The sequence below is a fragment of the Rhyacophila brunnea genome, unplaced genomic scaffold (genome assembly GCF_057557595.1).
Source record: "Rhyacophila brunnea isolate RB1 unplaced genomic scaffold, BYU_Rbru_1.0 scaffold_23, whole genome shotgun sequence".
NCBI classification, from domain to species: domain Eukaryota; kingdom Metazoa; phylum Arthropoda; class Insecta; order Trichoptera; family Rhyacophilidae; genus Rhyacophila; species Rhyacophila brunnea.
Window position 1 is genome coordinate 30,896,569 of NW_028232893.1, and position 288,358 is coordinate 31,184,926.

The 288,358-nt window shown below is 35.3% G+C and overlaps 2 protein-coding genes and 1 non-coding gene across 4 annotated transcripts; 2 read left to right on the forward strand and 1 right to left on the reverse strand.

Annotated features, from left to right (window-relative positions):
- Window positions 1-10,958: 10,958 nt before the first annotated feature.
- On the forward strand, window positions 10,959-237,019 carry LOC147069866 (uncharacterized). The gene is made up of 3 exons (XM_085950618.1): window positions 10,959-11,664; window positions 226,259-227,940; window positions 236,708-237,019. The coding sequence occupies exons 1-2, from the start codon at window positions 11,653-11,655 to the stop codon at window positions 227,861-227,863; spliced, it is 1,617 nt and encodes a 538-aa protein (XP_085806744.1). The 5' UTR covers window positions 10,959-11,652; the 3' UTR covers window positions 227,864-227,940; window positions 236,708-237,019.
- Window positions 115,676-115,805, forward strand: LOC147069867 (U11 spliceosomal RNA). Its single transcript, XR_015071214.1, has one exon. It is a non-coding gene; the product is annotated as a U11 spliceosomal RNA (small nuclear RNA).
- A 9,911-nt stretch (window positions 237,020-246,930) lies between the features above and the next one.
- On the reverse strand, window positions 246,931-267,378 carry LOC147069868 (phenoloxidase subunit 2-like). 2 transcript variants are annotated; one of them, XR_015071191.1, is made up of 14 exons: window positions 267,312-267,378; window positions 266,518-266,641; window positions 265,280-265,472; window positions 261,175-261,283; window positions 260,458-260,578; window positions 259,652-259,860; window positions 258,522-258,774; window positions 256,425-256,577; window positions 255,296-255,430; window positions 254,515-254,693; window positions 253,574-253,716; window positions 251,628-251,860; window positions 247,806-250,290; window positions 246,931-247,645 (listed from the first exon to the last, which is right to left on the reverse strand). XR_015071191.1 is itself a non-coding variant. In XM_085950619.1 (13 exons), the coding sequence occupies exons 2-13, from the start codon at window positions 266,626-266,628 to the stop codon at window positions 250,054-250,056; spliced, it is 2,076 nt and encodes a 691-aa protein (XP_085806745.1). In that variant the 5' UTR covers window positions 266,629-266,641; window positions 267,304-267,378; the 3' UTR covers window positions 248,088-250,053. The 2 variants fall into 2 exon arrangements, 1 of the variants encoding a protein (XP_085806745.1); XM_085950619.1 differs by lacking the exon at window positions 246,931-247,645 and having other exon boundaries at window positions 248,088-250,290; window positions 267,304-267,378.
- Between the last annotated feature and the right edge of the window lie 20,980 nt (window positions 267,379-288,358).

Consider the following 288,358-nt stretch of genomic DNA (forward strand, 5'->3'; position numbering starts at 1 on the left):
CAACCGATTATATGTAGATACCTACATACTTATCTAATTAATTTATCCAAATATTTTTGTCTGTCACTCGCAAGTTTTGAAAGTTGTCAGGTGTATTTTGAAATGTATTTGAAACCGTGGACTCCAATATTGTCTACTGGAGTAGAGATAGCATTTAAATTAGATTTAGTGGTATATATTTTGTTAGTAATGTATCCATACACATTTCATAGATATTGGAGCCATGAAAGGATGATAAAAAATTAGGTATAAAAATCGGGCGGCATTTTGTCTTGGGACGTCACTGTGAAACAAACCCTCTCATATTATATTACTACTTACCAAAAAGCGACGTCAGGTGTTTAATACAAAAAGATCGTATAAAATAAATCCATGTAGGTACGTGTTATTTCAGCTCAATTACTTTATAATATAATATAGGTGAATATTACAAAACTAATGCGTATGACTGACTAAGTTTAATGTGCACTATATATGGCGGATCTTAACAGCCTACCTCCACCCTTCGCCACTGCTACAACTGGCGACCAACGTGGGCCCAAAGTGTTTCTATGTTATAAATATAAATAAATAAAAGCCATCATATAAACATAAACAGTATAACCTCTATTTGTATAGTACGCCAAAATTTATACAAATAGTAAGCTTTGGGAAACACTCTTGTAGATTATATTATTATTATGTCAAGCTCATGTATTTTACCGCAATTTTGTAGTACCTATCTATGTCCCTTTTGTGACGCATGCCACTACTGAATATTAATTTGTACAATTTTGTACATTAATCATTGGCAGAAAATTAAATTATTAACTCTCCGATTATTAATAATTCACCATTGTTCATTTTGTAATTGAAATAGTTGCCTGTCAAGCTAATGAAATGAAATGAGTGTAGGTATAATAGAAATTATATTGAAATTACGGCCCGGTTTAGACTTTATGGTCCAATATTGTAATGATTTGATTGTCTATGTCATTACGGCATTCCCGCCTAATGAGTTAGTAAACTAACATCAACAATAGCTTACAGATGGGTACCTACTTCGCTTTGTCCGATCGTTTCGTCCAATTTGGTGCTATTAGGGACCTTTTTACAAAGAGGAATTGCGCCTCGTGGATGTCCACGTATATATAAATATGTCTCCATAATGAAAGAGCATGATTGAGAGGATCTTATCTTAGGTAACAATGCTAGAAGATGTGGAGAAGGTTGATCACATTTGGAGTCGAATGAGAGAATGGCTTCTAGCTCAAGAATATTTTTTATCTGTTAATGTCCTATTGAAGCGGTCAAGATCAACCATGATCAGTAATACATATTGAGAAATAAATATAAATATTTTATTGTGTTCAACCAATGTGTGCTACCAACGCTCACGTATGCATGTGAAACATAGACTCTTAATCAGGGAACTCAGAAATAATGGGAACTGAAATACCTAACGGGTAAGGAGAAGCAGGCAACCGATCTCGAGTAAGGAAGAATACAGGATAAATTTAAACACGTGTCAAGAATACGTCATACGTCGAATACTGACAACTGCTCTCGGTTTATGCATTGACGCTCATTTAATATTGGTGTATTACACACACGTCTATAATGCGTGGTTCATTTTCGTAGGACACTTTCACATTCAAAACCCTGCGTCAAAATTTATTATATCGGTATATAACCTATCGGCATTCTATTTATTATATGTTATGTGCTCTTAATCTAAGAGAAATCAAAAAATACTAGCAGCACAACGTCTCATGGATAGGTGCACGTTGAACATAACACGGTAATGGTAATGGGCTCGACAAATGCCATCATAAAGTGCTACTCAAGAGGCACTAACCACAGAGACGCCCTAAAACCCGCTGGATATGGTTACATGTAAATTGTACGTAAAACATTTCACCGTGGAACAGCTCGCTGTGAGCTTTCTTATCGGAAAGAGATAACCGTATACTATACGGTCTCCAATTTTATTAGATTCAATATGAACAGTAATTCAATTTTCATGGCTGATTTTGGCAAAATTCATGAATTCAAAAATGAAAACCTAACCTAACAAATAATCCAGTATATCGACTATTTTAAAAAATTGTTTGCTGCTGGCTTCATGTAAAATGTAAACCGACAAGAACCGTGTTTTATTTAGACATGAATTTTATGTCAGTACTATACGACCCAGAGAGGTTGGACGGTTTTTAATATATGGCCATATATTTCCGATTCAACATTTCACGGTGAAGTTCACAAGTTTACGGACACGGCTGGATATACGAACTCATAAAGTTTGGTGGATGTAACTACGTGTCAGAGAAGAGTGAAGAGATGAGGTCTTCATCTAACAGTGGTTCGGCCTTGGCTGATGATGATGATTTTTTAAATTACTACTATATCTTTCCATTCATGTAATTATTTTCAGAGCTTCAGGGATATCCCTAAACTTTCGTTGGTGTCACTGTTTATTATGTACTTATAATAATTTTTATAATGACTGTTCGTTTGTAAATTAGGCATGTTGTTTTTGACCGTTATCTTTGTGGGTAACTATCTGCCCATCTCAATTACCGGTATCAGATGTTTACGATGTCCAATTTTGATCATCTGATTGTATAATGTTGACTCGGGAGTACAACAGCTTGGGATTTTCATGATAGGTACCTAATTTGAGTCAGGGCTGCGTCGATCTAATGACGTTTGATGACTAGAAATAACCATATCCTTTTCGACTCTTGGATAGAGCAGACTTAATGCTACGGCGATATTCATATTTCTCGAATGCTATATTCAAGTTGAATCTTGTGAATTATTATATAAATTATTACTCCATGACATACAACAGTCGACTATGCAAGAGCATGTACCTAGGTCCTAGATTGTAGATCGAAACAATTTTGACGGTCCGATGCGAAGTGTTATTACCTTGGTTACTGTAGGCAACCAGTTCGAATCCAGAATCCAGAAAACCCGAATCGAATGATGATTTCACTGTTGAATCATCTAAAAGTAGAAAGGTTTGCAACTTCGTTAAATTCAACAGTTGAAATGTAGTTCCCACTTATCAATTTATTTTCAACAGTAATTTAATATGCGCTACAAAGAATTTTCCAGGGTTTTTGCAAGGCGGTTTCATAGGCCCTGGCCGAATTCAAATTAGCAATACCCGATGCGGGTAGAATATAGAGTTGTAGACGAATGGTTTCCAATAAGGCATATTTCTCAGCCGGCACAATTTTCATTTGACTAGCATCAAGTAGACTAGTTTGCGTGCCAAAGTTCTTAAAGAAACCTCGATAGTAAATGCGAGGTAGGTACCTATCCATAAAGGCATCTAGAAAAAAATAGGTAAGTATGTATATTATGTTTTCTGACATTATTTTGTTTCTTTCATAAGGATGGAATCATTACAACGTTTTTATTAGGTCGTATTATTATTTGTCCGGTAGTTGTTTGTCCGGTACAAATCTTGCCTAATAAGCTAATAAGTCAATGCGCTTTCCTCAAATTCATTGTATCATAGCGTCAATAATTATGCTTTACTATTTAATCTCTTTTTTATAAAACATGTAACACGTACCTAGTAGCATTTATGTCGTCTTAGACATTCTTTCGCCCATGATGACCACGCGTCGCAGCAACATTTTCCCTCTCTGTACAACGCGCAATGCCAATATTTCCTAGTATCGCTACAGCGGAAAGGTGGACAGGCATACAAAGGGTCGAACGCAACGTTTCTGAGGAATCGTTCCATCTTAATGCTATTCGGCCATCTCTTTTCGGGAAGACCGCTCACGGTAAATTTTAATACGAAATTGTAATACTTACATACATACGTACAATTTACATTATTTTCATGTACCTAAGTAACCCTCTGCGCATCTGGTCTATACACAAGACTGCTATCGGCGGCTATCGAGGGTAGTTTTCCACATTTTTATATTTAGGTAGGTATTATAATTTTTACAATAAGTTAGTTGTACTTGTTACAATAAGTGCTATGTTTTAACAGCACCTCTCTTGTCTGTGCTAATTTTTAGAGCGAGATATACAGTTGAGACTGTTTAGACCAGGGGGGGGCAAACTTTTTGGATGGAGGGCCAAATTCAAGAATTCAAAATGAGCGGCGGGCCGCAAGTAAAATACCATTTTTAGATATACACTATTTATTTTATAATCACGAAAAATGAAAATTATTAATGAGAAGAATGAAACTGTTGTACATTTTTTAACATTTTTTTAAAATTCAGGTGTTAATTTTGTAGTTGATATTCTCAAAACTGCTTGTTAATGGGCATCGGAGATATTTGATCGTAAAGAATTTTTATTGAGGTTCATGATCGAAAATGTTTGTTCACATATATAGCTTGATCCAAAAACAACGAACATTTTTCTTGCATAATCTGTAAAATTTGAATATACATATCTTCACGACGATGCAATTCTCTTAAATCAGTGTCACACTGCAGACCAATAATCTCAAGTTGTAGCTCTGTCGGTACACTATCAATATCTATTGAAAATGGATCGCGTACTATTGCTAAACTTGTCTCAATTTTTCGGAAGTCACAAAATCTTTGTGAAAAATCGTCATTCAGAGCTTTAATAATTTTACCATATTCTTCAAATTTATATTCTGATATATTTAGCAACTTCAAAGTTGGAAAGTGGTCCACGTTGTTATTCGATATTTGTCGAAGGAATAACTTGAGTTTTAATTGAAATCCATTCAAACTTTTTACCATAATATCATGCATAATTTTTTTTTCCTTGCAACGCGGAGTTAAAAGTATTTAAATGTGTCACGATGTTCAACGTAGAAAATAGTGGTTACATAGTTTGAAACGAGAGGCAAGGAAGACGTACTGAGATAATACATTTACGAAACAACAAATTCTTCAAATTTTAATCTATTGTCAATATTTTTTAAAAAAATATATAAAAAAGTTATTCGTAATTAGAAGTACAAGAATTAATGATGGTGGGCCGCAAAAAAATACCCGGCGGGCCACATGCGGCCCGCGGGCCGCAGTTTGCCCGCCCCTGGTTTAGACGGTTAGCTTATTGTAACAATAATTATAATACCTCAATAGATACATATGATAAACTACCCTCGACAACAGTCTTGTGTATAGAATAGATGCGCTGATATAGAATAGGAAATTCGTTTTTGGGCTCAATTGTTGCAAATATGCAAAATATGTAATTAATCCGCTAAATTCGTATTAATATTACCTACCTACCAAATTTCTCGGAAGGGAGGGTTTTTTTACACTGCCAACCCTGGTCATTCATTATAAAAATTTCCCTACTAGGTAGGTAGAAAATTTACAGCGCCAGCTTAATATACCAAACCAATACCACTATAAAATACTGCATTTCTTGAATAGAAGACTAAGGTTAAGGCGATATCACATGGATAGGTAAGTCGATACACCCATGGCAACGTCATTGCCCCTAAGATTATTACAACTTTATTTTAATAATTAAATGAGCAACAGACTTTTTTTTTAAATATATATTTATTAAAAAAAAATGTGGTACTACTAAAAAAAAAATATTTATAAAATTAAGTATGTTCAATAATTGGGCATTTTCGCCAAAGTTTGTACATTGCGTTTTTGGCATGTCCCATGACTTTGATTGATTTTTTCATAGTTATTATATTATAAAATGTTGGAAAGTTATGTACTTTTAACATGCAAATTTATTAATTTACTCTATTCAATCAGTTAAATACAACTATCTGACCTGTATATATTTTTAATTGATTATTTAGATCGAAAGGTAGTGCGTTTTTACCATGTCCCACCCATAAATTCAAATAAACAAAGTCTGATTTCGTCATTAATTTTGAGTGTGTAAAATTAAATTCGTAGTGTTTTCAACAGCTTACATTATATATTTTTGGAAAATATATAGTTTTTTCGTAAATTTGTACCAATATTGAAAAAAAATCACGTTTAAAGTGTGTCCCAGGATATTTGAAAAAGTGGAACTCCACATTCCGTTACCACGATTTTAGCATGAAGGCGAAAAATTTTCACTATAAATATGTTTTTTTTTAATGTAGCAACATTTTTGTATAACACTGATCGCCATGTACACTTTAAATTGTTGGTGTGTGTCGGTATCGCTATCGGAACAGGTTGCTTTCTGGGTTGGTCATTTAAGAAGTTCCACTACTGTTACTACGATTTATAAGGTAAGAAAACACATATTTCTATTTCACATACTACACATATGGAGCTTATCTTTCATACTACAGATATAATAAAACATATCGCAGGTTTAACAATAAAACTAAGCTAAATTTTGGCTTCAAACACTTCTGAAACAGAATCCGTTACTTCCATTCCGAAACTATATTGGTGGTAACGTATATGTGGAATGTAAAAGTAACGAAATGGCATGCATAAAGTTGGGTTTACAGTGTGTGTTTAGTTCTTCATAGATTATAAAAAATTTTATTTTGTCTGTTCGTATGAAAAACAAAAATATTTTCATTAAAAAATATAGAAAATAACCTGACTATAATATAATAATATAATAAAGATTAAAAAAGTATGTGATATGTCTGAATACGCAAAAATAGCGCACATAAAAGTATGGAGATAAAAAAAAAACAACAGAAGGAAAAGAAAAAACACCAGACTGAAATAATTGCGAGACAGGCACTGGCTCTGTCATACTCTTTCTGTTATACGCCACCAAAATTTTAAAACTTCTCCATACATTTTAGGCATAGAAATTTATAAAAATGTATGAAAAAGTATTTTTTTGTCACGTTTAACAGAAATGTGTACTCGATTAGATTTAATACCTAGAACTGTAGGTATTCACGAAATGTCAGAAAAGTACGTCTTGATTACAATCAACCTGTATAGCCACATTTTATGTTGATGAATACAATTAAATTTCAAGACAACATACAGTCGAACTTGGTTATTACGAGGAAGATGGGACCGACTGAATTTGCTTGTTATAAGCGTTACTCGTTATATCAGAGAATAGGTATTTTTAAATGAGCATGTCACATTACACAAAAAGTCGAAAATAAAAAATTTGGAAACCATCGTAAAAATCCCCGAAACGAGCATGGCATTCATAAACTACAAAAGAAGTTGTTTATTGTAATTAACGCTGGTAGGTACCTACGGACTTCACAAACCTTGGATTTTTCAACCATATGCGTGGATACTTTTTTATTATTGTCGGTGAAACACCAATAAGGTAGGTACTTAGACACTTTACTAGTGTCATAAACGTAATCCGACCCCGGCGGCATCCTGTCCAATCGGATTTTATTGCTTAGGGTCGAAATGTTTTAAAACGGTCGACACATTAACAGTATTTTAGCTCGGTATATCCGATAAGTTGCTCGTTATAACAGTGAAAAAATTAAATGTATGGCGAAAATCATAAACCAATTGTCAACAAATGTTTCGTTATTACATCCGAGATCTCGCTATGTCCGAGATCGTAATAACCGAGTTTGACTATAATTATTTTCGTAAAAGTTATATACTCCGTGCCGCGCTAGGAACTCGCGTCTGAATCCCTTGCTGATTTTTTTTTTCATATATTGTTAATTTGCTTAAAAATATTTTTTATCTGAGTTACAAATAATATAAATGCCAAATAAAGTTATGGTAATGTATAGTGTGTCAAAATTATTACCTACCTTATTTTACAAGTATTGTGAAATTTATTATAAAATATGTCTATTTTAGTGATTAAGTTTGATTTGTTTTGTTATTTTGACGCACGTTGAATATTTATCTGTCTATCAAAAAATTCAAATAAATTTCATAAAACAAAAATTTGTTTTTATGTTAACATGTAACTTAAGCTTTACAAATTACACTCCGTTACCATTTCGTTCCATTCCGAAAATGTCCCCAAAAAAGTTGAACGTTAACTATTTTTCATTTGATTATTAAATAACGAAACTTATTTATTTTTCCAATAAAATTTAGTAAAAGTGATTATTGTCTTTAAAAAAATAGCAGAACGAACATTGATTGGTTTTTTCAAATACTAAAGGAAAAATGCTCTGCCATTATAGACATAGGGTAACGGAGGGGAACGAAATGTGCCCAAGAATTAAAATTCAATAATATTTTTTGACTATTTGTAGTTTTATTTTGAAGTGTATGGTTTTTTTAATCTAATAGAGCTCTTTTAAGTGATAAAAAGTGTTTCATTCATGTTTTAAAAGCTAAGTTTCGTAGTCACGGAACGGAAACTTATTATGCCCAATTTCATAATAAAAATGATATAAATATTGTATTAATCAATATTTTGCTGAAAAATTGCTATCACCAATTGAGCAATAGAACAAGGAATCTTCTAGCTATATAAAAATGGTTAATTTGAGTGAAAAAATAATATTACCCAAATTTCAAACATGTACAAACTTTGGCGAAAATGCCCAATTACAATGTTACATTATTAAATCTTGTAAATTATTCGTCGAATAAAAAATATGTAGTTAATTAAAAGTTGTTTGTGGGCGCCAAACCCGAGAGATGCAGGTTCGATTCCTGCGGGGTGTCTTCCTTTTTTCTATTTGTTATAATAATATATTTTCCCAGAAGTATTTTCAAAAGTATGTGTGTTCAAGTACTAAAAAGTAATACTGTTTTATTCATTTAATTAATATGGTTTTCTGATAAGGATAAACATGATTTTAATAAGACAACAATATAACTACTGACTACCGCAATTTTCTATAATACTGACGAATTTGTATTTCAATCCAACTGCCAAAATATTTTCCACTTTATCCTTCCTCAACTGAGATTTACCACATAAATTGAGTGAATCGTTAATATATTTTATAAATGCTTCCACGTGGCACGGGTCTAAAATTTGTATTTATTATTGGAAGTGGTACACAAATAGTGTTTTTTCCGACATGCATGATTATAATAATATACATACTATAATAATTATTATGTTACAGTACCGTTTTCTGCGATTTCATCTTGAATTAGTTGTAGGTATAATAGGTTTATGATTGTAAAAACTTCTAACATAACTTGAAAATTTTTAAACTTCAATAATTATTAATTTTTAATATCAATTTACATCCACAATGGCCGCGCGGCTTAAGCGTCGGCCTATAACATCGTGGGTCTCAGGTTCGAATCCTGGGTCTGGCAAATACACATATTGTGTTTCAATTTGTGTATGAGAAAGAGTTTGGACCTAGTAGGTTGTGCAAGTAGCTAACATTCATTTCTCGAAAAAAAAAAAAAAAAAAACAGAAAATATGTTAATACAAACTTCCACTCTTGAGGCCTATAATATAATATGATCAAATATTGGACATGGTCAAAAAAATACCATATAAGATAATCTGATAACTAAATGCGTACCTACATAGTTTTTGACATTTCGAAAAGTGATCAGAGTCGCTTATTGATCGGTATAATGGTATTAGGCAGATGAATCCAATACAATGTCGGCCGGTTGGTCTGCACAGGTTTGAAGGCTGTTAGGCTTTATATCGCTGACATGCAAATAAATCATATACAATAAGAAAGTATTGACTTTTAAACATGTTGTTCAACATGATTAATGGTTTGCGTAAATAATTTTCAATTCGTGACAATGTGTAAATTACTTTGACACTCATTTTCTAAAAGTTTTCACATTCAATTTACCTAATTGTTCAATTGTATTATATTTTATACACCCAGTAATGTATAGCTTTTAGACCCGTCCCCCCAAATTCATTGGCGCGATGGTGGCTGTTTTCTGCGTTAGATATGGTTTTTGTTAATTTAACTTTAATATTTCGAGGATATTTGACTATGGTACCTTTCTAGCCGTAACTAGAAATGCTTAATATTTTCTCTTCACCATTCTAACATGAATAATTTTCTTCGAATGACTATAAAATGGGAAGGGTCACATTATACATGTACGGAATCGAAATACATAGGTAAATATAAAGGTTTATTATACAAAAAAAATTAAAAAAATATATAAAATATCGGTTCTTGTCTGATTAGTCAGTTCAGTGGAAGGCAGCGGCAAAATTTTGAAAATAGCCGATATACTGGTTTATTTGTTCGGTTCGGTTAGGTTAAGTTTTCATCACAAAACAGATAATAAATATAATTCCGAAAAGCTATATGCTATATTCAATATGCTACATTTTGATGCAGGGTTTTGAATGTGTGAGTGTCCTACGAAAATGAAACACGTGCAATTTTGTGTAATACACCAATATTAAATGAGCATCAATGTATAAACCGAGAGCAGTTGTCAGTATTCGGTGTATGACATATTATTGACACGTGTTTAAGTTTATCCCAGTTCTTCCTTACTCGAGATCTGTTACCTGCTACTACTTACCCGTTAAGTTTTTCAATTCTCATTATTTATGAGTTCCTTCGTTTTCATTCTTGAATTTTGCCAAAATCGGCTATGAAAATTGGCGCGGTTCCCACCTGGCTTCCCGTAAACCGACTTTTACCTATCATTCTTGAATAGTTTATCAATGTTGCCGAAATCGACTATGAAAATTGTCGCCGTTCCCGCCTGGCTTCCAGTAAACAGACTTGTACAGACCTACAAACTTATTTGGAGAATGGCCAAAACTGGAACTATGAACTACCATAGGACGCCATATTGAAAAATGTAATTTGAATGACAGATTTTGCCAGTTACGAGTCGTGATTGGGTAGTTTTCGACAGTGGCTCCCCCATTTCATTCTCCAGATAAGTTTGTAGGTCTATACCAATATATCTTTAATAATCAGCAAAATGCACTGAGTACAAGTCTATTTTTAATCTAGATGTATTTTTCTATATTTTTTAAGTCAAGATCGAAATTGTCTATTCCGACTGACAGTGTGATACGGAGTCTATTTTATAGGTGGAAGACCGGTTCAATGCTGTGCATGTGTTCAAAAGTTTCGAAGTTTTTATTTTAGTTTGTTGCCTGAAGGGGCTTTGAGTGGTTGTGTGTGCTCGCGCGCGCTGCTTGTGTTATTTTTAAATCGGAAAAAATAAGCACATACTGCAATAATTAAGTTGCATCCGCCTCGTTTTGCGGATTATTAATAAACAATCGCCAGCTCACAGCTGCATTCTTGGAATAAATCTTCAAAGATAATATTATATTCAGTGCAAAACATCACATGCTGTTGAAAATTGAAAAGTAATTTAATTATATTTACCAAATTGACCTGTTGATATGAGCTGTGTTCTGACGTTTAGTTTTCGGCCGTGTTTTGTTTATGGTCGGTGAAATTTCAAATTTCGAACCTTCTGTGATCTGTCAAATTAAACAAATCCCAAGCAACGTGACGTTAAATGAATACGCATTCTTGTGTTTTATAACTTATAACATAACTCAATTAACTAAAAAAACCTGTGCACAAAATAAAAATTAATAAATAAAACGAATGAGTGAAGGAATGTTTGAACGGGACTATTTTTTCTTCTATTGTGCGTTGCTTGCCTCGAGGGCTTGGTTTGACAGGCAGTGAACCAAACATAATTTAAGCAAGTGATTATATTAATATTGTTGGCTTAAAGTTTTTGTGATATTGGTTGACGATGCAGGGGATTCAGCACCAGATAAACATTTGCTGAGAGTCTTCACACCGCGCAGAGAGATTTAACACCACTAAATAGAGCGCCGGCATGATATCTCACGTAAGAAAGTTTTCTCCATATCCAATACACTGGTTTTAAAAAATAATATATAGGTAATTGTAAAATAAAAGCCGATCAAATAACAATCTTGTTTGTTTATTTAACACGCAGAAAGTGGATAGCAGTCACCGTTACGTTAACTACGCTCGGTGGGTCTGTGTTCGAATTCCACTGTTTGCACAAAACAAATCAAATTCACACGTTGCTCGAAAATATGAATGAATGCATAAATACTGTGATAAAATGCTTGTGTGCCATGTTTTCCTGTTCCTCGTCCCCCTTTATCGAATCTGGAGAGTCGTAGGGTGAATGGATAGCAACTGATCCTTGTTTATAAGAATATTACATGTTACCAATGGTCGCAATATCTGAAAAATAAAAGGATTCGCAAACCGCCCAACTCATATACATCTGGACCTTTGTATACATACATATAAACTCGTATAATTACATACAGTAAATTAACTTTGCCTACATTGCAATAAAGGTAGAGTATAGGTACCTACGCTTTAAAACTTTGTACTTTTTACTACACCAATACGCCTCTTTGCCTGATTACCTCGCATAAAATTAGATCATCAAATGATATTCACTTGTATTAACATAATATTTAGTAATAAATAAATAGATAATAGAAGTAAAAAAAATATTTTTTAGATAAGTATATTAAATCATCATAGTGCAAAGTTATGAAGTGGTATTGCAATACCACGTTAATATATTTATTTTATTATCATCATTGCCATAATCTGAAGATGTTCGCAAATTGTAGGTATTATAATTGAAGACACAAGTGGATGAAGGAGTTATGTTACAAAATCAAAGTTTTGAGTAAATTGAGGGCAAAGTTTTTTTGATGTTTTTTTTTCAGTTGAGGGTAATTTAACTAGTGAGGTATTCAAGTGGTAGGTAACTAAGGATCACACAATTTTACTAACGTCAGAAATAGTTTGTTAAAAACTTCAAATGTGTAATTTATTTATAAAAACGTGTACATGTCACTTTCATCCACTAAAGAAAATAACAATAAAACTAAAAATAAAAAAAAATAAGTAACAGTCCCTTTATCCCTTGCCGTAATGCCAGACCAATAAACATTTTAAGGTTGTTGATACATCCATATGAAAGATGGGTACATAACACCTTCATCCACGCAATAAAAAGACTTTGTCATAAAATGTAACATAACGCCTTCATCCGCTTGTGTCTTCAATTATTAATTATAATAATGAATTATAGTCGACTGTTCAGAAGATGTGTTGCCCGAAACAGCTGTCAACGTAAATGATTCAATTAAAATAGAATTAATAAAAATAACTTTATTTTAAAAACATTATAAAAGCTTGTAAAAGGTAAAACGCCAGTTCAATTATTGAAATTATATATTTTAAATGAACTATGGGCAATTTCTTTTTTATCTTTTGTTTGTTGGTAAAGTTTATTGATAGTTAAAAAATCTAGGTTTATCATAAACACATTTCAAATAAAAATATACATAGTTTATCTAAGTAGTAAAAGTAAACCAATAGATTGCCGAGTTGAAAGATCTTGGCCAGGGGTTGTGGAATATTATATTTTGATTTGGATCATAAGGATAAAAAATAAAAATATGTCGGAGAAACATTTATAAAAACGTATTATAGACTGTTTTACCTACAGAGCAGATCAATTCTATGTTCCCTGGTTGTACCTACCGAGGGCGCCGTGATTCGAGAATGTTTAGTAACCGCTGTTCTATAGATCGATAGTTGAGAGTATACTCAATACTGCATGCCCTGCATACATATTTCCCATAAACAAAGTTAAATTATACTGAGTAGTTAAAAAGTAATAGGTAATTTCGGATTATTAATTGCTTTTGTGTTATTGTTATTATTATTACCTAAAACCCTGTACCTACATACTCGATTCCATGCATTGAACTCTGCCTTGAGTCGTATAGACAATTTTATGCAAATACTTACTAATGATATTCACTTGTATCAATATAATAATATGTAGTAATAAATAAATAAATAGATAATATGTATATGTACCTATGTAAAATTAATATTTTTAGAATCTAATATATAAGTATATATTATTAACTACATTATTTTCATCCTTGAGCCGGAGTGAAAAGTTATGAAGCGTATACTCTAACATGCGACCCTTCGCACTATTTTGATAAATAGTAATTTTTATTAGTCAGGAAACACACTAAAAATATTTATAAAATAAATTTCGACGCGTGAATTATCATTTAATTTTAGTACAAGTTTTTTTACTATTATAAGAAATTTGTGATTACGTGTGTTTATCTCACTTAATTGGTCAACCCGCCACGCCAGGTCCCTAGACTAGAGCTTTATCAGTCCCCTCTTGTGAGGGGCATGCTGCTAACATCTGCAGTAGTGCAGGTTATGATACCTGGTCCATGGCCCCCACATCCTAAAACTGGCCCCCCGGCCAGGATCTTTGGCGGCCCCCCCTACCTATCGCTAAGTTTAATGGCATTTGTGACGCACAACAGAAGCGTTTTCAAAATTGTGTTAGAGCTAAAAGTAAGGGCCTTCGGTTTATTTATAGGGATTTTTGTAGTTTTAATACATCTACTTGAATTATGTAGTTGTTAAGTATCAACACAAAACAATCAAAATGCATCTAACGACCTCATTTTTTAAATGTAAACTCTTTTTACCTACTATTAGAGCAAATTTGTGATGTGTGTTTATCTTAAATATCTGATTGACCTGCCACGCTGGGCCCGCCCTGAGCCCGGGCCCCTAGGCTAGAGCCCTGTCAGCCGCCCCCCCTTGTGGGGGCCATGACCTGGTCATGTGTCTACTTATATTTGGGTTTATTTAATTATGTCAGAGTGTGTTTAATTGTTTGATTAAGACTAAAGCCATTCTGAACTGACTTTTATTCAAGTCACGAAACGTACACTCAGCTGTCCTTCGAAAGTGTCAGTTGGCAAGCCCGACTCAATCAATAATTTATTAATATTGCCTATTTTTTTTATTATTTCGACAATAATAAAATACACGAATAACATTATTTTCCTGTATTTTTTTTATTACTTGCGTATGTTGGAAGTTTCCGGATATATTATATTCAATAAAAAAGTACAGCTATCGCGGCAGTGTGTTGTGATATTTTAATAAATTTTATGACTCAACACTTGGTAAGAGGTGGGTAATATCGGAGGTTTTGATTTTTGTTTGTAGGTCAATGAAATATTAACATATCGGTATTTATAATAATGTGAAGATTCTCTATTTTTTTTTTTGAAGATAGATTACAGATTACGCATTGTTTGATTCTTCGCACTGCATAATGCGTGGATTTGCAATAATTGTCAAATCCACCAGGCTTATTTTCAAACATCGTTAAATCCATTTCAACCAATCACGTCATCGCGAAGGTAGATTGGCAGACGCCATCTTCAATTCAATTAAAATTTATTTATTTTTCATAATAACTTTACAAATTATAAATTGTAGACGTTCACACCATGACATTTAAAAAATAAAGAAATACTTAATATTAAACCAGTATAAAGAGAAAATAGATACATGTAAGGACACCGAATCAGCTAGAGAGCTAAAATCCCTATTTTAAGAATTTATAAAACAACGCCCACCTATAATAATGAATACTCATCCTCACGTAGGTGGAATATATGAACATCCAAAGCGATATGGTTGTAATAGACAAGATGCATGCTGCTCGGGCTGCGAGTCGAAGACGTCAGAACACATACGAACACCCACAAATTTTTCATTCCTATACCGGCTCACCGATCGCCGCATTAGTCTTTGAAACGTATAGATATTTGCTTATACGTTTCGAAGGCTACGTGTGACTGTCGCTAGGAAGATGTGCGCCGTCTTCATATGCAACACCGGATCGACATTTTTGGAAGGTTTGATTTATGGCTGTGCTGCAGACGGGCGAGTTTAGATGTGATAGCTGGCTTAACCCCGCCCCCTCACGCCGCATTAAATCCAAATTTTCTGTGTGCGTGCCTGGCGAGTATCAAACAATACTCATCATCATCAGCCTGAATCTATCCACTGCTGGATGAAGGCCTCTCCAAGCTAATTCCACTTCTCTCGGTCCTGTGCGTTGCGTTGCCACGCATAACTTTATCATTTCATCGATCCAGCGGCCTCTAGGTCTACCTTGCGGACGTTTTGTACCTCTTGGATACCACTGGATGACTAGATTTGTCCAACGATTCTCCCTTGTTCGAGCTATGTGTCCAGCCGTTTCCGTTTGAGGTTTTTTGCGAACTCTATTCCATCGCAAACCCTTGTCTGTCTCCTTATCCACTCATTCCTCTTGTTGTCCTTTCGCATTATGCCGAGCATGCACCTCTCCATACCACGTTGTGCTTCTCTAAGTTTCTGGATCTCTCTTTTACTTAGGGTCCATGTTTCTCATGCATGTGTAATTACGGGAAGCACACACTTTGCGCTTTATGCACAGTGGTAGGTCACTTTTGAAGACATTATTCAGGCGGCCAAAAGAACTCCAGCCTAGATTTACTCTGTGAACAATTTCATCAAAATATACATCCATCTATAGACTCTTGTTGTCCCAGATAGATGTAGTTTTTCACCTGTTTGAGCTGAGAGCCATTGATGAGGATCTCTTTTTGACCCGCAAAATATGTATATATATGTACATACATGGTACTTAGATATGTTTTATTGTGAAACTATCTTTCTTAGGTACACACTACCTATAATAATATTCTCAACTAAGGCAAATGAACCCTTCTTTGTTATAAAGTATAAACACAGTAAATATGTTTATATAACGGCTTATGATGTGTACAAAATATTTACCAATTTAAATAGTTGGCTGGCTAGTGTTTATATATGAGTTATTTTTATACAAATTCAGTGACTAGGCAATCCCGACGTTGATTTCTAGGACACGTCGTCTCGCATGTTGTGTCTTATATTATATTACTATCTGCCAGCATGTCGTATAATATAATATGCACACATGTAAAATACAATATGCAAAATAAAATCTATATCAGAGTTGACGAACCTTTTTATGTACGCGTGCCAAAATTATAGCTTTATCACTTTTTCAGTTACGCCATACGTTTCGGTCCACCAATTTTGAAACTGTCTGCCAGAACTACTACTATTAGCTTCACCAAGTGTTTGTTTCTAATTTGGTGCAGTCATTTTATGTGGGTAGAAATGAAATTGTTTGTTGATGTATTTTCAGTTTGGTTCTTATCACACAAATTGACACGAGAATTGCTCCGATCAGATGAGGCATTCTCTCGATACAGTGGTCTCAAGCATTGTAAATCGATCAAAATTAGAGGTTCGCGGCGCGGTATCTCCCGCCGCCTGATGAGGTTAGTGTGATAATATTATATGTGACGCATAAAGTCAAAGGACGGACCTATGCAATTATATATTTAAATTAAACGTAATGCTTATTCTTGAAGAGTATTTGCCTGCTATTTTTACATAACGCGATTGGTCATTTATTATTATTATATGTATTTTTTTGCTCTTCAAACTGCGTGCTATGCAAAATCATTTCGCGCGCCACCAGTGGCGCGCGTGTCATAGGTTCGCTACCCCTGATCTATATATTATTTATTAAGGATTGCGATCACGGACTGATGTTACAATAACGCTGTCAGCATAATATTGTAGCGTAATTTTGGGATTTGAGGAAAAAATAATTAGTGTTTTACGTAGCAATGCAGTAGTATGATGATTGTTGATAATTGACAATAGTGTATACTCAGTGGCTTGGCTATTTGTGTGATGACTGATGACTGATCATTTATTACTAGATAATACCTACAATGTACCTATTCTTTATAATCATGACATGAAGCGCCTAGTTTCAAAACCCCCTAAAACGATTTTAGGTAGTTTTGAGAAAAATGAGAAAAACTCATATCTATTAAAATAATCTGAAAACTTGATGTATTTATTATTTGATTCATGCATTCTAAAGAGTATTTTGGTTAATATATTTTACTTATTTTTAGCAATATATCACTAAGAGAATAAATTAAAAATCAAATGTTTTTCATTTTAGGGGACTTTGAAACTTACCTATTATTTTAGAGGCTTTTGAAGTTAACGCGTATGATTTTGGGGAGTTCTGCAACTAACGTATTATAGCGATGCATGAAGAAATCGCCAAAGGCGTCTCGTTATTTTTATTGGAGAACATGTGGTTCGTACAAGTTAAAAATATATTTATTCAAAAAATAGTTTAAGTAATTAAAATTATCAATATAAAATTATGTTGAATATTCATAAATTAAAAACACCTCGGATATATATACCTACCAGAAAAGACCATTTTTTTGAAAAAAAAAATACGTCCGACGGGCCTCGAACCTGTAACCGTAACCACTGGCTTCGCGCCAGCGCGATTGGCTTATCCATTTTAGGGGCATTTGAAAAGCACACCCAACCATTTTAGCGGGTATTGAAATTTACCCTAATTATTGATCATACGTATTGGCGGTTTTTGGCGTTCTTTAAAGTTCAATCTTTGGCCATCATATATGTAACAAAATATCCATCTCTAAATACGTCATAATATCTAACTCAAAATTTTTCAAAAACCGTTTTAGGGAGATTTGAAACAAGGCGCTTCATATGACAGTTTCGAAGAGTGGGAGTAGCCTGCGGAGATTCGAAATAAATACAGCACACTACACTGTGTCAGTAGGTATAATTATTTGTTTTCATTGAACTAAGAATACAAATTGCAGATGGTTTTTAATATTCGATTACATTGATTTGATTTATTGGCATAATTTTAGATATTTTATAGATTTTTATTTACTTAATTATTATACTTAATGTTACATTATTATTCAAATATTTTTTTCATCTATTAATGTTAGCTTTAGGCAGGCTTTAATACCATCTGCAATAATTTGTATTCTAGGTTCAATGAAAACAGGTAAATATGTCTGACAAAGTTTAGTGTGCATTATTTAACTCGGAATTCAGTCTTTTCCTCCACCCTTCGCCACTGAGATATGAACAATGTTATATATTGGCTGAGTTGCTTTTGTTTAATAAAATATCTAATAATAGCACATATTATTATCGTCAAGTTATCAACGGTATTATTTTATATGCACAGACTATACAATTCCTGCAAACGCCGATAAATACCTACATATTTTCTTTGTAGAAAGTCTTAAGTGTTTTATTTAGACATGATTTTTATCTTAATGCTGTACAGCCATCGATTTCCGATACATCACCTCACGGTAAACTGTGCAATCTTTTACAATTTTATGGACGCCACGGGTATTTAGCGGCCTTTCAGGACGCTTGGCTTGAAGAACACGCAAGCCAGGTTCAAGTTCGAAAAAATGAAAATATTTATATCACAAGAAGACAGGCTTTATACTTAATAAAGTTTTCACTAAATATCCAGTTAAATATTGAGTTTTGGAGCAACTTGATTATAAAGAGGCAAGAGAACGAGAGATTCATTTGATCACTATGACGATTCATAGTTCTGCAGAGTCGAGTCATTGGACAATAGTTCCTACCCGAGATTGGTTTTATGCAGAGCGTTAGAGTGGAGCTCAGAACAGGAGCACGGAGTAGTGGAGCAATGGAGTTTTACCCGGAGCCGGAGCACCGAACTTTTGTTAGATTTTCGTCTTAAAATCCAATGAAAATATTATATTTGACACAAAGACAGTGGCGGCATGTCGAGTCGTATCCAGTATGTTCACTACGCAAGCGAGGGTCGAGAGGTTATTTTTAGTACTAAAATTAATTCTAAATGAGAAGAGGCAGATAATGAAAGACGATTTGTTGTCGCGAAGTCGGCAATTTCGTTTAATAGAATTAATAATGAAAATGACGAATAATAAATCTTGTTTTAAAATTACTCATTTAAAAAAAATGTACAATAATATAATATAAAACTTTTTTCTCGGAGCGGAGCAACCCCTAAAGCGGAGCTGTAGCAAGTATAATGCCGGGTCCACATTGGCAACATGTCGCGCGACAACCTCGTTAAATTTTACGATAAGTATGATAATTATCGTAAAATTTCTTAAGCAATTATAATAATTATCGTAAAATTTAACGAGGTTGTCGCGCGACATGTTGCCAATGTGGACCCGGCATTAGGACCCGGAGCGGAGCAACTCAAAAAAGATTGTCTAAGGTCCGCTCTAACCCTCAGGTTTTATGTAATATCGAAGACAATTATTAATATTGAATCTATTTTAAATTTTATTTTTGACTGTAGGTAATTGTGGGTAATCTGAGTGACCGTTGATTAATTTTTAAGATAAAATAAGGTCAGTTATTGATCGCCAGTTTGATAAAGATTGGATTTAAAAAATATATACTTCGGCAGAAATCTGACGTGTTGTGCTTCCGTTAGAATTTCGAATACTTAATTTGATTTTCACAGCCGAGATCTCCCGTTTCCGCCGATCTCTGTCATATATGTACATCGATTAGAATTATCAGATAACATTTATGTTCACAATATAGATCCTGTTAATGGAGTCAAAAGTCACATTTGTGGCCGACATATTTTACTTGCATAAATTAATTATTAATCTTATCTACATATAAGCATCAATACAAATAGAGTTGGGTATTTCCCGAGAAAATCTCAATCTCGAGATTCGGGATTTCCCGAAAAGGATTCTCGAGATATCTGGAAATTTAAAAAAAACCTTTAAAAATCAGTGTAAAAACTGACAAATTCCAAAAAAAAATATTACTTATTAAAATAGAATTTCAAAAAACACAGACTGTCAATCGCTGCGTCTGACAATCGCGAACGTTTTTGAGACACAAAATTCCCTGATGATGCAAAAATTGCGCTCATTTTGAGTCGACGTTGGCTTAATTGTGTTAAATGCCCCAATCGGTCTTTGAACGTTTTGTGTTTTCTGTCCACTTTTTTCATATAGAAAATCGTGTTTTCAATTAATATTTGATAATAAAGATTCTCGAAATCCGGGATTTCCCGAAATGTTAAAAATTTCAATTCTCGAGATTCGGGATGTAAAATCTCGAAAATTTCTCGAGAATTCCCGAAACCCAACTCTAAATACAAAGTAGACTACACTTCTGTATCATTGTTGATTTATGCATCATTTAAAATTAACGTAACGATGACCAGAGAAGTGCAACAATTTTATTAATTATTTTCTGATAAACTCGACCACTTGCCGAACACTGAGATACTTGGGTCATGGTCCCCACAAGGGCGGGGGGGGGGGTGACAGGGCTCTAGCCTGGGGGCCTGGCATGGTGGCTTGATCAGTTAAGTGAGATAAACATTCACCATAAATTTGCTCTAATAGCAAAAAAAGCGCTATTTCACAGGCAGTATTTTATTTTATAATTATTTTTAGTGTGTTTCCTGACTAATAAAAATAACTATTTATCAAATATGGCGAAGGGTCGTATGTTACTTGGATATCACAAAAAGGGGTCGCAATCAGTGCTTCATAATACGATGCCGAGTGTTAACAACTCAATAATTCAAGTGGATCTATTTCGAAATATAAAAAAACTACTAAAAATACATGGACTACCCTTAAGTTTACGGAATATCATTTGGAGAACACTAATGTAGAATATTACACTATTCTTAACTTTAGCGATAAGTTGGGGGGGTCTGCCAAACATCGTGGCTTGGGGGCCCGTTTTGGGATGTGGGGGCCATGACTTGTGTACACTCCTCGACTGCACTTTGTCGTCATTGTATCAATATATCTGACACAATATCCGAAGACTCCCAATACTGAATTGAGGATAATCCGATGACTTGATGAATGTTGCACATAGGAAACTGTAGAACACTTGATGGTATGTCCGCTCGTTGGATCCAGCTGCACCGTCGATGATATATTTAAAGTCATCGCGGTGGCGAAGGCGTGATTCGGAAGAGTTTGGGCGCATCTGTCGAAGAAGAAGGTGAAGAAACGAACTTTGTCTCCTATAGGAACTTCAACCAGACACCTGCGCACGTCTGTCAGTCGTAGGCCTATATTATGACAGTGGCAAATACTCCATACTAGGCGCTTATTTAAAGCCTACCTTAACTTTTAATTGCATCATATTTACTTTTAATTAACTATTTCTTTTATCCAACGAATAATTCACAAGATTTAAGAATGTACCATTCTAATTATTGAACATAAGTACATAATTCTGAAAACACATTCGTATATTCTCTTTCTCTTACTCATGCCGCAAATATATAGTAAGTATACATAGTTTATTAACTTAATTTTATGATTCTACTAATCTTTTCTTGGGTCGCTATACCGAATCTATTACGATAACAAACAGCGGTGAAAGTCTGAAGTATTAAAAAGCTATTACCGCAATCTGGTTTGCTGCCCAAAAAGGTTAAGAAACCCTGCATTGGGTGCTCTTTTAGTGTGTTCTTTCTGTTTGGTTTGCAATCATTTATCAATTACAAGGCCAATAAACCAATTCATTTATGACATTACGATACTTGGCTATATAATCAATTATTTATTAACATAATATTGACCCAAAGTTAACATGACATCCGTGAATTATGGTATAATTTATATAGAATTGTTTGTCATCGGCTGAGTACAATAACTTTACTGTTCTTGTATTTTAATAAAAATTTCGGAAATGTTGCCCATAATAAATCCCTAAACGAATTTAGAGAATGATATGTGCAACGGATTGAGTGACTTTTTAAAAATCCTGCATATAATATTATTATAATATGCAACTGATGTGTAATGGTCATAGTTCAAACCATTCATATATTTAAGTCGGATGAATAGTGTCTATTCAATTATCAATATGTAACTGTACCTACCAACGACAGAAAAGTACAGCAATATATATAACTATAGGTATATTTTATGAATATCATCTTATCCATAAGTTAGAGAGGAAGATCTAAGATTGGTTAGGGTGTACTCGTGCAATATTACCAGTCCGTGTTCAAGATAAATGTTAGTTGAGCGCAGCGCCACTGGGCTGAGTTGCTGAAAATCGGGGGTCATTTTGAACTTCATAAGTTTTCTCTAAGTTAAATATATCGATGGTTCAAGCTACTTTATCGAGGTTTGCATACATTGGACTCTGGGAGGCCGATGTGGCAGGTCGACCAAATAAGTGAGATAAACACAAATTACAAATTTTCTCTGATAGTAAAAAAAAGTCGTCTGCGGCACTATTTTACGTTAAGGATACTAATATTTTAAAATATGTGATTGTGGGATGCAATGTTTGATTATTGTGTGTCAATATTTGACAACTTCGTAATACAAGTGGGTTTATTCAAAAATATAAAAAGTACACTGAATACCCTTAATTTTACCTGGAACGCCATTTGGAAAATGTTACTGCAATGTAAAGAAACATACTCCAAAGATCCAGACCTGGAGGCCCGCTTCAGGATGGGTCATGACTCATGATACACAATAAATATTATTATAAGCATTACGTAGAGACCGACAAGTTTAACGTGAGGCTCCGCGGCACCTATGCAGCGGAGCCTCACGTTAAACTTGTCGGTCTTTAGTATCCATTAGATATTCTGCGTATAACTTTTGGATCTCTCCACTATTGCAGCATTTGGTTCTACCACTATATTCTTATTATTATAAATACAACGAATCTAGCGACGTTGTTTAGACGCTTAAATATGACTTAATATGCTTAAATATGACTTAAATAGTCCGGTTTTGGAAGCTCTTGCCTAAAACATGGACTGAAGCCACGTGACTATGTTACCCAATCACACCTTTTAATAGGCTTAACGCAGCGCATTATGATATTTCCCATACAACAATCAAAAGATGACGATCGCAATTGACCTTACGATATAGAATAACAACACAATGGATCGTGTACTTAACTGATTTCCGTCGAAAGAGCAAAATGTCTTAAGTGTGTACAATCATTGCGCGTTATGACATAGTACTCGTGGATAGAGACATACAAGCTATGATGACATTACTGTGGGTAATGTAATGACACCTCATTGTTTAGAGATGTTACTTATGCATTTTTGTATCATTAAAGGTAATGATTTCAATTATTCGACATTAAGGTTAAACATACATAATTTTAAAACAACTCAAATGAATATTATAAAACCACTTCTTCTTCGTCGTGTCGGGTCGTCAATAGCTACGACGTGTCGCTAAAGAAGTCGGCGAAGGCAACACCATTTTCCTCGTCGAAATTGCAGCTTACTGGGCAAGCCTTGCATGAAAATAGGTGTTCCATGCTTTCTATTTCGCCGCACTCGCAGGTTTGGTCATCGGAGAACCCCATTTCGCGCCCTGCCCCTGCCCCTGCCATGCTTCTCAGTCTGTTTCGGCCTTTCCATGTACGGTAACCGACACTGGCTCGGGGTGGAACATTAGATTTCATTTATTTATTTATTTAAGAAAATAAAACATTGTGGATATAACAAATCTAAATTCAAGACTTGCACAACATGAGATTTACATTATAACAAATATTACCCTCGCAAGAGAGAAGAGAATATATAAAATAATAATAACAGTTAGGCTATACACTATACAGTATTCTCTCAGTAATCCGCCACCCCAAAAACCAGACAAGTGTCCAATTAGTGAAAGCGGCGGATTATAGTGCATACATACAACATAATGTAAAAATCAAAACAGGTATTTCGTAAAAATAGTTTTTTTGAGAAATTTGTACTAGCAAATTACGGTTTTATTTATAAACAAAATCAAGTATTTATGTACTAAATTACACATATTTTTAAACTAAATATGAAACAGTAAATCACTTGACAAAACCAGTTGTTCAGTCAGGCAGATAATCTTGAATGGCTTAGGATTCCTGGCTTTCCCTATGACCAAAAGCTTCATTTTGTGTGTCCCGGTTGCATTGGAGCACGACATAAATTGTTATGCGGTCATTGGGCACTTTCCTCCCTGGTACATTACTTTCTTCGCGATGAACGTACGTTTTACGAAGGAGAAGTCTCCAAAATAAACCCATCCCATCTGCGTTGTATACTTGTACGCGGCGGACTTCTGAATTTGACAATCGAATACCGGCGAATTAAAGAGCTTGATTTTGTGCTTTCAACTAATAAAAATAACGGCGGATTATAGTAGTTGTCGGATAATCGAGCGGCGGATTATTTAGAGTGTACTGTACCCCAATACACTACCTTTTGACGCAGGGTTTTGAATGAGTGAGTGTCCTACGAAAATGAACCACACATTATACACGTGCAATAGTGTGTTGCAACATTTAAATACACCAATATTGATTGAACGTCAGTGCATAAAACGATAGCAGTTGTCAGAGCGAAATGCAAGCGTATTATTGACACGTGTTTAAGTTTATCCCATATTCTTCCACACTTGAGATCGGTTGCCTGTTTCTCCACACCCGTTAGGTATTTCAGTTCCCATTATTTCTTAGTTCCCTGGTTGCAACCTTCAAATACACAAATATTGAATGAGCGTCAGTGCATAAACCGAAAACAGTTGTCAGAACAAACGATAACTTTAGAATGACGTATTCTTGACACGTGTCCAAGTTTATCCCATATTTTTCCACTCGAGATCGGTCGCCTGTTACTTCACACCAGTCAGTTATTTCAGTTCCCATTAATTATGTGCACCCTGGGTTCAACGTCATACTTTTTCGCAAGTTTTTGTGAATTATCGCGGAACCTCTGACATAATATTCCGCGAAATTGGAAATAATTACTGAATTATATTATAATATTATATGATTGTAGCATAAAAAAATAATCTAAAAGTCGGCAAACACATAGTAATTAAGTATGCTTTAAGGGGGGACATGCTCGTCGAAGGTCAAAATTGAGTTTTTATTGTATATTCAAACCATGATCCTGGACACTCTTTAAACGTTGTAGATGATCTATTTATATAATTTTGAAGCCTTATTATCCTTTATAGTTATTTTAAACATTTGATGACTGCATGAAGTATTTTTGTTACATAAAATAGTATTCTTTTAAACCTCTCGCTCTAATGTTTTAGAATATAGTCATATTTCGGTACATAACTGTGCAGTGGTGTTAAGATTTTTTACATTTATTAATTTTTAAACGCATTTATAAAACCAGTAGTATAATTTATTACGAGATAATTTTCGTAAAATATTCACGATAAAAAATTATTTTGATAATCTCTGTGATCCCAAATTTGACAAGAATTAGGCATTTTATTATTCAAAAAATCGGCAAGATTAACACATTTCAAGACAATTCTAAAGATATTTATTATAAGCTATGTTTTTAAACATTCAAGTGTGATAAAAATCTTATGAATAATGATTGCTTTATAATAATTATTGACCTAAGAATAAGGTAGTGTTTTTTTGAAATACGCCATTTCTTTTGTCATTCCCCAGTGGTTAAGCTACAACATACGCCTGTAGCCATAAATTGACAAACTATAATTGAAGTAGGGAGTAAAATGATATTGACGCGCGTGTTTGAACATGTACCGTTTAAAAAAAAATTAAAAAAAATTCAGTTAGGTACATGTTCAAACACGCGCGTTAACATAATTTTAATTCCTACTTTAATTATAGTTTGTCATTTTATGGCTACGGCCGTATGTTGTAGCTTAACCACTAGAGAATGACAAAAGAAATGGCGTATTTCAAAAAAACACTACCTTATTCTTAGGTCAATAATTATTATAAAGCAATCATTATTCATAAGATTTTTATCACACTTGAATGGGCAAAGACATAGCTTATAATAAGTATCTTTAGATTCATCTTCAAATGTGTTAATCTTGCCGATTTTTTGAATAATAAAATGCCTAATTCTTGTCAAATTTGGGATCACAGAGATTATCAAAATAATTTTTTATCGTGAATATTTTACAAAAATTATCTCGTAATAAATTATACTATTGGTTTTATAAATGCGTTTAAAAATTAATAAATGTAAAAAATCTTAACACCACTGCACAGTTCTGTACCGAAATATGACTATATTCTAAAACATTAGAGCGAGAGGTTTAAAAGAATACTATTTTATGTAACAAAAATACTTCATGCAGTCATCAAATGTTTAAAATAACTATAAAGGATAATAAGGCTTCAAAATTATATAAATAGATCATCTACAACGTTTAAGGAGTGTCCAGGATCATGGTTTGAAAATACAATAAAAACTCAATTTTGACCTTCGACGAGCATGTCCCCCCTTAACTAAATTCCTAACACGTCTTGTGCTAAGTGGCTAAATCTGCCAAGTGGTATTTATAAATCTGCTAGAATCGATCATTCGACAAGTCGGCTGTGTTTACTCGGGCGAGTCTGTTTTTTTGCATCTCATTAAATGACAAACGTAAATACGCTACGACACACTCTCATGCCCATTTTATATTCATCTCTGTGTATTTACAAGAGAATTTGACGTTTACACATTTACTTATAAGCATGGATTAACAGTTACTCAAGTTGTATTGCACAAATACGTCAGAGGAAAAATAATGAGGAATGTGACGTAAATTAATAATGAAGACTGATTAAGACTATATTTACTGTCTGTGTATCTCGCAGTAGCAAAGGTTGGAGGTAGGATGTTATGATCTGACATAAATAGTGCACATCCAACTTTGTCAGTTATACGTATTTGTTTTCATTGAAATAAGATTACAATTTACAGATGGTGTTAATTGGTTTTTCAAATCCAATTACACACTACGATAACATTGTGGATGCTGAATAAAACTCTTCTGTTCATACGGCGTTTTAGTAAGAAGCCCGTATGAGACGGCTCGATGAGGTGTGGAATTCGCGATGGTTTACGACACATTGCTCAAAGCACATAAATATCAGATGCTCCCTTACCTACTGCCGATATTAGCATCGAACTTATGAAATATTTGCGTTGTGTTAATTGGGAAAGTAAATCGACGGCATGTTTATTTTAAAATTCATTTTTTTTAAAAAAGATCCTGCAGTATTAGATTACACTGTTTTTTTTATTGAGTGGCACAATTGACACGCGTTGCGTCTGTGGGTTATAATAGTAACTCACCAAAAAGTATGCATGATGTATCAAAGCTTTTCGGAATTCCAGCGCAAGTCCAGGGTTAGGTCAGATGTGAAATATTGTGACTAATCGAGTTTGTGTTGCTTTTTCTGTATGTCTTTGATTGTCAGTTTTTGCAACCTGTTGCCATACGATTGAACGAATGTCACCCCTTACGCTATATACTCGTACCATAGTGTGATAGTCTGAAACGTTGTTTAATTTTGTGTGGAGGAATGTGCGATAATCTAAAGTTGTGATTATATTATTGATATTCTCGTAGCGTACTATCACGTGACGTCACAGTAAGCTGCCACTACGGGAAAAAGTGTGTAAAGTCGTTTTTCTTGGTGTAATCAGCCTGATGCTCCCGTCCCGTAGCACATTTTAAACCTTTAAACGAAAATTGTCAGTTAGCAAAATCTGCCGAAATCACCAGAATAACAGTGAGGTCACCTCACGTTGTACCGCACTGCATCGACACACGCATGACTCAATGAACGTTTTTTTATCATTGTCTATATGCCTACACATTTTCGAAATCGCGTGTTTTTTGTTTTTAGCGATTGACACCATGTATTATCTATAATAATGTTGTGTATTATCTTTGGTCTACACTCTACAGGTTTGGTTCTGTTCAAAATATTATCTATGGATGTAATATCGCAAGTAATTTTAACGTACGCACACGTAGAAACTGTTAAAATTAATCGAAATTAGCATGAATAATGAATTATAATTCAAAATACATTAGTGTTGTCCATCATAAAATTTACAGAGATAGCGATCGTTCAAAATATTCTGCAAAATGACGAAACCATAATATACTATATTAATCACCGTGACAGTACCCGACGTGCATCTCAATATAATCACAACTTTACCCGAAGTATGTTAAAAATACGTCACATAATCAGAGTATGCAATAATATTAAAGTATGTCATGTAAGCGAGACGCGCGTTCAATAGTGTTGGTATTTAAGTAAGGTCTTTTAAGACATGCCAGAGTATTTCTTGGGGTTTATAATTGATTAAGCCATAAAGCAAATCTTGCTTAAAATTATTCGTCTCTATTGTGACCAGTCGTATATGTATTAATGTGTTCTGTGACCTTTGGCATCATTATTTTCCTCTACAATTTCATCAATAACGTTTGTTCCAAAATTCGTAGATTTCTTTGATATTTTTGTGGAGTAGGTATTTATGATAAGTTTCCTTCGTATAATTATTTCCAAATATGCGCTAACGATATCTGAATAAAGTGTACATCATTTACATAATTAAGTATGTTTGTGAAGATACGATAATAGATTTTGTTTCAAGTGAAAGTTGATATCTATTCATTTTCTGTGAATACTATCATCGAATACATTAAATTTATTATTGTGTATAATTTTGATGAATCGTGTGTTTTTTGATGGCATTTTCTGTGAATGTAAATTTTATTTTGCACGTTCAATATAGGTACATATTATAGAGGCGACCGCTAATTTACATATCAGTTAGTAGTAGGCATTGTGTTAACAGCAGCCTGACAAATATTTTGAAGAAGATGTGCATAATTACAGAGCATGTTTAAATTAATGTGTAAAGGTCGAAAATGGGGCAGCTAAGTATGAACAATTTGTATAGTAGAAAATAATATGTAGGTATCAGTGGACAAGGGTGGAGGTAGGCTGTTAAGATCTGGTATAAATAGTGCACACTAAGCCTTGTCAGTCATACGTATTTGTTTTCATTGAACTAATGCTACAATTTACAGATGATGTTGGTTAGTTTTTAAAATTCAATTAAACCCTGCGAAAACCAAGACATAATAAAGAATAGACAAAAAATCTTCATTTATGTATAAAATATCTAAAATTATACCATTAAATCATACTTATATAATTTTGGATATTTTATGGATAGAATAATACTTTTTTATCCATTATTGTTTGGTTCAGTTGAGGCAGGGCTTAATTGATTTTGAAAAACACTAACACCGTGTGTAATATGTATATTATAGTTCAACGAAAACAATGAAAAGGTGTGCACTATTTTGTCGGATCGTCCATAACATAGCATTATGATTATGGTTTGGCTTAGGCAGGGTTTAATTGATTTAAAAAAAAAATAACCGACACATCTTTAAATTGTAGTCTTAGCTCAATAAAAACAAATAAGTACCTACGTAAGATTGACAAAGTTTAGCGTTCACTATTTATGTAGGATATTAACAGCCTATCTCCACCCTTTGCCACTGGTAATGTATATGATGCCCTGAAACGCCAGTGAAACGAGATGCCACTCACCGAAACGGCCAGTGTTTTGATTCGACCTAGACTCACTAGAGTCTGAAACCTTTACCGTTATACTTGGGCGACGAGGTTCAATGTCGACTTTGGGCGAATGAATATCCTCAAGAGATTCAAGAACGTCCATCGCATTGGCGCCCATTGACCCGTATTTCTTCCAAGATGAGATTGATGCTGCCCTGACCGTTAATAGTGATAGATACCGTTCGATGATCCGGGATTTTTTTGATCTGTCTCAATTGGAAGGTATGGATCTGACAAGCATGTAGTTCCACGAAGACGGTACCACATGCCATACATCCCGCAAAACTATGGATTTACTGAAGAATCATTAAAAGATCAATGGTTCTTAATGAAAAACCCTATACCTTATCCCCCTAAACCCTATAGTTATATCGGACACGTACAACGCGTCAATTGCACCGTAGGTGCGTGCAAATCTAATATGGGTATAAGGCGTGTATGTTCATTTGTAATATGATAATGTGATTTAATTGGTATTTTGAAAGGGAAGCATTGCCCATTCCAATTTATTTCCTAACCCAGCTTACTCGAAAGTAGTTTTCAAATTAATCACGAGGAAGCCGGCGTAACCTCATCGTATCGCTTCATTCGTATTGCGTCACTCACTATCTGCCACGGGAGTAAAAGAAAGAGAACCTGTGCATCCCCGCGCTTTAAACTGAGGCGTAGTTCCCCCTATCGTCGCGTAGTAGGACGATAGTTTGCCGCTGAGTGCAATGAATCCCCAAAAGAAGATAATAATTAATTGTTGAACCGAAGGCCTGGCTTCTCGCAATTTCATGAAATTCATGCGTTGTAGGTACAGTTTAATTTTGATTCGGCTCATTTAAACGGATCGCCGTCGTCATGGTTTGGACACCTTTTTTTAACCTGGATATAAAAAAATGCAAACTGTAAACGGTGTTACGTGGTGTAAAAAAATCTAAAAAATATTCGCGATTCAGAGGCAGGTAAAAAATGCATTGAATAACATCATTCAATTCTTACGGAAAGTCTGTTGGAAGGCAGACAGGCAGTGTATTGATTTTTATATCCGGGACGGAACCACTACAGTTTCATATATTATAGAATTTTACAAATTTAATACACTTATTTTTACTTAGTCTTAAATAATTTATAATAAACAGTTAATAAATAATAATCCATATATAATTAATACTAGCTTGATGGTTGGACTGCACTACAGGGGATGTAAGAATGCTCGACCAAAATATCTGGATATGCGATTAACTTTTCTAGTATTTAAATAAGTATGCAAGAAATATCACAAGCGTTTATAAATATTTAAATAGCCAAGCTCATGTTTTCGTACAAAGTGGTTGGGAGGGTTAGTTACATTGATGTGCAGTTATTTATGTTTGCGTTTACGTGTATGTTTTCACTCACCTTACCATTTTTCATACGTCTTATCCCTGTCTCGCTCTCTTACACATTTAAATTTACACCACATGCGCTACAGACAGATAGATACATCAAAACACATTACATAGTAGCAATAGATTTAGTTAGGGTAATTTTATTTTTACTGCATCGTCGACAAAAAATCATCTGTATGTACGTGACTGGTGTGGAGTAACAGGCAACCGATCTCTAGTGTGGAAGAATATGGGATAAACTTGAACACGTTTCAAGAATACGTCATTCTAAAGTTGTCCTTCGTTCTGACGACTGCTCTCGGTTTATTCACTGACGCTCATTCAATATTGGTGTATTTGAAGGTTGCAACACACACTATTGTACGTCTATAATGCGTGCTTCATTTTCGTAGGACACTGACACATTCAAAACCCTGCTTCGAAATATAGTGCATTGGAGTATAATAGCCTATCTGAATTCTATTTATTAATCTGTTCTGTGGTTTTAACACATCAAATTAGTAACACAGTAATTTATTTACCTATATATTATATTTTATCGGCGAACAACAAACAAAAAATAGTAAGCCTATGTGAATTAATCTGTTCTGTTCTGTTCACTGTCAACCAATTTCTTCGAAAATTAGATGTTTAATTGATTCATTTTTAAGTACTTGTGTACGTCTATTTCTAATGTTTTGGCTCCAGTCTGCATAATATATAATTTTATTGTGAGTTTTTGATAATATTTGATGAATTGTTGTTGGCCTACGTGCTGATCTAACTAATTGTTGTATGAATCAAATTCACTTGACATTTAAATATCTCGCATATTTTAAACCGACAATATATTATTATGATAACAACAAAATTATTTCCCTCACCGAGAATGTTATTCTATAATTTTATTTTTTACATCTTCTAAATTTTATTGTATCGGTATGTATCATTGGTGAAAGGTGGAAGTAGGCTGTTAAGATCTGACGTAAATAGTGCACACTAAGCATAGTCAGTTATTCGTATTTTGCTGTGTTGGTTAGTTATGAGGTTTGGGACGTTTAGGCAAACCCTATGAGAGATGACATTTGTGTTGGACAATTAATTGTATCCAATTATAATGGTTCCTTGCTTGATTTCAATTGTATAGATTTGGAACTTTCGGCGTGTGCATTGCCGTGTGTCTTGGCCCTAAGTAGTACAAACAACAAGTAAAGGCGTGTGATGCGATACAGTATTGTATTTCGAAGTTATTGTTAATTGATTTTTAATTTTATATCTTGTGTAGTTTTAGGACACGCAAGGTTTGATTGAACACCAACAGACGCCTTTCAGATCTTAATCGTTACACCATGTAACGTGTAACTGAACCCAGTTTCGTGAGATGAAAATATACTTAATGTAGATTTATTTGAATAATGGAAATTACTCCATTTTTGTTGTTTATTGGCTTATGGAAGGTTCAATTATCAAATCGTTTCCTCAATACGATAAACTACTTGATTTACACTGTTTTTGAGATAGCTATTGAATATGATTCTACATTTCCTTCTCCACAAAATGATACAACTAGGTAAGTCAGAAGTTAATGGGGAACTGTATTAATTTCGTATTTGAAAATATTAGATGACTAAAACCATAAATGCATTAAATAAATAAAATAATATGTATATGTACAATATATTTTCATACAATTGAACATTATTTAATTGTTTCCATTTAGACAACCACGATTTTCCATTTTTATTTTAAATAATAATTATAGGCTAAATTTATGTTAATGAAGTAAAGTTTTTAAATGTAATTTACCCAACAATTACCAAAATCGGTGTTATGTAGTTGTAGTATTGAGGTGACGAAATAAGGCCCGTTTCAGACGGGACACCGGTGTCGCGCTCGATATAATATATGAGGCCTTTGTATTCGAATAAAGGGGCCTTTGTATTACGTTTATGAAAGCCCCAGAGCTAATGTGTCAACGCATAAATTTGTCATTTACCACTCCAACCTCTTGAAACGAAATCGCAACGTATCGATCTGTGTCGCTTATTAGAAGGTCTGTGTCACAATTTTTTTATTTAAGTATATTAAAACTTTTGTTTTCTATGTGAAAAAAAATAATTACTAGGCATATTCAAAACTCTTACGTCCCGCCGTACAACTAAATTAATACCTTCAGAATGTCGAATAATGCGTAATAATAGTATTCACTGACCCGAATATCATTTACTTACAATTATTATAATATTTAAATTTATAAATCTGAATGAAAATAATTATATAATGGCAGGTTTTATAACAATAACGTTGATATTTTTACGAGCCATTGTTTTCAAGTTCTTCTTTCACTAATTTTCGTTTTCGTTATGAAGTTCGTATGTACTATTATTAATTGCTTCGTATTATGGCATCAATTTTATGTCATTGAGTTATTCATTGTAAATCTCCTTCTTAATTTTGGTGTGCATTTTCCTAACAGGAGGTTGGACATTTTTCTCTGCGTCAGGCAAACGGCTGTCATTCATAGTTTTAGCTGGTGTCCGCAGCCCGTTCTATACACACAAGATAGTTTATTGGGTTACATGTAAAATTGTACGTAAAACATTTCAACGTGGCACAGTTCGCCGTGAGTTTTCATCGGAAAGAATGGCCGTATACTATACGGTCTCAAATTTTATTAATTCAATATGAACACTATTTCAATTTTCATAGCTGATTTCAGCAAAATTCAATAATGAAAACCTAACCTAACCTAACAAATAATCCAATATATCGGCTATTTTCAAACTTTGCTTGCTGCTGGCTTCCTGTAAAGTGTAAACCGACAAGAACCGTCTTAAAATCAGTCATTGCGTCGGGCCTCTACGTCACTAAACGCGCCACTCCGTTCAAGCGTGATATTTCTTTAACACGCTCCTAATGTCCGCGTTAACCACGACATGTCAAATAATATCGTTGAGTAACACAGTTAACACGTCTTATTTGATTTCAAATGCATCACATTAGAATCAAAAAGTTAACTGTGCTACCTATTGTAGGCTACCGCCTTGTTTATGGAATTTCTCTAAGTGATATCCGTGTTATTTTGGAGCAATAAAAATAACGGAATCTTGTTACCGCGTTAACTATTTAGAATAGCCCTGCGGGCTTCCTGCAGGTCCAACGATGCATCTTCAACTTATAAAATTCCTTCTTTCTAACAAAGCTATACTCAAATATGTTAAAAAAAACTTATATGGAGATGATGCCTAAAAGGCCTCAGTGGGTCTATTCTATGCTTATCGACCGCTAAAGTGATAAAGTGAAAAATATTATCAAACTTAGGGTAGGTTTGTATCAAAATATTAGCACTTATTGTAACAATTACACGAAGCCGGTTTTTATTGTTGCAATAAGTGCTATATTTTAACAGCACCTATCTTGCTGCTGTTAAAATATCGCACTTATTGCAACAATAAAAACCGGCTTCGTGTAATTGTTACAATAAGTGCTAATATTTTGATACAAACCTACCCTAAGTTTGATACTATTTATCAATTTAGTGTTCGATAAGTATAGAATAGACCCACTGGTCTACTGATTAAGTTAGCTACAAGCGACATCGCATCATTGGTTCATTTGAAGAAAACTTCACACTATTACTATGACATTGTACTTTCAGATTCACCCAATTAGTTAATTACATACATGATTACAATATGTTCACATATTTCCAAAGTAAGTCTTGAATATTTAAATTTCACAGGATTAGATAGTGTATAATTAAATTTGAGTTCAATTTGACATTTGAACGCATCTCACATATTGCTCAAAACAAACATTTGAATATAAAAGTTAACTTCACCCCTCCCTCGTAAATTTTATGCACAAAAACAATAGATAGGTCATAGACCCTGATTTCAAAGATTAATAATCACGCAAAATACTGAGAAATGCGTACAGTCCTACAAACTTATCTAAAGAACGGTCAAAAATAGAACTACAAACTACCATATGGACGCCATTTTGAAAACGTCATTCGAATGTCAGATTCTGTACAGTTGCGAGTCTTGATTGGGTAGTTTTCGACAGTGGCTCCCGCATCCATTATTTAGATAAGTTTGTAGGTCTGTACGTAGGTTGTAAACAAAGCGATTTTAAACTAGACCAACCATTTTGTTTTCGGGGTTGCCAACAGGAGAAGAAAAATAATGAACTTGTTACCAATACATCAACACGTGTAATTATTGTTCGATTCTAAAATCGAATTGCTTTCATCTTTCGCAATATACTGTGAAATTAGACTGAGATTAGACCTAGTGACGTCCCGTGAGGCGGGTCGTGCGTTGGGGGTGGTACATTATAAAGGGCGGCAAATGAACGAAAGAATACAAATATTAGTTTTTTTGAGAGCAGAGATGGTCTTCAATAAAGCAGAAGATGCGGCTACTTTGTCAGAAAGCATTGACATATTGTTATATTAAAAAGTAATCAAAGCATAAAAAATCCTGACAACATACCTATTGTTGTTTTGTAATACATATTATTGTAATGGCGGTTTATCGTACAGCAAAATTATCAAAAGGGTGCCTCTAAACCTATCAGCATTACATACCTCCACGTACTTACCTAAAACCACCACTGTGTGTGAATAGGTTTCTTGCAAATGCACTAGTTATCAGTAAATTTAAAGATTTTTGGGGAATTTGTTTAATGGTCGCAAATCAATAATAATAATTTATTGTCTTTCGATATGAGAGGGCCCTAGGTTGACGTTTTTACGTCATCGTCAGGTGAAGGTGTCACGAATGGCACGCGTGTCGACGCGACTGCGCGCGCAACTCCTTCCTGAACCCGCAGACCGATAACCGGTTGGTGGTTAACCTTTCCGCTTCGTACGAGCATCTTCTGCGGCGGTGCTCTCTCCATTACGGTCGTGACCGGACCGTTTCCAATGCTTATCTTATTCTGTCCTCTGTTTCGCGATGCAATACTTGTGTAACGTAAGCTTAGTATTATATACTTATAGGCTATTCTTAATAGTTAACACACGGTAACACGCTTCCGTCATTTTTATTGCTCCAAAATAACACGGATACCTATCACTCGGAGCAATTCCAAGAACAATGCGGTTATTTACAATAATTGTTAGCACAACACCAACACGCCCTCCAAACCAAATCCGCCTCGCACCACACTCGGTCTTAATCGATAATCATGAGACATTACGTTTGATGTGAAGCATTTGTCCAGGAGCTGTTACCCGAGACCGAAGTCGCCGCACTCTCAAGTGAGCTTTGACTGAGTTTACTGATTTTACTCTAATGTAAAGTGTCGGGGAAAGAAAAGGCTCAGGAATATTAACAAAAAAGAAAGGAATTTAATAAATATAGGTAACAAAAAAAAACGAAGCTAATCATAAAGACAGCAAAAAATATGTGAAGAGATCTTTACGCCTGCAGTAAGACGCCGCAATTTTTTAAAATGCAAGATAATTGACCTTTGTGGCGACCAACGACATTTTGACATTTCGCTCCTAACGCGGTCATGACAGGCCAAGTTAAAAAAAAAAAAAACAATTCGCATGACAGTTAACTTCCCGGGATAATTATCTGCCTGAATATGACATATCATACATTTTTATATTGATTTTGGAATTAAGTGATACGATTTTAGGTTCTCCATCTCCAAACGTCATGTATCGACAGCCGTGGATATGCAGGGCCGCCTTCCACTACACTTAAAACGTGTCTGAAAGAAAAGGTTTTACGTGCTCAGTGTGCTATCCCGATATGGAACCGCACGGGACTGATGTGACAACCACGCACCGTGGTGCTTAAAGAAAGAATTTAGAATTAATAGCCCTACTGTCAGGTTTCAAATGTTTTCATACAAATGTCCATATTGTTTCGTATTCAAAACAAACATACCTACTCGTATTTAGGGGGAATTGTTTACTTTTTCAAAGGAAGTCACGTAACGCTAATGCGACATAGACTGTTCAAAACTACTTTTATTTAAAAAAAAAATATATATTACAATCGACTGAGGGTAGGTAATTGAATATTCCATTTGAGTAATATTTTACTACCCGGGTTTTGCCCTTTGGACATTTTTAGGCACTATGCGCACTCGCCAATGGCAAATGTACACTGACACAGAGTACAGTTAATTCTCGCTTATATAATAAATGAATAAAATTAAAGTTTTCACGTTATATTTTGTACACTTCATTAAATATTCATTTACTACTCGGAGAACTTGATTTAAAAACAGACAACGTAAGGTATAGCTACAACCAGTGTTTTTATTCTGTAAAAAAAACAATACAATATTACAATAGTGTACAAACAAAATAAATATAAGTGAGTTATGTATACTATGTATGATAAATATCATTGTTAAAGATTAAACGATGTTTTTATTCTAAAATTGAACCTTGAAAACACAATGCACAAATCAATAGGCAAAAGGTAACACTGACAAAAAGTGAACTATTTCCAGCCGAACACAAAGTACTGAGTAGGTAATGTGTACGTTTTTGATATAGATTTAAACGGTTTATCGATATGCTCGCTCGGTGACTGGTTGACCTTCACTTAGTTATGATAATTTTTGTTTCGATTATGTGGTTCACTTCCTTGGCTGTCTATGCGCGAACTTGAGAGTTCCGCGAATATTTTATATTACTTTTTATGTGTGCGTCATAATATCATGTCCCTCAGACGGTGGCAAAAGCGTCCCTTTCCGGTGCTATAGATCCACCAGCAGTAGCGAAGGGTGGAGGTAGGCTGTTAAGATCCACCATGAATAGTGCACATTGAACTTTGTTAGTCATACGTATTTGTTTTTATTGGACTAAGACTACAATTTACAGATGGTGAGTTAGTTTTTAAAAATCAATTAATTAAACCTTGCTTAAACCAAAACCATTATAGTTTTGGTATACCTACTTTGGGCGATACAACAAAATTATGTGCACTTTTTCATTCATGCTTATTATTTTGTTTTCGTTAGGTTAGATTATGAATACATATTGTTGGTTTATTTTTTTAAATTCATTAAGCCCTGCCTAAACCAAACTATAATAGATAAAAAATATACTATCTATAAAATATCCGAAGTTGTGAACGATTTAATTGTATAATTTAGATATTTTATAGATAGACAAGTATTTTTTTTACTATTATCTATTATGGCTTGGTTTTCGCGGAGTTTAATTGAATTTGAAAAAACTAACCAACACCATCTTGTAAATTGTAGTAATATTTCAATGAAAACAATATGTATGACTGACAAAGTTTACTGTGCACTATTTATGGCGGATCTTAACAGCCTACCTCCACCCCTCGCCGCTGTCCACCAGTATAAGCTGTCCGCTGAGTGAGGGCGCCACATGCTAACGCTTGACATATCATTTCATACTGTTTATACTGAGATGAGTTTAGTTCTAAATTCGAACACCTGACGATTTATAATGGTAGAAGTAGAGTTTCGGATTCTTCTCAGCCAGGCTGTTTTGCCTTCTATCCAGGAGCGCACACAAGCGGAGGGTCTCGTGTCCGGATCCCGCCCCCACAAGCGGAAAAAATACAAATTATTACCTACTCCTTCTTCTTCGTCAGGACCTCATGACTGAAGATCGAGAACCGAATGATTTTCTGCAAAGAGCCTTATCAAAGGGCTGGCTCCTCTATGTATATTACGACATGCAAAGGGCCTGCGGCCACTGGAAGAACCATGGCATTAATAAATTGGTGCAATTATCTGGAGAATCCAACGTTTGGTTTAATATGTCGATGCGGCGTGTCTAAAACGCAATGCAGCGCAGACGACACAAACGAACATTAATAGGTAATCTTAATAAGTATGACTATTAAGCCACGCGCACCAGGTCACAATAACTCGTACGTAGACCCTTAATTATATGTAATGCAGGTCAGATGTTTATCGCTGGATTCGAAGCGCGGAGTGTCAGGGTATCGGCAATGCACCTGAAAACTGCTGTATTCCGCGGACGGGGTAAATGTGGAACTCAGTGGTACTTGCTAGATTTTGTTTATCCAGCCCCTCCCGCCGCCTTAAAAAATAATAAAAAAATATATTGCACATTTTTTTTAAATGCACCCCCCCAAAAAAAAACCTGTGTATATACACTACTACGCGACCGTTTTACCGATCGCGAAATGAGGTATTCGGAAAGCGGGCGGCGGTAGGAACGCATCGGGAGGCTTCATGTCCCGCTGCACCGGTAGCACGGTATGACTACTGTGCATATTGCGTCATTCGTGATTAGTCACGTGTGTTCTACGCTGACAAATAATATATTATTGCCCCGTTTTGAATGCTCATAAAGAAAGAAGATGTCAGTGTTGGCCTGGCGAGTATAGGTTCATTTTATATGGCAATACTTTTCCATATTTTGTTCAAACCTGTCATTTCATGTGGTCAGTGATGGTGTCACCAGTCTAATCTAATAATTACTTAATTTAAAAATTCCTACTTCTTAAGTGTGAAATAGCAGTCAATTTTCTCCAGTGCCTATAACAAATTGAAGCGTGCGACCTGACTTTACTATGATACAGTTATGACGTGCCCACGTTTTTTTTATGAATGATGTGTGCACATTCCCGACAAGACAATGTCGTCAAAATGTTACATAGGAGTGGGCGGGACACTTTGTAACTGACCCACGCAATTGAATTATCTCTTGGTGTTCGTCCTTATCAAAAATGCTACTGAAATTGATTACGGTACCATCTGTACTATTTTTTTTTTACTTCGAAGGTTGCCGGCCAGATAGTAACGCGGTTTCCTCAAGGCAGACCATAGTCCAGTGGCGAAGGGTGGAGGTAGGCTGTTAAGATCCGAAATAAATAGTGCTAATTAAACTTTGTCGGTCGAATGTATTTCGCCGTCTTAACCAGACTGCAGTGAGTGAAAAATCATAGTTCTGCGATAATTGAATCCAAAGATTTTACCCTCACCTAACCAGCCATAACAAAATAATGGAGCACTTGGTAAAATATAGAGAATTTCGTGAAATAAAATAACAAGTCGGAGAACTGTCGTTTGTGTGGAAATATTAAATTTAAAAGTTACAAGTTTTATGCCCAGAATAAAATGTAGTATTTCAGTATTATAGTATAATACTCCAGTGCATATCGATGTAAAATTTTATTAACAATACGACTGTATTTTATTACCACGTTTTTATTAGCTCGTATTCTTGTTTGTCCGGTACAGATAGATAGTTTTTATTGTGCACTTCAAATTATTTCTTGTTTGTCCAAGATTTTTAACTAACTTCCCGACTAGCTAGACATTTGAAACTTTTAGAATATATCAGAACACGGCGACAATGCATTCTTTTAATATTGGCCATCTTTAAGCAGAATTGAATTCATTTTCAGTTAATTATGTTTTGTATGTTTCGGAAAAAATTCGTTAAAAGTAATATTTACTACTCACTACTATTATTGGTTGCTAAGTGGGTCCTAGCAACTAAAATATTAGTAATATATACGTGCGTTACTATGGAAATCAATATGAAATGTCAAAATGACATTTCTGTATTCTATAATATTTATTCAGTATTTCTATCAAGTAAAATAAAAAGTTTTTATTAATACATAGAATTGTCAAGTTTATAATATGATTCAACAGAAAATTTAAATACGTGGTATATAAAAAGTTTTTTTTATCTTGTAATTATTTATGAATAACTACAAAATAACATTTAATGTAGACACAAATATTTCACCGTTCGATAGAGGATTGAATAGTTATTAAAATTAATTGTATAATTAACTCAAAACTGATTTTTTCCAGATACTACTAATTACAGTCTGGTTCTAGGACGGCGATTTGTTTTCATTAAACTAAGACTACAATGTGTAGATGGTGTTCGTTAGTTTTTAAAATTCAATTAAACCCTGTCTAATCCAAGCCGTAGTAGATTAAAAGAAAAAATAAACCATTACAACAATTTCCATTAAACCATACATACTTTTAGATATTTTATAGATAGAAGAATATTTTTTATCAATTATGGTTTGGTTTGGGTACGACTTAGTGATATTTTCTTAAAACTAACCAACATCATCACTGTAATATGTATTCTTAATTAAATGAAAACAAATAAGTATGACTGAAAACGTGTGCGCTGTTTTTGTCAGATCGCCCATAGCATCTTAAACTATTATAGTTTGGTTTAGGTAGGGTTTAGTTAAATTTTGTATGTTTGTAGTTTAGTTAAAGCATGTCTGCAGTAAAAAAATTGGCCTTTGTCCTCCGGTGGGACCAACAGCTGATAGAACCGACTTGAGCATCTCTTCCCTTTCCCTACACATTTCAGGCCATTCCCGAAGGGTGTGTTTTGCAACCTGCATTTTCTCCGCCACATGGATATATCAGTCGAGTAACAAGTCCAAGCTTATAGAGCTTGGCAGCGAATCCATCGTTTCCAGTCAACGATTGTCTGGTGTATTGGTCAGGAGTTATGGCGGTTATCTTCGATAGCCATTGAACATTAGGGAAAAATAAATGTGAGTGCCTGCCCTTGTTTGATGCATCCCGCATATTATTGTCCGCGTATTCGAGAATACATAGTTTTTCACCATCAAGGTGAAAGTCAACGACTATCGCATTCTCACATTTGATGCAGCCAAGATTTATGATGGTCCTAGAAGAGAACCGCTGCCGTCTTGAAAACCACTTCAAATATCCTTATTTAGGCCATCAATCACGCAACAAGTCTAATAATAAAAACAAAATTGCAAAGGTAACGTAGGAATAAATAAAAAAGAAGAAGCCAACAATTGTGCCACAATACTTGGAACATAATATATTATTATTACGGTACAATGATGCAGGTATGGCAACATCGTTGAAGTATAACTGTCGTATTCCTCATTTAAATGTGACAGATGAGCGACATTACTTACGTGTAGGTACCTGCTTATTGCCTTCATTATGGTCAATTTAGCAGTTGGCATGCTTGCCTACGTGTTTACTGCACACGTGATTTATATTATAATGTATGCTCACACATGTTTTAAGTTTACGGGAAATATCAAAACGTCACATTTAAAAGTACTTAAATTTTATCTTCGTTTGTGATGTCTTGAGCTAGGTGCATTTTTTAATATTAAATAAACTTCTTTGTAATGAATAGTAATTAAATGGTATGTATTTCGGGGCGAATGTGTGTGATGACTGATGAGTGATGACTGATGAGGATTGATGATGAGTACGTAGACTGGTAGGTTGCTGGCGGAGATGGCGAATTTATTTCCGGATTAGCAACTACAGTTTACATAGGTTATAAGGCTCGATAATTTTACGAAAATATTAACATAGTTTTAATTCTAATTCATAATAATTCAAGTTCGTTGTTCTAATTGTATGTGTATTTTATAAAAATAAGTGTTTTATATATATTTTATAATAATAATTTTTTGTTGTATGGCATATCTAGCTCAGACAAGGAGCAAAAATTTTGGGGATTTTATGAACGGGAACGGCGCTCCGGTCCATTTCGAGTCCTGGACATTGTAACAAATAGCTCAGAGGAGGGTATTGGTAGCTTATTCGGTAAAATTCACCAACTGGATTGCGATCGATGGGTTCAAGTACCTTTCGTTACATTTTACATCTTTTAATATATATGTTTCTGAGGTGTTCCAAATTATTATAAAGACTGCTATGTTATTAGTTCGCACATCTGGTACTCATATATAGATATTATATCAAACCATTTTAAGACAATATTTTATCCGTCGTTAATTATTAAAATATAATAATTATCTCATTCACTCCCATAAACAATTATTGTCCATAGAAGTGCGCCAAAGACAGGAAGTTGTAACATTTTAATGCGAAACAAAAATGGTATAATTTAATGTCTGCCTGTCTGAATGCATGACTCGTCGATCGCCCTATTCGGGGTTGCCATACATGCACTGTCGCGATCAAAGATGGTCACCGAAAATAATGAATGATTGATGATTGAATTTCCCGCGTCTTGTCTATGGTCACTTGCTTGACGCATCCGGAGTACTATAAAGTCGCTTCCTCTCCTTTATCTATCGATCATCGCCAACCTCACGCCCGCCGATATCTGCGCATATATAGTATATAGTAGAGAGTCTAATGTTATATTATGTAGGTATGTGCTTATTTCGCACATGTCACGCATTGCCGTAAATATTACTTAACCTACGGTAGTCCGTAGTTCCATTTTTGGCCATTCTCCAGATAAGTTTGTAGGTCTGTATTTTCAGTGACGTCCCAAAACAAAATGCCGTCCCATTTTTGTATAAGTACCTACAATATTTTTTATCATCCGTGTTCGTGCCGTTTTTGGTCACCAAGGATGTCGAAGGGCAACGGAAGTAAACTAGACATCGCAAATCCGACGAAAAATTACAGTCCTGTTAAACCTTTTATGTTAATTAATACATTTTGTTTCCAACCAGTGAGGTGATTTTTTTTAAAGGAAAGATATTTTCGTTATTAAGTAGGTACCCAGTTTAGGTAGGTAGCTATTTTTATATATACCCACCAAATGATTCTCCTCGATATGCCGCCCTTCGAGTAACCGCCGCCCCCAAGCGACGCTCAATCTGCCTACCCCCACGGGACGGCACTGTGTATTTTTAATGACTCGCGTGCTACGTATAGTTTTGATTCTATTGTGATGGCGACGACTTGTTGAACCAAATACTACGGTGACATTAATTCCAACCCACCTAACAGCTTTTGGCAGTAGCGAAGGGTGGAGGTAGGCTGTTAAAATCCGCCATAAATAGTTCACATTAAACTTTGTTAATACATATTTATTTTTATTGACCTAAGACTACAATTTACAGATGGCATTTGTTAGTTTTAAAAATCAATTAAACCATGCCTAACCGAATCATAATAGTTTTGGTATACTTTGGTCGATACGACAAAATTGTGTACCTACACTTTTTCATTCATACTTATTTGTTTTCGTTGGATTAAAAATACATATGACACTACTCGTTGGTTCATTTTTTTAAATTCATTATGCCCTGCCCAACCAAACTATAGGTAATAGATACAAAATATTATTATATCTATAAAATATCCAAAGTTATATATGATTTAATTGCATGATTTAAGATATTTTATAGATAGTCGAGTATTTTTTACCATTTATTATGGCTTGGTTTCGCAGGGCTTAATAGTTTAATTGAATTTTAAAAACTAACCAACATCATCTGTAAATTGTAGTAATATTTCAATCAAAGCAAATACGTATGACGGACAAAGTTTAATGTGCACTATTTATGGCATATCTTAGCAGCCTACCTCCACTTATATTATAGTTTGGTATAGGCAGGGCTTAATGAATTAATAAAAAATGAACCAACAATTTGTGTAATATGTATTCTTAATACAACAAAAAAAATAAGTATGAATGAAAAAGTGTGCACAATTTTGTCGTATCGCCCAAAATATACCAAAACTATTATGGTTTGGTTAGGCATGGTTTAATTGATTTTTGAATACTAACCAACACCATATTCTGTAAATTGTAGTTTTAGTTCAATAAAAACATATACGTATGACTAACAAAGTTTAATGTGCACTATTTATGGCGGATCTTAACAGCCTATCTCCACCTTTCGCTACTGCTGGTGGATCTATAGCACCGGAAAGGATTATTATTCTATTACTTAGGATATTATAGATTTACGAGTATTTTTTAAAATTATTATCTATTATTGTCAATTATTGTCTTTTATTGTGTAAACTGTGTCAATTCATGGTGGAATTGCATTGTAGGTTGTAAAAAAATTTCGTTTTATTAAATCAATCAATAATTATTATCTAATGGCATGGTTTTCGCAATTTTTAATTGAATTTTAAAAACAAGCCAACACCATTATTTGTAAATTGTAGTATTATTTCAATAAAATATATACCTACGTAGGTATGACTAGCAAAGTTGAATGTGCATTATTTATGGCGGATCTTAACAGCCTCCCTCCACCCTTCGCTATTGATATATAGTTACGTATTAATTATAAAATTGAGTTGACGATTTCATTCCATGAGTCACCAGAGCCCTCGTGTAATGTTCTCAAATCAATCCAATTGTCTGACTAAACGAAATTATCAATCAACTTCACTTAAAATTAATATGAATGTAGCTTTTTTTTAATTCGGCCGTAAGGTCACAGAGCGACGTCGATTAGTTGTCCGCCATAATGCCAACACAATCGTTGGAAAGTTAAAATATTTAACGACCACCTTCTTTTGTGGTTTATTGTATTTTTTTTTTAATATCTCGTTGGTATTGATATTTTTATCGAATACGAAATCTCTGGACGTAGAGTTGAATGAATCGGCAATAATAGAATATTAACCAAGCTTCAACTTTCGGCCAATGAAATGACGTAGGTGCTCAGTGGAATGTCGGCAGTGGCGAGGGGTGGAGGTAGGCTGTTAAGATTCGACCCTAATAGTGTACACTAAATTTATGCGTTTTCCATCTTGTTTCGAACCGAATAAAAATAATTACAAGATAAAAAGAACTTTTTATATACAACGTTTTTAAATTCTGTTGAACCATATAAACATGACTTGACTAGCTTAAACGATCAAAAAAAATTGTTCTTGACATGTCATATTGATTTCCATAGTAACGCATGTATATATATTAATTTGGTTGCTAGGACTCCAGACCCCTAGCAACCGATAATGGTGTCGAAATAACTTTTCATACAAAACAGAATTAACTTAAAATAAATTCAATTTTACTTCAAGATGGCTAAACGTATTTAAAAATGCATTGGCATCGTGTTTGATATATTCTAAAAGCTTCAAATGTCTAGTTAGTCCGGAATTTAGTTAAAAATCGATTGCAAGATTTGTACCGGACAAAGAACCACTGGACAAATGAGAATACGAGCTAAGAAAAACGTTGTAAAATAGCATCTCTAGCAGTTAAATATTATAATGATGTATCTGTGTGAGTCCACTTTGGCTGTGGATAGGTGTTGCAGATGAAAGACGGTAGTAGTTGTTCGTGATGATGGAGAACAGAATTTTTATTAACTGTTAAATAACGAATTACAAGGGTACAATTGCTACAATATAATAAATACGGTGAGATGTGTTTTTACCGGGAAGTTATGTTAGAGTGGCATTCCCAATCAATTGGAATCCGATGTTTCATCGACGTACTCACAATCAAAATAATATTTAGTCAATAACTATTACAATTGAGTCAGCTATTTTATACCGAGTTTACGATAATTGTGTATTAGCCGACAATGTGGGAAATCGGATATCAAGGAAATCATAATTGCAGTCAGTCATGTCAGCTATTTCATCTTCCCGATCTTGTTGATTCACATATACCTATTAGAAATAAAATAAGAACAGACGTTTAAGAAAGCTGCCAAATTTTCAATAAGTAAAAATATTATTTGTGTGCGCCATTCGCACGTTTCGTGAAACGGTAGTTGGCCATTTGCGCATAGTGATAATTGCTTGTTATCTAAAAGAAGTAGAGCAAGAAACGTGTCGCATGTTTGAATTAAAATATATTATTAATTTATATATCATAATTATGCCGTAAATGATTGTATAATTAGTCTAATTTTTTTAAAATATCATTTTATCACTAATCGACATCTATTAGTATTCAAATTTAATATTGTACAGTGCTCTGCCGCGTCTATTATGACAACACAATTTAATTAATCGTGTTATATTAAATATAATCAGTTGTAGAAATGGCGCGTTTCTAGGGAAAGTGTTAAAACGTTAATATCGATTGTTGAAAAAAAACGTATTAACATCAGGGCTAACACTTTCTAGTGCCGTATATGTGTTATATTTTATGCCAGTGGCTTGCAATTAGTTAACACCCACGTTAACTTAAAAAGGCGAGAGAAAATCTTCATAAATTACTTTATTTATTAAATGTTTCTTTTAATCTTTAACCATATATTGCTTAAAATTTACCCGCGTATCTATTCTATACACAAAATTGCTATCAGTAGCTATCGAGGGTAATTTGTCATATTTTTGTATCGAAGTATTAGCACTTATTGTTTACTATTACAATAAGTTAGTTGTAATTGTTACAATAAGTGCTATGTTTTAACGGCACCTCTCTGGCTGTGCTAAATTTTTGAGCGAGATAGACAGTTTTGACTGTTATTAGATTAGTTATTAAATTATTGTAACAATTGTAATAATTCAATACAAACATATTATGATAAACTACCCTCGTTAACCGCCGATAGCGGCCGATAGTAGTCTTGTGTATAGAATAGATGCGCTGATAATGTTTAAAATTGACCTGAAACGTATATTGAAATGCTGTGCAGTGTTGTTAACTGCCATTGACGCAAATATGCCGAATAAGGATAATAAAATAAGATGTCAGAAAAAATGCCTCATTTTCTTATAATTAAAACAATGCCTACAAACTATAACTCTTTACAAAATTTGGTCATAATGGTTTTGCGAGAAGGAAATAAAATATTTCAGAACAGCTATATATCCAAAAATTAATCAGGTATCTATGAAATTCCGTACAACAGGTCAGCATGTTGATTTTCAAAGAAATTGTTGTAATATTTTAGTTTTTTTGATATATTTAAAGCAGTTGAGAAATGTTAGATATAACGCTATACGCCTGTTGCGTATTTTGCAACCTAGATGTCTATTAAAAATGCTAGTTCTGGCAAGAAAAACGAGTTGTCAATACCGATGTTGAGATTTAAAATCTTCCAAGGTCCGGAATCCTGACTAAGGATTGCCATACCGAATGAATATATCAATGCCGGTATTTCTTATTGACTACCGGTATCAATACCGGTATTTGTCAGAACATATTAAGTATAGAAAAAAGTACCTATCAATAAATATAATTATTAAAATCTATTTAAAATAATATTTTATAGCAACCTAAAGTACCTACCCACTTTTATTATGTTGACCTTTGTAAATATGTATAGATATAGATCATACTATTTTAGATCTGCTAATTTTTACAAATACTAAATCGTCCGGGTACAGAAAAATCTGTGAAATTCAACGATTGCTTGATGTAGTATCAATGTTGGATCAATAGTTATAGAATAATTTGATATATTTGCCACGATAGTTTTCTTTTTCGAAATATGATAATTCATCGCAACAAAATTTCTTAATACCGAAAATACCGGTATTTTGGATTTTTGAAACCGGTTTATTCGGTATCGATAAATAATTGAATATCGGTTTTTAAATACCGGTATTGCAATCCCTAATCCTGACCATAAATGACGTACGGTTCGCTCTATTTTTGACCCTCCCCCACTCCAACCATCATTAATCACACTTATCGATTACTATATTATAACATGTTATAATGTTTTATTCTCAGAAAAAAATACGTACATTTGCTCATTGCACCGGTGTCGACTAAAAAATATCCTATAAAGTTGACATTTAAGATGATGGGCCCACCAAAACCCATCGGCCCCGCATCCCACCCGGTTTTAATCGGGCGTATTACGGGACATTCATAATTCTTTAAGTATCTATTAAAATATTTTTTTATTAAAACGACTTTTAAATGAAAGCGATTGATATAATCGTTTAGTAAGGTGTGTTTGCCAGTTCTATGACATCAGGTATGCCACTGCGAATTCATAGTCACCCACTGAGCTTCGGCAGCTGGTATATGGTGGTACATTAGCGTACTCAGTATCTAGGCAGTTACTGGTAGGTACCTGTTGATTATTTTATGAAATATGGCGAAACTATATCAATGTACATAATATAGGTTTGACAGTAGTAAAACTATCTAACTAACTGTGGTTGTGAATTTATTAAATTGAATATATAACTTACGTCTGACGTGACTATACAGTATATATCAGTGCTCCGCAACCTTTTTCCACCCACGGCACACCAAAGGTCTTCTCAGAATTCCGCGGCACACTACACGTAAAACAATTTATACACCAAATCACGGACCCCACATCTTGAAGGGGGACCCCAAGTCAAGATCTTTGTTTTTTTTCCTACCTATAGCTAAGGTTAAAGACAGCGTGATACTCTAAAATAACATTTTTCAAATAGTGTTAGAGGTAAAATTAATGGTATTGATTTTATGTTCAGCGATTTTTCGTATTCTTATATTATATTAATATAATTATGGTTAGTTGTCGGGCTAGGAATAATTATTTGTGGAGTATTGACACAATAATAATAAATTGTATCCTAAAATCAGATGTTTTAAAATATTAATACTAGCGTAGTAAAATAGCGCCGCAGGCGACTTTTTTGATTCGAGTTGGGAGCTGAACTGCGATAGCCTTGTCAAAAATCCGAGGATATTTTTTATTAACCAAAATCCAGAAAATAGCCAATGGAACAACGGCGAAGTTCAGTTTTAGCGTCCCGTCGTTAAGGTGACGCATCAGTGAAACGCCAAATAATTTTCAACTGTACGCGCGACGAAATTTTGGACTCGCTGCCATTCACTGAGAGAATGTTGACCCAGGTACACGTCACTTTGCTGCGTGATGGCGACGGGTCAATTAATTCTAAAATCGTGTAAAGATGACTAAAAACGTTACCCATTTACTTTAAAAAGAAAACATGTCAATGAATATATTATTATTGTTACTAATAGAACAATAAACAGAACATAAAATGGACGTATGTTGGATTTATATGACAATTAATATTTCGTTTGACAGGCGTCATTTTTACCCGCCACCCGCAATCCGCGCATCGCCTAGCGACGATCTTTTTAGACCGTGCCTCAACTAATGCATGGCCTTAATAAATTCAACAAATTCTTCCCGAATTTATAGGAAAAGCGCTTCTATAGAATTTTCGGCATTTGTTGCAAAAGGGTTTCGTATCCAGTCGCATTGATTGTATGAAAATACTTTTAAAATTTATTTTGCAGCAAAGTTAAATGTTTTTGAGACGGATCCAAAACATCAATGGTGGTGTGGTCTTTTGGTCCTTTGGAACATTTGTAGTGATCCTTGTCTTAACTCCTTCTGCCAGAGTTAAAGTTTATTTTTGAATTCTTCTAATTTATCGAAGTACGTCAATATATTTTCATTCTGACCTTGCATTATTTTGCAGGTGCTCACATATATTACCAGCCATGTACGCAAATTTGGCTATTGCACCGCGGCACACCTAGCATCGTCTCGCGGCACACCGGTTGCGGAGCACTGGTATATATTATGCAGGTGCAATTTAGGTACATTTTGAAACTTGTATAGTTGCTACTTTCATGTTTGTGGTACGTACTGATACCTCCACAATTATAATAACCTACTGCATTCAAACAACTAAACCGGGCCTTCCTTTTGGCAGTACCTAGTGTGTGTTTTATTTCATAGTGGCGAAGGGTGGAAGTAGGCTGTTAAGATTCGACATAAATAGTGCACACTGTCAGTCAAACGTATTTGTTTTCATTTAACAAAGACTACAACCAGTAGCTGTTTGGTTTTTAAAATTCTATTAAACCCTGCCAAATTCAAACCATCGTAGTTTAGGCATGCTATGGGCGATCTAACAAAATAGTGCACTCTTTTTCAGTCTTACTTATTTCGTTGAATTAAGAATACATATTACAGATGGTCTTGGTTAGTTTTTTTAAAATTCATTTACCCCTGCCTAAACCTTAGATATTTCATAGATAAACAAAATATGTTTCGACTATTATCTACTATGTCATGGATTGGGCAGGGAATTTGAAAAACCCTTCGTCACTCGGGACGTGGTCATTAAAATTAAAATAAAACCATATCTAGTACATACTTATTCCACATAATTTAATAATGTCCTATTGAAGTGAGCGAAATCGGTACTGTTCATTATTATATTATGTGGAATAGGTAAAAGATGCATAGGTACTATATTTTCTTTTATTTAATACTACAGTGTCTTTCCATCAAAAATTGTCAATTAAAGTGATACAGCTAATTTGCTAACAACCTCATTCCATCCGGAACGATCCAGCTCGGAATTGGTTTAGAGTTCAGTTTACACGTTTACAGTTTACCCTATTCGTTTTATGACAGAATGATTTCTTAATTAAATTAATTCAATTTTGATATATTACATCACACTTGTTGTTCTATGAATTTAGTTATTTTCTATTAAAATCATGTAAAAATAACATTAAAACAATCGTTGGGTTTTTTTGTTAATGACTACCTATTAATTGAGATTGACCTTTTATAATAGAAACAATATTTCTCGATCACAGAATCCAGCTATGTTCATATTGTTTCGAACTTGTCTCGAATAATAGGCATATCCACTCCATTTAATTGGGATTTTTTAGGGCGCTGTGAAGCAAATAAGTATGATACACATAATCCCAAACGATATAATATTGTGACCATGGTCCCCACACCCTGAAGCGGGCCCCTAGGCTATGGTCTTGGCTCTTGGCTCTTAATTTGTGGTGTGTGTTATCTCACTTATCTGGTCGACTTGCCAGGCCGGGCTCCTCCTGATCCCGGTAGAGCCCTGTCAGCCTCCCCTTTGTGGGGGCCATGATTATGACGGTATTTTTTATAAGGTAATATCGATTATAATACACAAACGTACCATACAACGTGAGACACTCGGGTAGTCGAAACAGATGTTATTAAAAGATATTTCGAATAAAATTAATAATAGTGTTGCCCTCGTAAAAAATAATTTAAAATCATCCTCGCAATACCAACTTTCCAATATTGATTGTTTTTATTGAACTTGTGTTTTTAAATCGCCACATATCATGTGTGTTTGCCAGCCCGTTAAAATTGTATTATTTTTCATTATTCGAGTTGTGTTATTTATAATAATGATGGTGTTAGGGTTAGTTGAACAGCCGTTCGTAATTTATGTATTTATAACACCAGCTCGCGTAACGTGCATAATAATATTGAATAAGCAGGTAAAATGGTTTAGTTTTCAATATACATAATGTGAATAAATTAATGCATCGCTAGGTACTCGTAACTTGCTGTTATTGTGAAAAAATCTTTGATAACTCTTGCAGTTCCGTAGATATAATACTATACTTACCTACTATTTTTTAGTGATTTCACCGATTTGAGAGGTTAGAATACAACTAGAAGAGGGGTCGGAAAATAGTGGTAAATTACCCTCGTCTTCTTGGTCATTCCCTCGCGAGTATCGTGACCACCTTTAATGGGGTGAATACTAAATTTTTATTGGCACCTGATGAATGCCCAAAAACGATACTAATGGAAATCTCATATTCGATTTTTGGGTTATCTTAAAAAATAGTAGGTCAGGACTGTCAGGAGTATTTAATACGCATGCACAGCTATTCTCGACTTCTTCCCGACTATCTAGACATTCGAAACTTTTAGAATTTATCAGAACACGATGCCGATGCATTCTTAATACTTTTAGCCATATTTAAGTAGAATTGAATTTATTTTCAGTTAATTCTGTTTTGTATGAAAAGTTATTTCGGAAGAAATCTGTAATCCAATACACTATTATTGGTTGCTAGGGGTCTGGGGTCTTAGCAACTAAATTATTAATATATACGTGCGTTACTATGGAAATCAATATGAAATGTCAAAATGACATTTCAGTATTATATTTACTATCTTATTATTACTATCAAGTACAATTTTTTTTGATCGTTTAAGCCGCGTTGACACAGTCCAAGTACGATCCAAGTAGACTTGGATAGGAATAATTAGTATGAAGATGTCTCATCCAAGTGACAGCTTCATACTATTTATTCCTATCCAAGTGACAGCTCCATACTATTTATTCCTATCCAAGTTAACTTGGATGAGTAGGACGCGGTCCAAGTAGCTTGGATAGGAATAATTAGTATGAAGATGTCACATACGAGTGCACTTGGATAGGAATAAATAGTATGAAGCTGTCACTTGGATGAGACATCTTCATACTAATTATTCCTATCCAAGTCTACTTGGATCGTACTTGGACCGTGTCAACGCGGCTTTAAGCTAGTCAAGTCAAGTTTATATTATTCAACAGAAAATTTAAAAACGTTGTATAGAAAAAGTTCTTTTTATGTTGTAATTATTATTGGTCTTAATTAACACCATACACAATTTCCATACACTCCATAACCAATCCATACACAATACGGTATCAGTGATTATCTACAATAATTGGTAAATTCGTAATACGGCGAAAATTTAGGTTGGTAGACAGGTAAATACGTCTCTTATTTGCGGACCTCGGTCAAATTCGGGTATGTTCGCGCTGGAGAGTATCTACAGGTTTTCCACCCGAACCTCGAAGTTTTGTCACGAAGAAATGTCAAACAAGAATTGAACATATCAGCATAACCTACATTTTTATTAGTCATGCAATTGCAGTACCTATGTATTAAAAAAAATGTGTTACTACTCGCCACTCGATATTTGACAGCTCGAGGGGAACTATAAATCGAGGCGGCGGACGTGACTCGTGACATAGATTATTTTTCGAAATAATTGCATCTTGCATCTCAATTTTCAATATGCAATTGACGTACTCTATCTCGCTCTAAAAGTTAACACAGTCAAGAGAGGGGGTGTTGGACAAATCAGCACTTTTGACAGTTAACTTACCTATTGTAATAATTAATTGCCTGAATACATCTCGCATCTATTCAAAATTGAAAAAAATATATAATTATTAGAGGATAAGTAATAATATAAATTTAATAAAATATATTAGGCTGGATTATCCAATATAATAATGGAAATGGCGCGTTTAAAGGAAGTAGGTGAGTTATTAAACGGTTTAATGATGGAGAAATTGCTATCATACATATTACAAGCGCGTCTGTACTTCTCCACTTGCGTACTGCGTCACTTTCTATAGGGATCACCATTTGTAGTTGTTTGGTATTTTAATTTGGTATGATGTCCAACTAAAAAGTTTAATTTTATAATCTATATACATATTTGATTAATTGATTGTTTATTGTTTCATATTTATTTTAATATTATATCGCATTATCATTTTGATAGTTTAATGTATATTGCGGACAAACGCAGTATTCGAGGAACGATTATTCCATTGAGATATTATTTTGTGAACTGCCTGATTGAAAGGTTTGATATCGACTAGGTACTCGTTATATCTAATGCAATATAAAATCGAATGACGTGTACTTCATTATCGACTGAGAGCGTTAGTTATATTTTATGTCGATAGATGTTACACATCAGCTAATTCAATAATAATTATTGTCCTTAGTAACTATTTTTGATTCGCTTTCATACTATACAAGCTGCGACTGCAAGAACAGGTCCACATTCACGATCTTGTAGTGTAAATGGTAGATTTGATTAACTACGTATTTTAAAGTAAAACGTGGCTTGGTTCTATTCGTGTTAGTTCCTAACCCGCCGGTTAAGTTGTGTAAGTTAATAATATGATGCGAGGAATGCAGTAATTATCAGTCGGTTTTTTCGTCTTTATTTGCCCACAATTCACTTAATGTTTATACACCAAGGCATGAAGGAGGTAAAGGTAAATATTTCAGTTTTACTATTTTATTTGATAGATATGTACTTTACATATTATCTAAAGTATTTGTGGCGAAGAGTGCCCGTTGAAAGCAGGTAGATTGTGGTAAATAACTGATAAGTCCCACGATAGCCATCAGGGAAATAATCGGAACTGAAATACCTAACGGGTAAGGAGAAGCAGGCAACCGATCTCGAGTAAGGGAGAATACGGATAAATTTAAACACGTCTCAAGAATAAGTCATACGTCGAATACTGACAACTGCTCTCGGTTTATGCATTGACGCTCATTTAATATTGGTATGTTACACACACTATTGCATTTCTATAATGCGTGGTTCATTTTCGTAGGACACTCACGCATTCGAAACCCTGCGTCAAAATTTACTGTATTGGTATTTATAGCCTATCGGAATTCTGTTTATTATCTGTTCTGTACAGTCGTATCCGGAAATTCATAGATATGCACTTCACCGTGAAATGTTTTATCGGAATATATATATGGTCTTAGGTATATTAAAGACCGTCCAACTTCTTTGGATCGTATTGTACTGGGATAAAATTCATGTTTAAATAAAACATGGTTCTTGTCCGCTTACAGGAAGCCAGCGGCAAACAAGCCGTTTGAATAGTGATATACTGGATTATTTGTTAGGTTAGGTTTTAATTCTTGAAAATGCTCCACGAACAACGCGTGATTTCTTTCATCTCGGTGCTATAGAGATAACCGTATAGTACACGGTGGGGGATTATTTACTTGGTTGATCGGAATTGAGATATATTTTTTTTTGTCCCGTTGATTTTCGTGCACATGTTGTTCAAGGATGCTTCCAGACCAATGAGAGCTTCTACTATCGTATATCTTGATTTGGAAATTATGGCTATGTCCATGGCCCCCACATCCTGAAGCGGGCCCCAGGCTAAGATGTTTTGCGGACTCCCAACATATCCCTAAGGTTTAGGGCAATGTGATGTTTTCCAGTAGTGTTCCCCAAATACTATTCCCCAAGTTCCGGGTATTCCATGTATTTTAGCGATTTGTTGTAATTTAAATAAACCTAATTGAATTATTGAGTTATCGGCACTCGTCATCATATTATGTAGTACTGATTGCGACCCCCTTTTGTGGTAGCTAAGTAACATGTGACCCTTCGCCATATTGGATAAATAGCCACTTTATACACTAAAAACAATTATAAAATAAAATTCCACACATGCACACACCTTTTAATAAAATTATATTAATCATCATATCAAATCAAATTGTATCGTATAGCCACATAAATGTTTATAGTCTTCAAGCATAATGGCGCCTTTTTTTAACTGTTACACCAAATTTGTAGTGTGTGTTTATCTCACTTAACTGCTCCACTCGCCACGCCGGGCCCCCTCTAAGCCAGGGCTCCCAGGCTAGAGCCCTGTCAGGCTATATCATCCGCATAATATGCAAGAATCAAAGAAAGTAAGGGTCTGGAAAACAAACTAGTTTAACTGTGTCGAAATAAGTAACATTGTCTTGACACTGAAAAGTTCTTCCGGCTGACGTTCCCTGGAGGCGGCAAACACCGACAATGGGATGTAATTCCAGTGGTGACGATCTTGGTAATTCTTCAGATAACTAACCACTGAACTGGTTGAGAATAGGAGTCTGCGATTTTACCACTGTGCAGCGAGGTGGCGCGGCGTCTCGCTCTGGTTTAATTAAGGCAAACCGCTCGACTGTGCGGTTTCGGTCAGGGCTTCTGCATCACAATTGGGCCAAGCGTGGCAAGATGTTACTTTATTAATTATTATTTATTACATACAAATAATACGCCATGTCATTGTAGATTTCACCAAGACAATATGATAAAGAAAATAATAAGTATAATACACAATTAATATAGGTACCCTACTACAAAGTAAAATTGGCACTTTAGTAGACAACACCTATAAAGCGCGAATTATATTATGGTGCATGTCGCTGACTATCACGTGACGTCACAGTAAGCTGCCGCTACGGGAAAAAAGTGTGTAATGTCGTTTTTCTTGGTGTTCAAATGTTATCAAACGGATGCTCTCATCCGATAGCACATTTTGAACCTTTAAACGAACATTGTCAGTTAGTGAGGTCACCTCGCATTGAACCGCACTGCATCTGTACCTGCATGACGTTTTAAACTTTTTTTTATCATTTTTACATGCCTACACATTTTCGACGTACCTATAAATCGCGTGTTTTTTTTGTTTTTGGCGGTTGGCACTATGTATTTTCTATAACAATGTTGTCTATTATCTATGGTCTGCAGGTTGGGTTCTGATATAATACGTTCTAAAATACTATGAATATAATATCGCAAGTAATTTTAACGTACGCACACGTAGAAACTGTTAAAATTAATTGAAATAAGCATGAATAATAATTCAAAATACTAATACATTAGAGTTAGTACTATCCATCATTGAATTTACAGAGTTGGTGGTCGTTCAAAATATTCTGCAGAATGATGAAACCATAGACTAAATTTGTCGCCGTGACAGCGTGATAGTCCGCGACGTGCACCATGATGTATTTCGCGCTTAATAGGTGATTATATTGAGACGCATGTCGCGTACTGTCACGCTGTCACGGCAACAAATTTAGTCTATGGTTTTGTCATTCTGCAGAACATTTTGAACGATAACAATCTTTGTAAATTCAATAGAATACCCATGTTGCATCGCTCCCATGCGCCAGTCACGTATATTCAAATCAACGCGTTTTTAGTTATGAATATTAGAATCTATATTATTGTTTTGTTTACGATATAAAAAAAAATCGGTGTGTTAACGCGCGTAACAAAACAAAATAAGCCGTTACCTGGGTCTATTAATATTACAGTGGATTAGGTTGATGAAAACGTACGCGATTCATCTGTGTCTCATATAGCACATGATAATTGTAATTTAAATATTGTATTGGACCAATACTCATCTTTGCCATACAGCGGTTATAATCGATTCAGAAGTGCCCATGATGAATTAATAAAAAATCAAATTTTAATATATTTTTTGATTTATTTACCAACTCAACATTCACAAAATTTATTTATTTGTTGATAAATAATTTTACTCATAAATAATACTTACATACATATAGCCTCAAATCTTGATACACTATCTTTAGAATGAAAAATAAATATACACTCCAATATAAATAAAGTTTTATGAATATAAATTATTAATAACATATATATTTATTATAACACAATATTGGTTATGTTTACAACACGTGCTGTTTACTTGGTTGTATTAAAAGACTAACTAAATGACACTATGCGCATGCGCATGTACCCCTGAGACCGAAATGAATATAATCATGATATTAAATTATGTGTTGCATCGGCGCGCGCAACTTCCGGCACACGCCAAACGTGTTACATCGGCGCGCGTAACTTCGTCACACGCCAAAAAGACACTGATCTGTTTTCCCAAACGCGCCAAAAGAAGTATAACTTCAAAATTAGCATTGAATTGCTAAGAATATTGGTAGGTGGCACTGTCCCCTAATATTTTTTTTTAGTCTAATATATTTGCTTAAGTAATGATAATTCATTGTAAAATGAATTGCATCGTGCATCTTCTATGGAGATGTAATGGCAACATGACTAGGTATGCGACAACCCTGTCGGAATTGCCGCGGGTGCCACAATTATTATTGTTGCATGACAAATTATACGCTTGTGGTGAAGACGAGGCGCCAACTTCTTCGCCGCAGCACATCGTGACTCCGGCAATACTCCATTGAACATTCCATGAACCATCTGACTCTCTTTCCTTCACATTATTGGAAAGCCTCATCTCTAATCCAATCGACTCATAATAATTAATGCATGTAATCTCAGCAGCAATGCATCTCCAGAATGCACAAAACTGCACGGTCTTATGAACCAATATTATATTTTATCGATCATCAATGGGTGGACATTAACCCGACAAATGTGCAAAAAATAGAAGCAGTCGAGGTGTGGATGGTTGTTGCAGTGTCTCATGGCAAGTCGAAATCTATTTATTCTCGTTATAGATTGAATGTTGACCGTTTTTCTTCGACCAATTCCGCTTCTCAGTTATGGCACATGGACACCAGACCGTCCCTCCAATAAAAAAATACCCCTGTCGCTCATCAGATTTTTTGCATCTGTAGCGGGCAACAACCTCGTGCCTTGTCAGCGTAATTACGACAACGCAAGAATCAGCGATTCATTCAACTATCGTACAATCGCCGCATCTACGATCTACCTCGGGTTTTGTTATCGAAACGCCTCGAAGTTGCAACGATGCGGCGGTCAACAGATTTCCTAATTGTGAACTACATCAATATTCATTTATATAAATAGTGAGTCATAGTTAATGGTTTATCTCAGTCCTTTCAATATAGTCAGTCTTATCAGTATAACAGTACCCTCATTATAACTTTTTCCATGCCATTTTACCATTGTATTTATATTGTATTTGTCAGTAAATAGTCTCTCCTCGATTCATTCGAGCCACTCTAATTAGACTTTCATTTATACACCTCACCTCTAAACGTCTTCCCAGGGGTTAGGTACCTATAATATGTAAATTGTACGTATTACATTTCGCCGTAGTACAGTAACCGCGAGCTGTCTTACCGGAATGAAAAAAAATAATGCTTTGTTCGTGGAGCATTCCAGATTCAGTAAGAACTTTAATTGCAATCAAATATTTGATAATGTTTGATAGATACGACTAATTACGAGTAGCTTTCTGAATTTTATATAAGTGAATTATACGATGTGATTATATTTCTATTTTACTTACGCACCTATTTTCTTCTGTCTTTCTCTTGTATACCGGTGCATTTTATTACGTATTTTATGTATACCTACATGAATTTCATCTCAATAATATAAGGCCATCAGATTGGTATTTAGTGGCCTTCCACGGCAGTGGATTCCATTTCGCTAACCACTATAGGTACATCTTCCGTACAGTGTATGTATAGGGTCTGTGCTTAATTTATGTTCAGATGTATTCAATTATTATCAATCCTTGATGAGATGAAACTTTCTCACTCCCAGTGCCACGATGCAAACTTTTAAAACCTGAGAGGCAGCCCCTACGCGATTTCAAATTGAATGTAGACACCAGGGTGAAACGACAGTACAATTTTAGTTTTAGCCAGTTTAAATAGTGACAATTTGTAGTACGTATAATGATGTGAGATAACTTATTATTTGCAACGTGCTTTCTCCCTTCATCATAGTACTCCGCTGTGTTTAGTGTAGAAGAGACTTTATTTTTCCGCCCGCGGAGGTGAATAATAATTTGTCGTAATCTGTTCAGACCAATTAATAGTCACGTCAAGTGACTGGGCAAACTAAGGCGGCGCTGCCAAATATTGTGTTTTTTACTTTATAAGTTTATAATAACTCGTATCCTCAAATGGGCTGTGATGTATGAATATTCATTTCGGAACTTAATAAACACATTGTCATGGAGCGGTCAGCGGAGCGACTTGCTTCGTCGGAAAATTATCAGAGAAGAACGACACCGTGTTTCTAAACAACGGCCATTCGTCTACGCAGTGTTCTCCTAAGCATAATAATGCAATAGTTTTAATCCTTTACTGATACGTAATAGTTGATTTTATTGGAGGTGTACTAAAATCTTCCTTACCTTTATTTCAAAAGAAGATCAATAGTGCGTTATAACTTTATCATTGATGCCTGAAACTGTCGATTTCGATGTTTTAGAATATAGTGTAAGAACAATTAAGAAATATCGTGATAAATTGAGTGATAACTTATGAATGAAACATGAAACACATTTGGGTGATGCGTCACTTATAATATATCACACTAACTTTATCAGGCGGCGGGGGTGCCGCGCCACGAATCTCTACTTTTGATCGATTTACAATGTTTGAGACCACCAATTAGTGCGATAAGAATCAAACCAATTAATACATTAACAAACAATTTAATTTATACCCACACAAAATGACTGCACTAAATAAGAAACGAAAACTTGGTGAAGCTAATAGTAGTAATTCTGGCAGACAGTTTCAAAATTGGTGGACCGAAATATATGGCGAAATAGAAAAAATGATGAAGCTATAATGTCTGCTATGTTTTTTTCAGTGATATCTAGAACATCATTTTTTTAATAGAATTTTTAAAAACTATTTTTTCCTCACGAAAAAAATTCTCGGCAGAGAGTTTATTTTATTAGTTATTAAAAAATAATATTTGGGAAATTTTGGCACGCGTATATAAAAAGGTTCGCCAACCCTGGTATATACCTGTAGATATGTATAGATAGTTAATATGATACAAAATTTCTTTTTTTATATGAATAAAGCATAATATATAAGTTTTGCACATTTTTTCGGCAAAGTAGAGTCGAATCAATTAGCATAATATTTCATTATCAATGAGAGTGAACGCCCTCCTTATTATAGCCATATTAAAATGTAAATTTAATGTTATTTTAGCTTCAATTTAGATTGGCAAGCAAGCGTACAATTTATTCAACGCCAAAATACGTGGGAGCATTAAAATATACCGTCACTGTACGAAAATGAAGCATCCCATTAAAGACACACCTAATTAGGTACCTACGACTGTAACTGTGCATCATAACATAATATAATGAATGAATTCAGTCTAAGTATTACCCTCATCGTATTATCCTAATTGCTAGGAGACGCTCATAGCAATGCCCGGTTTAGTAGCGAAGTACTGATTATCTCGGAACATACATCAATTAGATATTTTTTTGTAAATTTATTTGTGGAAATCCAATAACTAAGAGTACGTTTACAAGGCATGGAAAAGTGCACATCTGCACATGCAAATGCAGCGAGTGGGCGACCGTTGGATAAATGCAGTTTTACAGTGGAACGCAAGGGCGACTAAACGACCATATAGACGCCCTAAAGCCAGCCGTGTCGGGAAACTTGTACGTTCAACGTATGCAGTTCGCCGTATCAGGCTTCACCGTGAAATGTTCTATCGGTAATATATGGCCGTACATTAAAGACTGTCCAACCTTTTTGGATTGTATAGTACTACTGACATAAAAATCATGTCTAAATAAAACATGGTTCTTGTCGGTTTACACTTTACAGGAAGCCAGCAGCAAACGCATTTTGAAAATAGCCGATATACTGGATTATTTGTTAGGTTAGGTAAGGTTTTCATTCTTGAATTCATGAATTTTGCCAAAATCAGATATGAAAATTGAATTAATGTTCATATTGAATGTGATAAAATTGGAGACCGTATAGTATACAATATACGGTCATATAAGAAAGCTCAACTGTGCCACGGTGAAGTGTTTTACGTACAATTTACATGTAACCAAAGCCAGCTGGCTCGACAAACTAAGGGGAAGTTTTTGTCCAGCGGTAGACCCCGCCTAACTGATTGTGATGATTTGTGGAAATCGACCACAAAGAATCGATTGATAGATTTTTGAATAAGGGTGAATGAAGAAAATTCTTAATTCCAAATCGAAATCTATTTTTTTTACATTTTCATCCATTATCTAGAATCTAGACATAATAAAAAATATTCATATTGAAGTACTTATATATTTTTCATGTTCTTCAACATTATTTGAAGCATTTTTGATATCACTAGACCTTAATGAGATATGGCGGGAAAACTTATAAAAATACTCAATTTTCTAAGATGGAGGTCGTAGCACAGCTGATTTTTGATAAATTATTACTGGCATTTGCAAAGTGTTCTTTGTAAGGGGATCATACGTGGTTATTCTTATTATTTTCGAAGATTTTCATTTAATATGACTGGACTGCGTTGCCGCAGTGGGGAAATAGGACTAACAATATATTATAACCTCAAAATTGTTTATAAAACTAATATTGGTACTAACTTAATGTCTATCAATCAATCAATGCTTTTCGTAGAGCCATATCTGGGTTGGTGTGGACTCATTTGGTTTACTTCAAAAAATGCAGTCATTAAATCCAATCATGCCTTATTATTATCATGTGATGAAGACATTAAAACACAAAATACACTTAACTGAATTGGGCAATGGACGTTGTAAAATATTACTAATATTTATTATTACTTTGAAGGAAAACTAATTTATTTATTGACGTGGTTTTAACCTTAATTATTACTGTGCGTAGGTACCCAGTGACGGAGTGTTCAACATTGTGGGTTGGTGTGGGTTATAGCGTTTCGTCAATTGGGTCGCTGTAAATCAATAACGACCAACATAACCAAGTAAATGACATTTTACTCCATTATGTATAATACTATATAGGACAATGGCCCTTTCCAAATTATTCTTTTTATGAAATGAATCTTTACTAATCCACGGTCTCGTATCAATGTCTCATTTAAATCAAATCTAATTTCGGTATTTTCACAATATTGAAGCTCCATTTGATACTCGTTATACACATTTTAATTATTTTAAGTATACAAATAGAAATCATGAATTAGTAAAAAAAATATGTTGGTACCTACTGTACTTACCAGCATTAGAGAAAACTTAATAAACATGGCAATACAATAACTCTACGCCAATAAGTAATAATATGCCAATAAGATGGATTTTTTTTAACGATTTCACATTATGTATTTAAAGTTGTTTTTTTAAATTGACTTTAAATAAAAAACATTTTTCATTTTAATGTTTTTATTCATCAATTATTAAGCTTACTTTAAAATGTAATTAATTATAAAAGCGTTTCAAATTGCAAGCTTTGTGTATTTCCTCTAGGTGCCTCTGCTAGGTGGAGTATTTTCATTAAGACAATGTATTCTCAATGTTTACCTACAACCTTTTATATAAATATTAAAGGGACGACCATACCAATAGCATAGTACTCGTACCTAATAACTAATAGTTACCGCGTTTTCAATCGACAATATGCTCCCAACTTGCTATTTAGAAATCTGTGATTTCGGACGACTTCAGCCAAACGCCATAATACTGGGTTTGAAACAAAGTTATTTTTTGTTAATTCTGTTGTCATTTACGTTGATGGCTGTATAAATCCATCTTCGGAACTGTCGACTATGACTGTTTACTAAAGTTGAAGTTTCGGACAACCTGTTTTCAATCTCGGTAGGTTGTGCATTGTAATATAGCGAAGGGTGTATATGTTAATATCTTAAAATCTGTTTCTACCCCCTTCTCGTTCACAACAGTGGCGTAACCTTCTCTGTATTATTTAACTGGCGAATGCATAGAACAGTAAACTACATTCAAGCTATTTAATGCAAATTTGCATGCATAAACCTAAACAGAGTCTGTTGAATACGTGACGTCACGTCTCTGACGTAAGTAATACGCGTCATGCCGAGACTAATGTTACCAATTTTTTAATTTTGATTCCCCGTTAATTAATTTAAAATATTGAAATTGTGATTTGATGTAAAAATGTGCAAACGGTACCATATAAATTTAATAATTATAAATGAATAATTATCATGTACTTTAAATAATTTATTAGTTATAACATCATATTTATTTTATACTTCTAACAATATAAATATTTATTTAGGAATCGAGTGGCCACACTTTTGTCTCGCAGCTAACTTCATTTATGTTATGAGATGACGTTTATTGACTGCGAGAATTCCGTCCTAATGTACCATACAGAAATGAAATAGGATCTAATTATTATCATATACCAATCAGCCTATGACAGTCTTACCAGTGTGTTTGAGATTTTAATCTTGTTTATTACAGTTTAGGTGATATTTTGAAACAATGCAGACTGCTTCCAATTGCATATATAATATCTTAAAAAAAGCAGTAACTAGTAGGCTCATGTTATTATGTAGTACCTATTTTATCGTAATGTTACGTAAATCCATCTTATCCATGGGAAATACTGCATTTTTTATGACGTCTTTAGTGAGTAATCGAACCACGGGAGCATTGTATCTAGACTATGGATTAAAATTCATGATGTGTTTTTTAAACGGCACAATTACTGTTTAAAGTTCGCAAATGCTCTACCGAATCTACAAAATTGATGGGTTCTCAATTATAATTATATGTATTGCATATATTATAGTATAATGACAATTCTAACCAACAAAAAACTTGTAATGAATTCATTTTTGCCGACTCTTTACGTATGTATATAAGTATGCTCCTGTCATGTGTCAAACTGACAGGAGGTGGGCGGCCGCCATGTTTCATTTTCGTGCGCATTCCTGTGCGCATCTCATTTTTTATAACTTTCTTATTCGGCCGATAAACCGCTTACTACGTTGAGTGCGGTTCAAAAGTGTATGAATACGGCAGTAAGTATCTACCCCGTAAACGCCTGTCCAATTAACAACTTACTATAATACGTTTGTTCAAGTTGAAGAGTGATAACGGCGAAGTGTAGTAGATCACTATCAGTTTTGATACAGCTTACTTGGAGTTGGACATGACATCTTGAAGGCCTCAATTCTCCGTCATATATCTATATCTCCATCCCATAGTGCCTCCAATCAATAATTAATCATATGCCAATAAACACATATAACATCTTTTAATCTCTCAATATATCGATGCAATCAAACCGGTCTGAAAATTACTAAATTCCTAAGCGTGCCTAGAATTATTTTTGTGTATTTTTTTCGTCTTCTCCTGAACACCTTGTGAAGAATACTCGCCGTTCAAAAACTGGCTCATCATTAATATTAATTTTCAAATAATGCAACACTTGTGTTTTCGGTGCATTAATGAACGCGCGGCCGAAATCCGAAAACGAAATAAAAATGGCAAATTTCGATTGTTTCACGATTGGAAAGTGATACAAGAACAACAACAACATGTATTTATATTTAGGCGATTCACAGCGTCATCTCGGAGATTTCTTATTCCCATTTGCGAAAATAATAAATTGAATTGTTGTGTGTATTATATTAATATATTATTGTCTTGTATAAGGCCTGTCCATTCTTCTCTGTGGATATTTTCGGAAACTTTCATTGGAAAGGTGATCGAAAAATCGAATTGGAAATTCTCACAATGTGTATAATATATAACACAAGGATGACTGATGCATCTTTTCGTTGCCAATCGCCCACTATAACAATATTCATTTATTTGAGTACTATTCGTAGATGACTTTTATTGATTTATTGTTACCTGTGCTGTCAAGGATAATATTTCCTCCATATGTACGGCGAAATATGTCCACATTGAAGGAGTATACCTATATATTAAATGTTAAACCATACAAAACTCCCGCTCTATACTAACATAATAATATCGTCTTCGCCAACGAAACGTCTTGACTTGAGACATCTTTTATGGATTTCAGAAGAGGAGGTCCTTCAGACTGAGAGTGACAAGGAAGATGTCTGGGGACTGACTGGCAAGCGTCAACCGTGGGAAACTGCCTTCTCTGAGAGCTTTCAAAACTTGAAAAAACACTGTTTTAACTTGTTAAAACAGGATGCATACCACATTCTCTGGGAATGTCCGAGAATATGCTCCGATAGGGAAGAGTTACTCGAGTCGATCCAACCAGCTGTTGGGCTCATCGGGCCGTCCGACCTGGTCGCCACAAAGGCCAATTATCTTGCATTTAAAAAAATTGCGGCGTCTTATTGCGGGCGTGAAGATCTCTTTATAAAATTTTTGCTGTCCGTATGATTAGCTTCGTTTTTTTGTTATATTTATTAAATTCCTTTCTTTTGTGTTAATTTCCTTGTACCATTCCTCTTCCCGGCATTTTGCATTAAAGTAAAATCAGTAAACTCAGTCAAAGCTCACTTGAGATCGTGGCGACCTCAATCTCGGGTAACTGCACCTGGGACATTACCAGGCGTAAACAACTGTACAGATGCTCCACTTCAGACGTAGTGCCTCGTGATACGCTCGATTAAGACCGAGTGTGGTGCGGGGCGGGTTTGGTTTGGAGGGCGTGTTTGTATTGTTTTAAATTTCACTTTGCGGACTCCCATTTGCTCCACTTAGAAATGAATATTGTTTTTTTAATTACTCTGTTATGCGACTGTCTTCGGCTGCGCAGAAGAAGAGGCGGGTCAAAAATTCCCTGGCCGGATGACTGCTGTATACTTGCGATGCCAAACTGAAAAGCGGCCTTTATAGATAGGGACGGGGTAAATTATCGGAGGGAGTCAAAACCCATCCCAGACCTTCGCGATCTTGATCACGATAAAAAAGAACATTTGGGCAGTAGTACGATTTGAGTCAAGTGTAGGTACTTATAGCTGTAGACTTCGATCAGATTATAACCAATATATCATATTGTATTGTTTATTATTCATTGGCAAACTATGGCGGTAGGAATAGAATGGAGTGAGTGGTCAGTTAGCGACAGTGGCCAGTGGGTCAACCGTTGCCAGGTCACTCAGATGGTGGCTATAAATACATTATTAATATGACACTAGAACTACTTCTTATCATGCTTTACTCTCGAGACAATTCAGGGGTTCTAAGCGGCGGATTGCGTGCTGAGTTGTGATTTAATGTATATTTGAAAACACATCAAAATATTTTATGGCAATGATTACATGCACTGGAACATCCATTATTCCGTCGAAACAGTTCCATTCCACACAATAAAATTCCTTTCTATTGAAAGGAATTTTACTTCTTTTGAGAAAATATAATATTATAACCAATAGAAAAAATCTTTTTGAAAAAAGTAAAAGGAATAGCACCTGCATCTCTCGTAATTAAGTATGACCCTTTTTAGCATTGTGGACTATGTGCGTGGGCGCGTTACCCGTCTTACTTTTTTCAAAAAGATTTTTTCTATTGGTTATAAGTTATAATATATTTTCTCAGAAGTGTTTTCAAAATGATGTATTTTCAATAATTAAAATGTTTCATTCTTAAATCTAGTGAATTATTTGTTGAATAAAAAAATTGTTAATTCAAAATTATTAGCAAGTTCAAGTACGTTACAAACAAAAAATCTTGGAGTGATTCGTGACGTCGGTTAGTAGGTAATAATTCGATCCGCGATCGAATAACGATCGCCAAATAGTAGCTCAATTTGGAAAGCACTTCAGTGAGTATTAAAAAGCCAGTAGTTAAAATTTGTCGTGATTAAGTATGATTCCTTTAGCATAGTGGACTATGTGCGTGGGCGCGATACCCCAGAGATGCAGGTTCGATTCTCGCGGGGTGTCTTACTTTTTTCAAAATGATTTTTTCTATTGGTTATAACACATTTTCTCAAATCTCATAATACACTCTTTCACATCTATAAGTTTCTAATGCTTTTTTTTTTACATTTTTATGCGGTTGATAAATAATATTATATGTGGCCACTAGAGTAGATAATATAAACTAAAGTGGTTTTACTAAACATTTTATGTACAAAGAGGAAAGAGCCTACGTTTAGGGAATCCAATCCCGGGATCCCGAGCTATTTTCAATACCTTTGAATCCCGGGATTGATAAACATAATACCGAAACTTTCGGGATTGATTTTTTTATCAATTTTTATGGAAAATAAAATAAAAACGAAAATATAACAGAAAAAATACTTTTAATAACAAATAACTACATTAGAAATAAACTGAGTTTGAATCAAGTTTGATTTATACCCATGTGCAAGTTGCCGATTCATTTTATTTTGTCACATGAATTAATAAAAATGAGAAAGATTGGAAAATAACAAAGTAATTCCACCATGATCTCACACGTTTTACGGCAGATTCATATTTGGCTGACTAATTAAATTTATGAAGCGGAAAGGCCATAAGTACACCATGATTTGCTTTACTATTTTAAATCTCGCTAACCCATTCATTAAGTCTTTACTATCAGAAACAGCAATCTCATATTCAATTCACATTATTATTTATATTACAATATTATTTATTCCGTTAAACTTATGTATTTCTAAGATTGAACGTATGCAATATTAACAATAAATGTCTTAAATAGTATACATTATACTAGATTTATTTTTGACCGATTTTATCAATGTTATTTGAAAATATAAAAAAATTATATGAACAATGGGAAAAAATGCCAATCCCGGGACCAGTCCCGGGATCCCGGGATTGTCAAATTGTAATCCCGAAATCCCGGGATCAGAATTTTGGCTCGGGATTGGATTCCCTACCTACGTTTATGTTTACATGTTATATTATCTTACAGCGGTGGCAATCAGAATTTTATTTAACCAATTTTGCATAGGGATTGCAATACCGGTATTACAGAACCGGTATTCCAGTGTTTATCAATACCGAAATACCGGTTTTAAAAATCCAAAATACCGGAATTTTCGGTTTTAAGAAACTACACTCGTTATTGAGTCTATAAGTTATGTGCAGCTAAAATGAAAATATATTGATTGAATCCAACAAAGGTGAAATAACAAAAAAAAAACAAAATCTATCAAATATACATATTTATAAAATTGTCCGGATAAACGAACATAATATTAATTCGAAATAGAAAACATCCGAGACAAATTTTCAATTATTCTGTAATACAATAATTATTGATATGACCGTATAAGCGTTGAAGGAGCTTTTCCTGCACCCGTACTTATTTGCACTTAATGACGTAGCCTTTAATAAGGCTTTAGTTAAAATTATCAATATATTGGAATTATTTGTGAAAATCATCAGTTCTGCAATATTATGATCAAAATATTTTTTTAAATGTCAACATAATAAATGTAGTAGGTATGTTTTTGCTGTAAAATAATGTTTCAAATAGATTTTAATAGCTACTGATTTTTATGTTTTAACGAATACCGGTATTAAATAATAAATACCGAAAAACCGGTATTGATATTTTCATTCGGTATTGCAATCCCTAATTTTGCAGACTTGACTAATATTTTGTTTTTTTCCTTTTGTTACAGGTGAGTACAATTAATACTGTAGTACGCAGCTGACGTGTGAGTTATTGAAGCAATGTTGGACACTATACTCTACCGGTTACAGGGTTACACTAAGACAACTCAGCTTGTCAGCGCCCGCCTTTTCATAGGTAAGATTGACTTGGGTTGGTATGACTTTTAAAACTTTATTTCGTACAGTACGTGATGTTTAGTCTGCCGTTACTTGTTAGGTTAGGTTAGAAAATGCATAACGTCATGACTTTTGGTCGGTCCATAGTGATTTAATCATGAACATGTAAAAAGCGTGTACACCCAGTTGTTATATACGATTTCATTCGTCGTTTTCAAATTAACCATAAGGAGCTTCGCGTGACCTCATAATTTGATTCGATTCCGTACAATCGCGTTTTGCCGCGGGAGTGAGAGAAAGAGAATGTGAATCCGCGCGCCTTAAACTGAGGCATAATTTCCCCTTACCGTCGCGCAGTAGGTTTTTTGCAAAGTATGATAATAGTTTGGACAGTGAGTGCCCAAAAGATACATACTAAAATCATTAAAAGGTTAAGTTTCAATGCTAAAACGCACACTGATACAATAAACTAGTCCCACCAATACAGTCGCACCTAGTTCATTCACATATAGCAAATAGTGATAGCAATCTATTAGTAAGCGTGTACCTGCCCAAGTTAGTAGTAAATATGCAAATAATATTTTTATTTTATAATTTAGTCACTGTTTTACTTTACGAGATTGTCGTGACTGCGCGACTCTGCGAGACAAATAAATTAAAATATGATAATATATTACTATATCTTATTCATCATTAAATCACGACGTGTGTAACAGGCTTTTTTCGTACACGGGTAATTTAGAACTGTCAAAATCTATCTAGGTATTTCGCAATTTGTTTCGTTTAAATTTTGTTAATGTCATTAATTGTGGTGCTGAAGATTGAAAGGGTACAGGTGACATAAACATAAGTTAAAATAATGGGTTAGGAGCAGTTTTTACGTCACTAGTTAGATACATAATTTCTTAGTTAAAATTTTAGTCGACCATTCCGAAGTGCGTTTGTAACACAAGACATCTGTCTCCGTAAATGACTTAGTTAAATAATGTTATGAGTAGAGTTGGGTAAATCCCGAGAAAATCTCAATCTCGAGATTCGGGATTTCCCGAAATGATTTATTTATGTAAGATAACAAACAAAATAGAAGTAGGAAAACAAAAATAATTCAAAACATTACTTATTAAAATAGAATTTCAAAAAGGTCAATCGCTGCGTCTGACAATTGCGTACGCTTTGAGACACAAAATTCCCTGATGTTGCAAAAATTGCGCTCATTTTGAGTCGACGTTGGATTAATTGTGTTAAATGCCCCGATCAGTCTCTGAACGTTTTTCTTTTCACTTTTTTCATATATAAATTCGTTTTTCAATTAATATTTGATAATAAATAAATCCCTAATCCCGAGAAAAGATTCTCGAGATCCAGGATTTCCCGAAATGTTAAAAATTTCACTTCTCGAGATTCGAGATGGAAAATCTCGAAAATTTCTCGAGAATTCCCGTCGGGAAATTCCCGAGACCCAACTCTGGTTATGAGTGAACACTGTTTGGTATTAAAAGTTATAAATATTTTATTATGTAGGTAATAACATTGGATCACATTGCATAGTGCACGAAAACCAAAGTTTGTTTAATTAAAATCTCCTTCTATAAGATACAGCCTAAATGTATGAAATCGAAGCAAAAAAGGACCACTGGTCCGCATACTAATTTAGCTACATAGCTCATAGCATACGTGATTTAGCATTGCAAGCTCATTTGATGAGAATTTCACACTACTACTATGACATTTATTTGCCAATTTGCAGAGCAAAAGACAATCCGTCACGATGAGAATCAGCTAATGATACCACTCATGGAATCAACAATCCAAGCCGTGTCAGCATATAGATCGGCGAGATTAAAGTAGCTGACATAGCTGACCGCAATTATGATTTCCTTAATATCCGTTTTCCGCATAGTCAGCCACTATCCAATTATCGCAAACTCAACGAAATAATTGATCTAAATTATAATATTATTTTTTCATATTCATTTCAACGATAGTCAGCGAAATGTCCAATTATCGCACACTCAATAAAATAGCTGATCCGCATTTTATTGAATAGTCATTTCAACATACTATTCAATAGTGTGTCAGTCAATAAATAGCAGATCATAATTGATTTGAAAGTTCACTCTATTATGACTTCCCGGACTGTCAGTATATCAGTCTCTATATCGCTCCGCACAGCATCTCAGCTACCGAGCCTCGGACCTCGGAACACTATCAAAACTCTTATGCCGACTGTTTACGCCGCAATCAAAACTCGCTCCGACAGCGGTCTCGTCCCTTTACAGTCTTTACACGGAGACCGCCAAACTACCCTTCAGCATTGTTATTTAGTTCAAAGATCCTGTAAAATTTGTGTACTCCATCTGTAATCTGTATTCTTAGTTGAACGACAACAAATTAGTATGACTAACATAGTTTAGTGTGGACTATTTATGTTGGATCTCAACAGCCTACGTCTACCCTTATCTACCGGTATTGATGTTTTATGGTGAAATATTTAAGTCCCTCAATGGTTCGTAGCCCCTAGCTAAGCGCTGTGCCTAGGTTTCATGTAAATTATTGTACGTAACATATTTCACCGTGGTACAGTTCACCGTGAGCTTTCTTCGGAAAGAGATGTCCGTGTACTTTCCGGTCTCCAATTTTATTAGATTCCATATGAACATTAATTCAATTTTCATAGCTGATTTTGGCAAAATTCAAGAATGAAAACCTAATCTAACCTACCTAACAAATAATTCAGTATATCGACTATTTTCAACATTAATTGTATTGTGTAAACCGACAAGAACTGTGTTTTATTTAGACATGAATTGTATGTCACTACTATACGACCCAAAGAAGTTGGACGGTATTGAATATACGGCCATATATTTCCGATACAACATTTCACGGTGAAGTGTGGTACGGCGAACTGCATACGTACAAGTTTAAGGACACACTCTGCCTATTGTGCATTATAGATAAGGCTGCCCTGCAAAGAGTTGATGTTTTCTCCTGTTGTTCCCGTTCGTATACCTACCAAGTTTTCTTTGCGAGGTGACATCTCCCGTCCGCAATGTACATTTCAAGTCTCACAAAATTAACATGACATCATATTAAGCAAATGTCAAAATTAATCACATTAATGTATTTGACATTTGGCCATCCACTGTACTTGTTAATTGTGGACTTTATTTTAGCGACTTGCAGTAAAAGGAGGAACACTGTGAAAAGTAAACAATGCGATAAAAAATATGCTAAACGGGAAAAGCAGCTTCTGATTTCGAATGATAGATAAATAAATCATCGGTTTGATAAAATCAACTTTAAAAGGTATTAGAGAAATTCGGTATTGTAAAGACTTCCTGGTATTTTCCAATAGATTACGAGAGTGCTGAGTTGAGATTTTCTTCGGCCGATGGTGCAGTAAACTGAGCACACGATAACATTTATACATTGTTGGGTTTTTCACTATATCCCAAAGAGTTTGCAATTCCATTCAAACTGGCGTTTCTTAAAAGATTACGATGGCTTTAAATGCCTTACGACTGGGGTTTCTTATTTACATACATTTAAATGAGACAAGTAGGCATAATATGTATAGTGTATACGCACTTAACGCCCAAGTAAAAAAATTGCACCAACGATACAATCAATACAAACCATCGAAAAGATGATTAGTCTGGTATGTCGTATTCCGACAGTTAATAATCCCGGGGTATAAATAGTCAGTTGTGTATTTTTTATCGCGGTTCGATGTGATCGCGTTAACTGATTTAGAGCGAAATAAAAAGAGTAGGTTCGACAATTACATATAGAGAATTACGATGCGGCGATTTTGTTATGATAACATTCACCACCATAGACACTCATACGCGAAGCTTCGCATGAGTCCAAGCGAAGTTAACCGAGCTCTGCAAAAAAGATGCGGTTCACACGACATGCCTAACAACCTTATGCCGGGTCCACACTGGCAACATTTCGCCGGCAACCTCGTTAAATTTTACGATAAGTATGATAATTATCGTAAAATTTCTTAAGCAATTACGATAATTATCGTAAAATTTAACGAGGTTGCCGGCGACATGTTGCCAATGTGGACCCAGCATTAGATTATAGAAAAAATACCAACCAATTTAAATATTCGCTCATCACTGTTTTAAAAATTATTGTGGTTAACCGACTCGTATACGGAATTGTTCCGAGTGATATCCGTGTTATTTTGGATCAAGAAAAATAACTGAAAGGTGATACCGTGTGTTAGAATAGCCCTGCACGTTCACGAATACGCTGGTGTTGGCGGCGCCTCTAAAAAGACACCGGTTTTTAAGGGCACTAGACACAAGGTTAAAAAAACCACTTACATCAGAACTATAAAACTTGGAAGTATCACCATTAAAAAATATTTTTTGAAACTGTACAACACGGTTAATAAGTTACCTAATGCGACTGAAGTGCTATTTTTATGAAATTATTTAAAATGTATACTTCTGAGGTGTAAAAAAATAATATACCTATATCAAATAGTGAATGCTAAGTTCTTAAATCTTGTACATAGTTTAATCAAAAAAATATTAATAATGATGTGTTCATCAGTAAATTGCTAAAGATGAAACAGAATTCAATTATCTCCCGTAAGAGTGCACTTTTTTATATATAACTAGCTGACCCGGCAAACGTTGTTCTGCCATATAAATTATTTCTAGTGAATAATTTGGTTGTTAAATAAAAAAATAACGAATGTATCGTAAGTGTGTGGGGATGGGATCTATGACAGAAAGAGGAATAGAGCGCTGTAGACGATGACCGCCGATAAAAACAAAAAAACATCAACCATTCATTTTCTCAATTCAAAATGAGTAATGATGTTCATAATGAATGAATTACCTGTGACAGGATCTCGTTGTTTAATGTTTATGCAATATCCGTCTTGTCCCTTCCAGAAAATTAGCGGATATTGGAGAGCGTCCTATGAACGGTGTGTGTCAGCGATGAACTCCAGATTATTGTTTCTTCTTCGAATTACGATTTCTCGCGTCGATGTGCGGTCGCCAACCATGATTCCAGCAATGTCGTCAACAACAGTCGCATTGAATCGACGTACGTGCTCTCCAGCTGGTGTTTTATCAGGATTGATGACAATAGCGTGATTGTCACTTTGCAATTCGTGCATGTGTGCTTTGAAGAATTTCAATAATTCATTTTGCTCATTCAACGGGGCGTCCAGTTCGCCGACGATGCGCCTGGCATTAGGCGTATTGAGGCTATTGTAGCCGCAACGTACATCCACATGATTGATGTCCTCACCGCCGCGCCCATAAAGTAGATTTGTAAAAATGTATGTGGTTCGTTTGGCATTGGCAGCAATGAGGCTACTTTGTGGTATACTTGGCCTTTGATTTTGAACGTAGAATGGAATTGTTGACCATTTGCCGCAGTATTGTGAACTATTTCTGTTGCTCCGGACGAAGTCATTTGGAAGCATAAATTGAATGTGCGATTAGACTTCAGGAACAGGTTTGAATCTGGAACCGTGCCGATGAGCAAGCCGTTCAATGGTTCTGGTGGTATCTCAATTTCTGGTAGTTGCACTTTTCCTGATGCGCAATACATCCCGGCTGACTCATGTTTGAATTTGAGCGCATGACAATGGGGACATTCTTTGTCCATAGCACCAATCAGCACTTTCGGATGAGCGGAATATTCAATATCTGGCTCGTACTCGAATGCGAGACGAAGGAACGAAGCGGATGTAAATGTTCGATGTACTTGTTGGCATTGTCGGTCATTTGCTCTGCGTGTGTTAACTACGAACCGGCGCGCTTGGCTCCGTTCCAATTGTCGTTGTTGATTTCGTTCAGCTCGTGCCTCTTGTGATTGAGATGCACGCAATTGCGACATGCTTACACGCACGTTTTTGTTATCTTGTTGGATTTGTTCGTCTGTTCTTTCTACTCTACTATTTCGCATGTTTGTTGTTTTATTCGTTCGACGGCCCAAATGGCCCCCCTTGCGTCTTGCTGGCATTGTAATACACGCACATAAAAATAGATAAATTGAAATAAATCGTACAAAATTTTTCACGCACTGCGTTGTGATATGCCGAATGAAATATCAAATGACGCGACGCTTCTCTTGAATTCTTCTCGGACGTAGCGCCATCTGTCATTCAACAACATAAATAATTTCGTTCTGTTTGAAATACGAACGACGGTTAAATTTGTTCATACAAAAAGAATAAAATCGCAATTAAAAAATGGGAGGGTGGGGGTAGGAGGGTGAAAATTTGGGGTTATATGTATTTTTTATGCCAAATAATAAAAAAAATACAAAAAAAAAATTGTCAAAAACTAAAAAGAAAATTTTTCTGGATAGAGATACCCTAATCACCTAGCGGTATGAAATATACTTGTTGACCTATTCTCATACCTAAAAAATATACATAAAAAAAATCATAAAAATCGGTCGAGCCATTTCGGAGGAGTTCGACCACAAACATCGTGACACGAGATTTTTATATATATAGAGATTACCCATCGCCTGCCTCCCTCCAATAGGTACTCTTCGCCGCTAGGTGATGGTACCATTGGATTATTACGTCATTTTAGATTAGGCGCATTTTTAAAAATAACATCTCTATACCGTCATTTTTTAGTGTTTTTATTTTTTAATTCACGGAAAGGTTTACTTGTCACCTTGCACGTATGATCCCAGCAACCCCCCCCCCATTGACTCAACACTCATTATTTTTAACTACCGGATCGTGATTAATAACAAAATAAATAAATAATCGACGGACGATAGTGTGACCTTACCCGATGACACGATTCAAAACAATTTTTTGGACAAGAGTATTGAAGCTTTACTCGAATCAATAAGCTACCTGGGGATAGCACGATATACATTTTTTAAAGTTGTATCTTTAAATATTGGTGTACCATTATCACAAACATCAGTAGCGTTAAAGTGCGGCCACACCGGCAACAAGTCGCGCGACAACTCGTTAAATTTTACGATAATTATCATAATTGCTTAAGAAATTTTACGATAATTATCATGCTTATCGTAAAATTTGACGAGTTGTCGCGCGACTTGTTTTCGGTGTGGACCAGGCATTACGAGATACAGACAGCCATGGTTTTTTCGTGTGGAATCCCTTATTGGAAGATGGCTACCATCAGGGCGTTTCTTGATCGGGAACAATTCTGTTGACTGTAGAACTACGGGGGTTCTTGTGCCACGAATAATATAGCGTCTTTCTTTGGGTTCCATGAAATAGAACTGTGATAAATCATAACTGCGAAAATATAACATTTACTGTTGAAATTGTCGTATCTCTTTAATCGTGGGGTTACTGTCAAAAATTGGTTAACGGCGCACATGCTCAGCGTACGTCAAAATGGAGCTTTTATGTTATTTTCAAAGCATGATCCTGGACATTCCTTAAACGTTGTAGATAATCTATTTACATAATTTTGATCCTTTATATTTTTTTAAACATTTGATGGCTGCATGAAGTATTTTTATTACATAAAATAGTATTCTTTTAAACCTCTCGCTCTAATGTTTTAGAATATAGTCATATTTCAGTACGTCCATGTGAAGTGGTGTTAAGATTTTTTATATTCATTAATTTTTAAAAGCATTTATAAATTTATGTCGACATTATTATAGTGAAATATTTACAATAAAAAAATATAATGATAATCTCTGTGATCTCAAATTTGACAAGAATTAGGCATTTTATTATTCAAAAAGTGGGCAAGATTTACACATTTAAAGATAATTTTAAAGATGCTGATTATAAGCTATGTCTTCGACTATTCAAATGTGATGAACATTCTACGAATAATGTTTGCTTTATAATAATTATTGACCTAAGAATAAGGTAGTATTTTTTTGAAATACGCCATTTCTATTGGCATTTCCCAGTGGCTAAGCTACAACATACGGCCGTAGCCATAAATTGACAAACGATAAATGAAGTAGGGAGTAAGATCATGTTAACGCGCGCGTGTCAATACGACGTTAAATCAATTTATATAGTTTTTGAATTGCTAATCAAATTGCGAAACCATTGCATAAACTAAATTTTCGCCGCGACAGCGTGACAGTAGGCGACATGCACGACATGCACCTCTGTCTTTGTCTCGCGCTTAAGATTCCAACGCCGAACCTCCCCCGGTAGCTGATTATGATAAACGACGAATGAGCAGGTAATTAATTTATTTTGACGTGTTTTACTGTTTCTTTTAATACGTTATTAGCCGCCTTCCTGAACAAATCTAAGTACGCCTGTGTTTAAATAATTAACAAAAAAAAATGTTTTCTTTCGTGATCTTTCACCCTGTTTTCAAGTTGAAGTCCATTGACAACAAACAAAAAATCCAGCGAAGGTCAACCAGTTGTATTGCTACTAATTAGTTATCATTCGGTTCTATTTAAGTGGAATCATAATCTTTTGATTGGTGATATAATCGGTCGGCGTGCTTACAAATTATGTGCGGTATGTATTATTAAATTTATTGGCTTTACTTCGTTTCGATGATATAATAGCATTACTCATCCAGTCATAGACGATAGTAGGTATAAATAAAACAAGGGTTGGCAGTGTTGGCAATAGGAAATAATCGATTACTGTTGATATGTCCCAAAGATGTTGCTGATATTATTGTGCGCGAGTTTTGCGAAACTACTGCATAGCTGAGGTGGAAAGTATGTAACAGATAGGGATTGCAATATCGAATGAAATTATCAATACCTACCGGTATTTCGGTAGTTTACATTGGTTACCGGTATTAATACCGGTATTCGTGAAATATATTATTGAAAACACAGATACCAATAAATATTTTTTAAATATTAATATTTTATAGCAAAAATATCTAAATCGGTACATATTATTATGTAAACCTTTAAAAATATGTAAAGGTAATAATATGTTGATGTTTACAAATAGGTACATATTAGTTGAACTATTGGCACTTTCCTCATGATTATACAAACGAACAGTATTTAACGGGGATTTCAGATATATCTACTTAAAAATACACCTGACAACTTCTAAAAACCGCGAGCGACTGGCGAAAATATTTTGATAAATTTAAAATTAGGGACGTAGGTACCTACTAATGGTAAATATATTTTGCAAATCCGCACGTGCCATTAGTGGTCACCAAGGATGTCGAAGGGTCTATTTTTTAAAGTTTACATAAACAATATATACCTACATATTTACATATTTTTACTATAAAATATTAATATGTTAAAGAGATTTGTATATCTATATTTAAGTATTGGTAGATACTTTTCATTATATTTCACGAATACCGGTATTCAAGTGGAAATACCGAAATTTGTATTTTCATTCGGTGTTGCAATCCCTATGTAACACTACTTTGCGGGTAAATGTATATTCTTGGGTAGGTATACAATAAAATTATCCAACTATATAAAAATAATAGTATTACAATATATAGGTAAGTATATCTGCCAGAACATAACATAAACATAAACTAAAATTAAAGTAACCACATGTTTTAAGTTGGAATGTACATACACTAGGAAATATCACTTTAGTATGCGGTTTTCATACCATCTGGTCTTTTTAAATAGTGCGTAAGTACAAATATTAACGATTTTTTTTATTACTAAATATTTATAACAGCATGATACGAATAGAGAGTCGATGGTACCAACAATATATAAATAATTTCTCCTGTCAATATGCCACATGGCTTCCGTGCGAGTCAATTCATTAAGATTATGTTAGAGCTTGTGGTTTAATAATATGGAGGCATTATGACGAAGTATAGCGCCACTAGAGACATCTATTGGTAGAGTTACTGAACGGTAGGTATAATTTTTTTTGTAAATTTACCTTTAAAGATCTGGTCTGATCCGTGGTTTCCTGAAATCCTGTGCGGCAGGCCAGGATCTCTGGCAGGCCTCCTTACCTATCGCTAAGGTTAAGGCAAGCGTAACCAAATGGTATACGATATTTAATTCGATACTAATTTTATGAAATAAATTCACTTAAGAGCGTACTTCAGTGAAACGGCAAATCATTTTCAACACTATGTGGGACGTAATTTCGGCCGCGTTGCCATTCGGACTATTCGGAGAGAGAAGGTTGATTTGTGAGCACGTCAATTTGCTTTGTGATGGCGTCGGAGGAATATATTCTTAAATCGTGTAAAGATGACTAAAAAACGTTCCGCATGTACTTGAAAAAGAAAAGTCAATGAATATACTATTATTATTAGTAATATAACAATAAACATAACATTAAATCGACGCATTTTGGATTTTTATGACAAATTATATTTCGTTCGGTTCGCGTCATTTGCACAATCCGCGCATCGCCTAGTCACGATCTTTTAGACCAGGGTTTCCCAAACTATGTTCCGCGGAACACCAGTGTTCCACCGAACCTGAATAGGTGTTCCGCGACCATTTGGAAAGGTTTTATACACTGCAACACATTTAAAGATCTTCTACTAAGTAGAAGTTAAATAAGTAAAACTAAAATAATTAAAGAATCGACTTCATATTTAAAGGCGACTGATGATCAATGTCCTCTGATGTTTATGACGTCAAGTATCTAGATAGATAGGTCATGGCTCTCCCACAAGGGTGGGGGGCTGATAGAGGCCTCTAACTTTGGGGCCTGGGCTACGGGGGGGGGGGGGGGTGTTAGTTGGTTTTTAAAATTCAATTTTTTAGTGCCACATTTATATCGGATCTTATTTAAGTCTACCTCCACCCTTCGCCACTGCTATTAGGTAGATTGGTGCCTTGCCCGTTTCACTACTTCTGTGATTTAATTTCTAATAACTTTTTCTCTCTCAGCTATTGTTTTCTTGCTATCGTCATACGATTATAATATATGGTTATTTAAAATTTAAATGCGATGCATGTTATTTTACATAATTAATATTGCATAAAGCCTCAATACACGAAATCACATAAAATGATTCATACAGTCGAAGGTGAAAAGTATCAATTTGTATTCTTTGCCCCGTTGGTATTTTATGCATAAAGTTGTACTGCGGCTCTTGGATCATCATTCAATACAGAAGTTCAATGCTATTTTTTTTGTCTCAAAACTTAAATAACTAATAAAATTATTTAATATGACGGATGTCACGTCCTAGTGAGGGGGGAGGGTGTCTGATGTAATCAATACATTTATAATAATATGGTTAGAGGGAATTTCTCAGAGAATATTGGACCTCTCAATACTTAGCCGGACACGGTGGTTTTGCCTCCAAGCTCTTGTCAGCTTGGCCTAATTCTAATAGGATCTCCGACTTGCTTATGTGGCGAATTGCAGGATGCCGATCACATCCTCTGGGAGTGTCCCCAAATGACGATTGAAAGGGAAGAGCTTCTCAGTTGGACCGGTCGGCCATTGCGACTTGGTATCTACGATGGAAAATTTCTCAGCCTTTAAAAAGTTTGCGGTATTTTATGGCGAGCGAGGCGGTCTTTTCTCAACGGGGATTGACCGTAATACGTTATATCGAAGTATGAATCACGCACACTCTAGTGCACCCCAATAAAGATCTTGGGAAGTTGCTCCTGGGACACTTTCCGCACAAATTTGAAGAGCGCCTAACGTCTGTTACGCCACAGTATACGCCTGCATAACGGCTGTGGAGACGTGGCGGCTGATGGAGGGAAAAGCAAGTGAGAATATGTGATAAGAGATAATTTTTGACTTGTCAACATTTAAAAAAATTAAAAGTGTGATGTGCCTAATTTAATTAGGTTGTAAAAGATATTTTGACGAAATGTGATAGTAATTGTTCCTTATGCCGGCATTCCCATATTATGACAGTTTTTGTTCAACTTTCCGATATGACAAAAGTAATTCACACTTTGACATGCTTATTTGTTTTCATTGAACTAAGAATACAAATTTTTTGCTGATGGTTATTAAAACTCTGAAAAACAAACATGATTTTTTTTTATCCAAAATCTATTATGGTTTGCTTTATTAAGCAGGGTTTAAAAGGGCTGCAAGACTAGTAAATGCTCTCCCTAAAGACATATATATTTTCAATGATGTGCTGTGCATTTTGTTTTGGAAGCTTTATTTTACTGTATAAAATTGTTGTATGTTTTTTTTAATTTTTTTCTTCTCTCTTGTGAGAGTAATATAATATGTTATAATGTTGTGAACGCCCTGAATTTTGGTTTGTTATGTCCGCAATGTTATGTGTTCTTAAAGAAATAAATACTGAATTGAATTTGAAAAGAAGCAAAAACATGTGCAATTTTCCTATTAATTGAATCATCATCATCACCAGCCTGAATCCATCCACTCCTGGATGAAGGTCTCTTTAAGCTGCCCACTTCACTCGGTTCTGTGCGTTGCGCTGAAAGATAATTCCGCAGAACTTTTATCATTTCATCGATCCAGCGGTCTCTAGGTCTACCTTGCGGACGTTTTGTACCTCTTGGATACCACTGGATGACTAAATTTGTCCAACGATTGTCTTTTCTTCCAGTTATGTGTCCAGCCCATCTCCATTTGAGACTTTTCTCTCTATCACAAACAAATAAGATTACTGATAAAGTTTGGTGTGCACTATTTTCGTTGGATCTCCAGAGCTTATCTCCACCTCCCGTCACTGCCATGTAGAGCATAAACCGGCTCTCACATCTAAACTCGTCCGTCCGCAACGTGTCGAATACGTCGATATGACGTCATCGTTATTTACAAAAAAGAAACATTTTAGTTTGAAAAAACCATTTGGAGGCACATGCAACTATTTTCACCCGCTCTTCGTCATTCATTTTAGCTTGCCGAGTGACCTCATTGTCCTCTCACGGCCTTGCTATACGCACATAAGAAAGTTGCATGTTGCGCACAGTTTTGATTTATGACTATTATCCTAGTCGAGACGATTTTCAATGTGCGACTGGGCTTATAGTTTGTAGGTGTTTAACCACGTTAGTAAAAAAGCAACCTACCGCCCCTTTACCTTCCTTAAGTCATTTCGCCCCTCCCACTCTGGGAATCACTGCTCTACCTCTATCAAACATAATAATAGTGGTCGATAGTTCACGTAGCAATATATCCTCGCTTCGTATGATTCGACAAATTGCTGCGTTGAATAGATTACAAGACCGTTTCACGTTTTGATTAATGACTTCTACCAAACTCTATTAAGCAGATACGTATTTGGAAATATTTTTCTTTTACAAGTTTATAACGTTCCCACATTAAAAAAAATGTTTGGGTATAAAAAACACTGGAAGCATACTGGCTCGTGACGAAGATGGATATCTATTTAAACGAAGACACTGGGCGCGAAGAAAGAAAAACTGCCCTAAAAATAATCAGGTTTATTGTAACGAAAAACTCATTTATGATAATATGGGTACACATGTTTTAAGTTGTTTGATACAGAAAAAAGACCCCATCGAATAATTCCCCGTTTACACGTGTATGGTTGTACTGCTGATAGTACGTATTATCGTGGCCATAACAAGAAATGCACGTGTAATGCAAGTTCAGAAGCTTCTAAATTTTCAGACGACAATTACTGGACCGTGCACTATTAAAAACTGCCGGTAAAAAAACGAACTACACCGCGCAGAGACTCATCTTGAGGTTAACCAATTTTCACGACCTGTCAAATAGTACCATACAATGATAACATCGCGTCTCGCTTACGCTTGAAAAATGAGATTGGCGAGACAGTAAGGACTGTTACGTGTAAACAGTTATTATCGCGATACAGGTCAACACTGCCCAGTGTGGCAAAGTTCTCATTTATACCTCGTATAAGTCGAAAAAAATACGTAGCTAAAATATAAAAGCCGATCGCCAAATAGTAGCTCAATTTGTGTAGAGCTTCAGTGAGTTTTAAAAGGCAATATATGTAGTTAAACTTTGTCGTAATTAAGTATATTATGACTCATTTACAATAGTGGACAATGTGCGTGGGTGCGATACCTGAGAAATACGGGTTCGATTCCTGCGGGGTGTCGTACTTTTTTCAAAAAGATTTTTTCAATTGGTTATAATATTATATTTTCTTAGAAGTGTTTTCAAAAATGATGTATGTTCAGTAATGTACTGAATAGAAAAAACTGTTCATCCGTGAATAATGCACGGCGATGTGAGTGGCTGAAATGATGATCAGGGTTCGAGATGAGTAAATAAATACCAGATACGATCGTTCTGCGTGACCTGCTGTGAATAATCCACTCAATGCACGCTTCGAGAAAAGTGGTTTTTTGTTGTGTTTGTGGGCACCTACCGATGGCATCGTAATAATTATATTTGTTTTTGTGTGAGGTCACCTGATAAGAATTTCAATGTTATGTTTTTGTGGGAATACGGATGACCCCAGGTCGTGTTGACCTCTTCAACCGTCATACTACAGGATATGTGTTTATTTTTAACATTTGATTTTGACACCCTTATTTAAAAAAAATCTGTGTGTGTACTTGTGTACGCGCGGTAGAAGTTATACTTCTTTGGTGTAACAAAACAACAACAAAACTTGTGATAAGCTAGATTATCTTATTAAATTACACAATCAAGAAAAGGGGCTGCTTATTGGAACGCCGTTGGTTTATCTCTATACACTTTAACTTATATTACTAAATTATATAATTATTTCTCGTTGTTTTTGTTTTTAAAGTAACAACTGTCACTTTGACGTTAATTCCTTTGTTTACGTAAGGAATTGCAAATGGCCGACAATAATAAATTCGTTGGCAACATTCAACATTAAGTTTACTAATGGTTTTGTAAATGCGTTTAATAATAAATAAATCTAAAAAATCTTAACACCACTGCACATGGATGTACTGAAATATAACTATATTCTAAAACATTAGATCGAGAGTTTTAAAAGGATACTATTTTATGTAATAAAAATACTTTATGCAATCATCAAATGTTTAAAATAAATATAAAGGATAATAAGGCTTCAAACTTATATAAATAGATTATCTACAACGTTTAAGGAATGTTCAGGGCTATGCTCAGAAAATTCCATAAAACCTCCATTTTGACCTACGTTCGGCATGTGGGCCCTTAACAAAAAAAATGCACGTGTTAATTCGTCTCTTCGTGCAAATTGTAAGATTGCAAGCATGGATTAAAACAGTTCAGAAGTTTCTGAGTTTTCACGGGATAATTGGACTGTGTGACATCTGTGCCTGCGCAGTAGAACGATAGTATCAAACTGCCGGTAAAAAAGAAACGAACTACACTGTGCAGACTTATTTTGAGGTTATCCGATTTTCATGACCTGTCAAATAGTACCACACAATGACAACATCGCGTCTCGCTTACTCTCGAAGAATGAGGTTGGCAAGACAGTCAGCACTTTTACGTGTAAACAGTACTATTGGTGCAATAAAATCCATGCATGTATACAGGCGCTATAATGTTATCAATTAATTTAGTATCGAATATCTGATAATAACGGTGTCATTTTTATTGATTTAAATAAAACCCGATTTTATAGTACTAACTTCACTTTTATAATACGAGTATTATAACCGGGCCGGTTTCGTCCGCCTCACACAAGTCACTAGTTGAAAAATTCCCTCTGATTTTACACTCGAGAATGAAACCTTGTTTCAGCCTCACCCAGAGGCAACACACTTCCCATAATTTTTGTTTTCCCCGGTTATATATTTGTAAATTTGATGTTCATTTAAATATTTTGATTATATCTGCACATGTTCTGATGAATCCGTGAACTGGGTTAATACGTGAATAATTACGAATTAATTTCATATTGAGAAACCATTTAACGATCTTTTACCCATCTTGCAAATCACCATTTCGTGATAGCCTGTTTCTCATGTTCATAAAACTTCACAAACTTGGCATAACATCCTTACATAATTAATGGAAGCAATCTAAATTCCAGCCAACGGTGTATTAATTATTCTATTATGCCCCAGGTTCGAATCCTGGGTCTGGCAAGTACCTACAAATATTGTTTTTCAATTTGTGGGTGTCAGGGTATGGACTTAATAGGTTGAGCAAGTGGCTGACATCCATTTCTCGTAAAAAACAAAATCTGTCAATACAAACCTCTACCTTGTGGAGGCCCATATGATCCTATTAGGATCGGACACGGTCGAAAGAAATAATAAGAGCACAATGTATAAATTCCCTAAGTTAAATAAGTTTTATAAAATATTTCTACGACGCTGTTAGAAATGGGAAATATCAGGCGACCTTCAATGGATCAATACTGCATCAGCTCTTTCTTCGTGGCAAGGAGATGTTCGGACCTTGGCGAGAGAGATTTTTGTGAAGCGATGCAGAGCCCCTCGTCTGCCGCACAACCATAAATCAAACCTAGGAACATCGCACCGATGTTGAATATGAAGACAGCGCACATAAGCGCCTAGCCTTTGAATTCGGAGACCGGTGAGCCGGTATAGGAATGACTAATTCGTAGCGTGTGCGTATGCAGTATGTGTGCTGGCGGCTTTGACTCGCAGCCCGAGACGTTTGTGATTTGTTGCTAGCCGCACTGAATGTTTTTTTCAAACTAAAAAGTCGCATTCGTTTTTGCGTTGATCCATCCGTCCACGCGGTTACATTTTGGGACACGGAATCTGACTTGTTTATATTGTCATCGAGTGCACAATGATTGCATCTACATTGCGGATATAAAAAGTGCAATCATCAATTTAACTATGAATGCATTCAACCTCTAGCAGGAGAAGAGGTTGCAGAATAGAAAATATTCTAAAACCAATGTAAAAAAGTAGTTGTTTGGAAATCAATCGTTCGTTACTTGGACATTGCATCAATGTCAAAATAGTTATCGTGAAGACACAAGGTATATCTCAATATTTAATTAAACATCTGTAAGACTACTTAGTTACTAGCCTTGCGAATGGCTGAAGTGCACTTTTAATTCAATAATAACATTAATAAATGTAAACATTACGGAAGCCAAATAGTGAAGGTTTTCCACTCAAATTGTCTTCGGGCAGTTCAGTCACGCGTGTACCATCTTTCACGATCTTTGAGATAACCATATTGCACGACGAGGATCGTTTGCAAATGACCTTTTCCATCAGCATTATTCAGATGTTTATTTTCTCAAACCGGCTATTATCGTATCTATGAGTAAGACTAGTAAGGGCTTAGAGGAAGGGTAACTTACGGCTGGAAAAGGGAATCATTGCAATGTAATGGATCCCTAAAAGTGTTAAGAATTGCTTATGGCTGCATTCAGCAAAAACAACTGGTTTGCTGTTACTACAGATTCGGCTACTTTGTGAATTAATCACTATTCGTAATAATATGTAATTTATAATATTATGTGTGCTGTTGAAAAGTTTCAATTTCAATAATAAAATAATTATGCCATTTAAAAAATCAATCGTGACTTATGGTTGGTTTCTGAAAAAAAACTTTGACGTCTGTTCACGTTGAACTCCTGTGTGTTTTATTATCATTTATCAGTTGACATTATTGTTCACCAATAAATTCGTGACTTGGCTGGCAATTCTGTGTAAACTTTTAATACGAAATGGGTTCCGGGATCGAAACCGGACGAAAAAATACACGGCAATATTGATTCGAGTTAATACGAAAATATGTTGGTACTTATTCACTTTTGTTTTTTTTTATTGACGGTGTAACTAAGCGTGAATTGCCAAAAATAGCTGCACTTAGAGACCGTTAAACCAAATGTCTACTGTATTAAAACTATTCAACTTATTTATAATGATTTAAACTAGTGTTTCCCAAAGTGGGCGATGTTGCCCCTCGTGCTGGAGAAATTCAGGGGGACGCCGAAGGAAAACAAAGGCAGCAATTTTGAAAAACTGTTGGTATTTCTTGTGATTACAATAATTCTGATTCCAAATACACATGGTCAAAAATCTGTCAACTGAAAAAGAAACCGACCACAAAATAATAACTATCACGGTGATTTAGGAATGCTGCTGACAACAATTGAGCCGAACGTTAATAAATTGGAGGCAGCGCACCAGATTAATCCTTTTCTTCCTTATCTTAATTTAGTGTGTTTAATGCTTTTGTCACACGATTGATTTTAATATATAATTTTATAATTAGCATCATGACATCTTATTTACAAAAACATCTTTCTTTGCTATGTTCTGTAGGTAGAAATATAGATACATACATACATGAACGCAAAGTTGTCACTGCATCTTTCTGTTCGTTTACATAACGTACCTACGTAAATATATTTCCAGGGGGCGTTGACAATATTTTTCTGAAAGGGGGGCACTGGGCCAAATATGTTTGGGATTTGGTCCACATACATTATGTTTGCCAAATGAGCAAAAAAACTCCTTATCGTATTCTGGGCTGAACTTATGTCGAAATGGGAGACTTTTCACATTATTTTCAGTTTTTTAGTTGCTTATATCTCATTAGCGGTTTTTTTTAAATGTTTAACCATTTCAAAAATAGTGTAGGTACCTACATTGGTTTACAAAGTGACTTAGTTAAATTAATTAAAAATCATTTTTTTACATTTATTCCTATCGCACAGTTTGGTAACTGCTGCGGATACTATAAAAATATAACTATGTATTTTAAAATAAATTGTCTTCAACTTTTATTTCAAGATTTTTTTCAATATTTTTAGCAGTTAATAAGATATAACTGAACAACCAAAAATTGTCCGCTATTTTCCAAAATGCCTGTGTCGATTTTCGGAGAGCACTGGTACTTACCTACATTATTATTATCAAATCAAATCAAATTTATTTAATTTACATATAATGAACATAACAAATTATAAATTTAAAGCGTTCACGACATGACATAAAATAAGTGTTAAATTTTTAAAAATAAAAATACGGAGAAGTGTGAGTTAATAATACAATAAGTAATAAAATAAGAAAAGAAATAAAATAAAATAACAAAAATAATAAAATAAAAGTAGATGGAAGCACACAGAGTGAAATTTGATAGACCCTATCTTAAAAACTTATAAAACAACGTCTACCTAAATTCACCCTCACGTAAGTGGAATATACCAATATCCGAAGCGATTTCATTAAACACAGTTATTGCCCTCCCAATTTGCATTACTAATGGCAGGTTAGTTCTGCACCTTGGGAGCACAAACAACGGATGCCCTCGATTCCTAAGGTAATTATCAGAGACACACAAGCCAACACCACCAATAATGGCAGAGTTCACATTTACGCCGCGTATAAGTCTGAAAAAATATGTAGCTAAATAAAGATCCCTTCTAAATTTTAAGCTACAGTATGTAAGCATACCTAAGAGAAAATCAGTCGGATAGAGCCACGGATAATATCCATACAGCCGAAAGTAAAGGAGTCTCAAAAAATTCTTTTGGACTCTCCACCATAAGCGATAGTGCCCATAGAACGCGTCGAGCGGGCGAAGTCCGCGTATGAAGCGTTTATTCATAACCATAATCACACGTCTCGTGCCGCGCATTACCCTTCACCTATGTAATAAGCGGCCCAAGCAGCACAAAATAATTATTATTACAGCGCCTCTCATAACAAAGCAATAAAAATATTATATTATTTCGGGGCTTGTAATTAATATTTACGACGACATTATTCAACCAGCGATAAACTGGACACGCAATAAAATTAAACAATGATTCTCTGTTATTAAATAATTGCTTTTCGCCCGTCGATCGACGACGCCTCGAGCAGCGTGATTTTGGTAGCCGTGTTCAATGAATGGACTTCTTTGTATTTCCATTAAATCGTATCGCCGAGAAGCGAAAAACGGTGACTCATGCGGCAGGCGGGACACAAGGCATCGCCAAGTCCAGTGTGCGCTGGCGTATTTGATTACGTTGTATTTTCGATGATTTACGCGCCACTTGTAGAAATTTTGCGCGAGCGCCGCACTCGCTGCGTCAATGGGCTTTATGCCTAAGGCCGTACTTCAACTGATGCGAGGCCCAAACGATAGACCCACTCTCAAGTCTGTTATCCAATGTCTCTCCTTATATCCAGGTAAGACGTTATTTTGACCTACTATTACTTTACTATTATGCCAGTTTGGCTGACAAAAATTCGTTTTATTGATATGACGTGTACCTACTCTTAATTCCCATTGCTTCATATATCACCAAGCACTGTTGAAATCAACTCACATATTATTTTATTCGTGAGAGAATAATATATCATACATTCACTACATGAGTAAGGGGCATGCATTATTATTTAGAATTTAGATCGATTTGACTCGATTAAAATGATCTTATCGACCATTTATTATCTACCTACCACATCTGGTGTATTAGAATGAATATATTATTGTATACCTAATGTGTGTAATATATTCATTGTATATTGTAACAATGGTTGCCAGACTGATAGATTATATTCGTATTATATTATTATGAATATATTCTTATTTATTATATTATTATTACGTTACGAATTGATAATTAATAAGCGTTGTAATTTGTAATATTCGTATTGAATGATAATAATATAACTATTGGCGAACGTCACACGATTCATTAAATTTTGCTGTTAAGGGAGAGGGTACTGTAATTTAATGTATTTCACTGATATTTTTTTTATTTTAAATTTCCAATAAGCATCTAAAAACATTTTTTTGAACATACATACTTTGAAAACACTTTATAGAAATATACGACGCCCGGTGGGATTCTCGCCCATGTGCTCTACCAACTCATATAATATGTATTATTATATGTGTCCTATCTATTTGCGACAAAATCAACTGATGTTTTTTACAATTCTCTCTGAAGCGCTTTCTAAATTGCATTCATTTTTCTAATGAGGTGTTTTCAAATTATGTACGTTGAGTAAAGAACATTCATAAATCTTGTGAATTATTCGTTAAACAACAAAAATACACTACAGTTTTAAAAAAGAGCCTATACGAAATTTGCATTTTTCAGGTATCCGATTTTTATTACATCAAATTTTGTGATAATTTTTTTCACATAAAAATATATTTCGATAAGTTTCTTTGGATAGTGACAAAAAATGATTATAATTAAAAAATTAATTTATATTAACTGTTAATTTATAAATATTCAATTTATATTATGCAGTTTTTATACGTTTCTGATTGTATTTATGCCAATTAAAAAAAATATTTGTTTAATTATCGGGGAAATGATAATTTTTGAAAATGGTAACAATTCTAATTGCGGATCGCTAGATGTTGACTCACTTATTACAGTTATTACAGTCGAAGTTGTCATTCTATTTTGATCTATGCATGCCATTTGGATGTTATTTAGATTAAATTTAACGTATTTCACATTATTACATAATACGTACCTATGTCGTTCACGTGTATTACTATGGTATTACTAGTTTCGTTTGTTAAAACTTATTTTCGTTTAACTGTGCCCAACTGGTTACATGTCAATTGTACGTAAAATTTCATCGTGGCACAGTTCGTCGTGAGCTTTCTATCGGAAAGAGATGACCGTGTACTATACAGTCTCCAATTTTAATAGATTCAATATTAACATTAATTCAATTTTAATATCTGATTTTGGCAAAATTTATGAATTCAAGAATGAAAACCTAACCTAAAAAATAATCCAGTATATCGGCTATTTTCTATTTTTTTTTTTGCTGTTGGCTTCCTGTAAAGTGTAAACCGACAAAAACCGTATTTTATTTAGACATGAATTTTATGTCAATACTATACGAATACGACCCAAAGAGGCTGGGCGGTCTTTAATATACGGCCATATAATATTTCCGATACAATATTTCACGGAGAATTGTGTTTCGGCGAACTGCATACGTTTCTGGACACGATATTTGCCACTATCTGGGATTATAATTATTCAAAAACTTTTTTTTATTCTTTAATTACTCTACAATACTTTTAGAGTTATTCATGTGTTGACATGAATAACTCTAAAAGTATTGTAGAATAATTAAAGTTTTATGAGTCCAAATATTAATTTAGTTAAAATTTAAATCAACTGTAAACGGGGGGATATGTGTTTATTACCAATGCTATGCAGTAAAATGAATAACATGAAAGTGCACTTAAAAAACTTATCTTTAAATTGACGTCGATCATCCATCAACCATCAACCGGTGTCATCCATTATTCGACTACTGTGCCAAGAACAGCTCACCATCACATTCCATGCCCATTTCTCTCAGGCATTTCCTATGCATGGCCGTCAGTTGACTTCTGAGGCAGAGCTCTCCAAACTTTTTCGCGCCACGGTTTACAATTCAAACTACAAATCATTCGCGGTCACATATTAAATTTCACCGTATCATCGTTCGCCGTAAGCTGTATCGCGCGGAAAGAGATGATCGTATAGAATTGAGATAAAAAAATACGCGTTGTTCGTGGAGGATTGCAGACTGTAATATCAGAATTTTATTACATTCAATAATAACTTTAATTAGATATAAATTATTGTTATGAAATATATGAAAACAGCGCTGTCATTTACTACTGAATTTGATAACTACCAGAGTTTTTCTGTTTTTCTCTTAGTTTAAGCTTAAGTTTTTTATTTGTCTCAATATTATACGGGCACCTATTTCCGATAGAGCATCTCACGGTGAACTGTGATACTTACAAATTTCCGGACACGATTTTTGATGCATTATTCGGGTATACTTACATTTTTAGCCTATTAGGTACCATTAGCGAGGGGTGCAAGACTAGTCATAGCGCTCCCCAAAGACGTAGATATTTTCGATTATGTGCTAGGTATGTATTTTGTATTCTAAATTTAATTTTTTTTGTGTAAAATTTTACTTAAGTGTGTTTTTATTTATTTTTATTATTTTTTATTATTATTATATTATATATTCTCTTCTCTTGTTGTGTACGTCTTGAATTCAGATTTGTTATGTCAACAATGTTTTGTTTTCTTAAATAAATAAATAATAAATAATTTTAAAACTCTTACACGACGTATTATTTTACTTGAGTTTTTCTCCACACTCAAGATTTAAATCTTATTACAGTTTCCTCCAGAAGATAATCCACTTCCCTATTTGCAACAATACCCTGCTCACATAGTTTGACTAGCTCTGATTCTCACAATTTCTTCAGTTTTTTTGATTTATACTTCCGATTTATTGGAACAGTTTTTTTATTGTCTATAAAACCACACAGTTTCAAAGGCCATTAAACGCGTAGCCCTGAACGAAAATACTAAATGCCCAGGGGTATATATAATAATATATATCTAGGTATTATAATATATTATGGTATATTCAATACACGATATCGTTGCCTGTTACTGCTGTTACGCGCATATATATTATGTTTATTGCTGCATATATATATATACATAATATGTATATTGTATCAAATCGACTGCCAAGTCATTGTGTTGTCAGTGAATATGACATAGTCACACTGGGTATTGTGAAGTAAATACATACAAAGCCATATACAATGAAGGATTTAAAAAATCTATCAATACTTTGTGACATATCAACATTCTATATTAGTTGAGTTACCAGTGTACGTATACAATTTAATTTAATGGCACAGGGTTAAGGTGGAGGTGAAGATACAATATTGAGGCTAAATCCATGTCTAAAAACCACCGTAATACAAGGGAAAGACAGGACAGAAGAAAATAGGTAGGTACATGGGGGTACACATCACAGAAGATGGCATTTTGCAAGAGAGAGCTCGCTATCCGAATGGGAATGGCTGGAGCAACATTCAACTCCATGCGGAGTGTCTCGTACTCACGGTTGTACTCGGTCAAAACCAAATGCCGTATATTCGACGCCTGCATTATGACGGTGCTGCTTTACGGTAGCGAATCATGCCACCTTACGAAGGCTCAGAACAACCGTATACTGAGCTTCGAAAACAGATATTTGCGACGGATACTGGATGTGCGGTGGATGACTTTAGAAGCAACAACGAGATAAGAGAATGCATCAAGCAGCCTCTCATTACGCTGAGAGTTAAGAGGCGACGCTGGACCTGGCTCGGTCACGTACTGCGGATGCAAGAAGAGAACCTCAAACTGACTTGCATGTTCTTCAAGCCGACCGGATTCCGGAGACATGGAAGGTCGCTAAATACTATTTATAGAGTGTATACGGCGGAACTACGGGATGCTTAACCTGGAACGAAGCAAGAAGGATTCTTGGAGGCGCGTGGTGTCCATATGCTCGGGCTGAGGGGCGGATATGGCCGAAGAAGAAGAAGTAGGTTTGGAATACAATACAAGTATCAATTCGTACCTTTCAAATATCTGATAATATTGACCGCGTTATTTTCATATATTTGATATTAATGCATATTACTAACTGTAATCTTTCACGGACAACCTGTATTTAAAAAAAAAAATCTCAATCATATACGACCGTCTCTTTCAAGTCAGACTGAACTGTGGGTACGGCGAAATGTAATTCGTATAATTTACATGACGTATTTACTGATCAATGCGATATACAGAGACGTGGACATTTTCTATGTTGTGTAAATTATTTTTGAAGCTTTTTTTCACATAACAGGTCGACAAGCTAGAGATGCGAAAGCCAGTCGCCGTATTATCTATCCTCTATCGCATAGAACAATACTTTAAATGCAGTTTTAACTTAACAAACCAAGAGGGATGGAGAGTCTTGGTAGCCCTATAGTATATCGTATTTATTGTAACATAATGAAAAATATATCTACTAAAACTCGCAGTCGATAATACAGCACACTGCAGAAAAAACTAACTGAGTTAACGTTTAAATTTTTGTCGTGTCACAGAAATCAATCAATAAACATCAATCAAAAACAGTTGTTTTGTCAAAATCAAATCAATCAATCAATCAAAAGCAATGTATTTTAATTAATTAATTCTGACTTTACCAAACAACTACAAAATGGTGACCCCGCAAATTTAATAAACAGCTACAGTCACGATCCTCGGCCATGAAGGAACAGTCAAGAAGAAAAAACGCAAGAAATATAACGCAACGCCCTTTGAATGTCCTCAAATATTACCAGCATTTAATTCGCGCTTTGTTTGCGTGACAAACTTAATGCAGACGCAAATATTGAAAATAGCATATTATTTTTAACGCTAAAATAACATATTTGAGAATCGTACATTCTTACATCCACACCGAGAAGGTAACCAACCTACTTTCCTAATTGCTGTGTTCTCTGACTGAATTTCTTGAAAAAAAAATCAATGAAAACAGTTCCTGACCACTTCCAATATCCACCATTGTGTGGCGAATCGTATCGAGGGGTTACCTTTCGTTTGGTTCGTAGGTAGCGACTAGAGTGGCTGTAGTCTGTTGTCTATTGCCTCACACCTTTGCCCCAGTTATCTATGGATTATATTATTTTATCGACAATATCGTTCTGATATAGGTACATATATATTATTTTTATATATCATTGTCCAGCTGATGTCTATGTAAGTTCGGTGGTAAATGAACAATTACTATCTTTAATTGATTGCAATTTTTAAGTTTTATACTTTGAAGATAAATATATCAAAGACAAAATTTATGGTAAACTATTTATTAGACTCGAAGATAATATGATGATGATAAAAAAGAATTTTCCTGAATGTTTTCTTCTGGGTAGAGTATCGTAAAGTGATTGTTCTTTAAAAGCATTTGTTTTTATTTATTCATGGGTTCATTTACAGTCAGTCTATAGTAGGATGTATTAATTTTCCTGTTCGCACCAATATCACTCGTAACCAGGGAACACAGAATCAATGGGAACTGAGATACCAAACGACTGTGGAGTAGAGTATACGATTTATAACTTTGCATTTTTTGCTACACTGATACGCATCTGATTACCATGCATAAAATTAGATCAAAATATGATATACATAATATCGTCGGTGTTTTGTAAAAAGGGCGAATTAACCAAAATGCTACTTTACAGGAGGAAGATTTTTAACTTTTGACTTTTATTTGTTTTTTACCTTAGATGATTATAAATATCTAACAAGTTTATAATAAAGCTTAGAAAGAATACTGTCATTATAATAGGTATTATTATATAATATTTTAAAAGGCCTAATATGTCACATTTGCTTTTTATTTCGTAATTTTAATTAATTTAATTTTAGTCGATTATCGTTTTTAAGTACTTTCCTGTGTAGATAAAAATTCGCCGTTTTTACACAACAAAGCTAGTGGGGTACATATTATATTTTCATTAAAATCTCGATTTCGCCAAAATGGTTGATTCGCCCATTTTACAAAACACCGACGATATGCTCCAACTAAGAGGCGGATATGGCCGAAGAAGATGAAGGTTATTATTCTAGAAACATCTATCTAATCCGAGTGCATGTTATTGTACATATATACAAATGGAAATAATCATGTGCAAAATTGCATGCACGGATCAATAGATAAACAGCCAATTATACAAAACTTCGATATTATTATTTTGTTGACAAATCCTGTAAAATTATTTATAACTGCACGCGAGTAAGTGAATAGGATAAAACAACTCAAATCAAAAAGTGGCAGCCATTGCTTGCGTTAGGAATTATTTCCTTCTGCTAGTGGTTACATAGATTTTAGTAACTCAAGCTTGGCGTTAAAAGCTATCAAATAAATTTTTAATACTCACTGAATTTTTGAAATTGATATCAATCATGATTTAATTTGATTGGCACCGGCCTAATGAATGACATAATGGGTGACTTGGCCTGACATCGTTCTAGTTGCACGAGCTAATTCTCGATGACCGCTCGAAAGTGGTTCGTTTTATCCGGCGTTACTTTTAATGCGTTCCATGTCTAGTTTAATTGGTGCGGGCGGAGTTCGCCGGACCCCCCGTAATTGGCTAATTTCATGAAACAATAATAATTATTGTCGAAATTGTTTAATTCATTACGTCCTATCAATGTTACTTGTGTACATATTATGAGGTCTAGCGTTGCCGACTCAAGTGGAAAGCCGATACATTCACAATGACTGGTCCTATTTTTTCCGCCCCTCCCGTTGTTGTCTATCGATTACCTGACATTATTCTATAGAGTGCTCATACTGACGCGTCTGTCGTGTTCACACAGGGAATGGTTTTATTTGGATATATGAGTTACATGATAAATAATAACACTAGCATTAACACACCTTCTACAAATGTAATGCATAGATCAATGCTACATATTTTTTGGAAATCGATATTACCACCGGTTTTTGTGTGAATGACTAGTCTGACTTTGACAGCTGATGAATAACAGGAATGTATATTATTTATAAATAACACTGATAGTTAATATATTTGATTTGAGAATTTTTTATAAATCAATTTGAAACGAGAAAGGGTGAATCAATATGTCAAGCAATCTGGGATCTGATTAGCTGAAAAGTGGACCACTCGTTGCTTGTGCAAAAAGTTATGCGCAGGCTTTATTAATCTAAAGATAGCGGTGGGTCTAGACATCTCGCTTTGAAAATGGTAATTTGTCATAGTAAAATACGAAATTGTTCTTCCGTGCAATTTATAACTTAATTCAAGATACGCTTCTCTCATGATGCCAATCAGCTAATTTTTTACGCGTGTTTCAATATGCATATCGATCGTGGTAAAACAATACCTCGTATGCCACATGACAGTAATAATTATACATGAGATTATAAAAATCTATATAATCTCTATGATTTCATTATTTATCACGTATTTTTCGTATTCTACTATTAATCTTAACAGTGAAATACAAAAAATTAATATTTTTTATGCATTAATAGTGACAATAGAGAGTTTTTTCATCTCGTATTTTGTGGTATATATACGAGGTATTCTTTTGTCATGAGCGATATATAATATATCGAGGGTTAAGAAACGACACCTCGTAAGTGACAAAATAACAACTGTAAGCGCCGGCTAGACGCTTATGCTTTACCAGAAGCCTACATGCGTACACCGGATTGTATCGGGAAGCCCGTGTGTACAGACGGGAAAACTGTATCTCGCGCAAACCGAAAAGCGCTGTAAAAGTGTTAAACGCAGGTGACTTTTTCGGATTATTATAGAAAATTTGTGGCCTGTGTGTTTATCTCACTTAACTGGTCGAATCACCACGCCGGGCCCCAGGCTAGAGCCCTGTCAGCCACCCCTTTTCGAGACCATGGTGTGGCTACTGGGCATGTATAACTTTATTAGAAACATGTTCTTGATTATTCCCCAGAATTCTATGATTCTAATGCACAAATTATCACCAATGCCCCGCCCCGTTTACACGTGAATGGATTTCTTTAACAGTGAGTATTATCGCGGCCAAACAAGAAAATCTATGGATAAACATGAGTGTTATCCTGCAGCTGCAAGCTTGCATGTTTGGAAGCTTCTGAATTTTCATGCGACAGTAGGAATTTTTTCGATCTGCGCCTGCGCAGTAGAAAGATAGTGGCGACCCTATCGTCAAAAAAACGAACTATACTTATTTTATGGTTAACCGATTTTCACTACCTGTCAAATAGTATCATACATGACAACATCGCGTCTCGCTTACTCTTGAAGAATGAGATTCGAGAGACAGTCAGCACTTTTACGTGTAAACAGTTATTCACAATAGTCACGATAGTTCAAAATACGCACTATTGCTGCCAGTAAATCAAGTAAAAAAAAGTTTAATGTCTCGTTTCACTTTTTTATTATTGCGATTCACTTAGGGTGCGAGGCCCGATTGTACCTAATCAGTCAGATCGCCCTAAGACCGGGGTCCGGGCCTGAAGATAAACAACAAACCTGTTGACGGAACGTTACAATGGCGGGATGTTAATCACGTCGCTCAGTTTTTGTTCCTTTACTCGCAGTTTTCATATTTCTGTACCTTTATTGCGAATTATTAATGATATTATTATTGTCAATGCATAGTTATTTTTATTGCGAAATGGCCGTTGTACTCAATCTCGGACATGTTTTTTTAGAGTCCACACTCGGTTGCGCAATTTGATTAGTATTTTACGTACCTACAACATTATGTCTTGATGAATGATAATGATAAGCGATTGAGTAATTGACTAATCTGGTGTCGTTTAATTGAATAGAAAAAACAAAGATAAAACATAGTAGTATATCCGTACCCATAGCGCGCTTCCTCACAAGATGCCTGCTTGCCTACTTACCTAAACAGATGGAAATTACAATTTGACATAGTTATGCAGAAAGTAGCCAGTCCACAAAAAATAAAAAAATGAGATATGATATAGATCAGATGCGAGAAGGTTTTCTCTACATTCTGCTGAAAAATAGCCAAGCCGCAAAAAATATTCTTGAAATAAAATACTATTTACAATTTGACATGTTGTTACTAAAGTGTCATTATCTCAGTTCGACATTATTGTGGACTGGCTACATTCTGCATAACTACGTTCAATCATTCATTCTACTAGATGACAGTATGATATTTAGTTGAAAAGTACTTACACAGTGAGCAATCTGCCGAGTGAGTTAACCAGATTTTAATATAATATATTATTAATACTATCGACTGAAGGTACTTGATGGAATTTGAATTTAAATTCGAATGGATTTAAGTTTTGTACTATTCCATTTGAGTCGTTATTCGCGACCCAGGTTTCGCCTTTCGGCATCTTCGGGCACTGTGTGCACTCACTAAATACACACAAGGAATACAGTTAACTCTAGCTTATATAACAAATTAATACAATAAAGTTGGTAAAAAAATATAACAAACGAATTATGAATAGTTTAAGAAATGTTTGTAAAAAACCCCTGCCTAAACTGTAAATCCGGTATTTGTAGATTACAGAGCAACAATTGCCCAAAATTTTACGTGGGGAAAACTACGAGAATTAGAACATAGACTACCTACTTAGAAGTGTTCTGAAATTCTAATATTTAATTTCCTTTTAGTATTCCCGGCGAAAAGCACAAAATCACTTAGTCAGAAGATGCGTTCGAAAAATTACAGTTTCAAAATCCCGAAAAATCCAATACATATGAGTTTCAAAATAAAACAAAATCCGTGCGAGCAACAGGTGAGAAAACAGATGACAATCAATGACAGAAACAGGATTGTATTGATTGCTTATATTCGCTTCATACAATAAAACTGCAAAATTTGATCGGCGTGTGTAGTTTCAAACTAAAATTAATTAAGTTTCAAATCGTAGTTAAATCCGAACGAAATCTCCAAATCTACTTTTGAAATCTGAATAATCTCCATAATAATATATTTCTCATTCCAAATCTTGTGACATATTCATTTTTAATCGTTATTTTACGTAATAAACTAGTTTTTCTATTAACCTCCCTCCATTAATAGCCTTAAATATACCTATTCTTTTTATTTAAAAAAAAAATCGTTTCTTGGATAAGAATGGTTTTGAAACTTATCACTTCCTTATTATTTGTTACTTACATACTTATACATAATTCTATGACGTCCTAATTTAATATTAGGAATCAATGTTTATAACTTATTAAACTGAGCAGTTACCTACTTGTTTGAATTTGAATCCTAAGTCACACATAAAATCTTTTTGTTTCTAAATCCTTGTAGTTGTACTAATTTAATCCTTAGAATCTCAATTATTGGAATATAATCTTCATTCTGGCTTAGAATTCATTCTTCCAGACAAGTCGCATGTTTCACGGCATCGCCTTGGATGGGCAGGTAGGTGACATTCGAACTGGTTTACCAGTTTTTACTGCTTCACTTTGTTGGGTAAACTTTTTGGTTTCTCGGCTGCGGTTACTCTTTATACGAGACCAGCTTTGTGCCGTCAAGGGCATTAATAAGTCGTGCGAAAATCGATAGAGGGAGGCCATGAAGTTTTATTTATATTTTATATTTATAACGTCGAAGGGTGGTTTCATTTTCAAAGTAGTTTGGAAATTGAGCTTATTGTTTTCTTTTGTGAATACAAATTGACAAATGGAGTCATAGAGCTGAAAGTCACATATTATTCAATATTTTGGAGGAGAGCAGTTTCACATAGTTAATCTAATCTAGTTAAAATACTACTACTCGCATTCGCTCTAAAACTCCGTATGTTGTTAGACTTCCACACTTTTGAAATTATTAATCTTTTTCCTACAGCAGAAAAAAATTACAAATTGGACATCCAGTCTTTCAACTCTAAAGTATAATAATTTGACTACCGTCGTTTTAGAAGTAAGTATTTTGAAAACCATGTGACATTGGTTTCCCAAATTTTCAGCATTAAGAGAACGTGAATACACATTTAAATATGCATACTTAACTCAAAATGTGACTTATTATCTATATTAGATAAACTTGTCCGTTTGGTGTCGTAACAATAAAGCAGCAGTCCGTCGCCCAGTTGTCCTGACCGAATCGGCCTACACTCCAATATGCTGTAACTCCGCCACTAGGGATGATATTTAGCGTCCTTTCACCCGCCCAAATCAGGTTGACTTGAAGAAAAGCCATACCATTTTGAGTCTCTCTTGGGGCATTCCTAGCATATGACCGAACTAAGTGTTTGTTCGCTTTAAATCTGACGAAGTTACTTTTAAAGTCATATCACCATCCAATAACGGCTGCAAGCATCTGTTCTCGAAGCTCAGTATGTATACAACATAAACATAGTCCTACCAAACCAACCCCCTCGCACCACCCTCGGGCTTAATCGAGCGTATCACGAGGCTCTACATTCGGAAGCGAAGCATCAGCAGTTTGTGACGCCTGGGAATGTCTCGCCACGCACTGTGTGGTTTGACTGAGTCTAAATTGATGTATTTAATAAAAAGTCCTCATAGAAGAGAGGAGCAAGAAGATCCAATAAAAATAAAAGTAATATTATTAAAAAAAGTAATAATATTAATACAAAACGAAGCTAATTCAAAAATGACAAACACCTGTCTGAACAGATTTTCACGTCCGCAGTAAGAAGCCGCATTTTTTAAAAAGGCAATTAAATTGGTCTTTGTTCTCTTCCCTTTCCGTATACATTTCAGGACATTCCCAGAGAATTTGGTTTGCATCCTGTATTTCTCGGCCACATGGACATGTTGATCGGGCAGCAGTCCAAGCTCACAGAACTTGGCAGCAAATCCATCAAAAATTGACTGGTGTAGATGTCACAGGAGTCAGTGAGGTCATCTCCAATCGCCATTGAACATTCGGGACAAAAAATATGATAATATGTGGCTGCCCTTGTTTGATGCATCCCACTTTCTGCTGCCCTGACTTCGACGTCGCATCCAGTGTCATTAGACGTAATGTCCGCTTCATCAAGAATAGTTTTATTAAATTAATATATTATATTGTTGCTCTGCGCTGCCTCAATCAAATACGCCAAATCGTATCGAAGTGATGCCATCGTAGTATTAAAATGATTTAGTAGATATTTGGCCTAGCCAGAAGCCATAATAACATTATACACACAAGGACGTTTACTAACCCTATTGCCAGGTAGACAACCGTTATAATATCTACCTTTATTAGCTAGAGATTACCTCAATAAATAAACCCAACCGTTCAATGACGCAATTTAATTCTGATACATTATGAGAGGTTTTTTAATTCTCAGAAAATTAATAGATAAATAAAAAATATAAATGATTTATTGCCCTTGACTCATGAGCGGTGCCACTATGCGTCATGACTACACCACTGGTTAGTATAATATACTGAATATACTATATAACATTATAAAATTGTATGGAGGTGTACTTTTAAACCAGTTTTTAAATATAATTTATTATAAACGTATTTTTCTCTTTCAAGTGTAGATCTATGGCAATCACGAAGCTGCGTCGGTGTTGCCAGCGCGAAAAACGATAGTTTTCAATAATATGATTAACATCAATTTATTTATACAGTTGATATAAAACAGTTATTATTTTGTTGACCTTTTGTGTGTAAAATTACTTGCTTACTATACGTGAGTTAGTGGGTAAGTTAATTGCTAAAGTATTCGCTCGGAATGCGATAGATGTGGATCAGTATCTCATTTGCTTTTTTTTCTTCAATAAAGCGGTAAGCTTTAACTGTTACATAATATACAATTTTAAATTAAGTTATATTAACCGTATCCGGATCTCTCCAAGTTTTATATAGGTACTTGCACTTATTCATATATTTCGCCAGGATTTTTCTTATAGGTAAGTATGTTTCTGGTTTTATCTCAAGTTATTAATTAATAATGTTGCATTCTTAAATCTTGTGTATTATTATTTGTGATTTATTTTAAATTCAATAAAAACCTTAAATTCCATGTATCAAGTAGGTACTTAATAAAACGATCAATGCATTTCTTTCCTGGAATCACATCCTGCGCATCTATTCTATACACAAGACTGATATCGGTGGCTATCAGCGGCTATCGTACTTTATACGATATTTATGTATCGAGGTATTATAATTGTTACAATAAGTTAGCCGTCTAAACTGTCAAAACTGTCTATCTCGCTCTATAAGTTAACACACCCAAGGGAGATGCTGTTAAAACATTGCACTTTTTAATAATTCAGACGATTAACTTATAGCAATTAACCGCTTCAATACATAAATATGATAAACTACCGCTGATAGCCGCCGATATCACCCTTGTGTATAGAATAGATGCGCTGTAAAAAAAATATTTTTTAAGATGACAGTTAAAAGAGTCGTAATTAAATAGGATGTCCGTAGCCTAATTGGAAAAGTACACTGGCGCGAATCCAGCGGTTACAGGTTCAAGTGCCGTCCGTTGTCGTATTGTTTTTTAAATTTCTTTATGTATGGGATATTTTTAAATCATGTATGTTCGATACACATTATATATTTGCTTGAGTTATGTTACGGGCGCCTTTGACATTAGTTTCAGAGGCGATTTTTAATACAGTAACATCCGATAAGACCCGGGAAGTACACACGATGAAGTCTAACATTAATTGTAGCACCTTTTTACACATGGTTGATAAAGGACACTAGATACTAATAAATATCGATCAGTCCCAGTCCCACGCTCTTTGTTGTCTATAGTTTCTTTTATCTGGCAACACTGTCTAATGTATTCTTTAACAACTGGGCATACACGAACATGACTTGTTAGCTAAGTTACTTGACGGGCAGGCATACAGTTCGAAGGTATTTTATTTATTTATTCTATGTGCATGCTGCTACCCCAGGCTTGTGTACTACCAACTTTGAATGCGTAGAGACTGTTTCACTTGAGATGTCTTATCTACCTGGAATAGATCTTTAAATTAACTAATGAGTAGGTATTGAGTGGTACCTATACATCAGATTTGGAGATGTGGCTGTATCTGCGTACGACAGCAATTTCCTGGGCAACCAGTACGTTTTAAGAAGACAAGGGAAATTATAGCTACTATTAAACGTACAAAGGTTGCATACTTTGGCCATATTTTTGCAATGAGAATTAATATGTTTTACCCCAATTCATAATAGTACACAAACACGTGGAAAGAAAAAAATGGGTCTAGGACTATTCTGCGCCGGGACACCTGGGTGCTACGCATTCGAATGAAATTCGAAAATATATAGACGTTCAGGTACTTCAAAATATATTATTTAATATCAACCATTTCTTTTATTCAACGAATAATTCACAAGATTTTGAGAATGTAACATTCCATATATTGAACATACACAATTTGAAAACCCTTCAGATATTATTTACCCACTAGAAAAAATCATATTTAAAGAAAATACGATGCTCGACGGGCTTTGAACCCGTATAACCACTGGTATCGCACACAACTGTGCATTAACCAATTATGCTACGCGCCTCCTTTTGCTCCAATTGCAACATTTTGAACTACTAGGTCATAAATATGAAATGCTTATCAAATTGCGTTAATATTGACTATCGGTTTTTGTGTATTAATTCAATGAATATTAATTACCTTAATAATTACTAACTGACGCCCGGTTCCCGCCAAATATTTTAGTTATAACGTCTACTTAAACTTGCTAACTTCTAGTAGGTATATCTGAGGTGTTTAAGTTCCAACGATTTCAACGTTTAGTTTTATATGAAGCGTCTGGCATAATAATTCTCAATCCACAATAAAAAGGTCTTGACTTTGAACTTAAAGTTTTTTGGTGATAGAAGTAATCACTTCTCGTGGCTGGGACATGTGTCCCGGATGCAGTCACTGTGTGCGACACTCAGTCCCTTGTGGCTCAACCTCAAGAATTCTGTCGCCGTGACCGACCCTCTGTGGTGATGGAACGATCTTGGGCTTGCCCTCAGCCCAGCGTTATGTAAGCTTAGAGAAAATTAGTCGGATAGCACCGCGGATAGTATCCATACAACCTCATGTAAAAGAGTCTACAAATTTATTTTGAACCCTCTGAATAGATTCTGATTGCAGGGCTCTCGACGTTGTGACTGGCATAATGCACTTCAGCTAAATACAAAGAAGAGAAGTTGATTTAAACCTGAATCTCTGTGCGAAATAGAGTTTACCATATCAGGTTTGCGAAAGCCATTTACAGACCCGTTCTCTCCTATCCAGGATTGTTAATATTAACTGCAAGGTATAATGCCATTTTATGTTCCCAGGTTAAGTGCACATTCTATATAGGTAGGCACTTACTCTACACAAAATAATATGGTGTAGTCGTAATTATTTTATGGCAAAACTAAGGAGTTTATTTTTTGCGATTTTATCATGAAAACCAACCTCCCTAATTATAAACATCAATTAAATTAGGTACCAACATGCAGTTCAAATAAAATATACTTATTATAATTCAATCACACTTGGGTTTACAAAAGCGTTTTGTTATGATCTTAAATCATTAATTGAATTTACGTGCAGGTATAATATAATTGATGTTGTTGAAAGCAGGGACGGGCACAGGATCGCACACAGAAATATGTTTTGTCAGGGGGAGGTTAAATTTCGAAAAAAAATACATATCCATGATAATTATTCATTATTTTTTTAATGCCGCAGCCGGGCGTCGGTTAACAAAATCTCGCAGATACAGTGCGACTTTTATATCAAATCTTCTACGTGACGACGGTCGTTTCTGGAAGTAAAACACCTCCACTCGCATTTACTTTCACAGTTACTACATTCCCGCGCCTATAATTCGGTGTGTGTTTGATATCGCGTGGAGTTTTATTAACGATAAATGCCTAAACCTTTGTGAAAGTAAATGTATAACTTTATATTTCGAATGTAGAAGTATTTTGATGAGGAGAAACAGAAAAAAGCTTTCAATTCCTCTCAATAGTGCCAGAGATAGAGTATCTGATATGACAAGTCAAAACGCAAAGAGCACGTAACGTAAGAGGGTCGGCACGCAAAAACCAAGTGTCTGTTTCCAATAAATGTTAATTATTTAAGCGAAATAATGAAATCGAAAATCTTTATTTATTGCGAACCTGTTTTAACACAATGCATTCGACTATAATCAATAACTTGCACCACCAATTCAGCGTTGCAAGATATCATATTTTACCAAATCGAGATGTTTACCGTGTGAAATAAAAAAAAAATCGGGATTTAGGAGTAAAAATGCGGGACAACTTATAAACAACGCATATTTCTAATGTTTATTTCTATAATATCAATGACACAACACAAACTACACAACTCTTTAAGTATCAAATGCCTATTTGTACGTGGCTGAAGATTTTTGGTAAAATTCAGCACATTAGTATATGATGTTGAATTGAACAAGTAATTCTGATTTTATCAACTCAATAGAACGTCTGTTTCTCGCATCTGACCATTTTAAATTCATCTGAGAAAATACCCGTTCGGTATGCTTAAAATCAATTAAATTAGCTTGAAAATATTTTTAATCTCCTTTTCAGGAAACAACTTGCGTTTACACGCGAAAAATCGTTGCACTGATGCATTGAATAATCCTGGGACAATCTATTTTTGCTTAAAAAGCGGGACGCCTGGAAACGCTGACTACTATCACTATTAAAGGCATATAGAAAACAAAATCTGTCGGAAATAAATACATAATGCAAATTAAAACAATGTTCTGTAATCAAACTATCAGACCCATTTGATTGGTTGTGTCTATTAGATACCGTCTTACCTGGTGTTATTTATGAACGGTGCTTTTTTTTAAATAGTCATTACGTTTTCGAATTCTTCCACTCCTCAACGAAAATAATTGGCGTATTTGCTAGTCCCATCAGAACAGATCCTGCATAACGGATAGCGGCTGTTGGCAAGCTTTGGTGTTTGTGCTTTGTGCTTTGTGCTTTGTGCTGTGCCGATAAAAAACCAAATGTAATAATATCTCCCAACTATCTTCATTAATTCAACACTGTCAATTCTTTATAGACTCTTGACTATTCAAAATTATATAGGAGATATTCTAAAGATGCCTACAAAACCTTACTCTGTAAAGATGGAGCCTAAATGTATAAAATTGAAGCAAAAAGGGCTTCACCGTGAGCTTTCTAGATGTCTGTGTATCATTGATATCAAAAAATTACTCGCTGTTCGTGGATACCTCGGTGGCGAAGGGTATAAGTAGGATGTTAAGATCCGACATAAATTTTGCACACTAAATTTTGTCAGTCATATTTATTTGTTTTCATTGAACTAAGAATATAAATTGAAGGCGTCCCTGGAAAAGGGGTCTATATAATTATAATATAATACCCACATCATGTCAAAAGGTGATATTATTGACTACTGCCACACTTTTAAAGATATTATTAGCAACACTAAATGCTTAGGGTAGAAAAGGGGTCTTGGTATATGATTATTTTATTATCCAAAAAAAAAAAAAAATTGGCAATGATATAGAGTGTTTTCATGAACATAATTATTATCACAGATATACTCCAAAAGTCCGCATGATCGAATAAAACATGTTTTTCCTCTCAACAATTTTGTTTTTGCATATAGATCCCTTTCCGCGGACGCCTTCAATTATAGATAGTGTTGGTTCATTTTTAAAATTCAATTAAACTCGTAAACGCGTAAACCAAGCCATAATAGATAATAGTCAAAAAATATTCGTCTATTAATAAAACGTCTTAAATTATGCCATTAACATACATATTTTATAGATAGGAGAATGTTTTTTATTTATTATGAATTGGTTAGGCGAGTAACATGATTTTTAAAGAACTACTTTACACCATATGCAATTTGTACTCTTGATTCAATGACAGCAATAAATATGACTGACAAAGTGTACACTCTTTTTGTCGGATCTCCCAAGCCTACTTCCACTATGATGGTTTGGTTTAGGCAGGGTTTAATTATTGAATTTTAAAAACCAGCACCATCTACAATTTATCATATTTTTTGCTGTCCGTATGATTAGCTTCGTTTTCTTTGCTGTATACACAACGTAACTTCATTTTCTTTTCGTAATTTCCATGTGCTTTTCTCTTCCTGCCACTTTGCATTAAACTCAGTCAGAGCTCACTTTGAGCGTAGCAACCTGTCTTGGGCATCTTCTCCCAGGATACTCCCAGTCTAATTGTTTCAGATGCTACACATTACCAATTGTAGGGTCCCGCGATACGCTCGATTAAGACCGAGTGTGGTTCGGGCCGGGTATTCGGTGGAGGGCGCTTAATTTCAATGTTAGATAAATGAAAACAAATAGGTAATTAATATATCTGACAAAGTTCAATGTGCACAATAATTTATGTCGGATCTTAACAGCGTACCTCCATCCCTCGCCACTGGGGTGCATGCGTGATACAGTCGCATCTCGTTTTAGTTTTATCGTGTTGTATTTTATTATGTGATACGATCGTTTCTTTCGAAAAGTTGCATGACCCCTGCCTTCCATATATGAGTGTCTGGCTGTAGTAGAGAAATAAAAATACATTAGTTTCACCGTTACGGTTACATTATGTGTGAACGAGAGACAGTAGGTACGTATTATCAAGAATGTTAGTACCGAACTTCGCCATGTTTATGCTAACTGACAATAATTATGTATGCTAAAGACCTTTCCTTGGCATCTAACATTGAAGGAATTGTTTCTAACAAGCCACATTTTTTGTAGTAACATCTAATCAATGTCCTCACGTCAGGCGCGCACGCAAATAAATTGTATGGTGGAGTAAGGGGGTCCATTACGAAAAACTATCCGTAATAATTTATTGTTGATTTCTATGTCTAGCAGGTGCAACTGAATTCCGTATTTAACCCACCTATTACTACATATAGATTCCCGTAGCTTCTCCGGCACTTTCCGGATACACTCTTAATCATGGCCCCCACATAATGAAACGGGCCCCCAAGCTAGGAGCTTTGTCGCCCCCCCCCTACCTATCGCTAAGGTTAAAGGCAGTATGGCGCCCTACTGCAGCGTTTTCCAAATGGTGCTCACGGTAATATTATGTGTAGGTTCTTAGTGTATTTTTAGTACTTTAATCCACTTGAATTATGGAGTTGTCGAGTATCGAAACTCAATTAAAAATTGTAACGCATTACCACATACTTTCAAATATAATATAAGTACTTAAATATAAACTTTTTTACTGTTAGAGCAAATTTGTGATGTGTGTTTATCTCAATTATCTGGTCGACTCACCACGTCGGGCCACCAGGCTAGAGTCCTGTCATATTGCAATAATTTGTTTATTATTTGACTTTACAAATTTAATACATTCATAATAAGGTAGATACCTAATCAAGGAAATATTCTAATGTCAGAGACCGTTTAAATTTTACACCATCGTAATTACCAACTATCCATTCCCCAATAATAATAATTGTCAATTAATAAACTAAATAGGAATTAAAAATATGCATAGTAATCCATTTAAGTAAAAGAACAGCTGATTATTCTCACTTATCAGCGATTTCTTTTGAACTCTCTCCACAATAACGCTGTGCTCACCTACCTACCTACATATCACGTAGTTACACGTAAACGCGTCAGCTCACAACAAAATTCGAGATAACTTTGAAGTTTTTTATTATTTTTTTGCATGTGGTGATTTTTACTAATTGTGCGATGGTCGTATAAATGTTTGAACGCTCTGGAAACAAAAACGGCATTTCTATTTTCACAAAATCTTCTCGAATTTAAGGGGGGACATGCTCGTCGAAGGTCAAAATTGAGTTTTTATTGTATTTTCAAACCATGATCCTGGACACTCCTTAAACGTTGTAGGTAATCTATTTATATACTTTTGAAGCCTTATTATCCTTTATAGTTATTTTAAACATTTGATGACTGCATAAAGTATTTTTGTTACATAAAATAGTATTCTTTCAAACCTCTCGCTCTAATGTTTTAGAATATAGTCATATTTCGGTACATAACTGTTCAGTGGTGTTAAGATTTTTTACGTTTATTAATTTTTAAACGCATTTATGAAACCATTAGTATAATTTATTACGAGATAATTTTTGTAAAATATTCACGTTAAAAAATTATATTGATAATCTCTGTGATCCCAAATTTGACAAGAATTAGGCATTTTATTATTCAAAAAATCGGCAAGATTAACACATTTAAAGATGATTCTAAAGATACTTATTATAAGCTATGTCTTTGATCATTCAAGTGTGATAAACATCTTATGAATAATGAGTGCTTTATAATAATTATTGACCTAAGAATAAGGTAGTGTTATTTTGAAATACGCCATTTCTTTTGTCATTCCCTAGTGGTTAAGCTACAACATACGGCCGTAGCCATAAATTGACAAACTATAATTAAAGTAAGGAGTAAAATTATGTTAACGCGCGTGTTTGAACATGTACCTAACCGATTTTTTTTTATTTTTTTTTAAACGGTACATGTTCAAACACGCGCGTCAATATCATTTTACTCCCTATTTTAATTATAGTTTGTCAATTTATGGCTACGGCCGTATGTTGTAGCTTAACCACTGGGGAATGACAAAAGAAATGGCGTATTTCAAAAAAACACTACCTTATTCTTAGGTCAATAATTATTATAAAGCACTCATTATTCATAAGATGTTTATCACACTTGAATGATCAAAGACATAGCTTATAATAAGTATCTTTAGAATCATCTTCAAATGTGTTAATCTTGCCGATTTTTTGAATAATAAAATGCCTAATTCTTGTCAAATTTGGGATCACAGAGATTATCAATATAATTTTTTAACGTGAATATTTTACAAAAATTATCTCGTAATAAATTATACTAATGGTTTCATAAATGCGTTTAAAATTAATAAACGTAAAAAATCTTAACACCACTGAACAGTTATGTACCGAAATATGACTATATTCTAAAACATTAGAGCGAGAGGTTTAAAAGAATACTATGTTATGTAACAAAAATACTTTATGCAGTCATCAAATGTTTAAAATAACTATAAAGGATAATAAGGCTTCAAAATTATATAAATAGATTATCTATAACGTTTAAGGAGTGTCCAGGATCATGGTTTGAAAATACAATAAAAACTCAATTTCGACCTACGATGAGCACGTGGGCCGTTAACAAAAATGTGTAATTTATTTATTTAGGTACATTCTAAACCAAATACATATTCTAAATAATAATAACTATTTTATAATAGTTTTTTTTTTTCAGAAATTATATAGTAATTATAGACATAAGATTGACTTGCTATCCTTTTACGGGAATAGAGATTACCGGTTTTGTTTGGTTACATGTAAATTGTACGTAAAAAATTTCACTGTGGCACATTCTCCGTGAGGTTTCTTATCGGAAACATATGACCGTATACTATACAGTCTCCAATTTTAGTAGATTCAATATGAATATTAATTCAATTTTCATAGCTGATTTTGGCAAAATTCATGAATCCAGTATATCGACTATTGTAAATTTGTTTGCTGTTGGCGTCCTGTAAAGTGTAAACCGACAAGAACCGTGTTTTATGTAGACAGGAAGTTTATGTTAGTACTATACGACCCAAAGAGGTTGGACGGTCTTTAATATACGGCCATATATTTCCTATACGACATTTCACGTTGAAGTGTTTCGGAGTTTCTATGCGTCCCTCTGTTTTTTCTTTCAATTTGTCCTGTACATTTAGTACAGGGGTTCACGTGTGTCCCGCGAGAGTTATGTTAAACCTGTACTATTTTTTATTCTTCATATTGAATATTAAAAACTACATTTGAAATTAAATATCCTCTGACAAGAATGAATGGTCCAGAAAATTTGAGCCTAGGTTGCCAGATTTAGTTTTAAACAAACAATTGCATGAATCACATGGTGAAAAAATTAAATATTATTTTTTTAGTACCTACCTATGTTAATAAGAGTAATAATAATGTATATTTAGTTTAAAATATAAGTACCTAGGTATACACAATGAATTATTTGTTTATTTTTTTGCCTTATGTTTTTTAAAAACAGAAAATATTTACAAAAGAAAGGGCGGCCCGCCAAATATTTTTGATTTTAAAATTGTCCATTCGACGAAAAAGCTTGTGAACTCTTCATTTAGAAGTTGGTTATTTTTACTGTTGTGGTTTTGAATGTTTTTTCTTAACCGTGTCCAGTTATAAAAATTGTCTTTATTCCATACAGTCCGCATGGACTATCCTGTGTTTCGTTGTCCGACTTCTACGTGCACAAGAACACTGATGGTACTTACGTACTAGTAATTATCTGGCAATTAGTTGGATGCAGCGGCCGACATTTTTAAAATAACGAAACATTTCGAAGCATAATAAATTACCTACTACAAATCGCCTACACGTCAGACCAGAGCATTCCCTAACAAACTGTTCTTAGAAAGTTTGCACTCGCTGACCGTTAATGTAGTCGCTTCACACTCGCCCCCATACTGACCACTATCGGCTAAAAAGAGACGAACGTATTATAAACAAAGACTGCAATCTATTTTGAATTACTCAGATAATAGATTGCTATATTTGTTGTTGAATGTGTAAATGCAATGTCAATCTTATAACTCTTTTATTCGTAAATTACTTTGTATGTCCGAGAATGCTGTCCCCTTTTCACGCACAATAAAACAGCGATGCTAGATAGGGATAGAAATATTTATAAATTGTATAATGCAGGCATGCCCAACCCGCGGAAAATGAGCCACATGCGGCCCAAATTAAGACTTTTTATGGTCCAAGGCCCAATTGAAGTTTTCAGCTTTCTATATTTTGCATTTTGGCATTCATACAATTTTTAAAAAAATACTTGTAAATTTACCACATTAAATTTATAATATATTTTGTGAAATTAGAACTTGTAGTGACCGTAAAGATTTTTAAAATATTCAAATGAAGTCACAAAATTAATTATAGAATTCGATACCAGATTCGCATTTATGCAAAAGTATGAGGAATATTCTTAACTCCATTTAACGTGGAGGTGAAATCAGCGCCTCCAAATTTACAAATGGAGTTAATAGAACTGCAATCAAGCATAGAGTTAAAGTGCATGGTCGAAGGGAATAAGCTTGAGTTTTATCAGAAGTATATCCTGGTAGATAAATTTACAAAATTAAAATGACTGGCAATGTGCATTACAGAAGCATTTGGGACTACATATCGCTGCGAATCGTTCTTTTCGAAATTAAATGTAGTAAAAACGAAGTGTCGCAGCATGTAGCTCGATGAAAACACGACCAATCAACTGCGATGCGCGTCAGATAAATTACCAGTTGATATGAAAAAGATATCAATCAATATAAAAAATAAGTACAAGTACAAGTAAATACACCCACGGTAGCCGCGCGGCTTAAGCGTTGGATTATCACGCCGTGGCTCCCAGGTTCGAATCCTGGGTCTGGCAAGTACACATATTGTTTTTCAATTTGTGTGTGAGTCAGGGTATGGACCTAATAGGTTGAGCGAGTGGCTGACATCCATTTCTCGCAAAAAACAAAATCTGTTAATACAAACCTCTATTATGTGGAGGCCCATATGATCCTATTAGGATCGGACATGGTCGGAAGAAAACATACAAAAATAAGTCTCACATTAATTATTATAATGTAATAAAATATTTTGAATAAGTTCTTTTTATTTTTTTAAATGTGCGGCCCACATAAACTCAGTAATATATTTTTGGCCCACCGAACAATTTAGGTTTGATACCCCTGATAATGCGTTCTTTCTTTTTTGCACTGGTAATGTTGTAATTTAGCCAGGCAGAGATAGAAGCATGTCCAAAAGTGGTCGTCCGAAAGCGTAGTTTTGTCGCAGTCGCACTTTTGAATGTGCAATTTGAATCGAGAGGGACGGAGGGTATGTGTGTGGTGTGCGATAATCAGTATTCTTGGATCGTCTGGTGATGATGAACTGGAGTGACCTCGGGCGGATCGTCCGACCTTGAGACGTGCGCGGCCATCATCAGCTGCCCCTTCTCAAGGACACGCGCTCGCTCTGATTCTTACCTAATAGTTTAACATGCACGTGATTTATCGTATTGTGTAATATTAACGGTATTTAAATCGGACAACTGCTGGTGAAATCTTCGAATTGAACGGGGACGATTTAAACGGGCGTGATCAGACGTTGAAGAAAACCTCTCTACGTAGATGCAGCATAATAAAGTGACGTCCTTAGACAAAATGCCGCCCCAAGGCAGCGCCAAAATACCGTCCCATTTTTATATGGTATTTTTTATCACCCTTTCATCGCATCTATTCTATACACAAGACTGCTTTCGGCCTTTACGGCAGATATCTAGGGTAGGAAAGTATCGACATATTTACACTTATTGTAACAATTACAATAAGTTAGCCGTCTGAACTGTCAAAACTGTATATCTCTAAAATTTATCACAGCCAAGAGAGGCGCTGTTCAAACATAGCACTTATTGTAACAATTACAAGTACCTTATTGTAATTGTTACAATAAGTGCTAATACTTGGATACTTTCCTACCCTAGATAGCGGCTGAAAGCAGTCTTGTGTATATAATAGATGCGCATGTCTCCAATATCCAATAAAAATGTATTGTATAGATACATTAATAACAAAATATAAACACAAAATTTAATTTAGATATAAAAAGCGAATAAATATAATATAGGTAATTATGTTATACACTTACAAAAAATCATCAGAGTCTGAGGTTTTCTATTTGACACATTTGGTTTTTACCATTTAGCAAAACGCAGATTTATTATTTTCACACCATTTTACTATGGTATTATTGTATACAACATCTAAACAAAATAATTTTAGCTACTTATTTCTATATACTTATATCAAATGATTCTCCTCGATTTGCCGCCCTTCGAGTAGCTGCCGCCCCCAAGCGACGCTCAATTTACCTACCCTCACGGGGACGTCACTGGCCTAATATATAATGGTAGTGAAGCTGAACAAAATGGTGTTAATAATGCTTAAATTATCTGCAAGTGATTTCGCATCGCGGATCAGACTCCACACTAGCCCACGTATATAAAAAGCATTTGATCGCGTCTTCCAGTCCACTTCAACTTTTAATTTCTGGTTTTAACAGAAAGCGTGCTACGAACCGCGTCAACTGTCTGCAGTTGTACGTGAAATAGTTTTATTTTTCACGGGAAGCAGTCTTGCCGTACTTTTATAATATAATGCCGATTTTAATACAAAGACGTACAAATCATAGTATTTTGCAAAAACTTATCAGTAAGTAGTATCTACATTTGTCATTTTAAATCAAAATTATAGTATTTTCGACTTATTTGGCGTAAAATTATACTCAGTATAATATACTAATATACATTTTTCGTGGAATCACACGGTTGGCAACACTAACGTGATGTAGAACAGAAGTCCATCGGTGATGGAGCTACGTGCGGTACCACTTTCGAAACCGGTTTGAGCCAGGCAATGCGCAGGCTACGCATGCACTGCGATGCCCGAATTTCCCGAATGTAGACAGGGCTATAAATTATAAGTGGCGAATAAAGCAGATAAAAAATGTTACGTATACGAAATATTTCAAAAAACGGACGTCAGATGGCAATACAGTGTTAGTTAGAAGTCGTTAGTGTTATGCAGAGAGAATAATGTAAATACAATTAATTGCGTGAATAAATAAAAGGGTGCTTGTCGCTTTGATGGCACGCGACCTTTAGCGGGGTCGTGGGGTATGGCTATCAAGACATACTCAGCACGTAATTTTTTTAATTCGAGGAAGTTGGCTACCTAAATGTACCGGCAACCCTCGTCCTAACTCCTAAATGTGGTCCAAAAAGATCGTAACTATGCGACGCGCGGATTGTGCTAATGACGCGTGCCGAACGGAACATAATTTGTCATAAAAATTTAACATGCGTCCATACTCCATTTAGTGTTATGTTTGTTGTTATATTAGTAGTAATAATAATATATTCATCCATCGACATGCTTGCTTTTTCGAGTACAGGATAATTTTTTTAGTCATCTATACACAATATAAGAATATATTCTTACGACGCCATCACAAAAACAATCGACGTGCTCCCGCCTCGAATACCGCTCGGCGATTAGCGACGATCCGAAATTTCATCCCACCTATTGTTGAAAATTATTTGCCATTTCACTTATCTATGATCTTAAGAAACGTGACGTAAAAAATTTCAATTAACATACTAACTAATAACATTAACTTTTGTTTCTCACCATCACAATCGATCTATCTCAATATTCGCCGTAAGGGGTCGTCCATGCATGGCATCAGTCCCTAAGGGGGTTGGAGGTGGACCGATATGGTTCAAGTATCTCTAAATGTTGGTGCCCTTTGACGCGTGTTGAAATACCGACACTGTGACCACAAACATTTGCCTTACTTCGGCGATTGTGAAGGCCGGCATAATGATTTGTGATGAGGGGCTGGCCACTAAGGGGTGTAGAAAATGTTAAAGTAATTTCACAATTAAAGTTAAAAATGTGACATAATTTAGGACAGGGGAGTAAAATATTCTGTGACGATAAAGGGAGGGGGCTGTACATACTTTTAACCCTAAATCAATGTGATTGATTATAATATTGTATTATTATGTGAGTCCTGCGGTGGCCGATTTGGCAGAGTGGCCTTCGTCTAATTAAAATAAAAAACCGACTAATAAACCTTTTCTCCTCTTGTTGCAGGTGAGTCCAGCTTGAATTCTTCCAATCGAATCGGTTCGTCCTCATACTTTGCAGGTTAGTTGGCTATGCACATAATATAATGTCATAATTCATGGATGTTTTTCATTTTGCACTGTTGCCCTTCGAAACTGTAATCGAAATTTGATTTTTCTCATACGTCATACATTCTGCACCAGGGATTCCCAACAATATGCCTGCGGGTGCCCAAAGACTAATTTGACAAATACAGGTCGCGACTCACTGATAAGAATCTAAATGGTTGCCTATTTAAGAATGGGAATATCGACATGCATTGAACGAAATCATTGCCGACTCAAGTAGAAAGCCGATACATTCACAATGAATGGTCCTACTTTTTCCGCCCCTCTCGTTGTTGTATATGTATGAACTGTCATTGCCTGTCACTGTTTTATAGAGTGCTCATACTGACGCTTCTGTCGTGTTCACACAGGGAATGGTTTGCTTTGAATAGATAAGTTACATGATAAATAATACACTAGCATTAACATATCTTCTACAATGCTTAAATCAATGCTATATATTTTTTGGAAATCGATATTACCACCGGTTTTGTGTGAAGGACTAGTCTGACTTTGACAGCTGATGAATAACAGGAATGTATATTATTTAAGTATAAATAACACTGATAGTTAATATATTTCATTTGAGATTTTTTTATAATTCAATTTGAAACGAGAAAGGACGAATCAACATGTCAAGCAATCTGGGATCTGATTTTGACAGGTGAAAAGTGGACCTCTCGTTGCTTGTGCAAAAAGTTATGCTTAGGCTTTATTAAAGATGGCGGTGAGGAAATCCAATCAACGCCAAAGATCACACTAATTAAATTGTCATTCTTCTTAGGTAAGTAGGTACCTACTTATATATTTTTTGGATACGATGTCCAAATATATTTTTATTAATAAAAACCAAATTACATATTTCTAATGTTATTATATTCCGTTTCATTATATTTGATAATATGCTATTGACCGAAGGTACCTACTTAACGGAATTTCAATTTAAACTCTAATGGATTTAAGTTTTGTACTATTCCATTTTAGTCGTTAGATAATTAATAGTTAATCAATATGACTTTTTAAAGACTGATAGGTATTAAGTATTGTTATATCTCATTAGTTAACTTCATTAAATTCCTTATATTGATGATTTTAGACCTTGAATGTAATATTTATTGATCTATTATTAGTGTTTGACGATGTATACGCCTATTGATAAGGGTTTTTTACAAACACTCCAACTATACATAATTTGTTGATTAATAGGTGGGTGATAAAGTCTTTACCCACTTTAGTGTATTAATTTAGTATATAAGGCGAAACCTTGGTCGCAAAAAATGACTCAAATGGAATAGTACAAAACTTAAATCCAATAGAATATTTAATAATATTTAAAACTTCAAATACAGGGTTACTGACTAGGAATTATTTAATTTTTAACTAATATTTGTTTAACGCACACAATTTCCAAAACACTTCTGAGAAACGTATATATATATAATATATATGTATAATAACCACTAGAAAAAATCTTTTTGTAAAAAATACGATACGTATCGAGCAATGGTACCTGCGCCCCTCGGGATTCGCCCGCGTGTGCTCTGAACACTAAGCTATACGTGTCTTATCTAATTGCGACGAATTTAATTAATTGTTTTTACAAAACTCTCTGAAGCCCTTTCTAAATTGCGTTACTTGTAAATATCAACGATCTGGGTATTCGTTTGCGTCGCCGTACCCACAGGCCGGCCCTGGCTAGATCCCGGTCGTGAGAGTCATTGATTTTCACCAAGAGTATTCAATAATTGGAAATAAACAACATTAAGTAATATTTTAATTTTTATATCATATTTCTGCAGATGTTATTGATTTAATCGTGATTTTAATGCATAATAAATATCTGGTTTAAAAATTAGGCTAACTCACTCGTGTGAGATTCGATTTCCTAGCGGCTTCGCACGCGAGCTTGTGCCGGGTTCGAATCCCGCTTCACGCTTTTTGCTTGGCAACGCGGTGAGTTACGCGCGATTGTTGCTTTTTTCGCAACAGCGCCTGCACTGCACGCCTCTGTTACATGAGCACAGAGTCGCATTAGTAATTCTTATATAGGTACCTATAACCATAAATTATTGTCTGTTGCTTTATATGAGTTTAATTTTTATATGATTGTTATCAGTATTGTATTATTTTGTATCAGCTATTAAAAACGCACTAATACAATAGATATCTACCGGAATATTTGAGGTCATTCCGTAGACTGTGTATTTCATGAGTTTACGGCCTGACCGCTATATTAAGTCAAAAAGTAAATTTCGCTTCAAATTATTGGGTCTATAACGATTGATTGGCTTCAAATTTTTATTTATTAATCTGCTTTATGGTAGGTAGTACCGTTTTGCCATTTCACCATTTGCCGTAGATCAAATGTACAGGTACATCTATTGATCGAAATAGTGAATGCGCGTAATATTTATGAGATAAACTTAATAACATAATTTTTAACAAGTTTATACGTATTTTATTATATTATTATTTATCTTTTAAGTTTATACCGTATTCTCCGCAGTCGAGATCCGTTTCTTGTTATACCACAGCCGGTAGCGTCTTGCCAAACTCTTGTTATCAGAGAGGCAAAGGCAGGGAACTCACAAATAATGGGAACTGAAATACATAAGGGGTAAGGCGATAGCAGGTAACCGACTCGAGTAAAGAAGAATACGGGTTAAACTTACACACGTGTCAAGAATACGTTTTACGCCGAATACTGAAAACTGCTCTCGGTTTATGCATTTACGCTCATTTAATGTTGATGTATTACACACACTATTGCACATGCATAATGCGTGCTTCATTTTCGTAGGACACTCACACATTCAAAACCCTGCATCAAGATGCGGCGTATTGAATACAGCCTATCGGTATTCTATTTATTATCATGTTCTGTAGGCAAAGGCAATTTTCGCACCTACATCGATACATCGAACCCTACTTGTTTATTTGGCTACGCATTTGGCGCGTACGCTGCCACGTGCTCATATCGCTCATCTTGAATTTATGTAATACTAAATCCTACTCATTGAACTCTGCAGCTAAATAGGTTCTTGTCGGTTTACGGGAATCCAGCGGTAAACGAATTTTGAAAATAGCCGATATACTCGATTATTTGTTAGGTTAGATTAGGTTAGGTTTTCATTCTTGAATTTTGCTAAAATCTTCTATGAAAATTAGTGCGGTTCCCGCCTGGCTTCCCGTTGACCGACTTGTTCCGCTAAATATACCTGTTACATTTTTTTAAACTTAAAGAATGACAATCACAGCAAATTTTCTAATAATAAATAGTGGATCGCAGCCTATTTGAAGTTGGACATGCCTACGCTAACACAAACAAAATTGTATTTTAAACACCTAATCGCTGATTATCGCGTAGACAATGTTTTCGCAATTGGGGAGCAATAAATCTATTGATATCTCGGGCCCTACTCATATAAAACCGCCGCTGCAGTGGATCGATATGATACAGTAATATAAATATAATAAATCAACTATTTACGAATGCTATGTATACATTGTCCGGCCCTGTAGGTATATTTGCGTCTTTGTTATACAGTGTGTTGAATATATGAACATATTTATTGTTATATCATCAATATTTTTGTATTAAAATTCCCGTCTATTTACTTTACTTACGCGCTCGACTCACACTGAACTAAATTCATTCCTTCGTCAGCTGTTTGTAGGCGTCCATTTTGAAAAGAATCCATATATTATTTATTTAAGCTGCTGGAGGGGGTAGGGTTAACACAATATACCAGTGGGTCTATTCTATACACAAGGCGGCTATCGACTATCACTTTTATCATATTTGTGTATTGAGGCGGTTAATTATTGTTACAATAACGTATAAACTAAACTGTCAAAACCGTCTATCTCGCTCAAAAAGCTAACACAACTAAGAGACGGGCTGTTAAGAGATAGTAGTAACAAAGCGCTTAAAATGTTGGGCTTCGTCATGCGTACTTCCCGGGTCTTTTCGGATTTTACGGTATTAAAACTTTTATTTAATTCTTTAGTTCGAAGCAGACTTGAGAGTGGGTCTATTGTTTGGGCCCCGCATCAGTTGAAGTGTAGCCTTATGGTGGAGAGGGTTCAGAAGAAATTCTTGAGACTCCTTTATTTGAGGTTGTACGGATACTATCCGTGGCTTTATCCAACTGACTTTCTCGTAGGCATGCTTACATACTGCAGTTTGCAATTTAGAAGAAATCTTTATTTGGCTACGTATTTTTTTCGACTTATACGAGGTATAAATGAGAACTCTGCCATTCTGGGCAGTGTTGACCTGTGTGTCCCTGATAACTATCTTAGAAATAGAGAACATTCAAGTTTAAGAACACGAAAGTTTATTCTCCCAAGGTGCAGAACCAACCTGCCACTGGTAATGCCAATTGGGAGGGCGATAACTATGTTCAACGAAATTGCTTCGGGTGTTGATATATTCCACCTACGTGAGGATGAGTATAGGTGGACGTTGTTTTATAAATTTTTAAAATAGGGTCTGCTTAACTCATCCGGTGTACTTCCTTGTACCTATCTAATTAATATTTTCGCATGTACATATTTCTACTGTTTAATAACATACTATGTACCTATCTCTTTTTTTATGTAACACTTACTGTTTTAAGTATACTTCTTTGTTTCTATATGTCATGTTGTGAACGTCTTAAACTTATAATTTGTAATGTCCACAATATGTTAAAAATAAATTGAATTTGAAATTGAGCAATAAAAAGTCTCGCATTCGAGCGCCAAGCGGTCGCCATTCATTTTATAATGGCTGTAAAGGCCGCGATCGTCCAGAGTCTAATGCCTGGTCCACACCGGCAACAAGTCGCGCGACAACTCGTTAAATTTTACGATTATTATCATAATTGCTTAAGAAATTTTACGATAATTATCATGCTTATCGTAAAATTTAACGAGTTGTCGCGCGACTTGTTTTCGGTGTGGCCGCACTTTAACGCTTGCAGGCGATTGTCGCGCGACAGTCGTCACGACCGAGTGCTTGTGGACAGCTGAATTGGGTCGCATGTACTTGGAGAACGCGCAACTTGTTACTCGCGCCCAAAAACGCGCATGCGATTAAGTGCAGCGCGCATTAGAAGGATGTGGCGCCGTCGATCGCGCAACAAAGACGCACATTCTTTCGCATGCAAATTTACGTGCGTCAGAAATAGACTGCTCATCAGTTACAGAGATAAATGAAAATAATTATAATAATGTAGTTATTTTGTTCCATTTAGTAATTATGACTGCGATATTTTCTCTTTTAAAATAATGATGGCATAATAAATTAATAACTGAGTCGGTATGACAATATGACTTTTAAAAACCCTATGATTTCACAAGAAAAAGAAAACGTTATATAACCAAAAAAGATTGTTCCAGCGCGATAGTGGAAAAATGATTGATTGAAACGATTTCATAAATTCTTACAATGTAGGTAGATGTAGATACCTACCTAGTGCATTTGTGTCGGCCAATGTAATACGGATCATTTTGCGACCAGTGGCCAACCTTAAGTTTGATGATGCCCCCAAGGAGATGAGCGCATACCCAATCAAGCGTTTAAAATGCACATCCAGACGCGGTCGATTTGCATTTTGAGCGAACCTCATTGTGTAATAATGATCGTTTTATTTGCATGAAAAAAGCAAGCGAAAGTCTGCAAAAACTGCATAAATCTGCATCCATCAAACCTCGTCAGTACCGACTACCTCGCTCGCTTGATGTGAATGCAAATCACCTATGTTACAGCAATGATGCCTTTTTATGACCCCAAGTTGTATTTTTTTTAAACATAAAAAATGAGTGTAATACCCCATTTACACGTGCATGGATTTTCTGCTGATAGTAGGTACGTATTATCGCGACCATAACAAAAAAGTGCACGTGTAAACATGTATTATCATGCAAGTTGCAAGAACGAATCATAAAACTTCGGAAGCTTCTGAATTTTCACGCGACAGTTTGAATTTTTTCGACGTATTTTGACGTTAACCGATTTTCACGACTGTCAATAATAGTACGATAAAATGACAACATCGCGTCTCGCTTACTCTTGAAGAATGATATTGGCGAGACAGTCAGCACTTTTACATGTAAACAGTTATTATCGCGATAGTTTAAAATACACACTATTGGTGCAAGTAAATCCACACACGTGTACATGAGCTATGAGTTTGGTACATATTAATAGTTAAAATAAAACACAATATTACATACCTACTTATAATATATCGATCTATTTCGAATATTACATATAATATGTCGATCCAGTGTTGGATGAAAGCCTCCCCTATCTCCTTCCACCATTCTCGTCCCTAATTCTTCATTGCCATGTACCTACATCCACCGAAATTTTTGAGTTTGTCCATCCAGCTGGGTATTAGAACGTCCCTGTGGACGTTTAGTGCCCGCTGTATGACGCGGTTGTCCACTCGGAAAGCGACATGTCCAGCCCGCTTGATTTATTTTATGATATTGACGCGTTATGCTCAACATTCACCTTTCCAATCTTAATATCGTTAAATTAGGTAATATGCTAGTACCTACTGCACTGTAAGCATCTGTCAAACTATTATGAACGTATCCTATCATTTGTTTTCTTTCACGACCCGATTTAAATAAACGATTTCTTCATGTCAGTTAGTTTATTTTAATAAAAATGTTTATAACTATGACTGGTTTATTTTCGCTCCGAATGATTGCGTTTTAATGTCAAATTAAATTTACGTAGTGATTGACGGACGAATTCCGGTAACACAGAGAGTAAAATATCAAACATGTTAGAAATCTAACGAATCTGGTCTGCGGACTTAAAAGTTCGCAGATTTAGGTACTCCTCGGGAAAAGAGTCCGTAGACTGTAAAGAGTGTAAAGTGTAAATCGTCTGATTTGAGTTCCAATGGTGCCCGGGTATTAGGAACATTTGCGTCTAAAACTCGGAATTTAAAAGTAAAGGTTTGTAGCTTGTCCATGCGTTGATGTCACTACGCTTAGATACGTCGACAATAAAATTGACGTTGTTCTCGTTTTCTGTTTACCAACGTCCACTTTATCAAGAGAACATTTTAGGGACGTTAGATTCTATTAATAATGTTTTGTAAATACACGCAATATTTCTCACTATGACCCATTTTAACGGTGTGTTGTTCTAAAACTAAACCCTTTTGAACGAAACAGTATTAAAATAATTATGATATAAAAAAATCCATTGTCATTTCGGCACCCCAATTATTGCCGATTTTTCGCAATGCATTTGATTACAGATTAGCCAAATTAATTTGTTGTCAAAATATACGTTTTAACATTGGGTACCTACCTACTATTATGAACCGTCTGGGTCAGGGTTGGTGAACATTTTTACGTGCGTGTGCCAAAATTTCCCAAATATTATTTTTCGACACTGACGTGTCTACTGCTTGATTCTGTTTTTTTAAAAAAATATTATTTCCACTAGCCATGTCTTCTACGGCTAAAACCAGCAGGATCTAATAATTATTGCAACCAATGACAAGCATAACCTCCAATGATAATATTTTTTTTTGGTTTAAAAATACACCTATGGATTTACGGAAAGATTAAATATAAATGAAGAATCTGTAAATCATCATCTTTCTTCTTGGGACTCCTTCAAAAACTTCCTCCATCCTGGAAGATCCTGGACGATCCAGCGCCGACATTAATTTTGATCGAGCATTCTTAAATCACCTGCTGCTGTGAATACATAGCTCGCCTTGCTGGCAAATCCTCCGACATTCTATACACGTGGCCGTTCCAGCTCTCTGCATTTTCACATGTGACGTGATCTTTTATCTGGAAATACTACGCATAAAAAATGAATTTGTTAATTGTTAACGTTCCGGGTACATTTTCGTACGTGTCGCTTCTGGCACGCGTGCCATAGGTTCACGAATTCTTGTATTGGTAGCTGGTAGCATGATTTGAACATTAAAAATATTAATGGATAGGTATACCTCGAAATATTATTAAAATTAAAACTGCTATTGCCCGAGTAATTTATTTTATTAGCCATTATTAACCTTTCTAATAAATGAACAGTTAGGTACTTACTCGGAGTTAGGAATAAACTTTTATTGCTATGATATAAGTATACTATTATGTTTTTATTTAGGTACTGTAATTTTTTGTTGCAATAAAATAAATTTTACGGTAGTTACATTAAAGAAAATAATATACTTTAACTACCAAATTTTAATGACCGCGTTGACCGATCTGCGCATCTATTTATACACAAGACTGCTATCAACAGCTACCGAGGGTAGGTTTTCATTTGTTTGTATCGAAGTATTATAATTGTTTTTACAATAAATTAGCCGTCTAAACGGGCAAAACCGTCTATCTCGCTCTAAAAATTTGCACACCCATGAGAGGTGCTGTTAAACTATAGCACTTATTGTAACAATTATAACTCTTATTGTAATATTGTTACGATAATTGATACTTCAATATACAGCTATATTAGATAGCTCCCAATAGCGGCCGATAGCAGTCTTCTGTATAGAATAGATGCGCTAATGTGTATTATGCGCACGCGAACGTTGACAGATATTTATTTAAACCGTGATATCATGCTTAGAAACGAGTTCGCGCATACCTTTATGCCGAAAGGCGAAACCCGCCAAAAATTACTCAAATAGAATTTTACAAAACTTAAATTGGATAATAAATTCAATTTCCAAGTAGGTACATGACCTTCTTCTTGATCGTTCTCTCATGGCTGAGGGTCATGGCCACTCTGAAATTTTGTCGTCTTCTGAGCGGCCAAGATTCTACCCGTCTCGGTCATCTGCTTCTTTCAGGGCAGAGTGAAGACTACCCCCAGCAGTGGCGAAGGGTGGAGGTAGGCTGTTGAGATCCGACATAAATAGTGCACACTACACGTTGTCAGTCAAATGTATATGCTTGCATTTTACTAAAATTACAAGAATATAAATTGCAGATGGTGTTTGTCAGTTTTTAAAATTCAATTACACTTTTGAATTTTAATAACTTTACTAACCAACACCATTTCTGTAAATTGTAGTCTTATTTCATTGAAAACAAATAAGTATGACTGACAAAGTTTAATGTGCACTATTTATGGAAAATCTTAACAGCCTAAATCCACCCTTCGCCACTGTGTTATAGTATCTTGCAACTCGAAAAAAATCGTTTAAAACTTTACCGTGTTCAAATAATTTATTTCGCGCAGCAAGTAATAAAATAAAATATAGGTAACATTGCATAGGTATTTCATAATTACGTCTGTTAGACGTCGGTGAATTAAGAAGTCTATTTTTTTGACAGAGTATTTATTCGGCTATAATACTGTGCCAATTCTTCAAATGAACTCTGACATTTTTTTTGTGCTCTGCATTGCAATTCTGTACCTACTTATCATAAAAGTGAGTGAGTGAGTTTCAAATTGAATATCGTCTTGCAATAGGTACGAGATTTATATTGATCGTTGAGACTCGCTGGCAGTGTGCAACTCGAGAGTTATTTACTGCTCCGGCGTCTGACATTTGCACCGCTTTTGTATTCTTCCCGCGCATCGGCGTGCACTGCAGCGCCTCTTCGGTTTCGGCGGAGGGGTAAAGTCGCAGAACAGATTAATAAATAGAATTCCAATAGGCTATACCCCGATACAAGTACATTTTGACGCAGGGTTTTGAATGTGTGAGTACTATCATACGAAAATGAACCACACATAGACGTGCAATAATATGTGTACACCATGGTCTCCACATCCGAAAGCGGGCCCCAGACCAGGATGTTTGGTGCCCCCCTTACCTATCGTTAAGATGAATGGTAGTTTGATTTTTTACATTAGTGGTCCCCAAATGGTATTCCGAGGAACCCCACGGTTCCTGAGGTCAAATTAAGGGTGTTTCGTGTATTTTTAGCGATTTTTGTATTTTTAAATAAATGCAGTTGATTCATTAAGTTGTCGACACTTAGCATCATAATATTATGAAGCACTTATTGAGACCCCCTTTGTGGTGGCCAAATAATATGCGCCAACCTTCGACATATTGGATAAATAGCCATTTTTATGGTCAAGAAACTCACTAAAAATAATTATAAAATAAAATTCTACACATGAATTATCATTTAACTTTTAACTATACAAATCTTCATATCACGTCAAATTGGATCGCACATTATATAAACATATTATTTATATATTATAAAAGCACTGTAGGCGATTTTTTTTTACTATTAAAGTTTTGTGGTGTATGTACATCTCACTTAACTGACCACGCCGCCCCCCAGGCTAGAGCCCTGTCAGCCCCCCTTGTGGGAGCCATGGTGTACACTATTATATATATAAGTATGTTATGTTATAAATCTCTCTGATATTAATTTCAAGAATTTCATTATGCTTTGGGTAATATTTCATAATATGTAGTAAATTTGTGAGAAATACACATGTTTTGGGATTTTTTAAATAATTTTTATTGTATGACTGATTTGAACTGTTTCGAGACCTCATTTTAAAATTCGAAAGGTTGTCCCGCTTTTTACTTCTATATCCCGATTTTTTTATATTTCGCATGGTAAAAATGCAGATTTGGTAAAATAATTATCTGGCAACGCTGACATATAGATACACATCGTTACTGTTGTACTTTAGAGTAACTTTAGATACGATATGAGGGCGTAGCAGCGTTTGCGCCAAAGACGATAATATACAGAGTAGAGTTCCAATACGTAGTGTTTGGAGATGTAGTCTTTATGAGCGATGCTCGAATGCGGTTGCCAAAAGCTACATCGATGCAGGCGCCAAAATCGCCTCTGCCTTGCTTCCCGATAAGTACGGTTTGGCAAGACGCGGCCCGACGACACCGCTAAGCGTGGTTCACAACCACGCCACTGGTATTTAAACTACACCATGAGATAATTCGCATGCAAGTCTACTTGGAATCGAAATATTTATGTAGAATCCACACAGGGCGTCGTCTCCTGCATTTTGATTTCTCAAATCTCAGTTAATTTTGTTTGAATTGAATTTAAAAAAATGTGTAAATGTATTATTGGCATACTTATCAGCATACCTGTGAGTCTCACTATCAATCGTGATTATGTAACCCTCGCGCGCGGCTTGGTTGCGATATCAGGTCAAAGTTTTTTTTCATTCTGTTTCACTTGGGCCTGTTCCACACTTTTTTTCGTAACCTTTTGCATATTAAACTGAATCTGTGACTGAGAGTTATTTGCGATGGTTTTGTGTAATGTCACACTTTACTAACTATTGTTTGCCTGTGACTTTCGCGGTTCTTCGTTATTTCACCGTGTTTTCTTTCTGTTTTCTACAAATCCGATGTTAGATCTGTCATATTTTTCTCAATTAACACAGTAAACTGTCACAATTTTTATTGTTTGCTAAGTAAGATCTAAGCAAGATATTAACCCAAACACTTGAATCAGTGAAGTCCCTAGCCAAATTGCTGCCCTGAATCAGTCTTAGAATGCTGTACCTACTCTTTCATTTTTAGATACAAATTATCTGAAAATTCGTTTGGTGTCTACCTACTTACTTATTTAATTAATTATTATCGCCTATTTTTGCGAGACAAATACACAAAAATCTCTTAATTGACATTTATGTAGGTACAGTGTTTAAATAATATGGCGATAATTTAAATGGATTGTAATGCTTAGTGGTTGTTGTTCGATGGGTAGGGTCAGTGTTACCCATAGAGGTATTGTATTGCCAGATAACTATTTTACAGAATCAGGAGTTTTACCATGTGAAATCAAAAAAAAATCGAGATTTAGGAGCAAAAAGCGGGACAATCTAAAAAACGCATAGTACAATATTATTTATATCTATACTTAATATCAATAAGTATAAATTAATGATACCTACAACACAAACTACAAAACTCTTTAACTATCAAAATAATACTTGATATTAAACAATATTTTTCCCCTACACTTACCTATTTGTACTTGGCTGAAGATTTTTCTTCCCGAAGAGTTTCTTTCTGCTGCTTAATGTATTGGTAAAATTCAGCACATGAGTAGGTATATCATGTTAAATTGAACAAGTAATTCAGATTTCATCGACTCAATAAAACGTATGTTTCTTGCATTTGACCATTAAAAATTCATCTGAGAAAATACCCGTTCGGTAGAGCAATTAAATGTTGGTAAAAATAAATGAAATTGGCATGAAAATATTTTTATCTTTTTCCGGGAATAACTTGAATAACTGATGTCATTTCTGTGCAGCTGATTATCGAATTTTTCACAATCACATAATTGAAGGTTTCAGCGAGTTAAAGTATTCATACATCAGGGCCATATCTACTTCCCCAGTCAAATTTAATATAGATACCGCATTCTCTATACTTTGGAAACTTATTTCGTTCTTCATGGTTATGAAACATAGCTGTGTATTTTGTCTTAACCTAAACATTTCATTTGCATTTTTAATTAACTATTTCTTTTATGCAACGAATAATTCACAAGATTTAAAAAATGTACCAGAATAAGAGCGCTTATGAGCAGGTATTAAAAAGGCCAATAGTTAAAATTTATCGCAATTAAGCATGACAGTCGTAGCATAGTGGTAATGCACAGGGCGCGATAGTCAAGAGACGCAGGTTCGATCCTGCCGGGTGTTTTACTTTTTTCAAAAAAGATTTTTTCTATTGGCTATATTTTCTCATGCGTGTTTTCAGAATTATTTGTATGTATTTGTTGATTAATTGTGAATTTAGGTGTCCCGCGTCGGACAATCTATTTTTTCCTAAAAAGCGGGACGTCCCTCAAAAATCGGGACGTCTGTCAACGGTGGGTAGGGTGTACCTACTTAGAATTTCCTGGTTCTAACATTGTCAGTGATCAATCAGAAGAAGTCCCGCACTTTTATGCCTGTTCTCCATTGGCACGGCCTCATTGGCATCAGGCGATTTACAGTCTTCTGACTTTTTTTTTGCATGGAGCACCCCAAATCTGTGTAAGTACTTAAGTTTGCAGACCATGTTCGTTAGATTTCAAACATGTTTGATATTTTACTCGCCGTGTATTCGTCCGTTAACCACTACATAAGTTCAATTTGACATTAATACGCAATCATTCGGACCAAACGAAACCCGGTAACTGTGTTAAACCTTTTTATTGATTAATTTGTTTATTTACATATTAGAATATGAGAGATTTAGCAACTTCGAATTTTGAAATTCTTAAAATAATACGTACAACTTGTGTTTTCACTGACATAATATTATTATTATGTTATGCAAATCTACATGTAAATAACAAAACAAAAAAATCAAGCTTATTGGACGACACTACGATAATCACAACTTTTGACTTTTGAGAGCTCGATTTTTTTATTCGTTCGTTGATCGTCCGTTGGTCAGTAGCAGAGCATAGACACATCGGACGATTTATTGACCTCGGTCTTTTGCGCCTGCCTTATCTTCCAGGTCACTCAGTCACACTGTCACGGCTAAGTCGCATGTGGTTTTGGAGGACCCGGTCTGCACAGGTGCGCGCGGTCACCCTGTATTTTTAGTATTGATTTAATTGTTGAATATTTATAATTGATTTTTGTATGGTGACCGTCAAATATCACTAAATTAAGTATGCTTCAAATCAGTTGCGGGAGGCGGAGAGTAAAATTTGACATAAATGGTCCACTAAACTTTGTCAGTCATACTTATTTGTTTTCATTGAACTAAGAATACATTTTTCATATGGTGCTGGTTAGTTTTTAAAAATCAATTAAACCCTGCCTAAACCAAACCATAATAGTTTGGGTATGCTATGGGCGATCCGACAAAAATAGTGCACACTTTTCCAGTCATTCGTATTTGTTTTACCTCTCGCTCTAATGTTTTAGAATATAGTCATATTTCAGTACGTCCATGTGAAGTGGTGTTAAGATTTTTTATATTTATTAATTTTTAAAAGCATTTATAAAACCATTAGTAAAATTTATGTCGACATTATTATAGTGAAATATTTACGATAAAAAATTATATTGATAATCTCTGTGATCCCAAATTTGACAAGAATTAGGCATTTTATTATTAAAAAAATGGGCAAGATTAACACATTTGAAGATAATTCTAAAGATACTAATTATAAGCTATGTCTTTGACCATTCAAGTGTAATAAACATCCCATGAATAATGATTGCTTTGTAATAATCATTGACCTAAGAATATGGTAGTGTTTTTTTGAAATACGCCATTTCTTTAGGCTTTCCCCAGTGGTTAAGCTACAACATACGGCCGTAGCCATAAATTGACAAACGATAAATGAAGTAGGGAGTAAGATCATGTTAACGCGCGTTCAAAATTATGTAAATAGATTATCTACAACGTTTGAGGAATGTCCAGGATCATGCTTGGAAAATAACATAAAAGCTCCATTTTGACATACGCTGAGCATGTCCCCCCTTAAGCTCTGCCTAAAGCAAACCATAATTGATAAAAATATTCTTCTATGCCATTAAGCCATACATCATTTTAGATATTTTATAGATAAACGAATATTTTTTGATTTTTATCTACTACCTATGTCTTGGATTCTCCTTCTTCGATGGCGCTACAGCTCAAGTCGAACCCTGGCCCCCTCCACCGCCGTCCTCCAGCCGGACCGGTCCTCCGCACGTCTTTTCCAGTTTCCGATTTTTAGCAGCTGATGGGCATCTTTTGTAATTTTATCACCCCATCGTGTGCGTGGCTTTCCCGTTGGCCTTTTCCCCCCTGGGTTTCCTTCGAGGATCTTCTCGGTATCCGTGACTCAAGTCCATGTCTTGGATTAGGCAAGGTTTAATTGAATTCGAAAACTATCTACACACTGTTGACTGTAGTATTAGTTCAATGAAAACCAATACGTTTGAATGATGAAGTTTAGTGTGCACTATTTATTTCGAATCTGAACAGCTTACCTCCATCCTTCACTACTGCCTCAAGTATAACATTATATAGTAACATAGTATCCGTCAAATTTTCCATTACAAATTAAAATTTACTCATAATAGTAAAGGGTAGTTATTTGTGGTTTGATTACAGACTTGGATAAACCCATCCCAATATCTAGTATTTTAGGGCTCTGTGTAATGAAAATCGTTGGTATTGAAGACATATAGCGTCATTCACGAGTTTGTTCAATCAACAACTATCTTGTTTCACGATTTTTTTCTACGTTGTGTTTTTAATGTAATATTAATGCTAATTACTAATATCATCTATCATAAACGTGTTAAAACGATGATTGCAGTGCGTAAACACGTTTCTATAATGCTATTAACCGTTTTCGTAGGTACTCCGCGCTTCGGTAAATTGTTTATTTTATAAAAAGTGTTGTAACATCCCAAATAGTTTAAAGTGGATATTGCAACATTGTAATGAGATGTGTGTGTGTGCGAGGCCTTATGTGGACTCGACGCGAGTCTTCTTCATCTGCACTCGGTTTACATTTTGTGTACGATTCTCAATTACCATTGGGCAATATCGCTTGCGATGGATTAGACGTCACAGCGATTGCCAACTAGATATTGAATCGTCGAGTCACGAAAGCCGCTCTGGCGACTTTTATAATTTTAGAGACGGAGTGCTGTGTGAAGGTCGAAAACGAAGAATTAAGGGTAGGTACCTACCAATCTTTGTGAGCATAGCCTAGCCCTAGATAATCTATTGACTTTGTAGAAAAAGACGTAGGTATATATCAATATGATACCTTGTCTTTTTTCACATTAGAATTTAACATTTTTAATGAATTTATAAAATATATTATTACTTGCTTTTCCCTCTACCATCCGCCGCGTCTCCACACCCGTTATGCAGGCGTATACCGTGGCGTAACGAACGTCATGCGCTCTTCAAATTTGCGAAGAAAGTGTCCCAGGAGCAACTTCCCAAGGACTTGATATATGTACTTATTTTGACGACCCTTAAGAAACAGCAGTGACGAAGGGTGGAGATAGGCTGTTGAGATCCGACATAAATAGTGTGCACTAAACTTTGTTAGTCTTAGGTATTTGTTTTAATAAAACTAAGACTACAAACTGCAGATAGTGTTGGTTAGTTTTTAAAATTTAATTAAGCCCAGCGTCAGCCAAATCATAATAGATAATACTCAAAACATATTCGTACCTACGATTTAATGACATAATTTTAGATATTTTATAGATCTAAGTATAATAACTTTAGGTAAGGGTAACATGAATTAAAAGAAAAACTAACCAACACCATCTGCATTTGTACTCTTATTTCAGTGACAAAATTTAAGTATGGCTGACAAAAGTGTACACTATTTTTGACGAATCTCCACAGCCTACCTCCACTATGATGGTTTGGTTTAATTGAATTTCAAAAACTTACCAGCACCATCTGTGGGTAAATTATTTTGTAACTTTATATTTATTTAAGTAACATGTTCTTCGATTATAATTGTCCATATTGATTGAATGAGAATGTAGTTATCTTACATTCTAAACGATTTTTAGTTTGATATTATTTTGTATTTGTTGCCAATATCTGAGTCGTTTGCCGATGGTTGAAAGCGACTGCGCAATTTACACAGATTGATTTTTTGTAAGGCGTGCGTTGAATGCGGTGATGCTGTTGTGGATACGTCTTTCGAATGAATTCAAGTGGCAAAAAATCACGTAATGGCCATACTATTAGGTATATAATCATATTATGTATTCCTCAGAATTGTTTATATATATATAATTATGCTCTTAGTAGGTATATTATCTTGTTTATTACCAAATACTTAGCTTGTAGCGGTGGCTATTTAACATTATAGTATTGTTTTTTAATAGTGCCACCTTAACCCTTAAATGCATGATGGCAACACTTAATAAATTAATGATAGCACCTGTGAATAAATACTAGAAACTATTTTGACAGCACACTTCGTATACTGCAAAGTACTGCAAGTTTTTAAATAAAATTTCAATGACACAACATAAAGAATAAGACAGTTTGTTGCTGAAAGGGAATACCATGCAATTTCGGGTTATGGTTAAGCCTTGATGTCACTTTTAAATGAACGGTAGATATTAAGAGTTAGGATCTCTGTACGAGGTAGTGGTAAGTCATGACACGTTTCTTACATGCGGATGAATTCTCTCAAGACACGTTCACTTATACCAGGGATGGCCAGTGCGTCGATCGCAAAGGCATTTTTGGTCGATCGCGGACATAACAATAATATTGTACTATTTCTTTTTCAAACGAGTCAAAAACAAAAAAAAATATCAATTGAATCTACAACTTAAAGGGGGGAAAGTCATTAATTGCGCTCTGAGTCTCTCCAAATGTTACCAATATTTAACTCGCGTTTTGTCTACGTGACAACGCTTAATGCATATAATTACCCAAACAGACGCAATTATTTAAAATAGCATATTCTTCAACAATACGTGTTTAAGTTTATTCCATATTTCTCCACACTAAAGACGTAAACCTTGTTCCAGAATTTGTTTAGAATTTGTTAGAATGATGATGACCATAAATAATGGTGAACACAGCTTTACTGAAGGTTTCAAATGATCTCTCTTTCACTTTGAAGTAGTTACTTTCACTATTAGTCCGGTACTAAAATAATTATTGCCTTGACGACTGAAATAATGACGATTATAAGTGACTGCACACGACTGGCTGCCTCTATTAATTTCTAAGACATCTGTTTTATACTGGGCACCTAGCTACAGTGACACAATGTTCATTATATGGAATGGTCAATATATTATGATCTATCGCAGTACATTACCGCAGGGCTTTGTTGAATTTCCTTCATAAGGACGCAGGCACACGGGCAGTCGACTGCAATTCCGTGTGTCTGCGCTCTAAGTCATGTAAATAAAAAGTAATATTTCCTACACTTTTCTCACAAACTTGCTCCACTCTTATGTAAGTAAACGGTGTATATAATAAAGTCGTGCAACTTCTTCGATTTGCCGAGGATATTATGTAGATTAATATAATAATATAACCCATTTCTTTTATTTTATTATATTTTGCTGTTTTAGCTACCTTGAAGTTGCTAATAATTTTTAATTAATTACTTTTTTATTCAACCAATAATCGACAAGATTTAAGAATGTAGCATTCTAATTATTGAACATACATAATTTTTGAAAACACAATAGGTATATTAAAACCAATAGAAAAAATATTTTTGAAAAAAGTAAGACACCCCGAAAAAAGACGTTAATAATAATTATTAATTGTTAAAGTAATACCTACTTTTATTATAAAAACAAAAGTTGATAGTAGCTCTATTTAGAAAACGCTTCAGGGAGTATTATTAAGAGCCATTAGTCAAAATGGGCGACCTAAATGCAAAAATAAGCCAACCCAGAAAGACGAATACTTAGCTACGAAATCAAACGGGTTTGGAGAAAGAAACCAGAGAGGCCAGAGATTAACACTTTGGAGGAGGCCTACAAACTAAACAAACTAAATACTTACCATTTTTCAATTCATAAACATTATCTAATAGTATTATATACAAAAAAAAATCTTAATACGAGGGTGGGTCAATAAGTCCTTAGAAAAGCCAACAGGTGGCGCGACTAGTACTGTAAGCGGTTTGTTTTCATGCAGCGGCACTACCGATTCAGTATGCTGCGGAGTTTCAATCAGATTGGTCGGGTTGTTGTTTTTTATTTTCGTACATTTAAAAAAAAAATTTGCTTGTTTACAAAAATGGAGAAAATTGAGTTTAGAGCTGTTATTAAACATTTTAATATAAAAGGGTTAACAGCAAAGGAAATAAAAAATGAGTTGGATTTAGTTCACGGCATATCTGCTCCTTCACTTGCAACTATTTATAACTGGTTAAATGAATTTAAACGTGGTCGTACATCAACAAAGGATGAACCACGCTCAGGACGTCCTGTAGAGGTGACTACACCAGAAATGATCAATAAAATCCACGATATGGTATTAAGTGACCGAAGATTAAAGTTGAGTGAGATAATTGAGGTTACAGGGATCTCAAAAGGTAGCGTCATTTCTATTTTACATGACAAATTGGGCATGAAAAAAGTTTCTGCAAGATGGGTGCCGCGTTTGCTCACAGTCGACAATAAACGCAATAGGGTGGTGGCCTCTAAAGCCCTGTTGTCGCTCATGCAACGCAATCCGGATGAATTTTTTCGTCGCTTTGTGACTGTAGATGAAACATGGATACACCACTATACTCCCGAGACGAAAGAACAGTCAAAGCAGTGGATTGCGAAAGGCGAACCATGTCCAAAGAAGGCGAAAACCGTAAAATCAGCTGGTAAGGTTATGGCTACTGTATTTTGGGATGCACGTGGAATTATTTTCGTTGACTATTTGGAAAAAGGAAAAACAATAACAGGGGATTATTATGCATCTTTATTGGACCAGCTAAAAAACGAAATTGAAGAAAAACGGCCTCATTTAAACAGGAAAAAAATCCTCTTTCATCAGGACAATGCCCGTGTTCACACATGTTTACGATCAATGGCTAAAATTGAAGAATTGAAGTTCGAATTGGTCGACCACCGACCGTATTCGCCAGATTTAGCCAGTGACTTTTTCCTTTTCCCAAACTAAAAAAAATGGCTAAGTGGACAACGTTTTTTTTTCAAATGAAGAAGTCATCGATCGGACAAATGCTTATTTTGAGGACCTTCCGAAAACTTATTTTTCTGACGGTTTAAAAAAAATTGAGAAACGTCTAACCAAGTGTATTGAGCTCCAAGGAGATTATGTTGAGAAATAAAAAAAAAATACAAAAATAAAAACTGTTTTAATGCTTTTTTCTAAGGAATTATTGACCCACCCTCGTATATATATGTATTATACAAAAAATATAAAAAAATAATAATAATTAATATTATATAAACTCGAAAATAAGTAGATAATACAACCATATATATATATATATATAATAGATATATTCAGAGGTTATATATAATATAATCATTAGATATAGTCATTTAACTGTCATTTACTTTTGTTTGTAAGAAATAAAAAGGCTTTTTATATTATATTTATAGTTAAAATCTGTCTTAATTAAGTATGGTACCTTTAGCATAGTGGTCTATGTGCGTGGGCGCGAAGCCCGAGAGATGCATTCCTGCGGGGTGTCTTACTTTTTTCCAAAAGATTGTTTCTATTGATATTTGTATATATTTTCTCAGAAGTGTTTTCAAAGATTATGTATGTTTAATATTGTCAACCATTTCTTTTATTCAACGAATGATTCACAAGACTTGCGAATGTAACATTATTTATATTGAATGTGAAATGAATGCATATGCCTGCTAGAAAAAATCTTTTTCGAAAAAAAATACGACGCATGACTGGAATTTACCATGTAACCACTGTGCTTTACCAATTAAGCTACCGGCATCATATCTTAAATTATTAGCAAGTGCAAGTACGTTATAACTACAATTTGGAGAGATCCGGACTCGGTTAGTATTTAGTGCACAATTGATACACAAAAAACCTATAGTCAAAATTACCGCAATTTGATAAGAATTTCTTGTATCAACCACGAGTTAATTAAAATAGGTAACGTAACAAATAAGTATGACTGATTTTAAGTTTATTAAGATAAGAATCTTAACAGTCTACCTCCACCCCTCGCCACTGCTATGCAAATACTGAAACTGCTTGTGGTTTTGAAGCGTGTGAACTACCGTAGCACTGCGCTTTGTTTTAACTATGCTATGCACTGCTTGACATACTGCAATAACATAATAAAATAGGCAGCATTAGAAAATGGGAAATGGAGTAAGTCTAATCTACCATCACCACGAGAGGTGCCCTGGTTTGTAGAGTCTCCTTTGACGAGGAATGAGCTTAAGTTAATACTGAGGCTAAGAACAGGGCACACAATGGGCAAAAGATTTGATATCCTCATGGGAAGAAGCGAATCGCAGCTCTGCGATGAATGTCATGTTTTAGAGGACATTGTACATATAGCACTACAATGCCCTAAATATGAACTTCACAGAGTACAGCTGCGAATTGCGGATATCTATGAGAATGTCGACGAATTGAAGGGTGTCCTGGCGGTGGGTAAGACGGAAGAGCTAGGCAAAATTGTAAATTTATTTAACAGAACAGGAGTGACGACCTGATCGACGGATCCCCTTCTAGAAGAGAAGAGGAGATATGACAGCGACTCGCAGTTAAAGCCTCGGTAAAATCACAAAATATATATATATATTAATTTAACGTTGAGAGCTTTGTTGAAAATTTGGCATTTGATTTCGATCGATATCGCAGAGTAGTAAATGCCAAATAAATTGCAGATTAACTCTAGACCTCCAGATGTTAGATAGTATGGCACTAAGTTCATTAAATCCCCTGCACGATGCTATTATTTACTCATTCTAATAAAAGGTTATTAATTTTACTGCTTCTATTGTATGAAACTAATGGATTTTGTTATATTGTTGTTGTGTAATATTTTAATGTTTACTAATGTATGCTGCAAGCATTATGAATTTTATTGTCGACATCGGCCGCCATTTTTCAATATTTATTAAGTAAATAATTTGATTTGTACTCAAATTTCAACTCATTTTGAACCCGCTGCGTCCCACAGGGTAGCAATTGACTATACATTGGGAATAAATCGTATGTAGCTATATAAGTGTTAATTAAAATAATACAAATAACAATATGTAGTAGGTACTTATTCCACACATTTTAACAATAATTATTAGGAACACTTTCGTTCGCTTCAATGGGAAACTGTCAACTGATACAAAATATACAATATTATGTTATTAGGTATATTTATTTATTCGAATCATTTGTTTTTTGTTAGTTCGCCGTGCTCCTCTATCCCATGGTCACTTATTTTTGATTAAGTCTCCGTGAACAAAGCACACTTAAGTACGTGGTAACCTCATTCTTGGGTATCTGCTCCTGCGAATCTATTATATAGGCAATGTTGCTATCGCGCGGCTATCGAGGGTGTTTATCATATTTACGTATCGAGGTATTATAATTGTTATAATAAGTTAGCCGTCTAAACTGTGAAAACTGTCTATCTCGTTCTAAAAGTTAACACGGCCAAGAGAGGTACTGTTAAAGCATAGCACTTTTTGACAGTTCAGACGGTTAACTTATTGTAACAATTAACCGCCTCAATACTACCCTCGATAGCTGCAAATAGCAGTCTTGTGTATAGAATAGATGCGCTGAGACATTCACAGGTGTCCAAAACTGCTGATGCTTCATATTGGATACCTATGGTACGTTTAGGTGAAGGGACTAGTGATAGGGCGCGTTGATTTAGTTTAGACCACAGGTTCTCAAACTTATTTCGACCACCGCCCACTTTGGGATTTAAAAAAAATCTAGTGCCCCCCATATTTTTTAACTTACCTTTTGACCTTTTGACAGATCAAAACGCCATTTTGGTCAACTTCCGGAGATGCCAGATTCATGAAATAAAAAGCGGGAACGAGACTAGTGCATGCGCAAGCGACTCTAGCTTTTTCGTCTATACGGGTCTCCAAGACGCAGACAATCACAGACAATATTATTTAGTTAAAGCGCGTTGACACGGTCCAAGTACGATCCAAGTACACTTGGACCGAGTGCCATCCAAGTGCACTACTATGAGACATCTTCATACTAATTATTCCTATCCAAGCTACTTGGACCGCGTCCTACTCATCCAAGTTAGCTTGGATAGGAATAATTAGTATGAGGCTGTCACTTGGATGGCACTCAGTCCAAGTGTACTTGGATCGTACTTGGACCGTGTAAACGCGGCTTTAACTTAACCGTGGACTACGTACATGAAATACAAAGCTGCATCCACATTATTACATGCGAAAGCGACTCTAATTTAACCGTCTATACGGGACTCCAAGCATTAGAGTAGTAAATCGCAAGTGGTGTCGTGTTTAGATTCCGTCGGATTTTTATAGATAGAATTTGTCTGCCGTCGCCCCTCTAGATTTCCTTAACGCCCCCTAATTTTCTTTGAGCCTTCTAGTGCCCCCCTGAAAGCCTCCAGCGCCCACAAGTGGGCCTTATCGCCTACTTTGAGAAAGACTGGCTTAGACTCTAAAGAGGGTTCTCTTTAGAGGGTTCTGTGTGTTGTGTATATGCAGATACTGGATAGGTACCTTTCATTTTTGTCGCATTATGTACAACGTAGCAAATTAAATTGACTATTCATGCAAATTGTTATCAAAAGTGGATTATTACAATTAAGTTATGAATAATTTTGAATGACGCTAAAACACCTCGCGAGGTTTGTTTACCAATTCAAGAGTGGGTTAATACTGTTGTCCATTTCCATAATTTCGCTGACACATGTAATTATCGAGGAGGCAAGAATAAGTAAGTGGCAGAAGTATGCGCGAAATGCCAAACATTCGGACCGGTTCCGGCAGAACGGCCCTGGACCGCCTTTTCCGCGGACCGGTTAATTTGACGCGTCGCTTTTTGACCGAGCGCCCGAAGCCGGATTAGCTTGACGTTAATTTTGATTTCTTCTTCGAAATTTACGATTCGCTAGGCGGCGCGGAAGCAGGGTTGTCACAATGATTTTTGATTTTCAATTATTATTTTATCGCAGTCACCGCCCGTCATCACCGCTTGTAATAATATAAAAAAATAGTATATCTAATTCATAGAAGTGTGAAAAATAAAATTACTACAAAATTGTTGTCTGCCCTAATGTTCAGTCTGCCAGAATTATCCTGATGGACGCTAAACTATGAGATATTGCGGAGAGTTGAGGCTATCGAGATGTAATACCTCACTATTAGTGGACAAAATGACATCATTAAAAATGGTGACAAATTATCCTAGGAAACATCAATAGTAAGCGTAGCAGAGGACGACGCCGCATTTCGTGACTTAAGAATTTTCGTGATTCGTATGAATGCAGCACCACCATCAATTCGAGTATTAATTAAAAAAAAAAAACATCACAAAACTGTACTGATTTATGACTGACTGACATTTTTAGTGGGCTGGTCAAATGAAACAAAGAATTTGAATGTTGGGAGATACAAATTGTAGCGATTGAATGGCGTGCCTGAGTGATCAGATTTCTGATTTAGAAAAGGAATGAAGCCTCTTCCTTACTTCATCCTTTCACGCTCCACCCTCTCTCGGAATTTTGCGGAGTCGATAACGGTCTCGCCACTTCCTCCTGTCTAACTTCCGTAATAACCATGCGGTTCGTATACCACTATTGAAGTGTCGCTGCAGTGGTGTTACTTTAAAAACATCGGTGCTTGTACTTATGCACGCGTGTTAGAAGTTATACTTCGTTGGCGTAACAAAACAAAACTTATGATAACCTGGATTCTTCGACTGGCTCTTAATTATCTTGTTAAATTACACACTCAATAAAAAGGACCGCTTATTAGAGCGCCGTTGTTTTATTTCTATACACTTTAACTTATATTACTAAATTATATAATTATTTCTCGTTGTTTTTATTTTTAAAGTAACAACTGTCACTCTGACGTTTAATCGTTTGTTTACGTAAGGAAATGCAAATGACTGACAATAATAAATTGTCAGTAAAAAAAAAACGGAACAATTCTACTATCTACTGAGGCACACTTTCGTAACGGTGTGCGCGTGCAGCTCTCAATTTCACTCTACCAAACGCTTCAAAAGAAGTAGAACTTCAAAAATTGTACACTTTGATTTTTGTGGCAACCCTACACTTTTAAATTGAAAGGTCATCTTCATAGGACCGTTACGTTCACTATGGTCCATGACTGGGTCACGACTTCTAAATGGACTTACTCATGGTGGCACGCGACCGGGTCAATCGGATGAAATTTAATATAAATGCAATTTATCTGTCACTTTCTATATTCAGATTGTTGATTTTAAAATTGGCGTTGTGTTAATTTACGCACCGAGCCAATTAGACGCGTGTGAGGATTTACAAGCTTATTAAAAAAACAATATAATCACTGATATCTTGAAGAATATTGATAATTGAAGAATCAGGTGGCAATGCCCACCGCATGTAGTGTCTCTGCAACGCAACACAAGCGCTTCATTAGTGTATACTTCTAGTTAATTTCATCGTAATTAGGTAGGGCTCAATTGATAAAGCATGTTGTCCTGAATCCAATGGATGCAAGTTCGAGTACCGCCCGACGTCGATTTTTTTTCAATGATTTTTTTTCTGTAGTAATACTGCTGGGTTGTTTTGAAATTATGTATGTATGTACAAATAAAGAATGTTACATTCTTAAATCTTGTGAATTATTCGTTGAATAAAAATAGATTTTAGTAAACTAACCCATAAAAAACTACTTAACTTTTGCATAAAAACATTTAAAAAAAGTTTTTCGCGTGTCACCGGTGGTGTGGCGTGATACACGTGACGTGACCTTAGTGTGCCACTGAAATATTTTGGCAGCTCTTACTAACTAAATCTGCCTAAATGTGCTTGTTAACATTTTAAATAGATACTAAGTAAAAACAATTTTGCACACTGTTTGCCCTAGGCGCGAAATTACCGCGAGCTCACGTGCGAGATGGTAATGTGTTTCTAGTAGATATTATACGCTTCATAACGTTGCACTCTGTCTATACTCAAAGATAAAAATGATGTAATTTATATTATAAAAATAATTTTTACAACGTTTTTCTTAGCTCGTATTCTTGTTTGTCCGGTGGTTCTTTGTCCGGTACAAATCTTGCAATCGATTTTTAACTAACTTCCCGACTAGCTAGACATTTGAAACTTTTAGAATATATCAGAACACGATGCCAATGCATTTTTTAATACTTTTAGCCATCTTTAAGTAGAATTGAATTCATTTTCAGTTAATTCTGTTTTGTATGAAAAGTTATTTCGACACCAATATTGGTTGCTAGGGGTCTGGGTCCTAGCTACTAAATTATTAATATATACGTGCATTACTATGGAAATCAATATGACATTTCAGTATTATTTCTATCAAGTACCTACACATTTTTTTGATCGCTTAAGCTAGTCAAGTCAAGTTTATATGATTCAACAGAAAATTTAAAAACTTTTTTTATCTTGTAATTATTTTAATTATTACTACATATATTATTAACACAAGTGAATATCATTTGATCTAATTTTATACGAGGTAATCAGGCAAAGAGACGTATTAGTGTAGTAAAAAGTTCAACGTTATAAAACGTATACTAGGTATATCATAGGTTCGCCATCACTGCTATAGACGGCGGGTTTTATTTTGAATCTCTCAACGAAGGTGTTGTCCGTCGATTATCCATTATGACGTCTTGCTTAACAAAATACTATTATATATTATGTTACATAGGAAAGGTTGTATACTGAATAAATAAATGCATAATATTTATCTCCACACCTTCATTGAGACCAAAATAATAGCCGTTCAAAGCTACGGATTGTTATTATTTGTCGCTCAACTTTCGAAATTATCAAGCGACATAATGCAATGTAATGTTATGTTAGAATCACTAACGAAATATGTAAATATGCCATAGAGAATAAATAATGTGCATGCATTATTTGCAATTCAATTGGTATTTACATATTGTCATAAAACGTATTTTTTGTACTCTTAGAATCTTGTAATGCGCATATGAAAATAAAACGTTGTTTTGTGTTAGTATAGTTACAGTACCTATTGATTATTTGGTGCCGCGTGGTTTCCGTACGATCAAACTAAGGTGCGGACATGGCCATGGCCCCCACATCCTGAAGCGGGGCCCCAGACCACGATGTTTGGAGGACCCCCCAACCTATCGCTAAGGTTAAGGGCAGTGTAATGTTTTACAGTAGTTTTCCCCAAATTGTATTCTAGTGTTTCATATAAAATAAGGGTATTCTGTGTATTTTTAGTGATTTCTGGTATTTTTAAATAAACCCACTTGAATGGTCAGCTCTCGGGATTCTATTATAAAGTTGATCACGACCCTCTTTTGTGATAGCTAAGTAACAACATGCACCATATTAGACAAATAAGTAGTCATTTTTATTAGTCAGGAACAACACTAAAATAATTATAAAATAAAATTCTACTCGTGAAATAGCGCCGCAGACTACTTTTTTTTACTATTAGAAAACTGTGTGTTAGTAATGTGTTTTTATCTCACTTAACGGGTCGACCCACCACGCCGGGCCCTCCTAAACCTGGGCCCCCAGGCTAGAGCCCTGTCAGCTCCCCCTTTGTGGGGGGCTATGGACATGGCATAAGATAAAGATACTATTGCGATCAAATTCATGTCTAAATAAAACACTTAAAAATTGTACCATGTCCGAACCTAATGCCGGGTCCACACTGGCAACATGTCGCGCGACAACCTCGTTAAATCTTACGATAAGTATGATAATTATCGTAAAATTTCTTAAGCAATTATGATAATTATCGTAAAATTTAACGAGGTTGTCGCGCGACATGTTGCCAGTGTGGACCCGGCATAAGAAGATCGCAGGGTGGAAGTTTGTATTAGCAGATGTTGTTCAGTATTGAGTTTCTAACATCTTTTTATGATATAATTCAATGACTGGTTTTTAAATGACTAACCAATTGCTTGATCAGCGTTGATGAAAATCGCCGCTGTATATAATATTAAATATACTATTTTATGGCTGCGGTTGTCCACTCGCTGCGTTCCCATTCGCGTATCGCGTTTTCTCGTTCGCCTTATTATCTTCTCGCGTTATAATCAAGATGCACCTTGGCTACCGAATAGGTGTCATGAAATCCGCAGGATCAACTAATGTACGCAGTAGAGTGGAGGGAGCTAGGATGGGCTTTCATCCATCAATAGAGGATAGAATGATGCCGATACTATTTCATGTATGAAGAAAATTAAGCTAAATTTAGCTTTGATATACATAAATTTAATAATAATTATTACTATTCATTAACCTATTTACTGCCGGCATGCATACTATTGCCACGATGTGTTACGGCATCTCCACGCTGCGTTCGTCTATGTACTTCCAATCTAATTGGTTCGACGATAGAATCTCTCTACTATTTTTATTTACTGCATATCTCGGCCGCTTGGCTCCAATACACACATCGCAAAGACTTCACTCTCGTCTTATTTTAATCACCATCGTATAACCTATTGGATGCTTGCTAACACGAAAGCTACATGAAATCAGAATTTATTATGATTCGAATTTACCTGCCGTATACTATTTGAAGCTGTCGAAAACTATAATATAGTCGGAAAATTTTTTGCGTGGCCTTTTCCAGTTGATTGCTAGAAATTGAAACCATCACTGACATGTGGTTTTCTTGGTATATTGGTATAGGTTGTTTCGTACTGTGTCGTTTTTGTGTTCGTGTTCGTTTTTGTCAATGATTAGTTGACCACTGATCCGTACCACACCCGGTCTTAATCGGCCGTGTCAGCAATTTTTAATGACTGGGAATGTCTTGAGTCAAGACTGAGATTGCCACGCACTCAATGTGCTCTAACTGAATTGTTGTTTTAATTTAACAAAACTTTGAATTGTTGTTTTAATTAATAAAACGCATTTTTTAGTACTTATTCCACTTTTAATAAATATATTAGGACCGGTTTCGTCCGCCTCAAGAGGGACATTTTCAACTCTAATCAACAGTTGAAAATGTCCCTCTGAGGCGAACGAAACCGGTCCTAATCTATTTATTAAAAGTGGAATAAGTACTACAAAAAAATGCGTTTTATTAAATTAATACAACAATACAATGCAATACATGAATTGACAGTTAACAAAATAAAAGAAATTGCTCTGAGTTTTAAAATACATTGAATTTAGTGTGACCATGGGAAAGAGAAGCAGGGGGTACAGACCACAATTAACTAATAAATATAATACCAAAGCTTATATTTTTTTAAATGCAACAAAATTAATCTTTCTGTGGAATAGTTCATGCGGGCAGATGCGTCCAACAACTGGCTGGACTGACCGTATACATTTCAAGACATTCACAGAGGATGTGGATTACATCCTGTATTTTATAGACGCGTTAGACATGACGGTATCGAGAAGACCAAGCTCATATATCCTGCCAGCGAAGTGTGCAGTCAATAATTATTGTCTGTTGTAATGGTCTGGAATCAAAGTGGTATTCTCCATTTATTATCAATCAGCATTATATCTACTCATCCAATTGTTGCCGTCCCTCATTATCTTAGATACGGTGGAAAATGTTTCTTTCAGAACTGATTTGGTTGTGTTCTTGCAGCTTCTTAATTATAACTCGTTTCGTAAAAAAATAAGTTTCAGGAACTCTATCAATTGTGAATTGTCGCTAAAGCTTCAATTACATTGAGCTTCTTTACGAGCTGTTTGTTGGCGACTTTACAGGCAGATTATAAATTCGCCAACAAACAGCTCGTAAAGAAGCTCAGTGTAATTGAGGCTTAAATCATTATTACCAAGTCAAATCGAGTCACAGATAATATTATGTTTCGCCGAAATATAAACTGATTGATTTTTTTTCTGTTTTTTGCAGGTAAGTCGGCCGTTTTTCTAATAGCAGCAGTGTGACCAATTTTTGTTGATAAAAGGATGCCTGACAGGGTAAGAAGCTTATTGGCAGAAAGAATACTAGATTTTCACAAAATTAAAAAAGGCTGTCAGACAAATTTCACAAATTACATTATAAGCATCCGATCGTATGCGTTTATAGTATATACACTTACACTTACAAACTTAGGGAAAATACATTATTATCATGAACAGAAATCATAAGTTTAGTATGGCACACGGTAATAAACTGCGTACGGTTTCAGTCTTTGGATGGCCTCTTAATAGTTAAAAAATTTTTATGGATTAATAGTAACTATAGAGAGCTTTTTTCATCCCGTATTTTGTGGTATACGAGGTATTGTTTTCTCGTGAGCGATTTATAAAACGCTAGATCTGACAAAAAACGCTAAGATAACAACGCTATAGCATTTTGCTGGTTAAAACGGCGATCTCTGTCCGATCGGCGAGTGAAGTAGACCGAACCAGCGAGCTTCGTGCTTCGTGCCATTTCCTTCCTTCCGGATACATCTGATATCCGATGCGCTGCAATCTTATTACCTACCTGATATCAATTTCAAACTGCATACTTGATTTCTACATAATAGTATTGGATTCCTTGTCAGCGATATCGGGATTATGTTCGCCGGATACATATTTTTACTGTTTTTCTTCGGGAAAACCTTTAGTATGTGTATGTATGTACTGCGTGGCAGTGGTGAAGGGTGGAGGTAGGCTGTTAAGATTCGACATAAATAGTGTTCACTAAACTTTGTCAGTTATACTTATTTGTTTTTATTGAACTGATGATACAATTTGCAGTTGGTGCTGGTTAGTTTTAAAATTTTTATTATACCCTACCTAAACCAAACCACAATTTTTAAGATATGCGGCTCTCGCGGTGCCGTGCGTAAGGCGCTGGCCTGCCATACCGGAGTTCTGGGTTCGATTCCCGGTGAGGTCAAAATATATTTACACAATCTAATATGTATTATGTAAATTCCTCAAGCATGGGAGTTTTACCACTATCATTGAGCGTCACGGCCTGTTGTGGTGTTTAATAAAAGAAAACAAGTAATTAAAAAAAAATATTATGATATAAGCGATCCGAGAAAAATAGTGCACACCTTTTCAATCATCCTTATTTGTTTTTCGTTGAATTAAGAGTACATTTATTACAGATGGTTGATGATGTTGCTGCTATAAAGCTTATCCTTGATTTAAGCGTTGTTAACACCCTGTACCTAAACATGACGTCTCGCTGGTCACCTTGAAGTCACCAGGCTGCGGTTTGGCGTTGGATGCAGGACGGGGCGATTCCATATAAAACTTGAACTTTATTGGTTGGGGTTGGCTTCAGACAGGTCTTGTTGAGCCCAGTGTAACCATGTTTAGTATGCGTTGTACTTGTACTTGTACTTGTACTTGTACTTGTACTTGTACTTGTACTTGTACTTGTACTTGTACGTTGTTCGTTGTACCGTGCCCAGTGACGTTTGGTGCGGGTGGGCAAATGAAGAAACGAATACGACCAGTAGGTACAGCTTTTGAAAGTAGTGGCGATTTTCCATGAAGGGGGGGACCCTGCGGTCTTTTCGTCAGAAAGTACCGACATACTAGTTTTCCCTACTACCTACTGCATTACTGTTTCATTAAACTACTGTAATTGTTAAAATTGTACTCGTACCTTAAATATTATTGATTTAAAAAAATAATAATTCTTTGGATAAATAATTAGTACATCAATCACATCACGTACTCTTGTCTGCTTCCGACTTTCCGAATTATGCTCAACATGCACCTTTCGTTGTTCACTCTGTATATTTATTTCTCTACTTTTTATTTCGGTATTTCACGCGGATGAAGTCTATATATCGCTAGTATTCATATAAATATGTACAAAGTAAATACTTAAAGATAGTATCTATCGTACGACGCATTCGTTATTTGAGAGAAAAGGAGTTCTTTCACTCTGCGGTTTGAATAATATATATATATATATTATATATAAAAGCCCATCATTAAATTGTAGGCCAGATTGATTGTAAATCGAAGAATCATATTTCTTCGGATCACTGAGCTCGCCTCAACTGAAACTATCGTAAAACGATCTTTTGAAAGTTATAGTTGAATTCATGTTACAATTGATTCAGAGTGTACCTACTTGTGGGAAGGAAACCAACGTTTTGTACAATAGCACTTGTCCTGATCCAGATTTCCCCCTTATTAGCGACGGGCAAAACTTTAAAAATTTGCTATATATACACGTTGAAAGATACTTTCTCGTGAATTTTACGTAGGCTGCCAAAATATATTATACATTGGCCATTATTGTTTAAATGATTAATCATGTAAAACACCGAAAAATGAACTAAACAAAGAAATAGACTTCAAACCAGAACGTTAGCCGCCAATTCACCCCACACTGTCAATAACTGCCAACTTAGACTACTTTGTTAAAATTAAATGTCTTACATATACTTGGAGCAACTGCATACTGAGCTTCTAAAACAGATGTTTGCGACGGATACTGGTTGTGCGGTGTTTTGACTTTAGGAATAGGTAACAAGGAGTTCAGAGAGCGAACCGTCCAGTCTCTCATCGCGTTGAGAATGAAGATGTTAGACCTGGATCGGCCACGTACTGCGGATGCCAGAAAAGAACTTCAACCTGACTTGCCTGTTCTTCAAGCCAACCGGATTCCGGATAATTTCAGATTTATCCAATTGGTTAATTAAATACTTGCCTACTTGATTGTATGTGCTGATATTGCCAAAATAAGCAGTGACCATTCTTAAATTGCATATAATTGGACAGTTTATAATTAAATTCTTCGACTCCAATTTAACATTTCCCGCATTTCTCACATATTGCCGTATCAAAGCATACATTGTATTATAAAATTTACCTATACACTTGGAAAGATACTCATTAGTCAGTAGAATAGTAGAATTATCACGAAAATGCGTACGTAAGTTATGTAAACAAAGGAACAAACTTCAAGCCAGGACGCGAGCTGTCAGTTTATTTTCAGCACTGACAATAGATAAAGAAAGTAATGAACTTGTTTCCAATACAACCACACGTTTAATCGTTTGATTCGAAAATTTCGTTCAAAATTCTTAATTCTAATACCAAATGCGACAAATTCTATTTAGAGTTCAAATTCGTTGGTCACACTGTACTAAATTAACACGTATTTATCATTTCTAGCTAAGGAACTATCTTCACTTAATATGAATGAACTATGAATGAATGAACTATAAGTATGATACAGTCAAAAGCGTGCACTTTTTCCGGTTATCCATCGCTGCTTACCTCCTTCAGCAGGCATTCTTCGTCGCTGTCACTAGCTATGCCTTATTTTTTATGGTAGTACTTACTTACTGCTTAACTATGTTAATAATTAATTACAGAAAATTACCACGCTTACCACTAAACTTGTCCTGTTACAGCTGTTTATTTTTAATTGTTACTGCGTTGTGCGCAATTAAAACAACACGACAATTACTTTTCGTTTAATTATTTATTACTCTGCACCTTCGGATTGTCAGTTAAGCTAGAACAGTACATTATCCGTGTGGGCAATACCTAGGGATGTCAAAAAGGTGTCGATAGTTTTTGAGCAATACCTTTCTTCCGATACGGTGTCGGTGTCGAACCTTTTTTCTCCGTAGATGACAATCACAGAACAGATTAATAAATAGAATTCCGATAGGCACACATAAATTAGCTGAATATACATAATTTGAAAACGTATAATATACACAATAGAAAAAAATATTTTGTAGAAAAAAAATACGACACCCGACGGGACTTGAGCCTGTATCTGCTGGATTCGCGCCAGTATACTTTTTCAATTAAGCTACGGGAATATTATTGAATCACGACAATTTTAACTAGTAGTTGTTACATGAAATGTTTATCGAATTGCGCTATAATGTTGGCTAGGTTTTCTAGTGTGTATATGCATGAGATGTTTTCAAATTATGTATGAATGTTACATTCTGAAATCTTGTGTCTTATTCGTTGAATAAAAGAAATAGTTTATTAAAAATAAATTAGCATTATATCTGATTTTGGAGGGCATGTCAAACTTCTAATTGCAATTATTCCATAACATGATTTCGAGACTTGGCAACTATTGACAGTTAGTAACCCCACGCAGTATCTTCTATTAATATATTTTTATGTTTTTTAGTTATATTTAACCTTTTATTTCTCTTATAAGTAGGTACCTACTACCGATATGTTTTTTCCTTTCTTTTAATCATGTTTAATAGTTCTTTCCAATGTATTTTTCATGACTCTATTTAAATTAATTTAATTGTGCTTTTTATGTGTCCGCCTGTTATTGGGACCATCGCTTATTTCTTTATCTTATAGGTATATTATTGTGATTGATCATGTGACCTAAATAAATTTAAAAAATACCGATGCCAGATATCGACTTTCATTCGATATAACGGCCCTATGAATACCTTGTAATTATTAACTACGTAGGTAATCGTTTCGTTAAAATCAGTATTATTTTACCACGTTTTTATTAGCTCGTATTCTTGTTTGTCCAGTACAATTTTTTTCTTGTTTGTCCAATATCTTGCAATCGATTTTTAACTTCCCGACTAGCTAGACATTTGAAACTTTTAGAATATACCAGAACACGATGACAATGCATTTTTATAATACTTTTAGCCATCTTTAAGCAGAATTGAATTCATTTTCAGTTAATTCTGTTGTGTATGGAAAGTTATTTCGGAAACAATTCGTAAAAAGTAAAACACTATTATTGGTTGCTAAGGGGGTCCTAGCAACTAAATTATTAATATATACGTGCGTTACTATGGAAATCAATAAGAAATGACAATATGACATTTCAGTATTCTATATTTATTCAGTATTTCTATCAAGTACAAAAAAAGTGTTTATTAATACATAGAATTGTCAAGTTTATATGATTCAACAGAAAATTTAAAAGCGTGGTAAGTACTATATAAAAAGTTCGTTTTACCTTGTAATTATTTTCAACCTAACTTCACGTTCATATTACCTATAGCTAGTAGTGGTTGGGTAAATAAATTTACATAATTTGTCGTTGAGATGTTAAAACCTCCGATGTGACTAAATTGATATTTAACAAGTGAGCCAAAAAACCACTTCATTTACAAAAAAAAAAAAATGAAGGTTTACGTGAATAGTATTTTGATTTATAGTGACAGAGTCGTCTTCATTGCCTGTTTGTGAAATCTCCCGTGTGAAGACTGCATACATTGAAGGTTTTATTAAAATAAGGAATTTTAAATCGGAGGTTTCAATAATTTATTATATTTCAATTTTGGTGAAACATTAACACGTCGTTTATTCAATGTGTGTTTAGTGTTTGGACCCAGCGTACGGAACTAATAAGTTGAGCAAGTGTATAACATCAATTTCTCGTAAAAACAAATATCTGTTAATACAAAGCTCCACTCTATAACTTCCAATCCGGCTTAAACCGAACCGGGTAAACGCGCGTTTCTAAACTAACCGAAAACCGGGTAATGTTACGCGGTTCACCGGCAGAATTTTTAGTAGGTGTTTGTACAAGCAAATAAAATTAACCTTGGTTAATTGGAAGCCCTACTCCACTTTATGCACGCCCATATTATGATCCTCTGAAGATCAAACACGGTGATGTAGTGTAATATATATATTTTTAAGTATACAAGGAGTCTTAGGATAATATAATAAGATCTTCTTGAATGTATGTGATCATAATAATCTTTCATGTACGGATGATCTACCGGCCAAGGTAAAAAGTCAAAAAAAATTGATTAGATCCTCACTACTATCAAGATATCGTGATACTGTAATCCAAAGGTTTCCAAACATCGGGTCATGGGTCAGTTAAAATTAATCAACCCTGCCTCTGATTGAAATCATCATAATCCGTTCTTAATGTATGTTTAATCGCTCCTTTAAACATTGGTGTTAACATTTTTATGTAATTAAACATTCAAGTCGAGGTGAGGTTTTTTCATCCTACAAAATGTCACAACAAATAAGGTACTCGGTATTATAACAAATATATCATTTTTAAAAAAACCTCACAAATATACCAATATATTAAAGAGAAGCTACCTGCGCTTTATTGTTCAACCTCTCGGCTTAAGAGACACTGGATTAATTATGAATTGAGTCAGCATTTACAAATGATAATATAAATTATATTAAATTGTAGAGGTGTTTTTTTTTTAAAATTCGATAGCTATTTCGGTTGTATAGTGGCGAAGGGTGGAGGTAAACTTTTAAAATCCGTCATAAATGTTGCACACTAAACTTTGCATTGAAATAAGACAAGTTTCAGATGGTGTTTGTTAGTTTTTAAAATTCAATTAAACTCTGCCTAAACAAAACCATAATATTTATGGTATGGGTACTTTAGGCGATAGGACAAAATTGTGCACACCTTTTTTTTCATACTTATTTGTTTTCGTTGGATTAAGAATACATATTATTACATATATTGTTGGTTCATTTTTTTTAAAGCCATTCCTAAACCAAACTATTATACTTAAAAAAAAAATTATTATTATATCTATAGAATATCCAAAGTTATGTATGATTTAAATCCATAATTTCAGATATTTTATTAATAGGTGAGTTTTTCTTGACTATAATCTAGTATGGCTTGGTTTCGCAGGGTTTAATTGATCTTTAAAAACTAACCAACACCATTTGTAAATTGTTGTCTTATTTCAATGAAAACAAATACGTATGACTGTCACGAGTTTAGTGTGCAATATTTATGGTGTATCTTAACAGCCTGTCTCCACCCTTCGCCACTGCCTCGTAGTCTGTGAACCACAGGTCTATCGTTATCTATGTGATTAAGACATGATGTTTTTAGAATCTTCCCATTGTATTTTTATGACGTGCGAATTAAAATGCAAATTTATTGAAATGAAGCAAGTGTTAGGAAAATATTTGAGAACAATGATGAATTTTGGATGGTTCAATTAGTTATTATTAACGTATACTGTGATGCTTCACCGAACCAAGTAATTTAATTAATTTTGAACTATAATTACATAGCTACACATTAAAATAATGCAAGTGAGTATCATGTTATTATAGCGAGGCATCCCATTGTTTACTAGTCATCTAACTTGCAATATTCGTATCTGGCATGTGGAGTTAAGGCTCTGCGTATCTATCGCTGAATGCCCAGAGGGATGGAACCAGTGGCGAAGACTCCATAGTATTCGATTATTTATTTTAAATCCTACAGTCTTAAGAAAAATATTTTTTACTGCCTATTCACATATTTAAATAATTAGTTAACAATCTACTCCAATCCAATTATATAATTTCCCAACAATATCTATCGGTATGTATTATAAATTGACTGCCGGCTTACTGAACTAGACAGACATTGACACTAATAGGTATGCAGGTATCGCACCGAACGTCGCCAACACAATCTAACGAAGGCTCAAACTAATTTGGTACATTTCACGCAAACAACACATACGTATGATTACTGTCACACGTATTGTAAACACACACACACACGCGTTGTCAAAACTAGTTTCATACTCTCACGTGATCTGAGGCTGTATGTATTTAAGCCTAATGGGCCCTCCTTTTCATAAAATGGTGTAATTTTTGTAAAAATATGCATTTGTCGATTACATATGAGCCGATACCGAAACAGTCTCGTGGTCTAAACGCCCGACTGCTGTGATAGCGCAATTTTCTAGCCCGGTATATTTGTCTAAGTGCCTATTGTCTTTTTTCAAAAAATAAATATCTATTATAAAAAGGTAAAATGAAAATATTTTTTGTTCAATAAACTATTTTTTTATTCAACTAATAAGGCACAAGATTTGAGAATGTAACATTCTATTTTATATTTAACATACATACTTTGTAAAACATATTATCATGCATATACCTACCTACTAGAAAAAATCCATTAAGTATAGAAAAAATACGACACCCGACAGGACATGAACCTGTAACCGCTGGATTCGTACCAGTGTGCTTTTACAATTAACCTACGGGCATCCCACTTAATTATAACAATTTTAATTAGTAGTTCTTATATGGAATGTTTATCAAATTCTGTTACAATGTTACTATCACTGAATGGTGAGATGGATGGAGCATACCCACGGAGAATTCTGTTAGACAGTCAAATCATCTAAATTACGATTCTCAGTCATGAGAGACCCCCCCCCGATGAAGAACCGAGAATTATGATCACTCACTCTAGAGATAAAACAAAAATATATTCAGAAAAAACATTTATTTTAAATTACATTTTTTAAGTGCAGTCCGGTCTTTAAAATTTAGCAAACCAGTGGTCGGTTGCTGCTGTTTGTTTGCTGCTGAAACTGCTGTTTTTTACGAGTATATTATTATCAAATGCAATTTAGTGTTTTTTTGTCAAAATTCTGTGATCCATTCGTCGTGGCTTCTCATTGCATAATATGTACGTAGAAGCGTCGGCAATGCAGCTAAATCACTTAATAATAATATCAATCATAATCCAATTAACCTCATAATGGTACCTAATTCTTTCCATAAATTCCTATGCGATTTGAAAAAAACAAAGTGGTATTTTGTAAATGCGCGCAGATCGGTGATGGATTATCATTGGATTCAATCGAGCTAATGACTTCATAAAGCATTGATGCTGTATCGCCATTTGAAAGATTTTCATGTTTAATCGTCATGATTAATCTGGATCGGTCAACTGCTGAACGAATGACTCTAAAATCTGAATCAATTCCTGTCTGTCCCATTACCAAGTAATTCACTCGCACGTTTTCTACGTATTGTTCAATTTTGTATGACGAAGCTTACCATACGAGTATCTCCGTTTGAAAGACTTAATTTATTTTTAATGTAAACTCCGTTAAGGTTCACTATAGTCAACACGAAACTATATAAGTACCTCGATGATTGTGCTAGTTATTTCTCATACTTCAAATGCAATATGGTAGGTAGGTATACCGTTTTGTTACCGGATAGTACCTATAGGATACGTAAATCCTCCGAGTGGAATCGCTCTTAGATTGTAAACCTGTAAGTCATTGCTGTAGATAGTACATATAAATAATGTTATACCTACGAAAAAGAAAATACTCGGTGGCAGTGCCACCTGTCAACATTCTTGTACTATTTAGCTAACAATAATACTATTATTGTTAGCTAAATAGTACAAGAATGTTGAATGATATTATCATAAACAAACAAATGCTAACAATATTCATTGCTAAAGAACGCGTAGGTGTCTATTTCGATAAAGCCGGTGTATTTTACGTGAGTTTCACCCAGAGTGAGATTCGCATGAGAGAGCTACCACGAGGGCCCAGTCCAGTGCGACACCACGCGGGCTGTCTGCAGCGTTGCCAACTTAGCGTTTTTCTTGCCAGATCTAGCATTTTTCGATAGGCATCCAGCACGCAAGAAATGCATCTAGCTTACAGCGTTTTTATTAGCGTTTTTTATGCCTTCGACAGCTTTAAATGTGCCGAAAATACGCTAGATGTATAGTTTATTTATTCAGATATTTTATGAAGGTAGATCGTTACTTGAGAAATAAAACAACACGATGAAACAATAGGGGCTTTCATGGTGTTATAATGATATAATGGTATCAGATATTATAATTTAACGTGTGTCTAGGCATGTGTAGAGTTGGGTTTCGGGAATTCTCGAGAAATTTTCGAGATTTCCCATCCCGAATCTCGAGAATTGAAATTTATAACATTTCGGGAAATCCCGGATCTCGAGAATCTTTTCTCGGGTTTCCACTTAAAGTGGATATACCTAAAACACACAACGTTCAAAGACTGATCAAGGCATTTAACACAATTAAGCCAACGTCGACTCAAAATGAGCGCAATTATTGCAACATCAGAGAATTTTGTGTCTCAAAAGCGTATGCGATTGTCAGACGCAGCGATTGACAGTCTGTGTTTTTTTTTAATTCTATTTTAATAAGTAATGTTTTGAATTATTTTTGTTTTCCTACTTCTATTTTGTTTGTCTTCTAAAATAAATAAAAAAAGTAAAATTTTTGGAATTTGTCTGTTTTTACACTGATCTTGGGATTTTTACAGGTTTTTTTCTTAATTTTCCGATATCTCGGGAATTCTGGAGAACTCTTTTCTGGAAATCCCGAATCTCGAGATTGAGATTTTCTCGGGAAATACCCAACTCTAGGCATGTGGCATCGGATTGACGATTATCGGGGATTCCACTCTATACGTATTACGAGGGTGGGTCAATAATTCCTTAGAAAAAAGCATTAAAACAGGTTTTATTTTTGTATTTTTTTTTATTTCTCAACATAATTTCCTTGGAGCTCAATACACTCGGTTAGACGTTTCTCAATTTTTTTTAAACCGTCAGAAAAATAAGTTTTCGGAAGGTCCTCAAAATAAGCATTTGTCCGATCGATGACTTCTTCATTTGAAAAAAAACGTTGTCCACTTAGCCATTTTTTTAAGTTTGGGAAAAGGAAAAAGTCACTGGGGGCTAAATCTAGCGAATACGGTGGGTGGTCGACCAATTCGAACTTCAATTCTTCAATTTTAGCCATTGATCGTAAACATGTGTGAACACGGGCATTGTCCTGATGAAAGACAATTTTTTTCCTGTTTAAATGAGGCCGTTTTTCTTAAATTTTGTTTTTTAGCTGGTCCAATAAAGATGCATAATAATCCCCTGTTATTGTTTTTCCTTTTTCCAAATAGTCAACGAAAATAATTCCACGTGCATCCCAAAATACAGTAGCCATAACCTTACCAGCTGATTTTACGGTTTTCGCCTTCTTTGGACATGGTTTGCCTTCGCAATCCACTGCTTTGACTGTTCTTTCGTCTCGGGAGTATAGTGGTGTATCCATGTTTCATCTACAGTCACAAAGCGACGAAAAAATTCATCCGGATTGCGTTGCATGAGCGACAACAGGGCTTTAGAGGCCACCACTCTACTGCGTTTATTGTCGACTGTGAGCAAACGCGGCACCCATCTTGCAGAAATATTTTTCATGCCCAATTTGTCATGTAAAATAGAAATGACGCTACCTTTTGAGATCCCTGTAACCTCAATTATCTCACTCAACTTTAATCTTCGGTCACTTAACACCATATCGTGGATTTTATTGATCATTTCTGGTGTAGTCACCTCTACAGGACGTCCTGAGCGTGGTTCATCCTTTGTTGATGTACGACCACGTTTAAATTCATTTAACCAGTTATAAATAGTTGCAAGTGAAGGAGCAGATATGCCGTGAACTAAATCCAACTCATTTTTTATTTCCTTTGCTGTTAACCCTTTTATATTAAAATGTTTAATAACAACTCTAAACTCAATTTTCTCCATTTTCCATTTTTCCATTTTCCACAAGCAATTTTTTTTTTAAATGTACGAGAAACACACAACAACCCGACCAATCTGATTGAAACTTCGCAGCATACTGAATCGGTAGTGCCGCTGCATGAAAACAAACCGCTTGCAGTACTAGTCGCGCCACCTGTCGGCTTTTCTAAGGACTTATTGACCCACCCTCGTACCTAATTATTACTTATCGTAGGTGGCTAGATTAATTAATTATTTTTTTGTCAATTTTGAAATGAGTTTCTGGGAAAATGTGGTTTTTTTGATTGGTAAAAAGGGTATTAAAATTTTATTTTCACATAATTTAGACATTTGGTAACACTGGCTGCCTGTCCTTCTGTCTGCCTGACAAATATAATATTATAATTTAATATTTTGATTATGTTGTAATAACACTTATACAATGGACATAATTGGGCTCATCATATATATTGTATAATATATTATTTTTACCCATTGTATTGGCTTATTCAATTGTATCGAGTAAGCCTGATTAGTGATTAGATATCTCGTTTACCTAATGTCGTAATTTGAAACACGAATATCATTCGATTTCTGTTATTATAAAGATAACGATTTTAATATTATTTGAAATACTTCCGGAATACTAGATAATTGTTTTGTTTGTTAGCTATTATGGCTTTCGTAAAAAACACCGATCGCTGAAGCTTTTGAATCATGGATTCACAACCTGTTCTATGTTTCGCACCCCTAGCTACAGAGGTATTAGTCAAGTTTATCTTTGAACATACATAATTCTGAAAACACTTATCAGAAAATATAGTCAATAGAAAAAATATTTTTATAAAAAAGTAAGACACCCGGTAGGAATCGAATCTACGTATCTTGGGTTTTGCACCCTGTGCATTACCACTATGCTACAGCTGCCATTAATAATTGCGACAAACTTGGGTGTCTTTCTATTTTCGAAAAAGATTTATTCTATTGGCTATATTTTCTCATGAGTGTTTTCAGAATTATGTATGATCAATAATTAGGTACATTCTTAAATCTTGTGAATTATGCGTTGAATAAAATAAATAGTTAATTAAAAGTTTATCTTTTATCATTTTTACGACTAATGGGAAGTTGACAAATAATGTTGTTTAATTTGTAATGCCACAGTGTCTTCAACGAAATATAATACATTTGTTCAAGTTGAAGAATGACAATGGAATAGTGTGGTAGATCATTGATCACTCCCAGGTTGTGATCCTAGGACCTATATAATAGATCACAATGCACTTGAAATTGGACATGCCTGCACTAAAGTACGGCCATGTGACATATAGAAAGAAAGTTCTTTCGGCCGAAGAAATCACTCTGGAGCCAAACGACTATATTTTTAAGTGTCCATGTAATTAGTTACAGCATTTCATTTTTCTTCATTATTGCAAGAGTTACACTCCAGCTGGACTAATGATCTTTAAATTGCGACTACATCATTATATACCCCGGATAAGTTTTACATACACACGTTTTGGTCAACCAAATTGAATGTATTCTTGACTTTTAGAGTATGCGTGAAATGATCAAATTAATAACATCTGTACCTCAAAGGTAAAATGTCGGGATCACATTTTCGGTATTATGTAAGAGAGAAATTTATTAATTTCCAACGTTACCTGACGTCCCGCTGATGTTTCAATCTGAAATCTTGTATCTTATTCGTTGAATAAAAAAATAGTCTATTAGAATGTAATATTCTAAGTATTGAACATACATAATTTTGAAAACACTTCTGAAAAAATGTGTTATAACCAATAGAAAAAATCTTTCTGAAAAGAAAAGCGAGCGATATTCGAGAGATGCAGGTTCGATTCCTGCGGGGGGGGGGGGTGTATTACTTTTTTCAAAAAGATTTTTTATATTATATAATACATTTTTTCAGAAGTGTTTTCAAAATTATGTATGTACGTGTAATGTTTTGGTATCATTATATTTTAATTAAGTTTAACACCGTCGAAAAGGATGTCTTAATTCCGATAAAATTTCGTGGATTATAAATAATATTTTCTTTTAAAAAAATGGACAATCAATATTTTACCGTGGTGGTACCTGTATATATAAAATGATAACATTTTAAAGACATTGTTTCCGTTTATTTAGATACACCTAATTATTAATAAAACCGAACCAAATGCGTATACCTACCTAGATTATTTTTTTTATGTTTGTTTGGTTAAATTCAAATATAAATTAGTGTCTCTTTTTATACGGCCCACGTTACGGCAATCAGCTTAGGTTTAGTTTGTTTTGTCTTTATGTAAAAATCACGAAATTATACCCATTGCTCATTACCGCGGCCACGTATTGGCCATAAAAACCGAACAAACACGACTTGCCTCCGCTGGGCGATTCGTCAAATTCTTAAATATTCAGTGGGCTAATTTTTTCACCGGCCCGCTTGACATAAATCCGAATTGGAGCAATCAAAAAACCGACATTACCAAAATGGGGTGACCAACACTCTTAATTATTTACCGTCGTCAGCATTAGCCTGTATCAATCAACCGTTGTATGAAGACCTCTCTAAGCAGATTATATTCCTCTCGGTCCTGTGTTCCTTTTCCACGTTTACTGGAACCACACGGTGACAGACAATAAAAAAAATGCGAAATTGTACGTGTTACATTTTGCCGTGAGCTGTCTTGCAGGAAAGAGATGGGCGTGTAAAATTGAGATAGTAAAATGTTCGTGGAGATTTTACAATTTTATTAGATTCAATAAGAACATTAACTTTATATTGATTTGTATTATCAAAATATCTGATAATAACGCTCTCATTATTATCAGATATTTGGTAAGTACGACTTGATACGAGCACCCACCAGACTTTTATATACATACCTATATAACATAATGTGATTATATTTCTAATTTACTTATCCACCTAATTTCTCCTATCTTAGAGGCCATCCTTGGACTGAAACAGTATGCGGTTGAGAAACCGTGTGCCATATTAAATGATTTCTGTCCATGAGAATATATTTTCACTAAGTTTGTACGTGTAAAGTTTAACACGGATTCTTCCTTACTCGAGACGGTTACCTGCTATCGCCTTACCCGTTGTGTATTTCAGTTCCCATCATTTCTGAGTTCCCTGGTGTCAATGCATAAACCGAGAGCACAGTATTCGACGTATGACGTATTCTTGACACGTGTTTAAATTTATCCCGTATTCTTCCTTACTCGAGTTCGGTTGCCTGCTTATCCTTACCCGCCTTACCCGTTAACACATTGATCGCCAACTAGTTTTACATAAAATAGTTAAAACATGATTATTTGTTTTTAAGGTATTATTTGATAGGTTATGAAAGAATATAATGTTTTTTTTCATTTTGATGATTTTTCTACGTAAATATTGGTTTTTATGATGTGCCGGCCACATGTGTCCGTCGCGGCGCCAACAAATTAATTTATTCTATTGCGCCGTGCCGGCCATTTCGCCGGTCACCTGTCCATATGTGTTGACGAGAGCATGGTGCCATTTCGCGGTCGAATTATATTTAGATTTAGATAGTATAATAAACAGAAAAGGCACAAATACGGAATAAAAGTTTTCAAATTGGGTAGTATAATACCTGGATACACATGAACTGGAAATATACGTATACATACCTTATAATCATTTTTGTTATTCTATTTTTTTATTATTTACAGTACAAAACACATTTACAATTTAAAAGGAAAACTTTTTTTTTCATTATGTACATTCTTTACATTAGTGAGCCTATATTTTGTGACTGGGAAGACATATTTTCAGGCCAAGTGGCAGTAATATACAGAAGGGCCATGCCGGTCACCGCGTATCGAAAAATGCACTGCGAGCGTGCCCGCCGGCGCTGTAGAACAACTCTAAGGCAGGTCTTCTTTGCCGGTCACCGGTGACCCCCATGGCCCCCTGAACGTAATCCAATGCCGGTCACCGGTGACCCCCATGGCGATCAACGTGTTGTATTTCAGTTCCCTGGTTATCGCAAATCATGTAGGTACTTTGATTGTCTGTCTATTTATCGCGTAATTCATTTTAGTTACATTATTGTAACAATGCTTACAATTGTCTTATCTAACGCACGCTGGTTTGCCACATCAGTCGCGCTCGACCGACCAGACACATGTCGCGTCGCATGACGTCTTTCCGCGAAGGTTACCTCGAAATCAGCCGCTGATTGAGCCTTCACCTGTGATTATTATGCACGTGCAATTATTTTTAATTGGCAGTGATTACTGACTCTTAATGCAGCTATGACATATTTTGTCTCATGCAATGATAATGTACGAATTAATGGGCACTTAAAAAAATTGCGCCGCTAAACAGCCTATTATTATTATATGTAGTTGACACTGATAAAAAACGTTAAAAGACTCGTTGGCTTTACAATCTGATGTGGATATTGGACGCCGCCCGAAGACGGTTCTTACCAGATTTTTTAAATTATAATTAATGTTAGCTACTCACTTAACCAGGGACCACGAAAATAAAGGAATTGTGTTACCTTCTGGATGTGGCAGTAAGAAAGTACAATTTTATTCTCGAACGTGAAAAACACGTGTTAAATAAAATGTTGTATTCAATGTTTGTATCATATCATAATGTAATATGAACAATAGTCGGCTCTCACATCTAAACTCGCCCGTGTGCCGCACAGCTATTACACAAACCTTGCGACTGTCGCGCGTAGTCGTAGGCGATTGGCGAGCCGGTATAGGAATGACCAATTCGTAGGTGTTTGTTTGCGACTTTGACTCTTCGACTCGGGAGTCCGAAAAAGATGCAACTTGTCGATTGCAACAGCAGATGGTTTTTTTCAAACGAAACAGTCGCATTCGACCAATCTGCGGAGCTCCATTTGGTAACACGTGTTTTGTGAATAACGATGACGTCATATCGACGTATTCGACACGTTTTAGGCGAGACGAGTTTTGATGTGAGAGCCAGCTTAAACTGTGTCACGTGAAAAAAAAACATAACGCGTATTCAATATTGGTAATATTTCAAGATAATAACCAAAACTGACTTAAAAGTTTTGATCTATGGCGGCTGGCTTTCGCATTTCTATCGCGTTTGTGCTTATTTATGTACAATGCACCGCTTATACTTCGACCATAGCAGTAAACGACATATCGTTTGAAAGGTGGGAAATATGCCTAGACGCAATAGTGAAACAATTTAACCTTGAAATTGCGAAGATAGCTATTTTTTATACTGCACACGAATTACATAATGATATGTTAAATTTAATTATTATTACCGTTACTATTTCCGACTGCTCTTACGTGAAACCAATTGCATCGTTTTCTCTCGCTCGGCGTCGCTCTGCCTACGTCGTATGTTCTGTTAAAACTATCGAACTTCACTCTGATGTGGTATGTTTATAAAAAAATCATCTAAAAAATATTTAAAACTGTCAAAATGGCGGCCTTGTCAAAATCACATATGATTTTCACACTCTAACTAAAACATTTAACATCTATCAACATACTCTAACGACCAAATACTATTTTAAAAAGCTCTAACGATTCCTAACAGCATCGCAGCTTTGCGATGTAGCGACTGGCCACACAAAAGCAAGAATAATACTAAAAATGTTTTCATATAAGTTTAATGTAACCATGGAATGTTTAAATTTGAAATAAACCAATGTGTAAGGAACCACATTATTTATAGCGATGATGTTGACATAGTTGGTTACATTTTATTTATTAACTTCTTTGTTCCGATAAATAATGAAGAATATTGGTCATATTATATTACAGATCGCCCATAAATCGTGACCGATAAAACCCGAGTCCAGAGATTTTCAAAGTGTGCGCATCGTAGTCTTGAGTCGCCGTAGGATATGCTTAAAATTAAGCTAATCATGAGACATTTGACACAGTTAACAATTTATAGCATTCATAATTCGGACACATCAGAAACATACAGAACAATTAAATGTATTTTTAGATTTGCACCCGCTTCCGTCAAATTACGACCAATGTGCATTACCAATTTAATCACGACAAAATTGACCAAGAATTCGTAAGTATAATATCGGACCATCATTTCTGATGTTGAACCAAGGTATTAACCAGATCCATATCGGAGTACCAGGTCATGTAGTGTTGTGATTCATTGATTCGCACGCTCGACGGATTGAAACTTCTTTATTATTTGTCATGTTCATTATTAATTCTGATTTCCGACAGCAAATTGTCTTTCATTATCTGCCTCTTCTCACTTACAATAAATTTGAGTATTGACAATATCCTGTCGACACTCGCTTGGGTAGTGGGCATACTGGGTACGACTCGGCGTGCCGCTCAAGTTCGTATTCGTGTCAAATATAATATGATGTTCATTGAATTTTAGGTTGAAGATTGAATGATAATAATAAAAAAAATTGTGTTTTCGGTCTTCTAAAACCGGCTAAAACCGTATTGCTCCACTCTTATAGATACATCGCTCCACTGCTCCGTGCTCCTGTCCCTCCCACGCTCTGGCTATAAGCATCTGGCCGTACGAGTGTCTTACAATAACCAATGGAACCAGAAGAAAACCGAATGGCATCTGCGAGAGGACGATAGGACGGGATGCGTGCTCGCGCAGATCGCGAGGGTGGCTCGAGACTGATGACATTATCTTCCCCACAAAATAATTCTTCGAGGCAATGACCACCCCCGGCCCTCATCAAGAGCCGGATTAAAATCACACACATAGTAGATACACTTGTTACAAACTCACAAAAGTAAATTCAAGCAACCTATACTATAGGTAAAACACCACAGATGAAGGGGATAAGAGCTCTAAGCTCAGGTGCCCCATAAACCAGGATTATTATCAAAAGCAAAAAGTGTCTTACAATGAAAAAGTTTGAAATCCGCAATAGACAACAGTGATACTATTTTTTTGCAACACGGTATACATTTTTTTTTTGCAAAACATATTTCACCTTTGCTTTTTGCAAGCCGCTGTAGTTATTCACGACAGTTTTGTTTATAAATCTTTCTCTGCGGTCTCACGGTATTTCTGCAACCACCGATCGCAAATAGACGTTTCGTGATATCTTTTTTCAGGCGATTTATTAGATTCGACCGTTGTGTTATATGCCATGACCGAATTGTCGTACCGAATCTTATATGACTGCAAACAGGAAATGTCAAATCTTGAAGATTAAATTTATATGTCCACTAATTATTAATTTTTCATCCAAAGGACTTCATAATATTGCGAAAGTGTTAACGTGAAGATCCCTTTACTTAGATTGTTCGGCAGTTTTGTATCAGCTTTTTTAATACCTACTAATTACATGTTTGTGGTCCTCTCTCACATGGGCACTTACAAGTTAAAGACCGTGTTCTTGTCGGTTTACACTTCACAGGAAGCCAGCAACTAACACATTTTGAAAATAGCCGATATACTGATTTATTTTTGAAGTTATACTTTTTTGGGAAAACAGATCAGAGTGTATTTTTGGCTTGTGACGAAGTTGCGCGCGCCTGTTAATTTATATTCATTAAACTTTATTTATATTGGAGTGTATATTTATTTTTCGTAGTATTATTTAAGTTATCGTTAAGTATTATTTACGAGTAAAATTATATATCAATAAATAAATAAATAAATTTTGTGAATGTTGAGTTGGTAAATAATTCAAAAAATATATTAAAATTTTATTTTTTATTAATTCATCATGGGCACTTCGAATCGATTATAACCGCTGTATGGCAAAGACGAGTTTTGGTCCAATACAATAATTAAATTACAATTATCATGTAGGTGCCTACTATATGAGACACGGGTGAATCGCGTACGTTTTCATCAACTTAATCCACTGTAATATTAATAGACTCAGGTAACGGCTTATTTCGTTTTATTACGCCAAAGAAGTATAACTTCTAACGCGCGTACATAAGTATACACACCGATTTTTTTTAGGTTAGATTAGGCTAGGTTAGGATCTAATACATGTGTGCATATATATGACATGCTGGCAGATAGTAATATAAGCGTGTCTGGAAATTTGTACGTATGCAGTTCGCCGTATCACACTTCACCGTGAAATGTATCGGAATTATATGGCCGTATATTAAAGACCGTCCAACCTCTTGAGGTCTTATTTATTTATTTAAGAATACAAAACATTGTGGACATAACAAATATAAATTCAAGACGTACACAACATGAGATTTACATTATAACAAATATTATAATATAGAATATAATAATAATAATAACAGAAAAACAAATTAAATCAAAACATACTTAAGGGGGGACATGCTCAGCGTAGGTCAAAATGGAGCTTTTATTGCATTTTTCAAAGCATGATCCTGGACATTCCTTAAACGTTGTAGATAATCTTTTTATATATTTTTGAAGCCTCATTATCCTTTATTTTTATTTTGAACATTTGATGACTGCATAAAGTATTTTTATTACATAAAATGGTATTCTTTTAAACCTCTCGCTCTAATATTTTAGAATATAGTCATTTTTCAGTACATACATGTGCAGTGGTGTTAAGATTTTTTACGTTTATTAATTTTTAAACGCATTTACAAAACCATAAGTATAGTTTATGTCGACATTATTATAGTGAAATATTTACGATAAAAAATTATATTGATAATCTCTGTGATCCCAAATTTGACAAGAATTAGGCATTTTATTATTCAAAAAATGGGCAAGATTAACTCATTTGAAGATAATTCTAAAGATACTAATTATTAGCTATGTCTTTGACCATTCAAGTGTGATAAACATCCTACGAATAATGATTACTTTATAATAATTATTGACCTAAGAATAATGTAATGTTTTTTTGAAATACGCCATTTCTTTTGGCATTCCCCAGTGGTTAAGCAACAACATATGGCCGTAGCCATAAATTGACAAACTATAATTGAAGTAGGGAGCAAAATGATGTTAACGCGCGTGTTTGAACATGTACCGTTTAAAAAAAAAAATCGGTTAGGTACATGTATACGAATTCGCCGACTCAGGCAAAGCCATTTTTTTCCCTAGATACCTTTATGGATACCTCGATAGTAAATGCGAGGTTTCTTTAAAGACTTTGAAACGCAAACTACTCTACTTGATGCTAGTCAAATGAAAATTGTACCGGCTGAGAGAATATGCCTTATTGAAAACTATTTTTCTACCCGCAATGGGTATTGCTAATTTGAATTCGGCCAGGGCCTATGAAACCGCCTTGCAAAAACTCTGAAAAACTCTTTGTAGCGCATTGGGAACTGAGGACTGCGATTTGTAGCCGAGTTTTTCCCCTGGTAAAAGAAATGTCTCTGATATTCTGAGCAATATACTTATCCTATCTTATATGACTGCAGTCAATGGAGCTGAACCACCATTTATTATTTTGATTCTTTTTATTACATCAAGACAGAAATTAAAAAAGTGCATCTCTTCCGGCCTCGTTTGCCATGGTCCCCGGAAGGTCTCGAATGTCCGCATCTGTCATCTGTAATAAATTTAACAATCTAGGAGTAAATGTAAATGTAAGAGGTAAAGCCATTGATCGTGAGTCGTGAGTTTGAAGGAGCCTCACTAGCAGAGCAGGCATGTATTTCTTCCAATAGCCTCACTGAAAGTTACGCCACTCGTGGTGTAATGATAATATATATAGTCGATTTGATTTCTCCTATCAATCTCCCCGGACGTTTATGGATTGTTTCTACAAAGTACGCACATCTCCTTATGTTTCATTCGCACGAATATCTTATAATAAATTTGAATTAATTGAAGATGTCCACGAAAAAAACCTTCAACCTTTGTTAGCTGTCGGTTTGAGTATGCGCGGCGTGCGATTGGTGCGTGACTTATTTTATTAAGGAACTATCGCCAGTGGGGTTCGTGAGTTTTTCTCTGAGGGGAGTCACTGAAAAATGTGTCCACATCACATAACGGATTAATAAGATAGAAATGCGAAAACCAGACGCCATGGTCCAAGGCTTTGAAGCCAGTTTATGATTGCCATAAGTGTCTTCAAATTAATATTACCAATTTTGAATGCCCATTTCCGTGAAAAGCTTTAGACTTCGGCCACATAGCCTTGCTTGGTGGCTACGTGCTAGGTGACATATCGTTAGCTTACTTTGAAAAGGTTCTAATTGCACTTGACCATGTTTTGAGCTATGAGCGTTTGAAATTTGGAATGGTCATATTTTGAATATAAAAAGACATGTAGATAGAACTCCGGCATACTGCTAATTCCCATATTTGACAATAGATGACTCTGAAATGAATGTATATTATGATAGTATATGGCTAATGGAACCTTTTCACACCAAAAAGTAATTTTAGGCCAAAATGTCAGTTAGAACCTTTTCAAAGTAAGGTAACGATATCCTAGTGAACGAACGCACATTATTCTATCGCAATGACCACACTGCACGCTTCGCGCCTCGCTACGTGATTATGAATCACCTCGTGAGTCTCCCGGCCAACAAACGTGTTGGTTATTTTTATTGTCACCTAGTGATTTTTCCATTGTCTATGAATTTTGCAAGATGGCGGATGTTTCTTCAGTATGACAATAACGTCAAACACCGTATATTTTGAGGTTATGAATAATGACGCATGGGATAAATAAATTAACATTATACATCCAACAAGTTAGAATTTGAGACTTTCGAAATTTTAAACATAAATTCTCTATGAGAAGTAGCTTTCTGGTTAGTTTTGAGATTGACATAATATCGTTGTTGACTTGGGCGCTCCCAAATGTCAAATGAATTTTTACCTAAGCACGTAGCCTGCAATGTGGCTGTATTGTTTTTAGTAGACAAGCATAGCATCTAGCTCAGGACTAGCGAAGCACCTGCCTATGTGGCACCTACCTGCCTGGCTGCCTACACACAGTCACAAGTATTTGTATATTTGGTTGGTTTTGTATTGTATTGTATTATTAAAAGCCAGGCACTTGATTGGTGTACTCACGTACGCCGTATAATTGTATTAGTAAATTCCAAGCACTTGATTGGTTTACTCACGTTTTAATTAAAAAAAATCTATTTCAAATGGCAAGGTAACGTGGCGGCCACTCTAAAATCTGTTTAAACCAAAGGGTTTTTGTTGTTAATGCCTGTCAATTGCCAAATTCCTAGTCATTTATTGAATCACTTGTAAATATCCATTGTTAAAATATTTATATTCATGTTATACAGCATTAGTACCAAAATACGAATATTATAAATCTGTAGTCTTTATCAGTTGACAATGTCCCTTTGAAGTGCACGAAATCCGTGGAAAAAAGTGGAATTAGTGGTACATAATAATATCTTCTTTTATTTCAATCAATACAATGTTTCAACCAAGAATTATTGACAGTTGAAAATAACATATTCTTTAACACATGTATTTCTCCACAGTTAAGTATTATACCTTCTTATTTTTTACGTGTAAATAATTGCCTACGCTTCATTAAATCATAAACCAAAATTTCCACTAAGTCTTGGTCTATGACTTCTGGAATTTCTATCCTATTAATCTGCCGTGTGGAGTCTATATTACGTATTTCATTATACTCAGTCAAAGCTGACTTGCGAGCGTGGCAACCTCAGTTTTGGGTATCTGCTTCTGAGATATCCCTAGGCGTAAACGACTGCTGATGCTTCACAACCAAACGTAGAGCCTCGTTATACGCTCGATTAAGACCGATTGTGGTGCGGGGCGTTTGCTTTGAAGGGTCCGTGTTTGTGTTATAGAGTCTATGGACCTATCCCATTGGTTATGTATGCTGTGGTTGGACTCTGCGTTGGATGCACTATTCGAGGCATCTATTGAAGACAGTAAAAACTAGTATGTCCACTGTTCTTCTGCCTACAATTATTATATGTCAATTATTCTGGAACACAATACATAACCAGAATTATTAAGGCTATACTTCAGTTGAGGCATAGTCTAAAAAGATCGTGGCTAGGCGATGCGCGGATTGTGCAAATGACGCGTGCCGAGCGAAATATAATTTGTTATAAAAATTCAACATGCGTCCATTTAATGTTATGTTTATTGTTATATTACTAATAATAATAGTATATTCATTGACATGTTTTCTTTTTCAAGTAGGTACATACGTACATTTTTTTAGTCATCTAAACACGATTTAAGAATATATTCATCCGACGCCATGACAAAACAAATCGACGTGCGCACACTTCGACTCTCAGTCTCCGATTGGCGACGAGTGCCAAATTTCGTCGCGCCTACTGTTGAAAATTATTTGCCGTTTCACTGAAGTACGCTCTTAAATAACAATAATTGAGTACGCCACTGGGTTTGCTAAACTTATAGCAATTCATTGCCAGCAAACTTGGCCAAATAAAGTGAAATCGCATACTAAGAGTCATCGCCAAAGTTGCACTTCATACATTGCGACATTCGCGATTGTTCTCCCATATAAATAAAATGTGATATATCCACCGCATAACATTATGCGTTGGCTATTTATATAATATATTGCGAAGGTTCTCAACCTGTGCTTTGTGGCACACTTGGCAATGGAGGATGTTTTTTTTTAATTTGATAATTTCAGACAAAACTGTTTTATTCGGGTAATTTCAATTTATTTTTTTCCCCCCATATTGTGGACATTACAAATTATAAGTTTAAGACGTTGACAACATGACATTTAGAAACAAAAATATATAAATATAACAGTATTACATAAAAAAAAGATAGATCAGTAGATAAATTAGATAGGTACCTACAAGGAAGTACACCGGATGAGTTAAGCAGACCCTATTTTAAGAATATATAAAGTAATAATAATATGCCAACTGCTCTGTCTTTATCCCGGACATTATAGATAGACGGAGTCGAAATCGGATATAACACGAGCCCTGGAGGAAATCTTAGAATTGCGTTTGATCTCCGCAACATGCGGTTGACTCGGAGTAAGATGGAATGCATTTATGTGTTAAAAATATGTTGCGACTTTGTCGTGAAATTAATGGTGTCGGGCCGCCCTCAATAATTGATTATTTTTACCTACAGTTTTTGAGAAAAATATAAAAAATATTTTTATGAATAAAATATGTACACATACATAGCTCGAAGAAAGAACAATCGTTGTACAAGTCTAGTCATACAGTGGTACCCAAGAGGTAAAAAACGTCCGCTAGGTAGACCTAGAGGTAGGTAGATCGATGAAATGATTAAGTTCTGCCGAAGTACGTGGCGACGCAACGCACAGGACCGAAGAAGTGAAATCAGCTTGGAGAGGCCTTCATACAGCAGAGTATAGATTCAGGCTGATGATGATGTTGTTGTGCTGGAGACTATAATAAAAATTCGCTAAATGAGCTTAATCTTGTGCGGTGCTTTTCAAACTGGTACCTGTCATGCTATTTTTAGGAAACCGAAAATATTTCCCTGCCCTGCAGATAAAAAGCCCTGCCGAACAAATTGTGTGAAACAATACGCTCACGGAAAGAAGCGTAGTAGTGCAATTTAAACATAGACAAGTCTTAGTAATATTCTTATTTGTCACTAAATTTATAGCCTAGTCTAAAATAAGAAAGGTCGGCTTATATAATGCGGAAACTGAAGATTAACTACAATGTTCAAATTTAACCTGGCAAAATTTACGATCTCTCTTGTCTTTAAACGTTCTGATGTCGCTGACGCTGTGAGGGCACCGCGAAATGCGAAAGCTCGAAAACCACTGTTGAATTGTGTTCATTGTCGTTTATTAGTTATTTATAGCATGTCGTGAAACGGGCGGTCCTCGGTTCAAAGATCGACGAGGTGAATGATATTAAAAACTTGGCAAAAGATTGGGTAATACAAAATATCATTAGTTCAAACGTTTAGATTTTTATTGACTGTTCAACTGTCAACTGAGCTTACAACTATTAATGATATGCTTTAGGAAATCTATAAAAATCAGCGAAAATAACATTGGAATATTTTTTTGAAAAGCACATATTGTGCACCAAATAATAATATCTGAAATACAAGTACATTCGGATTGGCAGATTTTATAAATTAGTAAAATATATTCTTTTTAAGACTACAACAGGCCTAGATACCCAATGGCAGTAATATAATAGATTTGTGGGTTTCCACCGTGTGTACTTCCTTCTTCTTTCCTTGACGTTTCGGGCTCGTTGCAGAGGCTATTATCAAGAGATGATATTGTTTTATGATGAAGTGTAGTGTATGTAGGTATATGAATTCAAACGTCGCTCTAGGAATGCCAAAAGGAATCCGATTAGAGCAAACGTTTCTCAGAGTAATGTGTCAATCGTCACGACCAGAGATACTGGATCGAATATTGGATTTTGCTGACAGTGCCGGAAGCCATGGCGTTTTTAACCGTAACCCATCATCCATGGCCACTGCAACGAGCCGGAAACGTCGAGGAAAGAAGGAGGAAGTACACACGGTGTAAACTCAAAAATCTATTACGATAAAAAATAACCGCGAAAGTCTCAAACATTATATGGCAGTAATGTAGTTTAACAGAGTAGGTAGTGTATTTAGTAATATAAAAAATAATGAAACAATCACTCAGGCTTTAAGAAAATTACATAAATATATTGTGTCCTTACCGGGATGGAACCCGGAACTTCAGGATGAAAAGCCAGCGTCTTACGTACTTATGAAGAAACTTACAATAGATACCTATTTAATATCAGTATTTTACGTCGATTTTTTAAGCTTGTAATCTACGTTATAACTGTGACGTGTTTTTGTCAACATTTTATTAATTAAAATTTTTAATAATATGTTTTCTTCATAGATTTATTTCTCACAGGACGAATGTCGTCACATTTTTTTGGCCATGCCTGATCCGAAAAATATTATATGGGCCTCCACAAAGTGGAGGTTTGTATTAACAGGTTTATATTGTACCCAATATAATATAGAATGTTACATTCTCAAACGTGCGAATTATTAGTTAAATAAAAGAAATAGTTTATTAAACTTAATGTTAACTCAAGGTTATTAGTTATACTTAATATACTTAATATACTTAATAGTTTTATGATATATATTTCGTTATGCATTCAAAATAGTTCGTGTTACTGTAGATCACACTGCGGGAGCTGGATACTTTTCGACACATCGAGTCAAAACAACTGTCAAATTATTACATTAGAAACAATGGACTGTTAATTGATCGATACAAAATTGTTTAAGATAATTGTATGTTGTGCGAACAACAAACGAAAATTATTTATTACCTAACACAAAACAATTTCTGTTTCACATATTATAATATATGCTGCAGTGGCGAAGGGTGGAGATAAACTGTTGATATGACATAAATATTGCATACTAAACTTTGTCAGTCATATTTATTTGTTTTCATTAAACTAAGAATACAAAATATTGCAGATGGTATAGGCTAGTTTTTAAAATTCAATTACACCCTCCCTAAAGCAAAACATAATTAATATTAGATAAAAAGTGTTCTATCAATAAAATATCTAAAAGTATGCCATTAAATCATACATAATATTAGGTATTTTATAGATATAACCGATGTAACCATATTTTTATTTTATCAATGTTCCAACACTGACAGACACTGATATTCAATATTTTCGATATGGGGGATTAAAATGTTATAAAAATCAGGTAATTAAATTAAATAAAATCAAAATACAGTTACGCTAAAAAATAAACTAAATTATTTTTACGCAAAGCGTATTTTTGTTTTTATTTAATAGTTTTAAATACGAGGTGTCAATGTTAGACCATCGTTATTATGGTTCGCTTAGCCTGGGTTTAATCGTATTTTTAAAAACCATCTGCAATTTGTATTCGTAGTTCGATAAATAAGCATGATTGACAAAGTTTAATGTGCATTATTTATGTCGGATCTTAGCAGCCTATTACCACCCTTCGCCACCAGTGACGTCCCAAGACAAAATGCCGCCCCTAGACAGTGCCAAAATGCCGCCATATATATTTTTTATACATCTATATTTTATCATCCTTTCATGACTCAAATATCTAAGAAATGTGTTTTATACATTACTAACAAGATATAGTTTGTGTGTGTTTGGACATGTACCGTTTAAAAAAAAATAAAAATAATATCGGTTAGGTACATGTTCAAACACGCCCGTTAACATGATCTTACTCCCTACTTTAATTTTAGTTTGTCAATTTATGGCTACGGCCGTATGTTGTAGCTTAACCACTGGGGAATGACAAAAGAAATGGCGTATTTCAAGTATAACACTACCTTATTCTTAGGTCAATAATTATTATAAAGCAATCATTATTCGTAGGATGTTTATCACACTTGAATGTTCAAAGACATAGCTTATAATTAGTATCTTTAGAATTATCTTCAAATGTGTTCATTTTGCCCTTTTTTTGAATAATAAAATGCCTAATTCTTGTCAAATTTGGGATCACAGAGATTATCAATATATTTTTTTATCGTAAATATTTTACTAAAATTATCTCATCATAAATTATACTAATGGTTTTATATTTGCGTTTAAAAATTAATAAACGTAAAAAATCTTAACACCGCTGCACATTCATGTACTGAAATATGACTTTATTCTAAAACATTAGAGCGAGAGGTTTAAAAGAACACTATTTTATGTAATAAAAATACTTTATGCAGTCATCAAATGTTTAAAATAAATATAAAGGATAACAAGGCTTCAAAATTATATAAATAGACTAGCTCACCCGGCAAACGTTGTTCTGCCAAATAAATTATTTCTAGTGAATATTTTTGTTGTTAAATAAAAAATAACGAATGTATCGTAAGTGTGTGGGGATAGGATCTATGACAGAAAGAGGAATAGAGCGCTGTAGACGATGACCGCCGATAAAAACAAAAAAAAACATCAACCATTCATTTTCTAAATTCAAAATGACTAATGATGTTCATAATGAATGAATTACCTGTGACAGGATCTCGTTGTTTAATGTTTATGCAATATCCGTCTTGTCCCTTCCAGAAAATTAGCGGATATTGGAGAGCGTCGTATGAACGGTGTGTGTCAGCGATGAACTCCAGATTATTGTTTCTTCTTCGAATCACGATATCTCGCGTCGATGTGCGGTCGCCAACCATGATTCCAGCAATGTCGTCAACAACAGGTGCATTGAATCGACGCACGTGCTCTCCAGCTGGTGTTTTATCAGGATTGATGACAATAGCGTGATTGTCACTTTGCAATTCGTGCATGTGTGCTTTGAAGAATTTCAATAATTCATTGTGCTCATTCAACAGGGCGTCCAGTTCGCCGACGATGCGCCTGGAAATAGGCTAATTGAGGCCATTGTAGCCGCTACGTGCATCCACATGATTGATGTCCTCACCGCCCACGAAATAGATTTGTAAAAATTTATGTGGTTCGTTTGGCATTGGCAGCAATGAGCCTACTTTGTGGTATACTTGGCCTTTGATTTTGAACGTAGAATGGAATTGTTGACCATTTGCCGCAGTATTGTGAACTGTTTCTGTTGCTCCGAACGAAGTCATTTGGAAGCATGAATTGAATGTGCGAATGGACTTCAGGAACAGGTTTGAATCTGGAACCGTGCCGATGAGCAAGCCGTTCAATGGTTCTGGTGGTATCTCAATTTCTGGTAGTTGCACTTTTCCTGATGCGCAACACATCCCGGCTGACTCATGTTTGAATTTGAGCGCATGACAATGGGGACATTCTTTGTCCATACACCAATCAGCACTTTCGGATGAGCGGAATATTCAATATCTGGCTCGTACTCGAATGCGAGACGAAGGAACGAAGCGGATGTAAATGTTCGATGTACTTGTTGGCGTTGTCGGTCATTTGCTCTGCGTGTGTTAACTACGAACCGGCGCGCTTGGCTCCGTTCCAATTGTCGTTGTTGATTTCATTCAGCTCGTGCCTCTTATGATTGAGATGCACATAATTGCGACATGCTTATACGCACGTTTTTGTTCTATTGTTGGATTTGTTCGTCTGTTCTTTCTGCTCTACTATTTCGCATGTTTATTGCTTTATTCGTTCGACGGCCTAAATGCCCCCTCTTGCGTCTTGCTGGCATTGTGCACTGTAATACACGCACATAAAAATAGATAAATTAAAATAAATCGTACAAAATTTTGCACGCACTGCGTTGTGATATGCCGAATGAAATGTCAAAATAACGCGACGCTTCTCGGACGTAGCACCATCTGTCATTCAACAACATAAATAATTTCGTTCTGTTTGAAATACGAACGACGGTTAAATTTGTTCATACAAAAATAATAAAATCGCGATTAAAAAATGGGAGGGTGAGGGTAGGAGAGTTAAAATTTGGGGCTATAGGTATTTTTTTATGCCAAATAATAAAAAAAATACAAAAAAAAAATTGTCAAAAAAATAAAAGAAAATTTTTCTGGATAGAGATACCCTAATCACCTAGCGGTATGAAATATACTTGTTGACCTATTCTCATACCTAACAAATATACATAAAAAAAATCATAAAAATCGGTCAAGCCATTTCGGAGGAGTTCGACCACAAACATCGTGACACGAGATTTTTATATATATAGAGATTATCTACAACGTTTAAGGAATGTCCAGGATCATGGTTTGAAAATGCAATAAAAGCTCTATTTGGACCTACGCTGAGCACGTCCGCCCTTAATCGTTTTTACGTAATCAAATTAATATTTAGTTTTCGATTCGAGTCGTGTTGCCAGTATAATGATTTTGTCAACTCGAGTTAGGCCGGTACTGATACGCATTGAGAAAGATTCAATGTGCACCTTGGTATATTGCGCGTAAAATATTTATTACATCAAGTGGGAAGAAATGCCTAATGAAACGAAAATGAGTGAAATATTGTTTTGTTCCACCAACAAGAACAGATTTTTTTTGCCGTAATGTTTTTTTTTATTTCATGCTGAACTTTAAATGTGAAATTATTTGTCAGATGTGAAATTTCATGTTGACTATCTGTTACTGTTGTGGCTTAGATGTTTCTACAATATTACTGTCAGTATTTAAGAATGACTGTTTATTTCTAAAGCTTCTGACTCGCACAGCGATTGTCTAACCTTTGTTTATGTTTTATTATTATTTTATTCATTTATTTAAATCCTACTCAGTGACAGTGGATATACCTACCTCTGCTCGAAAACAAATAAATATTTTTCAGGAGAGCTTTCGAGATGTGGCTGAATAAGGGCATCCTCAAAATTCCTTAGACTGACAATTAATGCTAAAGTTCTCAATCGAATGGGAAAGGACCAAGAAATTCTGTATCAAAACCAGAAAACTACAGTACCTCGGTCACATTATGAGAGGACAAGAGTACAGCGTTCCCCTACTTGTCATACAACTCATGATCTATCTACCTACTCCCACGGAACGTCTACGTATGTCATATAACGTATGCGGCAGTGACCCTACGATATAAACGCTTGTTTTGTGAAATCTAAATATTGTTGTAAAAAGAAAACACAACTTCGTGAGGAATACTCATCTTTTTACAACGTTTTTCTTAGCTCGTATTCTTATTTGTCCGGTGGTTCTTTGTCCGGTACAAATCTTGCAATCGATTTTTAACTAGCTTTCCGACTAGCTAGACATTTGAAACTTTTAGAATATATCAGAACACGATGCCAATGCATTTTTTTAATACTTTTAGCCATCTTTAAGTAGAATTGAATTCATTTTCAGTTAATTCTGTTTTGTATGAAAAGTTATTTCGACACCATTATTGGTTGCTAGGGGTCTGGGGTCTTAGCAACTAAATTATTCATATATACGTGCGTTACTATGGAAATCAATATGACATGTTAAAATGACATTTCAGTATTATTTCTATCAATCTATTGTATCTATTCTATTGTACAACGTATCAATTGCGTCATTTGCGTCAAATAAAACTGTGAATCTTATATTGAGGGGCAGTGATATGAATGTGTTTCGTCAATGTTCTTTGACGTTCATTAAGGCCCCTCTGAACTTTAAAATATGACATTCCGTCCTCGCGACAGACATCAGCCCTCATCGAACGAATGGCACGGTTACGATCTCCTTAATTATTTTTATCTACAAATATCTCCCCGCATAGTTAAGTGTTACATTCCTACAGGCAGATATTAAATCTTTATAATGATAGCTAGCACTACGAGAGGTGACCGTTCTCAGCCATAAGATAACAACACACTGTACAGTGTAGTGTTATCTTATAACCGTTATACTGTACAGTGTGTTGGTTTTTTGAAAACATTTGATATTTGACTTATGCAGACAAGTGGAAGTGATTCCCATTCGCCTGTCCGCAAATAGTTGTTGCCCATTTTAAAATGCATAGGTATGCCAAAAATTCTAAGAAAATCCTAATTCAAAGTCAAGTCAATCGATACGCAATTAATAGTCGAGAATAAGGAAATCATCAAACATTCAATGACAATTTATAATAAACTAGTAATATTTGATCAGCTGGAACGTTGAAGAGGACGAGGTATAGTTCACTGTAAATTAACTGATCAAATCATTGATTGATGAATCAAACTGTCATTGATTTCCCACTGACACAGATTTCCGCTGAATGCCGAGAGGGGTGGAAGCGACCAGTGGAAAAGGTTTCTGCCCGATGGCTGAATCATCTAAGTGACGATCCTCAGTCGTGAGGTCCTGACGAATAATAAGCATAATTATATTAAAGATAAAACACCATTATGACTTTTCGTATATACTGTCGTCTCTGGTATTTCAATCAAATAAGAATCTGCATCCCACATCATATTATGCATACACAACTTCACTCAGTTGTACAATTTATAATCGTCTATTTCATGTTAAAGTCGATTTACTCGAATTGGTCATCGATGCACATGTAATTAAAGTATTTTTTTTTTATTTATAACATAGAAACGCTTCCGGCTTAGTATTTATTCCGAGTTCACAGAGATTAATCAACAATAACAGAGAATACTTCAAACTGTACACGAAAACAGATTAACAAGATAATATGACTCGCTCGACCAAATAACCAGATGAACTTGCCAAAGAATTAGTTCAGTTCAGGTAGGTATCACATTTGACAACTAGAAACCACACTTATCACTAGAAACGAATCTCGATAGTGTAAGGTGCTTAGTTTAAAAAAGACCTGTATGATCAAAATGGTCAGAGCTAATCAGACTAAACTGACTGACTGTAAGACTGAGAGATATAAATTACGGAGTTAACATAGAGTTAAATCCTAATCCGTCTACATAGAGCTTGCGGCGTCCAGTCAATGAGCAGCGACATCTTTGGGTCTCTTTTCGAAGTCACGCCGCTGCAACCTTAATAGTATTTCAATACTCGGCATCTTTTTTTTTTTTTTTTTAGAATTATTAATAACCATATCCTTGCTTTTTCGTACAAGGTGGTTGTTAGTAATTTTGAACAATCACAAACACCCAGGCTTTGAGAAAAACACATAAATGTTTTTGTCATGACCGGGAATCGAACCCAGGAACTCTCGGGTGGAAGGCGAGCGCCTTACCCACTGCACCACGAGAGCCGAATATAACTATAATTATTTTTGTGCTATAAGCTATGCTATACAATGAACTACATTTTGGTATCGCTCGCGTTTCATTGGGTGACCTTTAACACTCGGTCGCATTTGAGAATTTCTATATTAAATTTCCTTAATTTAAACGAGGAAATATTTTAAAATACTGTTTGTCGCAGCTTTCGGATATAATAAATTCTTATTATGAGTTATTTATTATTCTATATCTGAACATTCAAAACGAAGATCTGTCCAAGAATTTAGGAACATCATTTTAATTTATTTTCATGTCACTTGATCATTTTATAGCTTTAGTTTATAATTTATTATTTTGGGATTGGTTTAGTGACGTTTAATTTATTTACAACACCTTAATGTGTTATTTCCAAATGAATAAAGCAGGGGTGGTCAACCTTTTTATACCTACCGCCCACTTGTGTATCACTGTTAGTAGTACAATTTTCTAACCGCCCACCGGTTTCACAGTAATGGTGATTTATAAAGTAGGGAAGTAACTTTACTTTATAAAAATTATAAAGCAGAGTTACAGCAAGTTAAATCATATAATAATTATTACGCTCCAAATAAGTATTGAGCCTTTCGCTAAGTATGGCAGAATAATTCTTTATAAAACAAGTTACTGTAGTTAAATCTATCTTTTTATTTATACTTTGTATACATAGAAGCATGAAGATAATTAAATTATTAATGAGATCCCTGAGACTGATGCATAATGAAAATGTTTTTAAAACCCCTTCCGCCCACCATGCAAGCTAGAACGCCCACTAGCGGCCGGTAGGGACAGGTTGACTACCCCTGGAATAAACCTTGTTACGTCATTACTATTAGCATAGTTTTATATATTAAATAAAATCTCATTGAATTGTTATAAAGGACCTCTATAATAATAGCAGGCAAGTATATAGCCTGCGGAATAGATTTTGGTCCATCTCTCTGAAGGCCCATAATATGAAAGGAGCAGATAAGGCATAATGTTCCCCAAGTTATACCGGAAACAGGTCTCAACCATAGACTATAGATACATCTCAACACTTGACTGCGGTTAGGATTTCGTCACATTCGCGTAAAGAAAAGGGATTTACTTAACCCCTCTCACGTGCTATACCCACATCGGGTATTCAAATAAAAATTGATTTATTTTGACTTATCGTGAACTTTACAAATTATAAATTCAAGACGTTCACAACACAATATGGGGGAAAACAAGCATATGTGTAACAGTATTATTAACAATATTATTTATACAAAAAACTAAATGGTTTTTAGTAAACAGAAACATCATCATTACAAAGTACACTAAATGTGCAAAGGAGACCCCATCTATTAGCGGCGAAGTATTCCTGTTTAAAGAAGTTAGACTGTGGTTGGTAACTGGAAAAACGTCATAAGAAGGAACATTTACAGGACTTGAATTTTAATTTTGTTGCATGCGCCAAAAAATCAACGACTTTATTAGCTGAAATTACTGCGCGTAAAATTACATTCCTATTACATAATATGCGCAAAGGTGCATTAATATCATGAGTCGTTTTATATAATGTAGCACACAGTTCTGAGATTTCAGGGACGAATAGCATCAAACTACATAAAAAATATTATCCAAGCATTTGTTTGCATGTATTCGTAGAAGATTCGATAGACAGGGATACAGTAAAATCTATGTGTATATTAATCCTAAATTCAATACTTAGTGACTTATGGCTCTATTTTTTACTTTTGGAATATCTTCAGATTATTTAAATTTATTTTTGTTAAGAATCAAAGCTTCAAGTAATCGCCTGGCATGGGCGGCTCTCGTGCAGTGTGTGAGGTTCTAGGCTTCCATTCGGGAGCTCTGGGTTCGATTCCGGGTGAGGTCACTATATATTTATTTAATTTTCTCAAAGCCATTACTAACAACCACCTTGTACGAAAAAGCAAGGATATTGTTATTATTAATTTTTAAAAAAATCGCCTGGTATGGAGTCTTATGCAACAGTTAAATATCTTTGGCTGGGTGAGATATTGACAAGTTGAAAATGTTTCAATTAACACGTTAATTTTAGTTTAACCAGGTGGTTAATGTACGCTTTCATACGTTTCTGTATCATTTCAACACAGACACTTTGTTATCCAATTATTATTATATCCAACACTTTGAAATCCGACAACGGGAGCCAAGAGAAATAAATTGTAAAGATTTTAATCAGCCATCGAATACGCGATTCATCTAGCATCATTGTTAGTTAGGCATATTATATTATATTTTAATCCAATTTTAATTACTTATTTTCTGATTGATTACCATAATTCACAGATGTTCAAGTAAAAGCGATGATATTTTTACAAGTACAGTACAGGTATTGAACGAGTTTCTCAATAAAAGTAGTGTGACCATCGAACGAACGCATTATGATGTCTTTATTTTAAGACATTTTAATAATTTGTCAAACGATTACTTTCCGACTGTCTTTCTACAAGGCATGCTCACTTTTCACTCTCTTGAATCTCGTAGGTGATTTCTGCACTTGAAACTTTTTGCCTGTTCTCACGAGGAATGGTTTCTAATCCTGGCGTCCTACAGAATTTGCCTGTCAATTAATTATCTACGTGATCGCAGCCATGAACTATTCTGGGTCAGAACTGTTTCTTCGAGTCTAGCCTATCAGACACCATTAGCGACGGGTGCAAGACTAGTAAATGCGCTCCCTAAAGACATATACATTTTCGATGGAATATTTTGCATTTTGTTTTTTGTTTTATTGTATACAATTGTTTATGTTGTTTTATCTTGTGAGAGTAATAATTATAATGTAAATATCATGTTATGAACGTCCTGAATATTGGTTTTTTTATGTCCACAATGTTTTGTCTTCTTAAATAAATAAATTATAAGTAGAGTTCAAAATATGGCGCTAAAATATCGTGTCCGGAAACAGTTTGCCGTATCACACTTCATCGTGAAATGTTTTATCGGAAATATATGACCGTATATTAAAGACCGACTGACGGCCGCGTGGCTTAAGCGCCGGTCTATAGTGTCGAGGGTCCCAGGTTCGAATCCTGGGTCTGGCAAGTACCTACACCATAGATGTATTAAAATATTGTTTTTCAATTTGTGTATGAGTCAGAGTATGGACCTAATAGGTTGAGGAAGTGGCTGACATCCATTTCTCGTAAAAATAAAATCTGTTAATACAAACCTCCACTCTGTGAAGGCCCATATGATCCTATTAGGATCGGACATGGTCGAAAGAAGAAAAAAAGAAAAAACCTATTTGGGTCGTATAGTACCTACTGACATAAAATTGATGTCTAAATAAAAAACGGTTCTTGTCGGTTTACACTTTACAGGAAGCCAGCAGCAAACGAATTTTGAAAATAGCCGATATACTGGATTATTTTTTATGTTAGGTTAGGTTTTAATTCATGAATTCATAAATTTTATCGAAATCAGCAATGAAAATTTAATTAATGTTCATAATGAATCTAATAAAATTGGAGACCGTATAGTATACGGTCATCTCTGTCCGAAGAAAGCTCACGGTGAAATGTTTTACGAACAATTTACATGGAACCCTAAAATATAGCACACAGAGAAGTTAAAGTCCCAACACCAAAACCCGCCCCGTACCACCCTCGGTCTTAATCGAGAGTATCACGGGACCCATCAATTGGTGATGTGAAGCATCTAAGAATTGGCCTGGGAGTGTCCTGGGAGAAGATGCCCAAGACTTAGATTGCTACGCTCAAAGTGAGCTCTGACTGAGTTTACTGAGTTTACTCTAATGCAAAGTGCCAGGTAGAGAAAAAGCACATGGAAATTACTAAAAATAAAATGAACCTACTTGTTTATTAAATTAAAGAACGAAGCTAATCATACAGGCAGCAAAATTTATGTGAAGAGATCTTCACGCCCGTAGTAAGACGCCGCAAATTTTTTGAAAGCAAGATAATTGGCCTTAGTAGCAACCAGGTCGGACGGGCCGATGGGTCCAACAGCTGGTTGGACCGACCTGAGCATTTCCTCCCGTTCGGAGCACATACTCCGACACTCCCATAGGATGTGGTTGGCATCCTGTATTTCCCCTCCGCATGGACATGTCGGACGGCTTGCAAGTCCAAGCTCGAAGAGCTTGCCAGCGAATCCACCATGACCAGTCACAAATTGACTGGTGTAATGGTCTGGAGTCAGGTATTTGGTTATCTCCATTCGCCACTGTATGTCTGGAAAAAATGTATATGTGTGCCGGCCCTTGGTCGATTCGTTCCACTTTCGCTGCCAGGTCTTAAAGGCCGCATCGAGCGAAATGAGTCTATTCTGCGCCTCAATAGTGCTACTCCTTCGCCAGCTAGCCGAGGGGGGGGGGGGGCGAGGTGAAAATCACCAACGTCGGCCTCCTCGCCCTTGAGGAGCAATATTGAAGCGCCGCTGACCTGAATGTGCAGGTCAAGTGGAAGAATGCCGGCCAGGACCGGGAGCGCGTCAGTTGAGGTAGTACGGTAGGCCTTGGTAATGGACAGGAGCGCGATGCGCTGTCCTCTTAAAAGAGAGATTCTAAGTTTGACACTTTTGGGAATGCGCGGGCACCAAGCACTGGCGGCATAAGCCGCGATTCCCATAAAAATGGCGCCGTAGGCGATCTTGAGCGCCCTTACTTTTAAGCCCCATCCTTCACCAGCCATGCGGCCGATCCTCTGGAAGGCCACCCCAGCCTTGTGGACTTGGGTTTCTGCATGGTGTAGGAAATTTAACATTGTGTCCATTTTGACGCCTAGATAAGTGACGATCTTCGACACTTTCACTCTCGTGTCACCGAATCGGACTGTGGGTAGTCTCGAACAGCTAAGACGTCTCGGTCCTTTGAGGACAATGGCTTCTGTCTTGGAAGGTGCGAATGATAGTCTAGTTAATCTACCCCATGCCTCAATTGATGCTAAGGCTTCGCCAACGGTGCTCTCAATCTTCGCCCTGCTGTCGGCCTGGACCAGCAGCAGCGCATCGTCTGCGTAAGCGATGACAGTACAGTCGGTTGGAAGCGGAATTCTAAGGAGATCGTCGAAGAGTACGTTCCAGAGAAGGGGCCCGAGGATTGAGCCCTGGGGACATCCCATGCTGGTGTTCCTCTCTATTGTGGTTGATCCAACTCGAAACTCGATCGATCTATTTTTGAAATAACTTTGAATTGACGCGAACAAATTTCCTGGTAGTCTCTTCAGCCGGAGCTTTTGAAGTATAAGAGGCCAGGATGCACTATCAAACGCACCTGCAATGTCCAGGAAAACTCCTAGGACGTATTTACGGCGGGAATTTTCAGCAATGGCAATCACATTCCTTATGGCGTCGACTGTTGATTTGCCTCTTCTGAATCCAAATTGTTTATCGGAAAGCGGCGAGTGTGTCTCCAGGTGGGCTTCAATCCTGCGGCACAGTAGCTTCTCCAGCACTTTGCCCAGAGCGGGCAGAAGTGTTAGAGGGCGGTAGGCTTTGGGGCTAGACGGTTCTCGGCTGCCAGCTTTGGGGATTACCTTAAGTAAGCCCCTCTTCCAGCAGTCGGGGATATAGCACACAATGCAAAAAAATATGCGGCCGTTTATAGGCAGACTAGCGCCGAAAGGCAATCGACGAATGTCAAAATATCGGCCATTTCAATTGCGCCTACCTTTTCTTGATTTTCAGGTGGTATGATTTTCTTGTCGTCAAAATAGTCATAACAAAAATTATGACATTTTACATGACTTTTACGAGACAAATTGTTTTTTTTTATTGAAATATTATACTTAAATGTGTTTCGCACCCCTTAACACCCCCGCTTGGTACGCCCCTGGACGACCCTTCTAAAGATTGCTTTATAGCTCGAAACGGCTGTCAACGTAAATGACTCAATTAAAATAGAATTAACAAAAATAATTTGGTTTCAAAGTTGTTTTATCGTAATAATAGACATCTAGGACATTAAAACGTAATACGTTAAAATTATATTCACGGTCACTGTCAAAGTATTTTTTGATTGTTTAGTCTTTAACAGTTTTGTACGAGGTAAACGATTGTCATCTAATCTACACCTAACTTTTAGGCGCCTTTAAAAAATAGTATTACGTATTCATATATAATTCTCTCAAATGTGATGACTGATGATAATAATATAATATACGTTGTCTTATTAAATATTCATTCCTCTTAATATCACATGCACTGAAGCACCCGCTGTCACTGGGCATGGCTAGTGGTGTGCGTTCGCATTTTTTCGCTGGTCTAATTGAATCGTGTTAAGAAGCGGTACGCTACTCCACTGTCACTCTCTAAATCAGAGGGGGGCAAACTGCGGCCCGCCGGGTATTTTTTTGCGGCCCGATATCATTAATTGTACTTCTGATAACGAATAACTTTTTTATATATTTTTAAAAAAATATTGACAATAGATTAAAATTTGTTTAGCAATAGTACGCGATCCATTTTCAATAGATATTGATAGTGTACCAACAGAGATAATAGTACGCGATCCATTTTCAATAGATATTGATAGTGTACCAACAGAGATACAACTTGAGATTATTGATCTGCAGTGTGACACTGATTTAAGAGAATTGCATCGTCGTGAAGAAATCTCCAAATTTTACAATGCCCTCAATTCAGACAAATTCGACCAACTTAAAGATTATGCAAGAAAAATGTTCGTTATTTTTGGATTGATCTATATATGTGAACAAACATTTTCGATCATGAATCTCAATAAAAATTCTTTACGATCAAATATCTCCGACGCCCATTTACAAGCAGTTTTGAGAATTTCAACTACAAAATTAACACCTGAATTTGAAAAAAATGTTCAAAAATGTACAACGTTTCATTCTTCTCATTATTTTTTTTATAATGTTTATTTTTCGTGATAATAAATAGTGTATATCTATAAATGAGTAGCTTAGAGTCATAACTCACATATTTCAAAAATCAAGTTTTGAGATAATCGCAAAAAACCAACAGAGCACTATTTTTTGTAATTAGAAGAAAAGTATTGAACTCTCTTGAATAATAATGAGTGAGAGAGTCGAATAACTTTTTTTTTTTTTTTTTAAATATATGTACCGAATACTCATAGCGTTGCAGACATACAGCATACTATGAGAAATAGAGGTCCCCGATTGGTTAGGAAGGCGTTGGTGACAAAACTCTATTCTTTGAAATATGCGAATTATTACACCAACAATGAACTTTGTCAACAATTTTCATATGGTTTGAATTGACTTTTGATACTCAACTATTTTTCTGTATATAGATTAATTCATTTAGAATCACTTGGCATATTTAACAAAAAAACGACAAAATTGCAATATGTGAGTTATGACTCCAAGTGACTCAAATGGTATTTTACTTGCGGCCCGCCACTCATTTTGAATTCTTGAATTTGGCCCTCCAGCCAAAAAGTTTGCCCTCCCCTGCTCTAAATTATGCATATTCCATACCAAGATAATATATTATATCCGTCAACCAATAACATTGCATTAAAGCTGTTTACAAGTTATAAAATAGCTGTTTACAAAACATTTGTATAATTAATAGTATTACTATGTACAATTCATGACTGGAGAAATATCTGATAAACTTAAACACGTGTTGAAGAATAATATGTCATGTAAAAAAGCGCACGTTTACTATTGGTAATGTTGTTGAGTTTTATGTACTAACCGTCTGTCGATTGACTTCGCAATTATATCATTCTTATTAATCTAGTGTATGGTAGCTATATTTCGGGATTTTTTTTACTGTTCCATTTTAAGTAGCGACGTGTGGTTTTGTGGAATGTAGTTTTGATTAAAAATGATCGGTCTAAACGTCTAAAATATATTTAATTTGATAGCTATGCTTGCACGTGTGTAGAGGTAAATCATTCTGTAGTTTGTAGTAGCACCATAAGTGATTCGCCGGTTTGCTGCAATGCTAGCAAACAATACCACTACAAAGCCGCTTTTGCGGTACCTATGGTCTCACTGTAGAATGATTTACCTATACGTTTCAAAATATATCATTTCGTTAAAAATCATCCAGGGATGCCTGTCAAATGTTTTAATATAAAATGTTCTTATGAATCCCTCTTTTGACAGTCGAAACTATTTGATTATTCTTGTTGCGTCATCCTTACAAAATTCTTTAAATCGTGGCAATATATCGTACCTAATTGAATTTATTATAATCAATTTAATGTTATCTAACTTAACTAATATTTCGTTTTCCTTTTTCTTACAGGTGAGTTCAACTCTGCTCAACAGCTAGTATACAAGTGATCGATGAAAAAATTCGCCTGCGGCACCATTTCCAGCCCGTACTAAATCGGTAAATTGTTTAAAAAAAAATCTTTATATGTGAATTATTCTGACGCACCTAGAATCTTTTCGCGTCCACAATGCACAAACGCAAATATGTTAACGTTCTGTAGAACTAACTAGTAATTATTATAAACCTGGTTCATAGTTGATAGCTTAGCAAAACATAGCAACGTCGTTTTTTGGCGATTGAAATAAATGTCGTAATTTTTTCAGATGTGATTCTTTTAAAATACCTAAATAATTTTAAACAGTTGACATAACAGCATTTATAATTTAATTTATTGCTCTATCTATGATTTATTTAAATAAATACACGCACCGCGGATGCAGTGCACTAACATTTTAAACTCTATTATATACTACTTAAATGTATGTAAATTATTTATTTTAATTTGTTTTTGGTGGTGTTTGCGTAGATAATCGGTACTTGAAACAGCTATGCTTTGTGACCGAAAGAAGTAAACGGAATTCAATATTTTTGTTTGTTTACAGTGTTTACACCTACTTTGTTTTTGTATGATTTTACCGAGTATTTGACTGTGACTCGCTGTTATGTCGCCTCTTCTCATCTAGGAGAGGATCCACCGATCAAGTTGTCACTACAATTTTGTTAAAGCAATTTAGCCAAGCTCTTCCGTTCTTTCAATTCGTCGACATTCTCATAGATATCCGCAATTCGCAGATTTACTCTGTGTCGTTCATATTTAAGGCATTGTACTGCTATATGTACAATGTCCTCCAAAACATCATTCATCGCAGAGCTACAAATCGCTTCTTCCCATGAGGACATCAAATCTTTTACCCATCGTGTGACTTGTTCTTAGCCTCAGTATCAGTTTAAGCTCATTTCTCTTCAAAGTAGTACACCAACTTAGTTAAACGAGTAAAGTATCTTGTCACTAAATGCAATCATGCGCGTTATTTCAATACGAATTAATACCAGTTATAATGAACCGATACTCGATACCGGCCTGGCCCATCACATCACATTGCAAGGCGTACGGCTCCGTGACAGCCATATTGTTCTCCTACGGAAGGAAGGTCTCATTTGAATACAATACAATATTAAAATTACATTACTTATTATTTTTATTTTTTTTACATTTCGAGGAAGTAACTTGCTCTTAAAGCAGAGACAATAACTACATTCCTCCCCGATGTCTATAATTTGATTGTAAAAATCGTAGACAACAGGCGATGATTATCCGCCAGTTTGCGTCCGTGTTTAGAGCGGTTTCACATGAATGATTCACGTATGCGATACTTAAGCGCGAATTATATTATGGTGCATGTCGCGGACTATCACGTGACATCATTACCGCTATGGGAAAAAGTGTGTAATGTCATTTTTCTTGGTGTTTACAATGTTATCAGACTGATGGTCCTATCCCGTAGCACATTTTGAACCTTTAAACGAACTTTGTCAGCTAGCAAAATCTGCTGAAATCACCAAAACAACAATGAGGTCACCTCACGTTGAACCGCACTGCATCGACACCTGCATGACGTTTTTATCATTTTCTAGATGTCTACACTTTTTTGAATCATGTCAAAATCACGTTTTTAGTGGTTGGCACATGTATTTTCTATAATACTATTGTCTATTATCTATGGTCTGAAGGTTAGATTCTGTTCAAAATATTGTCTATGGATATAACATTGCAAGTAATTTTAACACTTAGAAACTGTTAAAATTAATAATAATTCAAAATGCTAATACATTATATTATATTATATATGTTGGCACTCTCTATAATTGAATTTAGAGAGGTGGTGATCGTTCAAAATATTCTGCAAAATGACGAAACACAGACTAAAGTTGTCACCATGACAGCGTGACAGTGACGTCAGTTGATCACAACTTTAGAGAATATAATATGACGTGTAGGTACATACTGAATTTACAAATCCTTTATATTAAGGTTCTACTGTACTTCATGTGAAAAATAACCAGAGTGCAAAAGGTTGCAATGACATGTGACAATGGTTAATTCAATAATAATTATTCAATTCAATTTAGTTATTTTACATATTGTGGACATTACAAATTATAAGTTTAAGACGTTCACAACATGACATGAAACAGTTTTATAAAGAAGAAAGAAAAAGAAAAGTAATAAAAGGGATAACAATAAAAATATAAAAAGAGAACATAATATAAACATACAAACGCAATAAAATACAATTATACATCTATAGTAGTTCAAAGAAGTACACGAGTTTGCTAAGGAGACCCTATTTTAAGAATTTATAAAATAGCGTCCACCTAAACTCGCCCCCCAATTGGCGTTACCAGTGGCAGGTTGGTACTGCACCTTGGGAGAATAAAAAACTGATGCTCGCTATTTCTAAGATAGTTATCAGGGACACACAGGTTAACACTGCCCAGAATGGCAGAGTTCCACGTGTATGTGCAGTGTCTTGGAACCTATTACCCCCATCGGACAAAAAAAAATTGTTGGCCCGGCACGATACGATCGGAAATTAAATTGGCATTATCCATTTTCTGTGACTATCACAGGCAAAATCGCGGACCTTCTGTTGACCAGTGCATCCCAATTATAAACGCATTATTATCAATGCTATCGCGAGTAATAATCTCAAGCGCATTAGGTAATCTAATAGAAAATTACTATTTTAAACAGCAACATAATGGGGAAGCCTTGATATCTCCACACATGGCTGGCTGATGATAATATATTATTGTGTGGTAATCGCTGATGAAAGAATAATGCATTGTTGGATGGAGATGTGCCAAAATCTGGCGCTAAAGACGTAGGTACCGGAGACTCTTTAGATCGGAGTGATAAGTATTTTTAATGCTGTTTCTTTAATTGTAGTTCCTTTTGCGTAATTATTGCTAAAAGATAAGAGATTCGATAAAATAAAACACAGTTTTCTGCAATTGTGTTTGTGGTAGACTTATTTGCTTAAGCTTATCCATCTAGATTCTAGATCCATGGCCGACTACATAACCAACCTCCCTCTCCAGTCGGTCACTGTAGAGACATCATCATTCGCTTCTAAGTGGAGCATGTGGGTCTCCATAGAGTGGAGGTTATAGTAAATCCACTGGATCCAACACACAATATGCATTTTTGTGTCCAGCCGCAGGATACAACCCGCGACCTAAGGCTTTGTGGACTGCCGCTCTACCAAGTCGGTTGCCTTAGGTGGTGTAGTGAAAGGTTTCGAGAGCAATTTTTGTTCTAAGGTCCAGGATACGCGCTATAAATTTATGTAGAATGCGGTGGCACAGGGCAGTTCTTGTTTAATTCAAAATGAATTCAATAGAAATCAAACAAGAACTACCTAGGTACCACAATTTGCTGCAAATGTCTTAGCCATAATGAATGAACAAAATATGTATGACTAACTAACAACTAACTAACAATTTTTTTATTCAATATATTTAGTTACTTTCACGGAAACATGTATTTCTTTCGAACAGAATCATATTTTGAACAAACATAATTTTGAAAACACTTCTGAGAAAATATATTATAACCGATCGAAAAAATCTTTTTGAAAAAAGTAAGACACCCCCCGCAGGCATCGAACCTGCATCTCTCAGGTTTTGCGCCCACGCACATATACCACTATGCTAAAGGAGTCATACTTAATTGCGACAAATTTTAACTAACGGCTTTGCATAGGGATGTGGCCTATATAGTAAAGCAAATACGCGAATTAAATTTTCTTCAAAAATCAAGTTGGAAATCCTACCCAATAGTCGCTGAGGTGAAGATATCTTGTAAGTTGTCTATGGCCATTGTGCGTATCTGTCTCGGCTGCCTATACGAATTAAATAAGAATAGACAACAAATTAATAGCGGAGAGACGCTTGTTTCCCATCAGCACATAGCCAATTAATACGCCGATTGGTGCATCGCTCGTAATTTATTTTGTTTTATTTCCAAATTGGGTTACTTTAACAACCAGCTAACAAGTTAGTCTGCCAACGCGTTGCGCCATCGTTTTATTACGAATGCCATTTGGAAATAATTCGATTGTTTTACGTTTTAACAGTGTTTGCATCGTAAAAACAAATTAACAACGAATGGAGATTCCCGTCTCCAATTAATCAAGCTGTCGGAGTCAATTAAATCTCCCCTATCTGGAACAACGATCCGCACACGAAAATTTCCTCAAGTATTGTGGAAGGGGAAGATAGGGAAAATTGGATAATCGCGTAGTCAATTAGAACAATCATCTAATACTAATATTTATTATTCAATTCGTAAGGAGTATTCTCCGATATATTATTATGTTTATAATTTGTAAACCATTCCAAATTCAAAACGCATTATTCTGATATACACTCATTTTACATATTATGATTTAACAAAAGAAAACAAAGCTAATACCTACCATTGGTTATACGGGTTCAAATCCCGTCGAGCATCGCATTTTTTTTTCAAAATGATTTTTTCTAGTATACCTATAATATAATATATCCGAGGTGTTTTCATGTTATGTACCTATGTTCAGTATTTTTGTTTATTGATTGCTGCGAATTTAAAAACCTATCGGGGAGCTACTTGGGTGCCCTGAGAATTAATGGAATGTTTTTTCTCTGTCTATGTACTTATGATAAATTTTTATTTAGTTTTTTTCTGAGCTTAGTTAGATCTACCTATCTTAGTTAGAGGAGTCCACGATGGCTTATGCGCCGGTTTATAATGTCGTGGATCCCAGGTTAGAATCCTGGGTCTGGTAAATATAAATATTGTTTTTTTCAATTGTTTGGAGTTATAGTATGTAATATGGACCTAATAGGTTGAGCAAGTGGCTAACATCCAGTTCGCGTAAAAAACAAATATCTGTCATTACAAACCTCCACTCTGTGGTGGCCCATATGATCTTATTAGGATCGGACATGGTCAAAAGAAAAAAAGAGTTAGATCTAAGAAATATTGCTTATATCAAAAAATTACATTGTAGCGAGGGCAAGATAAACAAGCTGTTTCAAAGAAATTCAAATGCACAACGCCAGCATAATATGCAATCATATTAAAGTGATTGGACCTACCTGCAGGCATGTGATGTTAATGGATTAATTCATCAAAATATCTTGGGTGCCATCAGAAAATTTTAAATGTATTTTCTCTATCAACAGTTTTTGGCCAGTATAGATCTAAGAATTTCCATCTAACAAAACTGCGTGCGTAGATGAACAAAATTCAAATTCAAGTCCTGTAAATATGTGTGTCCTAGGACTTTCTTACAGTTACCTACCATATCCTACCTATCTTCAACTGGCATCTTTCGCCACTGTCCTAGACAGAACACGGACTGCGTTTGGTTATGCTCACCTACCGATCGTCGTCATGGGCGGTGACTTAGTGAACCTCTAAGACCACAAAAGAAACTACGCAGACAAAAGTACGCGATGTGATAGAAGCATGGCCCCCACATCCTGAAACGGGCCCCCAGGCCAGGATCTTTGCCGGTCCCCCTACTTATCGCTAAGGTTAAAGGCAGTCTCCAGTGACGTTTTCCAAAATAGTTTTCGAGGTTAAATAAAATTCGTTGTATTTTTTAGCGATTTTTTAACACATCGAATCATGGAGTTGTCGTGTATGAACACACATCAACCAAAAATTCATAGCACAACCGTATATTTTGAAAAGGTAATAATCCTGAAGTAAAATAGCGCCTTTTTTACTATTAGACCAAATCTAATGTTTTATGTGTGTTTATCTCTTTTATCTGGTCCACCCGCTACGGCGGCCCCCTCCCTGATCCTGGGCCCCTAGGCTAGAGCCCTGTCAGCCACACCTTGTGGGGGGGCCATGGATAGAAGTCGTCGGACAGAGTAGGGATCACGCACACTCTAGTGCACGCCAACCAAGGTCTTTGAAAGTTGCTCCTGGGACACTTTCAGCACAAATCTGAAGAGCGCCTATCGTTCGCTGCGCCACGGTATACGCCTGCATAACGAGTGTGGAGACGTGGCGGGTGGTGGAGGGAAAAGCATGTCGTCGGACAGATCGGCCTTAAAATCCGCTGGATCGACGAACTCATTCGACAGATGCGCGTGGTAGAGAATAACTTTCGCGAGGAGTCAAAGTAATTAGGACAGGCCTCCATCCAGCAGCGTCGATTCACTGCGTACGGCGATGATAATGATTACGAATTGAGTAGATGCATAATACAGGTGTAACACCTTTTCTTTTCCGTGTAAACGAAATTCTGTTGAAATTTCTTATTGTTTTATTCGAACGCTCTATTATTGCCCGATAATGACTCAATACTGTAGGAAGAGCTTCAATTAAGCGAATTCAAAAACTCCGTGGGATCGTTTGACGTCAACACAAAAAAGCGTGTTGCCAAATGGTAATGTTAATATGCCACCATACCCGACGTGCTGCATACGTATTAGCTCAGGGTTCGCGAACCTTTTTACGGACGCGTGCCGAAATTTCCTAAATCTTATTTTTTGACTGTCTGACGTGCCAAGCAGTTTGTCATAGGGAAACAATAAAATTAATTCTATTAAAACAGTTCAAAATTATAATTGAGTGCATGAGTCATGAGGCTCTTTAAGCCATTAAGCTGACTGGTTGGAAACAAAATGTATTAATTAACATCCTAAAATGTTTAACAGGACTGTAATGTTTTTGTCGAGTTCGCGATGTCTAGCTTACTTCCCCGTTGCCTTTCGACGTCCATGGTGACTAGAAACGACACGTGCACGGATGATACAAAATACTGTATAATAAATGGGGCGACATTTTGGCGCTGCCCAGGGGCGGCATTTTGTCTCGGGACGTCATTGCATGTGATGGCCTTTACATTTATTAATCTGTTCAGTGCGCCCGACCATTCATTAGTGTAGTGGCCAACTAGCCGACCAAGTCAAGTAGTTATGTCAGTAGAAGTTGTAGAAGTTTATGAAAAATGGAACCACTGAAACTAAACTTTTAAACGGTTTCGGAAAGAAGGGTTCCAATTCCAAAATATTTAAAGGGTTCTGTGTTCGGTCCCGGTTCCATTTCCAGCTCTTCTGTGTGTGTCAGTCAAAGGTAAACACGCTTGAATGCTGGCGTGTTATTTAATTGCTTCAAAATGTAATGTACACTTCCATATTTGATGCAATGCCTTTGAATTAATTGAAGATGTTTCCTGTGCAGGTAGCTGGGGTGAATAAATAGCACCTACAGTATTATATTAGATATTGTTATGTATAATATGAAGGTATTATTATAGGAAGCATGACTATGAAAAACAAGTAACTAGATTCTTGGTAGAATGGTAATTCTTTTACATTTGCGTCCTATATGTATGAGGTGGATGGAATTATAGAGCGTGTCATACTTACAAGTCGCACGGCCACCGTCCAATTTCCAATGCGAATAGTTAGTGGTTGGACCAGAGAACACATACAAATGGATTGTGCGTTACTTTCTTAGTGTGGTAGTAGTTTTAAATCTCGAGTGTGGAGAAATATGTGAAACCCGTGCTAGAAACTAAACGCATTCAGTTATCATCATCAACATCATCATCAACATCATCATCATCATTAGCTAATGTCGATCTACTGTTGGATGAAGGCCTCCCCATAGCTCCCTCCGTTATTCTCGGTTCCTAGTTCTTTGCTGCCACGTACATCCACCGAATTTTACGGGTTCGTCTATCCAGCGAGTTATAGGGCGTCCCTGTGGACGTTTAGTGCCCCCCAGGTACAACTGTATGACGGCATTTGTCCGGGCGCTCTGTCCAGCCCATTGCCATTTCACATACTTAGCGACCTCTATCACATCGGGTACTTTTGTCTGTTTCCTTATCTATTGGTTTATTTTGTGATCTTTACGCGTTATGCCCAACATGCACCTTTTCATGGCACTCGCAATTTTTGAATTTCTCTTACATTAGAGTCCATTTGATTGAATGTTATACGAACACATGTTTCACGTACTGCGGCTCACGAAAAAGTGTCATGCGGTGAATTGTATACGTACAACTTACCTACATGTAACCGGTTCGCCACTGTCGTTCTACTGCGCAAGTTGAAACAGTTGCAAAGGGATAGTAATTTACTATCCCGTGAAACTTCAGAAGTTTTTTTGGTCCATGCATGCAGTCTTGCAACTCGCACGATAATACTACGTTTTATTGTTATGGATGCGATAATACGTACTGCCAGCAGTAGATTCATGCACGTGTAAACGATGACCATTATTAGCATACGGGAAATGGGCATGATTTTTTAAATCCTCCGTGTCTTCCTCCTGACTGCCGCGATGTAGGTACACCCTTGAATGCAATGAAATACTTCTAAGTTAGAATTTGAAATGATACTGGTTTTTTTTAATGCATAATAATTATCTATAAATAAATATCCACAAAGAGATCACTGCGCCGACCTACGCATAGAGGAAATTCCAGTGCAAACATGGACAGCGTAATTATTTTTCCTTTTCTTACCGCATTGGGTTCATACGAACTTAATATGGAAGCCATGTATTTATTGTAACAGCTGCTTATATAATGGCCGTTTTACGCATCAAGGTTCTACTCGGTTAAACCCGATCCGAGAACGTTAACGTTTAAATCGTTTCGAATTATCCTGTTGCTTATTCTTATAGAACTAATCACAAAACTTAGTACCCGAGACAAGGAGACTATAATAAAAAATGAGCATTATCGGTACCTACTTCCTAAGCCCTTTTCAAGAAACCGAAAATATTTCGGTATTAAAAAAAATACTAATAATGGATATTATGCACATTAACTAGCCAAATTTATAGTTGTAAAATTCAATATGCATAGGTTTCTTCGTTTTTGTATCACTCTTGTATATTCATAAATACTCTTTTTTTAACACTACAACAGACCACGAGGCCCAATGACTGTAGTGTAATTAGTAATAGAAGTGAAACATAGGAAAATCACAAATATATTGTGACCTCACCGGGAATCGAACTTAGAGATTAGAAATAAATAGAGCTCATTACACTTGTATCAGTCATGCTTATTTGTTTCCATTGAACTAAGAATGCAAATTTCAAATTGAATTGTCTAGTTTTTAAAATTCAATTAAATCTTTGCTGGCCAAACCATTGGTATAATATAATATGTAGGCTGTAGGTAGAGATCTGACAAAAATACTACACACCTTTTCAGTCTTACTTTAATCCACCTGCAATTTGTATTATTAGTTCAATTAAATCAAATAAGTATGACTGACAAATATGAGTACTCTTGACCGAGGGTACTTGATGGAATTTAAATTTAAATTCTAGTGGATTTAAGTTGTGTCCAGGCGAAACCCGGGTCGCAAAAAACGGCTCAAGTGGAATAGTACAATTAGAATGACTGACAAAGTTTAGTGTGCATTATTTATGTCAGATCTCAACCCTCAACCCTTCGCCATTGGTTCTCACTATTTTTTCTCATTGTGGCCTAGTTGGTAGAGCAGCCGTCCTAGTAGCAGTTGGTCGCGTTTTGATCCCGCATTCCACGGTTCCTCGTAAAAATTCTTGGTAGAATCTAACATGGTCATTTACTTTATTTATAATATCAATGTAATCATACCTCTTTGAAAGACAACATATTGCAATTTCGCTTTATCTTCGTTCGGATATCGTGATCGCACCTTACGGTGTGATACAGTGTTCAACGACTACGGAATCCATCTTGACCTTTCGACTGAGAAACTGGTCGAATCGAACCTTGGCATCGCATGTCCTACGTAGGATCACTTACCTACTTGACTACCGCATTAGACGACTGAGTTAGATATTCGATCTCGAGAAATACTATGTCATTCATAATATGTACCACAAGTAAGTGTTATTGACACGATTACCTGTGTTAATTATAAAGCATAGCATATTTTAAACATACATAATTTTGAAAACACTTTATAATAAATTAATAAATATAAAAATATATTAGAACCAATGGAAAAAATGTTTTTGAAAAGTAAAACACCCCTAACCTGCATCTCTCGGGTATCGCGCCCATGCACATAGACCACTATGCTAAAGGCGTCATACTTAATTGCGACACATTTTAACTAATGGCTTTCTATAATCTAAACTAATGGCTTTTAATACTCTCTGAAGCGCTTTCCAAATTGAGCTACTATACGCGATATATGCGATCGACTTTTGTATTTTAAATCAAAGTAGGTATTGCTTTAATTACTAACCGACGTCACGTTCAAAATTATGTATGTTCATTAATTAGAATGTTACATTCTTAAATCTTGTGAATTATTCGTTGAATAAAAATAATAGTTAATAGTGTATGTATATTATTTACCTGATCTTCTATTTTAATGATAGCTTATGCTAGAAAGAAAGATAGGTATGTTTATACTAGGAGTCGGCAAAAGGCCTCGTGTGTTCATCATGAGAGGACAAAAGTACCTACCTACATTGTTCCCCAACTCGTTATCCAAGGAAAAAGTCACCAGAGGAAGATGCCGCATTTTGTGGCTTAATAACCTCCGTGATTGGTACCAATTCGGTTCTATCGAACTGTGCCGGCCAGGTGTAACTCATTCTACAGCGATTCGCAAGTATATCGGCATTACGTGGCACTGCACATGTAAATCGCTTTTGCCGTACCCATGGTGGTACACTGGTACTGTTGAATGATTTACGTAGGTATTGCAAATAATGGTGCAAAGATTGCCACTATGGTGATCGGCACACAAGGAAAAAGAAGACCCTTTCATATGCACGCACAGTTCTTAAAATTGAATTTGAAAGTAAAACCCGACCATGTCCGATCCTATGGACCTCCACAGGGTGGATGTTTTGAATTAACAGAATTTCTTTTTACGAGAAATAGATGTCAGTCTCACTGATACACTTATTTAAAAACAATATGTGTACTTGCCAGACCCACGATTCGAACCTGGGACCCACGACGTCACTTATAGGCCGACGCTTAAAGCGCGCGGCCATCGTGGGTGGTGACAAATACCTACCCCTGAATAAACAATGCATCTGTTTGCGTGTATTATTTCATCAGCTCTATTTGAACCACGATGGGCGCGCGGCTTAAGCGTCGTCCCACAGCGTCGTGGGTCTCAGGTTCGAATCCTGAGCCTGGCAAATACACATATTGTTTTTCAATTTGTGTTTGAGTCAGGGTATGGAACAGGTCGAGCTGAACAAGTGGCTGACATCGATTTCTTGTAAAAACAAACCTACACTCTGTGGAGGCCCATATGATCTTATTAGGATCGGACATGGTCGAAGAAGAATTCCAACTAATTAAGTCCATAACATCTTTTCGTCAATCTTAATCTAACTCTTATAACTTCTGGATCACTTTTGCATACAAAGCGGTCATAATTAATTTTAGATATTAAAACGACTGACTCCATTTAATTCTGTTATTATTATACGTTGATAGTAGTGTGTACCTACCTACCTAAACCCAAATGCCTCTTCGTCGCTGAGTATGTAGTAGTTCTCCGATATTTAAAAAAAAGTCTAAAAGGGTTCCTCAAAATAATAAGGTTAGGAATCACTCACTGTTGAGAACTAAAGTAAGTACTTTGTAAACAACATCTTTGGCATGGTTATTTTTAATATATTTATTTACCCAACTGTTGTTTATTTTTACCGTCTCATCTTTATGTAAATATATGATATTACTAGCTGACCCGGCAAACGTTGTTCTGCCATATAAATTATTTCTAGTGAATATTTTGGTTGTTAAATAAAAAATAACGAATGTATCGTAAGTGTGTGGGGATGGGATATATGACAGAAAGAGGAATAGAGCGCTGCAGATGATGACCGCCGATAAAAACAAAAAACATCAACCATTAATTTTCTCAATTCAAAATGAGTAATGATGTTCATAATGAATGAATTACCTGTGACAGGATCTCGTTGTTTAATGTTTATGCAATATCCGTCTTGTCCCTTCGAGAAAATTAGCGGATATTGGAGAGCGTCGTATGAACGGTGTGTGTCAGCGATGAACTCCAGATTATTGTTTCTTCTTCGAATCACGATTTCTCGCGTCGATGTGCGGTCGCCAACCATGATTCCAGCAATGTCGTCAACAACAGGTGCATTGAATCGAAGCACGTGCTCTCCAGCTGGTGTTTTATCAGGATTGATGACAATAGCGTGATTGTCACTTTGCAATTCGTGCATGTGTGCTTTGAAGAATTTTAATAATTCATTGTGCTCATTCAACAGGGCGTCCAGTTCGCCGACGATGCGCCTAGCATTAGGCGAATTGAGGCTATTATAGCCGCAACGTGCATCCACATGATTGATGTCCTCACCGCCCATGAAGTAGATTTGTAAAAATTTATGTGGTTCGTTTGGCATTGGCAGCAATGAGCCTACTTTGTGGTATACTTGGCCTTTGATTTTGAACGTAGAATGGAATTGTTGACTGTTGCTCCGAACGAAGTCTTTTGGAAGCATGAATTGAATGTGCGAATGGACTTCAGGAATAGGTTTGAATCTGGAACCGTGCCGATGAGCAAGCCGTTCAATGGTTCTGGTAGTATCTCAATTTCTGGTAGTTGCACTTTTCCTGATGCGCAACACATCCCGGCTGACTCATGTTTGAATTTGAGCGCATGACAATGGGGACATTCTTTGTTCATAGCACCAATCAGTACTTTCGGATGAGCGGAATATGCAATATCTGGCTCGTACTCGAATGCGAGACGAAGGAACGAAGCGGATGTAAATGTTCGATGTACTTGTTGGCGTTGTCGGTCACTTGCTCTGCGTATGTTAACTACGAACCGGCGCGCTTGGCTCCGTTCCAATTGTCGTTGTTGATTTCGTTCAGCTCGTGCCTCTTGTGATTGGGATGCACGCAATTGCGACATACTTACACGCACGTTTTTGTTATCTTGTTGGATTTGTTCGTCTGTTCTTTCTGCTCTACTATTTTGCATGTTTGTTGCTTTATTCGTTCAACGGCCCAAATGGCCCCCCTTGCGTCTTGATGGCATTGTGCACTGTAATACACGCACATAGAAATAGATAAATTAAAATAAATCATACAAAATTGTGCACGCACTGCGTTGTGATATGCCGAATGAAATGTCAAAATGACGCGACACTTCTCTTGAATTCTTCTCGGACGTAGCGCCATCAGTCATTCAACAACATAAATAATTTCGTTCTGTTTGAAATACGAACGACGGTAAAATTTGTTCATACAAAAATAATAAAATCGCGATTAAAAAATAGGAGGGTGGGGGTAGGAGGGTGAAAATTTGGGGTTATAGGTATTTTTTGATGCAAAATAATAAAAAAAATACAAAAAGAAATTTTCAAAAAAATAAAAGAAAAAAATTTCTGGATAGAGATACCCTAATCACCTAGCGGTATGAAATATACTTGTTGACCTATTCTCATACCTAAAAAATATACATAAAAAAATTCATAAAAATCGGTTGAGCCATTTCGGAGGAGTTCGACCACAAACATCGTGACACGAGATTTTTATATATATAGAGATTTTACAAGGTGTCAGCATAGTCAAATTTCTCTGTAAATGCGACACTCGCTAATTTAATTTTGTCTAGAATATTTTATATCTCACTCATTTGTTTTAGTCATATTTCGATTTTACTATCGGTAAAAAATATTATTAAAAAAAGAATTGTCTGTAGTCTTGACTTACTCGGGTGTCTGTAGTGTTACCAGAGTCTTGCATCAAATTATAATATAGGTAACAGATTTTTCCACGTAGCTCAAGTTTTCCTAGTTTCTTTGTAATTCCATACCCTGTGTAACCATATACGGCGGCATCAGGCTGCACGAAAGACGATGCAGAAAACTTTATCTGCTCGACCAGGGGTAGTCAACCTGGTCCCTACCGCCCACTGGTGAGCGTTCCAGCTTTCGTGGTGGGCGGTAGGGGTTTTAAAAACATTTTCATTATGTTTTCATAAAATTATCTGTGACAATTTAAATTTAAAACCGCCTGAATAGTTCCTCACAAAAATTGAGCCAGATATCCAGTATTTAGTTTCGCAGCATCAACCTCAGGGATCTCATTCAGTTAATCAGTTTTGAACCTAGGTGTTATTAATTGATTCTCTCCCCAGTATGTGTAGACTAACGCTAATGCATTCACATACTTTGTAGAACGAGATTTGTAATCATGTGTTTAATCATGTAATTAAGTAGATATATTATGACAATGATAAAAATATCGGACGTGTATTTTTGACTTATAACGATGTGGGGATGGTCCCCACGAACCCTCAAGGTAGAACCGCCCCTGCCTACCTGTAATTCGTTTGTAACTTTTAAATTTTCGCCCAGATCTGTCATAAAAAACATTCATTTCTACGAAATTTGTTGAAAACAATGTGATTTGAGATTCACTGATATGGTCAATTCGGTAATTTAGGATTATTATTTTTATGTTTAATTCGTGAAGTTTAAGTTCCCATTTATTAGATAGGTAGAAGACAAAGATGTTTAGAAACACCGTATTCTATAGAGATGGAGTCTGATCTCTGCTTAAGTTAGATACAAAGGAATCCGCATTGCAGGCTCATTTGAAGGGAACTTCACACCTCAACTTTACTATGACATTCCATTATAATTTCAAATTCACCCAATTTGGTAGGTATTTTCATATTGCAGATATTACCAAAATTAGCATTCTATACTTGAATCCACAGGATTGTATAAAGTGTATAATTAATGCGACTTTAATTTGACATTTTATGCAGTCAACCAAAACCAATAAATTGATCACTATTTTGAAGATGAATAATCACGTAAAACACTGATAAATGCGTCCGTATGTTATGTAATCAAAGCAACAGACTTCAAACCAGAATGCGAGCCGCCATTTTGTTTTTTTGGAGCCATCAATAGAAGAAGAAAATAATAAACTTTTTACCACTTGTTCGATTCGAAAGACTCGTATTTAGAGTCTACCATAAGCTAGAGACAGGCTATTCTATGGCATCATATCGTGTGTTTGGTAAAAAATTTACTTCGCAAATCGATTAGGTATGTAGGTATGTAATCATTCAGACATCATAAAATAAGTAATAATTAATACTAGTAGGTAATAAAAATATACTTCTTAGTGTCGAGGTTCAATGACTATAGTGATTTCTTTATTTTGCATTTGTAAATAACGAAGATGAATCTTCACTCAATAGCCGATAAATAATAAAAAAAGTAGAAGGCGCGCTTCACGTTGAAATACCTCGTATGTGCGACGGACGTTGCCTTTACAGCGCGGTTATATTTTAGTGTATCAAAATTGAATTTTGGCGTTTGACACATGGGAGGTATTTTAACTCTTTGTTTATTGGCTGCGTTCGTCGAAAGAAAGTTTACACATTATCGGATGCCACCGATGCGTTCCATTTTTGAAATTTTATTATTTCTCACTGGCCATAATATAAACAATTATTTATTTACTTACCTATTTTGAAGCAATTTCACTTTCGCTATATTTGTTTACGTTATAAAGTAAAATTTCTTTTCCAGCGCTATCACAAATCGCCTGAAGGAAACGAACGTGAGATCAAAATTCGTCACGAAATAATATATAAAGTATTGGGGCAGTGCTATGTTCGATTCTGAGATTTTTAAAAAAAGCTGAAAAAAGATAAATTTTAAAATATTATAAAACAGTCGAAACGAGTGAAATGAATTTTCCTGACAGATATACTTAGTTATATTTATTTTGTGATAGTTCATAATGCGCCTCTCTCCCTCGGAATGAGTCACAGTAAAGTCAGTCAAAGTACACTCGCGTGGTGACTTTAGTCTTGGGTATCTGCTCCTAAGAAATGTATTGACCAGTCGTAAAAAAAATGCTGATGCTTCACAACCAAACGTGAGGCGCTTTATTAAGACCGAGTGTAGTGCTGGGCTGGTAGTGCTGCAAGTTGCAGCAAATTGAATACAAAAGTCACAGCCAAACCGACCTAGTATCCGCGTCAACGTATGGCAGCTTGCAGCGACGTGTGTCTTCAATTTGCTGCAGCTCCGTGTGACAGCCCTAATTTCAACCCCCTTCCATTTTCACTGAACAGCGTTCGCTGCCAGATAAACCGAACCCTTTTCGACACGCTTAGAGCGGCGTTCGAATTCATCCATCTAACAGTTCAATATATTATCTCTTGAGAATGGTTCCTGCAATAAACCTAAAACGTCAATGAAAGAAGAAGCGTATTGTACCTCCTTCTCCAACTCAAAAATCAAATACGAACAAACTCTACCTACATTGCAATAAGTGCGATTCTTACAAATTTTACAGATTCATATACTAACACCTCCGGGCTTAGGAGGTTACTTTAGAATAAACGGCAGAAAGTTAAGTCCGAAGATAGAATTTATTTTAAGACTTTTATATTATTACAACACATAATATTCAATTTGGCTAGGAAGAAGGCTGTATATCCCTCCTAGTTTACAAAATAACCAAACATTGTAAGGTTACATTAAGAGTCTGGCTAGGTAGAGAACAGGTTAAAGTCGACCGGGTGGACGATGCCTGTTGATCTTTTATTGAACCCTCTCGTGGCTAATCCTCCCGAATTTTCCAATTTATCAAAGTAACCGGCCATGTTTGGCTCAAACTGTCATGATATAGATAGCATTTTTGACCTATTCCCCAGAATTCACTTCCGTTTTGAGATATCGCATTCCTCATGTTATATGTCCTGATTTGAAAATACCGATAATATTTATTTCATTTTTTATGGAATTATTTTATTGCAAGAATCTAACTAGGTAAAAATCATTAAAAAAACCCATTGTTTTATTTTATAATCTGGTATAACTTAACAATCCGTGACAATATTGAAGTCTGCTCCGGAAAAGACAATAGCATTGCTAATTGCACTTTACGAGCCGTTATTGAATAATGAATAAACGTGATAAAATAAAATAATAATGATATACTTTTTTCTACCTATGAATTGTATGTCAGTATGAAAGTCGTGGCATAATTTTATTGTTGGCATAGCGAAAGCGAACAAGCAACCTCCTCATTTAATATTAATTCATGTGTACGCCAAAATTGTTGTCACCAGAACTCTTAATAGGTCTTGGACAATCTAGTGCTGCCAGTCTTCATGTGCTGTCTTTGGATGCGTGCACGGTCCGTCTTGCTGGTAATTGTTCCGGCATTCTATGTACGTGACCGATCCAGTGCAGTGTGTGCATTTTCATATGCCACGTGTTCACAGAACAGAGTAATAAATAGAATTCCGATAGGCTATATCCCACTACACTACATTTTGACGCAGGGTTTTGAATGTGTGAATGTCCCTCTAAAATGAATCACACATTATAGTGTGTGTTGCAACCTTCAAATACACCAATATTCAATGAGCGTGAATGTATAAACCGAGACCAGTTGTCAGAACGAAGAACAAGCTTATAATGACTTATTATTGACACGTGTTTAGGTTTATTCCATATTCTTCCACACTCGAGATCGGTTGCCTGTTACTCCACACCCGTTAGGTATTTCAGTTCCCACTATTTCTTAGTTCCCTGCACGTGATCTTTTCGTCTCCAATAAGTATGTACCTATAGCGCCCCTTTATATCTCAACATTTAAGTGTCATTTTATTCAACACTTTACTTTATCTGCGAATGGCACATATTATAATATCTGATAAAGTGATTTTACGACGACCAACAGATTCTTGTGGCGTTGCGGCCATGACGAAATCACTTCGGAACGGAGTTAGTGTCATTTGAAAGTAACGATACCAACACCTAAGTGAGTCGCCTGCACTGCCACAAGAATCTGGCACCATTCTACCAGTGCTAACGTATACATGTAAAACATGGATCCTTGATGTAATATCATTTTAAAAAGAAAGGATAGCGCAACGTAGATGGTGGCCGTTGTGCATAATTTGGAAGTACCACGAAAGATCCCAACGGATAATGATGCAAACAATAGTCGATGTGAATAACCGCTGGTCCACTGCAGCCATACATTCGTACCAAAGATACAGTAAACGCTCACAAAACCGCAGCAGTATGTAGCAAAGTACCGAGAATAGTGAAAGGAGCTAGAGAAGATCTTTATTCTGCAGTAGATCGACTCCGGTTGATGATCGGAAGTCGACGAATCGGCAGCACTCGATTATATGATTATATCATACCAACAATGATCTAAAGACGTGAATGCAAATTTAAAATATGCAGTCGTATTATATTTGTGTCAGTTCCCTGACAAACTTAAATACGTAGAATGTCATTTTCAATAGTTACGTCTGTATCACACATAATATCCAATAAAGTTTGTCACATTAACGGTACGCACATTTTATATCGGTAATATTTAAGGATACTCGACGCGATTTATCTTTCTTGCGTTTATGGCCTGACCGTCAAAAATTAATGAATATAACACAACTTTAAAACCTTGGTCCATGGCGAATGGCTTTCACATTTCTATCTTAACAACCTGCTCCGTGGGATTGGTCATTCGAAAGCAAACAGTTTCAAATACAATATGACCATGTAATATGAAATGATGATTCTATTCTCTCTCGTGAAAAATACGAATTTGATGTGAAACGATAAATAATAGGTTTTGCTATAGACGCGAAGATATGCTTCATTCATTAGACTAGCTTGAGATTAGCAAAGCAATAATTTTCGATAAAAGTGGAGTTCGATTTTGGCATCGTAGATACACACTTTACATACCAAATTAAAATCTTGTATCGCTAAAGGCATCAACGCATCTTCCGAATTTGAGATATTAAAACAATGGCCAAGGCTTTCGGCCGATGATAGAATGCAATAGTAATAGAGACAGCCTTAATTAAAAAAAACACACTACACAAAGAAAACAAAAATATAATAATGTGTAGGTACCTTATTAACAATACTGTGACGTCGGTCAACCGAAAAATAATTAGAGTTTTGTTGTTCTTTTGTTTTAATTTTTGAATAAAGAACAACATTTCGCGGTGAATATTAAATAGACATGTTGCCTCTTCTTCCTTTCTCTGATTACATGTTCTCAATACAATGGCGATTGTATATTGATCTGCGATTTTGTGACGTCATAACGACATCGTTAACTTTCAATGCAGTACACAGTGAACATTATTGTGACTCCAGATTTTGTATTAAAATTAGTGAACACGGTGTTGGTAGACCAGTTTTTTTAGCATAACTTTAAGATATTTAAACGCTCACCAGACGGTCCGATTTGGTTGACACAACATAATAGTATAATTTAGTATGTGGTCAGTCATAATAAACCGGGGTCATCTCCAAACGATCCGATTTCATTCGACTGTTGCTTCCCGAAAAAAACGTATGTGACGATGCATCCTACTGTTATTAAAACCCAAAGCTGTTGTCTAAAACTATTTATTACATTACATTATTCTACCATGTTCCAGTGGCGAAGGGTGTAGGTAGGCCGTTCGCATCCGACATAAATAGTGAACTTTGTTAGTCATAGATTTTTAATAATTTTAGTTGGACCCGACTGTAACGTTTGACGATTGGATGACGTGTAAAACGTAATCAACATACATCACATAGTATTTTGTAATCCGATACCAACCAGATTGGCCCGAACGCCCAACTAAATCAGATCGTATGGAGGGCCAATTCCATCCCACAGAAAAATGCAGCTTTCTTCATTAAAAATACATATTTTCAAAAAGCCTCAGAAACACAATTCTTTGACTTTGTTATGTTTATGCAATCGGCGCATTAGTATTTCATTTAAATTACTCAAGGAAACCTCTATTTTTGTCTGATGCAATTTTTATTATCTATTATTTAACTTATTAATTTTACAGTTGTCACTCATGACGTCATAACTCATCATGTCGCCGTATCCACAAAATATGCATAATATCTATGTCCATTAATAATTTAGCATATTTTACAAGCCGTTTATATAATTCAATTCTGTTGCTTTATCACACCATCTTTAAATAATGCGATTTCTTTATAGTTTTCCGGTAGAGGAAAAAAAATGTGGTCACGACTCCATTGTTCCATTTTCAAAATTCGCATTTTGACATTTGAATATTGGCGCGAGAGATGGCGCCCCTGTCTCGGGTCATAGATAATAGAATTCGGCGCATCCTCTTTCTCTGCACTCTTCTCCTTTTTCTTTTATGTTATTTTTTCAGCCTTTAGTAGTAGATTGGTAATCTGACATTTTTCGCCTTTCACTCGGCTCGGATTTGGCTTAGCGAACGTGATCCGTGCATATTATCGAAGCAATGTATTTACTTTCTAAAGCATCGGGCGCTTAGAAACGTACGTACGGTCCAGTTTTGATAATGCAATTATAAATAATTTGACGTTATTATTTTTTAACGATATTTTTGTTACATAGTTTTGACATCTTATTACAAGCCGGTTTATATTTTAGGTATATAACATTATAATTGTAGGAAGTACATATGTAATAATTATTATATTTAAATACTTTATAACATTCTACTTCATTCCGTAAGTTCATAATATAAGTATTATATTATTATTATACCACACTAGCGGGGTTCCGCCCCTTGGCCACATTCAGTGACCCCAACGCACATTAGGGTACTTTATCATCCGAGCCTCCGCCATACATGCGCAATACGACGACGTGAACTAATGTAATGTTTATGTTAAATTATCCCGAAATGTACATCGGCATCAGCAAGGCCGACTAAATAGTCAGAGTTGGGCATTGAATTGCGAGCTACCGCGGTACTGCTCGTTATAGAAGCAGTAAATAACGATTTTCGATCGAATATTTCGTTGAAATTAATTAATGTATTACCATTTTAAAAGAATCATCATTTTCTACAAACATTTTACCATATCGCATTCCAAGAATTAGCAACAGCTAGCACTACAAGGGAAATTTACAGCGTCGCGCAATGGCCTGAATATATTCGGCCTTGGACCACACACAATATTAAGTATGTTTCATTTCTACGCCGAAACCGACCATGACGAATCTATTAGTGAAGGTTTCAGATCGAGAGAAGATTATTAATAATACTGTTTTTTTTAGAACGCTTTATGGACACTACCGGACCGCCCCCAAAAAACAATAGAATGTGGAAAAGAGTGTACGAGAAGTAGGCGAAAATTGAACGTGGCAGAAAAAACTTAGCAGAAATACGTTACAGATTTTACCTTGTTACTACCAATGCGTGCAAGACGTAGCACGCGTATCATGGGTTCGCCACCGCAGAACTAGGTTGTCCATTTCTTACATTTAGCCGTATCACAGTGCACCGTTAGCTGTTTTATCGAAAAACATATTTAGATCAAAAAATGACGTTGTTCATATGTTTCACTAAAAAGCTGCTAATTTATCTTCCTCATTCTGGGTCAGGCACGGTGAAGCCTAATTAACAGTTTAATTCAAATGTGCACATTTAAATGATTGTCAAAGAACGGAGGAAAGATAGTTTAATATTTTATGATTGTGTGTAGTAATTTACTGAACACCCATTTATTTTCATCGTCGTCTCTTCGTAACCATTGGATGGTTGGTTATAATTTACTAGAGATTTTAATCATCTTATGTTAGAATATTGGATTCCTGTGCAATAAAATATAAACTGCTTGGCTTTTGAATAATATTATAATGTGAACATAGATAGATATAATAAAATTAATAAATGCCAACGTTAACTGCAGAAAAGATAATGTCAATTTATTCATCTTGGCATATTGTAGCGAAACACAATCCAGTGCCACAGAATGCAAAAAACTAAAGTGAACATTAAGTATAGTAATTAACTAACTCGAGTTATGCCGGTCTTTAACTTAGCTGTCAATCTTCTTAGTTGGTTTGTAAATTTATTAGAATAAGTTTCTTCTGGTATTATTATAAACTCTAGTATGCTAAAAACTGTATTTTTTATATGAAATCCAGTATGTAAATTAAAATTAAACTTTATATCCACATCATCATCAGCCGGGGTCAATCCACTGCTGGATGAAGGCCTCCCCAAGCTTTCTCCAATTCTCTCGGTCCTGTGTCGTTCGCTGCCACGTATTTCCGCCGAACTTTACCAGTTCGTCAATCCAGCGGCTTTAAGGGCGACCCTGTGGCCGTTTCGTACCCCTTCGGTACCACTGGATGACGGCATTTGTCCAGCGGCCGTCCTTTCGGCGAGCAATGTGTCCCGCCCATCTCCATTTCAGCTGTTTGGCAACGTCTTTACATCGCGTACTCTTGTCTGCTTCCTAACCCATTCGTTCCTCTTACGGTCTTTTCGCGTGATGCCCAACATGCACCTCTCCATGCTTCGCTGTGTGACTCTTAGCCTTTGGACATCTCTCGTGTTGAGGGTCCACGTCTCGCAGCCATACGTGAGCACGGGTAGCACACATTGGTTGAACACCCTACGCTTAAGACATAATGGTAGGTCACTCTTGAAGATAATATTCAGACGTCCGAAAGCACTCCATCCCAGCTTTGTTCTTCGAGAAATTTCATCGTGCATGCTTCCGTCTATGGACACCTGCTGTCCGAGATAGATGTAGCTGCTGACTTGCTCGAGTTGGGTGCCAGAAATACAGATAATCGCAGGGTCCGAAAAACAGTTCCTCATCACTTTTGTCTTTGAGACATTTATCTTTAGACCGAATATCCACATAATTCAATAAAAATCTGGTCGGTTTCATCCGCTTAACTGGACATTGACAACTAATCAGTTAAGTACCTGAAATTAGATTCGATATAAATAAACAGGATTTCAAGTTTTACAGATTTTTTTTTATAAAAATTGATGATTTTTTAAATAAATATAAGAAAAACACTAAAACTATGATTGACATTGATAAATTATCAACAACACATACATGGACCCTCCAAACCAACCCGCCCCGCATCACACTCAGTCTTAATCGAGCGTATCATGAGGTTCTACGTTTGTATGCGAATCATCAGCAGTTGTTTACGGATGGGAATGTCTCATGAGCATATACCCAAGACTGAGATCGCAACGCTGTCAAGTGAGCTTTAGCTGAGTTTACTGAAAGACGTAATTTAATAAAAAGTGCCATGTGAGAGAAATGCACGGAGATTTTACAGAAATAAATGAATTTAATGATATATATATATATATATATATATCATATATCTATATATATAAAAGAAAGTCGGGTTAGTTACACCATTTATAACTCGAGAACGGCTGGACCGATTTTTACGATCTTTGATTTGTTGGATTTGTCTCAGCTCCGAATAGCAGAATAACTATTAAAACATCGGAAAAATTCACGGAAAAGAAAATTATGAATAAAATTAATTTTCTCATACATTTTGACATTTTGAACAATGAATCTCGCGCATTCGAAAATAAAAGAAAATCACAAAAAATTTAAATCCATATACAACGATACATGACAGAAAGAATAAACAAGAAACAAATAAACAAATGAAAGGCGTTGTGTGCATTATCTATCCTTTGACAGTTGATTCAGTTCAGCCTCAGATAATCCCGAAAGACTTTGTTGTATACTCCGGTGAATTTTGGAGGAAGTTGTCCTGCTTGAATCTTTTTTACTTCTTCGACAGCATCCAAAAATAAAGCCAAGGATAAAATTACATGATCTCATTGCTGGTATTGCTCATTATTTATCTACCAATTTCAAAATCCATCCTTCGAACTTCATTCGACAATCGATCTACGTGAATAATCGAGCCGATTACCAGCTAGGTGCGCAAATAGCTATTTCGATCGTGATTTTCAAACGGTAAGTTGCATTCGAAGATGTTCACTTTGTGAGGTTATCAAATTTGTGATTGTGTGTGCATCGATAACTGCTTCATTATGTAATTTTGAATTATGTGATTAATTTTCCAGTGTTTATCATTTGATGATTCGTCAAAATGATGACAACTATTTGCTGCGATTTCGTCGATTGCTTAAAATCGAGACGGAGCGCCTCACTTTCATTCGGTTGAACCAAGCCAAACTGCGATCGGAGGAGTATATTCATTTACGCGATGCAATCAGCACCGTAGGAGATGCAGCTAATGTTGGTCGATTGACTATTCTATCGGCGATGTACATTGGCAGCCCACGTCATATGCATGAATATGCGCAAGATGCAATGAAATATGTTCGTTATTACGGTCGTCCAGATCTATTCATCGCCTTTACATAAAATCCGAAATGAATAGAAATTGTTCAACTGCTACTCCCCGGACAAACATCAAGTGACCGGCACGTGTCTTAAAACAAAAAATCCTGTCGCTGATGAACTACATTGTTAAGCATCGCGTCTTTGGGAAACTCGATGATGGATGTATTCGATTGAATGACAAAAACGATGCTTGCCGCATGCACACATTCTTATTTGGTTAGTCGAAAGAATTCGACCAGACCAAAAAGATGACATCATATGTGCCGAGATTCCTGATCTCGAAACCGATCCAGACCTGCATGATGTTGTAATTACTTACATGATTCATGGACAGTGTGGCGCCATCAACCCCCAATCACCGTGCATGGTCGACGGCAAGTGTTCCAAGCGTTATCCATGAAGTTTAACGGCGGAGACTATCACTGCCAATGATGGTTATCCACTGTATTGGCGTCGATCACCCAATGATAACTGTAGAACTATCACAACGAAAATGAAGTGAAACGATATCGTGGTCGACAACACTTTGATTGTTCCGTATTCGCCACTTTTTTCCAAAACATTCAAGGCGCATTGCAACATGGAGTTTTGCAATTCAGTGAAGTCCATCAAATACATCTGCAAATATGTCAGCAAAGGCAGCGATATTGTAGTTTTTGACGTTCAAACTCCCAATACCAACGATGAAATCATGCACTATCAAGTTGGTCGATATGTGAGCTGCAATGAAGCAATTTGGCGTATTCTCTCATTCCCCATTCATGAACGTCATCCCACTGCTGTACATTTGGCGGTGCATCTGGAGAATGGTCAAAAAGTTTATTTCAACGCATCGAATGTTGCTCAACGTGCTGAAATATCTCCAGCGCCAACATTGACCAGTTTCTTTTCGATTTGCCAAAGCAATCCGTTTGCACGAACGTTGTTCTACTCTAAGATGCCACGTTATTACACTTGGAACGCTTCATCGAAGAAATTTCAACGTTGAAAGCAAGGCGATGTGGTTCCTGATCATCCGGATGTGCATTCTACTGATGCTCTTGGTCGCATTTACACAGTTCATCCGAAGAATGGCGAATGATTCTACTTACGGTTGTTGCTGGTAAATGTTCGTGGGCCGACATTATTCGAATCACTTCGAACTGTCAATGGTGTAGTGTGCCCAACATTTCGTGCTGCATGTCAAAAGCTCAATTTGCTTGAAAATGATACTCATTGCGACATGACAATCGCTAAAGCGTTTGTTTCTGCATCTCCAAGTCAGATACGCACATTATTTGCTATCATTATTTCGACATGCTTCCCATCGAATCCACCTGAACTGTAGAAAAACTACAAGGATGACATGTCAGAAGATATTTTACATCGAATTCGTGTCATTTCAGGGAATCCTGATCTCGAGGTGAATAAGGAGATACATAACCAGGTTTTCCTTTTGATCGAATACATGTGTTACCTCATGTGCGGCAGTTTGTTAGTCAAGTTAGGAATGCCAATGCCACATCGTGGAGTGAATTACGCTTTCAATCTAGAATTGGAACGTGAACGTGAAAATGATCGAGATGCATTGAACTAATTAGTTCGAACGAATGTACCAATGTTGAACCCCCAACAGAAGGTAGTGCACGATACGTTAATGAAGGCAATTGATGATGGAAATGGTGGCTTATTTTTCCTCGATGCGCCCAGTGGAACTGGGAAGACATTCCTCATGTCATTGATTTTGGCCACTGTTCGTGCGAGATCCGAAATTGCTGTAGCAGTTGCTTCTTCCGGGATAGCGGCATTCGCGCATAGCTCATTCAGCGTTGAAATTGCCGTTAAACCTTCAAACGACTGAAAAACCGATATGCAATATTGCGAAACATTCAGCAATGGCCAAAGTTTTGGTAGCAAGTAAAATCATCACCTGGGATGAATTTAGGATGGCGCTCAAACGCGCATTGTAAGAGATGTTTTGGAGGCGCAATGATTCTACTATCTGGCGATTTCTGCCAAACACTACCAGTCATTCCAAGATCGACCGCTGCCGATGAAATAAATGCTTGCCTCAAATCATTGACTCTGTGGCGCTATGTGAAGAACCTTCAGCTGACGACAAACATGCGAGTTACATTGCTAAACGATCCATCTGCCGAAGATTTCTCTAAGCAATTTCTGACTATCGGTAACGGCCGTGTTCCTGTCGACGAATCGAACGGATTGATTTCGTTTTCGCTGAATTTTTGCAATTTCGTGTCAAGCGAGCAATTCTTGCGGCAAAGAACAAAGATGTGGATCACTTAAACTTCACAATTCAAAATCAAATCGTTGGTCTACTGCATTCCTTCAAATCTATCGACTGTGTAAGTGCTCGGCCGTGGTAATTTGGCGGGCGTGGTGCGGCGGCGTCTTGCGAAACTCATTGGATCGAATTTTTAAACTCATTGGATCTTCCTGGCTTGCCACTGCACAATTTACAACTGAAGGTTGGCTCGGTAGTCATCATACTTCGAAATCTGAACCAACCAAAACTATGTAATCCATTTCATTTTGGTTTGATTTTTGCACATTTATTGAACTTAATTCATTTTGAATATTCATTTTAACTTAGTAAAAAAATGAATTTAATTCAGCTAATAAGTTAACACAAGATTATTGATTCTGAGGCGGTATGAAGTTCGCCGGGTCAGCTAGTATTATATAAGACACAAAAAACAAAGCAACAATACAGACGACAAAAAAAATGTATCAAATTTCAGGCTTCGTATTTTTCCGCTAGGTGCGTCTAGTAGGTGGAGTATTCGCCTTAATATGTGGCAGCTAAGTGAGGATTCCTTACATCCTCAAGCTTACAAAAGGTTTCAAGGCCAACAAAAGTTGGAATCACTACCTTAGGGTCCAGACTCCAGAGTCTATATGAATTACCATAGTCTTCGGAGATAATAATTGCATTTTTGTCTAATACACCTAAATATTTTAAAACGTTAAGGTAATTTTCTATTCGGCATTTTGATGCCTAAGAAAGCCTTCATCGATTGGCTATAAATATTTGAATAATTTGATTTACATCATCTAATATGAACTGAGTTATACCAAACTAGAATTTCATTAATTAAAAACCTGATCAATGCCTTCATTAATCAAGGCCATTTTTTTGGTTTCTTGACCATTTTGACCGCTATTTTGGATGGCTAGGATCACGGCTGTCAGGAAATAACATATTATAATAAGAGTATTAATTAAATTTAATAATTCCGAACCGATGAATAGGTAGGTATTGCTCATGTTTTTTTTAATCCATCGACAACTCTAGGTACCTATGCGTGGATCATGGTTATTTTGTTCGTCAATTAGGTACCTTATTGACTGATTATCACGCGTAATCTCAGGTCAAATTGGGTTACATTATGAAATTTATTAATTGCATATTATTTTAAAAATCGTGCCTGACATTGATTTACTGATGGGCACAGCATCTGAAGAATACAAGACCCCCGTAAATGGCCTTGCACGTATAGCACTTTACCGAAGCGATAATTTATGGATATTTAAAAGATACGTGGCATTTATTTGAGATTAGAACCTCCATCAATTATTATCCTCAGTCGATAGTGTTAATAATTAATTAATGCCATTACTAGCCGCCCGGAAGTACTCCCTGTGGGAATACATGTGGTGCGGTGTGACATTTGCTATTTGATTGTGAAACATATAATTGGTATGGTGTGAAGACTGTAAAGTGAAACATTATACAATCGACCGAAGGTAGTTGATGGAATTTGAATTTAAATTATAATTGATTTAAGTTTTGTACTATTCCATTTGAGTCGTTTTTGCGACCCGGGTATCGCCTTTCGGCATCTTCAGGCACTGTGTATACTCACCAAAAGGCAAATAAACAGTGATAACGAATACTATTAACTCTTATATAACCGATCAATACAATAAAGTAGGTAAAACTCCATTACATACCTATCAAGTCAAGGGTCACAATAATATATATATATATAATATATATATAACAAACATATATATCACTATTAATAATTCATTTTTACATAGTTTAATATTTTTAACCTTGTCCATTCCACATGCAATATGGTTAAATGAGCAATTCTTACGTCCCACAAATTCGAGTGTAAATAAAAATATTAAAATAGGTATAAGTCATCAGAGAAAATATACTTATAAGTACCTACTGAGGGCACAAGTTGTTCTTCTTAACCAATTATACCAACACGTGCCTGCTGGTAGGTCCGATGCATTTTAATAATCAATAATACGTTTTAAATCTGACACGTTAGGCATTAAACAATAAATAATGTTCTATGAACGCAGATTGTATGCCTGTGACATTAGATGCGACCTTATTTTTTTTAAATTTGAATCTTGTATAAAATGAGCGGATATCAGAATTAGTGCATACCCATAGAGGTATTAAATAAAAAGAGGGGATAGGAATCGGCTTTCTCATACAACTGAATGAAGCAGACCAACAATAGCAGACAACTTATGAGAAATAGCGACGCGATAAAAAAAATGCAGGGCATCACGGAGGATTTACTTTGGTCATTATAGCGTACCCATATACATAATATGTTAACGTGGAAATTTTGCCGCAAATTGATTACCAGCCTGCCACACCATACTTTTTCACCATACTTGCCTGCGTCACCATACTTGCCTGCTTCACCATACTTTCATATAACCTGCCGCCCCTAGTGCATACCCCATACGAATTTCTTATACGTTGTTTTGAAATTTCGTAAAACAAGTCTGTTCGTTGGTCAGCCTATTGGTATTAAGTGGTATGCAGCCGATGAGGTGTCGACTGATTGGTATGGGACAGTTTGCACCTAATAAGGTTTTATAGATATCGCTAATATCGCTAAGGGGCAAATGAATCCAAATAAAACGTGGACTCTTTACCAAATGAAACCCCATTGGAAGCGACTATAGACCAACTTATAGGTATATCAAGTATTGTACGTCACAGGTTTGAATGTGCTGACATTGTTACGTCACGTGGTGTTTGTGCGCCGATACTATTACGTCACTTGCTCAGCGTGTTGACTTGTCGTAGCAGATACTCTATCTCTGGCACTATTGAGAGGGATTCAAATTTACAAAAACATCTGTTTTCTCCTCCTCACAATACTTCTACATTCGAAATAATACTCTTCGTCTGCTTCCACAAAAATTTAGGCATACTAATGTTAACAACACTCCATACGATATCGAACACACGCTGAGTTATGGGCGCTGAGAATGTAGTGGTATGAAAAGTGAATGTGGGTGGAGGGTTTTAGTTCCAGAAACGACCGTAGTGGCGTAGATGACGTCTTGTTATAGAAGTCGCATTGTAAGTTTTATCATTGTGTTGCAGTTCCGAAGATGTTATGATTTTCCCATATTATTTTGTTTGTATTGGTAGTTTTAATAATATGTGTTTGATGATCGTGTTGATCGTGAATGATAAAAAAAGACTTTAAGAAGCGCCAACACGATGACGTCACGAGGGACAAATCATTATCGTTAAATAATTAGTCATCCTGTAATTTAAGGCCATTTATATCACGGATTCTTTATACAAAGAGTTAATCTTTTTATGGTAGATAACTATCTTTATAATTATATTGTCTTTGCTGAAAACACACACAACATACTAATGTGTGGATGGTTACAAACAAAATCATGACGATTCGAAATATCACCTTGTTATGTTTGAGTTAACATAAGCCAGAAGTCTAGAATATTTTTTACGTCATACTGAATTAACTATCGTAGTGCTTAATGGGAATTTACGATACAATTATTATTATCATTATTGTAAGTGGCCCAGCAGGCCTATTGCGGGTCCAAGAACTTGGTGTCTGGGCCTGCCAACCGACCTTCGAGCATTCGGTCTGGTATCCAGGATTCCCCTCGGCGGTTGAGCACTGTCCACCCTTGCTACATGGCCCACCCATCGGAGCCTACCAATTTTAACGAATTTAGAGATACACTCTTCTTGGAAGAGATTGTAGAGCTCATTTTTTGGTCTCGCCATCGTCGATACAATGATAATAAACTGCTGGCCTTCTATCTGGGAGCTCTGAGTTCGATCATGGTAAGGACACAGTTTATTTATGTTATTTCTCAAAGCCTGGGTGTTAGGACATGGTTATTAATAATAATTAAAAAAAAAACTGTTTAAAATATAAATCCTAATTGATTAAAGTTTTGTACTATTCCCTTTAAGTCGTTTTTTGCGACCCCTGTTTCGCCCTTATCTTCAGGCACTAGCCGCTGGAATACGAGGAAAATACGTAAATTAGAAAAACAATCATATGGTATATATTTATATAAAATTCTGAAAGATTCAAAAATAGGTTAGAAAGTGGTAGCTCATAAGTATCAAGTCTATCAAGGATCAAATTAACGTTATTATTGAATCTAATAAATTGGTACATTACTGTCTGCAATGATCCACGAACAGCGCGTCATTTTTTGATCTCAATGCTACATAATAATATGACACGGCAATGTCTTTCCGGTACGACAGCTTACTGAGACTTTCCTATGTTGCGTATGTTCAATGAATGTTATATTATTCTGATATCTTATGTAGGTGCATTTTGTTTTGAATAAGAATAAAATTACCACTCGACGCGTTATTTTCCTTATAATTGAAATACTAATATGCCGATCAAAAAGGCGTTCGCTCGGCAAGGTTCATGGACCCTGTCAATCCTCCATCTTGAATTTAATCGTCGCCATATTTTTTCTGGCACGTCCTGTGGCAAAAAATCACAATCGCCGATCGTTCGAGATCGATTTTTTTACCCTTTGTAAGTATGAACCGTCCCAAAGCAATCTCACTTCGTTCGCGCAGCAATTGATTTCGCCCGCAGACTGCTCGCAGGTTCATGATTCGCAATTATTTCCACCGCATTTGTTGCCAGGCGCAGCACACGGACACCCAGTGGCGGGTTACTTTGAAAAACAGGAGGCGCTCCTTGATAAATTATGAACTGACACGTAGTTGTCATAATATAAATTCTTTCATTAAGTACCACGGCGCATTGTTGTTACACCAGTCCCGTGAGGCTCCATATCGGGATAGCAGAGTGAGCATGTAAAATCTTTTTTTTTACACACGTTTTAAGCGTCATGGAAGGCCCCTCTGCATTATAACGATATTCATTTTTCACAAGATTTTGTAAACAAATGAGTGTAACATTTTTACTGTCTGAGCAAGGTACATTTTGTTATTTACAAATTCGTTACATGTTAATTGTCATATATCTATGAACTGCCTAGACCCTAGAGTCATAATTCACATATTACAAAAATCGACTTTTGAGATAATCGCAAAAAAACCATCAGAACGTTTTATGTAATTGAAGAAAAGTATTGACTCCCTTCCAGTGCCGTAGGCGTGGGGGCAGGCAGATTGAGCGTCGCTTGGGGGCGGCAGTTACTCGAAGGGCGGCAAATCGAGGAGAATCATTTGGTAATAATAGAAATAGCTACATTAATTTAGCAATAACGAAAATATCTTTCCATTAAATAAATTTAATCAGATCACTGGTTGAAAACAAAATGTATTAATTAACATAAAAGGTTTAATAGCACTATATTTTTTGTCGGGTTCGCGATGTCTAGTTTACTTCCGTTGCCCTTCGACGTCCTTGGTGACCAGAAACGACACGCGCACGGATGATAAAAAATACTGTATAATAATGGAGCGGCATTTTGGCGCTGCCCACGGGCGGCATTTTCTCTAGGGACGTCACTGTGAGTGACTGAGTCGATTTACATTATTTATGTATATATATAAATATAATACTCCTAGACACACAGCACACTATGAGAAAAAGAGCTCACTGATTGGTTAGAAAGGCCTTGATGACAGAACTCACATTATCCATTGAAAAATGTGAGCTATGACACCTACAGTCAACTTTGTCAACGATTTTCACATGTTTAAAGTGACTTTTGATAGCTAACTATTTTTCTTTATATAGATTAATTAGTACCTTTCGAATCACTTGGTATATTTATCTCAAAAATTACAAAGTTGCAAAATGTGAGTTATTAATATTAGTATATACTCGTAATAAAAATCCACTGATAGATAGAACATTAAAAACATTTATTTTTTACTACCGAACAGCAATTAGGTACCACAAGTCCAATCATAGAAAACGAGTTAATGTGAATTTTAAGTCTGCAAGTTGTAAGACGGCAATTTTTTCAAGGGACGTCACTGCTTACGTATGTCAATCTTTTTACGCAAAGAGATTAAGTTTAGTGAAACTAAGTTTGTAATTTGTATTAAAAATAAATCTATATATAAAGATTATTTATATCATACTAGGGTATGGAATCAGTTAAGGCTTTGGTTCCCAATGTCCCTATCAGTGACGAAGGGTGCCTGTTGAAGGTAGGTAATGAATGGTAGATAACTGAAAAGAATGTAATAGGACATACATATATGCAGTGGGTACTTGAATTTGAATTTTGCTCATTTTCAATATTTTACTGAACGAAGAATATTATATTTTACCTTTTTATAATACATATTATATATTACACGATAATAAGACTCTAAAATAGATATTAAAATTTTGGAATCATGCGAGACCTGTGTCGACGCACTCGAACTGCAATGCGAACTTTATCCCTAAAAAGGACCTTCATAATGCAAGCATTTGACAGGCGTCATTTTAAGTAAGTTCCAAACATTTGACCTGCATAAATTGACCCGATAACAGACAATTTTTCGGATTTCGGTCATTTTTATTCTCACTTAAGGGCGGACGTGCTCAGCGTTGGTCAAAATGGAGCTTTTATTGTATATTCAAAGCATGATCCTGGACATTCCTTAAACGTTGTAGATAATATTTTTATATATTTTTGAAGCCTTATTATCCTTTATATTTATTTTAAACATTTGATGACTGCATAAAGTATTTTTATTACATAAAATAGTATTCTTTTAAACCTCTCGCTCTGATGTTTTAGAATATAGTCATATTTCAGTACATACATGTGCAGTGGTGTTGCATAACCTAACCTAACCGAAAAAAAAATTAAACGGTACATGTTCAAACACGCGCGTTAACATCATTTTACTCCCTACTTCAATTATAGTTTGTCAATTTATGGCTACGGCCGTATGTTGTAGCTTAACCACTGGGGAATGCCAAAAGAAATGGCGTATTTCAAAAAAACACTACCTTATTCTTAGGTCAATAATTATTATAAAGCAATCATTATTCGTAAGATGTTTATCACACTTGAATGGTCAAATACATAGCTTATAATTAGTATCTTTAGAATTATCTTTAAATGTGTTAATCTTGCCCATTTTTTGAATAATAAAATGCCCAATTCTCGTCAAATTTGGGATCACAGAGATTATCAATATATTTTTTTATCGTAAATATTTCACTACAATAATGTCGATATAAATTATACTGATGGTTTTATAAATGCGTTTAAAAATTAATAAATGTAAAAAATCTTAACACCACTGCACATTTATATATGACTATATTCTAAAACATTAGAGCGAAAGGTTTAAAAGAATACTATTTTATGTAGATAACAAAAATACTTTATGCAGTCATCAAATGTTTAAAATAAATATAACGGATAATAAGGCTTCAAAATTATATAAATAGATTATATACAACGTTTAAGGTATGTCCAGGATCATGCTTTGAAAATATAACAAAAGCTCCATTTTGACCTACGCTGAGCATGTCCCCCCTTAAAGCATGAAATACCGAAAATTTGATAGTGTCTTTTGTATTTTTGGGTAGTGACGATTTCAGTTCAAAATTTGGAAGATGAGTAACTTGTTAATAAGTTACCACGAAACCGCAAACCGTTTCTCTGATTAATATTATCAACAATATTAATTATTGTAATACTGACTACAAATAAATACTGATTAAGTTTAGTTTAAAACCGCATTCATTTAAAATTTAATCTAATGATAATTTGATGGATATGTGCCAGAACCGTATTATATAATATTATGGAATAACAATAACCCAATATTAATTTTAATTAAATTATCACCGGAAAATCTGGCACTATTGTTTCGATTAGAACACTTTCCACAGTTTTTCCTAACATATTATCGTATTTCAAGGGCCGGTTGTATCTATTTTATTTGTTATTGTTTCTTGTGGGTCACTAAGGTATAAATAGGTAACTGCCCGAGCAATATTGTCTATTGTTTAATTGAAATGACCGTGTATCACTTTGTCTATGGTAATAATGATGCAATGCTATCTCAATTGAGAATATCCGGAGATGAAGTTGTAAACATACCTGCCTTTAATTTTGCTTACATTTCAAAGTCACAATTTTCATACAGTAGCAATATAGTAGCAATCCGTTATCAGATTAAGTTAAAGCAGGTGCGATAGATGAGTGCTAGAGTATCAGCTTATGAAGTCGAGGGTCTTTGGAGATTGTCAAATTTACAATACATTTAGTTAACATATTGAAAATATTAGAGACGTTTTCACGATTTAAAAAAAAAACCTATTTGTATAACAACAGTTTATAACGTCATTTACGTAGTTTATAACAGAGCTTCTGCGAGGGGCAGCGAATTTTATCAGAAGAGCACGAATAGGGGCCAGGAATTATTTTCTTTATATTTTGGAGGCGGTGGTATGAAAAAGTTTGGGAAGCACTTAGATTATCTAAATGAACGAAACCAGGCTTGATTACTTTAAAATTGTATGATTTAAGTACCACACTGCGGGTACGAATAATTGTGTTTTATCGTAATAATTAATATTTTTTTGTACTAAGTACCTTCCTACATTATTTCATTGCAGACATTACGATGTAAAAAAAGTCTATTTATCTCCTATTATGTAGTTAATGCTATGTATTTTAATAGGGCAGAATAAGTCAAATCCATAATTGGTTCTAAGAAAAGATGTTAACAGTTTTGTTCGAAATACTGTTTATTTCAAAACCTGAACAAAAACGAACCATAAGTGCGAGTGAGAACGCATTCTTCACGCTCATATCTCAGCAATATGCGTTAGAGTAAGATAGAATTTCTGTGGCTGAATTAAATATTTTTTGTGCGCGTCGCTGGTGAACATTGATTTGAATGACAGCATTAATTTTTTTTAAACTGCGAGCACGTGTTGCTGAAATTTATTGTTTTTGTATTAAATATAAAGTTATTGGTAATTATTTTTTGTAAATTTAGTATAACTTACTATGTTGTGTTTAAATTTGGTAGCGGTACTGAGAAGCAACATGATGGTATAACGTTTCATAGTTAAGTTAACAATAATAAAATTGAGGTTCTACTGTGCGTTATAGGTACATACGCAAGAAACACGGTTTCATTTTGCAGAACAATACCTACTCTCTATATATTATTACTCTGTGGTTTATTTAGCAAATTTCAGTTTCCTACTTTAAATAAATACCTATGAATTCTTCAGTCTATACAAAAATGCAAAATTCTAACACACGACATTCTTATTATTTAAATATCTTTTTTATGACCACTATAAACATAAACTTAACGGTCAAATAATAAAAAAAATGAGTAATTTGAATAAAATAAAATAAAATATTATTATTGATTACCAGTATCAAGTCAGTAAATTTTATTATGTATGATATAGCTACCATTCATTTTGAAAATTAATTAGCTGATTCTTTTTTACCTTTAATATGTCGATTATTAATACATAGGTTGCCGTTTATATTTCGGGAATTGGCAACACTGGTGTTGCTAGATGCAATTTGACTTCTGTATTTTGAAGTTTGACATTTTTAACGGCAAAAGTACTTAGAACGTTTTAACAAACAGACGCTTTTTTTTTTTTTTTTAAATTCATTTGAAAAATTTATCTCGGCCAAAAATGGAATTAACTCCTGAAAATTTTCGTGCGATTATTTTTCACAACTTTCGACGTGGATTACCGTGCGAACAATGCATTACTGAACTTAAAGCTTTATATGGTGATGAAGCACCATCAAAAACTATGGTATATCGCTGGTTCAGCGAATTTTATCGTGGTCGTCGTTTGCTCACAGACGAGCTGCGTGAAGGTCGTCCAAAATCGGTTGTTTTTCCAGAAAACATCGATGCTGTGCGTGAACTGACAATGCAAGATCGTCATGTGACATCCTGTGAGATTGGGGCATCTCTGGGCATTAATAACACTAGCGTGTATATGATCTTGCATGACCATTTAGACGTGAAGAAGCTATGTTCGGGATCGATCCCGCATAATTTGACAATCGTACAAAAAAGGCGCGTGTCGATTAATACAATGAAATGATCAAAAAAATACGATCGGGGTGCTTCAAAAAACGTTTATAAGATTGTTACAGATGACGAATCTTGGATCTATACCTATTAGCCCGAAAGTAAACAGCAGTCGACCGTATGGGTATTCCAAAATGAGCTTAAACCAACAAAAGTTGCTCGCGCTCAAGCACTTCGAAGCAAATGGTCGCCTGTTTTTTTTCGAAAAAACGGACCATGCTGCAATTGTGCCTTTAGAAAATCGTAGAACAGTCAATTTTGAATGGTACAGAACCATTTGTTTGCCAGAAGTTTTTGGTGAAATAAGGAAAAGCAACCGTCTGCGTCAAATCATCCTTCATCAAGACAATGCGAACCCTCACACATCGGCTCAAACAAGCGCCTATTTGAGTACTCAAAACATCAAATTGATGGGTCATCCACCGTACAGCTCCGACTTGGCACTAAATGATTTCTTTTTATTCCCGACGGTCAAAGATAAATTGCGTGGTCAACGATTTTCTACACCAGAAGAGGCGGTTGATACATTCAAAAACCATGTTTTGGAGTTACCTTCTGCAAAGTGGCAAAAATGTTTTTCAGATTGGTTCAAACGCATGGAAAAGTGTATAAATCATCGTGGAGAATATTTTTGAAAACAATAAAACTGTTTTCATTGATAAAAAAATCGTTTTTGTTTGTTGTTCCCGAAATATAAACGGCTACCCTCGTATTATAGTGGTTACCTACATTCCAATGCTAGTTAGATCCTGTAAACATCGAAATAAGACTCATGGTTACATTCCTGCCAGATTTCAGCTCCCTTCCTCCGAAGTCAATCAGGCCCTTATTAAATAATAAACACTGATAATTAAACCACAATAATATCTAAATATACAACATATTGTAATAATTAGCTTCATATTACCTGTAAGGAACTCGTTATCACTTGCACTTATGCATATGGCTTTATTATATTGTTATTAGTATTATTACTTAGTTTCTAAGTTTTTCTAGGCGTTATCTAGTTTCAATACTAGCAATAATACCTAGTATTGTGATCAGTGGTAGAGCACCTATTCGCAGTTTTGCCAAAGTGAGTAAGTCATACCAAAACATACCAGTCCAATTTTCATAAAATTCATTTTTTTTTGTTTCAGTGGCTAGACAAAACAGATTTCTATGTTGTGTGTTAATATCACAAACGTACCTCTACATTTTTCCGCATAAATGGCAATACTAGTATTGACAAGACATCAAAAGTAACCTAAAAAAATTTTTGATATAAATAAAAAGGATTTCAAGTTATACACATTTATATTTTTATAAAAATCGATGTTTTTTAAATTAAATATAAAAAAATAGTAAAACGATGAATTAGTCAAAAATTGAAAACTTAATAAACTAAATTTTTATTTTAAATATGACCATAATATATAATGTAATAATAAGATATGACCCTGCAACGAATTCACATTCTATTAAATTTTTTATACAGTTGTATGTTTATCTTTGAATTAAAAAAAAATCTTTTTAATGTTTTCAGATACATATGTATTAATTATAATTAATACAGTTGAAATTGTAAATTATCAAAAAAAAATCTCAAATTGCAAGCTTCGTATTTTTCCGCTAGGTTCTCTGCTGGCATGCTTCTCCCCCTTAAGAAAAAAACACAGTTGCGACTGTTGCGAGTCGCAGTTCTTAACTTAAAGCAATGATAATTACCGAAGAGAATTTTAATAAGTATCTACCTACTGGCAAGAATTTAATCTTTATTTGAAATCAAAATCAAATATACTTTGTTCTTCAGAAAAATATCAGACCACATAAATTGTTTATTGTCACGTGTTCATTCATGTTCTTTTCATTAATAAATAAAAACTATGAAGAAATATGCGTTTTCTTGAATACACATAGTATTACCTAAAAATTAGTAGACGTCCCGTTTTGAGGAAAAAAAAATAAATGGTCACGTTAATTATGGGGAAGCCAGCGGCATACACATTTTGAAAATAACCGAAATACTGGCTTATTTGTTAGGTTGGGTTGGTTTAGGTTAGGTTTAGTTTTCATTCTTGAATTCACGAATTTTGCCAAAATCGGCCATGACAATTAGCGCGGTTTTTTTCTGGTGTGTATAAAGTGTGTATAGTATATTATGCATGAGATGTTTTCAAATTATGTATACTATTTAAATCCAATATGTTACGTTTGACGCACAAAAATGTCATTTACCACTTATATCTATTATAATATTATTAGACGCGTTGATAGTTTGTGATAGGTACCTACTTTACCTACTTTCCCAACAAAGCGACTTTACTTTCCACTTAACATAGACAATATGTTTCAACTGTAAATAAAACCCTCACCGCGATAAGATAACACTGCACCGGATTAAATATGTTATTATCTTCACGAAGTTTAATCTCATTTGTTGTTTTCCATTGTTGCAGACGATGCGGCGAAACGCAGTCGTGCGGTGGGTGATGCTGGTCGGAGTGTGGGGTCTCCTCGCACTGTTCGCCCTTCATCTGCGAGCCGGCCCTCTCGGAGACGCTGCCGGCCGAGCTGGAGGGAGAGGCCTCCTTCAAGCAGTACCGACGTCGGTCCCGACACCCCCGACGACACCCCTCGAACCGAAGGTCGACAAGAGACCTATTCCATCGGAAGACGTGCTCGCCGAAGAAGTGGCCAGGCGTCTTCCCAGCCTTCCAATCGCCTACTGGGAGAAACACAAGAATAAACAGACGGTGAAGTTCTACAAGAACAAAACGTGTGCAGCGTTTCCAACGATATACGACTTGGAATTTGACAATATTTACTGGCAGACTCTAAGATCTAGTAATGGAACTTTTCATCTGTACGGAGCGTATTATGATGTGAGACCTACATCTCTGCTGGGGCCTACTGTAAGGATACTGGCCATGGTTAACAGGATCGAGCCAAATGTCGTGACGCATTGTCAGCTCTGGTTCGAAAACCAGAACGAACCAGTAATCGTGAAGACTTTTGAGTATAAATACATATGGTATAAAAAGTGGGGCAATTACAAGCAGGGAATATTTCAGCCGTATCTGATAGCTTGTCAGCTGCCGGCCCAGTACAGGAAGCTGGCTCCAGCGTCTGTGTCCCTCGTTGAAAAGACCTGCGACGGCGCCACGAATAATTTGAAAGTGATCTACGAACGACCAGCCGAACGAAAACGATTCGCTGTTTGCGTGAAAGGCTTGGACTTCCTCCACGAAGATCTTTCAGTGAGACTTGTGGAGTGGATAGAGCTGCTGGGCTTGCTTGGAGTGGATAAAGTTTTCTTTTATCAGCTGCAAGTCCATCCGAATATAACGAAGGTTCTCCAGCACTACGAGGCGAGAGGTAAAGCTAGTGTCACACCTCTGACTTTACCAGGAGGACAACCGAACGTTCCAGCTTTTCAACATCTTTACTTAACCAAGAAAACGAATAATAAAAGACAGAACGAATTGATTCCCTACAATGATTGCTTGTACAAGAATCTTTACTCTTATGAATATATAGCTTTGTTGGATATAGACGAAGTAATAATGCCAGTGCGAGATGGTGATTGGGGATCATTAATGGATAGGATAGTGCCTCTGTCAATATCAGAAAAAGCTGCGCCTCGGGCCTCTTATAATGTAAGAAATGTGTATTTCTTGGACGATCTCCAGCACGCGCACGGGTGGTTCAGGGATATTCCGCGCTACATGCATATGCTCCAGCACGTCTACCGCGCGAGGAACTTCACGAAACCTCTCCAGTACGTCAAGTGCTTCCACGATCCTCAAAGAGTGTTGACTCTTCACAACCATTTCCCGCTGGCCTGCTTGGGTTCCGGCTGCACCTCGTACGCCATCGACACGGCGGACGCTCAACTGCAGCATTATCGGGCGGATTGTGTGAGGACTTTGAAAAAGAGTTGTGAGCAGTTCCGGCAGGAGTCGGTGATGGACACTACGGTGTGGAAGTACAAGGACGCGCTGGTGGCTCGCGTGACGGACACGCTGAAGACGCTCGGGTTCTTCGGGCAGCCCGAGTCGTGATCGTCGCGCCAGGGTCGCACTGTGAATAGACTGATAGTGTTATATTTTGGAAATGCTGGCCACTTCAGCTGAATCAGGTAATTTTTATTTTGTTTGTGTTTAACCTTCATATAGTGAACATTACAAATTATTAATTTACAAGTTATTAAACAGTAGAAAAGTGTAAATACAAAAAAATATAAATTAGATAGGTACAATATGCCAAATGAGCTAAGGAGAACCTATTTAAAAAAAATTATAAAATAATGCACACCTATACTCGTCGGAATATGTCAATATCCGAAGTGATTTGGTTGAACAGAGTTCCCTTCTCCTCCCAATTGGCATTACCAATGACAGGTTAGTTCTGCACCTTAGGAGAACAAACAACTGATGCTCCCGATTTCTAAGATAGTTGTCAGGGAAACACAAGTCAAAACTACCAAGAATGGCAGAGTTCTCATTTACACCACGTATCTACGAGATTTATTTCTTTAGTTAGCAATTCGCTGAACTCCATAGGGAACGGTGTCTACGTCCAATAAAATATAAACAATACTGCTGACTGGTGCACCCTGCTATGCTCCAGGATCGGAGGTCCAAGGTCGTGCCACTTCCTAGGTACTTCGCCACACCTCGTGCCTCTCGCAGTGTCGCGCTGCTGCAGCAACGCGGTAGAGTCGGCCATAATGACACAATCCTTGAAGCTGTGCCACAAAAGTGCAGAATAGTAATACAGTTATCTGTATTTAGTACTTATTTATCTGTGTCATTAGGCTCGTCAGTATAACCTGATTAGCTTTGCCTCAAGTGTTTGCACACTCAGAAATAATGCGGAATGCCATATCTATTTATTGTTAAAATTGATACGTTGACAACAGTCTTGATCCATCTATTTGCTGATATTCAATATTACTTTACGTTCATCATTATTTATGAAATATGCATGCGATTATTTTAATTTATCAAGACTAGTGTCTATATCTTTTCACACCAAAGTATCCCGAGGAAAATTCTACCTTTATCGCAGCTAATAATATAGTAATTGGAAGTGTAGGTATTCTTTGAATTTCGTCAACATAATATTTACTGTAAAACTATCTTTGAAAAATATAGTGGAAATTGTTCATAATCACAGTTGATTTCACACTATTATTACTAATCAAATCAGTAAATTAAAAAAATGAAATATTATATTAATAAGAAGTATGGTCAGGGTTGCCAACCTTCCCGGTGTAGTCGGGATCGTCCCGGAAAAATAGTCCCAACCCCGAATCCAGAGTGAACTTTAACCGGTCTCATAAGAGACCTGTATGGTCAGGGTTGCCAACCTTCCCGGTGTAGTCGGGATCGTCCCGGAAAAATAGTCCCAACCCCGAATCCAGAGTGAACTTTAACCGGTCTCATAAGAGACCTGATTTTCTAACGTAAGTAATCGTTTTAAACCTTTTTTTTTAACGTTAGTAAAGAATGATAAAGCCAATAATGAATGGAAAAACGATCTTAGGCCCGTTCCAGACGGGACACCGGTGTCGCGCTCGATATAATATAGGAGGCCTTGTATTCGAATAAAGGGACCTTTGTATTATGTTTATGAACGCCCCAGAGCTAATGAGTCAACGCGTGTCCGGTACACTTTTCCGTCGGCCGCTACATTCTCAAGCCGCCGATACACTTTTTTTTATTACCGCAGCCAGTTTTATGTTCTAATTTATAACGCGAAATTATTCGTTGACTCATTAACTCCGGGGCGTTCATAAACATAATACAAAGGCCCTTTTATTCGAATACAAAGGCTTCCTATATTACATCGAGCGCGACACCGGTGTCCCGTCTGAAACGGGCCTTATACTCGTAGCACGGAATTTAGAAAAAGCTGATCATACAAGTTCAAATCGTGGGTCTGGTAAATACACATTTATTGTTTTTCAATTTTTGTGTGGAGTCAAGAGTATGGACCTAATAGGTTGAGCAAGTATCGAACATCCATTTCCCGTGAAAACAAAAATCTGTTAATACAAACCTTCACTCTGTGGAGCCCCATATTATCTTATTAGTACCGGACATGGTCCTATATTTTTATCTTGTATGGACAAACTGGTAGTACCTATAGGAAAGATTGGGGGAGTTGTCGACTTCGATTCTGAACGGAGTTTTTATTTTAGCTTAAAAGATATCTGAGAAAAATACTACATTTATTTTATGAGTCCCGGAATTGTCTCGGAAAAAATTCGCAACCCTAGTTGAACAAACAATTATTTGGATGTATTAGGCTCCAATTTGCTTAAACATCTTAATGTAGGTTTGTCCCCATTTCTGTTTCTATTTAGTGTCCAGTTCTTCGTCAGCGAATTGTTTTCAAAACTATTTCCATTATTGTTCAATGCCAAGAACGGTAATATAGTCAACATTAAATTGTGCACTTTTAATTTTCGGTCAGCGTAAATTTAACGAAAAACATCAACCAATATGCATATTATCATTTCGCTTTCATCTTTTTGAATAACAAATAGGTAGCCGTTGTGGGTACAGACAGCATTTTGTCATCTCTTCGCGGCTCATTAATTACCACGTCTATTGTGACAGCCTTGCAACTGTGAAGATACTACTGTTTGTTTTCTTTCAACAGCATTCAAGCGATCGCTATATAAATAGCTGTAACAATCCAGCATCACGACGAATCCAGCTGGTGAACAAACAGAGTATCGAACAGAACTAGATAAACTTCACTTGATGAAATTATCCTTGGAATAATATACTTATAATTTTACATTTTCCAAATTGTAATGTCTGCAATGCGCACGCATTTTTGCGCGGTTTTAATTTTAAAAACCTTATACCTACTCCGTTTTTCGCGCTTTTAAGTATTATCGCGCCATAACAATAAAATGTATGGGTAAACATGTATTATCCTGCAGTTGGCAAGATTCCATGCATGAATCAAGAAAGTTTGGAAGCTTCTGAATTTTCATGAGGCAGTAGAACGATAATGGCGAACCTGCTGGCAAAAAAACCAACTATTGACGAATTTTGAGGTTGACCGATTTTCACTACCTGTCAAATAGTACGATAAAATGACAACATCGCGTCTCGCTCACTCTTGAAGAATGAGATTGGAGAGCAGTCAGGATTTTACGTGTAAACAGTTATTGTCGCGATAGTTTAAAATACGCACTATTGCTGCCAGTAAATCGATACACGTGGACAGGCGCTATTACTCTGAAGTCAAATGATGACAGTAAAACACAGTTATAATTCAATTACACGTGAATATTATATAATATTGTTGTGGCTCTTTAAAATAATGGGTAGGTTTAAAGACCCAGTGTGGTGGAGTCTATATTCATGCAGTCCAACCACAAAACAGATTATAGATATAATTCAGATAGGCATACCCAATACACTATATTTTGAAGCAGGGGTTTAAATGTGTGATTGTCCTACGATAATGAAACATACATTATAGACGTGCAATGGCGTGTGTTGCAACCTTCAACTGCACCAATATTGAATGAGCGTCGTTGCATAACCCGAGAGCAGTTGTCAGAATGAAGGACAAGCTTAGAATGACGTATTCGTGACACTTGTTCAAGTTTATCCCATATTCTACCACACTCGAGATCTGTTGCCTGTTACTCCACACCCGTTAGGTATTTCAGTTCCCTGGGTACGACATTTTTAAACACTTTTGTATGTCAGGTGATAGTCAGACCACAAACTTAAGAAATATAAAACCTCCGGAATGTTGAATAATATAATATATTCCCGTAGGTATTTCTCCACACTCGATAATTAAACTTCGTTACAGCCTAACCCAGAAGGCAGCCGACTTATGTTTGTGTTATCTGGATATGACGTTGGGTGACATGATTCCCGGTTTTTCTATCGTTGAGGTAAAAACTTAAACGTGGCACGCTCGTTGGTCGTTCGTGGGGTGCGTGGGGAAAAAACTTACCGTAGTAAATAGGTGTGAAGGTAATAGCCTTTACAGATCACGTGACGACCAGTGGACAGCCTTTAGTGTTTTTTTATTAGTTTTTCCATCTTACATCTTACATGCAATTATTGTACATTATTTGCAAAAAAAGTTACAAGCATGTCTGCGACGTCTTCTTGGAATATATTATATTATTATTAAGCACGCCATTGGGTCTATTCTATACTTATCGAACACTAAATTGATAAATAGTATCAAACTTAGGGTAGGTTTGTATCAAAATATTAGCACTTATTGTAACAATTACACGAAGCCGGTTTTTATTGTTGCAATAAGTGCGATATTTTAACAGCAGCAAGATAGGTGCTGTTAAAATATAGCACTTATTGCAACAATAAAAACCTGCTTCGTGTAATTGTTACAATAAGTGCTGATATTTTGATACAAACCTACCCTAAGTTTGATAATATTTTTCACTTTATCACTTTAGCGGTCGATAAGCATAGAATAGACCCACATGAGTGATTCAATTTAGTATATTTAAACACTTAGTGTACTGACGCTGTTTGCGTACGTTTTGCTTGAACATGCATTTATTTATTGTCATAATGATAAATGTCAGTTGTTTTGCAATTGTGTCACCTAGTTGTATTCGAGAGTGTTTACAGTACGCATGTCTGTATCGCAGGGGTCAAATGCCGGCTGTCCAGTTTCGTTGTAAAATCAGATTTTATTGCACAACACTAATATTGACTTTGAATGAAGTATTGATGAGATGAGATTGACGTATCTCTCTCTGATTTCTAAATATTTCCTATTAATTAGAGTTTTAACTATATAGTATAGACCAACTTCCATTATCACGTTTTCTACGTCACAGCGTCGCATGCTTTGATAATGTTACGCCACGTGGTTTTCGCGCGCTGATAGTATTACGTCACGTGAATTATTGAGGATAATTTAAAGTTTTCTTGGTGGATTGAACCTACCAATAGGAACTCAATTTGAAAAGCGCTTCAGAGAGTATTAAGAGCCATTAGTTAATATTTGTCGCAATTAAGTATGGCGCCTATAGCATAGTGGTCAATGTGCGTGGGCGCGAAACCCGAGAGGTGCAAGTTCGAATCCTGCCGGGTGTCTTACTTTAAAAAAAAATCTATTGGTTATAATATATTTTCTCATAAGTGTTTTCAAAATTATGTATGTTCAATAATTGGAATGTTAGATTCTTAAATCTTGTGAATTAAAGACATACATTTTATTTTGAGCTCCCGGATGCTAACAGAGCTTAAATTACTTATCCTATAATAGAAATATGTATAATAAATTAAATGTTTTTTTACGATCTACCTTATTATATTACTACCTTATTTATACCCCTGCTATAAAAAATATAGCATTTTTTTTAAATTATTGATAACCATGTCCTTGCTTTTTAGTACATGGTGGTTGTTAGTAATTTTTGAACAATCGCAAACACCCAAGCTTTGAGAAAAACACATAAATATTGTGTCCTAACCGGGGTCGAACCCAAAAACTCGAATGGAAGGCCAGCGCATTACGCACTGCACCACGAGAGCCGCCTGCTATATAGTATTGTGATTAGGTTATTAGCAACCAACATGTGTCCGCACACATGTTTTCATCCCCCGCACAGTCCTCACACAAAAATATTGTAAAAGAAAGTTTCCTTTGCCAGATTTTAGTTTTGCTCCAATGCACGATTAATTCTTCGACTCATTTCTCGGAAGGCCAAGGTCAAGTGCGACTAACGCGAGCACGCAAGTGAAATTTTACGCCGAGCGGGATTATCGTTGTCTGTGTTATGAATACCTATATAAAATCACTGAAATTAATAAATACCTTAAAATGTAAGTTTTATTGAAAAATTGTACGTGTATGTTTGTGGGGGGGGGGGGGGTGTAAATTTTATTTATTTAAAAAAAAGACACGTTGAGCACATGGGAAATTATAATTCAAGAGTTCACAACATGACATTTAGAATAAAAAGTATAAGTAAATCAATTAGAGAAAAAAACTAAGCAAAAAATAATTTTATAGAAAAGAAATAAAATAAAAAAACAACAGTATTTCAAAAAAATACGAATTAAACGATAAAATAGAATTTAAAAAACAGAATACATAATGCATCGCTAAAAATTTCTACATCTCTAGGGAGTGCATTGACCAGCCGCACAGCCCTCGCTATTGGTGCCTGGTAAGCCTACCGCCCCGGGTGACGGCCTGTCACTGACGGCCCAGCCTAACCCAACCCTAGTTACGCCACTGCTCAGATGCGTTAATGATCCGCACACACAATATAAAAATTAGAGGGAACGTTGATAAGGGACCATGAGTCGCTACGGTATAACCATCACCTTAACAAAACATTTCAGCGCATTTCAATCTGTGAAGGCATTGGGCCAATTTTTTAGAAACCTCCATGACACGGTGCTGTGGACACCCGTCACTCCGTTTCAAATCCAAATCATGATTTCGTCAAATTTAATAACAATCACAATAATATAACGGAGATGTCTGTCACAAGATATGTGTTTAAACGTAATAATGAAGAGTGTACAAAATCGCAGGAAGCGCGAATGGGTTGCTAATTAACTGACATCTCGAAGGAAAGAGAATAGAGCAAAGTTCCGACCAATTTAACCTCATCAAGACAATGGCGGGAAATGTGTTACTGTGCATACGTGTCATACCGTAATAATAATGCACAGGAATATTGCTGTTTTAAAGGTAAAAACTCGCTTATTTTATAAGAAATTTTACCGTTGAAGACACAGAGCGCGATGCAGAACCATACTTACGCGCCTAAGTTTAGGAGGCCAATTTCGGCATCTTAGATTGCGTCGCCTTCAGTACCCGTCAGTTACGAGGGGTGGAGGTAGGTTGTTAAGATCCGACATAAATAGTGCACACTAAACTACGTCATTAATTTTCGTTTTCATTGAACTATGAATATAAGTTGCAGATGCTGCTGGTTAGTTTTTAAAATTCAATTATACCCTGCCTAAATCAAACCATAATACACAAGGTAGGTATCGGCGGGTTTCGACGGTAGTCAATCGTATTTATGTATTGAGGCGGTTAATTGTTGCAATAAGTTAACCGTCTAAACTCTAAAGTGAGATAGACAGTATAATACCATAATTATAATAGTTTAGGTAGGTATGCTATGGACAATCCGACTAAAATAGTGCACGCTTTTTCAGTCATACTTTTGTTTTCGTTGAATTAACAAGTACATATTATTACAGATGATATTGGTTAGTTTTTTAAAATTCATTAAATCCTGCCTAAACCAAACACATCTGACATTCGCGACTTACCTACGAGTATTCACGCAAAAATAACCAAAAAGCTTTGCAAGTATTTCAAATATTTAAGACTAGCAGTCATTGATGATACGTTAAGTATTAAATCGTCTCCGGAAATTTGTACGTAAACATTTGACCATAATATTATCACGTTTTTTTCTGTATCTATTTTTTAACATCAGCAACATAACGTATATTATGAACAAGTCATAACACGCACCGAAACGACAAAATTGGTACCTGTGGTACAAGGTGGCTATCGACGGTAGTTTATCATATTTATGTATTTAGAGGTTAATAAAATTGTTACAATAAGTTAACCGTATAGAATAGACCCACTGATTGTGTAAATTGCTACCGCGTGAGTATTCGCACATATGGATTAAATCGCGTACGCAAACCAGGAATGCAATTTTATTGTAGTCGGATTAAGTTTCTATCGCGTCGAATGACTGTGTGCGGGGCGGGGCGGGGCGGCTCCTAACAATGTTGTGATTATACTATACAAAATGCATCAAACGTCAGTCATCGATATGCAACCATTGACAAATGAATCCCAGCCGGACATGCCGTGTCTAACGTAGAGCAATTACTTACAATTTTTGTAGCGTTTATTTGCGACAATTGATTATTATTGTCTGTTTATTGAATGCATTAATAATGCATTGTCCCATTCAACGTCAATCAAACAATGGACAAAGTGCACTCTATTTAAATGCATCTTTTTATGAATAATTGAATTATATTATGTTTGTAGTACGGCATGCAACCTTTTTAAATCGTCACTTCCCTTTTAGGATAATGATGGAAATATTTAATGTTTTGAAACCAATGTTCAACAGTGATTGCAGCTACGGTTACTAGACAAAGTATAATACAGCGTTTCCCAATTTAATTTAATCACGGAGCCATTCAAAAGTCGGTCAACAATACTCATTTAGTATTATTATGGCAATCTTGGTACAATGTCAAATACATTTCAATATTACAAGCTGAAGAATCCAGTAACCCATTTGGGAATCTCCAGAGTCTGGCTAGACATAACCCAACTGACCACAGGCGTCTTATTTTGATAAAGGCTCTCCTTGATATCTCAATTCCATTTTTTATTTCCTGAGATTTGTCCCATTTCTCTTTGACCCAGGTTCCTACATATTTATGGTAGGTCTCACGTTTAATTGGTTCGCCGTTAGTAACAAACAGGGAAATCAGAAATAATGGGAACCGAAATACCTAACGGGTAAGGAGTAGCAGGTAACCGATCTCGAGTAGGGAAGAATCCGGGATAAAATTAAACACGTGTCAAGAATACGTCATACGTCGAATACTGACAATTGCTCATGGTTTATGCATTGACGCTAATTTAATATTGGTGTATTACACACACTATTGCACGTGTATAATGCGTGTTTCATTTTCGTAGGACACTCGCACATTCAAAACCCTGCATCAAAATGTAGCGTATTGAATGTAGCCTATCGGAATACTATTTATTATCAGCTGTTCGCTGATAACTGATAACAAAACTTCTGTTGCTGTTTTTGTTGCCTATTATTTTTGGTTATATCTACTAACTGTTTTATTTTTCTTTTTCAGGAACCCTTCGTTGCGCGGCATCATTTCGAAGAATGCCTTACGCCCAACGACCACTGAACTCCCGACTGCTGAAGACACAACTTCTCCAATCACATATCTAACGATATATGTCATTATAATTATCATACTACTATGCTCTCGACTTAAAAATATATCCAGAGTAATAAATTATTAAGATACGATTTTTTTTAAATTTAATAAAATCGTATATTAACTGTAACATCTTTCGCGCGCTTTTGCATAGTAACGTCATCAATTTCGGTTGCTTGCGTCAATATTTACCTACACAGTGAAAGTAGTAATAAATGCAAATTGATCAAAAATTTTGCCTGCAGCGCTGTTTACCTTTATATCGATATTTTTACTTTATTAATAAAATACGTGAATGTGTATTTTTTTCAATATTATGACGCTATTGTTGGTTTTATAATCTTGAATCATATACGCAAGAATGCAAGTCGGATATTTTCCTATTTTTATGCACGAAATTTAGCACTTGTATTATTAATATAAACGTGCAGTTATATATAATTAAAATCATATTACTCTAATAGCTGTTCATGTGTAACTAGAATTACCTACTGCGTTTTTTTTATTGGGTCCCTGCATAATGGAGTTATATCAATTATTGTACATATAGACAAGTATTTCCATTTAATGCCCATAGCACAAAACTTCTAAAATACAATAAATAAAGCATACCAGTATATTTTGTCTTTTTTATAAAATATAATATGTGCTTTAAGAAACTTTAAAGAATATACAGTGTGCATTGTTTATTGTATTTCAGAGTTACCTTTATGTAATTTAATTAATTTATACGAAAACATTTGCAATAAATTGGCCGTAACGATCAGTCAATTATTCACAAATGAACGAAAAGCATTTAGTCGAATAGAATGGTCACTTTAATACAGCGGCAATTTATACGAATTAAAGAATATAATATGTTGATACCATTTAATTGGGATTGATTCGCGAAATTGTAGAGTATTTTAATAGAATTGGGAGAATTAATTGAACAGCGGATCCTCAGAGAAAAGGCGATATGACAGATGATCACACAGTCAATGGCCACGGTATAAATTAAAAGTAAAAAGATTAGATTGGTACGACGGTTGTTTGAAAACAAAAATGTAAAATTGGACATTATTTTAAAATAAATATTTGTCAATAATTAATGTGGGCGCCTAGTTAAGTACTTTACCCTTAATTACAATTGTACGGCTTTTAATAATGAAATTCAGAATGACTAAAAGAGTAGATGCCATTCACAATATTATTTACAAATGGTATTTTTTTCGATTTGATTAAAAACCCGCACATATCGTGAAAGTGCTGATCGATGAAAACTCTTTTCGGCCTAAATGCTTTTCTGTCCGATGGTTTCGGCCAATCGTCATTCGTACAAATGTTTTCGTGCAAATTACCTTACACTGAATGAACGTTCGAAAGTGCTAGTTTTGACTTGTTCTAATATAAGTACTTATTACTATAAAATAACTGTGTTTTTGACATCAAGAAATGACTGTTAATAATATTTAAAAAAGTGATCAGTGATTTTGGACAATAACATAATTTAAAAAAAAAACATTTTTTTTTAATAATTAACAACAATAAGTCAATTTAGTTTTTTTAATTTTAGAAAACATTGTGCCAAAAACAATTGACTAATAATACATTATTGTGTGACAAATTAAACATTATTGTGTGTAGTGAATGAAAACATAGTAAATATTAAAAATATATATATAGGTTCTTAGGTTAACGTTCAATCAATATTTATTATGTTTTTAATAAAAATAAGACAGTGGCAAATGGTTGAGGTAGGCAGGTGAGATCCAACATAAATAGTGCACACTAAACTTTGTCACTCAAACGTGTTTGTTTTCATTGAACTACTGCAAATTGTAGATAGTGTTAGTTAGTTTTTAAAATTCAATTAAGCCCTGCGTAAACTAAGCTATAATAGATAATAGTCAAAAAATATTCATCTATCTATAAAATATCTAAAATTCTACCATTAAATTATACGTAATTTTAGATGTTTTTATAGATAGAAGAATATTTTTTATCGATTATGGTTTGGTTTAGCCGGGTTGAACATTTAACCGTCTGCAATTTGTACTACCTTAGTTCAATGAGAAAAATAAGTATGACTGACAAAGTTTGGTGTGCAGTATTTATGTCGGATCTCCACAGCCTGCCTCCACCATTCGCCACTGAAACAAGAGACTGACTATGGTCACCGCAATTTATTGTTTTTTTTATCACTTTGTTGACGAAATTGTCAATTGCTGTATGATCGATTTTTTTATTTTTGATTTTGCAGAAATGTCTGGCGAATCTGTGAAATGGGATGGATGATTTTTATTTTTTTAATATTGAAAACCGAATTATAATGGTATAGAATAATTGTGTATCATTTTTTTCTTACTACATATTTAATTTATCTACGATACTATATTTATTTTTAACAATTCTATATTGTATTCAAATAATATATTTTAAACTGTTGTTTTTAGTTAACTTTGGTACTTATTGTTACTTATTAATCCAACATGCATTGGTTACTTTTGATTTAAAATAGGCCCACACTACACTAACCAGTCAAAATTGTAAAAAAAATCGTAATATTGTATTTGATTGCAAAATAATAATTTCACAGATTATACGATTTCAAGTATTGATTCATCGTTAAACAACTTACCTAAACCAGAGTTTATTTTCTGTATTTGGTCCCTTGCAGCAATTGACAGTTTCATGATGTGCAAACGATGTGTTTCCCCCTTTTCGACACATTTAATTGTAATTTTGCTTAGAAATGCCTTGCCTTGCCTTGCCTGTTAAAATATTGTTAAATAAGGTAATATGTGAGGCAAGAAAATAGCTATAAGTATATAGCATTTTCAAACAAAAAGTCATATAACATTATGAACATTATTTTAATCATGGTTTTATAAGAATTTTAAAGCTTTTTGCGGTGTTGATAAACGCTAAATTTAACGCCATATGCCAGATGCACATTTTTCAAGCTAACTAGATCTGGCAAAAAAGTTTTCACATTTTGTCTCCAGTTACAAACATTACCTATGATTTTAAGGATTGTAATCTTTGGTCAATTTATGATAAGTGCAAATCTTATATCTTTCGTTTAATATCGTAAATTTTACAATATTACCATCAGAAGGTATTTCAATAGTTTTGATTGACCGGACGCACAATCCCACAAAACATAGTACAACTATTATAATATACCTAAAGCAAACCTCCCTCATGGTTCCAGACGAAAACGGTGGGGAATCGTGGGAATGAAGGGATGGAATGTTTTTAGTGGGATGGGGGTGGTTTTCAAAATGAACACTCTTGTGGTAAAACTGATTTATAGTATGACACATTAGAAATTACAAAGTTATGTTTAATATTTTGTTTACACAATACGTGTGTGGGAGAAGTATTAAGTATTATTGTTGAACAAGAATTTCTTGTCCACGTGTTAAAACTTTGAATTAACAAACCCCTCCAGTCCAGCTAATCGCACTTGCATTTTCAAATGAGGACCTCTCCCAAATTAATCATTTCATTTTACGCTCCCGTGGTGTATTGATCTGTCAACTCACGTAATTTAAAGATTTTTATAATAAAAATAGGTCTAAAACGATCAGTCACTTAGAACTCTTCTATATGCGACTACAGCGATTTTCTGTTATTGCTGATTTCTTGTTGTCGAACAGTAATCTGAAGAACACTGTTCAAATAGGAGGTGTGAGCTCCTGAACTGTGTGTCTAATCGGCTTTATGAGCGACAGCGGGGCTCGAAATGTGTACATACGGGTGTTTACATAACTACGTATCTCGAAATTATCAATTATTGCACTTATCAGAAATTGAACGAAAATCAAAAAAAATCAATCATAATTTTTTTAAACGCGATTATGTTAAATAAATGATTGAATATAAAAAATAAGAAATGCAATATTTAATTTTAATATTTATGATAATAGCAACATTGTCATTTTTTTTCTAGTGTTTGTAAGTTGTAAATAAAATATAAAACAATAATTTTATTTAATTGCAGTCTTCGTCTGTTAACTTTGCCCCAAATTGTTTTTATTTATATTATATACTTGGCATTAATTTTTGTCACTGTAAGATGTTTTTAACGATGTATCTTGTATATTAATTACCTATGCTATGTCTTTGTCAGTATTTCCTAATTAATTGTAGTAGGAAACCCTTAAAGATTTTACCGAAGCAAATGAAAATTGTGCCTTCTTTAAAAAGAAAAGTCTTCCTATCTCAGATTAGGTTCAATAAGCAAATGGAGTGTTCCAATACAGAAATGCTACAAAATATTTAATCTAGCTAATTCTGAAAGTTGTAAATGCTGAACATGCCTTGGTGCTATTTTTTCATAACGGACAAATCGTCAGTGCACATGGAAAACTTACTAAAAGCTACATCGTTTTTAATCGATCTATGCTTTGGGGTTGCTTTCCGCTATCAAAAATTCCGATTACCTATCTGAAAATTATTGAAATAATTTGAATGTGGCATACAAAGACAGTACGGTATGAAACTTTTCAATGATTTAATGGTCACTGTACTAATGTTCACACGCAACACATTCATCACGATCACTTCGTTGATTATTCGATAAGCGACTGTTCAAAAACCATCGACCGCTGACAATTAGGTACTATAAACGCTTGCAAATCATTCATTCCTTTTCGGTTGGTGTTTGCGTAGATAATCGGTAATCAATGCTATATTTCTTTGTCCGAAACTATATTTACTATTTCTGTTTACAAAACATAATTATTTGATGGCTGTCAGTTGTGTCTCCATGGTTTGTCGGCAACGTCGCTAACTGCGCGTAACCTATAATCCCGGTCGCACATATAAAATCGTCTTGATTTGAGACTCTCGACTGCAACAAATTTCACTCGACATACAAACACAGCAAACGTTGGCACGTTGCATTCGCAGATACTGCTATTCAAAGTCATCTATTCGTTTCTACTTAAAATACATAGATTTACCTCGGTTTCGGCTAGACGCGTGACATCATTGTCCCAACTGTGTGTGCAGAAGAGAGTTGCAACATTGCTGGCAGTTTAATTAAAATCTTTTATTGTTATTAACTCTCCGTGCTCCTCTCCCATGAGCGCTTTTTATTAAAAAGTCTCTGTAAACTCAGTCAAAGCACACCTGGTTGTGTCACGACCTTATACTTGTGCTAAAAAACTACTGATCCTTCACATCCAAACGTAGATAGAGCCTTGTGATACATAATCTGGCAGTTTTGATTTATGGCCATGTTGCAGTCGAGGTGATTCTGCACATGCAACTGGGCTTATCTATGCCGCCTAAGTACACGATACTTATGCATACGTCCCTTAATCAATAATTGCCGCATCAATAAAGAGAAAACATCGCTTGGGGAAAAGTTACGCCGATGGGTCAAAGTCACCTGCATAAATAAGCAATATTCATACTAATAGTGTGTAGATTTTGAAATTCACTTTCTTGTCAAATTCATTCTTATTTTTTTTTTAAATACACTAAACATTTTCAATTATAGTAGTTGAATATTGTGTATTTTCATTGAATGCTAGTTTTTTCATTATAATTGAATGAATGCGCTTTAAAATATTTTCGCCTATTTGCAATAATTCATTGTAAAATTTTATTCATCAAAAATACTTGTTTATTGCTTAATAACTATTTTACACACCTGCTAATTCAATTTAAGTAACTATTTATTAAAAAAAATGTCGTAATAAATTGAAATTTTGAATGATAAGAATTAATTTAATAAAAAAACATTGTAAGAAATACGTATGTGTTGTGCACAGAAGAGATGACAGTAAACGCATATACCTACATATTGTATGCAATCTTGTGATTACTTTGCACCATAGGGGAGGGGACTATGCTCATACATTGCATCAGTCAAGTCAATCTATATAATTATCGTTAGTTATATACTTTTATTACTCTGCTATTAGATATCTGTCTTAATGAATTTTTGGTTTCTACCGCATGTACTTCTTCCTTCTTTGCTCGACGTTTCGGGCTCGTTGTAGAGGCCATTATCAAGAGATATAATATTATGTTGTGTTATTATGAAGCATAATGTAGTGCATTTATACACCTACACTACACTTCGTTATAATACTCATCGTAAGAAATTCTTGAGACTCATTTACTTGGGATTGTATAGATACTATCCGTGGCTTTATCCAACTGACTTTCTCTTAGGTATGCTTACATACTACAGTCTGCAATTTAGAAGAGATTTTTATTTAGCTACGTATTTTTTTCGACTTATACGAGGTATAAATGAAAACTCTGCCATTCTGGGCAGTGTTGACCTGTATTTCCCTGATAACTACCTTAGAAATAGGGAGCATCAGTTGTTTGTTCTCCCAAGGTGCAGAACCAACCTGCCACTGGTAATGCCAATTGGGAGGGCGATAACTATGTTCAACCAAATTGTTTTGGGTGTTGATATATTCCACCTGCGTGAGAGTGAGTGTAGGTGGATGCTATTTTATAAATTCTTAAAATAGGGTCTCCTTAGCTAACTCGGTGTACTTCTTTGAACTACTATAGATGTATAATTGTATTTTCACTGCGTTTGTATGTTTATATTATGTTCTCTTTTATATATTTTCATTTTTATCCCTTTTATTACTTTTCTTTTTCTTTCTTCTTTATAATACTGTTTCATGTCATGTTGTGAACGTCTTAAACTTATAATTTGTAATGTCCACAATATGTAAAATAAATTGAATTGAATTGAACACATATCTCTTGATAATGGCCTCTGCAACGAGCCCAAAACGTCGAGGAAAGAAGGAAGAAGTACACGCGGTGGAAACCCAAGAATCTATTATGATAAATAACAACTGTGAAAGTCTTATAATAACCATGGTAATAGAATCTGAGCAACTTCGTACACATGAAATGTGGAAACAAAAAGTAGTTGTAATATTAATTTTTCAATTTATTGCCGCGCCTTCGTCTACTCTTGACTTGCCTCGTGTTATTAAGCTAAAAACACATTACCATTACGTGACATGAGCTCGTATGTGGGAACCACCAAAACATTCAATAATAAAAACTTGTCAACTTATAAAAATATTGTGTCTTTTACTGTGATTTGTAATTCTCTTCCAAACTACTAAATTGAAAAATACTTGAGATCGTGTGACGCCAAAAATGTGTAAATTAGCCGAAGACTGGTGGTGTGACATGATATGTGTCAGACGATATCAGTGTGGTTCGGATACATTTAACATACACTCTTTACCTGTGACGCAAGCTTACAGTGAGGTCACGTGTCGTGATGGTAATGTGTTTCAAGCATAATTGATACATAATTAAGATTACCAACCGTGTGTACAGAAGAGAAAAAACATATAACGGAACAGAGAGACATATTAATTTAAAAAAATATATATTTTGTGTTTGTGCATCATTTTGGAAATAGTTGCAACGCTGATTGAAATGCAAATATTTTTAAATCACAGGAATACACTTTAATTTTATTAAACTGAGGTTTGCTTGAATGTGTTATTTAATATTTGACAGGGTAATTAATATTTTTATATTTTTTCAAATTTATTTTGTTTTTATAGATCTAGAAAATGTAGTTTTTTTGAGATAAGCATAAAATAAATGTTCTATGTAAATTATCTCGAAAAGTAAATCAACGACGCACACATATTTTTGTATTTCTATCTAGAAATCGACCTTGAGAAATCTATTCTAAATCGATTAAATTCATTAACCTTTCAGTAAGTAACACATTAAATCCAGTATAAACTGAAGTGTACCTGCATTCTTGAGGAAAAACTCTTTGGTGCAAAGTATATATTATTATTATCATTGTTTCAATTGTGGGACATTATTTTCTTTCTATTTTTGTAAGCACCATGGTCTTATGCGCAACCTACGGACTGTCTGTGCCAAATTTTAGGTATTGTATTCCTATCAGAAATGGCGGACGCCATGTTCTTTTGTAAAATATGTATAAAAGTGATAGGTAGATAATGAATAAGTTGACGTATTAAGCAACTCATGTAATCAATATATTCTAATAGTATTTATGTAATATTAAATATTGACTTTTTGACAATTTAGTCTGTGTTTCTAGTGTATGATGACGTATAAAATCACTTTAACTAATTTGATTTCCTGCTTGTCCATTGATTTTAAGAATACCTATATAATTATATTTCTGAAATCGATGCGTGGTCAGTTTTAATTTTGGTGAATTTTCCAGTCATAATTTTATATAAAAGGCGATTTCATTCTATGTGCCTTATTAGACGACACTAAACTTTTATATTTATAGAAATATGTCGTGCTAAGAGAAAACAATAAATTATGAAATATTATACGTAAAAACAATTGTCATAATTATTGCAATTTAATAAAATCATCTCATTCTGTCCTACCAAAAATATTCCATCATTACATTGCGCGATGTCATATAATTCTGTCTCACAGTTCCTTCTCTGGCGATGGTGCCATCATTAAAAAAACAAATTTCGAAATTATAAATTAATATTTCGAAATCATGAATTTTAGTATGTATACGAATATTAGTTTTAAGCGGCGTGCTTTATATATTTTAAGATCCTATTTATTTAGATGTATCACTGTAACATATTTATTTACTTATCGAATATATTATAATAATAAAACGAAACAATTTTTAAATGAAAATAATCGGATTCAGGCCTTCCCCGCATAGATAGGACTGCATTTTGCAGTTGTATTAATAATTGTTATCCCCATACAAAGCTACTGCAGTGTGGAAAAACTTATGGCGACGGTATTTTGCAGTCAATGCGGGGAAAGTCTCCGACTTCAATTGACGTGTCAACTAGTAATTCTATTATATGAATGTTTATTGTTGGAAACTTTTATAATAAAAATATAATTACTCTTGTGCCTTTTATTAGTGCCTTAAAAGAAACAACCAATATTTCGAATATCATTTTACGTTGAAACTGTACAGTAGGTAGTATATTTAAAAATATATATATTATTAATTCTCTGTCAAAATAAATGAAAGTGTTTCTAGATTTTAAAAAATATAGCACATGTTCCAAATCTATTCAAATCAACACTAATCATTATTTAAAAGACAAATCAATGTAATTTTGTGCACTTTTTCATTTTATATAATATGTAGTGTTTTTTTTTTATATATTTCAAACACATTTATATGTCAGCCATAATAATTATTTTCATGTAATCAATAATTATTTATATAAGATTTCATAATATGCAATGTTTTACTGTATCTTTTTAAGAAGTTTTATTGAATAAAATCTTTTTAAATTGTCATTGTTTTTAAATTTAATTACCTGTATTTTCTATGTTCTAATCCACGGTGGCCGCGCGGCATAAGCGTTGGACTACAAAGCCGTGGGTCCCAGGTTCGAATCCTGGGTCTGGCAAGTACAAAAATTGTTTTTCAATTTGTGTGTGTCAGGGTATGGACCTAATAGGTTGAGCAAGTGGCTGACATCCATTTCTCGTAAAAAACAAAAATCTGTCAATACAAACCTCCACTCTGTGGAGGCCCATATGATCCTATCAGGATCGGACATGGTCGAAAAAATCCAGAGGACTAGATGGAACGTGTAACACTCTTCAGGCACACAACGGAGCTTTTAAGAGGGCCAAAAGTTTCATACCTAAATTAGCAGAAGAATTGAGCCTACTATTTCCAAACTCGGCTCATTCCTAAAAACATATTTTTGCGGAAAAATGCAATAAACTGTTATACAAACAAATATAAGACTAAGTTGAACGATTTTTTAGTTAATTTTTAGTGTAGCATATTTAAAATAGAAAACAAAGGGAAACTTATTCATTTCTATATTAATAAAGAATCTATTTACATTTAATGTTTGGATCAAGCCGAGTTTGAAAGTGACAGTTGGAATGAGCCATTTTTGAAATTTAACAATTTGGATTAATTCGCCTAAGAAAGTATGTAACCAAATGACATACCACCAAAATATTACAGGTAATGTTTGGATAGCAATTATGACCAGTTTCAATTATTCAAAACTCTCGTCAATCAGAAAAATTAATCAAATTACAAAATAAAATTTAAATTTTGATGACATTTAGGTAAACACTGAAGTTTTTTAGCTTTATTTCTTTACCATTTTTTTGGTTTCCTTTCTCTTTTTCTAGCTTTTAATGCCAAAACAGATGGATCAATAATGTCCATTATGTTTATTTATTTTATACAAATAACTTCTTCAATAATTAATCAAAAAACACCTTTAAACTTGAATTATATGAGGAGCGGTCACAACACAATTGTCATACAAATTGTACCGGACATCATTAACCACGTGACCCCAAAGCTGAGCTCCCATTGGCTAACATAAAACGATCCGTCTTTGAAACTAAATGATTGTGGAATAAGCCACGTTTGAAAGTTTCACATTATTCTTTACAAAATGACATTCAAGGTTCATTTTTCGACAATATTGGAATGAGCCGGGCTTGGAAATAGTAGCCTCCATTGTGCCTGACAATAAACCTCGCTTCAGTCTAACGAACATGCTATGCTCCAAAGCACTGAACGAACACTTGTAATGTATCTTGTACAAAATACTAATAAGACCAGTTGTCATGTATAACTTGGAAACTTGGAAAGAATGCTATGCAGTATCTTTGGACCCATTAATAATAATCCACAGTCATGGGGGAGACAGAGATAAAAGAAAACAGCAGACATTAGATATGGGAAATGAGTCACTTAATGAGGACTCCGACCGAACAGGTTAATTACGGATAATGATTTGTTCGGACAGATTAGGTCAATTGTGTCTTTTGTTGCCGTAATAAAATGTATAGTACTAGCGCGTACGAATTACGGAATCTCGTGCGCGCACTCTCGCGTATCTCGTTCGCCGGGCAGCGTATCCTTCGCACCCACGTTTCTTCCTATACTGCGCGCGCACTCTCGCGAATCTCGTTCGCCCCGAACGACATATTCCGTTCGCCGGGCAGCGTATCCTTCGCACCCACGTTTCTTCCTATACTGCGCGCGCACTCTCGCGAATCTCGTTCGCCCCGAACGACATATTCCGTTCGCCGGGCAGCGTATCCTTCGCACCCACGTTTCTTCCTATACTGCGCGCGCACTCTCGCGAATCTCGTTCGCCCCGAACGACATATTCCGTTCGCCGGGCAGCGTATCCTTCGCACCCACGTTTCTTCCTATACTGCGTGCGCACTCTCGCGAATCTCGTTCGCCTCGAACGACATAAGCGCCAGGTGACACGGGACCGATTTGTTCGCTAGCTACAGATTAGTTAAAAAAGATACGTTCGTTCGAGAACGACGCATGTCTAGCAGACATTGAGCATAAGGACTTTTATTAAAACCATGTTTTACATGAAATTGTATATTAAATTTAATTGTACAGGTATTTAAAGCTAGGTTCTCAGATTTGTGATACAATTTACATATTTACAAACATATAGAATAGTCAGTCTTATTTTTTCACTTAATAGTTAGTTACACATATATATTATACATAAACACCAGTTGAACTAAAACTACATAATATATTATATTAAGCCATAAACTAAGCAGACCTAAGCAATCTTTGCAAAAAAAATATTCAAAAATATATTATTACCATGTTTCTTTGAGAGTTTTAAATGAAGTGCAATTGCGTCAACTTTAAAAATTCAATCTTATAATATCGTGGAGTTGCTGCCAAAAGTTGGTATGTTGATAATTTAGGTATTTAGACTTAACAATGAATAATGTTATTCAAGGTCATCCAATATATAGAACATGCAAATACAGCACAAAGAAATAAGCATTATGCCTGATTTTAGAGGATATGTCAACTTCAAACTGCAATTAATTACTTGATAATTAAGAAGATTTCGAGACTTAATAACTTTTGGCAGTAACCCCATGATATGTAGATTGTCTGAATAAACTAAGGCGACACTATCAAATACGGTGTTTTGACTTTAAAATAACTTGTATTTCCCAAAGGTATCTGACATGTGCTTACAGTTCCGGCAAAGAGGTAACGTCACTCGGTTCTCTCTCACCGTCTTCTAGGACGTGGTATCAGTACTTAATGTAAAGATTCATCAATCGCAAGTAATCGTTTAGAAATTACATGCCAAACATTCAAATTAGTTTTATCATAATTGAATTGTAAATTGGAAATGTTTCATACAAACAGGAATATATAATTAGGTTTTTCAAAGCTAAGCACTAATAAATAACTATTTTAGATAGTTATCTTCAGATTTAAATATTATATCGTCTGCGCGAGTTCTATTTTTGTAAGATAAGTCATACGTCATAATTAATATATCCAACCAATTTTACCATATTGCATTTATAGATCAAGTGAGTGTTCCAAAATAAATAGTTATGAATGATAAGCCTTTGAATTTAATAATGAGAATTTCAAAAGTCAAAAATATAGTTCCATAAAAAATTGTTGGATTAAATTTTGAATTAACACTCGGATTAAATTTAAGATGCGATAAAACTTTAAGGGCCACATACTTAGTCCTACTTAACTGCCTCCTAGCATTATGTTTAGTGAGTGGCAGATACCTCCTCTAAACATGACAGACTTGAAAAACGAAAGTAACAGCTGTCAGAATAGTGAGGTAAATCGTTCGTGGATGGAAAAGTGATGATTTTCGATCGAAATTTTCATTCATTTTATCGACAACACGAAAAATACAATGCAATATTTGCATGATTACTGCATGCAGTATGCTCCGTTTTGACAGATGCCACACACGTTTACTAAATCTGCCACTATTTGGTGGGGGTCTCATAATAATGTTAGTTAAGTTAATTTAACAGCGACATCTCTGCATCTGACTCTAAAGTTATAACTTGTTTCTGAAAAATGTAACGTGATCTATAAAATGAATAGTGAATGTAAATTGCCTTAGTACGAGTAACAGTTTCCATAAAATATGTTTATTTTCTATACCAGAGGTTTTCAAAGGTTGTTCCTCGGCGCAATGCGATAAATTCCCAGGGACGCAACAAAAGACCATTTATGTTGGTATATCTATAGCTGTGTCTTGTTTGATTACAGGATTAAAGAACGTGTAGTGAATTCAACAAACTCACCCACCCTATTAATTGGTACATTTTTAGAGCGCCATTAATGGAGAAAGTTTAAAAACTACTGTTTTAACAGTCGCAAGGACAAATTCAACACAATTTACATAATTAAGGCAATATTACTCTCACTAAGGCAATAAGCCTTCATCATTGGGCAATTGGATAAATTAGTGAAGTGCTTAGCTAGATGGTGGAGGTGGATTCCTTGGGTTTTTGACGGTCTTATCGGAGAAGCGAATGGTGATATCCTGGACGGCCATGTTTGGCTGGAGGAAGTCAGTGAGGGTGCCAACTCCGCCTCTGGGAGGCCTGTCGAAGGGGAAGCCCATGGAACGCTTGTCGGGGTAGAGTCTGTCGCGGATACCGCAGAATGTGGACGCATCGGCGCATGGGATTCCGTCAATCGACTGGGCAACCTGTCAAGGAAGAGAGCAACATAATTTAATATTTCATTTTTACTTTTTACATTTATACCTTTATACCAGTGGTCTCCAACCTTTATGTTACTACGCCTCCCTTTAAAAAAAATCTAATCTTGGCGCCTCCCCCCCATTATTTCATTAAATAATACAGACACTTTTTTAACACATGAGTTTTTACTACTTACTTATATTAAATTCATTTTTTAATTAATTTTTTTTCATGCGACGAATGAGCTTGTTTATTACCACAATCAATTTTAATAGAAGTCAACCAAATTCATCATCGTTCATTGACAAAAATTAATGGATTCTATCATGGGCTCCACATACTGAATAGGGCCCACAGGCCAGGATCTTTCACCTATATATTTAAAATATTTAATAGCCCTGAAACAAAGCAGCGCCGCAGGCGACTTTTTTTACTATTAATAAAATAATATGAAAAATGCATTAGCAAACTAACCAAGAACTCAGGAAATAGATTTTTGTTTGCTTCAATATATCTGGCGTAGAAATCATTTAAAAGTGGAGACATGTATTATTGTTATATTATATTAAAGAAATCACGTCAAAAACAATTTAAAAAAACAATATCACACCCTGCCTACACGCTTCAGTTGACACTTTAGCTACGAGTGACATTTAAATTTGAGGTTATTGTTTTCATGTAACCAGCGGTCGTTTTGTGCATTACCGAAACAGAGCGTTTGCAAAAGCGCCATTTTTAAATTTCTCCGCTCCAAATATTTTTTAATAGGATTTAAATATATTATGTATTATATATTAAAATAAACATTCATGCACTGAATTTTCACTGTTACGTTAAGATATGAAGTTTTATTTATTTGTAGATATTATGGTATAAAAATTAATTTATTAAAAAATTTTGGCGCCTCCCCTGGCAATAGATCGCGCCTCCCAGGTTGGAAAGCGCTGCTTTATACTGTAAAAAATTTCTTGATCCACATGGAGAACAATAGTGTACAGTCGAACTTGGTTATTACGAGGAAGATGGGACCGACTGAATTTGCTTGTTATAAGTGTTACTCGTTATCAGAGAATAGGTATTTTTAAATGAGCAGTCACATAACACAAAAACTCGCAATTCAAACAAAAATACACAATTAGAATTTAACAAAGATCTTTTATAGTCAAATACTCGCCGAGGACTTCAAACTGTTCGAAGATGTTGAATCTTCTTTAAAACAGAGCCTTCTGTGATTTCCCTATAAGCAATTTTAGTTTAAGTGTCACTTTCGTGCACAAAAAATATAAATGCTCTTTCTATTAAGAGTTCTTTGATACTATTCTATCCGATTAATAATGCTTACACTGTCCAAGTCGTAGTTGGAAACCATGACGAAGAGTTCGTAGACGGCTCCAGCAGCGTTTCCCTTGGGGATGAGCATATGCTGTGGCCAGCCGCAGCCGCAGAAGTTGAAGTTCTGCGAGGCTTGAGAATCGTCTCGGGGGTCGGCAGACAGGTTGCGGAATGACCTCTCGAATGGAATCGTCACCGAAGAGTCGACAGAACGACGGCTGATTTTATTTTCACCCGCATTCACTGAAAACACCATGTTTATTTGTTTAATATTATAAATGCACTCACTGTATCTGTCTGGCTATCGTTGATTTACCATATAGCAGAGCGTCTTAACCATTTTGAGTCGCAACAGCAAATTTGAAATCAGAACAGTTTAGTTCTGCGACCTGAGATTTTTTTAGAACGCCTTCTCACAGAACAGATTAACAATATAGAAATGCAAACGTCAGTCGCCGTAGACCAAGACTTTAATGGCAGTTTTGGTTTATGACTTGATAAGAGGCAAGCCATACTAATGTCTTCAAATATTACCAATATTGAATACGTGTTGATGGATATCAAACGCCGTAAAGTCCACATATTGAAAAAAATGACTTTTGAAATGAGAGTATGCAAATCTGCACATTATGGTATACTGCAAACCCCAAAAGTCCACTGTTTACGTATGAAATCACGTTTCGAAAGATCAATATTTTTTCAAACCACCTTAAGTCCACAAGCTAAAGGTGAACGATGGCATCTATCATTTTCCTTAATTTCTAAACAATTATAACATAAAATGGATGTAGAAGTGGATTTTGTGGATCCAGACAAAGCCAGAAAGAGGTCGAGCACCGAAGCTCAGAAGAAAAATCCTTGTAGCCATCGTGGATATTAGATTCAATTATCTTACAATATCTCACATGTTACAACCATTTGTATTACAAGATATGATAAAACTGCATTTTTCTCAGTTTGACATTCAGTGGACTTTACGACGTTTGATATGTGTCAACACATATGTCATGTTGTGTTTACTTGACAGACAAACATAAATATTGAAAATAACATATTCATAAACACGTGTTCAAGTTTAACCCATATTTTTCCACACTTGAGAACTGTGCATTTAAGAATGACAACCACACTGAGAAGGTAATAACTTCTCACTATTTTTGTGTTCCCTGTTAAAAACCTAATACGACTCTGCTAATATGGGTGCATATTGTAAATTTGCATTCACATTATTAGATCGTTGTTGCCCTAGTCTTATATAATCGAGTTCTGCTGATTATTTGACTTAGATCATCAACCGGGGTCGATCTATTGCTGAATGAAGACCTTCTCTATCTCCTTCCGCTATTCTCTGTACCTACATACTGCTGCGATTTTGTGATACTCATTATTTTTGTGTTTCTTGCCCCTCCCATATTCCCTTTTAACTAAATTTGCTTAGGTTTGATGCGTAGATTTCATCTCATAAGGCAATCAGGGCCATTGATTGGTTATAATTAGGCAATATGTAGCCAATGATGAGTCGGTCCATCTGTATAAGACAGTTTGCAGACAATAAGGCTGTACTATCGCTAAAGGTCAAAACTGAAGAATGATTTTTATTGAAATCTGCACGCAGCCAAAGGTATGGTTGAAGAAAGTGTTTGCATATAAAGCCGGGCTGGAGTGCTTTTGGCAGTCTGGGTGATTCTTTAAAAGCAACCTCGCATTGTACCTAAAATTCAAAGTGTAATTTCTGTAATGGACCTTAATTAAAAGGGAGATCCAATGAGTTGCAAAGAAGACAAAAAACAGGATAATCAAACAAAATACTCGACACCGCCACCCATTTCAATGGAGTGATCGCAGTCTAAAAAAAGATATTCGTGTCATTATGATGACCTATCATTTCTTGTCATATGAATAACATAATAATCTTGAAGTTACAAAGTTGTCAAGTGTTTCTAAGGCGTGACTTACGCGATGTGGTGAAACGATCCATTTCGATAAACATGGTCCTCTGGTCAGCAAGCTGCCATGGCAGACCGCGCTCGTCGAATTTGGGTGCCATAAAGATGCGCACGGTTGCCATCTTGGCGGCTCCTGCATTGTTCACAGTGACGCTTAAAAGAAAAACAAAACAATCGAATATGAGAGACTGAAAAAATTTAAGTATATGTTAAACTGAACAACTTGAGTTGAGTACAGTACCTGAATGCAGGTATTAAGCATGTTGATGGACGATTCATGATTTACATTAATTGTTAACACTATTAGCTTTTCTATTCGGTGTGGATACAGCCGCCCCCGATATATCTCTCCACACCTTCCTGTCGTAGTGTGGTTATCCAGTTTTGAAGACCGAGTGTGATGGAGTCTATATTCATGCAGTCGAACCACAGAACAGATTAATAAATAAAAGTCAGATAGACTATACCCCAATAAACTACATTTTGAAGCAGGGTTTTGAATGTGTGAGTGTCCTACGAAAACGAACCACATTATAGACATGCAACGGCGTGTGTTGCAACCTTCAATGTTGAATGAGTATCAGTGCATAAACCAAGAGCAGTTGTCAGAACGAAGAACAAGCTTAGAATGACGTATTCTTGACATGTGTTTTAGTTTATGTTTATCCTAAATTCTTCCATACTCGAGATCGGTTGCCTGTTACTCCACACTCGTTAGGTATTTCAATTCCCATTAAGTGTGTTCCCCGAGTCAAACCATCGTCGAATTTTTCTTTTTGCTTCCGGGTAATCATCATTAATATTTTTGGAGACTGGGCTTCTTCCATCATCGTGACGTGGCCTGCTCATTGTAAACGTCCAACCGTCAAAAATGTGCTATTCTTGGCTCCGCAAACAGTTGAGAAAAGCTCTTAGTGGCCCAATTATTACAATGATTTTTAATTGACTTACTTGTAGGTGAAGTCGGTGTGGTTGAGGTGAGTGAAGCGCACGAGAACTGGTCCACGTTGTGAGAAGTCCAACCCCTTTGTGAGATCCACGTCGCTCTGCATCCAGAATGTGGAGAGTTCGTTCGGCTTACCACCTCCTGTCACTTGGACGGAGCTCACTGTCACATCAGGATTGTTCAACTGAGAGAATAAACATTAAAATTAACTGTTATATCTGAAGGTATCTCTTACACACAAATTACCTGACTCGATGACAACATTTTGACAGAAATGTCATTTAGAACGTTTTTGTTGATTCGGAGATGGAATAAAAAGTTAAGTATTAGTATAATAGAAAATTTTCGAATATCAGGTGCTTAATACACTCCCTATTATTGTTACAATTGCTAATAATAAAATGGTGTCAGGGAAGTAATAGAGCAATATCAAGAAAATATCATTATGTCTGGGTTTCATTGATTATGAAAAGGTATTTGATTCCTCAGTCTGCAATTATAAACGCCTTGTGCAAACAAAGAATCTTCGAGCACTATATAAATGAGTTGCGAAGGGTGGAGGTAGACTGTTAAGATCTGACATAAATAGTGCACACTAAACTTTATCAGTCAAACGTATTTGTTTTCATTCAAATAAGACTACAAATTGTAGATAGCGTTGGCTAGTTTTTACAATCAAATGGAAATATATCTTCAAAGATTGTTTCCAAAAGACACGACAACCGCCCGAACCAAAACCGCCTGGACAGTGCAGCCCAGATATTGTTTTTTTAAATGTTGACTTACCCTAGCTCTGTTGTACGGGGCGACCAGCGGAGATGCCTTGAACTTCTGGAAGATGTTATCGATGACTGCATGCCAGCGGTAGAAGAAAGGATCTCGCATTGTGGTGGCCTCGTCAGCCATGACTCCGAACAGCTCCTGAAAATAACATAATTGTAGTATTCTTCATTATCTCGGTTGGTCATATTCTTAAATCGGGCGTGAACTATATGGCAGATTAATATTATATATCCCGGCAGAAATAAAAGCTTTTTTGAAACTTTCCTACTTATGGGTCACTGACGTGACATAATCCATAGAGCAGAAATGTCAAAATATTCAAGCTGGATAAATGTTTAAAAGAAATAATCATTTTTTATAGCCACTTAAAAAAAAAAGAAATAGTAAATGTATCCAATAACATTGGACACATTACCAATTAAAAATACAGGTCACCCTCTCAATGGGGGATTTGAAAGACAAAACGCTTTATTGGTAAACTAAAGTAATCAATAACAAAATATATGTCATACATAAAATAAAAGTAACATGGCGTTGCATAATTTTGTTCCGCGTTGCAAAAATTAATCTACATAGTTTACCCTGCTTGGTTTGTCTGCACTCATAATATAAAACGTGTCAATAACTGTCAAATAATCTAATCGTATACGCTTGATTCCACTCATTTTGACAATTTTTGGCATGTGGCACATGTCTAATATTGTCTATTATGTCTAATATAAAATATTATTTAAAATCGATTGCGATATAATGAATTTGCACTGGCCAGGGTCGCGATGAACTAGGGTTACCTGCAGTGTTTCAATTGTTGAAGTTTCATTTCATTGTGATCACTCTCATTATCATTTTTGCGGTATGGCGGTCAGTTGAATTAGCTTAAAAAGTGACTCGAGTGCAATGAATAGTATGAATTATATACAATATGGTGGCCGACGCTTAAGCCGCGCTTACTGTTTCATATATGCCAACAAAATCACAACATGACAAAGTCGACATATTGCAGTCTCGTGTGCTTAGTGACATCTCAACCAGTGGACAGGTTATAGACTACTTAGGGACAGCACATTATTTGTATGTAATAAGTAATATAATGAATAACTTTACGCCTAACAAGCCACTGATAATAACTAACCAAATGTCTGTTATCTGGGTCGTGGATGTAGGCCGTGAAGATATGCCCAGTGTTGTGGAAGTCTCCGTAATAATTGGGATTGGGACTCAGGTCACTCGCCTCCATCATGTTACCCAAGGTGTCCAGCGTCAACGGCACGGTAGTACCATCTGGCTGAAATTCACAATTGAGCAGTTCATCATCAGAAAGTACACAAATCCAATATGTATGTAACAGGGTGGAACCATACAAATTGTACTCTAGATCGAAAGAGGCTTATAATATGCATTCTATATTATGAATTTTGTATGCAGTTAAATGCCCTGAAAATAAAATGGCAGCTCGATTTCTGATTTAAAGTGTGTTGTTTTGTTTACATACCCTACATACGCATTTTTAAGTGTTTTACATTCAGATTAATGATATATAGAGAGCGCCTATTTTTCGGCAAAATGAAGTCGTGTTTCTGGCGTATAATGCACAGTAGAACCTTGATTTTATTATTATCAACTTAACTATGAAACATACTATCGTGCTGCTTCTCAGTACAGCTACCAAATTAACATAGTTAACAATATGTTCTACTAAAATAACTAAAAATAATTACCGTTAACTTTATATTTAATACAAAACAAATACAAAACAACATGTGCAACACAAAATTTGATATTCAAACGCCTGCTTTGATATGCCAATAATAATATGTGAATCGAAGCCTCCCCCTCAATAAAAATCTATGTTACATTTTGGTAGCTTTGAACTAAATATGCAACAATGATCTACATCACATTAACTCTGTTGTGGCATATTTATTTTTTTGATTTAGCAACATAAATTCACTTGTTTTTGATCCGTTATGTTGGCTTCCCTACAATAATGATACAATATGCATCTGTGAAAATGGAGGATGACACGAGAGATTTTGTTAACCCTGCGCATGCAAAAAGACTTCACAGAGAAAAATTCACATGGAAAATTGGACGAGGAATAAAAATGAGTGATAAATAATTTCTTCTCAATAAAATAGTTTTATTTGATTATCTCAAAATGCCCAAATGTAACATAGATCATTATTGAGGAAAAGGCTTCAATTATTGTCAAATTTAATTATGCAAGGCTTATTTCAGAAATATCTCCAAATATAATCATGTATGTAATTAACTAGTTGGGTGAATCTAAAATTATAGTAAAATGTCATAGTAGAAGTGTGAAGTTATCTTCAAATAAACATGCAATGCAAAGTAATCTGTAGCTAACTTAATCAGTATCCCATTTTTTGCTTCAATTTCACACATGTAGGCTCCACCTCTATAGGCCGGTTCGGATTAGTCGAGTAATTTAGTCGAGTGGCGAATGATGTAGTTATCACTAAATGATTTAGTAACTGAAAAGTGTCCGGACACAGTAAATTAGTGAATGACGTATCAAAATGAACAGAGCACAATGTAATAGAACAATAATGAAAATAACTTCATTTGTAATGGCTACATCAGAAGAATTGGAGGAAGAAATTCTACGACAACTAATGAACTTGACTAAAGATAACGTGTTCAGACTTGTCTCGTGGCTTGTTTAGTGAGAGGTGGTGGGGGTCGCTACTCAACCGAAAAAACAGAACGAAATGGATTGACTCGACTATATGATTTTACTAAATTACTCGACTAAATTTGCCTGTTCATACATGTATAGTTACTAAATTACTCGCCACTCGACTAAATTACTTGATTAATCTGAACCGGCCTTAATGTAAGTAAAAGGTTTTATTAATATCTTTGGACACATCATCCTTGTTCGAACCAGCCATTTCCATGATCCAATTTAACCATGATGCATTCTATCTCCAGCAGTGGCGAAGGGTGGAGATGGGCTGTGAAAATCCGACATAAAGAGTGCACACTAAACTTTGTCAGTCAAACGTATTTGTTTTCATTGAACTTAGACTACACAACCAACACCATCTGCATATTATATTCTTAGTTCAATGAAAACAAATAAGTATGACTGACAAAGTTTAGTGTCCACTATTTATGTTGAATATTAACAGCCTACCTCCACCGTTTGCTACTGATCTCCAGTAAGAGAGAAATCAAACAATGATATTTTATGTACAAAACTTACCATCTGCACCAGTCCGGAGCTGATAGCCTCATCGACTCTGGACCTCCATTGCTCGATGTCGGACACGGCGACGGTGATCTCGTCCACGGGCCGGTTCACGTCCTGCCACAGCATGTTGGCCTGACGCGGAGCCCACGACCTTCCGGACGTCAGACTGTCCAACTTGGGGTAGTAAGCCTCGGTGATTGGGTCACGGAAGTTGTTGAAGCGCTTCACTCGGGGCAGCGTGTTCGATAAACGTTCGCAGTTGTACCTTAGAAGAAAACAGATTTGAAATTAAAATTGATTTAAAATTAAATTAATTAAGATTTTGGTTGTACAAATTTAATGTTATGGACGGTTCCTTACGAAGTGTGCAAATATATTTTTTTTTTATTTTGAACTCAAAATCAATTACCCACAGTAAACTAAGGTAGTTTGTATGAAGAATTCCATTCATAATTAAAAACTTACTTTTAAGGTCAGGATTTGCATAATAACTGTCCGATTGTAGTGAAACCTTCATAAAAAGATGCTTTTATTTTATTAATGTTTAGTCTAGCATCCAGATATAATCACTTTGGCTAATAAAAATACATGGGGAGCGATTACTCAATTCAATTCCTAAGAAAGTCCCGTCGCTTTGATTTTTTTGTCTATTGATGATCTTTGTCATTGCCGTTTTAATAAATAAATCTGTTGAAATATTAAAACGTATGTTTCAGAAAAAAATGGTAGGTGTTTAAAAATTGGAACCCGGCAGTATTTTATTTATCACTTCACCACTGGTTAGCTGTTAATTCTTATTCCTTATTTATCTGAAAATCAGCTGTCTAGTGCATAAGCCGACGTATTTAAATAAATATTACTATGCATAGGATCCTAAGTGCCTAACAAAACATTCACATCTTTTTTTCACAATTTTTAACAAGTTCAAGGAAGTTACAACAAAAAATCTTGGAGTGATCTGTGACGTCGGTTAGTAATTAAAATAATACCTACTTTGATTTAAAATACAAAAGCCGATCGCCAAAAGTAGCTCAATTTAGAAAGTGCTTCAGTGAGTATTTTAATCCAGGCCTGGGTGGCATATTAATATTAGGCGGTGTACAGTCAATCAGCTGAATGAAGAAAACAAACCCATATTTTACCTGGCAAGGATTTGATTGTGCATATAGTAGAAGAGTTCTCCTCTCCTGTCTTTGTTGACAATGTCTCTGTTGGCGGAGCTGAATGGGTAAACCAAGTGCCAATGCCAGTGATGGAGATTCACACCGATATCTTCGCGGAAGTATGCCACGCGGTGCTCCTCATCCAGGTCAGATGCTGAGAAGTCTTTTGGAATGGTGATCGGCGTTCGCTGTGAGAAATTGACACCGTGTTACAATCGCTACAATTTTATTTATACAAATTAAATAAGTAGGCACAGTAAAACTTTGAATTGCGGGTGTATTGAAAGACAAGCAAAAGTTTTTGATAAATTTTAACATAATAACGTATGCACTGTATCCACGAGTATGCAATTATTAATTTAAACCACTGATAAAGCAACTATAACATTATAAATTGTTTAATTGAGCATTTTTCATATATTTACCATTGAATATCAATTTTTTGAATTGAATCTGTCAAATAGCACCATACGATGACAACATCGCGTCTCGCTTACGAGAAGAATGAGATTGGAGAGACAGTCAGCACTTTTACGTGTAAACAGTTATTATCGCGATAGTTTAAAATACACACTATTGATGCAAGTAAATCCACGCACGTGTACAGGCGCTATTATGCCAGATTTTATAGGGTATATCAAACTTTAAATTGCAATTACTCCATAATATGATTTGAAGACTTTTTAGACTAACTTTTAACAGTAACCCCACGAATTATTATCTATTGTTAAATGAAATCCTGCCAAGTAAATGCCAACTCAATCCATATACAATCGCATGCTTACTCTGAGTTCAGTTGGGACGATGGCGCTGACTTCCCGGGCGTTGGAAAAGACCTGCTGGTCCACAAACTTCGACGGAAAGCTTTCCATGAAGTTCGGCACCTTTATGTTACGTGTGTCTTCCCTTAAAATAAAAATTACACAATGAATATGTGTTTCACATACAGGTATATTTTTTAAACAAGGCATCCGGATATTATCAGAAACCGACAAGTGAGGTGATTATTGCTACCCTTAATATATTGGTTACATATAAATTGTACGAATTACATTCCACTCTATTACAGTTCACTGTGAGCGCTGCTATACCGGAAAGAGATGGCCGTATAGGATTGAGATTAAAAAATTACATATTTGACGTTGTGTCCACGAATGTGTTAAAGAAGTTTCACTTCTAGTGTGTTTATTTCTTATATGAATAATTGTGAGGTTGTTACAAATTATGGACTGCAGAATGTTTATTTGACATGCGGATCTGCTAAGTAAAAAGACAGTATTTTTGGTTTTAGTGTAATGAGAAGCCAAGTTTTAAACTACCTTTTCTCATATATTATGTAAAATTATTTGATTGTTTTAACAAAAACTCTAAACAGACAGTGTATATTTAAAGTTTATGTCAAAACAATCAAATAATTTTACATAATATAAGAAAAAATGTAGTTTAAAACTTGGGTTCTCATTTTACTAAAACAAATATAATATAATATTTGTTTTACTGACCTGTGCATCATTGCGACCGACAAACAGTAATTAAACAGTTGAACGTTGACTCTGTCACGGCATTGGGCAGCCGTAGACAAGAAGTCTTGGAGCTCGTTCTGTGGAACAGCTGAAAATAGGTGTACAGTCAGATTACTATTCTTGCTCATCACACAACAAGCTAAGACGGGTTCTGGGTCTAATATGGGCGTTGTATTACACTGGAAAGCGGCAGCTTTATTCCAACCTGTCATAAGTGTCTCAAATCATGATTGTATCTATAAGTATATTCGATAAGTCTTATTCTTAAATGATTCATTATTAGTATTCCATGATATTTCTGTATGTTTATTTTTAATGTTTGAAGTAATAGTTAGTGTACACAGTGAGTACATTGTGTAAAAGATGTCCGTGGAATATAATAAATGTTTGAAATAAAATGCTTATAATTGAATGTTTGAATATTGTTTCACGCATGAATCGGTACGGGTGGTGTGTAAAGTGATCATTTTTTTATTATATGTCATTTGTATACGTCATACAGCTCTTCTGTACTCTCATGCTCACTCATCCAAATAGATGACGCTACAATCACATACAAAGTTGCAATGACACAAGGTCAGTTCAATGACCAATCAGAGCTCAGCCATGCCCAGCCAATCAACACTCGAGCTGTAATATTATTTGTCACTGATACTGTACGACAACATTATTTAGGCGACAACAGGAAGTCGCTCTTGTCGCACATAGAATATTTCTCAGTGTTGTCATTTTTTGAGAAAACAAATCCCGCGAAATTAGGTTTTTAATTTATATCAATCAGTAAGTTCTCAGTAAGTAATTAATTTAGGAGTCCAATTATTGTTCGATAAGTATCAATAGAAAAATTATTTTAAATAATTTCACCTCTTATATATTACTATTATATTAGGATAATTAATACAGCGTAATTATTGAATTTGGAAGGAAATATATCATTGAACCCACATTAACTGATAATATTGCTGCAGGTATTTATTAGTTAAATAATTAGGAGAACACAAATTATGACTAAATAAGTAGAAGTGAAAGATATAACATATTCAATATGGTTTTGATGACCCAATCACATTTTTTTATAATTTACAAATGATGTCTTTTATATCGTATTTTTAGTAAAATTGTTGTCGAAACACATACCTACTGTGAAAATAGTTTTCTATAAATTAAATTATATCCACCTAACATTATAAATTTTAAAACAATATGTACCTACTTTTCGGTTTAAAAATACAAGGACAATTAATTAACTATCTGAATACATTAATATTAAATTAAATGTAACCGTCGCCGTAAAAATTCTTTGCTTCCTTGAAAATCCATGCACTCTCCTAAGGAAACCAGTAAGTTTTGCAGCGTCGGAACTTGTTTGTGGACTATATAAAACTCCTGCACTTTTTGACGTATGGTACATAAGTCCATATTGTCCAATGCAATCTTATTTTTTCCAGGCGTTACGATTTTTGAAGAGGAGGCACTCGCTGTAGTCATTTATTTCATGATTCTAGAAACTGTCCTTGGGATATTCTTGTAAATTAATGATACACTACGTATAAGTATCTAGATAATTTTAAGCATTTTTGTAAATTTTACATCTCCGTAATAATTGATTTAATGCCAATAATGTTTATTCTTGAAAATATTCTTCTTGCCAATTTATTATTACACTGCCAGTGTACTTAAATGATCATTTATACTTAATTATTATACGTCAAAAATATTAATAAAATAGATTACAATACACACAACTATATAATATACAAATATAATTCCCAGTTTTTGGGGAAATATTTCTAGTATTACAACACTGAATTTTGACATACCTGACAATGACAGCAACCCGTGATATAGTATTGTATAGACTGGCCTTTTAAATGCAACTCTTTTTCTTCTTCACAATAAATCAAAAGTTTACTAATAATAATTCGAACATGACTTCGTATTGTTTTAGACATCTTTTGAATATAAAAAGCTTCAAATTACGTAAATTGATAGATGCGTCCAAATTGACTGTCAAAAATGTAATGAATAATTTGGGGGCGTTCCTTTTTTGAAACCGGAAGTTCGATTAGCTGATTGTAGTTCACAGTTTTGCCACGTAGCCAAGATGAAGTTGCCGGACAATAGGTATCATGTCTTTTTTTTCAAATTTTATGTCAATTCTAAATGATATATTCAAAACAAAAGCAATCGTGCAATATTTTTCGAGTTGACATTTGTGTACATAAATAAAATAAAATATAATATATAATATGTCAGAATTATATTGATCTTTGATATTTTTAAGCCGTATTGATAAAAAGGTTTTAAAAATTAACAGCTCATAAAATAAATTAATGGGTAAGTCTACTTTTCTAAGATGTTTATATACGCTAGTACATCCCTTGAAAATTCTTTGCATTGGAATAATGATAGTACTTATTGTAATTATTTTGACATTTGCAAATCAACCAACGTAAACATAAATATGTAAAGAAGTTTATGTTTTAGTAAATTACGTACTTATATAAAATGTCTATATTCTTATACCCCGTTTACACGTGCATGGATTTACAGCTGACAGTATGTATTATCGCGGCCATAACAAGAAAATGTACATATTGTAAAAATGTATTATCCTGCAGTTGCAAGATTGCATGCACGAATCAAAAAAGTTAGGAAGCTTCTGAATTTTCATGCGACAGTTGAGATTTTTTTCAATCTGCGCCTGCACAGTAGAACGATAGTGGCGAACCTGCCGGCAAAAAAATGAACTACATCATGGAAAGACTCCTTTTGGGATAACAGATTTTTACGAACTGTCAAATAGTACTATAAAATGACAACGAGAATGGAGAGACAGTAAGCACTTTTACGTGTAAACAGTTATTTTCACGATAGTTTAAAATACACACAATTGCTGCCAGTAAATCCATGCATCTGTACAGGCGTTATTATGCATTCTTACAAAAGTAGAAATGGCGTCTGTTGTCATTTTATTTTTTGACATTACATTTCAAAATTATTGTTTCTGAATCTACATCAACATGTTGTCGATCGTTAGGTTTTTGGCTTCGTAGAATAACAGCAAGCGATGAAAATTTATAATTAAATCTTCAGGCTATACTTAAAATTTATGTTGTTATTCGTAATTTCAATATTATTATCATTGCAAACTGTATCCAACTTGAAATATTGTCTTTTATTTATTTTTACAATTATTATGAATACTTTTTTCAGTTCTGGGGCTCACATAGTCAAAATTCATAGTCACGCCAATAGATGGCGCCACGTATTATAGGCGAGCATCCTTTTGTATGGATCTTACGAATCAAATATATGTCAGTGGCAAAGGGTGGAGGTAGGATATTAAGATCCATCAGCCATAAATAGTGCACATTAAACTTTGTCAGTCATACGTATCTGTTTTCATTGAACTAAGACTACAATAATTTACAGATGGTATTGGTTAGTTTTAAAAATTCGATTAAGCCCTGCGAAAACCATGCCATATTAATCTATAATACTCGTCTATCTCTAAAATATCTTATGCAATTGCAATATAATTATGCAATTAAATCATACATAATTTTGTATATTTTATAGATAGAATAATATTTTTTATCTATTATAGTTTGGTTTAGGCAGGGCTTGATGAATTAAAAAAAATGAACCAACAATATGTGTAATATGTATTTTCAATTCAACGAAAACAAATAAGTATAAATGAAAAAGTATGCACAATTTTGTCGTATCGCCCAAAATATACAAAAACTATTATGGTTTGGTTTAGGCAGGGTTTAATTGATTTTTAAAAACTAACCAACACCATTTGTACATTGTAGTCTTAGTTCAATAAAAACAAATACGTATGACACAAAGTTTACTGTGCACTATTTATGGCGGATATTAACAGCCTACCTCCACCCTTCGCTACTGATATACGCTGTTATATATGCTTGTATGTACATGTTTAATCTTGAGTAACTCAATTATTTTCAATTCTTGCCGTCTGACAGTTCGAGAATTCGAAATATGAAATATTCCTTATGATACAAAAGAATGGTTATGTCAGGGTACAATATAATTACTGAATAGATTGTCTTACATATGAGAATATCGATGAGTGATGCGGCGCATCGTCGGTGCTTAGGAATGATGAGAGAAAACTCAGCCTGACGAGGCAGTTCCAAAGCTACTGCCAAGTTTGGCATGGGAACCGTCTTCAGCGGGATTCTTTCCGTTGTTTCTTCACCGAAACGGTTGCTCAATTCCGCCCCTAGGTCAGCATATCTGTCGGCCTGTTTTTACAACACAAAAATAGATTGAAGACAACACAAAGATAAATTCTAACCCCAAAGATTTGAATGTGAAGTATCACAAGTTGTTTATGCCTGGAATTTTTGTATCAAGCCGAGTGTGAAAGTGACAGTTGGAATGAGCCGTTTTGAAACTTAACAATTTGGATTAATTTGCCTATGAAAGTATGTAACCAAATGACATACCACTAAAATGTGACAGGCAATGTTTGGATAGCAATTATGACCAGTTTCAATTATTCAAAAAAGATTTTTTTGATGACATTTAGGACCAAAGATTTTTGCCTTCATTTCTTTCCCATTTTCTCTCTTTTGATGCCCATCAGAGATGAAACAGTAACGTCCATTATGTTTATTTATACAAATAACTGCTTCACTTAATAATATATGAGAAGCGGTCACAACACAACTGTCATGCAAATCGTACCAGACGCTATTAACCACGTGACCCTAAATCTCAGCTCCCATTGGCTTATGTGAAAGGATCCGTCTTTGAAACTAAATGATTGTGGAATAAGCCACATTTGGAAGTTTCATGTTATTTTGTATGTAAAGAAGCCGGGTTTGCGGTTGCTACCTAAAAATTCTTTTAAAATGTACTTTTCTTTACAAAATGACATTCAAGGTTCATTTTTGGAAATCTAAATCTAAAATTAAATGATAATCCACATGTAGAATTTTATTAATTATTTTTAGTGTGTTTCCAGACTAACATAAATGACTATTTATCTAATATGGTGAAGGGTTGGATGTTACTTGGCTACCACAAAAAGAGATCGCGATCAGCGCTTCATAATACGATGCCGAGTGCTAACAGCTTAATAATTAAAGTGGATTTATTTAGAAATACAAAAATACACCGAATACCCTTAAGATTACCTCGCGGAACCCTGGAGTTCTACGGAATACTATTTGGAGAATACTAATTTAGAACATTAAACTACCTACCCTTAACCTTAGTGATAGGTTGTGGGGCCATGGGCGAGGTTCTATATAATATAAGAAATGAAATCAATTCAACACTTACCAGGAAATCGGATGGCACGTCAAAGACTGATCCAGCGTCGCCCTTCGGCATGAAGAGCGGCTCTGACGGCCGATCAAAGAGCAGCTGTATACTTTTTTCAACATCTGCCATCTTTGATTAGTGTCTGAAAAAGAAACAATTTATTTATTTTGGTATATAAAATGTAAGTATATAATCTTTTTAATACTACAATAAGCCATGAGGCCCAATGATGGATGATAGTATAGTGAAACAGTAGTGTAATATTAGTGATAGGATTGAAACAATCACACAAGCACCCAGGCTTTGAGAAAATCACACAAATTTATTGTGACCTCACCGAAATCAAACCCAAAGCCCCCGGATGAAAGGCCAGCGCCTTATGCATTGGACTACGAGATGGCTTATATAGTGACATAGGCACAGAGCATTAACTTACTAATGGACATGGTATTGAATAAAAGATCCAAGCCTATTTATATAATATTTGTGACAGTTATTTGTTATCGTAATAGATTTTCAAGTTATCTCTGCTACCAAGACAAAGCCATCTATAGTCAGGCAGCGGCACTAAATTGTGATTTCTAATGGTAGTGCTTGTTATTATGTAAATTCGGATGCAATTCGTTAACTCGTATGATGTTTTTTCAATATGAAACAATCATGATTTTACTATACTTATTGCATTTGAAGTATACGCAATAAATAGTACTAGGATGGTGGGCCATGGACCAAGATATTGAGCCGGATTAAGGGATTCACGCTTGGTAAAGGAGGCTATGGTAATTCACAAAAACTCTGACGCACCTACTTACATGTTTTTGATGAAAGTGAAGTCCCGCCACAAAACTTAGGATATAGTTTTCGGCTGCTCACTACACTGAGGTCATAAATTTAATGAGGCCTTTTTATAAGTGAAATACTTTTAAGTAAATCTGTTCATGTGAAGTTACACACATCACCATTTTAATTATCGAACCGGATCGAGTGCAAAACCTCATGATTATCGCTGATTAATTGTAGGTGAAAGCCAGAGGCTTCAAAGTGTGTGCACATTTATATGAAATCTTTTTAAGGGAAGTATGATTTAGCATCATGGTGTCTAGAAGCATTGCCAGATAATGATTTTACCAAATCGGGATTTTTACCATGTGAAATAAAATATTGGGATTTAGGAGCAAAAAGCAGGATGACCTAAAAAATGCGGTTACATGTAAATTGTACGTAAAAGATTTCACCGTGGCACAGTTCGCCGTGAGCTTTCTTATCGGAAAGAGATGATCGTATACTATACGTTGTGCCTAGGGATTGCAATACCGAATGAAAATACCAATACCAGTATTTCAGTATTTCCTATTGTATATTGCTATTCATGAAATATATCGAAATAAATGGAAAAATAAATGAATCTACTTACCAATAAATATAAAATCTCTTTAAAATATTAAAAATATCTAAATAAGTACCTACCTACATATTATATGTAAACAAAATTAGAAATAGGTAAAGGTAAGAGATGGTAGAGATGCTGATTTTTGTCCTGTTAAACCTTTCTATGATATTGTTATCAGTTTCAATAAAGAATATATCGGTATTATCCGGTATTTCAGTATCAAACTGATTTTGTGATTGCACGTCAAGAGGAAAGACTCCAGCCAGGACTGGGAGCGCGTCCGTAGAAGTTGAGCGGTAGGTCTTGGCAGTTGACAACAGCGCACTGCGGTGCTCACTTAAAAGAGTATTCCTAAGCTTGGCACACTTATGGATACGTGAACACCAAATGCTTGTACTGTAGGCAGCGTTACCCATAGGCAACTTTAAACGCCCTTACCCATAGACCCCAAATCATCACCAGCCATACGGCCAACTTTCTGGAAGGCAGTCCTGGCCTTGTAGTCCTGGGTCCTAGCATGGTGATCAAAATTTAGCATAGTGTTCAATTGAACACCCAGATAGGTGACGATTTTTGAGATTCTAAAGCTAGTATTACCAAAGCGGACTGTAGGCGGCCGCATACATTTAAGTCTACCCAGTCCCTGAGGACAATGCCTTCTGTGTTGGAAGGTGTGAAGGAAAGCCTGGTTAGTTTTCTCCATGCCTCAATTAATTCTAAGGCTTTGCCGACGGCACTCACAATCTTAGCCTGCTATCAGCCTCAAATAGTAGGAGGGCATCATCAGCATAAGCGATGACAGTGCTATCGTTTGGAAGCGGGATTCTAAGAAGATCGTCGAAGAGGATGGATCCAAGGAGGTGGACTATCCACAAAGTGTATACGACGGAGTTACGGGATCATGCAAGAACACTTACGAGTGACATGTATTCTTGTAGGCGCCGTGTAATGTCCATATGCTCTAACTGACGACCATATCTGGTCAAATAAATGAAATAAGGATGTTTGAAAACCACTGCATGGTCGGCAATAATTATTCTGAAAAAAAACAACAATAAATTTATTGAGGTATCGGTGGGTAAATAATAATTGTTCATATCACACAAATTAAATACCTACTACGCGTTCTACTTAGCAGATGTGGTCAACCTTATCAAATGCAGGATATGTATTTTGTTGAAAAAAATAGTGCGGTACAATCGGATACCACCATTAACTAACTAAACGAAAGAATTAACACTATATATTATTATCATCAGCTTATTCATTTCTACCTAGTCGTAAGAGAAAATTGTTCATTGCTATTATGCTGGGTCCAGACTATGTGTAATGTAACACAAATTGTATGGACGGCACACGATCTCGACGCGAATCCTGTTGTTCGAATTATTAAGCACTGTGCCGAGCGCCTTTGTGTTTTTCTCAAAAACTGACAGCCGATGGATCAGCGCAAACATCGCTATGAGCATTACATATAAGGATCGTAGCTACGTCCATACGACAAATTCGTGTTACATTACACGCGTCTGGACGCGACCTTCCCAACCATGTCCGATCCTAATAGGATCATTGTGTGTGAGTTAGGGTATGGACCTAATAGGTTGAGCAAGTGGCTGACATCTATTTCTCGTAAAAAGCAAAATCTGGATGCGGCCTTAGTTATCACAAATAATATGAGACATAAATTCGGTAGATACCAAAGATGTTGAAAAAACCTTCTAAATGTGTGAAATTGAAGAAAGAAAAAATCAGTGTGTACTTATGTACGCGTGTTAGAAGTTATACTTCTTTGGCGTAACAAAACAAAAACAAAACTTGTGATAACCTAGATTCTTCGACTAGCTCTTAATTATCTTGTTAAATTACGCACGTAAGAAAACGGGCAGCTTATTGAAGCGCCATTGGTTTATTTCTCTACACTTTAACTTATATTACTAATTATATAATGGTTTCTCATTGTTTTTATTTTTTAAGTACCAAATGTCACTCTGACGTTTGACAGTTTGTTTACGTAAAGAATTGCAAATGGCCGACAATAAAAATTCGCTTCCTAGGCAACGGAACAATTCTAAACTATAATATTATACTGTATAATCATCACGATTGCAGTATTATACTGTGGCGTAAAGGTAGTGCGTTCGGCTGACAACCGAACAATCGGTGGTTTGAATCCAACCAAGTGAGTTTATTTTTGTGTGAAAACATTAATTATGTGTTACATGTCACACGCCAAAAATACACTCTGATCTGATTTTCCAAACGCGCCTAAAGAAGAATAACTTCAAAAAGACCTCTGATCTACTGATTAAATTAGCCATAAGTAATTTTGCATTGCAGTTTCATCCGAAGACAACTTCACACTTCTACTATGGCATTTGTTTGCAGGGCTGCTTTCGGGCACAAAAATGCCTCGTTAAAGATACTTGTCACTTTTATGGAGGCAGCCAAAAACAATACATTGATCATTGTTTTAATAAAGATGAATAACCGTGTCAGTCATATCAATCCGAGAAATGTAAACATATTAAATTTCCCAATTTTTACATGTACTTCATATTAATTTTAAAATGATTTATTTTATTCCAAAAATAGCTGGCCTGCATGTATATATCCATCGACCATTGGCGAAGGGTGGAGGACGGGATCTGACATAAAAAATGCACGCTACACTTTGTCAGTATGTAATACATATTTGTTTTCATTGAACTAAGACCAAATATTAGTGATAGTGTTGGTTAGTTTTTAAAATTAAATTAAGCCATGTGTAAACAAACCATAATAGACAATAGTCAAAAACTATGTGTCTATCTACAAAATATCTAAAATTATGCCATTAAATCAAACATAATTTTAAATATTTGTATATAGATTGTATTATAATAGAAGATATTTGTATTATCATCATCATCATCAGCCTGAATCTATCCACTGCTGGATGAAGGCCTCTTCAAGCTGCTTCCAATTCTCTCGGTCCTGTGCATTGCGTTGCCACGTACTTCCGCAGAACTTTATCATTTCATCGATCCAGCGGCCTCTAGGTCTACCTTGCGGACGTTTTGTACTTCTTGGATACCACTGGATGACTAAATTTGTCCAACGATTGTCTCTTCTTCGAGCTATGTGTCCAGCCCATCTCCATTTAAGGCTTATAATAAACTCTATTACATCGCAAACCCTTGTCTGCTTCCTTATCCACTCATTCCTCTTTTTGTCCTTTCGCGTTATGCCCAGCATGCACCTCTCCATACCACGTTGTGCTACTCTAAGTTTCTGGATCTCTCTTTTACTTAGGGTCCATGTTTCACATTCATTTGTATTACGAGTATAATAGAAGATATTTGTATTATAATAGAAGAATATTTTTTATCTAGTATGGTTTAGGCAGGGCTTAATGAATTGAAAAAAAAACTAACCAACACCATCTGTAATATTATGTATTCCTATTCAACAAAAACATATAATAATTATGACTGAAAAAGCGTGCACTATTTTTGTCGAATCGCCCATGCCCCATAGTATACCTAAACCTAAACTATTATCGTTTGATTTAGGCATGGTCTAAATGAATTTTAAAAACTAACCAGCACTATCTGCAATTTGTATTCCAAGTTCAATTAAATCAAATAAAAGTATGACTGACAAAGCTTAGGGTGCACTAATTTATGTTGGATGTTAACAGCCTACATCCACCCTTCGCCACTGCCCAGTGACGTCCCTAGACAAAATGCCGCCCCATTTTTTTTATACAATATTTTTTTATCATCCTTTCCTGACTCCAATATCTAAAAAATGTGTTGTATGGATACATTAGGTACCTATTAACAAAATATATACCTACCACTAAAACATACAAAATTAAATTTATAAATATTTTTCCCCAAATGTGGGGATTTTTTGACGTTGGTAATACTAAAATCGTGGACCAAGAGCGGTAGGTGGAACGCTCTTGTGAGGGGGGGAGGGGCATGCATCTTTAGTGTCGACGGCTGACAAACCTGCACGTGTCACCAAGGACATCGCACGTCGAAGGTCAACGGAAGTATACTAGACATCGCGAACCCGACAAAAAAATTGCAGCCTTGTTAAACTTTTTATGTTAATTAATACATTTTGTTTCCAACCAGTGAGCTGATATTTTAAGACATTTTTGTTGTAACTAAGTTTAGGTAGGTAGCTATATCTAAGTATGCCAAATGATTCTCATCGATTTGCCGCCCTTCGAGTAACTGCAGCCCCCAAGCGACGTTCAGTCTGCCTACCCCCACGGGACGTCACTGCCACTGCCATCCCCACCTAGTACACATTGCCGGTAATAAAAAGATTAAGTATGTGGTACGGTGGCCGAGCGGCTTAAGCGTTAGACTATAATGCTGTGGGTCACAGGTTCGAATCCTGGGTATAGCCAGTACATATTATTTTTCAATTTGTGAGTCAGGGTATGGACCTAATAAGATTGAACAAGTGGCTGACATCCATTTCTCATAAAAAACAAAATCTGTTTATACAATCCTCTACTCTGTGGAGGCCCATAATATCATCCTATTAGGATCGGACATGGTCAAAAAAAAAATGTTTATTTTATATACTGTCGACATTGAATGTATCAGGTCCTGAAGACAAATTATCTGGCAGACATTAATTCTGTTTTGCCATAGTTTAACGACATCTGACGAATATTTTTTTTTATCAGTCTGTGGTTTTATCTGAAAAACAATTTTTATAAACATTAATCTTGTCTAATTCTGTGGTTATATATTAATATATTGTTGTTTAATAAAATTCAAAAAAAACAATGACATTATATATTATAGTATGCCATGTTATATGAACCTCAATAAAACATAGAATATAGTGAAACCATTAAAACATGGATATGCGCCGTTATCTCCTAAACATATCGCCCCTTGGGGGCATAGGGAATAATATCTTTAACCAGCTTCTGGGTCATATAACAATATACCAGTGGTTAATGGTCAGTGGCGCGACGCGTTGCTGTAACGCAACATGACTCGATTGATTCGTCAGAAGATTTAAAAAAGGTCCTCGAAAATCCACTAAATAAAGTATACAAAAATCTTAATGTTAAAAGATTTTTATTTTAATAATAAAAAAACATTTATTTTTGATCATCGTTCTCGCTCATATTACCTAAATGTGAAAAAAATCATGAAGCTATTTGCCAACATGTCCGGAAACTTGTAAGTATGCAGTTCGCCGAATCACACTACACCGTGAAATATTGTATCGGAAATATATGGCCGTATATTAAAGACTATCCAACCTCTTTGGGTCATATAGTACTGACATAAAATTCATGTCTAAATAAAACACGGTTCTTGTCGATTTACACTTTACAGGAAGCCAGCAGCAAACAAATTTTGAAAATAGCCGATATACTGGATTATTTGTTAAGTTAAGTTTTCATTCTTGAATTCATGAATTTTGGGGATGATTCCTCCGCGATGATCGTCAAAAGTGAATCATGTAAACGGGCTTTCAGACAAAAGATGAACCGAGATTTATGTGGGCAATTCAAAGCTTAAAATTGGTCTCCTGTAAATTCAACATTTTGCAGTAAACAGGTTATGCCCAAATACCAAAATATAAAATTTGGTGCATAAATTGTTTTTCCCAAAAAAACGTAAAAGACAAATTCCAGAACTAAACATGTTTAGTATTATAATAAAAGACAGCGAAAATATTAAGTTAAGTAACATAAATGAATTACTCGGTCAAAAAAACACAAAAACTGTTTAAAAAGTTTATTTAAAAGTGTGTATTTAAAAATATGCAATGAAAATATTATATGAATGCTTAGATCTAAGTACATAATGTTAATTGCGTAATAATTAATATACATGAAGAAGCAGTCATAATTAATTGTAAGTAAATAATTATCGCCAATCGATGAGGAAGATTGAGATCTTCAATTACAGGTGGCCCTCAACTTTCGGACATAATTGGTTTCTGAAGATTTGTTTGACTGTTCGAAAGTAGAGGGATATAAACAAAAACATCAAAAAGTGTACTTTAACATATTTATTTATCAATGGGTATAATAAAGTTAACGAGGCGTATTAGCAATCAGGCGTTTTCTTTGTAAACCTGTCAAGCGATAGTTGAATACCACCCTTTTACGTACATATTTGAGAAGGTGACAGAAAGCGGAGGAGAGATGAGTGACTGCATGGAAACGCACAGTTTTTGCATTATCAACAGAAATCTAAATTTTAAGAACTGTACGAAATTGTGTGAGTAGAACGTTCAAAAGTCGAGGATCATTGTACATAGAAACCAACTTCTAACTTGCACAGCCAGAGTACCAAGTATGCACCGACTTCTGCACTATAACCATGGCCCCCGCAAGGGCTGTGTAAATTTGTGGTGTGTTTACCTAACTTAATTAGTCGACCTGGCACGCTGGGCACCCAGGCTAGAGCCTTGTCAGCCCCCCCATCCTTGTGGGGGACATGCTCATAATACATTCATAATAATATGCGCAGCCTCCGGCGACGTCTTTTGATTAAACCCACGTACACACATAGACATACAAAAGTTGTATAAAAAAAGATTTTTCAAGGATGAAATACATGTCAAAAAACTCAGACAAGGATAAACGATGAACATCTTAAAAGTTCTCTGCAATTATGCATAATTAAACAATACAGCAAAATAAAGTCTAGCATTTTTCGACAAGCATCTAGCTTGCAAAAAACGCATCTGGTTTGTGGCGTTTTTACTAGCATTTTTTAATGCCTTCAACAGCTTTATATGTGCTGAAAATATGCTAGATATTTATTTTCATGCGCATCAAATTTCTGACTATCAGACTTAATGCAGGTTAGGTTGGTACCTATTTTAGTAGCGTGAGAAATAAAACATAATTTAACACTTGAAACAATAGGGTGGCCTTATAGTGAAATGTTATCATATAATTTAATGTGTGCTTATGTATGTGACATCACTTTGACAATTAATTATCGGAATGAGATGAAACAAAAATTGAACTCAGTTAAAACAATATAGGCATTTGTTGTCATTTTTGAAATATATTTGTTAAAATGTGGGTTTTTTACATGTACAGTACACTTTTTTTCGATACGCGAAAGGAAAGGTATAGACTTCGTTCGTGGTAGAATTAGTAAATTTACTTGGAATTTTATTTTTGCAATATCTAGTGTTTTTTCTTCCCAAATAGCTTTTCCTACCCCGTCTGGCATGTTTTTGTCAACAACAGTTGGCAACACTGCTCACTAGTCAAGTTATTTACTTACAATTATTTGTATTTATACGATTATAAAATATATTAGGTTGATGCACAAGTTCTAGCCATTTTAAGGGTAAATACTTATTTGTAGATGGTGTAACTGCACACTGCCGTCTTTTGTTTTATATATTATGATTTTTCCTTAAAAAGTACATCATCTACCTGATTTAGCCAGTTTCCTTTCAACAGTCGATCGTGTAACTACCCCAATTCTTTTTGGTTCAACAAGTTTCATTCTGGGAATCTATCCTTGGAAGATGAACCCCTGGACGTCACATCGCAATTTATGACGAGGATCTCAGGAATGAGGTGAATGCAGACCACAGAACAGATTAATAAATATAATTCAGATAGGCTATCCCACAATACACTCCATTTTGAAACAGGGTTTTGAATGTGTGAGTGTCCTACGAAAATGAAACATATATTAAAGACATGCAATAGTGTGTTGCAACCTTCAAATACACCAATATTGAATGAGTGCCAGTTCATAAAATGAGAGCAGTTGTCAGAACGAAGGACAATCTTAGAATCACGTATTCTTGACACGTGTTTATCTCATATTCTTCCACACTCTAGATCGGTTGCCCGTTATTGCACATGCATTAGTTAGTCCATTTCAGTTACCATTAATTCTGTGTTCCCTGACGCAGACCCTTGACTAACTTCAAGAGAAATCGCAGAGATATTTAATATTGACAATTAAACCATTATTCGTCATCTCTATAGACTGTGTTTGCTCAACAGGTTCGACTCGACGAAAATCAGGATCCATTCTTGGACTGAGTTATAACAGATGATGAAAAGTGGATTGTCTACATTCAACAACACTGTTACATGAAAACGACAAAGATTTACCCCTGGAGCAGCATCCCTCTCTACCCCTAAAGCCGAAACGCACCAAAAAAATATAGTGTGTGTGTGGTGGGTTATTCAAGGCAATGTGTATTATGAGCTCTTAAAATCGAATGAGACAGTAAATACTGTCAAGTATTAATTGTCAACAATTGGATAATTTAAACCAGGCATTAATAAAAAAACCGATCGCATTTGATAAACAGAAAAAGTGCTATTTTTTTTTTATCAAGATAATGCCAGATTACATGTTGCATCAATCACCTAAAGAAAATTAATTGTCCAAGAATGGAAAACTTTACAGCATCTCTCATACTCACTGGACTTGTCATCTAGTCATTACCATTTATTCCGATCTCTACAAAATTTTCATAATGGTAACAAATTTAGTTCAACAGAGCAGGTCAAAATATACCTTGATGAGTTTTTTGCCCTAAAATCCGTGAAGGGATGAAATAAATAAATTGATTTATAGATGGGAGACAATTATATCTAACAATGGGTATTATATAATATTGAATTAAATAAATCGTGTCCGGAAATTTGTACGTATGCAGTTCGCCGTATCACACTTCACCGTAAAATGTTGTATTGGAAATATATGGTTGTATATTAAAGACCGTCCAACCTGTTAGAGTCGTATATTACAGAGATAAAATTCATGTCTAAATAAAACACGGTTGTTGTCGGCTTACAGGAAGCCAGCGGAAAACAAATTGTGAAGATAGCCAATATACTGGATTATTTATTAGGTTAGGTTTTTATTTTTGAATAATTCATGAATTTTGCCAAAATCGGCTGTGAAAATTGAATTAATGTTTATATTGAATCTAATGTCCGTATAGTATACGGACATCTCTTTCCGATAGAAAGCTTACGGTGAAATGTTGTATGTACAATCTACATGTAACCGAATAAATAATGTTTCTTTCAAAAAAATAAAGTCTTTTATTGGTAAAAAAAATGGCAAGAGCTTATGCGAATAAAAGAATACAAGTAAAAATGTTGAATAACAAAGGCTTATGAATATTATAAGTAGTAACATGTTTTAATATTAATTAATAATCCTATTCCTATAAATATGTCACAATGTCAATAAAACACATTTTTTTTAACTGTTAGTCGAGACTGACTCCAACTTTGACAGTGACACGTTAACGAAAGATTCATGAGTCCCTAAACATAAAAAAAACATGAAGTGCTACACTAATGTACATAGCGCCTGCCAAAATCCATTTCGTTTGGCATTCGACTTTGGTTCCTTACAGTATTCTACACAAGGAACTAAAATACTGTATTTTATTAAAAAAAATCAAATTTCTACTACAGATTAATTGTGTTCAAACATCAACATTAATGTAGATAATTAACAAAAGTATTTATAACCTAGTACATATTATAAAACATTGAACAATTAAATAACATTTAGTACAGTACACTTTCAGTAATCCGCCGCTCGATTATCCGACAACTACTACAATCCGCCGTTATTTTTACTAGTTGAAAACACAAAATCAAGCTCTATAATTTGCCGGTATTCGATTGTCAAATTCAGTAGTCCGCCACGTACAAGTATACAACACAGATGAGACGGGTTTATTTTGGAAACTTCTTCGTAAAACGTACCTACATTCATCGCGAAGAAAGGATGTACCAGAGAGGAAAGTGTCCAAGGACCGCATCACAATAATTATTATGCCATGCTCCAATGCAACCGGGACACACAAAATGAAGCTTTTGGACATAGGGAAAGCCAGGAATCCTAAGCCATTCAAGAATATCTGCCTCACTGAACAACTGGTTGTGTCAAGTGATTTACTGTTTAATATTTACTTGATAAACTTAGTTTATAAATAGGTATAATTTAGTAAATATTTGATTTTGATTATATATAAAACCGTAATTTGCTAGTACAAATTTCTCAAAAAAAACCATTTTTACGAAATATCCGTTTTAATTTTTACCATATTTTGTATGGATGCACTATAACCGCCGCTTTCACTAATTGGACACTTGTCTGGTTTTTGAGGAGGCGGATTACTGAGAGAGTACTGTACCTACCATAAAAAAATAAATGCGTTATACAGGGGTCCTCATTATCTGAGTCCTCGCAGTTACGAATTTGCAGGAAAATGCAAAAAAAAAATTATAAAAATACAAGCACAATAGCTCAAAGTCGTCAACTGTCACTTTCAATCCCAGTGATCCCACACTCCTACGCTATTTATCTCACATGTCTACTTTCTGTATAAAATCGTAATGTACAATGTCTTTATTGGTATTCGTCCATCAGATATAGGTAGATTTGGTATTTTGCTGTTTTATTGTTACTTGAATTTAAAATTAAAAGAAATTTTAAATTTTAAGGAGAATTGTTGATATTATCTTTAGTGTTAGTCTGAGAATGGCACAATCAGCATTAATTACAATCTTGCTCACGTGTCTTTTTCTTTTCTAAGCGTGTCCCAATGAAACTCATTTACTGAGTAATTTTGGTCTCCGTTTTAAGCGGATTCGCTTTAAGAGGTATTTTTTGGATCCCAATTACCCTCGGATAACGAGGACCCCCTGTACTTGTAATGTTATAAACTAATTTATGAATATTACATACCCAAGTAACTTCTCTACTGTAAAGTCTCATATACAGTAGAACCTCGATATTCTGTACTAATTAGGATGATGATAGTGCGTGTGGATAATGATAAGTCCAGATAATCGAAAAAATAATAAATTATCCATGTCTTTAACTTTCAGAACAGGTAATTAGATCATATTTTTTACTACCTACGTACAGTAATACCCCGTCTTTTTTTTATCCTGACACTTCAGACCCAGTTTCACCAGAAAAGCACATGACAATTAATTGAAAGCTTGACAGAAGGTCCCAGGGCGTTGTGTTGTTGGATGAATTTGATAGATTTTATGAAGCCATCGACATCGAAATAACTTTTTTACGTAACTCTTAATATTTTGTGCATATTAAAATTATGTGCTGTGATTTTATAAAATATTTTTCTTCTAAACTAGTGTTTTTTGTAGTCATTGGTCCCAATTAAACAAAATTTATAAATGTATTTATATGCAAAATTATGCCTATACAATTTAAACTGTATAAATTAACAAATACGTATCTGAAAACATTAAAAATATAAAGGATTTTACGTTATACATATTTATATTTTTATGAAAATCGATGTTTTTTAAAATAGATTTAAAAAATATTAAAACTATGAATTAGTCAAAAATCTCTGCAGCAAAACATAGAAAACTTAATAAATATGACCATATATGTAATAAGATGGGGTCCTTTGACAAATTCACATTTTATAACATTTTTTTACAATATGACTTAAAATAAAAAATATTTTTCTTTTTAATGTTTTCAGATACATATAAATCAATCAATTCAGTTGAAATTGTAAATTAATTATCAAAAACATTTCTCAAATTGCAAGCTTCGTATTTTTCCGCTAGGTGCCACCGGTAGGTAGAGGTATCGCCTTAAGTGATTTTCATCGGACCCACCTATCACATAGCTTCGGGGTATTACTGTATTTTAAACTTGTAGATACCTTTTTCTTATAATCACAGGAAAGGAAACCTGAGGTGATAATGTAATATTATTTAAAAAATAGTCAAGATCATTAAAAATATTAAAATTACAAATTTCAAATATGTACCTCATTTGTTGAAAATACATTGTCACTTATTAATATTTTAATTTAAAAGAGTTTCGATACAAATACAAGAAAGTGTAATCAAAAAATAATTAGCCTTGATAATTAGCTTTAGTCTTAATAACATTACCGAAAAGCGCCCAGCATTGTTTAATATTTTCTTGGCATACTGCCAATTCAACATTTGGAACACATTCCTCAAAAATTGGAACATGTGAGTATAGTTTTTGGACAATAGAAAGAGCGACACTTCTATTACCTTTCAACAGGCTTGTGTAGAAGTCACCAGATATCCTTTTTTCAAATGTGAACATTCCCTTTATTTTGTCAGTGGTGCGAACATGGGGTAATTTTGATAAAGTAGGCCAGTCGTTGACGCACGCCTCACACATGCATCGAAATTTGTATTGAAAGTCCAAGGGCGCACGACGCACCTCGAGTGAATCAATTGTATGAAGAGATCTGAAAATAATTATCATATATTAAAATTTGTCTAAGGTTGCCAGATGCATCTGTTGTGTAGTGGCGAGAAGGTAGACTGTTAAGATCCGACATAAATAGTGCACACTAAACTTGGTCAGTCATACTTATTTGTTTACATTTAACTAAGAATACAATTTGCAGATGGTGCTGGTAAGTTTTCAAAATTCAATTGAACCCTGCCTTACCAAACAATAATAGTTTAGGTATGCTATGGACGATCTGACAAAAATAGTGCACAATTTTCAGTCATACTTATTTGTCTTCGTTGAATTAAAAATACATGAAACAGACGGTGTTAGTTAGAATTTTTAAATTCATGAAGTCCTGCTTAACCAAACTTCTTCTTCTTCTTCGATGGCGCTATAGCTCAAGTCGAGCCCTGGCCTCTTCCACCGCCCCAGTTCCTGATTTTTAGCAGCTGGTTGGCATCTTTTGTAATGTTATCACCCCATCGTGTGCGTGGCTTTCCCACTGGCCTTTTCCCCCCTGGGTTTCCTTCAAGGATCTTCTTCGGTATCCGTGATTCAGGCATGCGCTGGACATGGCCTGCCCAGTTTAGCCTCTGGAGTTTTATGAAGGTGGAGAGTTTTGAATCTTGGTATAAGCGGTATAGTTCCGTGTTGTACCTAATTCTCCACTCCCCACCATCATTCATGGGTCCGTATATCCGCTTCAGGATCTTTCTAAAGCAGTCCACCATTTCAGCTGCTTTCATATTTACCGTCCATGACTCGCACCCGTATGCAACGACTGTGCATATGACGGTTTTATAGAGCCGGGTCTTAGTTTTTCTGTGGACATTTCTGGATTTGAATATGGGCAGCAATGAGAAGTATGATTTATTTGCAGCGGTTACTCGGGCTTTTATTTCTTCCAGTTCCTCGTTCTCTTTTGTAATATTGGAACCCAAGTATGCGAACCGGTTGACAACCTCAAATTGATGGTTTCCAAAACTGGTACTTTGGCCCAGCCTACTCTAATTTTGTCGGCTTTGTACCATGACTTTAGTTTTGTTTTCATTTACTCCTAAGCCAATCTCTAGTGCGGTTGCCAATTCGTCTCCTTGCTTTAGACCCCGAGATACTTCAGAGCCCTCTTGTCAGTTGGCCATTCACCTTCACCTGGGAGTGTATATTCTGCAGTGTGATTCTAACAAGCCTGACTAGTTTCGGTGGGATTTCAAAGTCCAGAAGGACAGTGAATAGTTTTTCCCGACCGATGTTGTCATATGCCTGCTTAAAATCAACAGAGAGCTGATAAATGTCCACATCAAATTCCCAGCATTTGGCGAACTGTGAAGAGCTGATCCGTTGTAGACCTTCCTGCCCTGAAGCCAGCTTGGTATTCACTTACTATGTATTCCGCGTAACCTTCCAGTTTTGTCTTCAGGATCATTGTGAATACCTTATAACTTGTGCTCAGGGAGTGATATCCCTCTGAAATTTTCACATCGCAGTCTGTCTCCTTTTTTATATATTGGACAGATAACGCTGATCTGCCAATCCGCTGGAATGCTTTCGGACTCCCAGATAACCAAACTATAATCGATAAAAAAAATTCTTTTGTCTAAAAAATATCTCAAATTATGTATGGTTTAATGGCATACTTTTAGATATTTATAGATAAATGACTATTATCTACTATCACTTGGATTAGGCAGGGCGTAATTGAATTTAAAAAACTGAGACATACTGAGAGAAAAATGTCAGCATCTATCCGTGTAAATAATGTTTCAGATACATTATCATTATGTTATGGGCAGTCACAGTAGGCTGCCGCTGCGGGAAAGTGTGAAATGTGGTTTTTCTTGGTATTTAAAATGTTATCAAACTGATGCTCCCATCCTGTAGCACATTTTGAACCTTTAAACGAATATTGTCAATCGCCAGAATAACGATGAGGTCATATCACGCGTATAGCGCTACAAAGTGGCTACATCATGAACCGCAGTAGCCAGTGAACGTTTTTTTTTATTTCCTGCAAGCCTACACATTTTCGACTCACATCAAAATCGCGTGTTCTTTGTTTTTAACGGTTTTCTCAATGGATTTTCTATTAAATTATTATCTATGTCTGGTGTTTATGTTTATTATCTATGGTCTGCTTGTCGGATTCTGTTCAAAATATTACTTATGGATGCATCATCGCAAGTCATTTTAATGTACGTAGAAACTTACAATTAATTGAAATTAGTATGAATAATAATTCAAAATCCTAATACATTCGAGTTAGCACTCTCCATCATTGAATTTAGAGATAGTGATCATTCAAAATATTCTACGGAATGACAAAACCATAGACTAAATTTGTCGCCGTGCCAGCACGTGACATTATCATAATGTAATCGCCCCTTAATACAGTGATTATTAAAATGAAAAGATTTTTTGCAACTTACCCATAATTATCAAAGAGTTGTTCCGCCTTCTTTATAGTTCTCAGAGCAATAATTGATATAGTAGTGCCATTAAATGCTCGCCCAACATTTGAAGCACACGAATGATTGAAGAGACTCGCAAATGCATACGCACCACCACCCCATTTTGCATCATCAACAAAATTGTTCTCTGCATTTTTCGTAAGAGCGGTTATTGAGTGTGCACTTGTAGTAGTTGTCATGTAATGGTGTAACAAAAGCCCACCTGTAAGTTTGATACAACTGTTTCGATCGACTACAACATTATTGACATCTTCGCAACTATTATCGACACAGTCAGAAAAGAAGTCGGTATACTCGATGAGAAAATGTAAAAATACTGCGGCACTGACACTCTTTTGGAATATATCGCTCAAAGACCGCTTTTCAATATTGGTGGCCATATTATAGATTGGTGTATAGCTTAAAGAATCGAAAAGCAATGTTTCCTTTCCGTCAGAATCAATTTTCCTTGAAAATCCTCGGTACAGGGGGTTCATTTCTGATTCTGCCGCGTTGATAGTCGTAATTAATTCTTCCCAAGATGACATAGTGCATTTCGCTTGTATCACTTTTCGAATAGCCATCAACTCCAGATGAGTGAATTTCATAGTCACGAGGAGGGGCATTATAGGACATTCGATTTTATGAAATCTTTCCCAACATTTCTTCCGACACACATCACTGCAGAACATTACTATACAACAATGCTCACACGGAAGTAATGAATCGCTCATTTTGAAACATTCGTAACAGTTTTGTAAATAGAATGGCTCCGATAAAACAGTACAGTATGGCTGTTCTGTCACCACGACATCTCCTACTTTTATATTATCTGTAGCAACGATCATTCGACCCATTTTCTCATCATAAGCTATCTCGATGTTATTTGCGGCACAAGGAATCAAAGGATTCCGCTCTTTGGATAGTCGGAACTGCAGTTTGCATTTCATTTCTATATCATCCGTTTCGTCTGGGACCGCAATGGCCTCTTCACACATGGCCTTCCGTTTGAAAAGTTTAGGCTTCAAGTTCTCATCATAGCCGACCGCCAGGGCGTGTTCTATATCACTTATGCATTCTCTGTAATTCTTAAACATAAAATTTACAGCTGACCTGTTACCAAACGCGAATGATAATTCTTTTGACAGATTTGGAGCATAGCAAATGGCTCGGTTGTACTTCTCCAGTGCATTGTTATAATTACTTCTCTTGAAATAATCATTGCCAATATTTCGAAACGAAGCTGACTTCTCTGCAGACTTTTTGATTTCAATTTTTTTAGCAAAGAGGTTTTTACGTTTTAACAAATCATAGACCATTTCAACTTTTTGAGCTTCAGAATTGACTTTCAGGAGATTTAGTGAAAAGCTTAGAATTTCACCATTTTTCGACATAATCTCAAAAACATGTTCATACAATTTGTCTATGTTGTACAAAATGTTATCCATTTTTAGGTTATTTACCAGATTATTTCAGAATTTCAACCTGAAAAAGTAAAATTTCACCATTAAACTTCATTTCAGAAGAAAATAAATTCTTGTTATCAATTTAGGGTGAAAATTTTTATATACGTACAATAGATAGACAATTTTATTAAGAGCACAAAAAATGTTATTTCACCGTCCATAGAAGGTACTTAGTTCAAGTAGGTACCTCATTCAATAAGCTTGACAAGTCGATACAACTATAGACCAGTGTTCCTTAACCTTTTTTTGCCAATTGTATTTGTGATTGTTGCTCGGTGGAAAAAATAAACACAGAAATTCAAGGTAGATCAGATCTACAGGGGGTTCTCGTTATCGGAGGCTAATTGAGACCGAAAAAATACCTCTTAAAGCGAATCCGCTTAAAACGAAGACCAAAATTACTTAGTGAATGGATTTCATTGGAACACGTTTAGAAAAGAAAAAGACATGTGAGCAAGACAGAAATAGCGTAGGAGTGTGTAATGAAAGATTGTAAGTGACAGTTGATGCCCATCATAATGGGTTCAATAAAAAAGGCTATCACGACGGAACAAATCTCACTCCTATCGTCGTGTTGAAGGATAAACTATCTCACTCCTCATTGTATCTCAATCATGTAACTGTCACTCTGGCTCGAGCCATATCCTTATATTCATAGCCTCTATCGTGTAATATTGTCTGTATGTACTGTGACACCCCCGTATGGTCCCCATTTAGGGATGTCTTTGTGTATCTTGAGAGGCCCGAATCGGTATCGAAGCCAACAAATAATAATGGCTGATTGCGAAAATAATTGAATAATAATAACAGAGCCGAGCCGGCAATGCCGTAGAGTAGATTATAATATAACCGTTGAAGATTTGCAACGTCGCTTTTTTTTCGACGACGGCTTTCGTTGGAAAAAAACGAAAGATGGCGCTGAGAGCGCTACAAACAGCTAAATCGCGAACACGCCGATTTCGTCCTCTGCAAAATTAAATTATAAAAATGTAACGAATATAATATTAACGTAAATAAACTTGCCGTTTCTGATCACAATTCCGGTGTGTTAATTATCCACCTTCCATCCCGAACCCAGACGAAAAAAACCATAACAAAACACAAAGTGACAGTTGAAATTCACATGCAAAATGGAGGGAAATGATAGTACCCATGTAAACTCTACCTGTCAGACTGTCAAATAAACACACCATTTCCGCCAGCAACTACTCATACTTCATACTCCACACATCGCCCTCCTCATCATCACTCACATCCAAAATACTAATTTTGAAATGACGAGAAGAGCGAGAATGACTTCATCACAATATGCTACAACTGTACCTAAGTTTAATGAATTAGGGTTTTCCAAAGATGTTCAAATAATTTTCTTCTATAGAGATGGGAGCCTAAGTAATATATGAAATTGAAGCAGACAAAGGTTTGGTCCACAAATTAAATTAACTATCAATAATTATTTCCGCACTGCTGGTTCATTTGCGGAGAACTAGAGAACTTTCCACTAATAAAAATGCTGCATGTGACATATATTTGCCAATTTTGTTTGCATGGTGTATAAAAGATAATCTGTCATGATGAGTAAAGCAGATAATAATGGGTACACTTTGGCATTTTTTAGTTCTGCAACATTTGTGTAAAACCATTTATAACTAACTGCACTCGAGCAGGTATTGCAATGCCGGTATTTCAAAAACCGGGATCCTGGTATTTGTCCAGGTAATTGTGCCGCAGAGGTGGACACGAGCTTTTATAATTATTTTTTTACGAAAACAGTTTATTCCATGAAGACAATTATAATAAATACCTTTTTCTGTCGGCGCATCGGCTTTTCGATCCAATAATCGTTAATTGAAAATTTGAAATTTTCAAACATTTTGATACACCATTATCACAAACTTAGATTATATGAGGTAATATTAGGTTGGGGTAGGTTAGATTAGGTTATGCTAGGTTAGGTTTGGTCTAAAAAGAAAGTTGTAAAATCTCATGTCCACCTCTGCGGCATATTTACCAAATATTTTTTAACGTTTAAGGGGGAAGGTTAAAAATAGCCAAAATCGTGTGACGTCATATTTGGACGCCCCCTAATCGTTTTCATTATAGGTTAGTACTTAGGTATACCTATTTAAGTTTTTATTCAGACTGTGGCCCCTCAAAGGTTGAGTTTCTCCTGTGTCTCAAAAGTAGCCACATGGCCCGCTTGAGAAACATTGATAAATGGTAGTAGGTCGATATTTGTGCGCAGTTATTACCGCAAAGGTTGATTTTTGGCATGTGTCCCTAAAATAGCCACATGGCCCGCTTGAGAAAAAGTAGACAATGGTAGGTACCTAGTGTGCGGTTATTAACAAGGAAGGAGTGGAAATAGTTCATAAGTATGAGTAGGTAATATGACAGAGTGATGATTTTGACAGTTCAGGGAAATGAATACTTACAGATATTTTAGTGAGATATTACCGACAGACAATCTATGCAATCCTTGGTTGATGGGACAGTTTATTCGAAACACAACATTCAGGCTGTCAACACATCCAAATCGTTCCGGTTAAAGAATGGATGGCGATGGATGGTGTCGTTATGTCGTTTCTTTCAATTTCTTTGTTTCTCAGTCACCACACCCATTAATTATTATTCCATAGATACTGTGTTCAACTTGCCAAATAATTGACCGAACCGGATATTATCTATGGACCGAACGGCGGGACTTCACCCGTAGGACAAAATACACTCTATGACGATCGGGGACATATATGTCAAGAGCGTTTTAGTGTCTATGATCATATCTATGCCATTCCGTTTACACATAAGCGAATATATTATGTCAAAAAAATCTATGACACAGGCGTGGGCATAGAATCTATGACACTCATATATGCCAATCCGTTTACACACGATGCTGTAGAATCTATTGTGTCACATATTTGCCACTGATAAATACTACCAACATGACGTTCGACAAACATTATAGTTGGTAGGTACGTCTTCGAAAAATATATTATCTAGATGAGTATTCGCGAATGCCAATCTGTCAAATGAAAATCGAAATACATCAGTTGCATATCAGTTGGCTTGTTAGGCTGTAGGTAGTTAAATTTGAAACTACCTATACTTAGTAACTGTTTTGTTCTTGTCCACATCGTATTATAATGCCGGCAAATGTAAGAAACTCATGGATGCTTTCAGAAGTTATCATGTATATACATTTCGTACCTACGCTTGTCGTGTAAAGATTTCGATGGCTGATTATTAAAGGTTGAGCCCCTTATAAAAACCCGTATGCAAAAAATAACGGCCGGTGAGCGATTGGCAATACCATTGCGTTCCAAATCCTGAACTATTTTGACCCAAGCAGCATTTATTTAACTCTGTTTTCATAGTCGGATTGTGCGCAATCCCACAATAGTGGACTACTTTCCAAGATTCTAATTAAATTAATAACAGCGTCATCCGTCCATTCCACCACGATTTTGTGAACTCATTTATCAGTTTTATCCATTTCATTACTGTTTATATAACAATTATTACCGTGTACCTGTGTCTACTGTAAAGATGACGTTCGAAATAAAGGATAGAAAAAACACTTCCCGCGCGATCTATGACCCATAAACAATAATATATAACAACACGTTTGGCATAGACGTCACAGACAAGGCACGAGTGTCACACAAAATTATCGAGGTGTTGAAAGTTGAGGTGTTGACATTGAAAGCTGTCATAGATCGTTTGACATATATATGACAGTATATGACATCGTATTTACACTCTGTGACACAGGACGCCAACATAAGAAACGGATTTTTCGGCATATATGTGCCCGATCGTCATTGAGTCTATTTGAGCCATAACCCGTTACTGCACTATAGTTTCAACGAATTTTTAGTGGGAATATAATATGATAGACAATTGAAGTGCCTAGTTTCAAATCCCCCTAAAATGGCTTTTGAAAATTTTTGAGTTAGATGAGACCTATGTATTTTTGTTACCTATATGATAGCCAAAGATTGAAATTTAATAAACTCCAAAAATCGTCAACACGTATGATCAAAAATTAGGGTAAATTTCAAAACCCACTAAAATGGTTGGGTGTGCTTCTCAAATACCCCTAAAATGGTTAAGCCAAAATACTCTTTATAATGTACGAATTAAAAAATAAATACGTTCACAGATTTAATAGATATGAGTTTTTCTCATTTTTCTCAGAACCAGGTACCTAAAATCGTTTTAGGGGCTTTTGAATCTAGGCGCTTAAATTGTGAAAAATGGTGGATTTTCAATATATAAATAAATAGTTCTCATTACTCTAAT

What these genes read in the sequence shown, in the direction of transcription:
- LOC147069868 (XM_085950619.1), bottom strand. Translation starts at nt 266,628, where the DNA reads ATGGCAGATGTTGAAAAAAGTATACAGCTGCTCTTTGATCGGCCGTCA. An exon ending in CACAATCAAATCCTTGCCAG is followed by an intron (nt 258,775 to 259,651) that starts GTAAAATATGGG and finishes TTTTCTTCTAAG; the next exon opens with GTACAACTGCGAACGTTTAT. An exon ending in GGATCGTTTCACCACATCGC is followed by an intron (nt 251,861 to 253,573) that starts GTAAGTCACGCC and finishes TGGTGTTTTCAG; the next exon opens with TGAATGCGGGTGAAAATAAA.